This window comes from Podarcis vaucheri (genome assembly GCF_965113315.1).
Source record: "Podarcis vaucheri genome assembly, chromosome: 3".
NCBI lineage: Eukaryota > Metazoa > Chordata > Lepidosauria > Squamata > Lacertidae > Podarcis > Podarcis vaucheri.
The window spans coordinates 27,253,473-27,541,830 of record NC_138761.1 but is presented as its reverse complement, the minus strand read 5'-3'; the positions used below and the strand labels follow the sequence as shown (position 1 = coordinate 27,541,830).

The window sequence follows — 288,358 nt, the reverse complement described above, 5'->3', positions numbered from 1 at the left end:
GGGAGGTGAAAAATGAACATATATGCTAAACTCGATGAGCATGTCAAGAATGAAAGCTATTTGAATGCTAACATTTCTTTTTTATACACACCACACAATAGATTTACTCAGGACTGAACAAGATTCCTCCATGGCCAGGGCACCATCTGCATTCCAGGGGATTTGGGTGTGGGGAAGTAATCTTACAAACGTTCTGATATGTGCCCATTTGTATGGGCAGAGCTGGCCTGACCATTTGTCAGAGTGAAGCATCTGCCTCAGGCAGCTCATTTTAGGTGTCATTAAACGGCAGCAAAGGGTAAATCGTGTAAATTATTATGGTGGCATTGTTACCGCCAGAAAGGGAGAAAAGTTCTTGTGAGACTTCCTGCCTCAGGTGCCAAAATCACCTGGGTAGTGTTTGGTACCTTTCACCTTGACAGAGGACGGGGTGTGCCATTACGGTTCTTCCTCAGGCAGCAAAATGTCTTGGGCCAGCCCTGTGTCCAGGGGTGGCTGGTGGCACTCTCTGGGACTGGTGGCATCAGGGGTGGATTTAGCAGGACGTGACTGGTTCGCCCCCATTGGGCACTGAGCCGAGAGAGCACTGCAGGGGGCGTCACAACAAGGACGAACAATAGAATCCTAGAGGCCAGGGGGCACTGAATTTTGGCATCACACAGGGCACTGCTGAAATTTGAAAGCCCAAACTCCACCGCATAAGCCAGAGCCAATGACAGGTGGAGCCGACAGACCTAGCAGGCTCTTCTTATGCCCTTATGACTGGCATCTAATATTCCTAGGGAGCTTGAAGGAGCGTCTCCACCCCCTTCATTCTGCCCGGATGCTGAGGTCCAGCGCCGAGGGCCTTCTGGCGGTTCCCTCATTGCGAGAAGCAAAGCTACAGGGAACCAGGCAGAGGGCCTTTTCGGTAGTGGCACCCGCCCTGTGGAATGCCCTCCCATCAGATGTCAAAACGATAAACAACTGCCTGACATTCAGAAGACATCTTAAGGCAGCCCTGTCCAGGGAAGTTTTTAATGTATGATATTTTAGTGTTTTTTGGTTTCTATGGAAGCCGCACAGAGTGTCTGGGGAAACCCAGCCAGATGGGCGGGGTACAAATAATAAATTATTATTATTATTATTATTATTATTATTATTATTATTATTAGCCCATCCAGGAACCTCATGCTGTTTGCCAGGATGGATATTGCAGCTCCCTGTTCTCTTGGATGCTTGAAGAGGAGCACTGGGTATCTGAGCATGCATGGTTAGATCAAATAAACTATGCCAGGTTACATGGTTAGGTCCCAGCCTCTGAGCAAGATCTTCGCGGCACAAGCCCTGAAACTGTATTTCTGGAGATGGAATTGACAAGTGTGGGTTGCGGTGGCGTTTGTTTGTTTGCTTGTTTGTTTGCAGATCTGCATAATGAAAAGTTTTAGTGCTACCTACTGCGTTAAGGTAACCCCGGAGCCCTTGCAATGTTGACTTGAAAAGACAATCTGCCTCTTTTGCTTCCAGTGGCGCAGTCAGGACAGGACTGTAGGGCAGAAACGGCAGGAGGCCTTGCCACATTTTGTAGTCAGTGAAGCTATGCACATTAAAGAAGGGCTCCTCTCTTCAGTCTAATATTACGTAACTGTTACAGCTTGCTCTGTAGGTATGAGCACACTTATTTTATGCTAATGCCACTCTGCAGCACTAAGTAATCCCCAGAGGAGCCAGCTCCCCTCCCGACTGTCTCCTTGGCTCATGTTTCTCTCTTGGTGGAATTGCTGAACTCCATCATTAGCATGAGCAACCGGAAGACCATGGAGGTATTGTTTGAGGAGCTAAAGTAAACCAGCTGTGTGGGTTTGTGATGCCTGCAGAGTGTTCGGTTCCAGGAGAAAGAAGGGCATTCAGGAAGGGAACTGGAACAAAGATGCTTCTCTTTGCTGTGAATTTGCTGCGTGTTAAGGATTTTCGGCCCTGTTAACTCTTGGCTTCTGGGTGTGCTGACAACAAGCGAAACGGGGCTGGTTTCTGACTAGGTTTCCTAGGAAGCTGACTTAATACTGTGTCAGACCACCAACTCCATTGAGCTTAGTTTTGTCCACACTGACTGGCAGCGGCTCTCCAGGACTTCAGAGTCTTTCCCAAACCCTACCTGGAGATAGATGGATTCCTGCCTGGATTGAATTTAGGACCTCCTGTACGAAAAGCAGATGCTTTGTAGCTCTTCAGTTTCTCTGCACTGTCTGCCAGCTTTCCCATTCCCTGAGCTGAAAGCGACAATGGCAGGTGAAAGATGCTCAGTTCAGCTTTGCTGCTTCTATGGGACTTAAAGAGACATAGGTGCATGTGCGGAGGGAGTAAAAGCACATTTATATCAGCAGCCCTCCTACACTGCAAGGGCGTTCTCTTTGGAGAGATGGTTCTAGCACCAAGCCTGTTGGCAGACCAACTCTGCATTACAAAGATGTCTACTAATGTGGAAGGAAGTCTGGAAACATTAACCCTTGCAGATGGGAATTCCTTGCAGATGGACCACACTGCCTGGAGACAGGCAGTCAAGCTGTGTATCCAAAGTGATGACCAGAGGAGAAAATGCCGCTTGGAGGAGCACAGAGAGAAGAAACGCCATGGTGCATCTGCAGCAGCACAACTGGATGCCTTCATCTGCCCTAGATGCAACAAAACATGTCTCTCCCATATCAGTCTCTATAGCCACAGCAGGCACTGAAACCTTCCAACAGTTTGACTTCATCCCCAAAGGCACACTTCTCTGTTGTCTTTCCTCAACCTTTGAATCTCTCTCCTTTGCTTGAGCTTTGATTTTGTTTTTTTTAATTGTAACATGCATTAATTTTGATTAAATGTCATTGTTTTCAACAACATAGCAAGCAAAGCACACCAGCCTAATGATAAGATATATACACCCAATAAGTGAAAACTAGGATAATGAAAACAATAGGAATGTTTTTTAAAAAACAACAACAAACTAACGTTTTAGTCTTGTTGTTCCAGCAGGTAGGACCCAAGCAAACCAGTTCACATTTCAAGAAGGGAGATCTTTTGACTGAACATTTGAAGATCTTCCTGATAGTTCAAGCTGTTTAACAGTAGTGTTAACAGATTGTCTTGAAAGGTGGTGGACTCTCTGCTGGAAGTCTCACGGGAGACAAGAGACAGATGTGACGTTAGTGGTTTCCTGTTTCTTTGTTTGGTTCAGTTGCTCTCTGCTTTCGTAGAGAGAGGGTGTATTTTTCTTTGCTGTCTGCGTAGAAGATAATAAAACTCTTTAACCATGTAGCTCATACTGTCTCATCCTTCCGTATGCTGCTGGAAACTTTGCTGAATGGGGGAACATGCCTTGGAGCCTCGTCAAAGGCTCAGGTCATTAATTCTTCGTCAGGAGGGCGATTCCGGAAGATGAGCATTATCGGCTTGGCCCAGTAGAGATCCCGACACCCAGTACAGCAGAATTGGTCGCACTGCCCTAAATCTGCCTCTGGAGCTGAGGATCCACATCCTCAACAGCTCATTCCAATGGTTCTTGCCTAAGTGAATAACATTTTTTGAAAGCCTCCCTTTGCTGGATTTGCCCTTTGTACACATTCCTTGCACTGACAGAACATTAGCACTGCTTTGAATACAACCCTGAGCATTTCCAAAAGATTTGTAGAAGCGAGACAGAGACAGCGATCCTCTCGGTAGCTGGAGAATGCTTTCATGGGATGAAGCGAGCCACATATTCTGCTTCTAGCCTGCAGAGGTGAAATTCCATCTCCTCCCACTTGCTCTTCCCCATTGATGCTCTGCTCTGGCAATTCATCATTATCAAGGAGGTTTGCTGAAGGAGTGAAAGTGTCAAAGCAGCAGTGGAGCATTTCATTAGCGACTTTCATCTAAGGATCTCAAAGCACTTCCCAAACACCCATTGCCCATCACCCCACTTATTAGTGTGGATGCAATGGGTGAATCAGAGATGTGTAAAGCCCCATGGAATATCATTACATTTGGTGAAACTCTTTGTGGAAGTAAAAGGTGTGGGCAGATCACTTCACCATCCATGTAAGTACTTTGGTTTCAATTGCTAGCCTTTTACTGCATGCATATATATCTAGTTTAGTAAACACTTGCTCTGTTTGGGATGTTCTTTTCCATCTGCAAAATGGGTATAACTATGGCCTACTGCTCATGGCGTTTTGTAAATAGATGATAAAGACTGGAAATAACTTTTCCTATTATGAAATACTGAGATTTCACCTTTGATATGGCTTGAGTCTAAGGGAGGTTTATTTGGGGAAGCATATTTGTATGGGGTGGGAGCAGCAGGCTGGGTGCTGAGTGCAAAGGGGTTTCTCTGTACAGTAGCTCCAGTAGATCTAATCTGTATGCAGAAAGGTCTTTCCCTCTGCAAATAGCCTTGCCTCAATTAATAGCACAAGTCATCCTAAAGAAATGCTGCCACCTACTGAATAAACTGGACTGCAAGAAGATCAAACCTCTCCATTCTGAAGGAAATCAGCCCTGAGTGCTCACTGGAAGGACAGATCCTGAAGCTGAGACGCCAATATTTTGGACACCTCATGAGAATAGAAGACTCCCTGGAAAAGACCCTGATGTTGGGAAAGATGGAGGGCACAAGGAGAAGGGGACGACAGAGGACGAGATGGTTGGACAGTGTTCTCGAAGCTACAAACATGAGTCTGACCAAACTGCGGGAGGCAGTGGAAGACAGGAGTGCCTGGCGTGCTCTGGTCCATGGGGTCACAAAGAGTCGGACACGACTAAACGACTAAACAACAACAACAACTAAATAAACTGCCAACATAATTCTGCCTCAGTTTGATTTACTGGAGGGAAGTTGCAACATACAGACCCAGACCAAACACTACAAAAAGTCAAGGTTAATATGCTCCTTGTGGCATCCTAGGCACCTCTTCATTTGCACTTCCCCAAGTGGCCCTCAAGTTTTGCTGTAGCTTGGTCCAGTCTATATCATTTTCTAGTTTATACACACACACACACACACACACACACACACACACACACCACAGTCTAATAACCACGAGGACCAGAAAGCTTAGAATCAGCAAAACAGATTTGTCCCCTATAAGGTCAGGAACTGATGTGATATCCAGCAGGCGGATGCTGGTATCTCCCATCAGAGGTGATGGGTGCCTCAATTAAGTCCTGAATGGATGAACCCTCTGTACCATACATATATGTGATTTCATGTTTCTATAATAAATTGTTGTTGTTGTTGTTGTTTAGTTGTTTAGTCATGTCCGATTCTTCGTGACCCCATGGACCAGAGCACGCCAGGCACTTCTGTCTTCCATTGCCTCCCGCAGTTATTATTATTATTTCTACCCCGCCAATCTGGCTGGATTTCCCAGCCACTCTGGGCTGCTCCCAACAGAATATTAAAAAGCATGACAAAACATCAAATATTAAAAACGTCCCTAAACAAATATCTTCTAAAAGTCAAATTGTTGTTTATTTCCTTGACATCTGATGGGAGGGTGTTCCACAGTGCAGGCGCCACTACCAACAAGGCCCTCTGCCTGGTTCTAGCCTTTCCAACAAACTACACACCGTGTCCCCCACCAGAGGTAATACCCCTCCCCTAACACTCCATAAACCCTCCACCTAGACCATCTAGGAAAAGGAAAACCCTGGTTCTAAGCCTCTGCTGCCTTGCAGGATATCTTTGGGAGAAGAAACGGCTAAGGAGTAAAACATACACAAATCCAGAGTGGAGTCCCTAAGACTGCTGGATGGCAACTTATACAAGGCAACTCTGGCAACTCCTGCACCTAAGCTGGCACCAAATGTATTGCTGTGTTTTCCTTTGGACCACATCAGCAAGGCCAAGAGGGGCGGTCTTGTTGTCTGGGCAGCCCAGGACCTCCAAAGACACTGTCCAGGCTTGTGCCCCAGAGAGTCACTTTCCTGCTGCTAGCTTGGCTTCACCCCGGAGGCACACTCCATTGTCTATCAAGACAGGGAGATGCCAACAACCCTTTCCGAAATTGTTTTCCCAAATGCTTAACTACACTTCTTTTTTTACTAGAATTCATTAGTATAATTAAGACATCATATGGATAATGGCTTAATTGGTTCTCAAAGAAGAATCCAGATTTCCAGGTTATGTCGTGTTGCACTTTGAGTGCGTAATTCAAGATGCATGACCCATTAGCAATCCCAGATAAGAGTTTTGATAAAGGGAATTGAAATCAGCAGGAGAGGAAAGATGGGGGGGGGCACAGTAGTTGTACACATCTTGCCAGTCGTTGCATATCTAAATCGGGCACCCTAGATTCTAAGGATGTTGTTGCTAATTTGGTTTAGCAATGCTTCCCAGGATTTTAGAAGCATTTTCTTAGTGCTGCATAGTCTAATCCGATGTATGTCCCACTGAGTTCAATGGGATTTACTCCTGGGTATGGAGTATGGCCCCTTCATGGATCACTGCCTTGCCGTGGCGAAGGGGCTTGAAGAACTCAGAGAAGCTATGAACTACGCCGAGCAGGGCACCCAAGATGAACAGGTCATAGTGGAGAGTTTTGACCAAACGTGATCCACCTGGAGTAGGAACCGGCAAGCCACTCCAGTATCCCTGCCAAGAAAACTCCATGGACAAAGACAACAGGCATATAAAAGTTATGACGCTGGAAGATGAGCCCCTCAGGTCGGAAGGTGTCCAACATGCTACTGGGGAAGAGCGGAGGACAAGTACAAGTAGATCCAGAGCTGATGAAGCGGCTGGGCCAAAGCCGAAAGGACGCTCAGTTGTGGATATGCATGGAAGCGAAAGGAAAGTCCAATGCTGTAAAGAAAAATATTGCATAGGAACCTGGAATGTAAGAACCATGAACCTGGGTAAGTTGGATGTGGTCAAAAATGAAATGGCAAGAATAAATATTGACATCCTGGGCATCAGTGAGCTAAAATGGACGGGAATGGGCGAATTCAGTTCGGATGACTATCATATCTACTACTGTGGGCAAGAAACCCGTAAGAGAAATGGAGTGGCCCTCATAGTCAACAAAAGAGTGGCGAAAGCTGTACTGGGATGCAGTCTCAAAAATGATAGAATGATCTCGATACGAATCCAAGGCAGACCTTTTAACATCACAGTAATCCAAGTTTATGCACCAACTACTGGTGCTGAAGAAACTGAAATTGACCAATTCTATGAAGACTTACAAGACCTTATAGAAGTGACACCAAAGAAGGATGTTCTGCTCATTATAGGGGATTGGAATGCTAAAGTAGGGAATCAAGAGATAAAAGGAACAACTGGCAAGTTTTGCCTTGGAGATCAAAACGAAGCAGGGCAAAGGCTAATAGAGTTCTGTCAAGAGAACAAGCTGGTCATCACAAACACGCTTTTCCAACAACACAAGAGACGACTCTACACATGGACATCCCCAGATGGGCAACATCGAAATCAGATTGATTATATTCTCTGCAGCCAAAGATGGAGAAGCTCTATACAGTCAGCAAAAACAAGACCTGGAGCTGACTGTGGCTCAGATCATCAGCTCCTTATAGCAAAATTCAAGCTTAAACTGAAGAAAGTAGGAAAAACCACTGGACAGGTAAGATACAATCTAAACCAAATCCCTTATGAATACACAGTGGAAGTGAGGAACAGGTTTAAGGATTTAGATTTGCTGGACAGAGTGCCTGAAGAACTATGGGTGGAGGCTCACAACATTATACAGGAGGCAGCAACTAAAACCATCCCAATGAAAAAGAAATGCAAGAAAGCAAAGTGGCTGTCCAACGAGGCCTTACAAATAGCGGGGGAGAGAAGGCAAGCAAAATGCGAGGGAGATGGTGAAAGATACAGGAAATTGAATGCAGATTTCCAAAGAATAGCAAGGAGAGACAAGAAGGCCTTCTTAAACGAGCAATGCAAAGAAATAGAGGAAAGCAACAGAATGGGAAGAACCAGAGATCTGTTCAAGAAAATCGGAAATATGAAAGGAACATTTCGTACAAAGATTACCATAATAAAGGACAAAAGTGGTAAAGATCTAACTGAAGCAGAAGACATCAAGAAGAGGTGGCAAGAATACACAGAGGAATTATACCAGAAAGATATGGATGTCTCATACACCCCAGGTAGTGTGGTTGCTGACCTTGAGCCAGACATCCTGGAGAGTGAAGTCAAATGGGCCTTAGAAAGCACTGCAAATAATAAGGCCAGTGGAAGTGATGGTATTCCAGCTGAACTGTTTAAAATTTTAAAAGATGATGCTGTTAAGGTGCTACACTCAATATGCCAGCAAGTTTGGAAAACTCAGCAGTGGCCAGAGGATTGGAGAAGATCAGTCTACATCCCAATCCCAAAGAAAGGCAGTGCCAAAGAATGCTCCAACTACCGCACAATTTCACTCATTTCACATGCTAGCAAGGTTATGCTTAAAATTCTACAAGGAAGGCTCAAGCAGTATGTGGACCGAGAACTCCCAGAAGTGCAAGCTGGATTTAGAAGAGGCAGAGGAACCAGAGACCAAATTGCAAACATGCGCTGGATTATGGAGAAAGCTAGAGAGTTCCAGAAAGACATCTACTTTGCTTCATTGACTATGCAAAAGCCTTTGACTGTGTTGACCACAGCAAACTATGGCAAGTTCTTAAAGAAATGGGAGTGCCTGATCACCTCATCTGCCTCCTGCGAAATCTCTATGTGGGACAAGAAGCTACAGTTAGAACTGGATATGGAACAACTGATTGGTTCCAAATTGGGAAAGGAGTACGGCAAGGCTGTATATTGTCTCCCTGCTTATTTAACTTATATGCAGAATTCATCATGCGAAAGGCTGGGCTGGATGAATCCCAAACCGGAATTAAGATTGCCGGGAGAAACATCAACAACCTCAGATATGCAGATGACACAACCTTGATGGCAGAAAGTGAAAAGGAATTAAAGAACCTTTTAATGAGGGTGAAAGAGGAGAGCGCAAAATATGGTCTGAAGCTCAACATCAAAAAAACGAAGATCATGGCCACTGGGCCCATCACCTCCTGGCAAATAGAAGGGGAAGAAATGGAGGCAGTGAGAGATTTTACCTTCTTGGGCTCCATGATCAGTGCAGATGGTGACAGCAGTCACGAAATTAAAAGACGCCTGCTCCTTGGGAGAAAGGCGATGGCAAACCTAGACAACATCTTAAAAAGCAGAGACATCACCTTGCCAACAAAGGTCCGTATAGTAAAAGCCATGGTTTTCCCAGTAGTGATGTATGGAAGTGAGAGCTGGACCATAAAGAAGGCTGATCGCCGAAGAATTGATGCTTTTGAATTATGGTGCTGGAGGAGACTCTTGAGAGTCCCATGGACTGCAAGAAGATCAAACCTCTCCATTCTGAAGGAAATCAGCCCTGAGCGCTCACTGGAAGGACAGATCGTGAAGCTGAGGCTCCAATACTTCGGTCACCTCATGAGAAGAGAAGACTCCCTGGAAAAGACCCTGATGTTGGGAAAGATGGAGGGCACAAGGAGAAGGGGACGACAGAGAATGAGATGGTTGGATGGTGTTCTTGAAGCTACTAGTATGAGTTTGATCAAACTGCGGGAGGCAGTGGAGGACAGAAGTGCCTGGCGTGCTCTGGTCCATGGGGTCACGAAGAGTCGGACACGACTAAACGACTAAACAACAACAATGGAGTATGGACTATGACCTACAGCAAACCTTTTCTTTTTCTTTTTTACATTCACCTATAGTCCGCAAAGTGTGTGAGAGGTTTGAAGTGGCTATGAGAAATGGTCAGGAATCAGGGTGCCCAACCAATGGTCCCCTTTTCCATTGAGGGGACAACCTCCAGAATCCAGAATACAGCAGCTAGATTGGTGACTGGAAGCGGCCACCGAGACAACATAACACCGGTTTTGAAAGCCCTACATTGGCTCCCAGTACGTTTCCGAGCACAATTCAAAGTGTTGGTGCTGACCTTTAAAACCCTAATCGGCCTTGGTCCAGTATACCTGAAGGAGCGTCTCCACCCCCATCGTTCTGCCCAGACACTGAGATTCAGCGCCGAGGGCCTTCTGGCGGTTCCCTCACTGTGAGAAGCAAAGCTACAGGGAACCAGGCAGAGGGCCTTCTCGGTAGTGGCACCCGCCCTGTGGAATGCCCTCCCACCAGATGTAAAAGAGAAGAACAAGACTTTTAGAAGACATCTGAAAGCAGCCCTCTTTAGGGAAGCTTTTAATGTTTAACGGACTACTGTATTTTAATACTTTGTTGGAAGCCACCCAGAGTGGCTGGGGAGGCCCAGCCAGATGGGCGGGGTATAAATAAATAAATTATTAATTATTATTATTATTATTATTATTGTTATTATTATTATTAAACAACAACAACAACAACACTAATCAAAGGCCATCCGCTCAGTGCTTAACTGTGTAGCATGCTGAGTTTGCTAATATCACAAGACCTTATACACGCTATATGCCAATCCTTGATCCTTTTATAGGATGCGTCCTCATTTCATTATATGTTTTGTGGTTTTACAAGGAGTTGCCAGCCTTGTTCAGCACCTCAGACCATGTCATGCTGTCTGCACTTGGGCTGCCTTCCAGCTGGGAGAGTGTTTAGAAGCCAGCTAGTAATTTAATTCACTTACCGCTACGGCAGTCACATATCTTGGGTCTCCGGTCTGTTGTTTGCTATTGGAGGCATGGAACCAATGCTCAAAGCTAACAGCAGAGGTCTCCCTCAGCTGAAGCTTTAGCAATAGACAGTGATCTGGATGCAAACTCAGCCTTCACTAAAAAGTTAAAAAAAATAAAAATGGCCAGCTTTTTACTAGAAAAGGGCGTTTTTAAAAAACTTTCAGGGATGGAGAAGGAAAGCAAGAAAAAATGAAGAAGAAACTCTGCTGGATTGGGACCATTAGTATAAGTAATAATACACACACCCCAATATAGGCAAGTGCAAAAATGGATTAATACAATGGATTACTACAATCAAAAAGACAATGATTTCCCCACCTCACTCTTCATTTGCTCGCTTGTAACCACCTCCATTATGAAGGTTATGAATCCAGAATTTAAATGTAAGCCTTGCTAGGATCTGCAACCCTGAAATGACTTTGTGATACTTTGGTCTTACAACTCTGTAGAAACAGTTACAACACTTTTTTGAGGTGTGAGGAGGGGGTGGGAAAAGCCGATTGGTAGAATGAGCTATATTTACTTTCAGCCATACAAGTTAGTGGGGACCATTTGGTTCTATGGAAGGAAGTAGAGGGTGCTGTAACACTATTGGGACAAGGGTAAAAATCTTTCCACTCCAGAACCTGCCCGCAATGTTCGGTGTCAGAAATCAGTTACATCTTCAAGGAGGTACATGTCCTTCAAAGTCTGACCTGCTTATTATTTAATCTTAGGAGATATTTATAGCACAGGATTAGGAAATAAGATCATGCGAGAAGACGGTACATCATGTTGATGACTAGCATATAGGAAACAAACCAGGTCGTTGTGTACCTAGAACATAACAGTAAGACCTTGCTGAATGATATGCTTAGCTGCAAAAAGAAATTGCACAAGAATGATGACTGTTTACACACAGGGAGAGCTATCAGATGAGGGGAGGAGGTAGAGATGCCTATCAGCCAACAATATTTTTAAAAAATCAGTGGATGTTCTCTAATTGTTGCAGAATTGTGCCAAACGGTGCCTGGTAGTTATAACAGCAGCAGTAGCCGGATGGCTGCTCACAAATTCTCTGTACTTGCAGCTGAATAATTAGCGTAGCACCTATTCACTGGGAGATCTTGTTTATAGTCTCTCATGGTGCCATGCTTGTGCCCACCCAAAACACTGAGAACTATTAAGCAAGGGAAAAAATCACTTCCACTCTGAAATATTCATGACATGTACAGTTGGCTAGAACATTCAAGGCTTTTTTTTAAAAAAAATTATGACTACAGTGGTACCTCGGGTTACATACGCTTCAGGTTACATACGCTTCAGGTTACAGACTCCGCTAACCCAGAAATAGTACCTTGGGAGAGCCAGTGTGGTGTAGTGGTTAAGAGCGGTAGTCTCATAATCTGGGGAACCGGGTTCGCGTCTCCGCTCCTCCACATGCAGCTGCTGGGTGACCTTGGGCCAGTCACACTTCTGTGAAGTCTCTCAGCCCCACTCACCTCACAGAGTGTGTGTTGTGGGGGAGGAAGGGAAAGGAGAATGTTAGCCACTTTGAGACTCCTTAAAGGGAGTGAAAGGCGGGATATCAAATCCAAACTCTAATAATAATAATAATAATAATAATAATAATAATAATAATAATAATAATAATAATTTATAACCCACCCTCTCCAACCAAGTCCGGCCTCAGAGCGGCTAACAAGCAATAATAAAAACAAATTGAATGAATACAACTTAAAAAACAAGATTAAAATACAACATTAAAATATTGAAACATTAAAATATTAAAATGCAGCCTCATTAAGAACTTTGCTTCAGGATGAGAACAGAAATTGTGCTCCAGTGGCGTGGCGGCAGCAGGAGGCCCCATTAGCTAAAGTGGTGCTTCAGGTTAAGAACAGTTTCAGGTTAAGAATGGACCTCCGGAACGCATTAAGTACTTAACCTGAGGTACCACTGTATTTTAAAAAACCCCACTGTCAACTACACTGGTAAAGTTCATGGTTCACGTCTGGATGAATCCTTCCTAATAATGAGTCAGAGTCAAGTTATAGATCAGTTTAGGCCCGGCAGTGGTGTCCAGAGGGCCAGATTTGATGAAGTGAAGGGCCGTGGGGGCCAACCAAAGTTGGTGACCTTTTTAAGGATTGAAGTTGCTGAGCTTTTTTTATGATTTTACTCCAAAGTTGTTGAGCTTTTCTTAGGATTGAAGTTGCTGAGGTTTTTTTAGGATTTTACCCCAGGCAATAAACTGCCACGGGGGCCAAATTTGGCCCTTGAAACAGACTTTGGACATGCCTGGAGGGAGTTAATTCTGCCGTCAGAATTCTAACAGTTGCCATGATCAGACAGTTAAATAGGTCAGTATCCCCAAAGGTCAGGAACACGGGGAGGGTGAACAGCGAGTGACAGCAGGAATAAAGGGAGCCCTGAAGCAAATTAAACCAAGCCATAGAAGTGTCTTTGTACTAAGTGTATATCAGGTTTTCTACTCAAACAGCTGTTTAGCCTCAGGGCCAGCTGAAACCCTAGTTGCGAGGTCAACATGACACAGCATAGAATATCAAGATCATTCCCTGGCTTCCTTGATCTCCTGAAGCAGTTGCAAGGCAGAAATGTTTTGTCTACATACCTACAGGACCTGATGTTTGTATCCAGCAATATCAGTGCTTAACTTACTGATATGTTCCATCTGTTTATATCTACCAAGGCGTGGGGTGGGGAGACAATGTTCATATTCCAAGTACAGAATAAAAAAATACTTGGTGTTAATGACCACACTTTTATGAGGACACAGTCCAAAATGCAAGCATAGCTACTTCATGGTGTTAAAAGAATACCGAGCCACAAACCACCATTTTCTATTTTTTCTTATTTATTGAATTGCTACCCCAAAGGACCCCGGGACAGCAAGCATATCAGCCTTTCTCCACAGCCTTCACCAACCCAGATGCCTTCAAATACAATTCTCATCCACCTCAGCCAGCACGGCCATGCCAGCTACAGCTGATGGAACCTGTATTTTTCTATTTTGTTTATGCATCTGGAGGGCCCCAGATCAGTGAAGGCTGTCTGGACATATTGTCTTTTAACTGTTTGTTGCATATTACCACATCAAAAATATACACACAACGTAGTTGAGAGGCTTGCTCTGAAGCTGGGTTTGCTTGGGTGGAAAATAAGGTTATGAAGACAACCAGAACTGGCAGAGAGCACTAGGGTCAACATCAGGTTCTTTGAGGATACACAACATGAGGGACTTGAAACAACATCTGATACAATGATTGCCATAGTAGATTTCAAGATTATAAATACATTGTGTTAAAGCTGTTCAAATTTATACAGAAATTCCAGAACATTCCTCCTTTGCCTCTCAGGGCCCAGCTCCACCTTCCAAGCTTGTTGTGAAGGGTTCCCCCAATCCTCCAAAGCAGATTGAGGGAAGCACAGTGGTTGTGGGGTGAAGGGTTAAAAATATATCCTGTCCCCCTTTCACCCACAGCAATGCCCAATAAGCAGAGCTCCACTCCAGCCCCAATGTAGATGAAATTAGAAAAAAACTAACATGACAAAAATCCACCCACTTATACCTCAATGGATCATGCACATTTGAGAAGGCTCAAATCTGAGAAAGTATGGATTCCACATAAGATAGTGAAAGCAAAATGAGTCCCTAAGAGGCCGTAATGGAGACCCTCAGTAAGAAGATTTTGGACCCACTATTTGTTGAAAGGGCTTCTCCTAGGACTTGAAAGCTGGCATGTTTTAGAAATACTAAGTTTAACTATCCAACAGATACAGGGCCGGCCCAATACATGTTGGCATCTGAGGTGAACCACAAAATGGTCACCCCTTCCTGCCAGGGAAGAAGGGGTGAGTGAAGATCTATACCCAGGAACATGGAGGGAATAAAGATCAACATAGGGATCTCCTGCCCCTGTGGATTCTGCCACCTGAGGCATTTGCCTCACCTTGCCTCATGGGTGGGCCGGCCCTGAACCAATAGCACAACCAAGAATCCTGCCAAGTAATCAAAGCAGAGGGGCCAGGCTTCCAAGAACCCTGAATCTCTAGCCATGTGAGCCAAGTCGCTTTATACCGGTATTTGTTTTTCTCAAACAGAAGCAACCCAAGCTAGATAACAAAGTGGTTTTGAAATAGAAGGGAGCTTCAAAATTAGTTTGAGATATATTCTGGAGGTTAAAAAGAAAAATCTTACTGGGCTAGTACAACCAGCTAAGCAGTTCTTTGGATCCCAGCAAGAGAACTTAAAATGCCAGTTTTTCTAAGCTCAGAGATTTGCCTATAGATTCCCTTTGTGAATTGAAATGATGCAAAATCCCATACTGTTAGGTATACATACAAGTAACATGTTGCCAGCTCCCCATTGACCTACAATTATTTAGATAGCAAATAAGTTTGCCTATTTAAACTATGCAGCACATTTCCCCCTTTTTATTTAATCAAGAATATAATTTGCCAATGTATACCTGAAGTCCCAGGGAAGAATTTGCACAGTCCCAACAGGGAACCATTGTTGTAGCTGCCATTAAGCACTCATTACAAGGAACACTTGGATTTAAAAATCCCCACAGGCATTCTTCCAGGTCAAACTTATTTGGGAGCTTTTCAGAAGGCAACTCTGCAATTTGGCAAAAGACATAAAACAGGGGATTCAGCAGGATTAAGGTTTTAACGTTAATTCTGGAAGGAAACTAACTTATTTTAAGCTCCAAATGTCATACTAAAGGTATGGTGATTTTTAAAGGTGGCTTTTTGGGGGGGGTGTCAAAAACTGGCCATTTTAAATTTATATAACAAGCTTAGCTTGTTCAGGGAAGTTTTTAATGTATGATATTTTAGTGTTTTTTTGGTTTCTTTAGAAGCCGTCCAGAGTGGCTGGGGAAACCCAGCCAGATGGGCGGGGTACAAATAATAAATTATTATCATTATTATTATTATTAAAGCTATCTCTCTTATGAAAGATGTTCCAAGGGAAGAGATGGCAGAAGAAGAATGTTTCCTTCAAAAAAACCAACCACCCTAGATTTAGGGTGGAATTCACTTAATGAACAGCAGAATGGAAACACCTCCCAACCAGAAAAAGTTGGCTGTGTGGGGTTGGAAACAGTATGTGGGAGGAGGGGATATCATTCCACCTGCCAAGCCAATATGCTTGGGCAAACAGAATATTTTAAATGGCATAACAAACCTATGGGGGGAATTTTTTAATTTATGCATTTCTGCAGCATGTGGAATTACAGCTATAGATAATACCTGCATGTTGGTATGTGTCATGTGACAAAGGTATTTGAGAGCAGAAGCAGTAAAGGAGTCTAGAAATGTTGTGAAATGCTGAAAAGCTGAAGAATCATTTAGCATGCTGAATCACTGTGACTCATCTTTTCACTTTCCTCCTTCGTTTAAAGCAGAGAGAGATCTAAAAAGGTAACCATCATTTACTACCAGGCAAGTTGTATTCAAGTGACATGAAGGAAGAACATTTAACAGACAAAATATTTCTCCAATGGACAGACAAAAATTTCCACCAAATCAGCAAGCGGCAGAGGCTGAATATGTACTTTCAAGTTTTTCCTTAGCTTCACAAGAGGGCATAAAGCACAAATCTGAGGCCTGATTCATTTGCTACATGATTCAGCAGGAAAAGGCACAATATTATAAACCTGCACACGACTCTAAGCAGGTGAAGCAGTAGATAAACATTCGATTTGTGCTCTTGCAATACTTTTATTTGCCCATTACTTTTCACTAACAAACATACAGACACACAAATGAAGAATGGCTGCAAGTACGTGCCTTTGTATGGTCTGGCAATGCTTTTTCTCACCATTCAAACATTAAGAAAAACACAGCTGCATTTTCAAAATGCAAAGGGAAAAAATCTGGACAGATGAGGATCTGGTTTTGTAGCTCAGAAATCCAGACTCTCAAAAAAGAAAAAAAAATTCCAGAAAGTATGAGCTTATGAAGCTCCCACATCTGTATTTAAACACAAGAGGTTTCATAAACTATAATCCTTTCAAGGCCAACAGAAATGGCGAACAGAAACTACAGTATAACACATTCAAAATCTGAATTAAGTATACTGCATGTTGTGTTGGAGGAAATGCCACCTATAGAAGTGGCGGATTAAAATTTCCAATATATTTACAATAAAAAAAGTTTTAAAATGCTCCTTTAATTCATGCTAATCTGAAGAGCACACCTTCATATAAAAGATGTGTGGATTAATTAGTTGTGCAGCTTTTAATTAGAACTTATTCGTACTTGCCACAGTACTCAAGTTCCTTTGCAGCAAAGATCAGGACCTGTTTCCCCCCCCCCCATGACATTGGACTCCAACTCCCAGTAGCCCTAGGCAGTATGACCACTGGCCAGGGACAATGGAAGTTGAAGTGCAACAGTTTCTCCATCCCTATTTTACATTACAGTACTATGCATACTAACTTGGAAGTAAGACCTGTTGCATTTGTTCAAAGGTGCTTATCCCACAGTATGTTTATGATTGCAGTTTTTCTGTCTCTGCTGAAACTGCACAGCTTCCACAAAGGAATGGCAGATTGGAGATCTTAAAACTGCACAACTAATAAATAAATAAAAGTTAAGAATCCCACTATAAATAAGTCGCCATAAAATTAACACATGCCTTCAGCAGAGTGTATGTGTATCTCGAGTTCATAGATAAGCAGCACTGCATGATCATGACTGCAAAGACGTTACTTCGAGACAGTTCTTGTTCTCTATCTGTCAGGCTGCTTCTGCTTGGTCTAACGTGAAAATTATGAGTATCTGGCACTTCTTTCTTCCATCCTAAATGTTTAATTCAGACTGGCTTTTCGATGCGGTTTTACTCAGTTCATCTTCTGTAGGACCGTCAACTGACATCTGTGAGAAAAAATAAAATTGATGGCTGATTCAATCCATTCTTGACAGGGTTGCCTGGGCTCTGAGGCTACAATAATCGTAATTTTAGGAATCAATAGTGAAACTAGCTTGAGCAGAATATGAGTAGGGGGGCTTACGAATTCTGAAGAATGGAGATATAAGGAAAAAGCAATTCATTGGGCCACTAATTATTCCAACTCCTAAAACCAGCATTATTAATTCTAGTATCTGGTTCAGCTGGTGATAATGGGTATCAAAGTGAGCCCACAAAGACAGAAGCGCCTTATATTTTTGAGCTTTCTCACTGAATAAGTTTGAGAGTTCTCTAACTTTACGTGGCTTGTAGCTGATTTGGGATAGGCTATTGGATTGCTTGTTTTGTGTGCAGTGTTCTATGATCTTTTGATTACTTTACAGGTGACCATTTTCCTTTGATTAAGATATTACTGAGACGAGTCCATGCAGCTCTCTCTTTTGTAGGTGGATCAAAGCATGGCCATTAAGAAAGAAGTGCCACTACTCCTTGCTGCCTCTGAGTAACTTGTGACAATAAGCTACCAGTGTCAGAAACACCACGGACAGAATAATTGCCACGCACAGGAAGAACAAGGATATAGTTTGAGTTCCTCACTTGCAGTTTTATAAATCATTCAATGTGTCAACACAAATAGAAGTTATTAATATTGCAGTTGTTGTATAAGGGATTATTATTATGACCGGAATGTAATTGAAACGAATTAAGATTTTGGAACACAGAAAAAAAGAAAATAATCAAACCATCCAATCTGGCACATGGGAGAGCCACTTTAACTAAATTATATAATTCAGTATTTGAATGATTGGTATTAATAGTTGTATTATAAATTGGAATTGTTATAACGAGGCTATTGTTGGACTGTAATTGAAAACTAATAAAAAATTGTCATTTGGGGTGTGGGGGGGGACTACAACTACAAAGCTCTTTTAAATAATGGCAAGCTGAACTTGAAATCTGCTACTCAAAGCAGCCAGAACTCTAATGACATTGTGTTCAACAGTCTAATGCCGAATGCCAGGTATTAGTGGTCGATTATGCCAGCAAATTAAAAGATTAAAACTACTTACAGATTTAATGTCAACACTTATCCCTGAATTCACATTGTGCCTTCGCAAATCTGATTTGATTAAAGCTAAAAGGAGGAAAGAAAAGAAGCATATGAATACCAGCACATTCACTGCAGTGCATATTTTTGCAGGATAAATTCTGTTGGTCTTTAAGGTGCGATGAGACTATTGATTTTGCAGCAAAAGATTTTGCATCATGATTGTTCTGCAGACCACATGATACCTGCCTTATTCCTAGCTGTTGTTTCTCAGTCTACAACAGTGATTTTCACACAGGTTCCAGGCTGAAACATGCAGCAGTTAACAGCCCTGGATGCTGAAACACATTTATCAAATGTTGACGAAGGTCAAATTTGACAATGGTGCAGGACTCAGCACTCTGAAAACTTCAGCTTTCATTTAAAAAATAATAATAATGTCATGTTTAATGTGCTGCAGGCAGGAAGAGGAGGAGCTGGAACATATAATTTATATAATAATAATTTATTATTTCTACCCCACCCATCTGGCTGGATTCCCCAGCCACTCCGGGCGGCTTCCAACAAAAGATAAAAAACACATTAAAACATCAGTCATTAAAAACTTCCCTAAACATATTGTTATCTTTGATATTAAAAACTAATATTGCATATTACTAATTTCCACCTAGCTAAATTGATCTACCAATGTATACACACCCAAATAATTATGAACCGCTAGCCTATAATGGGGAGTCTAGATCAAGCATAGGCAACCTTCAGCCCTCCAGATGTTTTGAACTACAATTCCCATCATCCCTGACCACTGGTCCTGTTAGCTAGGGATCATGGGAGTTGTAGGCCAAAACATCTGGAGGGTCGAAGGTTGCCTATGCCTGGTCTAGATCCAAACTGTAGAAACACAAAGACCAAAATGCCCATTTGTTGAATGAACAGAAGATGCATTCAACTTACACAGCAACCCTAAGCATATACACTTAAATGTACTGTGTTTAATGAGGTTTATTTCCAGTTGACCATGCTGGACATGTTTAAATCAGGATTAAGTTTCACTGCTTCCTGAGCCTTCATGCTCTTGCAGCGGTCTTGCTCATTCAACTATTTAATAACCTTGCTCACATTTTACTTCTTAGTGCAGGGTTCTACTGCTATCAGACAATGGAAGATTTAGTTTTCTTTGTTGTCACAAATGTCACAATAGTTTGGATGGCAGCCAGTAATCCTAATAAGCTTTCTTTACTCACATCCCGCTCTTAAATCTAACTAGCTCTTTTTTAAAAAAAGCAAGCTACCCACAGGCCACTTCCTCCTCACCTCATTTTTCCTCTTTTAAAGTAGATAAAGCCAGGCAACCAGCTGTTTTTTTATCACTTTTATTGATATTCCCCTGCTTTTGAGGACTTAATTATTTTCATCCATCTTACTTTATCATATGGCTGCTTTTATGATACATTGTTGTTCATGTTGTTATTGTTGTGAGACGTTTTGGGTATTTTTAATAGAAAGTCAGGATAGAAATGTTTCAAATTAATAAAACAGAAATAAAATATGAAGGAATCAGGCCTTTGGGATGGACTGCATACTATTCCAGTAAGAAGAAAATACATTTATACCCTAATTTGAGAAAGAAAGCCAACTCGTTACCTGTTAAAATGATACCTATAAACATCCATACGAAGAGGAAGATGTTTCCTGCACGGGGATTGTAATCTGTTGTGAGCTTTCCTTGAATCAGTGTAAAGATAATCCCAAATATCTGTAAACAGACCATAAGAAGGAATTTCAGATTGTTTCTTGATAAACAGTATCTTCACTACAATGCTATCACAATTAAAACTTGCATGGTGTTTGTTCACAGTGGTTGTGTTGCAGCAGAGGGAGAGATAGGAAACAGGGCAAGGTCATCAGCTCTGCTGAGAGACGAGCTAAATTTTTCTTCACTTTTCTTCACATGAGCTGGTTGCTGTAAGAATTTTGTATTCCTACAAACTGGTGCCCTAGTTTGCCTTTCTTTCCTTTTCACTTACAGCCATACCTCTTGTTACATTTGCTTTAGGTTAAATCTTTTCAGGTTGCGTCCTGCAGCGACCTGGAAGTACCGGAAAGGGTTACTTCCGGGTTTTGCCGCTTGCGCATGTGCAGACGCTCAAAATGACGTCACGCGCGTGTGCAGAAGCGGCGAATCGCATTCCCGCGCACAAACAGACACACGGGTTACATTCTGCTCATGTTGTGAACGGGGCTCTGGAACGGATCCCGGTCGCAACCAGAGGTACCACTGTATTGCTTGTTAGGTTGTGTCTTTTAGAGTGTAAGCCTAAAGGCAAGGGCTGCCTGCCTTGCCTGTTATTGATTTTATGAAAGCTGAGGTAGGAGCCTTCTCAGCAAAAGAGCCTGCCAGAAATGAATTTCATAGAATCACAGAATTGTAAAGTTGGACGGTACCCCCAAGGGTCATGTAGTCCAACCTGCTCAAATGCAGGAATCCTGCCCACAGCCAACCCTTGCTGGGCTCAAATCACCAAGCTTCTGGTTAACAGTCAGATGCACTGGCCCACTGCACCACCTGGGCTAGAGAGTTTCACTTCTGCATTCTCTAAGTATGCTATTTAGAGACAATGTGCCGTATTTTTTGCTTTATAAGACGCACCAGACCATAAGACACACCTCATATGACACACCTAGTTTTTGGAGGAGGAAAACAAGAAAGAAAGAAAAATCTGAATCCCAGAAGCCAGAACAGCAAGAGGGATCTGGCTTCTGGGATAGCCTCTTGCTGTTCTGGCATATGGGATAGCCATGTGCAGCCTCTCCCGGGCAGCAGGAGGAAGGCTCCCCCTGCCCAGAAGAGGCTGCACGCGACTAAGCCAGGAGCCAGGACAGCGAGCAGGATCGCTGCGCTGTCCTGGCTTATGGGATAGCCGTGCACAGAGTGTGTGTGCGACTCTTTAAAGATAGCGCTAAGCAGAGCCTCCCGTCTGCATTTGCTCCATAAGACGCACACAGATTTCCCTTTACTTTTTAGGAGGGTAAAAGTGTGTCTTATAGAGCGAAAAATATGGTATACATACTAGCTATACTATCAATTATGTACCACATTAGCTGTCCACTGATCTTTGTCAATTGTGTTTTCTTCCATTCCACATTTGTTGATTTACCCACCAATCTCAGAGATGAGCATGGAATAGTCTCCCTGTAGAAAAGGGAGCCCAGCGCTTCTCCCATCTCTGCAGATCCGTGCAACTGAGCAAGGTGGGGGGGCACTCTACAATCCTCCCACAATCCCAGTGGGAAGGTGGCTTGCTAAGTAAACAGCCAGCTTGCACTCCCAAGTTGAAAAGGCAGGGACATGAGGACAGGGAAGCTAGAATAAAATGGGGGAGGGCTGCAAGTCGGTGGCAGAGCTTCTTCTTTGCCAAGTGGAAGGTACGATATTCAATCCCTGCCATCACAAGATAGCAATGGAAATATCCCTTGCCTGAAATTCTGCCGCCAGTCAGTGTGGACAACACTGGGTGAGGTGAACCAATGATCTCATTCGGTATAAGGCACCTTCCACTGCTTTCATTCATTAGCGTTTCTAAATGCCACCATACTGTGCTCATGCAACACGCAATGTTTTCAGCAGGAATACTGCAGACTCGGTGCACCACTGAGCCTGATACTGCCTTTTAGGGAAGATGCCGCAAGTTTTGAAAGCACTTTAAATACTAGCCACTGCATCGTGCATCCATAAGGTTCTGCATAAGTAGGTCTATCACGCCCGATTACAAAACAGAGAGCTACCAGAACTCAAAACAGAGCATTAATTATTGGAGCAGATTAGTTTACAAAGCATCCCGTTGTTACCTGGGCTGAAGCATTCAGAAGCCCTGAGGAGGTGCCTTCTGATTCAGGGTATGTAATTTCCACAGCAAATTCAAAGCCAAGGGGGAGGTAACCAGTCATGAAGAAGCTGCCATAGAAACCCAAAGTTCAAATGAGCAACAGTTGTTATGAAGATCATGTGTGAAAAACAGCTATTTTTAATCCACAGGAAATACATATGGGCACCGGAAAGCTCGCAACTCTTTTAAACAAAAAGTTATTAAACCCAGTGAAATCAGGTGGTTTAAGTAACTTAAGTCCACTGCATGGCTTAGATCAATAACACCTAAGAGATTTAATTTAACCTGCATTATAATACATCAGTGCATTCTATTAATCTGTGGATCCATACCCTAGCACTCCGCCAGTCACAAACACAACAACGAGGTGTCCACAGTCCAAGGTGAATGTAAATACAACCATCCCAACAAATGAGAGGATGTACACAACTAATGTAGTCTGCCTGTAAACAGAGTAAGAAGAAAACACAATGCTGTCAAGTTCAGATCGCATCAGTATTATTCTTTTTGCTACAGTTTAAACCAAGCTACTTTGCAGTTCAAACACACAGGCACAGCAATACATTTCAGTGACAACCTGTCACTTCCCTGCTTTGTCCCAGGACAGGCTGTCGCAGTCTTATGCCACTTGGTCAAAATATTTTTAACATACCTTCCCATCTCTCAGGATACAGACAATATAAAAACCACAATAAACACCAATAATATTAGCAATGCAGGAATGCAGTATAGTTAGGCAGGGCCTAGGGACAACTGATTATCTATAGAAATGCATGCCATCTCAAACAGCTCTCTTAACCTGTCACTTGAACCTATCCTGAGATCACCTTCTGAGGCCCTCCTTCATGTGCCTCTTCCTCAAGAGGCCCTGAGGGTGGCAACAGGAGAACAGGCCTTCTCTGCAGTGGCTCCCTATCTGTGGAATGCTCTCCCCAGGGAAGTTCACCTGGCACCTTCATTATACACTTTTAGGCACCAGGCAAAAATGTTCCTTTGTAATCAGCCTTTGGTTGACCTGATTGACACCCTATACCAGGCATAGGCAAACTTGGCCCTCCAAATGTTTTGGGACTACAGCTCCCATCATCCTGAGCAGGACCAGTGGTCAGGGATGATGGGAGTTGTAGTCCCAAAACATCTGGAGGGCCGAATTTGCTTATGCCTGTCCTATACCCTTTTAAAATGTGGCTCTTTTTCAGGGGGTGTTATTGGGTTATTGTTCTTATTTTGATTTTATACACTGTGATCTTTTCTGTGAACCACACTAAGATCTCCAGGTATAGGGCAGTAATGTGATATATATATATATATATATATATATATATATATATATATATATCTGAAGGGAGTCTGGCAAGTCCCTCTTGGAAGGTGCTGACACACTTTAGATTATTAGCATGAAATTTATGATATTTAAACCATACAAAAAAGAAGCTTAATAGAGAAAAAGTGTTAGCTACAAGTCACACCAAAAATACATTGACCACAAGACGGCATGCAAATGTTGATCAGCTTGGGTTGCGGTAAGTAAAAAATATTTTTGTACCTTAAAAGTTAACTTGCATGCCGTTATTCAAAGCTTAAAATTGTCCTGCAGCACATAATCTACCCTACTTCCTGACATTCCAAGCTTCCTTTATATGTTGAGTTACTGAATTCCGCTTATTTATTGCTTCAGTACACCTTTCCTTATCATTTAACATCATCGTTAGTTCCCGGCAAATAATTCAGTAAACAAGATAGGGGGCCCATAGGAATCTGAAATAGTTCACTTAATATTCTCTTTACCATTCTCTGGACCACACTTCAACCACAGGCTTTCTCACAAAGCTGCCGCCCACCACTGAAACAACAGGGAGATATGAGGGAAGGCCTCAAAAAGTAATGGGGAGGCGGGTTATTTACTAATTTCCCCTTCTCTAATGGTGGGAAGTTCCAGATAGCTTTTGTAGCATCCATTTACTTTGGTGAAGACAGCACTAGATATTTTATTTTTGTAAAAAAATGAAACAAAAATCCCAGCCCACGTGTATTTAAAACATGTTAAGTCATGAAGGAATAAAAACGCAGCAGCTACCAGATGTAGGCCAACTTAAGATCAGCATCAGTTCAAGCTCCAAAATTCAGTAAGTTCCAAAATAACTAAATCCATACCATTCACCCCATAATTATGGTAAAGTAAGCCTTATTCTAGGGACGTGGGTGGCACTGTGGGTTAAACCACAGAGCCTAGGACTTGCCAATCAGAAGGTCGGCAGTATATTAACCAGCAAGGGTTTTAGCTACTATCGGAAGTGTTTTTTTAAAATCAGAAGGTCGGCGGTTTGAATCCCCGCATCAGGGTGAGCTCCCGTTGTTCGGTCCCTGCTCCTGCCAACCTAGCAGTTTGAAAGCACGTCAAAGTGCAAGTAGATAAATAGGTACCGCTCCAGCGGGAAGGTAAATGGCGTTTCCGTGCGCTGCTCTGCTTCGCTAGAAGCGGCTTAGTCATGCTGGCCACATGACCCGGAAGCTGTATGTCGGCCAGGAAAGCAAGATGAGCGCCGCAACCCCAGAGTCGGCCATGACTGGACCTAATGGTCAGGGGTCCCTTTACCTTTAAGCCTTATTCTATGGTTTCCCACTCGCACACTTACTTGTATGTTTTGGTGTAATCCAGCCACAAGCCACAAATAACTGAACCCACCATTCCAGCTACCACAAGAGTCAGGCCAATCCTTCCTGCATTCACTTCTTCTCCCTTGGAATAACATTGTTGTGTAAGTATCTATAAGCGGCACCCACTTTACTACAGTAAATATGTGCATACAAACTTATTAGAAAAGCCAAAATTTAAGTAAACATCGCTGCTGTAGCTAAGTGTAAAAAATAATTGCTAGAGCAGGCTTCCCCAACCTTCGGCCCTCCAGATGTTTTTGAGACTACAATTCCCATCATCCCTGACCACTGATCCTGCTAACTAGGGATCATGGGAGTCGTAGGCCAAAAGCATCTGGAGGTCCGAGGTTGAGGAAGCCTGTGCTAGAGCTTTTCACAGATGGGTTAATCCAGGCTATAAAGACATTTCAATGTACTCAAATCAGTGAAATAAATGTTGGTAGCAGGAGGCAGCCTGCCAGCGTACTGCACAACCATAGTTTTCACTTTGTCATTTTAAAGTTTTCGATTGCTTCCGATTCTAACAGATCCCATGACAGCATTAAACTCAGGCTACTTGCTTATAAGCACAGTGATTTTAAAATGTGTTTAATGGTTTAATTTGAAAAAGCAGTGGAATGGTCCCCCTCCCCATATATTGTTGTTGTTGTTTAGTCGTTTAGTCGTGTCCGACTCTTCATGACCCCATGGACCAGAGCACGCCAGGCACTCCTGTCTTCCACTGCCTCCCGCAGAACAAAAAAATCACAAAAGGAACAAGCAGGTTCTACTCAAGTATTTAAAATTGCAGCGGATTTGGGAGATGCTCTCAGAGGCCAGAAGATGAACTACTTGTTACTCTTTAAGACTTCCCCAAGAACCTCAATCCCCTCTTTTGTGGCTACGAATATCACAGAGATTCTACCCTTTCTTCATATGTGCTATTGCACTATCCCTTAGTTTGCAGCCAGGAAACTGCATCAAGGCATGACACACACATATAATCACCAATTTCTTAGGTCAGATCTGTTCCAGCCCTGAGCAAAATGACCCTCTCAACCCTAATTTGACAGTGATAACTGAAACAAGCATGACATGAAATTCTTTAAGAGAATAAATTAATCAACAGACATTCTAGAGAAACTTGCCTCATAGTGAGTTATTATCATTTGGTTTAGTAGAGTTGAGACTGAATAAAATGCCCCAGTCATAATTCCTGCAATGAGAAATAAGACTGTTTAAAGTACTGGTATGGTTACTGAAATTAAATCAAGCAAAATTAATTTTTATTTTTTAAAAGGAGAAAACTTGAATCATTGGTATCTGAAGGCTAAAAAAAACAGCTCTATCACTTCATATTGTTTTAGTTTATTACAAACATAGCATAGTTAATTAATCTGTATAAGGACATAATCTGATTAGACATGTAAGCTTTATTTGAGTACATGAAAAGTGAAAAAAAAATACCAGTTTAAAGTAAGAATGACACAGTTCTACTGAACTTTCAAGTTCTACTGAACTTTCAAAGAAGAATTTTATATTGAACAATAAATCTTTGCTGCCACATGTAGGCTAAATATATTTGTATACATGTGGTGTGGACTTTACAAAAGTTTTTTAAAAGATGTGTGAATCTACTAAAACATTTTTGGAATAGTTAATGAAAATATCAGATACTACCTAAGTATTCAGCAATATTAACAGACTCTAAATGGAACTGATTGTACAGAAAAATTTTAAATGAAGAAAATCATTTTTGAACAACTGAATAAACTATATTGTTATATTGTCACCTGCTTCTTGTCACCCATTTTTATCATTTAAAATTGATAATGGTTAGATTTTATTGATTTATTTTAAAATGAAATAGTACATAGTAGCATAAATATTTACCTCCTAATATATGAATCTGTAGTAAGGTACGTGGGGGGGTGGCATTACGCAACTATGTTATACAAGACACATGAAAAAAAGATGCTTAAAATACTCACCATAACTGATCAACAAAAGAATAAAAGGAACATTTCTGAACAGGTTGATCATTGATTGCTTGTAGGAGTAATTATCAGGCGAGACATCCAGAAGAACAGCCTGAGACTGACTTGGGGGATATTTAGGTTTTTCCTTAAACACTAGGAAGAAGGTGACACAGACATAAAAGTTTTGCAAACCAGCTATTGTTATTCAAAATATTAATTAGCACCATGCAAATCATGAGATGAGGGTGAGGTCACAGGGTGTACCGTTCCCATCATTTATCTAATCTGGCCTTTCCCAACCTGGCCCCCTCGAGATGTTGTTGGACTACAACTCCCATCAGCCCCAGCCAGCATGAGCAATGGTTAAGCATGACAGGATTGGTAGTCCAGTATAGGGGGCACCAGGTTCCGGAAAACTGATCTACCTGCGCGCGCGCACACGCACACACACACACACACTTATCTGAGAGACGATGCTTTAAGTGTTTTCCCAACTAGCAGAAGTTCTTTGATTCAAGTTCAATCTGTTCTTTACGCTTCTTCTCCTGATTTCCTTCGCTGTCAAGTAGTGCAACTGTTTATTTTCATTGCATCCAAAGTGTATACTTTTTTTCCTATTGAAGTTGCTAAGATGTTGCTCCAGGCTCTCAGCTGGTGTAACATTTTATCCGTTTCCCCCAGTTCTCATTTCTAACTACCGCAATGAACTTGTACTCTTTCAAGCAGAGCTTTGATTTACTTGCTTCTATTCCTCTTCAGTTCAAGCTCCTTCTGTCTGAATATCCCCTTTATCTATGCCCTATTTCTGAGAGACGCACCCCCCAAAAAGGAAATGCAACCAGGTTGCTGGCTTTCAAAGTAGAAGCTGGCAAGATTCTCACTGCAGATACTTTCAAATACCTGGTACGAAATGAATTGACCGGTAGGACTGTTTCACGGCAGCCCAGCATAAACTTTGGAATTTTCTCCATTCCTATTCCCGGAGTTAATCGAAAAAGATAAATCAAGCTACACTTTTTTATCTGCAGGTAACCCTAGAAAGGAAATTGGTGAAGCAGCTATAGCCATGAAGGCAAAACTTATAGGAATGTGTTTTAGAAGGGGCGGGGGAGCGGGGTGGTGGTTAATGGAATCAGGTAATAATTTCGTAACTAGGCAAAAAGCATTCCAAACAGTATTTTTTATGTACTGTGAAAATATTTACTCTCTTGCTATTTTAACTGTTTTCCAATTTAAACATTTTTTTAATGGATTGGAATGTTTTGTCAAACATAGCCTATCATAGCTGTCAACGTTTCCCTTTTTTAAAGGGAAATTCCCTTATTCCAAATAGGATTCCCCTCACAAGAAAAGGGAAAAGTTGACAACTCTGCGCCTCATCTATGATATTTATATAGCCTTTGACTGACTTGGATTTGCTTTGTTTGAAAGCTTTCTTCAGCTTTTACAAAACTGCTTACAGATATGTTTTACTTACCCACTGCTGCTAGTATAAAAAGGAATGTGGATACGGCTGCCGTACCATAGAACATAATGCGGATGTTATGTCCCATGAGGTCCATGTCATCAGGTGTGTTTGGAACTAAAACTGGTGGCAATAAGAAGCCGATTGCTGTGCCCAGCTGTAAAGAAAAAGCAACCTAAATGAGGTTTGGTAATTGAAACATGCATATAACTGCAAGTAAAGCATGTTTGAAACCAAAGTGTTCCTTCATTAACCTGAAGGGGAACAGGTCCTGGTGGATTTATTTACACTTACAGTGTTTAAATAGTGCATCATTATTGAATTAAAATGCAAGGCATTTATCAGTAGTAACAGAGAAATTGTGCGATCCCAATTCTATTGGTATGTTTCATATAGTGCTATCCTATATTAGCATTTCTGTAAGGTGCTGCCTCTCTCTGAATATTGGTGACAATCAAGGCATTGGCTGAAATTTCTTATCTTGAAATATACCAGCGTCTCTATTTTATTGATACTGCAATCACTGGAAGTGTACAGCTGAATTTCTTTACCATTCTCTGTCAGCAGAATTAATTGAAGCACATGGTTTAACTGCAAAAAAAGCATTAGATACTTCGTGCCTTTAGTTCAGAAATGCTACAGGCAAACATGGAAGCTTTGTAGTCAACACCCTTTTAAAATTGTAAAGCTGTTGTCTGCTTTTACAATGTTTTATCTTTTGTATAATTCAGAACAGTTCTACATTAAGCTGCACAGGATACCATTATTGGGGTGGTAGGCAGACTAATGGAAATGAGACCGCTACTGCCTTTAGTTTCAAAGTCTTTCACAGCTCATGGAGAAATGTTTTAAGTTACAAGTATATTGAAACATCATTCTCCATGGACGAAGCTGCTTTGACACACCACTACAGACAGGGCTTTGCTTGTCATCAACCTGCAACTAACTACAGTGGTACCTTGGGTTAAGTACTTAATTTGTCCCGGAGGTCTGTTCTTAACCTGAAGCACCACTTTAGCTAATGGGGCCTCCTGCTGCCACTGCGCTGCTGCTTCACGATTTCTGTTCTCATCCTGAAGCAAAGTTCTTAACCCAAGGTACTATTTTTGGGTTAGCGGAGTCTGTAACCTGAAACGTATGTAACCCGAAGTACCACTGTACATGGCACAAACAAAACACACTGCTAGGCCTTCCCACCCCACCCTCATCACAAAAATTCTAGCCCTTTCCATTCAAGATTCCCTCCTCCCTTAGAAATGCATTATTTCTCCAGATATTCTCCCGTTGAGCATCCCTCCCTGACACACCCCTGTCACCAGCATCTTCCATTCTACATCCTCTTACCTGGTTGCCCAGAACAGCTACAGCACAAGCAGTGGACACTTCCTTGGGCCCGAACCAGACAGAGGCAATGCGGGAGGGCAACCCCAGAATAAAAACCTGGGCTATGGAGCACACAATCTGAGCCACTAACGTGACCGCATACAGGTTTGGTTGGACGCTGGTACACTTAATCCAGGCACCCAGGCAGTTGAGTCCAGATCCCAGCAAGGCAGTGATGCGAAGCCCCCGAGTGTCCAGCAGCCAAGTGGCAGGGAAGATGAGGGGGATGTACGTCACCATATAGGCCATGGACAGCCAGTCTATTTGAGAGTTGGAGACGTTGTAGTAACGGGTGAAGACACTGGTCAGTATACTGTACTGGATCCACTGGAAGGCGTTCACCAGCGAGTACAAGCTGAAGATGACCAGCACTACCAGCCTGCGCTTGGACAGCCGAGGGATAAGCTTCACTTCCGATGTGGAAGCAGGGAGCATGGCTTCTGCCTCAGGGTGCTCCTCGGATGCAACGGCTCTTCCAACCTCCACATCGCTCACTGACACCAGAGGTGCTGAGCTGCTGCTCCTTTGTGTCTCCCCGCCAGGGAGGCACCCGTTCTGGTGCAGGGGAGGCATCAAGGCTACCTCCACAATCTCCCCACCCTCTCCCTCCTCTCCGCCTTCCCCTGCCTCTGACATGTCAGCACCATCCCCACCCATCCTCAAGCCTGGGTCTGTTTCCTTCAAGCCGGCTTCCCTGAACACACCCACAGGTCACACACAGGTGATCTACTGGAGGCCTCCCCTTGCCCACCCAGAAAGCCCCTCCCCTCAGTCACACACCCCCAAAACACACTCTCCTATCTTTTGCCCCACAGATACACCCCCAAAACTCCTTTGCCCGAGACTCACACCCCCAAAACACACTTTCCTATCCTTTGACCCACCCACCCACACAAAACAGATACACCTCCCCAAACTCCTATCCTTTGCCCCAGACTCACACTCCCAAAACACACTCTCCTATCTTTTGCCCCACAGATACACCCCCAAAACTCCTTTGCCCGAGACTCACACCCCCAAAACACACTTTCCTATCCTTTGACCCACCCACCCACACAAAACAGATACACCTCCCCAAACTCCTATCCTTTGCCCCAGACCCCCCAAAACACACTCTCCTATCTTTTGCCCCACAGATTCACCCCAAAATAAAGATACAGCCCCAAAACTCCTATCCTCTGCCCCAGACTCACACCCACAATCCTTTGATGCACAGATACTGCCCACAAAACACCCCCACACACACTCCTATCCCAGGCACAGGCAGGATTAGTCCCCGTCCTCCAAGGGACTAGCCCCTTTTATTGCCTCTACTGACGCCCCCCCCCCGCCTCACACGTCAAGGTCGCCTACCCGCCACCTGTCCTGCCTCAGGTTCGCTCCCCTTCCCAGCCTCCGACACAAAAGAGGATTTGCACGAGCGCGCACCCGTCCCTGCCCAGCACACTCGCTGGCTCCTTCGCCCAGGTCCTTCCCCACCCAGCCAGCCCTCTTCTGTCCCGGGGGGCCTCTCGCCTTTCCCCCGCCGCCGCTGCCACCCCGCCCCGCAGCACGGAAGGGCCAGGAGGGCTCAGCAACGGACGCGGCGCCCACCCTCGCTCCGCAACGCTTTCCGCCCCTCTAGCAACTCGCGGCCGGCTCCCGCATGCGCACACGGCGCTCGACCCCCTCGGCAGATACGCCGGAGCCGCTTCCGCAGCCAATGGGACGGCCGGGCTCGGGGAAAGGGGGCGGGGCTTAGCCCATCTCTCCATCCGTCCGAGGCTTGTGCGCCTCTTCCATGTCACTGGGGGCCACGTGGAGCTCTCTACTGACCCCTCCCCGCGGGGGGTTGCTGGGATCCTCTCCTTTCTCAGGCCCTCGTCCGGCGCAAGAGAGGTTTCTTCCCCCACGCACCCACCCTTGCCATTTTCCGCGCACCCTTTCGTGCCTTGCATGTAGTGAGAAAAGGAGGATGCTAGAGAGACACCCGGGCAGCTCCTGGAAATCAGAGGGTGCAGTAAGACGGATACAAAAACAAAAACTAAATTAAAGTGTCCACAGAGATGATGACTCATTGTTTTTGTATTGCAATGGGGTAGGTACTGTGTGAGATGTGCATTTGCAGTGCACTGTTGTTGTTTTTCCAGGATGGGTGGATGGAGGAAAGAGACAGAAAACGGTTCTGTAGGTAGTGTGTCATTTTAGGTGCAGGGAAACATAGGTTCAGAAAGGACGGGTTAAACGTGATGCGAGAGATCTGTGATTGCATTTTCTGGCTTTTTCTTCTCTTGGCTAGAAGCACCCTTGCTTAAGATCACGGCTCAGGCATTTGAGGGTAGGGGGTGTCTCTAACCCTTCTACATGAAATATTATGAAATATCAGGGCAGTAATATTAAAAAAAACCCGTCAAAAATGTACAAAACCATCGTTAAGAGGACTGGGTACTCAGTAAGATGTTAAACTGCAAAGGGCTTTGGGCATAAAACGTCTTCAAGAGATGTTCAAAAGTGAGGATGTCTGCTGAATATCTGCTGGTAGTATGTTTTACAGCACAGGACCAGCGACACTAAACTGAAGCCAGTCATGCCTCTGTAACATGGTGGGGGGAATAACAGTCCTCCTCCAGATGATCTCTGCGATTGAGCTGATCTATAAGGACTCAGGCAGCCCCTAAGGTCTCCTGAACCCAAATGGTTCAGTGCACAAGATACACAACTTATGCCACTCATGCCTGATCTAAATCATTCTTCTAAACCTACATGTTGCACTAGAGGGGATACTATGCAGAGAGTTGGAAGGTAAAATAGTATCTTATCCAGTTTGTCCTTGTTTTATTGTACAGTATACTGTATCACTTAGGTTCAGAGAAACCTCACACTCTTTTGTGCAAGATCTAGGCTTTACAGCAACTACAAAGACCTCTTCCTTGCCAAAAAAAATTTAAGACAACAAGGTTGGACAAGCAAAGGGAAGCCTTATTGCTAATTTAGTCATGATTTGTTTATAAATATTTATATACCACTGTATTATAAAAATATATCACAGCTGCTTACAATAATATGAAAACATAAAACCAAACAATAACATAAAAAATAAGTTTAAAGCAAAAATAAATTAAAAACAAACATGAATAGGCCATTGTGGGGGATGAGCTCTTAATTGCCTACATAGGCCTGGCAGCACAGAAAAGTTTTCAGCAAGCTTTTAAAAGCTGGCACAGAAGGCGACAGCTGATTATTCGAATTGCCAGTTGCTAAGCATCTACGGAACTTCCTGAAGTTCTAAACAGTCCCTGTTTTTCCATCAGGAGATCTAAGTTGGCAGTCCCACTCAATAATCTCTTAGGAAATCAGAGCACTGCAGGGTATGTGTTGCTTAAAGATTGAGCTGGTATAGGAGGCCTCCACCTCTAGCTCCAGCATATTGGGAAGAATATAGGAGTACTTTTTGGCAAGACATGTACCGTATTTTTCACCCTATAGGACACACTTTTTCCCCTCCAAAAATGAAGAGGAAATCTGGGTGCGTCCTATGGGGCGAATGCAGGCTTTCGCTGAAGCTTGGAGAGCAAGAGCGGTCGGTGCACACCGACCCCTCTCGCTCTCCAGGCTTCAGGAACACATCCGCAGCCTAGGCAGCCCTGCGGGAGTTCCCACAGGGCTGTCTAGGCTGCGGATAGCAGCCTGCTTCCCGGAGCGTCGGGCGCCCTGAAAGCAGAGCGCCTGGTGCTTCGGGAACACATCCGCAGCCTAGGCAGAGCGCCCCTCGCGCTGGGCAGACATCCGCAGCGTGGGGAGCCCTGCAGGAGTTCCCCGCAGGGCTCCCCACGCTGCGGATAGCAGCCTGCCACCTGGCGGGCGGGGCCCGCTGAAGCAGAGCGCCCCGCGCGCCAGGCAGACATCGGCCAGCCCCACAAACTGAGGGGATAGCAGGGAGGCGCAGCGCCGCTATCCCGCTGTTCCTCGACCTGGTTCGGTTTCCCTGACCTGCTTTTGGGGGGGAAATAAAGGGGGGGAAATTCTCCTTTATTTCCCCCCCAAGAAACTAGGTGCGTCCTATGGGACAGAGCGTCCTATGGGACGAAAAATACGGTAATCTAAGAAACAACGACCTTATCAAGATTGGCATGCTGACCGTGGTTTGCCAGAACAACCCTCCCCAGTTTTGATCTACACTTCCCATCATTCTTGGCCACTGTCTTTGCTGGCAGGGCTGATGGGAAATGCAGTCCAAAACATCTAGAGGGCACCAGCTTGGGAAAGGCTGTTCTGGAGACCTAGGCTGCATCCAAATTATCATTTCTATCGCAAATCAGCTATAAATCAAATGGTGCTTCGAACAAGGAGCACTTCCAGCACCTCTTCATGAGTTGGATGGCCAAGTACCTTCTTTTAAAGAGTTCATTTCTAGCCTATTTCACAACTTAGATGCATCATCTGTAATAATTATTTATTCCTGTCATATTAGATCTGTGTTTCCCAAACTGGGTGATGCCACCCCCTGGGGGGGGTGTTAGAATGATCCAGGGGAGCAGTTAGTAGCCTCAGGTGCAATTGGGGGGCATTGAATAAAAATAAGAAGGCAGTAGAAGCATAAAGAAGAGAATTTCAAAAAACAACAACACCACGTTTGTTGTGTAATAATGCTTACTACCAGGTCGGGCACTGTTGCGGGATGGCGACAATGCCTCCCCTGGATCTGGTGGTCGTGCTGCAGGTGAGGGGTTTTCCTGGGCTTGGGTGAACCCTTTTCAGCTTCCCAGGCCTGGGAAGTAGATTACAGCTTGCCTATTTGGCCAATGGCAGGCAGGCTGTGGCACCAGCCCTGTCCCTGGGGCAGATCAGACTGAGTTAGGGAGTATTTTTTTTCTCTGAAAAGGAGGGGCAAACAAGTTTGGGAACCTCCGTATTAGATGATGGATTTAACCCAAAGGTAGCCAACAGGGTGCGCTACAGATGTTGTGGACTACAACTCCCATTGTCCCTGATCACTGGCTAGGCTGTCTGGCCCTAGGGAGTCTGTCCTTCCACAAGCGCACTCTCCTTGAATGTGTTTGCCTGGCTGATATGGGACCTGAAACTCAGATAATGCCTCTTGCTTGCTTGAACGGAAGACAGAGAGGGGTGTGGGAATATCATCACTCCAACCACTTTTTGCCTCTGGTCCCACCCACCTCTAGCATGCGGCCCTCAGAAGGTTGCACCCAAGGGAAGGTGGCCCCTGGACACGTTTCTTATCCTTGTTTTAAAGCGTCCTTATTATTTGATCCCAGAAACAGTAGTACTGATCAGCATGGGGGCGGAGGGAGAGAGCCGATTGTACCATCTTCTGTTGCACAACTGTATCTTAGGTTTCATCCCTATAGCAACTGAGCAGGGCTAAGGTGTCCTGCTTTCACATGGACTAAAAGCATTTGAAGTTACCGAGGCTTGCTTATATTTTTGCTCTGCTTTTAAAAGCAGGACTTCATCTCGGGATAAAGAGAAGTTCCAGTTGATCAACATGGCCGAAGATGAGAAAAACCTCTTGATTGAATATAACAAGTTGAGGGACCCTGGATGCTGGTTGGAAGGAAAGTCCGAAACGGCCTGGCTCAGGCCTCAGAGGAGACATTATCCCTTTTCTAACCGCAATTCGGCAGAGATTTTTAAAATAGTGAAGCATGAGTACATCAGTGACAGGGCCTCCTGGATAACAACAGGCCTTCCTGAAAATAAAGAAAAGAGGCATTTCCCGGAAAAAAGTAAGCTAATTTGTAATATATTGTGACACACAATATTGCCAATCTCCACAGCAGAGATTACAGGGAGTTCCAGGCACTCTTTACCCCAAGTTTGTTTTCCTTTTGGACAATGAGGAACAGCGGAGACTGAGGTGTCTTTATGATATATGGCTTATTTACACATCTATACAACCTGATCCTATGATGGAGGGGCTTCCAGCATTACAGTACAAGAGGGTTCCGTTTCTCCCTTGGATTCTGTCTTAGATTCAAACTGTCAGCCCACATTGTGCTCTGACTCCCACCTTTCTCCAGCTTGGCGCCACTTGCAAACTGCAATTATCTTTCCTCCAGCTTACACCATGCCCACTGCAATCCTGAAACTCCCTTCCTGAAACTCTGGTGTTGTCTTTGGCTAGCCATCCAGAACCTGGGGTGGAGATCCACCCATTTACTGTCTGGCACATAGTCTCGGCCCAGTGTACCTGAAGGAGTGTCTCCACCCCCATTGTTCAGCCCAGACACTGAGGTCCAGCTCCAAGGGCCTTCTGGCAGTTCCCTCACTGCGAGAAGTGAGGTTACAGGGAACCAGGCAGAGGGTCCTTCCTTGTAGTGGCGCCCACCCTGTACCATCAGATGTCAAGGAAATAAACAACTACCTGACTTTTAGAAGACATCTGAAGGCAGCCCTGTTTAGGGAAGTTTTAATGTTTAATGTTTTATTGTGTTTTTAATATGGCGGTATCTCGGTTTACGAACTTAATCCGTTCTGGAGGTCCGTTCTTAAGCCAAAACAGTACTTAAACTGAGGCACACTTTCCCTAATGAGACCTCTCAGTGCCCTTTCACTGTTCGGATTCCATTCTTAGACCGAGGTAAAGTTCACAAGGTAAAGGACCCCTGACAGTTAAGTCCAGTCACGAACGACTCTGGGGTTGCGGTGCTCATCTCGCTTTACTGGCCGATGGAGCCGATGTTTGTCTGCAGACAGTTTTTCCGGGTCACGTGTACAGGGTACAGGGATTAAAAGGTCTGTCACCCACAAACACATAACAATATATTACATTGCAAGTAAATGTTGAACTGTACGAATCTGTAATTCCACCCCTCTCTATGCATCAACTTTGGAGGAGTAATGAGGGGCAGTTTCGCACAACAGTTTATCATGGATTAGGTGCTGCACATGGATGCAATTTTTCATAGCATCTGCATGGTGACGTCCTCATCAAAATACCAGCCCATATTTCCCTCCTGTGCTAAGGGATTTATTTGTTTTTTACTTATGTTTTCTGCGCTCACAGTAATTCCAGATTAAATGGGGAAATAATAAAGGACAGCATTTTCATGTGATTGATGTCATGTGCTTTGCAAAAATTTGTGTGCATGAGTTAGCCCCTTAGTTTGCAATGGGCCTACTGCTCACTCTCTGCCCATCCTGCCTCTTGTGCTCTTAACTCCCATCTCTTCTGTTCCATTCTCCTTTACCCAGCATGAAGCTGCTGAAAAGTATGGCATTATCTTTCTTTCTCCTGAGGTGCAATTCACCTGCATTACTTCCCTATGTGGTAGAGTTATGCTTGCCTCACTCCCCCAAAGTGGTGAAAACTTTCAGGGGTACACACAGTGCTTACCTGGGTTTGGTTTCCTTTGGAAGAAGGGAGTAGAATCATAGAATCATAGAATCATAGAGTTGGAAGAGACCACAAGGGCCATCGAGTCCAACCCCCTGCCAAGCAGGAAACACCATCAGAGCACTCCTGACATATGGTTGTCAAGCCTCTGCTTAAAGACCTCCAAAGTAGGAGACTCCACCACACTCCTTGGCAGCAAATTCCACTGTCAAACAGCTCTTACTGTCAGGAAGTTCTTCCTAATGTTTAGGTGGAATATTCTTTCTTGTAGTTTGGATCCATTGCTCCGTGTCCGCTTCTCTGGAGCAGCAGAAAACAACCTTTCTCCCTCCTCTATGTGACATCCTTTTATATATTTGAACATGGCTATCATATCACCCCTTAACCTCCTCTTCTCCAGGCTAAACATGCCCAGCTCCCTTAGCCATTCCTCATAAGGCATCGTTTCCAGAATGAATATACAAACAGTGACAAAGAGGGGTTAGGGGCTGTTCAAGGAAGCGTATTCCTCTGAGGACATATTTCCCTAGCCCATCTGCCCACCCCCACTCCATGTGGAGACTGTTTATTATTGCTCAATAGTAAGGAAAAGACAATCAGCTAAGAGACATTGTTGTTTAGAGTGGGTGGGCATATTTCATGGCTGAGCTTTGCTACCGCAAACAGGACCTGGGGATTGATCACTGACTCAGCCACCAACTAATTCCTTGTAAAACAAAACAGAAAACTGATGTTGAGTATGGGCTGAAGCAGCAGAACAGGTGTTACATCATCACCACTGAATTTATTTTAGATGCTGCTTGCAAGACAATGAGGAGAAAGGCAGCGCTTATTTATTTAGCTTTTTGCCTTATCTTGCCTGGCCCACAGTTCCGTGCATGATTAACTTTTAAGACTGGGAGAAAGGACACTCAAGTAGAGTTAAACAATTTGGTCTGAAAAATTCTCTCAAGGTTAGAGATAGATCCCTCTTGTCAGTTTTGCTTTCTAGTCTTTTGAAACTTACATTTGGTTCTCCAAATTTCTGCAGCAACTTCCATGAACAAATAAATAAAAATTATCCATGAAAATTCAGCAGCAATATAGTGCAATTTTCTCCTAATAAGCATATTTCTGTTTGCAGTTTTTACACATTTTTGCAAGCAACTTTTCCTAACTTTTTGTGTAATTTTTCACATATGCATTTTTATACACATTTTCACCTAATTCTTTTTTTAAATTAGTTGGAGAACTAGATCACAACATTTGTAGAAGTGTGAATTTTGAATCATAGTGGCCAGAGAATGCTGGGATAGGGGAGAATGTTGATTCAGTTTGCATTTTCTGAAAAGCAGCTTACCCTGGTCTCCCAAGTCCTAGACCAGCACTCTAACCACTACACCACAATGGCTCTTACCAGTACAGGTTACATCATGCTGGGAGCTTCCCACTTCAGAGAGTAGCTGTCCAGCTGTTTGACGGGTTGGGGAAGGTGGAGCTGGCAGGCTGCTCTCCCTCACATGTTGCTTTATTCCAATTCTTGAACATCTGTAGAGAGCTTGTTGATTTAACTCAAAAGTTAGCCAAGGTGGTGCCCTACAGATGTTGTGGACTAAAACTCCCATCATCCCTGATCATTGGCTATATTGGCTGAGGCTGTTGGAGCATGTAGTCCACAACATCTAGACAGCACCACATTGGCTACTCTTGCTTTCACCAAATGGTTCTAAGAAAGTTGTCGGCTCCTACTGATTCTGTTTTATGCTTCTTTACTTTGTATCTTGCAGGCCATGCCATCTTTGGATGACGTGCTCCTCAAAGGCTGCTTCTCCTGGAGTGGTGGGCATTTCTCAGGAGCAAATAAACAATTATAATACTGTCTGTGTTTGAATTAAATTGGTTACCAAAAAATTAAATAGTTTGAAAATAAGTTATGTAAAATATAGGTCAGTAGGGTTTTTTTATTTTAAAAATTGTATCTATTTCCTTGGCCCAGACTAAGTGATTAAGAAATAAATTTAACACACTTGGCTTGTATCTAATGCACTATTTAAGAGAACATTTTGTGTTTGTCGTTTCAGTAATCAAATAATTAAAGACAGTTAAAAAAAGGTAAAGGGACCCCTGACCATTAGGTCCAGTCATGACCAACTCTGGGGTTACGGCGCTCTCTCGCTTTATTGGCCGAGGGAGCCGGTATACAACTTCCCAATCATGTGGCGAACCAGAGCAGTGCACAGAAACACCGTTTACCTTCCCGCCGGAGCGGTACCTATTTATCTACTTGCACTTTGACGTGCTTTCGAACTGCTAGGTTGGCAGGAGCAGGGACCGAGCAATGGGAGCTCACCCCATTGCGGGGATTCAAACCGCCGGCCTTCTGATCGGTAGATCCTAGGCTCTGTGGTTTAACAGAGTTACATGACAGTTACATAATATTAAAACATGGGACAACTGTAATACTTTATTCTTACTGCTCTCAAAATTGCAAGAAGGGAGCTGCAGTTCAGCAGAAGAACATCTGCTTTGCATGCAGAAGGCTCTGGGTTCAATCTCTGCCATCTCCAAGGAGGGCTAGGGAAGACCCCTTCTCAAAACCCCACAGAGCTGCTGCCAATAACTTTTGACAACCTGAGCTTGATGGACCATGGGTCTGACTCAGGCAACCTTCGGCCCTCCAGATGTTTTGGCCTACAACTCCCATGATCCCTAGCTAACAGGACCAGTGGTCAGGGATGATGGGAATTGTAGTCCAAAACATCTGGGGGCCTGAAGGTTGCCTATGCCTGGTCTGACTTGATATAAGGAAGCTTCCTCAACAAAAGAAAGTGCCATACCTTAACTAAAATTGGACAGGGCTGCCAAGGACCAGATGACATTACCTTAGAGCAGACATGGCCCATGAGCTGCTGCTAGACAGATCTGCGTAAAAGGAAGCTGAACACATTTTATTCTGCCTTAACTGAGACAGCAAAGCAAAAAATATAAAAAAGGAATGAAAATGCAGCTTGGTCCCCAAAGTCAGCAGATGCCACTCTGAATAAAACAGAAGGTGCCCAGATCTGTTATGTAAGAAGATGTTATTTTTCCTATTATTGCTTTCCAGAGTAGATCAGCTGTGCACCATGGCACCTTCAAAGGCTTTCACTGGAACACCTGAGCAGGTGCCCAAGACATTGAGCTTTCATTGAGGGAGGGGGAAAGTACGTCTCTAGCCTGCCTTGAAAGAAAGTTATGGGGCAAAACGTGCAGTTGCCTTCTGTCAGGGACTGGCTGGATGAGGAGGAGTGGTAGGAGCCTCCCGCCCAGGAGCCCCCCAGGGAGGACAGGGAAGATGAGGACTTAGACTCCATGTCAGGAGTGCGCACAGGAGCCAGGCCTTGTGACCAGTAGGACTTTGCAGGACTGGAGTCTTTCTAGGTTTGTTCTGAAGAGGCAAGGTGCGGCCACACAGGTGAGGCCGACTGGTAACTCACAGCACCTGGTGGCAAGAGCTGGGAAGGGTATAAGGTTAGCATTTCCCTTTGGCTCTTTGCCACAGCAACACATTTCCTGCCTTGGGCTCCTTGAACCCCTGACTTCGTGACTCCTTGCTTCCTGACCCTCGGACCCTTGACTTCATGACTCCCGGCTCTCTGACCCTTGGACTCTTGGCTTCCTGGCTTCTAAACTCCTGCTCCTGCTCCCACCCCGCCATCTTGTCCCTGGTCCTGACGTCGCCAGCCGGGACTTCGATCACCTGTGAACCGGACCATGACACTCTGTGGTCCTAGTGGTGGGACATCAAGGAGGAGACTGGGGGAGGGATGAGCCGGGAGGTGGTTGCAGCAGGAGGCTGGAGTGATCAGGGTGGTGGTGGTGGTCAGAAGATGAAGGCCTTTCCAAGGCAAGGCTGGAGGCTGAGCATTTCAGTGTGAGCACAGACACAGGGAGGAATCGGAAGGTACACCTGCCGTCGCGCAGCAGCGCAGTCTCAGTCCTCCTGCTCTCCTCCTCTCACAACCCGGTTCCAGGAGAGCCCTGCATGTTGCCAAGCAAAGGGCCAGACAGGCCCATCCCCACGTTGCAGTCTCCGTCTGTTGGGGAGGTCTCCAGAGTGAGGGGAAGGGCAGGGCCAGAGGTCAGTTTTCCAGCAATGTCTCAAGCTGAAGGAGTCGAGCCACAGAGGCCCCGCTGTGTTACTTTCTGTGAATAGAAGTCAGTTGCATTTCAAGCCTCCAGCCTTTTCCTGACCTGCGGAAATCCAGCATTTCTCTGTCAGCCTTATGACACTAACTGGTTTCTGTGAAATGAGAGTGGGTGCCATGTGGCCACTTGGTATATTTTTCCTGGTAGTGAGGAATGTTCCCTCCCTATTAAGACAGCAACAACATCTGTGCTTGTTTGTGTAAAATCAGTCTTGTGCAATCACCACAATCAGGACATAGAGAATGTAGCTGACTTATGGGAGCGTAAAGTTGTTGAGGACGGCTGTCTATCTAATTTTGGGTTGTGCCACATGCCTCCCCAGAGGAGTTATTTTGTGGCTGGTGCCCCCAGCACTCTCCCAAAATTCAAAATGTGGCCACTGGTCCAAAAAGGTTGGCGCCCCCTGTTCTAAACACAGACCAACTCTTACTTCTCCCCCCCCCCAGACGACGTTAAAATGCCTGGATCAGGGGTGGCCGACTTAATACCTCCGAGGTGTTGTGGACTACAACTTCCATCATCCCTGATCATTAGTTATGCTTGGATTGATGTGAGTTGTAGTTCATAATAGCACCAGATCAGCTAAGGCTCCCCTAGATTATTAATTGATGTTACATTCCCTTTAGACCCAGTCAAGCACCAGTGGTTAATTTAGTTTCCTTATAAGCTGCTTTTCCATTGTGCCCAAAGCTGCTCAGAATAAACATCAGGTAATTATCACAATAAAGCAGTGTGTTTGGAACAGCAATTCATTACATGTTATGTTAAATATTATGATACAATGATACTATTATACTTCATTATTTACTTATTTAATTATATAACACTCAAACAGTAGGCTGCTAAGAGGTTTGCAAAAGACAACCTAAACTATTTATTAAAAAATACAGATAAAAGCAAACACTAAAAACAAGTTAGATAACCTTTGGTTACATAACAAGTTATCATACATTTTTACACTTGAGATTATGTTTTTAGGACACACCTCATTTTCTTGGTTGCAAGTTGTTTAAAATTGTTTTTATATTGTCTTTTAATGCTGTAACTCACCCTGGGAACTTAGGATAAAGGGTGGGTAACAAACAAACAAACTTGTTAAAAAATATTTAAAAAACAAGTAATTTATAAACCATTATACTTATTAAAATCACCTGTTAAAATTGCATGCTAACATTACATGCCTGGGTAGGCTTGCTGAAATGTAACAGTGATGGCTCAGTTGGTTAGAGCATGGTGCCGATAACGCCAAGGTTGCAGGTTTGATCCCCGTATGGGACAGCTGAATATTCCTGCATTGCGGGGGTACCTTCCAACAATACAACGAAGGTACCTGCCTAATATCAATGGGCAAGGAGTTCCAAAGATTGGGCTGAAGGACCAATTTATTGCAAGTGGGGTGCAAACACTTGTAAAAGTGCCAGTTCCACAGACCTAAGTGATCGAATGAGCACACATGGAGTTAAAATATATGCAATACAAAAGCAAGATCAAAATTAATAGTAAATAAAACTACATAGCTGGCTCAGCTCACGCATATCTAGTCCTGGTCTACTCTGAGGTGCCACAGCAGCCTGAGGTTGACATAGTTTGAGATCCTTGACTGGGCAAGGACAGAATATTTTCAGTAGGTAAATGGTTTTGCTGGCTCCCTCTTTTTTTTTACTACAAAGGAACACTGGCAGCAATATGGTGTCTGTAATAAATGTAAAATTCAGTGCACAGAGAGACAGAGGAGACATAAAGTATCTCAGCCAAACTGATTAAATTTTGTGATACTTCTTGTCTCTGGCCAATTGCAAGCACAGGCAGGCTTAGTTCAATTTTTACCACGCAGATCTGCTTAAAATTCAGTAAGCTAAGTTAGTATGGTTACTGGGGTGGGCAGACCTCAGGTTTTTTGGATCTGCTTTGGGGTTTGTTTTTTCTAAACCTCCAAGAGGTACCAGGTGCAAAAGGCATACAGGTAAAATGAAACAACAGAGTGGCTCTGAGCACGTTATGAGTTTCCAGTTTACAGGATTCTTTGAGGGGGGAAATGTGTTACAGGCCTGCTGTGTTTGAGGCCTTTCTGCTTAGCCTACGGAGTGCTGCCCTGACAGTACCACTGATTTCTGCTCCTGAAAACAAAACACATTTGATCTGAACTGAGAGGTGTGTGTGGAACCCAGCCACAATAAAATGTTGAGTTTTGTTAAAACAATGAAGTTCAGAGGTACCAGCTGTCAATGCTTTTATTGACAGAAGCCCCATTTATATCCTGCCAGAAAAGCAATTTGAAGATCATGTTGCTAGTTAAAGTTCCCTTTGTTTCTCTTAAAAGCTGGTCCAACAGAGTAACTTAGGATGGAGAAAGTTAATTCACACAGAGAGAGATATTTTCCACTGAATAGGTGGTGTCAACGCTAGACGAATGCAAACTGTTATGTGGCTTAAAATGCAGCAATGTGGGATTTGATTAATATTTTGGAGTGATCATTGGAAACACTTGCGATGCTGCTGTTAATGCTCACCTCAGTTCTCAGAGCAATAAGATGCCCCAGGGGTGCTGCACTAATTCTGGTTTGGTTTCCTTTGGAAGGAGTCACTGGAAATGTTTTTGGTGTTTAGCAGCATTGTATTTTTTTACAAAATCAAAGAGGACACTTGACAGACTTGTCCAGGGCTTCTAAACTGGTTTGACTATTTTAACAGTCCCTCTCTTTTGCAGACCCTCCTCTTACAATGATAAAATTACTGGGCTAGCAGAGATCCTGAGAAGACATTCAGCTCAACCCCAATCCTAAAACATTGGGTGAAGTTCTAGAAAATTATCTGCTAGAGACTTGGTGATAGAGATGAAGAATCCATACAGTAGTACCTCAGGTTAAGTACTTAATTTGTTCCGGAGGTCCGTACTTAACCTGAAACTGTTCTTAACCTGAAGCACCACTTTAGCTAATGGGGCCGCCTCCTGCTGCAGCGCCACCAGAGCATGATTTCTGTTCTCATCCTGAAGCAAAGTTCTTAACCTGAAGCACTATTTCTGGGTTAGCAGAGTCTGTAACCTGAAGCGTATGTAACCTGAAGCGTATGTAACCCGAGGTACTACTGTATTTGTATGAGAAAATAATTTTCCCCTAAGAATGGGATGGCTTCAAACTTTAGGAGATGTTGTTTCAGAGGGTTAATTTCATGGCATATCATCTCAACAAATATTTTGTTACTGAAATTCATAAAGACATTAAGGTAAAGAGATGGCATATGTGCCTTGATTAACTACATGGCAGTTAAGCCAAAAAAATCACAGTAACAAGGAAATCAAAACATTCTTCACTTGCAATAGTGATCAAATTATTATCATGCTTCTCATGTGTGGAACGGCAAGTTCCAGCCAAAGAAAGCAAAACCTTACTAGACCTCAAAGCCTTAAAAGACCTTTGAAACGGCTATGATGAAGCTTCTGAAACAGGCAGAGATCCTTATAGCCAATTACCGTATTTATGTATTGTTTGTCACTCACCACAAGCAACAAACCTCCAGAATGTAAAACAAACATTCAAGCATGCAAAATACCAGCAAAATGCAAGCAATTCAAAACAGCACAGGCGGTAAAAAACAAACAAAACCCCACAACACCCCAATTTATAGGATTTATAATCCTATAAATCTAAGACTCCCCAATGGAAGCTAAAGCTAATTGCCATCAGATTGAACAAAGACTAATATTAAATCTGTCAACATAACATAACATACTTGTATCCAGTCCAGGGCTTAGTTTTTAGTTTCTTAGCCACAGTGTTGCCCTTGTAGAGAGGAGGACATGAACAAAACTAGAATGAGTTGGCTCTGGCTCCCCTAAGTTTTGGGTCATCCTGCCCTCTGCCAGTCCCAAATGTCGCCAACTACCAATGCCATTTTGTGTGAGGCCACATTTTCCACAACAGCCATATTGTGTTAGGCCTCACCCCCATAACAGCCATTTTGTGGCTGGTGCCCATGGCACTTTTCCAAAATTATATATGTGCCCACTGCCCCCAAAAGGGGTAGCAATACATGTTCTCACATGGTAATTAGAATATTTCCCCCTAATTATTAGAATAAACTTCCCTGGGGAGGAGCTGGAAAAGCAGGTTACTGTACTTGGAACAATAAAAACTCTTTCTACTTCAGCTTTGGCTGTTTGCCAACCCAGCCCTGCTTGTCTCTACTTTAACATGTCCATTCTTTCAGCATAGCAGACATCTTTTAGCTTCTTTGACCGCTATGTCTTTCTGGAACTGTGATTGATTTGAAAAACAACCTGGAGGTTATTTGTATTCTAAAGCACTGTTAGGGATGCATACACAGGGCACCCAGTTCTGTCTTAGAAAGGAAACGAGCTAGACTTGCTATTCCCCTCTGAGTACCTATAAAGGAATATATATCTTGATTTCATACATGCCCATACAGTGGAAAGCAAGTGCATTTTATTAATCAATTATAAAGTGCCTAAAATTTGACAGGCACCATACAGATGCCAGAAGCCCACACAAACCCTTCACTGTACTCTTTCTGGTGCCTACAAAACACATTTTTGTTTAAGAAAACAAAACATGGAAGATGTTGATTTATATTTTAATCTGGTTTTAGTTCATTGCTGGTATTTTTAATATAAAAATACTTTAAATAGTTGCTTTTAACAGTTTTACCTGATGATTTGGTTGTTTTGTTGTCTTTGTAAACTGCTTTGAGGGTGTATAGATTTTATGAAATAAGTATTTAAAGCATGTTACTCACGCTAACTGAATAGCCAACAACATTGCCTTATCTCCCAGCAAACAAAACAGGAGGGGCTACTCAATAAATGAGTTAACATATATTCTTCTTAAATTTTATTTATTGATTTTATATCCCACCCTTGCTCCCTAAGGAGCCTAGGGTGGCAGATCATATATATAAATATATGCATTAGGTGCACATTAATTTTTTTTACCTCAGATTGCCTTTTACCATCTGCTCCCATGTTTTATGGCAGATGCCCCACACTGTCTGAGAGCAATCTGTGCTTCAAATCCTTTCCAAACTACCTTAACTTGTTATATTAATGGAGAGGGCTAATGGCACAGCTTCAGGCTGAAGCAAATTACTCTCCAATATCTGTGTGTGCGCACCTGCGCATACACAAACACACACATGCTGCTTCCCTCTTTTCTTCCTCCCCACAGGAGAGCAGGGAAGCAGGAAGAAGTTGGCTTCCTTTCCCCTTTGATCCCACAGCAGCTGCTGAGGTAAAGGGAGGTCAGGGAGTTTGCTGGAAGGAATATGAATCCGGCAGCGTTCTCCTCTCCTCACGCCTGGCCAGCAACAACTCCTGCTTAGCCCCAGGTTGCTAGAAAAACGGTCTCTGCTTCCCCATCTTATTTAATTTCAGCGCTGCAAGCAAGAGGACGGTTATCTCAGGAATGTGGCTCTCACACAAATTCTACAACAGGCATGCGGAACCTGTGGCCCTCCCGATGTTGCAGGACTCCCAGCTCCCATTACCCCCTGAACCAGTGTGGACAGTGGTGAGGGATGATGGGAACTGGAGTCCCAACAGCATTGGGAGGTCCACAATCTCCCTGTTCCTGGGTTGAACCGAAGACAGGGATAATCTAGCAGTCACATCGGGTGACGGTCCATTGCTCAGTAGCAGAGCAAATGTGTTGCATGCAGAGGCGCTCATGTCCAATTTCTGTCTTCTCCAAGGATCGGGTAGGAGACATACAGGTTCCTGGGAGAACAGTGTGTAGACCTAGCTGGGACTCACTCTTTGGTCTGATCAAGCAGGCCTCTCCTCAGAAGAGTACACAATATCTGGACAAAATGGGCAAATAGTCCGAAAGCAAGGTGGGTGGCGCTGTGGTCTAAACCACTGAGCCTCTTGGGCTTGCCGATCAGAAGGTTGGCAGTTCGAATCCCCATGACGGGTAGAGCTCCCGTTGCTCTGTCCCAGCGCCTGACAACCTAGCAGTTCGAAAGCATGCCAGTGCAAGTAGAGAAATAGGTTCTGCTGCAGCGGGAAGGAAAACAATGTTTCCGTGCACTCTGGTTTCCGTCACGGTGTTCCGTTGTACCATAAGTGGATTAGTCATGTTGTCCACAGGACCTGGAAAGCTGTCTGTGGACAAACACCGGCTCTCTCAGCCTGAAAGTGAGATGAGCGCTGCAACTCCATAGTCGCCTTTGACTGGACATAACCGTCTAGGGGTCTTTTACCTTTTACCTAGTCTGATTGGGTATTAAAGCAGCTTCCTATGTCCATCATTTTGGGGTTCCAACTGGATACCTACAAAGCCCCCACATTTTTAGTGGGGTAGCACTGTGGAAGGGTGTGTGTAAGAGTCACCACCATTAAAAAGACGAGGAAAAAGCATTAGGAGAGCTCAAGGACACATTCCAGCTAGGCAAATGCACAAAAGGTCCAAGACGCAAAGCAGGGCCGGTGAGGGGAATGGCCTGTAGGGTGTCTCAAGGGCCAAAGAGAGATGCCTCGAGGGCCACATTCCACTCCCAAGCATAATGTTTATCCCTCCTGTGCTACAGTCTTCTACTAATTTGTTCTTCACGCATTCTTGTGAGGTAAATAGGACATCAACATTCCCCCTTTATATAGCCAGAACGAAGACGCAGAGAACTCCATGGAGAAAGGAAAGACATACAAGTAAGATACAGTGGTGCCTCGCAAGACGAAATTAATTCGTTCCGCGAGTTTTGTTGTCTTGCCATTTTTTTCGTCTTGCGAAGCACGGTGTCGGGAAAGTTTTGGAAAAGCTTCAAAAATCACCAAAGTCTTTAAAAACCTCAAAAAAGGCTACCACACCGCGTTCTATGAGTTGTTCCTCGAAGTCAAGTCGCAACTGTATTAACGGTGTTAAGAAAAAGGAAACAAACTTGCAAGATGTTTCTGTCTTGCGAAGCAAGCCCATAGGGAAAATCGTCTTGCGAAGCAGCTCAAAAAACAAAAAACCCTTTCGTCTAGCGAGTCTTTTGTCTTGCGAGGCATTCGTCTTGCGAGGTACCACTGTAAATGCCTGACTATTAAAAAAATTTAAAAAACAAAACAAGATAAATTATTTTTTATTGTTTTATTGTTTTTTAAGCACAAAGAAAATGAATTGAAATATGTTACATTTTTTTAAACAGGCAATGGTTATGGTCCTTTTATTAGGAAAGAACCAATGTCAAATTAAGGAGAGTTTGTACATAGCATCATTCTATATTTGGCTCAATTTACAGACGCAATCAATAGGGAACATCATAACTTCTTAAAAATTGTGAAGTTATGAATATATTGAAGCCAGGTCACACAAATATATTAAGGCACAGCAGAACATTAGTTATATTCAGAGAAAGTTCTTCAGTCTGGGAAACAGTTTCTGTGCATTCTGGGTTGTTACGTCTATAACTTCTTCCACTGAAATCCCTTTTATTTTAGCAATGTATTCTGCAGCAATGAAGACGTTCTTTGGTTCATTTCTCACCTGAAATACAAATAAGTGACATTGGTCTCCAGCGACATCTATGGCAACTCAGTTTCTGTTTAGGTTCAAATCCTCGTACAATCGTAGAGTTGGAAGGGATAATAATAATAATAATAATAATAATAATAATAATTTATTATTTATTATTTATACCCCACCCATCTAGCTGAGTTTCCCCAGCCACTCTGGGCGGCTCCCAATTGAGTATTAAAAACAATACAGCATTAAAGGGGCACCTAGATGGCATTAGGCATCTAGACAACAATACAGCATTAAAGGGGCCTCCTGAAATGCCCTACTTGGGGCTTGAACCCATGACTCTTATATTAAGAGTCCCATGCTCTACCGACTGGGCTACCTTGTTGTGCTCTGGCTCTTATTAACGGCACCATTCTTTTTATCCACCTTTGAAACTGACCATTTTATGATATTCATGACTGAGCCCTTTACAGAGGTTAAGGCCTATTGCACTCAAGCCTCCATTTACTCTACTCAGCCCTTTCCCAACACTGTCCAGGCCACCTGAGATCTCCTCCTCCCAACTGTAGTTGTTTTGCCACACCATCACTCAGCATCTCCAGCCACTTCTTCCCAAACGGGATCGTGCTCATAAACTGTGTTGCAGAAGTTGGCTGGCCATCTGTCATGGGTGCTTAGTTGGGACTCCTGCGTTGTAGGGGTCTGAAATAGATGACCCTTTCCAACTCTACAATTCTACGATTCTATGATACTTTACCTGTTTCTCAGGGCCGAGCGCAGGAGAGTCAGTTTCTAAGCAAATGTTTTCTAGGGGCAACTGTTTCACAAGTTTCTGCTTCTTGAACAAAATAAGGAAAGCAATTAGCATCATCATTCTCCAAGCAACCAAAATAAACATTTAAAAAGTTGAACTGTCCACAGATTAAATAAGTGTTTAGTTGAGCCTCCTTTACTCAAACAATTAAATATTAATACTGCCAAATCTTGAAAACAAATGCGTTTTCTGAGGACAGTGAAAAAATTTTTGTTTATTAAATTGTATATTGCCAATAATTGGAAGCAGTTGTTAATGTCTATTTTTCCATTCCTTATTTCAGTGGCAGGAGAACCCAAATAGCTTCCAAAAATAAGAGTGTCCTCATCTCCTACTGATTAAAGAAATCAATCAGCTAAAGCAGAGGTGGGGAATCCTTTTGGCTCCAGGTTTGAGATATGAACAAAGAACCTTATAGCCAGAAGCCAAGACTTCTTGAATCTCACCTGCTCACTCCTTATAATAGATGGAGGAATGGAGAAAAAATACCCAGCCTTCACCCCTTCCATTGCCACCGATGGCTTGCCATCAAACGCATGGAGCAGTACCCTTTCAGCACCTAAGGAGAACGACAGAAATCAGGAAAAGAACTTTTGCTTCCTGTAGAAACATCAAAGCGCAGACTAGGCAGGGAATGTGATCCAAAGATCCACAGGGCTCTAGAAAAAGATAGAGGCACACTTGTGGAATGCGTCTCTATGAACAGGTTTATATCCCTTTACAATATAGTAATGTTATATTTGGCTGTGTGATCTCCTGACTTGCCTGGCATGACTCTGACCCAAACCCCAAAATGCAGCCAGCTGACTGATGGCAGGCCCAGCTGCACTGGCTGCCAGTACGTTTTCGCAGAACAGGTGTTGATCTGCAAAGCCCTGTACGGCCTAGGACTCTGATATCTTTCAGGGCATCGCCCCCAATATAAACCTACCCAAACCGTTCTATCTTCATCTGAGGCCCTCCTCTAGATGCCCCTTCAGTGGGTGGTGTGGCGTTCGTACGGAGCTACTGACCCATACACCACTAATCCACTGCCACCAACCAGGCCCTCCTCTAGATGCCCCTTCAGTGGGTGGTGTGGCGTTCGTACGGAGCTACTGACCCGTACACCACTAATCCACTGCCACCAACCAGGCCCTCCTCTAGATGCCCCTTCAGTGGGTGGTGTGGCGTTCGTACGGAGCTACTGACCCGTACACCACTAATCCACTGCCACCAACCAGGCCCTCCTCTAGATGCCCCTTCAGTGGGTGGTGTGGCGTTCGTACGGAGCTACTGACCCGTACACCACTAATCCACTGCCACCAACCAGGCCCTCCTCTAGATGCCCCTTCAGTGGGTGGTGTGGCGTTCGTACGGAGCTACTGACCCGTACACCACTAATCCACTGCCACCAACCAGGCCCTCCTCTAGATGCCCCTTCAGTGGGTGGTGTGGCGTTCATACGGAGCTACTGACCCATACACCACTAATCCGCTGCCACCAACCAGGTCCACCCCAGTAAATCACTTAGTCTCAGTCAGGTTCTTAAGTTAACAATGAAGATTGTAGTTTATTGCAAAGACAAATAAACTTTAAATGCATTCGAAACACTGTTATCCTTTACCCTCTTAGTCTTATTTTATTCTGTTTCTAACTCTTCTACCTCCCCTCACACAAGAACCAACTGTACTAACTGTTTCTCTATTTCCATCTGTCTGCCAACTGCTTTCCCAACTGCCTTTTCCCAACCAACCAACCAACTACTAACCAACTGTCTAAACCCTGGGCTAAGCCCTTTTATAAACAGGTAGGCTCCGCCTCTGTTTTTCTATTGGTCTACCTATTAACTCTTTCTTTCCCCCTGTACAGACATTTTCAAAAGAACGGGCAAATGCCACAGGTGGCAATAAGAGAGAGGGCACTTTTGGTTGTGGCTCCCAGTTTGAGGAATGCTTTCGAGGTCTGCCTGCCAACATCATTAAGACCCTTTCGGCCTGTGGTAAAAATGTATCTCCTCTCCGAGGCATTTGACCAACTATGTCCTGCTGCTTATTGATGAAATGTTTTCCGCTGATGATGTTTCTGCTATTTTTTGGGTTGCTTTATGGGTCACTGTGATGGCTTTATTGCATTTCCCCCTGGTTTTATGCTATGTCTTCATCTCTTCAGCCTTTGCCAATTGCTTACAGACCTTTTTGGAGTAAGCAACTAGTAAGTCAAATAATGGTATTTATAATAATAATAATAATAATAATAATAATAATAATAATACCATCATCCAAAGATAACTTCCTTCTAAAGTACAGTGCCAAGGGCCTTCAAAAACCTACACTTGTGCCTCTAATTGAGAAGGCTCTGGATCTTATGCCAAAACAGATGTGTAAGATTGGCTGAGCCTGGATAGCTCAGTTGGTTAGAACGTGGTGCTGATAACGTCACGGTTGCAGGTTTGATCCCTGTAGCAGACATCTGCATAGTCCTGCATGGACTTCCAACTCTACAATTCTATGACCCTATTTCAGGTCTGCTTCTTGTTTCTGGTCTAACATCCAAAGGGGAAAAACCTGACTGTCCCCTACAGTGAATAGGCCCTGTGTATTTTGGCAAGAAAACTAAACAAACCGAATGAATGTAAATAAAACAAAACATTATACCTTGTTCCTTTAAGAGGTTAATGGTTGGCCTTCCAGCTGAGCGGGAATGGACATTTCTAGGATAAACAAGAAGAACAAAAGATATCTGCAGGAGTTCTTAGCAAAACTGTGGGCTGGGTTTTCATTGCCGGATAAACCACTTCCCTGGGTGGAGTTTTAGCATTTTTATGCGATTAAGCTTGAATCAAGTTACATTTTTTAACTCTGTTTTTATCTACCCCAAGCCTTCAGAACAAGGCTATTAAAATTATGTAAACAAATAAATTGCACTTTGAAGGTCCACTGAATTGCTGCTTAAAGCAAAATAGGTAGGAAGAGTTACTGCAGAGTGCCTGGAAACATCTCAAAAGAATTATGCAAAGATTATACAGCAACACAGTCTGTAACCCTGAAAATACAGCAAAAACACTTCTTCCATTAATACGAGGAATAGATAATACAATAAATTGCAGTAATAATTTAAACTAGACCACTGCATTTTAGACAATGCTCTGGTTTAATTAGCAACTGAATTCCAATCACGTCAAATGACATTTTCATTCACAAAAATAAAACTAATTGCAACATACACAAGACCTACAAAGGCAAATCGAGTTGTTTTGCCAGCTGAATCTGCTTGATCAAGACTTGTCTTTGCCCTTCCTTCTGCTCATCAGTGCTTGCAAATCTGGGAGTGAAATCCAGACCAACCTGTAGGAAAAATGGGAGGCGGGAATTCAAAAACACTGCTAGAAATTGTTGGTTTATTTTGTCTATCAGCACAAAATGCACTCAGCTAAGAGCAATAATAAAAGCAAACTCGACCCCAAAGTCTCCTATAGCAGTTTACACTTAACAGGAAATGTATTATTGGAGACCTGCTATTTTTGTGAAACACCCAAGGTCCTTAATCAAGCATTTAATCAGCAGTCCAACATGTTGACTGTTGTGAAAAAGCCAAGAACTTGCTTAAAGTTTAAAGGGCTACTTCTGACAAGACACAATTTCTACATCAAAAATATTTCCCTTTTGGGTAAACATGCAGAGGATTGTGTGCTGTGTGGCTGTAATCCGAGGGACCTGCAAGTAAAAACATTTAGGATTGTGCTGCCCAGTGCTTTTGGCAGCTGAACACCAAAGGCTATAAAGATTCTACTTACTTCTCCGATAGCCAACAAGCGGTCCTTATAGAGTTCTATGAGTGGCAATGCTTCATCCAGATCCTGCACAAAGATCTTGTGTAAGTGTGAAATGAACACTTAGGCCTCAAACAATTACATTGGACTAAGATGTCTGCTTCACCTCCCTATTCTCTCTCCTATTCCTATTTTATAACCCACTTTTCCTCATAGATTCCTGCAACTTGCGTACATTTAACTTGAGTGCATTCAGCTTTACGTGTGTGGCAATTAATTAAATTTTTTTAAGGGAGCAGGGTTCTGGGAAAAATGACTTTGGCAATCTCACCTGTCATTGAACCCAGTGGGCTTTTGACCATACGTGATTTGGGATTTATGCATGATGCCTGGAACGTAACCCCCACGCAATCTGTGGATCTACAGCATTTAAGTAAGACACCACAGATGTTTTAACACATCTTTCTTGGATCATAGTTTTGTTCTTTGCTAACTGCAATTCTGTATTGCTAAAGCGATGCCATTTTGCTGTACTCAGTGACTTTTCCTTGTCCTGTTTAAGTTAGGTCTGCGATGTCAGCCTGGCAAACCCTGTAATCTGGGTTGTGGCATATAAACTTAAGGCAGGGATAGCCAACGTGGCCCCCTCCGGTTGTTGTTGGACTCACAGCCCAAATAGTAAATGGTGAGTGATAATGGGATTTTTAGCCACGCATTCCAAGCTAAACACATTGTAAGTTTACTTAAGAGCACGGACAAGGAACCTGTACCCTACACCTACCCACAGATGTGGCTGCACTATAATGCTCAGCATCCTTAGCCACAGACTATGATGGCTGAGGCTGTGGGGAGCTAGAGCCTAACTACACCTGAAAGAGTTACAGGTAGGTAGCCGTGTTGGTCTGCCATAGTCGAAACAAATTAAAAAATTCCTTCCAGTAGCACCTTAGAGACCAACTAAGTTTGTTATTGGTATGAGCTTTTGTGTGATATCTGAAGAAGTGTGCATGCACACGAAAGCTCATACCAATAAAAAACTTAGTTGGTCTCTAAGGTGCTACTGGAAGGATTTTTTTTATTTTGTTATACCTGAAAGACTACAGATTCCCCATCCATGATTAAGAGGCAGGCTATGTGCACCGTTAATCACACCAGTGTGCTTCAGATTGGTTACTTTTATTTTGAAGACACAGGTACAGGCCCCCACCTGGAGAATGCTTCCTATCTGGACCGTACCCTACACTAGTTTCCTCGATGAAAATTATTATAGGGAACCTGTGCTCCCCTCTCCAGATGCTGCTGAACTACACTCCATCACCTCTAACCTGACTTTTAAAAAACATGTCTTAACTGTTTGCTCTCCGAGGTACTGCTGAAAATCACCTCCTGACAACAAATCCCTGCTCTGAAATAAGCTTGTTATGCATCTTCCTTGGAATTATGTGAACCTCCTTTGATGACAGCTAAGTTGTAGATCTTGCTTAGACGCCTAAAAAACGATGGGAAGTTATTTTGCCTAGCACCAATTTTTATTTTCTTTCTGATGCTCCTTTGAGGATACCTTTAGTTTGCTCTGGGAGAGCAGGAGACAGAGAAGAAGGGGCTCAGTATACAAAAATAGCGACCACTCTATTGCTGCAAGACCACATGCAATAGGAACAGATAAGTTTACCTGGCAAACTGAAAAACAGTACAGAAATTGTTAACTGCTGCAATTACAGCTGGTTGCCATTTCACCTTTAACGTAACACTGCGATCATTTCCCGTTGGACTGCTTTGAACTGGATGGATGCCCAGACATGGAAAGACAAATCCTGGGTACCTGGATACAAACATGTGTTAAGTAATGGGAAAGGGCAGACATGTATTATGGTTAAATAAAAAAGAAAGAGGACTGAAAAGGTAACAGCTTTTGCTATTCCAATCAACACTACAACTAAGATTTTATTGCTCCTATTTTGATTGCTTATGAACAATAGCATTTTCAAATTTTGCACTCTGACTGTGAATGTCTCTTAAAGCACCATTGTTTTATTTACTATAACATTTTTCACATAAAACAATACTGGAATACGTTTATTTTATGAGATAGTGACAAGCTCTGAAGGAGTGTTTCCACCCCCATTGTTCAGCCCAGACACTGAGGTCCAGCTCCGAGGGCCGTCTGGCAGTTCTTTAACTGTGAGAAGTGAAGTTACAGGGAACCAGGCAGGTGGCCTTCTCGGTAGTGGCGCCCACCCTGTGGAACGCCCTCCCATCAGATGTCAAGGAAATAAACAACTATCTGACTTTTAGAAGACATCGGAAGGCAGCCCTGTTTAGGGAAGTTTTTAATGGTTGATGTTTTACTATGTTTTCATATCTGTTGGAAGCTGCCCAGAGTGTCTGGAGAAACCCAGTCAGATGGGTGGGGTACAAATAATAAAATTAGGGGACAATCGGACCAGAAATTATTAAAAGAATGGGGTTGTGCTAAAGAGTATATGAAAAAACATTGTTCTGGAGTAAGTATATTGGTATGTAATGAATGATGCTTTACAGGGTTAAAGAAAAAGAAAAATGGTGTAAAAAAAAGTACAAAGGTGGAAGTAATCTAGACACAACAATACAGTAAGAGTAAATTTTTTGAGGTCTTAGAACAAAGGAAGTCAATTTGTGTTTATGTACGTAATGATATGGTTTTTTTCTGTAGATGTGTGCTTTTTCGTTTTTGTTTAGTTTAGTTTTGTTTCCTTTGCTTTTTTTCCTTTTTCTTTTCTGTTTTTTTTTTGCATGTTCCAGGTTTTTTTGTTTGTATAGTATTATTTTGGATTCAATGTTTGTAATTTATGTTATGATTCTGCATTGAAAATAAAAAAATTAAAAAAAAATCATCTCACAATGTAATTTTGACTTAAACAAAAAACAGTTATCATGCAGCATGACAGAACTGCCATATGAGAAGCAAAATCCAAAGTATCTGGATGTGCTGAACAAGTTGTTCATCTTTTTGGATTCTAGTCTGTAACTATTTTATACCTTGTGAAACAGACTGAAGAACTAGAAACTTCGTTACCTTTCTGAAAGTTGAATAATTTTTTCAAAATCTTCTCTGTATTCAGCAACTACCACCAGAGCCAAAACTTTACACTGAAACAACATGGAAAAAGGTTAGCTAGAGTTGACAATAACAATGAGAAGTCTTACAATCTGATCATAAACACATCTGTTTGAAATTACTGATTTTGCCATATCTTCCTTCCAAATTAATGTGATTTCTGTTTCTTAGTTTACCTTAAAATGGCTTGGCCTTTAGGAGAAGTTAACTCAAGGAAGTTCATGGAAGAAAAGTTTTCCATCCCCCTCATAACTGCTACAGGTACCTGAAACCCCTCAAAAAGCCTTTCCAGAAAGGGAGGGGAGCTTCCTGAACAATGTGGGATGGAGTGTGGGGGCTGCTGGGGGGCTCCATTAACTTCCTTACTTATCTTAGGCTCCAAACTCAATTTTGGTAGAATCTTCTTTCCCCAGCAACTCATTCCCTGTTGCTCAGGAGGGGTTCTGATCATTCAGAGATGATTTCAGGGGGTGCAGAGGATTGCAGAAGAGATGTGGGGACACACAGTTAATTTACCTTAGTATACAAACTAAGCCCTTGAGCTATCAAAATCTATAGATCTACTACCTATAAAACTTTAACTGCAAAAAGATATAGATATAACTACAAACCTTTTTTGCTTCTTCCAATACACTTTCAATGTCCTAGAAGATATTAAAAATATAATTATGCTAGCAGAATAATTTGTAAAGAAGGGGACAAAGCAGTAGAAATGGCAAATGTGTCCTTTCTCTTTCAATAACTCTTTGCACCTAAAAGTTGTCAAACGTTACTTATTTAAACCACCACTGTCCCTTCTTTCAAACAGAAGGAAAGCTATTACTACTACAACTACTCATTAAAGTGTTTTTCCTTTTCAATTCATATATTCAGGTACAGATAAAGGCAAACAAATGCACATGCATTTTGCAAAAGTAAAATGATTCCCCCCCCCTGGTTTTATGTTATATGGGACCATAGATGAGCAGTTTACATTTTTACTGATCAGCGCTAGAGACTTCTATCCCCTTTCACACGGGGACTGAAGTAAATTCAGATGTCCCCGACTGCAAGCTCTTGCTGGGATGAATAACTGCAGAAGGAGAGGGGACTTTTCATAGAATCAAAGCTGGAAGGCCCCAAGGGGCTCGAAACCACGACCCTGAATGTCTTGTGCTCTACCGACTGAGCTATTTCACCTGCACATCCTCCCCGGGGAGGAGGCATGTTAATTGTAGCTTTACTTGGTAAACAAATACTGTTTTCAATCTGGAAAAGAAATATGTTTTATTAATGTCAGACATCAAGTAATTCATACTGAGGGAAGCTAGTAGTAGATAGCATGTGACTTTATGCATGTGTATAGGGACGTTTCAGTTACAGATAGGTAGCCGTGTTGGTCTGCCATAGTCAAAATAAAAAAAAATCCTTCCAGTAGCACCTTAAAGACCAACTAAGCTAGTTCTTGGTATGAGCTTTCGTGTGCATGCACACTTGGTATCTGAAGAAGTGTGCATGCACACGAAAGCTCATACCAAGAACTAACTTAGTTGGTCTTTAAGGTGCTACTGGAAGGAATTTTTTTATTTTGACTATAGGGAAGTTTGTAACGTTTGGTGTTTTATTATGCTCTTATATTGGTCAACAAAAGAGGTTGAAAGACCGCCTCAAGGAAAATCTAAAAAAATGTAGTATAAACACCGACAACTGGGAAACACTGGCCTGCGAGCGCTCCAGTTGGAGAACAGCCTTTACCAAAGGTGTCATGGGCTTTGAAGACACTCGAACTCAGGACGAAAGGGAGAAACGTGCTAAGAGGAAGGCACGCTTGGCAAATCCACACCATAATCAACTCCTGCCTGGAAACTAATGTCCCCACTGTGGAAGGACGTGTGGATCCAGAATTGGCCTCCACAGTCACTTACGGACTCATTGTTAAAACCTCGTTTATGGAAGACAATCTTACTCGGCTACGAGTGATCGCCAAAGATATTCTGAAAGTTTTTGACATTTTATTATGTTTTTATATTCTGCTGGAAGCCGCCCCGAGTAGCTGGGGAAACCAAGCCAGAGGGGCGGGGTATAAATGATAAAATTATTATTATTATAGGGGTTAGCCACGGTAGGAAACCGTAAGAAATGGGTCGCTGGACCAGATGGGCCCTCGATCTCACCTAGGGAAACTCTTATGAGATGAGAGGGAGAAGGAATTATAAGCGGCGGAAACCGCAGGGTGCAAACCGCACCGCGCCGCCCACTCACCCCTCGGAACTCGGGCGCGGCGAGGTGGCAATGGCAGTCCACCGCCCCCATCCCGACGACGCGCGCGGAACCGAACGCCCAGGGGGCTTCGCTTTCCAGCCGGACCTATTTTGCCGAAGCTCCCTCTCTCTCGCGCGCACAGCCAACCCGCCTTTCAATACGGCTCGGCTTAGCACTGCTTCCGGTTGAGATAAAAAAAAATCAACGAACGGTTTATCCGAGAGAGCGGGAAAAAGGCAGGCCGAGATGGAGGAGGCGCCGCCGCCGGCGGCTGCTGCTGCTGCTTCCCCTCGGGACTGCCGGGTGCGGTGCTGCTCGCGGCGCCAGACGGCCGAGTTGTTGGACTACTGCCAGCCTTTCGTGCGGAAGCTCGGGGAAGGCCAGCCGGTGGAGGCCGAGAGCTTGGAGCAGGCCGTGGTCGAAGCGATCTGGGTAAGGGCGGCCGAGCTGAAAGGGTCGGCTGGGAAGGGGGAGGCCTACACGACAGCTTTCTGGCTTTCGGGCGGCGCGGGTTGCCCAGTTTCTAAGGCGTGTCAGGTCAAAAATCATTTCTCTCCATTGCGTGTCATTGAATTGCTTGTGGAGCCTTGTTCTGTGGTGCTGAGATGTTTGGTGCAATAATTTCTTCTTTAAAAACGGTTACTTTTCCATCTATAATAAGAGTATTATTCTTATTTATTCTGCCTTTTCGTCCTGACAGGGGGTCAAGGCGGCTTTAAGATTAAAGAGAAACAGATCGTGGCAATACAAACATCACAGCTCTAGCTGTTTCCTTAAACATAATTTTAAATGCAGTAAACCACAACAGCAGCTAGCCGTGTCATTTTTTGAGGTGGGAACAGGGGAAGCATATTGGCAGCTTAAAATTAGAACCATGACTTAAATGCATGTTAAAGGCTCCCATCCAATAAGTCTCTCCGGATGTTTCCTCTGAGGCAGTGCTGTTTTTCTAGAAAAAGAGGTGCTGGCACTCACAATGAACGCCTCCCTTGTTCTCCTATAATGGCAATGGCGCCCATCTGAGAGGTGCCAGTACTGAGTTCCAGTGAGTTCTGGCTGGGGGGGGGAGCCCTGGTCTGAGGAGGTTGTCTTGATTTCTTGCTTCTCATCTCATAAGGAGATGAATGGATGCCAGGTGTAAAAGTATAGAGGACTCATCTTGACTCTGGCAAGACCATACCTGCGAGTACCAGGAATTTATTGGCAGGCCTGCTGCAGAACATCAGCATTTAGCAATTTCTAAATGAGCAGCGACCAACAAAAACGTCATTATCTCCTGATGAGTTACATGTTGATTTGATTCCTAACAAGACTAACAAAGGAGTTGGGTTTATCTTTGTATTTGCAATAATCCCTGACAAGGTTCTTTTATCTTTAATATGGCATCACAGGGTTTTTTTTTGCTTTTTTAAAGAATCTATTTATTTGTTTTTAGTTCATTTCCCCACACTTTTCTGTAAAATCAGCCAAAGATATAGATAGGAAGTAGATAAATGTATATATATTTAAATATTTAATTTTGACAACAAACAACCAGTAGTATTGAAACAGTATGAACATGGATGGAACTGGAAAACATACAGAAAATGCTTGTTTGAATAACAAGGTTCTCAAGAAAGGGAGCCCATCAGACCTCCCCAGGGAGGATATTCCACAGGTGGGGTGCTGCAACTGAGAAGGGACTGAGGTGCTGTCCTTGGTACCTGTCAAATAGATTTCCAGGGCAAACATTTCAGAGACCAGGGCCTTTGATGCTGATCATAAGGCGCTAGAAGGCTCATATGGGTGAAGGTGGCCTTTTAAGGTTAACCCAATATATAATACTAATTCTGGAAATGAATGAAGTTATAATTCAGTGGTTGAAGTTTCATGAGTCCTCCTTTCAGTGCTAGGAAAAACAGCCCCTGTAAATTTTCATGGTTCCAGGATCTGGTTAAACTAGTGATATTATAGATGGCTATTGTATAATTCTATTAAAAAATTGTTTTTTCTAAATGTTTAAAGTAGTTCACATACTGCGTATTACAGTGAAAGTATACATGTTTATTTGGAAGTCCAATTGTGTTAAGTGAGGCTTATCCCTGGCTTAGTAGGTAGGTTACTTTAGGAGTACAGCCTTTGTGATTCTTGCAGCAGACGTATTGACTAGGCCAGTACTATCACCCATATTACAGGGTTGTATTCTTTCTCTTCAAAGTGAACTGAAGTATGTTATATTCCACTTCTCTCTGCTGTTTCCCCTAATTTGTTTTCCTTACAAACATAAAGGCACTGTTTGCATTTTTTGGCTCCAAAATGTTTTGGGTCATTCTTCTGAGTCTGCATGAATTGGTTGTAAAAAGGATGTGAAATATATTCTCTGTTCAGCCTTATCTGTTTATGAAGGCCTTTTCCTATGGTACGGTTGGCGTATTATTGGGGGGGGGGTTGCTGTTACAGACATCCTTACTTAGGATGGGTGCTGGATAACATGGCTACTATTTATGTGTGCTTGTTGGTTAAATCCCTCTCTGTAGTCCCACAGCAGGGGCTTTGATTTAACTGTTTGTGGAAGCATGCTTGTGAAGGGACTCTGTGACCACTCAGTCCTTGCCCAGAAGAACTAAGAAAGAATGAGGCACTTTTAAAACAAAACAGGAAGTTTATTTGTCTGTGCATAAAGAGGTTATAGTTTAGTGGTTACTTTTGCAAGGCACAATACTTCGTTTCAAATAGACACTCTCAACAGAGATGGTTAATAACTATCTTAACACTTCCATCCTGTAAGTGGGCAGAGAAATTCTTTCTAGGATGGTTATTGTTTTACACTATACATAAAACACTTCCTGCTTTTCCTATAGTCCGAACCTTCCCCTCAGGTAGATCTTTGTGTGCCCACAGATAATCTTTGTCTGTTTCCACTGACAGATAAAACCTAAGTCTACTCAAATAACCAGAGATTCCTTCTGCCTACCCAAATAGAAAGTCCCTAACCTGAAACCCAGGTCCCTGTCCCTTAAGTGTAAGCATCTATTCCACACACTCTCTCCTGAGTGGCTGAACTACTAGCCATCTCCCACTGGTTGTTGGGTCACCAGGAGGCAGACCCAAGGCCTGTCCACCACAGCCTCTGTCTCCAGAGTAATGTGAGCCAGCTTTTCTCCATAGCTCGCTACTTTATGCTACACAGAAGTAGAAAAAAAGATGACAGTATGAGGTAGTTTATGGAGTGTTATATTGCATCAGTAGATTAATTAGCATTTTTAAGAGTTCTGATGTATACATTTTCTACAGAACTTCGAAACAGCTGTACAAGAGAATATTACTGTTAACGGACTCCCATGGCAGGAGTCATCGGATGATCCTCAAAATGGTATGTGAACTTTTGAATATATTTTTCTTATTTCTGTGCTGACTTATTTATGTTTTAGTCTTCTGCCTATGAACCCCAACAAATGTATGATCTGCAGGTGCCTTTTAATATACTGGTCCCCTTGCGAATAGACATTTTGTTGTGGCAACTGCAACCCAGGTTTAAGGTGCCATTTAGCACCTAGCTTAAATATCTTGAGTTTCTAACAGTGGTTGGGAACCGTATTTTTAGGTGAGGCAAAAGGATATGTGTAAGCTGCCAGACTTCAAAAATAACTTTTTATAATTTTTAAATGTACCTGAAGCAATAGGAACATCTGCAGGGAAGTTGCATTAATTTTTTGTGTGCAATTGATGAATCTTTTGATATTCTTTTATCACCAATTGTACAATACAATGTTAATAATAAGTTTGTGTTTTTTAAAAATATTGTCAGGTTTTGTTATTACTATATTTGTACTATTTGTAGGACTAAAAAGCCCCCAAAACTTCCTTTTCCCAGGATTTTCTTTGTGTGTGTGTGTGTGTGTGTGTGTGTGTGTGTTACCATGTTTGTCCAGCAGGGGATGCTCAAAATACATCCTTGGCAGTAGCAGTACCTCTGTTTAAGAGGGATAGCTAAGTTAGTCTTTTGCAGCAAAATCCACAAAAAGTCTTGTGGCATCTAAAAGACAAACAAGCTTATTATGCCACAGGTTTGTGAACTAGAGGAAGTAGATTCTGGCTTATATAATAATAAATGCTCTTTGTGCTTTATTCATCTACCTTACCTAGAAGCTGGTCTGTTAGCCATTTCTTTGGAAATAATTTAATTTTTGAGTAAATCTTCTAAATTAGATGCCTGGTTTTTAGAATGGAAGTACAGCTAAAGGTTTTGCTGTCTTAATTTAATCACTCGTTGCTATGAACCTGCTACCACCTGTTGGGAACAATAAATAACTATAGCTAAAAACTTTGCTGTCACTAGGTGTGTGGGTTTTTTTTAATGCAACGTACTTTGATGGCATCTCCCTTTTGAAGCTGTTGTTTTCTAGTCAGATGCGGTAGATAGCCTTCTGTTCCAGTTCCCTCACCACCCCAATTAGCAGTTACAGCATTGTGGTAGTTGTGAACTCCAACTTTAATTGTACCTAGAGTTGCCCAGTTCAACAACTGGGCATATCCATCTTCTCTGGTCCTTCTCCGCTTTATACTGTGCTGATCAGATCAAGCCTAGAGTCCTGTTTCTAGTTCTAGGTACCACAGTTTCAAGGAGGGCACTGACCATTTGGAGTGTTCTCAGTGGAGGGCAACCAAGATGGTGAAAGATCTGGAAACCAACCCAAATCCTTATGAGGAGCACTTGAAATGATTCATTATGTTTAGCCTGAAGAGGAGAAGATGAAGGGGTGCAGAGGAGACACGAACGACAGCAGTCTTTCAAACATTTGACAAGTTGTCATACAGGAGGCTATGCTCTGCCTCCACAGATGGAGGTAGTAATGATTCTGAATACTAGTTGCTGAAAGCAGCAGGAGAGGAGGGTGTTCTTGTGTTCAGGTCCAGCCAGTGTGAGAATAGCATGCTGGTCTAAATCAGTGTTTCCCAACCGGTGTTCCGCGGCACACTAGTGTGCCGCGGAACGTTGCCTTGTGTTCCGTGGGAGGGAGGCGGGCGGCGAGAGGCGGGGTGGCGGCGGCGAGCACACGCGGGGCGGCGAGCGAGCTCCCTTCCACATCCCATCGCCGCTCGCTTCGGCCGGCCTACTGGAGGAAGGCGCGAAAACCTCGCGCATGCGCAGGCCTTCCGCCTGCGACAGCCCAGTAGGCCGGCCGAAGCGAGCGGCGATGGGATGTGGGAGGGAGCTCGCTCGCCGCCCCGCGTGTGCTCGCCGCCCGACTCGCCCGCCTCCCTCCCACGGCACACCAGCCTACCTCCGTGGGAGGGAGGCGGGCGAGTCGGGCGGCGAGAGGCGGGGCGGCGGAGGCGAGCGCCTCGGGTGAGTCAGTCCGGCCTTAAGCCCTCCTGCAGTTTATTATATGGAGTTTCCTTCTTTCTGATGAAACGATATGCTTTTTTGCAGCAGCTCCGGGTGCTTCCTCTCCCCTCCCTCCCCCCTCACTCGTGATGCAATTCCCGCAGCAATTTACACGGCTGGGAACCCGGGAGGCGCTAGGACCCAGCCGAGCTCACCGTGTGAGTTCTGGCTGCGGCTGGACTGCTTGGCTCGAGTTACGGAGCTCCCCGACGTGCCGAGCTCGCCGTCTCACCGACCGGCCTCCTCCTCCTCTACCCGAGGAATTGCAACAAAACCCGCCCTTATGAGCTCCGCGGCGGTCAGTCGATAGCGCGGCCCTGATGTCAATGCAGGCGCAATAATAATAATAATAAAACCCGTGTTATTTTTTGCCGATCCAAAGTGCTGGCAGGGTGGCCAACACTTAACGTGTGAACCCGAGTCCGACACGGGCCCCGACCCGCTTTTACATCACTCCTCTTGTTGTGCATTGCAAGGAAAAGCCCGATGAAAATGCGCCTAATACCAAGTACTTTTGCGGGGAGTGGGGGTGTCCTGATCTTTGCAGCAACAAAACACGCACACATCCCTCTACAGGCCGCTTTGTGGAAGATTCACTTCTTCGGCTGCTTGTCAAAATAATGTAACCTGACTGCTAATGCAACTGTTACTTTTCGTGGCCATATACCTACACGGTTAAGGTCTTTGGGAGAGCACACTGTAAATAGAAACTTACACTTTCGTGCGTCCCTCCCGGCGCGACGCTGCGCGCTGACGTCACGGGGCTGTAATGGTGGTGTGCCTCGAGATTTTTTTCATCAAACAAGTGTGCCTTTGCCCAAAAAAGGTTGGGAAACACTGGTCTAAATGGACAATTGGCCTAATCCAGCAGGCTCTTTTGATGTTCTTTAGATGGAGCAGAATTGCATCTTTGCTCCAAGGCACAGGACTAGAACCAATGGGTGGAAATTTTAGGGAAGCAGATTTCTGCTGCACATTAGTAGAACCTTTCTCAGAGTAGTTCAGCAGTGTTCAAAAGCTGTTCAATAGTGAAACAGGCCACCTTGAGAGGTGATGGATTATCCTACTCTGGAGGTATCTGAGCTGAGGCTAAAGATCCAACTCTCAGGGATGCCTCCTGCATTGAGCAAGTAGTTGGATGGTTTGACCTGCATCCCTTCAAACTCTATGATTCATAGTTCCACATATCCCTGATCAAGATGGAGTCAAGTACAGTGGTACCTTGGTTTACGAACTTAATCCGTTCCGGAAGTCTGTTCCTAAACCAAAGCATTCTTAAACCAAGGCGTGGTTTCCTATAGCAATGGGGGACTCAATTTACAAATGGAACACACTCAACACGTTCTGTTTCCAAGGCAAAGTTCACAAACCAAAACACCTACTTCCGGGTTTGCTGCGTTCTTAATCCAAGTTGTTAATAAACTTAGCTGTTCTTAAACCAAGGTACCACTGTATAATACATCTTTCAATTTTTAGTTCTTACGGTAACTGAAGATAACCTTGTGTTTCTCAGGGAATGGGGTGGGGTGATACCTTAGCCATGCATTTCTCAAAGCTCCTTGTGGAATCTTTAAGACCACTGCGCTTGGAAGAGGAAACATTTTTTGCAGAGATATTGCAAACAAGACTTTCACATAGATTGTCCAAATAATTTTACATACCATATATTCATATCTGTCTTGTGAATTAGATACGGATATCAAACTCCTTGAAGATCAGCTTGATGAGTTAATAGTGGAGGTTGCATCCAAACGCAATCAGTATCCCAGAAAAATCCAAGTGCATGTGGTCCAAGCACTTAAAAGAAAGCAAGAGTTATTGGTGAGTATCCTTAATTCTTAGTTCACTTGATGCATTTCAAAAGAAGAATGTTGTTCATCTGTTGCTTATGAGTAGGCCAGCAGATACTTTTGAATGTTAGAAAGAAAATGTAAATTCTAGCTTTTAGACTACATGAATTCCTCTCCCTTAATTTCGCTGTACTCCAGTTAGGGAGATCATGCCAACAATTGCTGTGAGGATTGATGAAGTTTGTGCTGAGTGCACACTTGCCCTACAAATGTATTTTAGAATAATACCTTTAAAACTGGTTTTTCAATGCAAGTTTATTTTTGTACCACCAGAATATGTTAAACGCTTCTTGGGGGGAAATGTTCTACTGATCTCAAGTGTGAAGTGACACTTCTTTTGGTAGTGTGCATAGGGCCAAAGATATGGTTTAGCATGTCCAGGATATGGTTGCAATTAATTTCTCTTTCTCTGCATCTTCTGGGGGCACATCAGTCCTTCTATCCTGAGTCTAATTTTTAAAAGTGCAGAGTGTATAAACATTAGTTCCAACTTTGCCATTGAGTGCTGAGTCGAATCCTTAAATTGAAGGTATTGATGAGTTATAAACTATCACAGTATCTGATTCTGCTCCTTGCACCCATCCTGCAGGTTTTCCACTGGTGAGCATATTTGGCTAAATGTTGCTCTCAAGAATGTATCTAGTGAAATGCCATCAAATTTAAGTTTACCAGATGGACCTAATAATGAATAGATAGATCCTAGCTGCACTGTGTCTTCTGTTCCTTACTGTTTCCCTGCTGCAACTATTTTAACCTCTCAGATGCCAGCTGTGTGCAAGCTACTTTTCAGTAAAGAAAAGCTTTCCCCGTTTCCACTCTGTATTTTTTATTTTATTTTATCAGCACGTGTTGAAAGCTCAGGTTCTGTGTGCCTCTTACACCAGGCTCGTAATCATACTGCTATACTGTAAGCACAAACAGTGTGTATGAGATAGTGCACAACTGGGTCATCAAATCTTGGTGACCAAGAAGTGATCTGTGGGACAGAAAAGATGCTTGCACTGGTTCTTTGATTTTGATTTTAAGAGAGAAGGAGGTGGCATACAGTGAAGCTGTCAGTGGTTACTAGTTATGATATTCACCTTCCACTGTTGGAGGCAGAATGCCACTGAGTGAATACCACTTGCCAAGAAACACAAGTGGGGAAAGTGACCGTGCTCTCAGGTCCTGCTTAGGGGCCTCCGTCTGGCATCTGATTGGCCACTGTGAGAACAGGATGCTGGACTGTAAGGACTGTTGGCCTGTTTCAGCAGGCTGCTCTTAAATTCACTTACAGTGGTGCCTCGCAAGACGAAATTAATTCATTCCGCGAGTTTTTTCGTCTAGCGAATTTTTCGTCTTGCGAAGCACAAAATCCCATAGGAATGCATTGAAATTCAATTAATGCAATTTGACTTATGGTCAAAAAAAGTCCAAACAAAGCCAAATTTGGTACAACAAGAGTTTATTAAGTGCTCTTTAAGGTCACACATACTGTAAAGAGCATTTCAAAAATTGAAGGAACAATAAATTAAGTTTCTAAACATGACAGAAAAACATTTAAAAATCAACAAAGTGTACAGTACATTTTCTAAGACTCTGGGGGACAACTCAAAGAAGGTTTCTCTTCCACTCTTTGCTTCTTGCTGAAGAACTCCCTCCCCAACTGTTTCCCCAGCCGCCCACCACACAGAAATTCAAATCCAGAATTTTTTTAAAAAAACAGCAGAGTGGCCCAATGGTCACAGAAAATCATAAAAATGCAGAAAAAAACCACACAAGCTTCCAGATTCTTGCAAACCCCTCCCCAACTGTTCCCCCAGCCACCCACCACACAGAAATTCAAATCCAGAATTTTTTTAAAAAAAACAGCAGAGTGGCCCAATGGTCACAGAAAACCATAAAAATGCAGGGGGGGGGGAAACACACAAGCTTCCAGATTCTTGCAAACCCCTCCCCAACACCAAGTCCTTGAATTCCAAACACCCCAACCCAAAATCCACCCCCCCAAAAAAACGTTTTAAAAGTTTAAAAGAAGTTTTGGAAAAGCTTCAAAAATCACCAAAGTCTTCAAAAACCTCAAAAAGGCTACCACACCGTGTTCTATGAGTTGCTCCTCGAAGTCAAGTCACAACTGTATTAATGGTGTTAAGAAAAAGGAAACAAACTTGCAAGACGTTTTCGTTTTTCGTCTTGCGAAGCAAGCCCATAGGGAAATTCGTCTTGCGAAGCAGCTCAAAAAACGGAAAACCCTTTCGTCTAGCGAGTTTTCCGTCTTGCCAGGCATTCGTCTTGCGGGGCACCACTGTAGTTTTTTGTGCCACTTCCTAAGCCTAGCAGCAGAGGGCAATGTTTGGTCATTCTTCTAAATTGCATTAGAATTTGAAAATGCAATTGTTTGATAGCTCAGGTTAAAATTTCAAGTGTATTATCATGGCAGTACAGTGGTACCTCGGGTTACATACGCTACAGGTTACAGACTCCACTAACCCAGAAATAATACCTCGGGTTAAGAAGTTTGCTTCAAGATGGGAACAGAAATTGTGCTGCGGCAGCAGGAGGCCCCGTTAGCTAAAGTGGTGCTTCAGGTTAAGTTTCTGATTAAGAACGGACCTTTGGAATGAATTAAATACGTAACCAGAGGTACCACTGTATTTAGGCAGTCTAGATAAATGAGGGAAATGGAACTGCTTTTGGTAGTTCTTTGTACTGGAACAAGAATGCTGGATACTACTGGATAATCCTACTGCATGCCTATCAGAATGAATTCCATTCTCCGTTTTCCATACAAAAGAATCAGACACTCTGAGTTGTGAATGATGTCCTGTTGTAAGCTTAATAAAACTCAAAGCAAACCAAATACTTAGCGATGGAGGTTCTAAATATTATATTTGTTCATACAGGGCTGCTATCGACCTCTTGCGAGTCATCAAGAGATAAAAGCAGAACCTTCTCAAGGTAATAGTTTGAAATGATGAAATCATAGTTTAATGCTAGCCTGAAAATGTCACCATTGCAAAAATAAAAATAAAATGCTGCACTTTTTCATATTCTCGGCAGTTCCAATTTAAAACACTTACTGCTCTGTTCACTCTTTTCCAGATAGCCATGTTAATCTATTGCTGAAAAAACAGTGCAAATAGAACATTTATTATGGCATAAGCTTCATGCACTAGAGTCCATATCATTGGATGCAAGAAGTGTTATCCTAAACTGGCAGGCATATATACACACACAGCTGTAGGGGTTTCTTTTTTTCTCTTTGCCTGTGTGTGTGTGTGTGTGTGTGTGTGTGTGTACACCTGCCAGTTTAGCTGGTACACCTGACATGGACTCTAGTCCATGAAGCTTATGCCATAATAAATACATTAAGTCACTAGAGCCTCTTGTTTATTCTCTGTGGGCAGTAGTGGCTTTGTTTAAATATTTAAATTTATTTAAATGTTTGGGAAGCCATCTATTTGTAGTTTTTACTGTGCTAAGCTCCTTAGAAGCTGTGGTAATTGTTGTTAGTATTATAATAATATTTATTTATATCCCACCTTTTTCCTTGACAGGCACTCAAGGCAGCTTATAGCTAAAATAGAAACAGCTAAAAACATAGAAAAAAGCAATCATTAAAAAACAATTAAACATTAACAGAATATATATATGTGTGTGTGTGTGTGTGTGTGTGTGTGTGTGTATAGTGTGTGTGTGTGTATCTGTGTGTGTGTGTGTGTAGATACTGTATTTTTCGCTCCATTGGATGCACCGGACCATAGGAGGGGGAGAACAGGGAAATTTTTTTTTTCTTGTTCTCCCCCTCTAAAACAAGGTGCGTTCAAGGTACATTCACCAGAGCTTGTGGGGCTGGCGGTGGGGGGAAGCGCTGCTTTCCCCCACCACCAGCCTCAAAGATCCCTGAAGCCTTTGGAGCGCAGCACCCCGCTGCCCTGGAGAGGTTTGCGCGCAGCCGTCCCCAAGCTAGAGCAGCGAGACGGAGGGCGTCTCGCTGTTCTGGCTTGGGAACAGCCTTGCTAGCTTCTGCAGGACAGCGGGGTGAAGGCACCCTGCTGCCCTACAGAGGTTTGCGCGCAGCAATCCCCAAGCTAGAGCATGTTCCGTTCTAGCCCATGTTCCGTTCTTCAGAGGCACGGCTTTTCATTTCAAAACTCTCCAAGTGGGGCACTAAACAGGAACGCAGGCTAGGAGCATAGCAGTCTCTGCCTTATGCCAGGCCAAGTTCTTTGTCCACTTACTTGGTCCACTTACTGACAGCAACTGTCCCGAATCTTTGGCAGAGGTCTTTCCCATCACCAACTACTTGTACTGGGATTCTCAGCGTTGAGTCTGGGATGTCCGGACATTGCATGCAAAGCATTGTGGTACCACTGAGCTACAATCTATCTCCTTGGTTAGTAGATTGTGTGTGAATTCTGCTTAGTAGATGGTGAGAATTCTGACCCCCCAGCATGTGATTATCATTAACACTTTGTTAAACATGTCCTTAATTTAGATCAGGGGTTCTCAAACTTTTTTCTCTGGCCAGAGAATAAAAAATTGCTCGCCCCACACCAAATTTTTGTTATTGATAAGAAATGCATTGGAAAACAAAAAGAAACAACTCCTAGCAGTGCTTTATTTGTAGCATGGAACACAACTACTTTATAACATGATCATGGGGCATCCAGAAAGTATAGAACAATACAGCTACATAAGAACATGAATCATTCCCAATATATAATTATAAACAAGCTTATTACATATGTACCTTAAGTATGTACACAAACTCCATGAGAGGCTTGAGCTGTTTTTTTCCGGGTAATCTCATTTAGATTAGGTCTAATTTGAGACAAACTCACTCTCATCTCCTCATCAACACAAAGAAGCCTTTCTCTTTTCTGATCTTTCATATTTGTCAGATTTGAAAATCCCTGTTCACAAAAATAAGTCATGGAGAACTGTAGAAGAATAGCCAATGCTGTTGAATAAAGGCATAGATACTGCTTCTGGTTGTGTATGCATACTGCACTGAAATGTTTAAATGTTTCTTTGATTGTCCTTGAATCTTCTTGCTACCCTTGCCATCCTCTGCCCTTTGAGAACCTCTGATTTAGACAAATATAAAGTTTTCTCCCCATCAAATTTGGGTTGAGTTCTGGTGACATTTTTTCTGGCTTAGAGGAGCTGCTGCTTCCTGTGCAGCAAAAGATTCCCACCCCCATATCTGGCTTTGGGGGCATTTGTGCTAGCAAGTTGCAGATGTTTCCAGAGGTTGCCTACAAACTGCATTAATCCTGTGGACTCACTGGGTGACTTGAGGCAAGACTCTTTGTCTCTCACCAGTAATAAGTCAATACAGTGGTGCCTCGCAAGACGAAATTAATCCGTTCCACGAGTATCTTCGTCTAGCGGTTTTTTCGTCTTGCGAAGCAACCCTATTAGCGGATTAGCGCTATTAGAGGTTTAGCGGCTATTAAAGGCTTAGCGGCTATTAAAGGCTTAGCTGCGAAAAGGCTATTAGCGGCTTAGCGGCTTAGAAAAAGGGGGGGGAGCGAAAAAAAATCTCAAGACTCGCAAGACATTTTCGTCTTGCGAAGCAAGCCCATAGGGAAATTCGTCCTGCGAAGCGCATTGAAAAACGGAAAACCCTTTCGTCTAGCGGGTTTTCCGTCTTGCGAGGCATTCGTCTTGCGGGGCACCACTGTATTAATTATTTAACTTGCAAAGTATTGTAAGGATGAGTATTTAGAAGAATTGTAAATAACTTTCAAAAATGAAAAGAACTATAAATATGTTTTAGTAACCAGCTTTTTTTGCACAGACAATGCCCAGCAGTGAGTGCTTCTTAACTTTGTGTCTTAGCAGAGCAGAAATACAAATTACTAACAAAAAATATCATACAGAATTATGCACTGTGTTCAAAGTGTTTATTTGCATAGTTTCTGGGATGTTCATGCATCCCTGTTTAGTAACTGGTGGCCAGAAACCAAAGATATTTAGATTACTCACTACCTCTCATTTCCTTTTTTCATTTCCCTGTGCTTTGAAAGCCATGAACGTATTTCTGTTACTAAATACCAAGCACCTTTAATATACTGTCAAGTAACAATCTCTCCAGCGTATTATATCATATAGGAACTGTTGGGCTAGATCAGTTCAGATGATGCAGTTCTCTGTGTTCAAAAGAGGCCAGCCGGATGCCTCTGAGAGGTTCACAACCTTTAGGTGTTTGTAATAAACTTGTACTCCAGTTTCTAGCCGAGATAGACAGGTACTCCAGTCTCTGCAGTGATGGGCAAGAATGTCCAGCACCCAACTGTTTAACAATAGTAGCAACAAAATGATCCCTTGAACACTCTGCTGCTACCCTAAGTTATATATTGCTAAAATGAAGAAAGCTTGAGATAACAAGGAATGGATTTCTGTCTGGAAGCAGTGGGAGATTTAGTCAGTTCTGGTACTGACAACAAGTTGTTTTGCTCTACATTATTCAATCTTGCTCCAGCTTCAAGCATGTGGATCTTGGGGTGCTAGTAAAATACCAAGTGCCGTATTTTTCGCCCTATAAGACGCACTTTTCCCCCTCCAAAAATGAAGGGGAAATGTGTGTGCGTCCTACGGGGCGAATGCAGGCTTTTGTTGAAGCCTGGAGAGCGAGAGCGGTAGGTGCGCACCGACCCCTCTCGCTCTCCAGGCTTCGCGGACCTCTCGGCAAGCAGTGGGAACGTTCCCACTGCTTGGGGAGAGTTGCCGGCATCCCAAAGCCTGCGCGCGCTGATCTCAGCGCGTCCAGGCTTCGCGGATCTCTCCCCAAGCAGCGGGAGCCAGCGCTGGGCTCCCACGGCCTGCGGAGAGCTGCCTGTTTGGGGGCTGGGGTCGGGGGAAGCTCGGGCCGCCCCAGCCCCGCGCCTGGGGGGGAAAATAATTTTTTCCCCTTTATTTCCCCCCAAAAAACTAGGTGCGCCTTATGGGACGGTGCGTCCTATAGGACGAAAAATACGGTAGATCTTGTAAACCTGAAGTCTGCCCACTGCTGCTCTAGCTTGCTGCAGCTCCTGCTATTATTGGTCCCACTTTTCCAGATTGAAAACTGAGGAGAAGAAGGAATTTTTTAAATTTAATTTAATTTACATACTCCCCTATACCTGGAGGTCTCAGGGCGGTTCACAGAATAAAATCAAAATATAAAACCACAAAATACATAATAAAAATAAAAACAACAACCCAATACCTTGCCCCCCCTGAAGAAACCCACATTTTAAAAGGGCATAGGATGTCAATAAAATCAACCAAAGGCCTAGTTAAAAAGGAATGTTTTTGCCTGGCGCCTAAAGGTGTATAAGTTCACTCATGGGGCTTGTGGGTGAGCTGGAGTTTGTAACGTACAACATGCCTTGAGGAGTACAGGAGTAGCTTATTGAGGAGCAGGAGGGACAGAGAAAAATAATGGAGAAAGAGGCAGGGGTAAATGGATGAAGAATGGGTGTATGTTTCAGATGGAGGGTTTGAAGGTGGTAAGCGTAGTGGTGTCAAGCAGGTGTTCAATAAGACAGCTGAAGCTGCTGTATCTAGAGCAAAGGTATGAAGATCATTGGCAGGATTGTAAAGAGATAAACAACTACCTGACATTTAGAAGATATCTGAAGGCAGCCATGTTCAGGGAAGTTTTTAATGTGTGACATTTTAATGTATTTTTAATCTTTGTTGGAAGCCACCCAGAGTGGCTGGGGAAACCCAGCCAGATGGGCGGGGTACAAATAATAAATTATTATTATTATTATTATTATTATTATTATTATTATTATTATTATTATTATAGAATCATAGAATCATAGAGTTGGATCATCATCATCAATTCTCCCACATAAATTATGGGGTGCAAAAACCATGCAATCCTGCCGAATTCACAGAGGACTATCAGAAAATGTGAGCTGACCTAATAGGGCACTCCAACTCTGTGGCAACCTCCCAGACACATGGAGCCAATCCGTCAAACTCCAGTAACTGTTGCTGTTTTCTGGCTCAGAACTTGTGGGGGAATTGTGGCACACTTGCCCACAAGGTCACTACGTTGTATTGTCCTATCAAGGCTCCTTATTGGAAAGCCATTGTACCTTTGAGCAAGGGATCACAGGCGAACGCTCCTTAGGGTGGCTTTTATTCCCACATAGATTTTCTTTTTTAAATAATATTTATTAAGTTATCCATTTTAATAATCCAATAAAAACCACATTAAAACATTCCAAATTACAGTACAATAAAAAAATCCAAATATACATGCCAAATTATATATCTTTGGGTGACTTCCCATGCTCTGAATTTCACGAAGTGCTGATCGTCTAATATCACATTGCATTTCTTAGTTAGTCAAGAAACCATTCTGATGTTAATCCTTCATTTAATTTAATTCCCACATAGATTATTTCCTGTCTGTCTTCTCCACTGCTAGTGGACTGCAGACTGTCTTTAGACGTTCCCTACTCCTAGTATTCTTTCTTGAGTGAAGTGTTACCTTTGTGTCAATTCTTTGTGTGTTTGCACTTTTAATGTATGGGAAAGTACTCAAGGAGTCATTTCTAGCTAATTTCATTTTCATTTTATTATTACAACAATATCAACTTTTTAAAAATGCTTTTAATGTAATCACCACATTTCTTATAATTTCTTATTTCTTACTGCGTTTGACCCAACAGTGAAAGTTCTTGTTTTGCAGCAGGTGGGATTTCCACTTCTTTGTTTCTGGCTTAGCTTTTTTTTTCACTTGCTAGGTTTCTGTTGACAGGAAAGCATGTAGTTGCAACTTCACAAAGTGAAAACTAGGGCTGAGCTGGAACTTCTTGCATGCTTTTGCTTTTGCTGAGGTCAGCTGAGCGAGTTGTGCAGTCCCCTAGCTAGCTGGGAAACGGCCAAATCGCATGGGGAGTCTTGAGGCACGAATATTTTCTTTTCATGAGCCTGTTCATGGATTCAGAGAAATGGTCCACCCTGTTGAAAGGGCAAGATTCAGCACAATAATGCACCAAATCCACAAAACGCAGCTGAGGGCCTTCAAGAAAAGAGCCCGTTGCAATTATGGCAATCGTCTTGATTTCTGTTGAACAGCTGTTATCCAAAAAGCAGCAAGTGCACAGGCTTACATTTGCCCCCAAAGAAAGCTGCAAAGATTTGCCCTCTTGGGGGGTTTGCACGAAATCCAAATGTCTACCAGTTGACAATGCAAATGTTGTTGCTTAGTGTCCTGGGCTGCAGCCGATGGCTGTATTTCGGGGGTTGTTTTGTGACGCTTGCCCCTTCTCTTTACAATCTTTGCCACTTGAGGATGCTTTGCCCAGGATTTGCTCACAGAACTGCTCTCGCAAGTTACTCTGTGAATTGGGAAAGGGTATTCATGAGTCAGAGCGGATTCACATTTTGTGCAGCAAACGTGTTTAACAACATTAAGTGTGAAGTGTGCATTTGTAAACACTCAGCGGACATGTGCTGAGGAACCTCTGTAGATCAGAGTTCCCAGCACCTGTTCACCTCAAGTCAGTGAGCTTAACAAACATGCGTCTGTGCTTTAGGAGGCTTCCTGATGCAAACACACTTTCCACATAAAAGGCAAGCTGACCCAATATTGCAAATGGGGCAATCTGATTTGCATAAATTGCATTGCTAGTAGAAATAAGTCTCTTAGCCCTGGCTCATATCTTTAGGAACCAATACCTATTTCCCCAGGGGCCTGATTACATGACTTCTCTCTGCCTGAGTGAAATCATGTGAGGGGGCCTTTTGCAAGAATTGTATTTGCCTTGTTCATATGTTAACCTGCACAGTAGTAACAGGCCACTGCACAGAGGAATTTGAAACGTTGCTTGGATTGAATGCTCTCTCGGGCACAAGTTATTTTATGCATTACTCAGTTTTCTCCTATGTACACGTTTTGAGTTTAGGTCCTCCGTGCCTGTTATGTGTTGTACATGAAGTAATTATGCACTTATAAATGATCTCTAGTAATGAAATAAAACCACAACCATAATTGTGAAGCAGTCTTTACAATTCTGTTCCATCGCAGGTAGACATTTAGTGGAAGTCAATTAACATTTACCCCTTTTCAGTTTTAAAAGCTTTAAATAAATAAATAAATATTATTGTTATTATTATTATTATTTATTTATACCACGCCCTCGCTGGCCAGAACCAGGCTCAGGGTGGCTAACATCAAAACACACAATACATTAAAAACACAAAAATCGAACACTTGATTAAAATACAGCTTAAAATCAAATTAAGATCAGAATGGCAACCCACGAATTATAACAATAGGGGTTGGGAACATTAAGTGTGCACCAAGCCCCAACTCTTCCCATTTGTGTTATTTGTGTGAGTCTTAGCTATTTGTGCTGATTTTATATGAGCCGGTGGGAAAAGTTAGGGTTGTACTAGATAAATAAAGGTTATACTAGAGTTGGATTAAGCAGCTTTGTGTTTATGGCAAAGAAAGTATGATTTCAGGCAGGAAGTAAGCAACCTAGATTTATAACATGACAGTTTAATATCACAGGAGGCTTGACTCAGAGAATCTTTTGAGAGGGCTTTCAAATAGCAAGCAAACAAACAAACCTAAACTTGTTATTATGCCTAATCTTGTAAATAAACCCACATACGGTAATTTACTAACCCATAAAAACTTGAATCAACCCACCTGTCCACATTGTACTTAGGCTAGTCATTTGTGATTTGTGACCTTGAGCAGTCTGTAATGTTACCCTGTCTGGTCAACAGGAAATGATAGTTACTTATCACAGAAAGCCATGTACAAGCATGCTTTCATTTTTTTATATACAATACAGTATATTTTATAGCTTACATTTTAAACCAGCTCTTTATATAAGGAGCCCAGGCTCTCTTTCTGTCCATTGTATCCTCACAGCAATCAGGCAAGATACTGTGACCAGCTAAAGGATACATAGTCAACTTCATGGCTCAACTCAAATCTCCCTGGTCTAGTACAACTCTTGAACCACTATATCACATTGTTTTTTAATTTATGTGCTGAGTGAATAGGAGTTTGCTCAATTTCAAGAGATGCATCCTGTACACGTTCGTGGATTTTTTTCCTCTTAAATTGTTCAGTAATCTGCCCAATGTAGAAAGATCACTGCCGAAACCTATTCGGTACCAATCCTTCATGCTAAAAACTTTTGATGCTTTCTCAGTGAAATAAAGTATTTTAAACTGATGTGAAATAGTGGAGACTACCTGTAATAGTGCTCTTGTAATCCTTTTTTGTACTTTGTTGTGGGCAAATGAATTTTCTCTCCCTTTTATAGGATATGAAATCATTTTGTTTCTTTGCAGATTCTCGTATGGCCGACTTGAGGCTTTCAACAAAAACTGCATCCAGGGACATTGGAGAATCGTTTAAGGTGAGAACTGGAAGGAGAAGCAAGAGCTATACAATCAGCTAGGAGCATTTATACTTATTTTCAGACACTGCCATAGAACAGTGCTGAAGCAGAAACCTAGGAAATAAGACTGACCTCTTTAATTATTATATACAAATCTGTCATTTTATTAGGTAAGGTAAGATTGTTCATTTGGACACAACTGAGCTAAGGTAGAAGGCTTCAAAATTCTCTGAGTTTCAGGGAGACAACTTTATTTTATTAATTTCCTGCAGTAGTTTCTAGTTCTCCAAAATGGCCCTGTTCTCCCTGCTGCATTTAGCATTTCAGCTAGACACTAAAGGTGTCTTAGCTCCTTGGGATTTACTGTCCCATGTTCATTGCTGGCCTGGTAAGTTTATGAGTGCGTTCATTTGCATGGTAATTATGTCCTCCTGTGGGTCACCTCTATCATTAGTAAGCCACTAGTCCTATATTTTTACATGGAATAAATTAAAAAGTATGTTCTTTCAGCTTCAGTCTTCTAAATCTAAAATAATAATCATGTATGCTCTTATGTATTGGGATGCGGGTGGTGCTGTGGGTTAAACCACAGTGCCTAGGACTTGCCGATCGGAAGGTCGGCAGTTCGAATCCCCGCGACGGGGTGAGCTCCCGTTGCTCAGTCCCTGCTCCTGCCAACCTAGCATTTCGAAAGCACATCAAAGTGGCGGGAAGGTAAACGGCGTTTCCATGTGCTGCTCTGGTTCGCCAGAAGCGGCTTAGTCATGCTGGCCACATGACCCGGAAAAACTGTCTGCGGAAGCGGACAAACGTCGGCTCTCTGGGCCAGTAAAGCGAGATGAGCACTGCAACCCCAGAGTCGGTCACGACTGGACCTAACGGTCAGGGTTCCCTTTACCTTTACCTTATGTATTGGACATTTAGTATTTATAACAGATTAGATAACAAATAGAAGCTAAATTAACTCCCTTCTGGCTTAGCTCTTTGCCGCTAAACAGTAGGTGAAATGGAATTTGTAGGAGGCGAAATGGAATTTACATGTTTTGGGTTGTATCCAACTAAGGTTTTTTCAAAGTAGACACATTGAAATTAATGAGCCTAAATTAACAGATATCATTAATGTCATTGAGTCTACTTGGAGTAGGAATAACATTGGATACAAGCCCTTTATCTTTAAACATTTGAATGTTTTGAGCAGAGTTTTATAGCAGGGCCTCTGTGCTCTTGTTGTTTGACCATGGTGTAGTGCAGTGTGGGAAATAAAATACATTATTAAGGTAATGGGGTCAAAGATAAAAGTAGGCAATCGTTTTTGCAACTCTAGAAGATGTGAAATATCATTCTTTTGAGCCTTGCAAATGAATGCTGAAATTGTGAATCAGTATCAGTGAAGGTTTTGGCATCCATGGTGAGCGCGTTAATCTTTGAATCTGATTGTTGTTGAGTTTGCAGTACTGCAATTCATACTTGTACCTTTTTCACTAACTTAAAACCTGTTCTGTTCTCCCCACCCCAGTCTCTGTCATCCCTTGTAGAAAAAGCAGAGGGCTTCTCAAAAGCATTGTCTATGCAACCAACTTTGGGATTATGCAAACTCCATCAAGAAATCTGTTCTGGCTCAGAAGTGAAAAAGGCGGATAACATTGAAGTCAAAGATCTTTTGTCGCAAGTGGAAGTCACACCCCCAGAAAGTGGTACCAGTAATTCCATTCTACTGAAAAAAAAGAGACGATCTTATTCCCCACAGAAACGCTACCCACTTCGAGCAGGTGTAATTAATCTTGATACATGAAAACCTTTTTGTGGGGGACTACTGTGTAGTCTCCCCTGTCCCCGAATCTGTCCACATAAACATAGACTGGTTCGCAAAAGCATCAGTAGTGATGTCGCCTGGAATCCATACCACCAAACCGATCTTAACTGGAAGTTACAGAGTTATGTTGTTGGGTCCTCTCATATAGCTCTGAATACTTCGCTGGACCATTTCTTACTAATTTTGAGCATTGTTCTTTGAAACCTGAGGCTGCTATGCTTTTGCTGTATTATAGCAGACTGATCCAGCTACAACGTCTTGAGTTGCTTACAACTTCTGAATGGCCAGGAATCTCCAGGGCGTTCGTGCAGGAAGCTGTGCTCTAGTAAAGCTCAGTTCAAGCAGAAGACTCCATGCTATGGGGAGCAAAGAAGAAAGCTAAAAAAACAACCTTGCTGCAGACGTCCAAGTCTTTTGACATAGAAGGGCTGGTGGATCACAGCAACAGTTTGCAATTGTGTGTCAGTATTGCTTCAGCATATAGTTTATTTGCACAGGTTTGTTGCGAACATCAGGAGATAGGTGCAGGCAGAACTGGATGTTTGGTTGCAGAATCAGTCTCCACTAAACATCTAGGAAATGATGGAGGAAGGATCCAGTTTGGAGGTTGGCAGGAGTGTTTAAGCCATTCCACACTTGCGTCTTCTCCTCTGCATTCCCTTTCCCAACTGCTTTTCTCCTAGTTACAGAACTAATGCACTGAGGATTCCTGCTGGGCAAAGGTTATGTAGGGGACGAATAGCAAGTGAGGAAACGACTAAGGATCTGTTGCATGCCCACCATTTCTTCCTTCCAAAACTGTTTAAATGTTTAATGGCGACGCAGGTACCAAAACATAGGTCTGCCACCAGATGTGTTGTTTTGTCCTGAAAAGTAACCTGGAATATATGCAACATTTGGAATTGCAAGGGAATTCTTGGCTTGCATGTATTGTGACATCTTGAGACAGTGTTCATTATGGTGTGTTTATATGTCTGGCCTTAACCTTCTTATGGTCTCTTGAGTCCTGCCCTCATCTGTACCTCAAGCGTACAAGGTTTAGGATTAGTAATCCATGTAGTAGATTGAAAGTATTTAGATCACAGTATAAATCTAGAATTCTCATGAGTTAATTTTGAGCCATGCTGCTTTTCTGTCAAACTTGCCAGTACATCTTTGTTTGCTGTTCTCACAAAAAGTGGAAGAGATGGCCTCTTTTAGGGGTCTCTTTAGAACACAGTGCCTGATCATAGATGGGCAGTTCGACTGCTGATTACCTAAAGCCAGAGGGGAATGTACTTTTGAGTTGCATCTGCCTGCTGAAAGGAGTGGAGTGAGTTGAAACAGAATTGTTTGTTCTGAACCTGGCAGCGTATATTCAAGGAGAGCTGTAAAAAAGCTATTTTGAATTTGGGGGTACAGGACTTGTATGCATGCTTGCTTTGCCACAGAATGCTTGGTCAGTGTGTACATTAGTACATACATTACTACACTTACTTAGCTTCCCCTGCCTGTGAAATTCCCACCATTTCGGAAACAATATATATACAGTTTAAAACAAGACTACATTGGTCAGGCTTATTTATGAAGTACCTAAATCAATGTTATTATCAGGTATTGTTTTCTTTTTTCCAAGTTGAAATTTACTTAGAATTACATTTTTTCCTGAAAATGGAGGAAAAATGCTTGCCTCAATGTTAATTATTGTGGGGTGAATCCATCTAAATCATATTTGGAGTAGATTCATTAAAATCAATGGATTTAAGCTAATCATGTTTATTTCAATGGGTTTACTCTAAATATGACCTAGTTGGAGTCCATCCTGTTTCTTTTAAAAAATATTCATTAAACAGTCTGGCCAAAATACTAGGAGTGGTATCTGAATGGTTGGTAGTCGTTAGACATGCCCATTAATGTCAATAGATCTCCTCTTAAGTATGTCTAACATACTTAACATCACCCTAGAAACATATTTAACTCTGCTCTTGAAATTCTATTTTTAAAGATTGTGCTTGTGGAATAGGCCTTGCACAGTGAACATGTACACTTGCCTTGTCTCCTTTGTAAAATGTATATTTGTATATAAAATACATTTTTTGTACACCACATTCATCAAAATGAGATTTCTGGATTTTTGGTTTGGATTTATGCTCAATTTTTTGCTTGCTTTACCAGTTTTTTTTTTGTTTTTTTTTTTGCAAAGCAGTTCTGAGTCATGTTTTCAAAACAGTTGCAATTCAAGTGCGTCTGAAATGCTATATGCAGTGGGACTTGGTGCTACTTTTTTTGCATAAAGAAATTGTCATTATAAATTAGGAAATGGATAGTCAGGATCCAAACAACTGCAAACTAGTTATGCATATACAAGGTGGCTGGCTTGAGTTTCTCTTCCCTCAATACCACATGGAAAATCTCTTTTGAAATGGAGCTCTGTCCAAAACATTTTTAGAGAATAGGGGTCTGTTGATCAGAGCAAAACTTAACAAGCATCCTTTAAAGTAGATATTAAAAACCCAGCCATGTTTCAAATCCGCCCATTATGAAGTTTTACGTTTTACATTTGGATGATCATTTAAACATACTTTCTGTACCGACCAGTCCTGTCATTACACAGATAAGAGTAGTAATTTCCCTCCTTGTAGCAATTTCTCTTGTCCATAATTTTATTAATAATACATTGTTTTTGTGGTTTGCTTTGGGACCTGTATTTGGTAATCTAGGTGCTTTTCTTTGTTCTTGTCTTTCTGCAATTAGGAGAAATAATTACTTATTCTGATTCTGTTTTCAAAATGCCTAAAACAGAACAACTTGGGGTCCAAAAGTAGTTGTGCGCCCATTCATTTTGAAAACGAGCAGTATGACTTGTCAGTATTTCTGACATAATGGAGATGCTCCTCATCTGTGCATAAAATTAGTATTAAAACCTGAACAGTTCCATCTCATGATACCATCTGCACAGCACAAGACTTTTGGTTTCTCTTCCCTCTAGCCCAGGGGGCAGCAAACTTTTTCAGCGGTGGGCCGGTCCATTGTCCCTCAGACCTTGTGGGGGGCCGGATTATATTTGGGGGGGGGGTGAACGAATTCCTATGCCCCACAAATAACCCCAAGATGCATTTTAAATAAAAGGACACATTCTACTCATGTAAAACCACGCCGATTCCTGGACCGTCTGCGGGCCAGATTGAGAAGGCGATTGGGCCAGATCTGGCCCCTGGGCCTTAGTTTGCCTACCCATGCTCTAGCCCACTGCAAGTATTCAAAATCAGCTCTAAAGGGTCCCCCCCCAGAACAGATGTGGGATATGTGAGGGGCTGTAGAGGAGAGAAAGGAGAAACCCTATTGCAGAAGCAGACACTCACTTGGATTAATCTTCGATCTCAGCCGTAGTCTCTATAGGTGTCAAATGCCATTGAGAATAATTGTACTAATAATATTGAGTTCCTTTCAAGTGTCAGCACAGTGAACAAGAATTGGTTGAATTACATGTAGGTTTTCCAGCGGGAAACAAGCTACATGTCGGTTGTTTCCAGTACATGGAGACAATCAGAAACACCCCCACATCAGTGTACCCATTTCTTCAAAACAAACTAATGGAAACCTCCACAATGCTTAAACATGTTCAGGCAGTCCAGTGCTATTTTTCTAGAAAAACAGGTGGCAGAACTCACCATGAACACCTCCCTCGTTCTCTTAGAATGGCAATGGTCCCCAGCTGAGAGGTGCTGTAAATGAGTTCCCGTGAGTTCCCTCTGGGGAAAAGAAGCCCTGACACAGTCTATGCTTAAAGCATGGAAAGGAAAAACAGGAAAACAGTGCCCATCCTCATCTAATCCCCCTGGCTCACAACGTACCATTCCACCATGCATCCCAAAGCATCCAAGTAAGAATTTGGTAGACCAAAGTCCTACACCACCTAACAGACTTCTACAAGAATGGCAACCTCATACCAGTAAGGGAAAAACAAGATAAGCTAAAGGACACCCTAATGCCTTGGCTGATCCACCACCTTCTTAAACAACCCGGCAGCAGCCACTAGGCCACTGACTAACTTTGGAAAGCTCCTCTTGACAGCAGAGGGACACAGCAAAGGAATGGTATCTACCGTATATTACTCCAAAACACTACAAATTCCTTCACCACAATTAAAGACCCATGGGAGCATGACATAGGATATGAAATAAACTACCCAATGGTCCAAACTGTGGTCTAAGCCACCATTTAAATCCATCTCAGCCAAACGAAGAGAGCTCACCTTGAAATTTTTTTATAGGTGGTACCTAACACCATGGAAGCTAGCGCTGATACACCCAGGAACCTCACCTAAATGCTGGAGAAGCTGTATGTAATGCATGAAATATGTAAGACATATTTCAGAATGCGCATGTTTTGAGGTGGAATCCATTTCACGAAGTTCTTGCCACTTTCCTTAAACACAATATTCCTTCTTTATTGCAGCCTATCCCTCAAAACTGCCGCAGTCTGATTTATGATGCTGAGTAAACAGGGTGGCATTTTAAGACATGTTTTTGTAGACTGAGGCATGGGCATTCTTTCTGACCTGACTCTTAGAATAGAGTGACTTTTTTTTTGTTTTCTGGAGAACAAAATATAAAGTTGACAGGTGAAGTAATGCAATGTTTTCTTTGGGAAAAGGATTGTGCTCAGGTTGTGTTATTTTTTAAGCTATCACTCTAGGAGTCCCAGTTTTGATAGGAGTGGCATTGCCTTCCAGCTGATGCTCTTCAGCCAGCCAGTCCTTTACATTTAAGGATCTTGTAAAGAAGGCAAAGAGAGAGTAGTTTTTCCTAGAAGCATTCATGGTAGATTGATCCAGTGGTATAATTGTTGCTTTTTTGAAGTGAATTATATCTATCTCTAAGCTATGTGTAATTATTTTGCCTTCTAACTTACAGGAAATCCAATTGTTGTAAAAGGGAAATCTAAAATCTCCTTTTACTTGAAACATTACAACATTCAACATTTTTATTTTTAACTTGGGCATAAACTGGTGTTGCATCAGAAGGCGTCTGGCTGTTTCCTTAATATAGCTCATCAAGTTCTGCGAGGGACACCTAATAAAAAGACGGCTGCGTGATCCTTGTGTGCATCTGGGCTTGATAGTATGGTACATTGCCGAGACTGAAATTGGCAGGAGGACTGTGCTTTGGAAAGACGAATGAACTGCAGCGGAAAGAAAACAGTGTTGCATGCAATAAGTCTAGTATAGAATGGACAATTATGCCTTTGTTTCATTCACACAGTACGGCATTCTGAAATTACCAAGTTATAGATGGGAAAACAAGAATAGGTGACACTATTTCATCACTTTGGCGAAGGGTCATAGGTCAGTGGTAGGGAGTGAATTTTTCATGTAAAAGTTTCCCAGTTCAATCCCTGGCGTCCCCAAGCTGGGTAAGACCAGCCAGTGTGCACAATACTTGGATAGATGGACAAATGCATTATATTGGTATAAGATGGGTTCCTGTGTTGCATCTTTGCATCAGTTGTAGAGTTGGAGGCAACGCTGAGGGTCATCTAGATCTGTCTCTGCTGTAAGGCAACCTGTGATCTTTGGATGAAGGGAGGCATATAAACTGAACAAACAAACAAAAGGAAGGGGGTGTTAACCATTCAGTGGTCCGCCAAGACCCTTGGCAATTTTTCTTTTTTAATATTTATGTTTTATTGAAATTTTTCCCTTCTTTTTTTTTTTTTTGGAAAGTTTTAGGGACACTTTTCAGAATACATTGCAGTAAAAATCCAACTAATCTAAACAAATAGAAAAAAGGAAAATGTAAAGTCCTCTCTGATAGGACTCTTATCCCACACAGAGAGAGGTGGACCCTCCTGGCTCTCACCTGGGACCTTCCCTTTCTTATCCCAGCCTCTCACCCTGGGAAATCTTCCTTTCGCTGCCTCTCACACACTGTCCTGCACCAACCATTCATCCCCTTCATCTGCCAGTCATTTCCTCCTTAACCCAGAGTAGAGGATAAAAGCAAGAGCAAAGCAGGGGAAAAAATAAATTAGAGGGATGAAAAAGAAGAGGGGGAGGGGAATAAAAAAGATAAATGAATGGATGCCTTTTTCTGACTATTTAAAGAAATAGTATGATGAACTTGCTAGCAGGATTCGAGCTATGAGCAACAAAAGTAATTAGATGGTAATATTGTGGTTATGATTTGATAGACAGGGTGCAGCAGAAGTGGAGAAGCAACAACTCCATGGGGAAAGGGGTGGGAAGTCGACAAAAATAAGAGAAAAGACAGAATTGTGTTTTTGTTTTAATTGCATATGTTTAAAAAGTTGAAGCTTAATAAGATAATTATATAATATATATATATATATATATATATATATATATATATATATATATATATATATATATAAATGGAAGACATTAGCAGAAAATACAGAAGAGGAACTTCCAATTTTCCATCTGCTGTTTGCATAAAATACGATTCTTCGTTGAAAGTTTTCGGTGCGAATACAAAGTGAAAGAAAAAAAATATAATCACAAAACGATTTTTTTTATTAAAAAAACACCAACTTGAATTTATGGTGCAATACGAAATATAAGTAATGGAAGCGTGAAATTAATAACAATGCGATTCTTTTTTCAAGCGGCGCGTGGGCGCGAGCTGAGGCACTTCTGGTTTCACACGACCCCTCCGCGCTGATCCGGCCCGGGATGGGAGGCGGGCAGGCAGGCAGGCAGGCGGGGAGCGGTTCTGGCTGGGGCCGCTGCTCTGGCCGAGACGCGGCGGTGGGGAAAGGGCGAGGGAAAAGCCCCCGTGGGCTCGCTTCCCCCTCGGGCGGCTCCCTCGCCGCCCCCCTGCCTGTGGTCGCGCAGCCAGTTCCCTCCGAAGTTTCATCCGGGGCGCCACGTGATTTCCACGAAGCCCGCCTCGGAAGGCGCCGCCGCCGCAGCAGCAGCCCGGGCGCCCCAGTCAGGCGAGCGCGGGAGCGGGAGCGGGAGCGGGCGCCTGCCTGCCTGCCTGCCTGCCTCTGCTCTCTTCCCGGCCGGGTCCTGCCCCAGGAAGGCGGCGAGCGGCCGGGGAACCACGCGCGCCTGGCGGTTGCCGGCAGCTGCCGGGATGTCCCGGGCTGGGCTTTCCACCTAGGCTGAGAGGCAAAGCAAGCCAAGCAAGCAGGCAGGCATTCGTCCGGCGCAGCGCGGCGGCGACGACGCTCCACCTCTCCGGGGCTCCCCCGATGCGCTTTGGCCGCCGCCTCCTGCTGGCTGCGCGCACAAGGAGGAGCGCCGGCGCCGCCTCGGCGGGATGTCTCAGGGCGCGCCGGCGGCGAGCGCTTTGCGAAGGAGCTCCTCTTCGGAGGGGACGCAGCAGGTAAGGCAGGGAGAGGGACCGAGGCCAGGAAAGGGGACCGGGGGGGAGGAAAAGGGTTGCGCCGAGTCGCCCTTGCGCGCTCCTTCCCAGCAGTGGCGGAGCTACATTGGGGGGGGGGGGCTTGAAGCTTGAGCTGCTATGGGGGCCCCTTCACAACCAGCAACGAGGTCTAACCAGGGTTCTCTTCTTCCATGGGGTTGCTCCACCGCAGATCACCACAATTTGCGTTTTTGGGTATCCAAAATTCATAGAATCATCAGAATCTTAAGAGTTGGGAAAGACCCCGAGGGTCATCTAGTGCAGGAATCTCAGCTGAAAGCACCCATGACAGGATGGTCATCTAACCTCTGCTTCAAAACCTCCAAGGAAGGAGAGTCCATCACCTCTCGTGGGAGTCTCTTCCACTGCCAAACAGCTCTGACTGTCAGAAAGTTTTTGCGAATGTTTAGTCGGAATGGACTTTCTCGTAACATTAAGCCATTGCCTCAAGTCCCACCCTCCAGAGAAAGCGAGCATGTTCCCTCTTCCATGTGACAACCTTTAAGATATTTGGAGGTGGCTATCATATCTCCTCTCAGTCTCCTCTTTTCCAGGCTCAACATACCCAGCTCCTCATAAGACTTAGTTTCCAGACCCTTAGCTTAGTTTCCTCTCTAGGGTCTGTTTTTTTCAAAAAAGGGAAGGGGTTATATTAGCCACAGCAGAACAGCCAGCTTACTGTGCTACTTACTCTCAAACTTCGTTGAAATGTATGCAGCAAAAAAATATCTATTTGATTTGTGCTACTAGACGCAAAAATTTTAAGCAAAGTGGACTGAAGTCACTTCTGGGGCTCCTCTGGAATTCAAGACCCTGAAGCTTGAGCTTCATTTAGTTTCATAGTAAATCTGCCCCATGCTTCTGAGGGATCAGAAATAAAACCACCGAGCAGGGCTGCAGAGGTTTGGTGCTGCTGTGCAGTCTCAAAAACCAAAATCAGATCAAATAAAAAATATATGGGGGTGGAGGAGCAGGGCAGCCAAAATGACAGAGGTGTGTGTGGAATGGTTTACTTACCAGGAAAGGCTATGGGGTTTTGTCTTTTCCTTGTTTTTATTACATATTTTGTGTTTTTAATCTTGTATTTTTGGGCTGTGAACTGCCCTGAGGTCTTCAGGCAAAGGGCAGTTTATGAATTTAATAAATAAATGAAATCTCATGGGATATGTTTTAGAAGAAATCTGTGAAGCAGGGAAGGTTTGAGGAACAGGTGTGCACAGAAATAATTCCGGGTGAAAGTTTCCTGCATGGCAGATGATGCTCACGGCCATTCCAACTCTGCAATTCTATGATTCTAAGGTCTATGACTTATAAGTTACAGGTTGCCAACTTGGATACTCTCAATCTTTATGCGACTGTGACCCCCCCACCCCACCCCACTTGCCACCACTTAAAGGAACCCTGGTGGACTGTGCCTGTCAGGGGTCTCCTATGGGACTATACATTTCAGAACAAACTTAGAACAAGCTGCTCTGTTTGTCCATTTGACACTAACAGAGCAAAGGCACGCAGCTTGAATTCCCCCATTGAACAACAGCCCTATCTTTCTGTGGCTACAAGCCATGATTGCTCTGCTCTGCCTCCACAGCTTGGAGGCAGCAGAGCTTCTCAATGCCAGTTGATGGAAACCACCAGAGGGGAGAGAGAGGGCTCTTCGCACAGGCATCTGGTTGGCCACTGTGAGAAGAGGATGCTAAGCTTAGATGGGCCTGAATTTAAATTGCGTAACAATAACTAACAGATCAGTGACTGAGAGAGTGAGAAGAAAGAAACTGACTGTTAGGTGGAAGGAGGGAATGAATCAGAGTGGATGGAAAGAGAAAGGAACAGGGAAAGGCAGAAAGGACAATCTCTTTATCCAGATAGGCCACATCCTTGTTCACCCTGAAATGCTAATTTTTAAAAGTCTCCAGAGAAGGAGACGAGAATTACCCATAGACATCAATGGGGAAATTAAACAATCTAATATAACTAGGATCAGGTACAAGCATGTCCATTTCGCCCTTCCAAAAGCAGGGAGTAGAAAACCACATTGGAGTGGAGCATCCTCAGTTAGGGTTGGCATACGGCCACAAGCAGTGTCTGTGCGGAAATCGTCAAAAATGTCCGGGAAAATCCGGACGTATGGCAGCCCATGTCAGGAGTGTCGTTTTTGCAGATTTCCCTCAGAAATACGGTAGCTCGAAAACATCCAATTTCCCTGCAATTTTGCAATTAAAAAACCAAAATAACTTTTCTGTCTAGATTTTCGCTTTTTGAAATATGGCAACCCTATTCTCGGTGGGCGTGGATTTCTGTCTATTAGGAGTGGATTTTGGGGTAGGGGGATGGCGTGGGGAGTGACTGGAACCCAGAACAAAATTGCACTTCATACTGCAAAATTTTGTTGCAGGACCCACTGTATAATTCTCTAAATCAAAACCCACCAGTGGTCATAAGCGACTCGTTGGTCATGCCTTGCCGGAAGGCAGTAGGTACTATCAGTGGCACCGTCTTGTGTGTTTTTTAAATTTTGCTTTTCAAGGAGAAGGAGTGGGGGTGGGGGGCAATGGGGGGGGAGAAGGAGTGAGTTAGATTGGAAATTCGATGCATTCTCAGTGGGGGAACTCCCGCGCACATGCAAAGTGCTTACCATCACAGAAGACAGTGGGAAGCCTCAGCAAGCAGATCATACCCCTAAGGGGAAAGCAGAGAGAAGACCCAGGTCCGCTTCAGTGATTTTGCTGGGACCTAAGCACACCAAAGCCTTCAGGGCCCATTAAGCTAGGGCTTGCTGATCAGAAGGTCGGCAGTTCGAATCAACGCGACAGGGTGAGCTCCCGTTGCTCGGTCCCTGCTCCTGCCAACCTAGCAGTTCGAAAGTACGTCAAAGTGCAAGTAGATAAATAGGTACCGCTCTGGCGGGAAGGTGAACAGCGTTTCCATGCGCTGCTCTGCTTCGCCAGAAGCGGCTTAGTCATGCTGGCCACATGACCCGGAAGCTGTACGCCAACTCCCTCGGCCAGTAAAGCGAGAGTTTACTGCCCGAGAGTTTACAACCCGAGAGTTGTCCGTGACTGGACATAATGGTCAGGGGTCCCTTTACCTTTTTTAAGCACACCAAATCTTTCCAGGGCCCATTAAGCAGAGTGAAGGGGCGTGCCATGCTTCTGAATACCAGCTGCTGGAAACCACTGGAGGGGAGAGTGCTCTTGTGGTCGGGTGGCACTTGTGGGTTTCCAACAGGTCTGTGGTTGGCCACTGTGAGAACAGGATGCTGGACTCGATGGGCCACTGGCCTGATCCAACAGGCTCCTCTTATGTTAAGCTGCAGATGCTACAGCAGCAGCCAATCTACCCTCCATTCCCATTTTTGCAAACAGCAGGTGTTTCTTTACCAGTGCACCTTTTAAAAAAAAGCAAAAAAAAAAAAAACACGCAGCAGGAAGTGCGCAAGAACAAATGTTACTGGCGCATTTCACAATGGTCAAAATGAAGAGTTGTGAATTGGAAAAGGGATTTGAATTAAGAAATAAACAAGATTCTAGTCCATCTAGCCCCCAATGCTCCAGTGATTCTTCCTTCTTTCCGTGTTCTTAGATTAGTCCTTCTTCACCTTTTTGTGTCCACCTTCCCATCTCCCTTCACTCCCAATTAATGTTTACATGTTGTAGTTGAGTGTGTGTGTATGTGCGTATGGAGGTTTTGCACAAGACTGCTCTTACACAAGCCTCTGTATTAAAATTTAAGAAATATAAAGGTTTAGTTATGTTTGGCAAACATACCCCCAGCATGCAGTAGTTGGAAGTAGGCATGTTTGGAAATGTGTCGGCAACTGCAAAGAACATCTCTTGTATGTGCCAATTTCTCCTGAAGCACAGTTTTAATTTTATTCTTAATACTGCTGTTTTGCAGAAGAGCAGTTTAAAAATAATAATAATATGATTACTCTACCTTCAGCCACAGTTGGTGGAAATAGGCATGATACATCCTTTCCTTTTGACTGATGGAAACAGAATGCCTAGGCTGTTCTCAGGCAAGGAGCAAATGAAAGTAGAGGGTGCAGCAATAGATGGCATGTTGTTGTTTAGTCGTTTAGTCGTGTCCGACTCTTCGTGACCCCATGGACCAGAGCACGCCAGGCACTTCTGTCTTCCACTGCCTCCCGCAGTTTGGTCAAACTCATGCTAATAGCTTCGAGAACACTGTCCAGCCATCTCGTCCTCTGTCACCCATTTCTCCTTGTGCCCTCCATCTTTCCCAACATCAGGGTCTTTTCCAGGGAGTCTTCTCTTCTCATGAGGTGGCCAAAGTATTGGAGCCTCAGCTTCATGATCTGTCCTTCCAGTGAGCACTCAGGGCTGATTTCCTTCAGAATGGATAGATTATCTACTCCAGCACCACACTGCAAAACTTCACTACACACAAACCCACACACCTACACAATGTGCTTCATTGCATCCACAGTCAGTGCATGTGATTTTATACTCGATACTTCTACAAACTGGATTAGCCATGGATTGGAAAAATCTTAATTAACTCGGGGGGGGGGAGGGGACCAAATTAACAGGCTGCCGGTTGGATGAATGATGTGGACGCTGCAGGGTGGGGGTGGGGAATGGAGGCACAAGGAGCTTCAAATCCACATTAAACTCCTTTGTAGGTGAACCCTAACTAAGTCATCTGATTTCGTTGGCCAGGGTCATGAAGACGATGAAAGGAAAGTACGACGGAGAGAGAAGAACAGAGTTGCGGCCCAGAGAAGCAGAAAGAAACAAACACAGAAAGCAGATAAACTCCACGAGGTGAACATTGCTGTGGATCCCTGAGGGAGGGAAGAGCAGTAATATCACTCCCGAGTGCAAATGAAGGCCCTCTTCATACTTGTTTAAGGGCTGAACAAAATGGCAGCATTTGTCAGGGCTGGGGAACCTGGCTTGTTGTTGAGCAGCAAAGGGGAGTGTGTGTTTTGTAGCGGAAAAGCAGCTGGTGGGAGGGGGTACTTAACCCTTTCTCTGCCTACTGGTACTACTGTCCTCCCACACCACACTGCTGCTTTTTCCTTGGATGCAGCAAACTTGAGCCTGGAAGAGAAGCAGCTGGGGGGAAGTGTTGTATGGAGAAGGAACAGGCAGGGGAATCACTTGCCTTGCAGTATCTGAAGGGCTGTCAAACTGAAGAGAGAGCCGATGTGTTCTCTGTTAGTTGCAAGGGTGGCACTAGAACTGATGGGTGGAAATTGCAGGGAAGCGGATTTTGGCTTCAACATTTAGGTGAGACATCCAAATGGTTACGGGTTGTTTGACAGTGGAACAGCTGGCCTTGGGAGGGGTTGGGTTCTCCTTTGCTGGTGGTAGTGTAGCAGAGGTTGTAGACAACCATCTGTCAGGGAGGCAGCAATTGCATCCTGCACTATAGATCCTGCTTTGAGCAACAGATTGGATGACCTACAAGGTTCCTTCCAGTTCTATGATTCTATGATGCTCACATGCAAACGCCTGTGGAATTAATGGTCTCCTTCTACCATTTTGCATCTGTTCATTCACTACCCTGTTAGCAGTTTGGTGATGTGGCAAACACTGCCTTGCGTGACTGGAGTGGATGACGTTTTAAAATAAATGATCATACATAAATACATCATTTTATTTGTATGCCATATTTCTAGTGTTCAAACCATTACATAATTGCAAATATAATCAAAATGGTCATAAACAATACTGTAAATGAAACACATTAAAAAGTACAGCACTAAACTGAACAACTTCCACATTAAATCACAACAAGATTGAAGAGTAAAGATACAAAAATTAATATCAGTAGCAGCAACAACCTCTCACTCTTCTCCTCACAACAAAACAATACCCTAGCCCGAGAGTCTGTTCAGCAGCCTCAGCTTTTGTAGCTGGAGTCAGTCAGGGCCCCAGCATCCCAGGCCAGGTGGGAAAAGACCTGCAAGGCAGGGAGCAGGTCTTCCACGACTCACAGCCAAGATGGTCTCTGGTCTCTTCAGCAGCTTCAGCTTCTGCAGCTGGAGTCAGTCAGTCAGTCCTGTGACCAGGCAGTCCATGATGTGATGTGCAATGTCTGTCATATGTTATCCCAGAGTGGCCAACCAGGTGCCTACGGGAACCCAGATGCAGAGCATGAGTGCAGAAACCCTCTTCTGTCTTTGTTCCCCAGCAGCTGCCATTCAGAGGCAAGCTGCCTCTCATCTTGGAGGTAGCATTTAGCCATTGCCGGTTTTCCTGAAGGATCTCAGCTTTGTTGTGTCAGAAAACCTCAGGCCCATCTATTTCTGCATTCTGTTTCTGACAGAGAGGCTAGCAGGATGCTCAGAAGGCAAGGTGCAGTGGAGCTGAACACCCCCGGTTGATTAAACAGGGCATTGGTGATCAGTGGTAGACTGCCTCTGATCACAGCTGTTCCATGCTTCACCCTTGAGGCTCCTAGGTGGTTCTTTCCTCTGCAAACACATTTTCAAGGATGCTTAAACTCGTGGTTCTCAATGCAGCCTGGGGCAGTGAATTCTGCATAATAATTACAAACCACATGAAGTACAGTTTTGACTGGCCTGCATCTTACACACCCTGCCAGGTTCAGAAGATCCTGGAGCGTGTCATGTTTTGAGTCAGAATCGGTGTGTTTTTCACTATTCACTCTCTCTGCAATGTTCATGATATTAGAAGTCTGTGCCACAGCCCTTCTTGCTGTCACATGTCTTTCAGGGCTATAAAGCCCTGATTGCCAAAGGTTTTCTCTTTGCTCTTTTCTATGTGTCTTCTATATAACAAGTAGAGCAGAAGAAGACAGGGCTCCTACACTTTAACTGGTGTACAGAAAAGGAGCTTTCAACAGGTGTAGCTTGTGCAGAAACTATTTTTTATCAGAGTCATGGCAGTTCTCCAACATAAAAACTTTTTTGCAGGCCACTTACTGGCGTGGGAGTGGCCCCTCATTTAGTAAATCTTTTGTTATTCTACAAATCAAAACACAGATTTCAGATTTTAATAACATTCCCCCTTCAGTGTTGGCATTGTTGTCAAAATAATTGCTTTGGTATGAAAATGACCCTTTATCTAGTAGCATATAAAGGGGAATAATAATAATAATAATAATAATAATAATAATAATAATAATAATGCCACCCTTCATTGTAAGATCTCAGAGCAGTTCACAGAATAAAATACAAGATAAAAACATGTAAATAATTAAACAGAGCAGCAAAACAATAACCGCCCCCCTTCTCACAGGCAACATTTAAAAGGCTGTAGGATATAAATCAGCCAAGGGCCTGGTTGAAGAGGAATGTTTTTGCCTGGGGCCTAAAAATATATAATGAAGGTGCCAGGTGAACCTCTCTGGGGAGAGAATTCCATAGACAGGGAGCCACTGCAGAAAAGGCCCCTTCTTGTGTTGCCACTAGGCCTGGGTGATACATCAGTATATTGCCCAGGACCGGTATGAGGAGCAGACTGCAATGTCCACTTCACTCAGTGATATATCGCTGGTGAAACCGCCATCGCTCCTGAGTCCCTCTGCTAGCAACTTCCTCCGGTGAGCATTACTAGCAGAGGGACTCAGGAGCAGTGGTGATTTCTCCAGCGATACATCACTGAGTGAAACCGCCATCCCACTCTGCCCTCATACTGTGCAGAGGAAGAAAACAGCTGCATCGGTGAGGCACCAATACAGCTTGCGCCTCTCTCTGCATCTTTAAACTGCTTGGCTGAAGAGTGTGTGGTTGACGCTCCCCTCAGCCGAGCAGTTAAAGGATCCCCCAGCCCAGCGCTGGCTCCTGCGCAAGTTGGAGGGGAGGACCAGGGATGGCTCTTCTGCGATTGGGGAGCCCTCCCGTGCCCCAGCTGAACCAGACAAACAAGCTGCGTTGTCCCAGCCTGCTAGGCACTGGGGTGAAACCGCCTCAGCTTCCGCAGTGAGAGCTGCGACAAATTCTCCAGGCGGCTCGCAAGCTGAGGCCAATGCAGTTTGTTTTTTCAACATCGCGGTATATCGCCAAACCATGATGTTTGACTGGTGATATACCGCAATGTTGAAAAGCTGATATCGCCCAGCCTTAGATGCTAAAAGGGCCTCAGATGATAAACGCAGAGTCCAGGAAGAGGTGGTCCTTGAGGTACTGCGGTCCTCAGCAGTTTAAGGCTGCATCAGTACTGTATTATGAAAATCACAGAGACTAGTCAATAATCTGTCCCTGATCGAAGCGGTCCCAATCTCCTTTATCAGAAAAAAATCAATCAATCAAATGTCAGGCCAAAAACATATATTCTTCATTGTTCTACAAACTTCCTGCAGACCACCTGAATGGTCTGTTGTTCAAGAGCCTCCGGCTGGGACAATGTTGCAACTTTAGAGTAGTAGTTTCTTTAGTCTCACATTCCCCTGGAGTACATTTCTGCATTCCTTTTAACTCTCCTTCCCCTTTCACTCCTGTAACTAATTACTGTAAAGCTGATTTTCTTTAGAAGAGAGGCTCAAAACTGGAATAAGAAGGGTGTTGGCCAAGACTGTGTTCAATGAGGTCATAACAACTACTGTGAGTTTTATCATTTGGTGCTTCAAAGCTTTCTTATGAGCAGTCCTGAATGCATTTTAGGAAATTAGGGGGAAGAAGCAGAGAGATTAATGTGACATTTCCGTAGAAGAGAGCAAATTATTCATCCCCTCCATGTGTGGTACGTGGCACGCTTCAAGCAGGTAATGAACTTAGTGACCATAGCATCTGTTCCGGGCAACTGCTTCTATCTACTTTTCTTTTTTAAGGTGTATTGCTATAAATTCTCCTAGCCACATTCAAATCAAGGGGGGGGGGACCAGCAACCTGCTGTACATTTGCGTTGGTGCCTAAGCCATCTCTCTTTTCCCCACCTGCACTTAAAAAATAATAATTTTAAAAGCAGCTTTGCGTCTATGTTTCATTTGACAATCACACCGATAAAGAAAGCAGATAATGTTTGATAAAGGAGCAGAGAGGATGGAAGACTACAGGAAGTGCAGATTATTAAGATTGTTTCATTTTAAAAATGGAAGCTGTGATGATCAGGAAAGGGTTTGCAAATGATGTGGGTTTTGTGGAAGCATTTGAAAGAGGAGAGTGATATGTGCAGAGCTCACCGGGGGCTTAATAAACTTTCCTGCCTCCTGATTTTCACCTGTTCTTTTTAAAAACAACAACACAAAAACTAACAGACCACAAGAGATGGATATTGGGTTGTGTTTGGTTTGATTGCAAGCCTCTCCACAGTTATGAGTGTTTCTTTATTTCCAGTTGGTTCCTCTGCTTATAACAGACATGTTTGTGTGCGTCAGTTTCTGATGGCAGCAGATCCAAGTAACTGCTAGGTTTTCAGAACATGGGAGGACAGCAATTGTTGCCTTTCCCCCGCCAGAAGCTGAAAGGGAAGGGTCATAGCTCAGTGAGAGAACATCTGCTTTTGCATACAGAAGGTCCCAGCTATCACTAGGTACTGTAGGGCATGCTCTGAACACCTGGAGTGCTGCTGTCCACCAGTGTAGGGAAAACTGAACTAGAGGAGCCAGTGGTCTGATTTGGGGTGTGTTCCCATTAGTGCACAATGAAGTTGTATTTTGCGTTGTGCGTCTGTGTTTGTTTCACATCTCTTCCCCTGGGTCTTCACATCAGCACAGCTTCATCAGTGTCAGATTCGTTTCTATTTGTGAATGCACCAGGGTCATTGACTGGGGGGGGGGGAATGTCTTCTCCCCATGCAGAGGTGTTCATACCTTGTCTAGAGGTGAAGTAGAAACATCTTAATTGGTGTGCGGCTAATTTGAGAAACAGTGCATCAAGCAGTATTATTTTATAAGAGGGGACAGGAACTCAACACTAATGTCTCATAACAAATGCAACTGATCTGTAGAAAAGACTGTACAACTTGAAAAAAGAGGCAAGGCGTGTACTTGGTTTTGTAAACCAAGAAAATCTATAAAAATAAAAATAAGAGAGGACAGGATCCATATGTGTTTTGATGGCCATAATGTGTGAATGTGAATTAAAAACCCAGCACTGGAAATGCAGTGTGTTCACAGCTATTTTCACAAGACTATTGTAATATGGACAGATTTAGAGGGGTTGTGTTTCTTGCTTGCAGAGGACAGGCCTCCGTTTGAAGGTGTCCTCTGTCTTAAAGGGCTGCTGCCTGGTCCTAGTCCAGTTTCAAGATAAGAAGGGAGAGCAGGAAGGACCTTGAAGTTGCACATCAACAGTTAGCGGCATCTAGGCCGCAGATTGTGCAGTCTCATCTACATGTATAAATTAGCACATGTACATTTTAATGCAAATCAGTGCCTTCATGCGTCTTCTCTTGCTTGGGTGGTAGATTCCCACTATATCATCATTTCTCTGTCATGGCTAATAGTTTGGGGATAGGTCTGTCTGCCATGAATGTGTCTATCCCCTCTGAGCTACCACAAAGGGCCAACGCCTCTGATATGCAAACAGTAGATTTGCATTGGTGAAGGCCGCAGTAATTGAGGGCTTCGTACACACTAATCTTGTTCATAGCACAAAAAAATGTAGTTTTTCTCAGTCGGGAATTATTAATGTTCATCCTCAACATGGTGGCTTCTATCAAGATTGATTCTAAGTCCTGCCATCTCCACAACTTTTCCTGTTAACATATATCCCAGGCAAACTAGGAAGGAAATGGTCATTGTGATTTCCCACCCTCTCATTCATTGCGATTATCGCCTACATCTGTTTTTAAATAGGTACAGTGGTACCTCGGGTTAAGAACTTTATTCGTTCCAGAGGTCCGTTCTTAACCTGAAACTGTCCTTAACCTGAGGTACCACTTTAGCTAATGGGGCCTCCCACTGCCGCTGCGCGATTTGTGTTCTCATCCTGAAGTAAAGTTCTTAACCTGAAGCACTATTTCTGGGTTAGCGGAGTCTGTAACCTGAAGCGTCTGTAACCTGAAGCGTATGTAACCCGAGGTACCACTGTACATAGCAATCCTTCCAAAATGGGCTTTATTTTCAGAACAGGTTTCTCAAGAAGCACTTTTTGTGGGGCCAAAAATATGCACTAGGTTATGTGTGGACTTTGTAGGGAAAGCAAGAACTCATTCTCCATTGGTTGCAGCATAAAATGTCATATGTGTGCAGCCAGAATCTCAGGTCTGGATCCAGATGTCGTGAAGCTTACTCTGTTGCCTCAAAGTGCAGTCATTTACATATCAAACTTGCCTTACCCCATAAATTACTGTCAGAGGCTACTTACCAGTATGCTTCTGACTGCAAGTTGTTGGAAACCATAGGAGGGGAAAGTGCTGTTGTGTTCAGATCCTGCTTACATGCTTCTCATAGGCATGTAATTGGCCACTGGGAATAGGATGCTGGACTAGACTGGCCATTGACCTGATCCAGCAGACTTTTTAAATGTTCTTAAACTAACAAAGCTGATAGCTGATACCAAGTTTGCTTTTATCTGATTTCTTCCCCTTGCCCTGTTTTTATTTACTTTGCAATGAGGAAATAGCGAAGTGGGGGGAAATGTGCCTGGCAGTGGCTGGCTGGGTTGCATGCTTAACTCATGTGATAATCCGTTTCAGGAATACGAGTGCCTTGAGCAAGAGAATAACTCCCTGAAAAAAGAAATTGGAAAGCTGACCGACGAAATGAAACACTTGAGCGAAGTCTTGAGGAACCACGAAAAAGTCTGCCCTCTGTTACACTGCTCTTTAAACTTTGGCTTGATTCCGAGACACGATGTCCTCACTGGCCCCTTGCCAAGATGAGGAGGCCACCTTCAGAGGATCTGCGAGTTCTACTGATATGAGAGAGTTTTTGAGAGACTCTTTCTTTTCCACCATGCTTCATGGACATGACAAGCACTCTTGCAACTTGCGACTGGTTTCCCACCGCGAAAGTCTAGTAAATAATCAGGATACTGTCTTGAGGATGGAAAACATGGATGGGCTGCAACCTTGTGGGAAAATCTTTGGACAAAGTGGTGTGTGTGTGCGTGCGTGCGTGTTTCCACTGTGTGCTGTTTGTCCAGCAAGGAATCTGAAATGTGGCCTTGAATGCAAATAATGTCATCACATTTATTTTTAAAGACACAACTTTCTTGTCCTCATTGTTGCTAAGAAATGTGCTGGCGATGATGAGGAAAGGGGAAGAGCCTGTTCTGGAGCTTGAAACCAAAAGGGATAGTGGGCACATCCTGGAGCCAAGGATTGCCACTTCTGCATCTCTTGCCTACCTACCTACCAGATTCTTTGTTGCCTATGTGCCTTGGGCTTCTCCTCTTCCACTCTCTGTCAAGTTCTGTGAAAATCCAAACATTGCATGTATACTTTTCGGGCTTGTTGTAGTCATACATAAATTCAGTGATACAAATGCAGCCATCTTCCCTGGTGATTGGGTAGCCCACATCCTAGGCCTTTTTTCTTCTTCTTTTTGGAGGAGGCGGGGGTTCCCAGCTTTCAGGAGAGGCCTGAGGAAAGCATGCAGAGGATGGCAGAGGGAAGAAGAGAGGAAGATTCCCCTCTCTTGAGCAGTACCCTGGGCTTTCTTGACTGCGAAGCACACCATGAATTTAAAGCACATGAGCTCCTCCAAAGATTCCTAGGAACTCTAGTTTACTGTAGCTCCGTGAGGGGCTAACTATGGCTCCTAGGATGCTCTGTGGAAAGCCACATGCTTTAAATATATGGCATGTATGTTCTTTCATTCCTTTAGAAAGTACCAAATAATGAGCCTATAGTTTGGCTACGTTGTTGAACTGTGCCTCCAGCATTGATACCCTTTTATTTCCTCCTTCTTTTGAACCCCATTCTACAGAGAACATATTGACGCCCCCCTTTTATTTGCACTGTTCTTCGTCTTCATGAGCCCCTTCTATGCCACCCCCACCCCATAAAGGGGGGGAAATATTTATCTGGATGGCGAATTTCCTGCTTTATTATGGATCAGAGCCAAAGTTTAAAGCTAATCACATTTTCAGCATGTTTGCTGAATGACTCCGAGACCTGCATGAAAATATCTGTTTCCCCTTCCTTTATGGAGGGTGAATGTGCATCACCACTCATGCCCATAGCTGGCATGTCTTTGAAAACCACAAATCCTCGCTGAGTTTCATTTCAGGGACACAGTTTCACCCTTTTCTGCCCATGTTCATAGGACTGGGAACATGCGAAGCTGTCTTGTCCCGAGATGGACCAGTGAGCCATCTAGCTCACCATCCTCTGCGCTGACCCACATGGGCGCTCCAGCGTTTCAGACACAGCCAGCCCTACCTGGAGATGCTGCAGATTCAACCTGGGACCTTCTGCAATCAAAGCAGATGTCCTACCATGGAGCCCTACCGCTTCCTCTGGGATTTCTCTGCTGTTTTCAGAGCAGGAAAAGCTGACACTGTGATCTGATGAACGTTCAAGCTCAGTGTTCATTGGAGCTTACACTCTAAAACAGAGATGGGAAACATCTCCAGAACTTTTGAGAATCCATCTTGCATCATCCCTGACCATTGGTCAGGCAGATGAAAGCTGGAGTCACAACATAAGGAGGGAGGCATCTTCCCCACCTGCCTCCTCTCTTTGGTGCCTTACATAGCTGTGGGTTAAAATAGTAGAAAGGTCATATTTGTTCACAGTGCATGGAGGGAGGCAGAACTTCTGCGAGATGACTAAAGGAAACTCAAGGACATCTGAAAACAAAGTTCTGATTTATATGGTTTTGCTTCCATTTTCAAGTCCTTGAGCCAGGGAAATATGCGTTTACCACATAGCCACATTTTTCAACGCTTACAGCAATGAGGATCTGGGATTCTCCAAAAAGGGAAGTTCATGACTTTTTCAAAGAGGACCTTTTGGTTTCTCATCACTTATGCAACAGGATTATTTTAACCCCCTTTTCTAAAGTACACTTTTGGTTCTGAAGTGAGGATACTTAAACAGCCATTCTGTACTTCTGCGAACGGCATGTCCTGACTGGATGAACTAAGAGAGAGCATTTTAAGAATGCTGCTGGTTTTCAACTCTGACAGTTACTTTCTCGACTCACCCTCCTGCATTACTGTTACTGCTGAAAAGGGAAGGGGGATGGGGGGCACTTAGGTAATATTAGATTGTGGACTGAAGCACATAGCCCCTCCCCCACCCCTGCCTCTTTAGACCTTTATGTCCCTTCCAACTCTATGGTTCTATGATCTGTATTACTTCACTTCAAAATATGACAAGTCAATCCAGAAACAGCTTGCTGGGTGGGGTGGATCTGCTATGTTAGCTTCCTGGCATGTGGACCACCATTCCTTGGGGTTGTAGAATGGCGGCGATTTCCGTTCTAACATGTATTCGTCGCAATCGGTGCTGGTTCTGTTCTGCTGCAGTTCCGTTTCCATGAAATGTGACCTCTCCGTCTGCCATTTAGCATGACTTGCGCAGCTTATGAAACTCTGAACTTACATTCATTTCAGTGCAAAGAAAACGTCAAAACAATGGCGGGGGGGGTCCCATGTCATTAATTACGTATCGTTTGCGGACTTGGCAGCAGCAGCACAACAACATGAATGGATTTCTGTTCCTGACCACAGAAGGAGAGACAAACTGTTCCTTTCTCATTTTTGCCAGAATTCTTTGACATCTTTACTGTTGCTTATTGGAAGGAAGACAGACGGGGGGGGGGGGTGTTAGTGGGGAGCAATGGCACCAGCAGAGCCAACCCAGTGTTCCTGCTTGCATGTTTGCACTGCACCAGCCTCTCTGCCACCTCACTTCTCTCCCTCCCAGTAAGCAACAACAACAACAACTCACCTGCTACAAAAGTAGCATAGCGGCTCCAGTCCACCCTATGAGATACTTTTGAGCCAAGCCTTGTGTTTTGGGGGACCCTGATGCTCATTCAGTTGAACAGGCCCCAGACCTAAGCCGGAAACATTGTCCCACCCCTTATATACCTACCCAATTGCTGTGCTGTGCCAGTGAGGCCTCCGACAGATGCCATCTGATAAAAAGGTCCATGCCTTACAATATAGGAATTGGGCCTTTAGTTGTGGTGGCACCTGCCCTTTGGAATTCCATCACCTTGAATGTTAGACAGGCGCCATCTCTGTTTCCTTGGCGGTGTCTACTAGAATCTCCCCCTCTTCCAGCAAGCCATTTAAGTAGAGATCTTTCCTGTACTGGATATGTTTTTCAGATTTTTTGTTAAATTGTTTTATCATTTGTTATTTGCTACCCTGGGAAGGGAGGAATATAAATTTAATAAATAAAATAAACAAAAAGCTGTGTTCCCGCAGCACTTCTGGGGGAAGTCAAGTGAGAAAGAAGAGGAAGGGAAGCCCGAGGGACACTCAGTCTCTGAAGGGTGCTCAATTATTTCGGAACTGTTACATCATTGGAATGGGGCCTATATAAGCATATAGTACAAAGCACGAAATGCAGGGTGTTGGCTTTCAGCTAAGAATAATGATAGCAACTTCCTGGGCTCGGGGCCAAGGCAGTACTGGTCCTCTGGTATTATAACAAGTATGGGGAACCTGTGCCCCTCCCCAGGTATTGCTGGACCACAACTCCCATCAGCCCTGACAATTGGCCACAGTGGCTGGGACGGTTAATATTGCAATTGATTACCCACCCTTCACCCTAAGGTCCCAGGGCAGGTTGAACAGCTTTTAAATCACAACCTATAAACCACAGGTAGTGTCCAGCAACATTTGGAGGGTTACAGATCCCTCATCTCTGAGCTAGACTATTCCAGAATCTCTTGCTTTTGTAGCTTTTAAAGGAGAGGAGAAGACAGTTGTGAGGGTAAACATGCCTTGTCATTGTCTGTTGATCGGTTTCAGGGGAACCATAAATGCATCTGTCTTGTCCTCCTGCTCTCATGAACATTCAGATCCCATGTGTTGACAATTGGTGGGACCTAGATTCAAATCCAAGATCACTGCTGTCAGCCAGCATAACCTACTTCACAGGGTTGTTGTGAGGGAAATGTGGGGTAGTCCTTTTAGATGCACCTGCCACTGTTCCTTGGAGGAAGGTTGCGATCCAAATGTGAGTAATAGTAAGTAAAGCATGATTTTCAAGAAATGGTACTTCAAATGTTGCATTATTACAATGTATTTTTTCAACTTTCCCTCCCACCTGGAAAACAGAGATTGTCCCCTTCTTCTTCCCAGCACACCTTGCTAAAGACTCCCCTCTCACTTCGAACCCACACCTCATCACCATGGCAACCTCTCTCTGCCCAGGCCCAGGCTCTTAGATGAGCCACGGGCCCTTTTGTCATGTTAATGCCTCTATTCCAGGTGAGTCCCTGGCTTGGAAAGAAAGTTTAGCCTGTTCTTTTCCACTGACTTCCAGTCTTCCCCTCAATAATCCAAATAATCAAAACCCTGCCATTTAATAATTTATAGGGTTTAGGGGAGGATCCCCCCCAAAAAACAATAACAATATCCATTGGCCTGATCCAGCAAGTCTCCTATGTTCCCACAGTAACCAACCAGATGCCTTTGGGAAGCTCACAGGTAGAGTCGCCCTTTCCAGCTACTGCTCTTAGGAACTGGTATTCAGTGATATAGTCACCATGACTAGTAGCCATTGATGGTCTGTATCCTCCAAGAATTTATCTTATCCCCTCTTAAAGCCAGGGCTTTTTCAGGAGGAACTCACAGGAACTCAGTTCTGGCACCTCTCAGGTGGGCACCATTACCATTCCAAGAGGGAGGTGTTCATTCCCTCAATAGCACTGCTTAAAGCCACCCAGTTTGGTGGCAAACATCCACATACTGCAGTAAGCAAATTTAGCTATGCTGTCCTTAACATGTACCTCATATATCTCAATGTCCAAGGGAGAGGTTGTACGATGTGAACACTCCCTCAAAGCCAGAATGGCAAGCAAGCAAAGTAAACTGAAGTCACCTCACTTCACTTGAGTAGGGAGCGGTTGTGTGTTCCCACTTCAGCTGCCTGGTTAGAATAGAAGGCCAGTGGACACACAGCCCTTCCTGGGATTTCCTCTTGTTTGATGAACTAGATATGGCACCATCAACAGGATGTGAACCAGGACGGGGAACCTTTTTTTAGGCTGAGGGCTTCCTTCCCTTCTGGGTAGCCTCCCAGGCGCCACCTGCCAATGCAGGTCAGGACCAGAAGCAAAAGTGGGCGGAGCAATGGGTGTAGATTTTAACTGGAAAGTAGGCTAGTGTCCTCATGCACTCACACAGACCCCTGTATCCTTGCAGGAGAGCAAGAAGAATGATCAGAGTTCAGGGATACATTGCAGCCAGACATAAACACTCAAGGAGGGACCAAACCAGGGCTGGCAAGCTGTGTGCCCTGGCAGTGGCGTAGCGTGGGTTGTCAGCACCTGGGGCAAGGCAAGTAATTTGCGCCCCCTAACCCGTGTATTTGCGCCCCCTAACCCTAACCCCCAGATGTTGCGCCTGGTGCGGCTGGCCTCCCTGTACCCCCCACGCTACGCCACTGTGCCCTGGGGAGCATCCCAAGGGCCAGGCAGAGAAACTTGGAGGGCTGCATTTGGCCCCCAGGCCTGAGGTTCTCCATTGTATATGTTTTAACACACGGTTAAAAACATATGCCCCCTACAGCCTGCCAATTGGTCCTCATTGTCTAGGGATGCCCTTCAGATACCCACATTCCCCCACCCCCAAAAGGAATTGGCATGCTCCCAGGATATGAGTCTAAAGTACGTCTCGTCTACAACTTCCCCAAGTTCCCCCTCTTTCCTTCTGCTTGTTCAGTGAAAGGACCACTGAAACCTGTGGAGAATTTTTTAGAGTCATTGCAATCCCTTGTGCAGAAATGAAGGAGCTCTCCACCTCGAGAAAAGAGTTTCATGGCTTTACTACAGAAGAATCTCACACCTTATATCTTTTAAAAGTTTCTTCTCCTGGACAGCAAGACTGTGCAAAAAAAAAAAAAGGTGCTTCTTTGTAAGAAACAATTTCGGGAATATCTAACACTACTTCCTGCATGTTTGCCTGCCTCCTAAAGTGAACATCTGATGGGTTTGCACAATGGAAAATACTAGTGGAGGAAGCACTTTAAAAAAAAAAAAAAAGGTTGACTCTCCTGTGCATCACGGACTGTGCCTACTGTGGTCCAAAATGCATGCTGATGCCCTAACTCTGACACATCTCATAGTCATTATTCTCCACATCCTGGATTACTTACATGTGAAACCTGCAAGAATCATTCCTGTTGTTTTAGACCCCAAAAGGCAAATTTCTGCCCCTACATAATCAACATGCACTTCTTTTCAAATTAATTTTCTTCTGAATAGGTGGATGTAATCTAGGTCTCAGCCGCTGCTGTGCTCTTTAACAGGTTCAATCATGGTCAGTCACACAGCAGCATGGGTTTTTAAAGCATCAGACCTCCATAAGCAGCGGTTCTCAGACACATAGAGCTTGCCTTGTGTAACACTGCATCATGGTATTCATAGTCTTTTTCTAAAAAATAAAAACAAAAAAATTAGAAGTATAAAAGTATCAACAGAACTAGATGATCCCCAAATCATCACCTTTTAAAATGTATTTACTTATGTAATGAGGAATATGAAAGTCTACTAGGCCTGTGTGTTGAGCATGAAACTTTACAGAAGTGAGTCGTGACCAACTTATAGTGGCCAAGAGCGACATCTCAATGCCTTCCACATGCGTTGCATCAAGAAGATCTTGGGCATCACATGGCAGACAGAGTCTCAAACAAAGATGTGCTCTCCGAAGCCCACATTCCCATCATCTTCACATTTCTGTCTCAGTGACGTCTATGCTGGCTTGGTCATGTCCACAGAATGGAAGATGGCAGAGAGTGGGCTTCAGGCACTAGGCCCTTGAGCAACCAACTCTGCGTTACAAAGATGTCTGCGAATATGATGAGAAGACTGGTAACATTAACATTCCCACTGTGTGGGAATCCCTTGCAGACGATTGCAGTGCCTGGAAGCAAACAGGTCATGTATCCACAGCAGAGAACAGAGGAGGAATGGCCGCTGGAAGGAGTGCAGAGAGAAGAAACGCCATGGTGTGCCTGTAGCAGCAAAACAGGATGCCTTCATCTGCCCCAGCTGTAACAAAACATGTCTCTCCTGTATCAGTCTCTACAGCCACAGCAGGCACTGTAACTCTCCAGCAGTTTGTCTTTAACCCAGGCTTCCTCAGCTTTGGCCCTCCAGATGTTTTGAGACTACAGTTCCCATCATCCCTGACCAGTGGTCCTACTAGCTAGGGAACATGGGAGTTGTAGGCCAAAAACATCTGGAGGGCCGAGGTTGAGGAAGCCTGCTTTAACCTGAAGGCACACTCTTCCATTGTCTCCTGAGACAGATTGGATGCCAACAACTTATGCAAAACATTTTTATTCGACCTTTTCCTCCAGAAGCTTTAAAGACTGCTCGCAACAGTTATGAAGGCAATAAATGTTGTAGATGACAAAGTCATATTCAGATTAAACCCACTGAAATGAGTAGTTTTAATTGGTTAAGTGCCTGGCGTGCTCTGGTCCATGGGGCCACGAAGAGTCGGACACGACTAAACAACTAAATAACAACAACAACAACAACAACAACATTTCATCACGTTAGCGAAGGGTCATAGGTCAATGGTAGGGAGTGAATTTTTCATGCAAAAGCTTCAAAAGGACTATTATTGAGTTTGTCTAAGGCCTCAATCCTTACCCCGCTGATCTGGGAGCAAGCCCCACCCACTGGACAGCTGGCTTTGAGGGGCACGTTCACGGCACCCTGCGAGCCCATTGTCACTTGGGAGACTTGCAGAAATGGCGCTCAACTTGCAGAGCACCTGAGCTGCTGCATCCTTCTCAGGCAGGGGGCGGCCTAAAAGGACGCAACAGCTCACGAAGCCCTGCCCTTCGCCCCGCCAAAAAAAATGTGCCGTGGGGCGATGCCCCCCCCCAGCCCCTCGTATTACACCTCTGGCCTGTTGGAGTAATGGTCACGTAAATAAACAAGGCTGTGTGCACACACCTCTTTGCATCTAGTGCACTCTCCCACAGTCCATCTATATCCTGTAATTTCTGAGGAACTACTGCGTTTTGATGCATTCCCCCCCAAACCAGCACTGATCTGAACAGAGAAAAAGAAGAAGCCAGATGTGTTTCGAGCCAGTAATGTGTGCACAAGCCAAAGCCTGTGAGCAGTGTATCACCATCTAGTGAGGAATTGATTTCTGCATGGAACTCTCTTCTTTTAAAAACCACAAGACTTCTGGTCTCCTCAGGCAACCGCTGTGGCATACCGTGTCTGGGGTTTCCGCTGGTGAATCAGCCTAGAGTAGATTGAAGTACCAAAGGAAAACTAGTGCAGAAAGCACTAGTACTTTGAAACTTAAAAAACAACAACCAAAAACTACCCTCCTCTCTTCTTCCCATCAGTCTTGAGGCGTCATTTCTCTCACAGGAAGAAGTAGAAAAGAAGATTTACGAAGCTGTTACGGTCTTGAGGGAAATTAAGATGATGCGCAACTTTTTCTTTTAATGCCTGGGATTTAGGAGAAACTGTTCACAGAACTCTGACAAATTGTGGTTTTCTTTATTTATTTAACAAATTTGTATGCCACTTCCAACAGTTTATGTTGGAATTTGTATGCCACTTCTAAGCAGTTTACAAAGGACTGCCCGTCTCCACCATGTATTTAACTCCAAATGCTAACAGGATAAGCCATAGCTGAGTATGATATGACTTTTTTTTTCCATGCAGAGGGTGGCAGGTTCTGTATCCAGCATTCACTGGTAGAGCTGGAAAAGTCTTCTACTGTATATGAAAAGTCACTGCCAGTCAGTGTGTAAGCTGTACAGAGCTAAATAGAGCAGTGATCTGACTTGGTACAAGACAATTTCTCATGCCCTATGCCTTGCTAGATCAGTCCAAAGTTCATCTACAGCAGTGTCCCCCAAACTTTGGTCTCCAGGTGTTTTTGGACTACAACTCCCATCATCCTTGACCACTGGATCTTGCTAGTTAGGGATGATGGGAGTTGTAGTCTAAAAAACAGCTGGAGACCCAACTTTGGGAAACACTGATCTGCAGTATTGGAATGGGACTGCCTTAGAAGTACACAATATTGAATCCAAAAGGATAGGTAAATAGATAAAGGACTGATTCCAGCCATACATTTCTGGGAAGTACACAAGCAGAACATAAAGGCAATTTCCCTCCCCTGCTCTTTGCCCTCGTCAGCTGTGCCTCAAATATATACTGCCCCCAAACTTGGAGGCTCTATGTGTCCCTAGTAATTTGTTGTTGTTGTTTAGTCGTTTAGTCGTGTCCGACTCTTCGTGACCCCATGGACCAGAGCATGCCAGGCACTCCTGTCTTCCACTGCCTCCCGCAGTTTGGTCAGACTCATGCTGGTAGCTTCGAGAACACTGTCCAACCATCTCGTCCTCTGTCGTCCCCTTCTCCTTGTGCCCTCCATCTTTCCCAACATCAGGGTCTTTTCCAGGGAGTCTTCTCTTCTCATGAGGTAGCCAAAGTACTGGAGCCTCAGCTTCACGATCTGTCCTTCCAGTGAGCACTCAGGGCTGATTTCCTTAAGAATGGAGAGGTTTGATCTTCTTGCAGTCCATGGGACTAAGCCTCCGTTAATTGTCTGCTCCTTTTCAAAAGCCGCACCAGACTACCAGTAGCCTCCAACATGTTCTTGTAACACTGATTTCCACCATCCAGCTTTCCACAACCTGGTGCTCTTCAGATATGGTGGACTACAACTCCCATCATCCCTGACTATTGGCCAAACTGGCAGGAGCTGATGGGAGCTAGAGTTCAGCAACATCTGGAGGGGACAATAATTTGCCATAGTTTTGTATGTTGTGCGACGTGCTTTCCTGAATATCATAGCAAGTGGATGGAAAGGAAGCTGAAGAGTTTTGGAAGCATTTCAAATCCTTCCTCTGTTTTTTAAATTAATAATTTTATTGTTTATTTAACATAATTGTTACAAAATATTGCAAACACATACATACATACATACAAATATATTTCAAATAAGCACATATACAGGAAAAAGGAACAAAAGAGAAAAAAGAAGAAAAGAAAAAAGAAGAAAAATAATAAAGAGGGGGAAAAGAAGAAAAGTTGGAAGAATTTCTCCCAAGTTTATTCTACATATATCTTAATATGAAAATAATAATAAAATTTAATTGATTGACTTCCATCGCTTACACTGCACTTCCTATATGCATTTTAAGCAAGATTATGTCTGTTATTCTGTATTTTTCCCATACAATCCCACACAAATATTCTAAACAATAAGTTTTCTCAATCTCTCATAAATCTATTATAAACACAACCAATACCTTACATTTAATCCTTGTCTACATAAATACTCATTTAAACATTTCAATTGTTTCTGGATTATATTTTTTGGTTTTTGTCTTATCAAATCAGTCAACTTTGATAATTCCAAGTATTCGCATATTTTATTCAACCATTCTTCTTTGGTTGGAAAATAATTTCCTTCCCAATTATTGGTTATCAACATTCTCGCTGCTGTTGTCACGTATAAGAAAATATTAATTTTGTCATTCGGGATGTCTCCGTTCAAAATTCCTAATAAATATGATTCTGCTCTTTTATTATGCAATGTTTTTATTAGCTTTTTTAATTTCCTCATGTATCATATTCCAATAATTCTTAATTTCCAGACAGGACCACCACATATGGTGTAAGGTTCCAATCATTCTATTACACCTCCAGCACTTGTTATCACCCAATATATTTTTTTTTCATTTTTGCCAACCTATCTGGTGACATATACCATCTATGATGCATCTTCATGAAGTTTTCTTTCAAATTCTTCCACTAAATTCCACCAAAGCCTACAACCTTTTCCCTATTGCCCCTCCGCACCCCAGTTTATGAGGACATATAAAATACCCATGAAATAGAGCAAAATATTTTCTTCATTTTCTCCTTCTCGTACGTCCAGTTCACTTTTTGTCGGTGAGCAGCACAAAGCTTTACCATTTGTGGTGTTCTTTTTAATGTAAAAACCAAAGTGGTCTCACTTTAGTCTTGCAACTTTCAAGTTGGCATATCAACTCTTTGGGAAATGGTGTCCAGTAATTTCCAAGGGTAACGTGACTCTAGAGTTTAACATCCTTTCGCTTTCTATTTACTAGAAATGTCCACAATAAAGATACCCTTAACTCACACTTGGATTTCAAGTTTTCACACTGTGGTTACTGGGCCTGTGAAAATGTAAAATTCACACGTTTGCCTTGCCCCACAAAGTCCCACCTCACTCGAAAGTTGGAATGCTCTGCCTACAGAATTGTATCCAATGAAGATCTAACTTGACCTGTTTTGAGTCTTCTCATGAGATTTTTTTATTACATATCTATGGGAGTTCTCCAACTTCATTTTTTTTAACCTAGCATGATGATTCAGCCTCAGCATTGTGCTCACCCTCACATAAGCATTCCACAGAATTCAAATTGCAATGCAGCAAAATTAAGTAAAAGAAATAAACACAGCCAAAATAAAAAAATAAAAATCAATACGAATATTTAATATGATAGATGCGCCATTCGAACGTAATGGTGATCAAGTATTTTGCAGGAGTGATTCAGTCACATACCAGCAATGTAGGCTTCTACAATTAAAGTGGATTAGAGCAGTTTAAGGGACACGGGTGGCGATGTGGGTTAAACCACAGAGCCTAGGGCTTGCCGATCAGAAGGTCGGCGGTTCGAATCCCCGTGACGGGGTGAGCTCCTGTTGCTCGGTCCCTGCTCCTTCCAACCTAGCAGTTCGAAATCACGTCAAAGTGCAAGTAGATAAATAGGTACCACTCCAGCGGGAAGGTAAACGGTGTTTCTGTGTACCGCTCTGGTTCGCCAGAAGCAGTTTAGTCATGCTGGCCACTGTTGCGAATTTTCTGTGGCGCTTTAGCAGAAAAGCTCAGAGTTCCAGGTTCTTCAGTGGAGTATATTTATTGTGAGCTAGATACCGTATTTTTTGCCCCATAAGACGTATTTTTTCCCCTCCAAAAATGAAGGGGAAATGTGCCTGCGTCTTATGGGGCGAATGCAGGCTTTCGCTGAAGCCTGGAGAGCGAGGGGGGTCGGTGCGCACCGACCCCTCTCGCTCTCCAGGCTTCAGGAAGCTATCCGCAAGCCTTGCAAGCCTGGTGGGAGTTCCCGCGGGCTCACAAGGCTTGCGGACAGCAGCCTGCAGCCCCCGCAAGTGTCCGCAAGCCTTGCGCGCCCGGCAGGAGGTCCTGCCAAGCCCTCCGGAGGGTGCCCCGTGCTTCGGGCAGGTGAGCGCAAGGCTCGGGGCGGCAGCCAGGGCGGGGGGGGATAATTTTTTAAAATTCATTTTCCCCCAAAAAAACGAGGTGCATCCTATGGGCCGGTGCGCCCTATAGGACGAAAAATACGGTATATACGGTATATACAAATATCTACAGGCTATAATATACGAGCAGTTCATACAGTCAAACAGAGTACCTGGCTACACCTTAAGGCAAATAGGAAGACCTCTAACTCTCAACTCTCTGGCTACACTCCTCTATACCACCCCTTTGCTGCTGGACAGGTTTCCCTTTTAAACCGATGACAGCCAATCAACTGTCAGCACATTACTGCTGAGTCATTCTGACCCAGCACTTCCATAGAAAGTACTGTAGGCTGATTGCATCAGCCAGTTGCATCAGCTAGCAAACTCAAGCCTGCAGACTTACTATCTCACACAGCATTCTGTGAATCACATGACCTGGAAGCTGTACGTCGGCTCCCTCGGCCAATAAAGCGAGATGAGCACCGCAACCCCAGAGTCATCTGCGACTGGACCTAATGGTCAGGGTCCCTTTACCTTTTTAGAGCACTTTAGGGTGACAAATTCACTTTTGCAGTTAGGGAAGTGATTGGGAAATGCACTAAAAATGTAGATATTTTTTTATTAAAAAAAACCTCTTACATTTTTCATATATAACAAAAACATGTCAGAAATTACAATATGTAGAAGTCATATTTGGTCTGGTTTGTCTGATATACAATACTACCTTTTGGAAGGAGGTTAGGCTTGGGGTCTGGTTTCAGAAAAATATAGACAACCACAAAACTTAAAATCAAACACCTGTCAGAGTTTAAAACTAAGCCCCACATCGATCCTTCCCTAACACTGGCATGGTTAAGTATATTTGATGAGCAAAATTCAGTTGTGAAATATAAAGAGATGTTACCAATACTATTGGCTGCAGTGAGACAGGAAATAGCAAGAAATTGGAAAGCAGAAGATGGAAGATCATTTCAAGAATGGAACGTTTTCTTGGTGCAATATGCTGTAATAGAAAGGTTGACAAAGCAAGTACAAACAGCAAGACAAACGTGGAAGTTGATTTCGTAGGACGGTAGGACATGTTCACCTTATGGTCAAGAACTAGTGAAACTGAGACCTCAACACCAGCTTCCCAAGAGCTTTCCTCTAGAGCAGTGGTTTTCAACCAGTGTGCCGTGGCACCTTGGGGTGCCTTGAATGATGGTCAGGGGTGCCACAGGCAACACTGGCCTCTGTCCCTCTTTCCTTCCCTCCCTCCTCTGATGCCCTCTTCCGCCTCTGCCTCCCAAAGGCTTTCATGGCTGTTTGTTGCAGCAGCCCTGACTACAATCTCCCCTGGAGAATGGTGCCTTTGGGGCTGGCCAGGAGAGAGGAGAGGGAGGGAGGCTGAGGGAACACCCCACAAGGGAGGGTGTTCGAAAAGGGGCTGCCGGCTCTGCAGGCAAGGGGTGACATAACTGGGCTCCTGAGCCCCACAGGAGTGCTGCAGAAAGAATGTAGTTGGTCAAGGGAGCTGTGGACTCAAAAAGGTTGAAAACCTCTGCTTGATGTGTTGAACTGAAACAATGCGTTGCTCTTCGCATTCTCCTTATGTATTATGAAAATAGGATAAAGCAAAGATTGATGTATATAACCTCTGAGCAGGCAAATCAGGATGGTTACTCAATGTTGTATAGCCTCCCTGCAAACAAATCAGAACAAATTTCAGTTCCACCACTTCCCACACCTGATGTGGCAGTTCTGTTGTCTATTCCAAAATTTGCAGTGCACTCAGCTTATCAATCAATCAATCAATTACCTGCCCTTCACTCTGAGGTCCCAGAACAGGTCACAACATTGAAACACAATATTCAAAACAGTTTAAAACAATTTGCAATAACTACCTGTGATCCCTGATTTCATGAAGCAAACATGTATGTTCACTTATACCTGCATTTGAATAGTAACTGTGAAGCCAGACACCTTCAATTCTTGTAATCAAACCAGGCACAGAAAACCATTTTATGAAACACTAAAAATAAATCATTAGTAATATTAATATTTAGTATAATTACTATTGTTGCTACTGTTACACCTAAAACTGCTAGCAGCTCATCATGATGCAATGCAAGTGAAACATTCTTACATGAAAACAGGTATGTGAAAACTTTTCCAAAAGCTATGAATTGATAATATTGAGTAGTGCAACCCAAATGTTTGAACACTCAAACTGGAAGTGACTTTTGTGGGAATAAAATAAGAAAAATTCCTTCCAGTAGCACCTTGGAGACCAACTAAGTTTGTTATTGGCATGAGCTTTCGTGTGCATGCACACTTCTTCAGATACACTGAAACAGAAGTCACCAGACCCTTATATATAGTGAGAGGGTGGGGAGGGGTATTACTCGGAAGGGTGGTGGGAATGGGTGATTGGCTGATAGGTGTAGTAAACCAGTTGGCGACTGTTAATGACTGCAATTGGTCTTACAGGAAAAAGCAAGGGATGAGATGGCCAAAAATAGCTTTATCATGTATAATGAGATAAGAATCCAATGTCTCTATTCAGACCAGGTCTCTCCATGGTTTTAAGTTTGGTAATAAGTTGTAATTCAGCAACTTCTCTTTCCAGTCTATTTCTGAAATTCTTTTGTGGGAATGTTCAGGGTGGCAGGAGAGGATATATTGTTTATTAATATCCTTCCTAACTTGCACTACCAAGTTCCTTTACTTAGCAGAGTTTACATTCCCCTTCTCACACACTGCAGAAAACTAGTTGCAAACTCGTGTACTCAATTCAATCTGGCTTGTTCAGATTGAAATGTGTTTTAATATTTTTTCTGGTAAGACCCCTTGAATCCCTCCTAAAAGAATAAAGACACCACAATCTTATTCATAAGCAATAAAAAGAAATTTTACTCACGATCAGGCAGAGCACAGTGTGATCCCTGAAGGAAGGCTTAAGGCTTAAAGTTACACGCATATACAAACAGGTTTATACCCAATATGTGGGTTGACCTAATGATTGCAGTTAGCAGTCCGGGAAGTTCGCAGGATGAAAGGAAGATGGAAGAGAAAGTGGCAGCATGCTTTGTACTTTTACCAGGTCTGGAAAAGTCACGCCCACCCCCTAGTCACATGCAAGGAAGGATGCTCCAGGCCAGGAGGAACAGGAGGTTTTGACTGGCTGGACCAAACATTCCCTTGCATGTCCACTCTAGGAAACCAAGGAATGTTGTATTTGACTGCTCCCAGTGGATTACATCCCACAACTTTGCAGGAGAAGACCAGTGATTGAGATAAGGAAACAGTATTCTAAAACAAATTTTTGCTCTAATGGGAATTGTGCTTGCCCAAAACCAAGCTCCCACACCATGAATGAACCTGCCCACTGCAACATGAATTTCAATGTACATTCTTTCTGTAGAAGCTTCCTCTAACCACCACAGTGCACATTTGCACACACTACACTGTGTTCAACTTAGGATCCCTGTGAGCAAAGCTACCTTTACCTGCTAGTGTCACTTAGTAATAGCTAAACACTTGGTCACGAAGTTTCTTTGTTGGAAGTGGTAAATTTTCAACCACTGATTTCCTGGGTTCACCACTAGTGTAGATGAAAGAGATAATGCTGATTTCTCAGAATCCTATTTCAGTAGCCATTTGTCTGATACTTGGAAGTAACTTAATTTTAGGTAAGAGCTCCCCCCATCTTCTTCATCAAGTGCTTTGAAAACTGAAGGAGAAAGAAACAGCATTGAAATAAACCACTCAGTGACATAGCATGGGCAGTGGTGGCGGCACAGAGGCAGTTGCCCCGGGTGCAAAATTGTTAAGGGGATGCAAAATTTCAACGCCCAGTGCTGCCTCAATACAGCTGCGAACTTCTGTTCCTGGGCTCCAATGAAAACAGCTTCTCTGTGTGAACCAGGAAGTGACCTCTAAGGACAATGGAACAACTCTTCTTATTTCTGTGGCTGCGATCTCCTGAGTGACATGGATGCCATTAGACACTTCAAGGTGCATGAGTATTCCATCTGTTTCCCTCTGGCCCTCCCATCCCCTCCAAGCAGCCCCGGACACTGGCAACCCATGCTACATCACTGTATAAGCCACAAGGATGGCACTGGAATTCAACAACATCTGGATGGCTGAAGCTTCCTCATCCCTACTCTAATTTCATCTTGCCCAATCCTTGTGCCATCAATTGTAAAAATTACCATGCCCCCAGACCTCACCTCCATCAATGCAAATATGTGCATTTCAGAAATATAATGGAAAGTTTGGGGGGAAGCACTGAATTCAGATAAGCTCAAGGATTCCCCTTTGGCTTTTCCAGACAAGCATGTTGTTGTGCAACAAATGTGATGTTCCAACTCATTTGTCATTGATGAGATGCCCCTTTCCACGACAAAGATTTCTCACTGAGACCATACTTCTGTTGTAGAAAATCCACATTTCCACCACTGCCCCTTCCAGCGCCAACGTATCGTAACATTTGGTTGCTGGGAAATTGTAGTAGTTTCCCCACCTCTCTCCCCCACCGCCAGGAGACATAGCTCTTGCCATCGGCAGCCTCCTGTAGATTTTCACAAGTGTCATGTGATTTCCACATCCATGAGTTGGCATTACTGGATGTATGCACGCAGACTGTCTCATATAGATGGCGAGCATCACGTCCGCATCTAGTCTGGATTTTTCAAGGTTGCTTAAGATGAATAAGAGAAATGACAGGAAAAACATGAAATGATGTTAAGATGGCCTTAGGGGGTTGAGTAACAGGTATAACGAAGCAGTTAAGGATAAGAGTCAAAGCATTAGCCCAGGAGGGGTGGGAAGTCAAAACAGAAAATATAAGTGAATGATATATTGTATGTGAAGTAAATTTGTTAATTTTTTAAAGAAAAAACCCTAATAAAATTTATTTTTTAAAAATGAGTAAGCAAAACAGGGTGTTTTAAACAGTTTTTTTGTAATGTTTAAAATATGTCAATATTCTGCAAGTGACTGTGACAGCCTTTGTAAAATAAACACTGCAGTGATATATATATTGATATATAGATATATATATATTCTCTGAATTGTTTATATGCCACCTTTTGTTCAATGAAGATTAAGGCAATTCGCCACCATATTAAAATGCACTTATAACAAAGACATTAAAAAGAGAAATAAATAATACGCAAAAATAGAACATGATGCCACAGTGTTCATTACGCAGGTTATGTCCCATGTATTTGAGGGTGTCTGTGAAATGACATTTGCCCCTTAGTGACCTTTGTCTTTCTCATACTTTCCCACCTCCTGTTGCAGGGGTGAAGGACCTTTTTCAGTCCATGGGCCACATTCCTTCATGGGTAACTTTCCAGGGGCCGCATTCTAGCAGTGGGGCAACTCTTACCTTTGTACAATACGTTATCTTCATGTCATGAAAAAGCCAGAGATTTCTACACCACCCACCCACGCAGGAAAGCAAGAAGAGTTACCACAGCTCAGGGACAAATGATTTAAGGTTGTCAAGTATGGCTGGTGAGGGGTGTGGCTTCTGGAAGGGGTGTGGCCTGCAGAGATCCTCCTAAGGGCCAGATGGGAAGACCTAGAGGGCTATATTCATCTCATAGGCCTGGTGTTCCCCACAGTTTTTTAAAGGAGTGTTGTTGTTGTTTGCATTTAGAGTCCACCTTTTTTATTTTAGGAGCTCAAGGTGGGATACCTGGTTGTCCCCTTCCTCATTTAATACCCACAACAACTCTGTGAGGTAGGTTAGGCAGTGACTGGCCCAAGATCACCCAGGGAGCTTCATAGCTGAGTGGGTATTTGAAGCCCATTCTGCCAGGCCCTAGTATGGTACTCCAACCACTGCTCCACATGGGCTCTCACTGGCTCACAACAGCCAAAATGTGGAATGTACACTCCTAGAGGTGGGGACCTGTCTATCTCATATAGCAAAGTGCCTCTGGTGGGGGACACATGGTGCTCCTTCTGGGGTAGTTTGCCCAACATTGGTCCTCACACTGCACTCATATCTCACCTGTGGCTCCTAGCAGCTGTCAGCATGTCAGGTGACAGCAGCCACACCCCAGGGATGGCTTCAACTGGCCAGCTAAACCAGGTGAGGGTAGCTGATGGATGAGTTAGGGATTTGTCTTGCATGAGAAGACAGGCTCTGGCAGACTGAGCAGACAAGACCATTAGTGGGTCCAACGGTCAAGAAGGCGGTTTCTGCTTGTGCTGTAGAGGGATGTGAGGAGCAGATGGAGCTTGTCAACCTGGGAAGGTAGCACATATAGGAAAGGGAAAGCTCTGATCCTAAACCTCCACTGCCTTGCGGGACATCTTCAGGAGAAGAATAGGCTAAGAAGTAAACCCTACACAAATTCAGAGTGGAGTCCCTAAGACGGTTGGACGGTGCCTTGTATGCCTCTTTCCGGCAACTCCTGCAGCTAAGCTGGTGCCAGATATATTGCTCTGCTTTCCTTTGGACCACATCAGCAAGGCTGAGAGGGGGGTCTTGTCATTTGAGCAGCCCAGGTCCCCCATACACACTGCCCAGGCTTGCGCCCCAAGGGAGGTCCATTCAGTGCTGCTAATGCACCAGTTTGACTTCACCCCCAGAGGCACACTCCATTGTCTCTCGAGGCAGACAGATGCCAACAACAATATATGCATATATAGCACCACTAGGTCGCCAAATAAAGAAACGAAGAGTCCAAATCGTTATAGGGCTGCCTTTCCTGGGAACACAAATGGCTGCTAGTTTTTGCTGTGCGAAAGATGAAACCGGTAGGATTTCAGGTAGGCAGCAACTGTGTCAGGGAACAACATATTTTGACTCACACTGTCCTCTAGTGGTATTTGCTCAGTCACATGCTAAATTGTGAACAGATGGGATGAACTTGAATAGATGAAGTGCCTGAGGGTCTGGAGAACAAGAACCATGTTTTCCCTTCAAATTTCTGCTTGGTGAGGCAGCAACAGAAGACACACGTGTTTAGGCATGTGCACGCACATGTCCACATTGCCATGTGATCCTCCGTTTCCCCAAAGCCGTCCAGATTGTGGAGTTTGTTTGGATGCGGATTACCACTCTGGAAAAGGAGATGGTTGCACTTTTCATCTGGTCAACTGGCGTTCAGGGTGATCTTTTGCATGCCTGGCCACAGAAAACTGCACCGCACCATACGCACATCCCCACACTGGTCTGCAGTGCAGAGAGCAGTGGGGGTATTGTGACACAATTGAGAGCTGACAGGAGCAGTTGTGGCAGGGAGGGACAGTGGGCAAGGGACTTTTTGCAAGCGACCTTTATTGAGGTGGAGTAAAAAAGGCCATTCAACTTATTTCTTGACCAGCAGAGGCAGGAAGTCTCAGAGTCAGAGGTGCCTGTGTCCCCTCTCGCATTGTAAATACTACAATAATAAATTAAGTAACTAACCATTTGTTGCCCATTCGTGACTCCCAAAATCAGCTGCCGTGTGAGGCAAGCTGATTCATCTTGCATAACTGTAGAGCTGCAGATACACTCTGTATAACTGAAATCACTTTGTCGGCCTTCCAGATGATGCAGTTGTACATAGGCAGTAGCGAAGAGGCTTGATTTAGATGCTTATTGTATTGTGAATGTTTCCATGCCAGTTCATGCTAGCTCTGTCACTAGCTCCATCTTTGATGTCTCGGTGGCCAAAACTATTCCATTTCCTCTCTATGCTGCTTAACTGCATCCTGTGAATATGAATGCGGCGTCTTCTCTCTCATCCTGCAAAGAAGCCACTTCATCTTTTATCCCAGAAGTCTGTTCAAATATTATAACTGCGTTTTCTCACATTCATCATTCCGTATCCCTTCCTCTTGCTCCCTTCCTCTTCTTCCCCTACACGGGTAGATGGGCAACTGGCAGTCCTGCAGATAGTGTTGGTCTCGATCAGCCCTGGCTAGCATGCCCAATGGTCACGGATGATGGGATACGACATCCCAACAATCTTTGGGGGAGGCGCAGGTTCACCAACCCCTACTCTAGTGTCTCCTTCAATAGCAACATTTTAATCAAAAGTTCCTTGCTTATGGAATTCTGTGAATCGCCCTGAGATCTACAGGTATAGGGTGGTATATGAATTTATTAAATCATCATCATCATCATCATCATCATCAAGGTATGTGTGTATATATGTGTGTACACCCACACCCACACCCACCATCAAAATTCTGTTCACTTTCTTAGCCTACACTGTAGGGCTAGAAGGCACACCACTTTCTTTCACTGTTTTCCTCTGAAAACCAATGGCTTCCAATGCTGGGGCGATTCTTCTGAAATGATCTAACATCTTGAATGGATAGTTCGTGTAGGTTTAGCACTCTTAAAAGTGTCATGTCTCTAGCAACAATTCTGTGTTAATTGCAAAGAACATTTGTCCCTTGAGTATTACGAATCAAAATTCATCCCTCCCCCCCAACTTTTTTAATTTACAGATATTGAACTTTCATCTAACTTGACATCATTCGGACCACATGTCCTGTTTTATTCCACAGATGTGGGTTTTTATTAGTGTGAGTCAGAGAAACAGAATTGCATTCTTCTCTCCCTACCCCCATAAACTTAGGGTAATCTATCTTCCTATATAGGATATTGCCATGGTAACCTTGTTGTTACCAGAATGACCTAATACAATTAACTGGGCCCTGTTCAGGCAAAATTTCCTTCTCACAGACCTTTGGTTTCCCCAGCACCCTTATTTCCTCTTCTCTTAACAGTAGCCAGAATACTTTGCGTTTAACCACTCAGGAATGATTCATACACCAACTACTTTGATGTGATTCTGCAGGCACAAATGAACTTAGTTTAGCATAAAAGGTCTTTCAGCTGCTCCTATAAATTCAAGATCTTCTAGAGACACAGCACGGACAGGAAGTTAAGTATTACCAGGTTGGATGTACCAGAAATGAACTCAATGGGGCTTACTTCTATTGCATGCATGTATAGGATGCACTGTTAAGGGTCCAATCCTGTATCATGAGGGCTTCAGTGGGATTTTAGCAACCTAACTGGACTCAGGATTGGATCCTTAGAGCTGGTTCACACAACTATAGTCATCTTCATGTCTCATCACTTGCTTACTCAGCCTTGATGACTCAGCTGAATGTGAGAACCGCCTATCTCCACAGAGGGGGGAAATGTCATGTTTCAGATGATAAGAATATGAAGAGTCTGTCAGTGGTGTTTGGTCTGTGGTGGCTGATACAGCCATGCAAATAGTAATAGTAGTAGTAGTAGTAGTAATAATAATAATAATAATTTATACCCTGCCCATCTGGCTGGGTTTCCCCAGCCATTCTGGGTGGCTCCCCACAGAATATTAAAAACATGCTAAAACATGAAACATTAAAAACTTCCCTAAACAGGGTTGCCTTCAGATGTCTTCTAAAAGTCAGATAGTTGTTTATCTCCTTGACAACTGATGGGAGGGCGTTCCACAGGGTGAGCGCCACTACCAAGAAGGCCTTCTGCCTGGTTCCCTGTAACCTCACATCTCACAGTCAGGGAACCACCAGAAGGCCCTCAGAGCTGGACTTCAGTGTCTGGGCTGAACGATGGGGACAGAGAACCTCCTTCAGCTGTACTAGGCCAAGGTCAGTACAGTGGTACCTCAGGTTATGAACAGTCATGCTTACAAATGCTTTGGGTTACAAACTCCACAAACCCAGAAGTATGTGTTCCAGGTTGCAAACTTTGCCCTGGGATATGAACACAATCCGCTTCCGGGGCCGTGGGAGGCCTATGTAGGGAATGCGTGCCTCGGGTTAAGAACGCTTCGGGTTAAGAACGGACTTCTGGAATGAATTAAGTTTGTAACCTGAGGTACTGCTGTATGATGTTATGCTGAGCAAGCAGGTAGTTTTCATTCCCCAGGTCTACTGGTGTGTCAGGACAGTCTCATATTCCTTGAGAAGGACCCAGGAGATGAGAAGACTTAGGCAGCTGTGGGAAAGGCCTTCAGTCTCCACCACTGCCTCAGAGGGGCAAGACCTACAGAGAAGAGTTGTCTTGCTCATTAGGCCTAGCACTCCTGAGTAGACCTTGTAGACCATGAGTAGACCATGTGATCTATTGTTGGTTCACTCCTAACAGTGTTCTTCGTGGATGTTGGCTGCTCTGTGCTTGTATGAATGAATAGGAGGTTTAAAATGTGATCAAGGCAAATATAGGGGGGGCATGAATGTGAACTGATGGATATTCATGAATAGATGAAATCTGTGGAAGCTGGCAGGCTGAAGTTAGTGGACGAAGCCACCAGGCTGAAGGCAGTCGGGGTGCCTAGGTAATGCTGTCAAATGGTAGCCATTTCCAGGCGTTTCTTGCTCCAGATGAACCTTTTAAAGATTGCAGATGAGAGCTACTAGGAAGGGTCTTCCCAGGCTTCTTAAGCCTTCAGATGACTCTGGTCCTGTGCCAAGACATTTTCCAAAACTCAGCCAGCAAGGCGTCAAGTTTCCTGCATTTGGGGGAAATCGCAAGGGTCAGCACACCTGGAGTGCAGTGTTTGAGACTCACCCTGAGAAAACCTCCCTCATGCTTAAGATATCTCCCCTGACCAGGTTTTGATACTGGCCTTGCCTTGCCTGAAGCAGCTTTGGTAATGCTTCTGATTTCTCCAGAGAGCCCCAATCTCCAGCAGAGCAGAACAAATTGCAAATGGATGCTAGGATTCTACGGACTTTGTATGTACAAACCCAGGGTAGTTGGGCAGATGGCTTGTTTGGTTCAGGTATAAGGAACACCTTGCAGCAATATGGCAGGTGAAAGCAACAGCAGATCAGGAAAGGGACAATGGCAGTAATTCAGAGGGAACTGATGACATGATATTGGCATTCGCAGTGACATGGGGTTGAGGGTCATGCAGTGAATACGGAGACCAGGCAGCCTACTGTAGTTAGGAAAGATTTAAGAACACTACCTGGGGAGGTGTTTTTTTTTGGGGTGGGGTGGGGTGGGGGGGTTGAGTGAGCATCAGTCCTTCAAATAAGGTGAAGTAAGTCACACAGGAACAAAAAACACACATGTATTAGTCTTTTTTTATTAAAGTATCAAAACATAAAACTTAATAGAAAACAAATTGCTTCTACTGCATTATTAAATGTTCAGAATAAAACAGATACATAAATCCATGCAGTTCTTTCATTCAACAGTTCTCCCACTTGGCTTGGAAGCCAGCATCCAACCTGGCCTGGAAGGAGTTTGCCTGTGCCCTGAAGAACAGGAAGGAGCTCAGCTACTGCTGCTGGCTGCCACTGCAGACAGGCGATGTTTAGGCAGCTGAACTCCTTCCTGCCACAGTGCTGTCAGAGTGCCAGAGTCCCCCAGAAGTCCAGCAATGCAACTCTCAAGCAATGCAAACAGATATATAGGATGTATACTATTGGTATAATCTTGAGGTATGTGCACTGCACACTTACCCACATACGCAGCCACACACACACAACCACACACGAGGAAGCAGCCACAGCTGAACCAAGATTATCTTTGAAAAAGTAGCAGTGCCGTTGTAAACATTTGGCATGCTCGCTAAAGTCATTTGTGTTTCAACCGAAGCAGCAGCAGCAGCAGCAGCAGCAGCAAGACGCCTGCGTCATTTTAAATAGGCTGTAGAACCGCAATATTAAAACACCTCTCAAAATGGAAAACATTAATTCTGCGTTGAGAGTTAACAAAGATTCTATGTATGAGAACATCATACATGCAACAGAGTCCATTCTTTTATTATCATTTTCTGAATTGCTTTTGGAAACACGTTAAATACATAGACAAAGCAGGGGTCCTTTGATACAGCACAGGTGATGGGCAGGGACCGTCTCTGGCTAATGTTGGCAGCTCCTCATACTAGCCTAGGGTGTAGATCCCAAGAAGCCCTTCCATGTATGAAAAGTGCATTTGTACATGGAAGGTCTAGTTGCTACAGAAGGGATAGGGAACCTGTGCCTCCCTAGGGATTAACTCACAGCATCCCTAACTATTGGCTGAACTGGCCAGGGAGCTGGTAGGAATTGTGACAACATCTGGAGGGCCACAAAATCCCCATCCCAGCACTAGAGCATACCGTGAGCAAAGCAAAACCAGATCCAAATATGCTCTTTTGCTTGCAGAGCAGGAAAACAGTGCGACAGCCTGACTGTTAGAGGGTGCATTCACATTGCTACCTAAGACTGCAGTGATGTCTTTCCAGCACTCTTCCCACAACCACCCTACCCCCAGCTGTTCACATCAGCACGGCTTCATTGTTTCTGTTTGTGTACATGCCAGGGGTTGGTTATGGTGGGGGTGCCTTTACCCCATGCAAAGGTGTTCACCCCTTGGCCAGAGACAAATTCAGAAAGCCTTAAGGACTCCACTTGGTGTGAAGCTGGTTTAAGCAACAATGCATCAGACGGCAGCATTTCACAAAAAAGTGCAGGGGACATGTGCATTTGGGATAATGCTGTGTGAACATGGATTAAAAACCCAGCACTAAGCACACACAGGAAATGGGAGTGTGAACGCAGCCATAGTTTTCTTCGTTCTTTGGATCTGGCCTGCAATATCTCACAATCAACAGCACCGTATCACTTTTAGGGAGCAACAACATTAGATATTGAAGATGGCTGAGTACTGTCTAGAACATATATTCATAATTACAGGAACCCAATCAATTTCCCCCCCAATAAGGTTCTTGATAGCAGAATTGCACATAGTTAACATAGTAAATAAACTCTCTTCCCCCCTCCCTCCCTCTTCCCACATACCCCTCCCCAACCCAGTATACATTGCACGGTCAACGCAGAGGCCTTGTGTGTGGGGGGGTGTTCCTGCTGTCCAACATGACTTGAGGAAAAGCTCACAAACAGCAAAGTGAATTTACTCTGCAGGAAGAAAAATCACACTCTGATGAGACAGAATTTGGCCCGCTTCCTTCCATTTTTTGTTACATGAAATATACATTTGAAACACAGCATTGGACATTATAATATATCCAAATTGCTGAAAGTGTATTAAGTACTTCTGTTGCAGAATGTAAAAAACAGAGAGATAAAACAGGCAGCAGGCTCAAGTATACCAGCCACAGATTGACAGTAAAAACCTATGCATGTCTCTACTTGGAAGTCCCATTGCATTCAATGAGCCTTCCTCCCAGCTAAGTGTGTACTATATAGGATTATAGCCTTTGAAAACTATTCTTCTGAGGTAAGATGTTTATGTGGGTGTGTTTTAACACTGGACAATGGTGGATGAAAGATTTTATCCTGCAAACGCCTTTGTCTACTGCATTGATTACATAATTAAATTTAGATCCCAGCAGACTAAAAATAGAAATAATACTTCATAACAGAACTGCAAAGTGTTTGGGCAAAAAGAAGGATTTTTCACCCAAATCTGCATACAGAAATCTGATTTGCAAAATTAAAATTCCTATTCTTGTGACTCAGGTTCCTAAATTCAGGGTTTGAATATTGAGTGGGGTTTGTCTCAGAGGGTGAAGTGAGCTCTTTTTTTTTTTTTTTTTGCTTTGGTAAGGTGTTTGTTATTATAGTAAAAACTTACGAGTTTAACTAAAACAAATGGAGTTTTGAAAATAAACTCAGTTTCCCCCTGCCCCAGCTCCCAAAATTGGAATTCAAAAAAATTCGGCATTTGAAAATTCAGCAGTACTGAAGCACAAAAATTCATGATTATGATATTAAACACAAGGGGGAAGGGATTTAGAAATAAAAGCGCAGCAAATCGCCTCCATTTTTTCATCTTATGTTATTTGCTCTACCTCACAATCTGTGCACTACTTAGGCATATCAGTGATAAATAAAAGGTGGCTAAGGAGTCCAGAGATCCTCACAGAAGGAGGGATGAGAAATGCCAACAGGTGACAAATGGCTTATTGAATAGGAAGGGGCACCTGAAATTAACTCCCCTAACTACCAAAACAATCTGCACTGTTGGAGTTAATAGCATGAGTACAGGGTGCTTGAGAGCATTGCTCACACTAGACTTGGGGTTTCTACCCCAGATACCCAGAGTACCATTCTGTGTAAATGGTATGACAACCAGATGAGTAATCTATGCAAAAAGCCTTACAGGGAACAAAGGATGGACCACAACTCAAGTTGCAGAGCACATGCTTTAAATGTATGCAAGTCCCACACCCGACTCATCCTTAAACAAGGATGACAAGTAGCAGAGCCTGGGGTCTTTGAAGTGGCTCTACCAGTTCATCAGACAAGATGAATCAAAGCTATAGAGCAGCTTTTTCTGTTCCAACACTGGATTGCTCTGCTTGAGAACTTTAACGATCATACTTATATAGGTGCAAGTTCTACTATCCATGCAAGGTGCTGTGGGGTTGAGAGACAGCAACAGGTTCAAGGTCACCCAGTAAGCTTCAGATATCAATATGGACCAACATTCTAACCACAAGCTGTCTGCACAACGACAGGGGAAGCTGCACCTCCAAGCCTGCTATTCAGCTGTTGACAGACCTACTTGGCTACTTTTAAGTCTCTTTTCCTAGCACAGCTGTAATTGTCATGGGGCAGTTTTGCAAATACATGCAGTTAATGCACCCACAATCATTCCTTTGTGCAACTTGAGAACCACCAGTATTTCTTGCTCTGGAAAAAAAAAAGGTGGTGCCCAGGAAAGATTTGCAAGTTCTGGATTCATGAGGCCCACAAATCAAGAGATCTAATGTTGATCGTGTCACTGTTTTGTATGTTATGAAGTCCTTCCGAATACTGTACATGATGTGACTCATAAAGTGGATTCTCAAAGGGGAATTCCCCTGTCTTCAAACAAGCCAAGGGAAGGGGTAATGTTCCAGCTTGATACATTCAGACTTTTTTTCTATCTTTTTTACAGAAGCTGATGCCTGTCATATCACCCACAAATCACCCCCAATGTGAGTCATCAAAAAACCCACAGAAAGGCTTCCGTGAAAACAACAATACAAAGAGAGCGTAAAGCTCAGTTTAAAAAACATTGCACTAGGATATAGAAACACAGTAATTCCCGTTATATCGCAATGCCTTTCGGAATTGAAAGCAGCATTCTGGAAGTTGCCAACCTCTTTCTTTTGAAAGTACAAAGCAAAAGAAACAAACAAAACGAACAGCCCACGCTATCTAACGCTTCCTACCCCAATCGAGGGCAGACGGGGAGGGTCCATTCAGCTTGGCTGACCATTAGATGTGCATTACGGCGAGTCCTAGTGTTCTGCTCAAGTGCAAGTACCACATGCCATCAGGGGTTTAGCAAGTCTGTAGCTGTACGGCTTCTAGGAACAGCAGATATGGCAGATACTAAAACCTGAATCACAGCTAAGCTAGCGCAAGTCTTTTCTTCTTAGCAATGTCATCTCCTCTGCCTTCTCTCGACTAATGGGAGACCACAAATACCAAGATACCTTCTCTTATGGCTTCTGGCTTGGGGTGATGTGCTGGGGTTTAATTTTTTGGTGTCAGAGGCATGCCCTAAGGGCACCTGGCATTGTCACTTAGCCTTGCAAGGTTCCTTCTTTTATCTGCTGAATGAAGAGGTTCCTTTCATCCTCCGGCGTCCTCCCGTTCTGGGCCCGGACGATGCAAGTGGGCCTGTGCAGATTAAGCATGTAGATCAAATGCTGCTTCTCGTTCTTCAGCTCCTCAATCTGAGCCTTCAGTTCTGCATTGATGGTTTCCAGCTTCTCCGATTCCTAGCCACAGGAAAAGAGGGTAAATATAAAAGCGGAAGTTCTGAAGCATTCTTCTTTTAAACACACAAATGCACACCTCCTCTATCTCATCTTCTGTGCCCAGATAGCATCCGGCTTACCTTCTGCAGACATTCCGTCTTCTCCTTCTTTTTGTTTCGACACTTGGCTGCTGCAATCTTGTTCCTTTCCCTCCGTCGCCTTTTCCTTTCATCTTCAGGCGCACACTAGAGCAAGATTCAGAGAGAGAGGTAAATTGGTTGACTTTGGGCACAGCCAGATGAGGTATCAATATTGCAAGTGGGCCAAGTTTGTACTTAATTATTTATCAGCATCTCCCCCACGAAGCTATGACTCCTTCCCAAGAGCACATGATTCAGAAGTGCATGCAGTGCGCACCAAGGCTCCAGCTTGGCACTAACGCAGTTGCAGCCTTTCACAAAGCCACTTTCATTCAAATACACACAGATCATTGTCTGTGATGGGCTGGGGAGGCAGACTCCTGCCTTATGTATAATACAGTTTTTCTACTGGAAAGTTCATTGAACAATTAGCTACTGGTTTTAGTTCCTCCCCCCCCCCTTGCTTTCTGTTTTTGTTCTTGTTTAAATAGAACGCCATTACTGAATGTGAAAGCAAAACAAGCAATTAAAAAAAGGAGCACCTCTGCTTTCAAAACAGACATTTCCCCAGGTCTGTCCGAAACCATGACTGTGTCCAGCGTGGAGGACATCCTGTGCGACAGGCACTTGTTCTGGATGGCAAATCTCAATTCTTCTTTCACCAGCGGAGTTAGATTTGTGAAGTCTTCAAAACCCAGGGACACCGAAGGAGACAGGCATGGGACAAAGGCAGTGGCGCTGACTTCCGAAGCAGACACCTGGCCAGGGTGTTGGAGCATCATTTTGCTGAAAAAGAAGAACAAGAATGACTCTTTCTGAATTTATCAGGCGTGTGTGTGTGTGTGTTTGTCAGATAATCATTTACCGGTAACTCTCAACTAAGCCCTGATTTAGAAAATATTACATTTGGATGTGGAATAATTTCTGAAACTCTGGGCCGTGACCCGTAATTATATACTGATAGAATGGTTGCACATGAATTGTATCCAAGTAAGTCCTACTCAGAGTAGGTCTGTTGAAATCAATGGGCTTAAGTGTATCATGCCCATGTGATCATTTCAATGGATCAGCTCTAGGTACAACTTAGTTGGATATATATATCTTAGTTCAATATGCAGCACACATGTTTATTTAATCCTGACATTTCTATCTTGCCCTTCCTGTAAGGAGCTCCAGGAAGCATACATGGCTCCCCTTCCCTGTCTTAACCTCACAACAACCCTGTGAAATAGACTAGGCTGAGAGAAGGTAAGTGGTCCAATGTCACCCAGTAAGCTTCATGACCACAGTGGGTGGCGCTGTGGTCTAAACCAAAGAGCCTTGGGTTTGCCGATCAGAAGGTCAGCGGTTCGAATCCCTGCAACGGGGTGAGCTCCCATTGCTCGGTCCCTGCTCCTGCCAACCTAGTAGTTCAAAAGCACGTCAAAGTGCAAGTAGATAAATAGGTACCACTCTGGCGGGAAGGTAAACAGCGTTTCTGTGCGCTGCTCTGGTTTGCCAGAAGCGGCTTAGTCATGCTGGCCACATGACCCGGAAGCTGTATGCCGGCTCCCTCGGCCAATAAAGCGAGATGAGTGCCGCAACCCCAGAGTCGGCCACGACTGGACCTAATAGTCAGGGGTCCCTTTACCTTTAAGCTTCATGACTGAGTGGGGCTTTGAACCCTGGTCTCCCAGGCCCTAGGAGACTCTAACCAGTACACCACATTGGTGCTCTCTCTCCCCCCACACACACATTACACAAAGCACCCTTGATAAACAACTTAAATGCAACTATAAACCGACAATATACCTCAATAGAAAGCAATTCAAAACTAACATTGCCAGGTTTTTTGTACCATTTGGTATAATACTGCCACATACTGGCAGCTGGGTGAGCAACTTCTAACCAAACAGGAAATGTGAGAGGCAATATATAAGTTATATAAGTTACATGGGATTTTGTGCAATAATTGAACCACAACTTGAACTGGGTCACTTGTGCTGATTAATCTCCCAGTCTTATGTTTAGACTGGCAGGGATTCGCCCAGTGTTTGTGCAGTTTAGGTGTGTCAGATACACTAAATTAGTGCACCCAGTGCTCAAGAAATCTCTCGCCTGCAATGTGGCTCATCCACACCTGCAGCTGCACATATATCCAGCCATAGGAATCTATCACAGGAGTCATCCTGAGAAGCTCCATTTTATTAGAGGAAGCAATAAAATGCTGCAAAATCTTATTAGCAGCAAAATCTATTACAATTAGCTTCATAATACATAAGCCAATTACTGCCTCTGGGCATTTGTGTACATAAATGAAGCCATCATGCTGTCAAACTAGATTTGATCTATGCAGTATCCATCGTAATTATAGCTTCAGGGAATAGTTGGGGTTCATTATGGTCTCCCACGCCAGTGGAAGTTGCACCCTTTTGCACTGGCGGTAGATAAGTGTGCTTAAGGGGAAAAAATAAGATCTGAAGGCACAGCCTCAAGCGGAGAAACAGGACACACTGCCACTGCTGCTACATACAAACACATTTCTTCATCCTGCACCCCAATAAGGCAGGAGTATTGTCACAGTTCAATGACACGTTCCAATCAGGAAAAAGCACTTGAGGACAGTGCAGCGCAGGGCTCAAGGGCCAGACAGACAGCTCTGAAGCATCGCATTCAGACCTCAGGCCACAGGTTCTCCAGACCTGATACAGATAGTTAAGTTTGTTGGTCCCACACGTTTCCCACAGGCATCTGGTTGGCCACTGTGAGAACAGGAAGCTGGACAAGAAGGGCCATTGGCCACACCCAGGAGGCTCTTCTTACATTTTGCTACATGTATGTAGGCACTGTTTGCATGGATTGGAAATACTCGGCTCCCTACCATGGCAAAATGCATGCGTTTCAGCCATCTACGTAAGGGTTTTATTTTTATTTCAACACAGAAGTAAGGATTTTATGATGTGCAAAGTGAATCCCAGGCATGTCCCCTCCAAAAAAGCAACAGCAGTAGAAAACCAAAAGTTTCTTGACCTCCTGATTATGAGAGCGAAGATTTCCTGGAATTGTTTGTTATTTCCATAGACCTTGAGAAACTTATGTAATTCTGCAGAAATCCCCCTGGTTATGGTGAGTCACACCTCAAAAATGCTGATCTCCTTCAATCCTCCATAGAGGTAGAAGATAACTCCAATCAAACCAAGACAGCAAAAGGGCCTTCAGTTTCCAGGTTATCCTTTTGTTTTCAGCTCAGAAGATGGTAATGAAAAGTCGATCAAAGTGGTAAATTAACAAAAGTGGTGTGCCTTAACTGACTTCTTTAACTGATTATATAGACTGCTTAATTCTTCACAGATTAATCTACCCATTTCCCAGTCATATCTTCATAAGCCAGGTCTATGAACTTGTTTTCCAAAAACAAAAACCAGAATGCCAAGATTTTTTTACAATGCCAGTGTTCTGGGTAATTATATGCAGAGTGGGGTGGGTGTCCCCATTTATAGGCTATAAATTATAGCTATATTTAATAAGCACGTCATGCCAATTCTTGGAGCCCCATTCATTATGTTGGCACTGCTGTTGGCATCAACACAAAATTCTGAGGATCTGGGGAATGGCCAAGGTTTCGTTGCACCAGTCCCCTGGCAGAGAAACAGCTGAGAATGTGGCAGTAATGTGGGACTCCGGAGAGAATTGCTACAGCTTTCCAAAAACCATACTGCTATTAATGTACATTCTCAGCTGTGTTTCAGACAGAATCCTGCAAAGAGGTCTAGGCTGACAGACTCGTCCAAAGATACCGCAACGAGTTCCATACCTGAGAAAGCAGGAACCAGAATCTGGGTTTCGCACATCCAAGCACAACTCCCTCCCGTCCCAATGTCTCTCTACTAAATATTATTTGCTGCTGTAGTTTCTGTTTGACGAGCCGTCATGTACAGTCCATTGAACACAGTAGTGCCTGATGCCCATGTTGACCAATAGGGCAGAAAGCAAGGAGACAAACAGTAGGGGGAGCCAGATACAACGACAGGCAGAGCCAACTAATTCCATTGTCACCATCCTCTTCCTTGCTGATTTTTGCAAGAGCAATACTAAGACTTAAGGAGCAGGAAGCTGACAGGTGCCATACATAGGAAGTCAGGTACCGGTAGGTGGGGTTTGCCTCCACCGATGTAACTATGTGGGTCCCAAGCTCAAGGAATGGAGGATGCTTGTTTGTTAAAGTCACTTGAACACAAAGAAAACCTCACATCCAGCAACTGGGCCTCTCTTAAGAGCTGATGCAAGACGATTGCAAGGTCTTTATGCATTCATCTTGTGATCATTCAGTGACACACAGAGGCAGACTGAAACATTCTACAGCCAAATGGAGCCAAATAAAAACATTTCACAGCCAATGTATGCAGTACTGAGCACTGCATTTCCAAATTATTAAAAAGGCAAGATCTGATGGCCTCTCCCCATGCAGTGTTCACATATCAAAGGCTCCCCATTTCTTTGTCAACAATTCTGCCTTTTAAAAAGGGTGACGGCTAAGCGCAAAACTAAATCAGCTCCACCACGCAATTTAAATGTCAGGAGCTGCCTTATATCAAAGAAGAAGAAGAAGAATTATAGAGTTGGAAGGGACCCTATGGGTCACCTAGCCCCCCCCCTAAATGCATATATTTAGCATTTAAATAATGAGTGTTTTATCCTGAATTTCAAAAGACAAGTCACTGGTCCATTTAGTTCAGTATTATCTACTCTTCCTGGACAAGTGGAGGTCTTTGCTAGCCCACCCCAAGACCTACAACCAGAGATATTTTCTTTTAATCTGAGGGCACTTCCACATGGCAGTTTATTGTAGACCCGATACTGATCCTGCACATAAGCTTTGTGTAACAGCCACATAACATCCTACTCATACAAAATGTCATTGTATGTTATTTTCTCAATTAATCCAGATTTTGCTTTCCTTCAGAAAATATGATGAGATTTTAAAAAACAACAACCAGAAACTTTAAATGTAGTTTAAAATAGGGCTGCTGGATATAGGATGGCATTTTGACGAGAATGCCATCATGTGGACTCTGAGGAAAATTTGTGCGCATGAGCAGCATCAAGTCCGCAATAAAGGCTACATGCACAGAATTCATTTAATGTACATAATTACAGCACGTTGCCCACCCCAAGAATTATGGGAACTGTAGTTTACCCCCACACTTTCCAGCACCCAGAACAAACTACCATTCCCAGAATTCTTTGTGGGTGCTTTAAATTGCTGCCCTGGGCTCCTTCAGGAAGGTGAAATACAGATTCAATAAATACAATTTAAGTATATGATGTGTACACAGCCCAAACTACCCAGAGATACTAGAGATTGACCCTGATACCTTTAACATATGAGGGATCTGCTCTACTGCAGTGTTTCCCAACCGGTGTTCCGCGGCACACGAGTGTGCCGTGAGACATCGGCTGGTGTGCCGCGAGATACCTGGAGGGAAGCGGGCGAGTCGGGCGGCGAGAGGCGGGGCGGCGGCGGCGAGGAGAGGTCGCGCCTCCTGCTGCTGCCTGGCGCTCCTCCTCGCAGCCGGCAGCGCTGCCTGGGCGCCTCCGCGCGACTCTGCCTCGCTGGGTTTGGTCTCCCAGCAGAGACGGGTCACACGCGCCCCTCCCTCCCTCAGCCTGCGCGGAGGGAGAGCCAGAGAGAGGCATCGCTCCTGCGCTCCGAGGCGGATTGAGCGCAGCTGAGAGGAGCTGCCGAGGGGAAAAACTTTCACTTTTGTGCGTCCCTCCCGGCGTGACGCTGCGCGCTGACATCACGGGGCGGGGCTTTAATGGTGGTGTGCCGCGAGATTTTTTTTCAGTAAACAGGTGTGCCGTTGCCCAAAAACGTTTGGGAAACACTGCTCTACTGTATCACTGAGCAAAGGCCACCTGCCAGAGCCGGCCCACCCATTAGGCAAGGTGAGGCAACTGCCTCAGGCAGCAGGATCCACAAGGGCAGCAGATCCTGAGGTAGATCTTTATTCCCCGTCTTGTTCCTGAGGTAGACCTTCACTCACCCCTTCTTCCCTGAGAGGGAAGGGGTGCCATTTTGTGATTCGCCTCAGGTGCCCAAATGTCTTGAGCAGGCCCTGCCACCCACACCCTATATTTCATGTGGTTCTTCTCTGCATGTTGATCCTTGCTGTGCAACCCTCTGCTGTTCATAGCTTTATTCTAAGCAGCAGGAGAGATTCCAAAAGCTTCCGAGTTCTTTCAGCCTGTGCCAATTTGCCCACACATTTATAAAAGAAGGGTATTCCTGCCGAGTTCCTCCAGAGGCCCGCCCACTTAAAATAAATGATTGCTGCACACACGCAGGCATTCGGAGGCAAAATAAACACAAGCTATTGTGCACCTCCCTGCTTTCTCGGGATTTGTGTTTTAGAACTACCATCAGATAATCCAAGGTTCTGGACACCCTCTACCTTTAAGGCACATTCGAAACACATTCGTTCCCTCAGAGAATTCTGGGCACTGTAGTTTACCCAGCACAGTTACAATTTCCGGCAACTCTTAACAAACTACATTGCCCAGAGTTCTTTGAGGCAGTGTGTACGCAGCCTTATATATTAATAGCAGACTCCTTCTCCAAATGTGAAATCTTATAGAAACCAAAATGGCACCATCCTCTCACATGGAGGAGGTAGCAGTAGCCTGAGGGGAACCCCAAGATTTGCGACAGAAGCACACACAGTTTTTTTAGGAAGCGGGGAGGCAAACAGCCCAATGAGGACTGGGCATGCTCAGTGGCTACAGAATGTTTGCTGGCTGTTGGAGTTGAGGTGGCAGGGAATGGAATAGAGTATCCTTGAGAAGGGCAAGTCTGGATGAAATACTGAATAGGAGCGCTCTGTACAGCCAGGTTCTCTGTTGTGTCATATTTTCCTGTTCATAGCCAGATTTCTGATTCTAATCCCCGAAACTATTTACTCCTAAAGGCTTCTGCTGAAACAAGTGACACATCAAAGATTACGAGAGGAGATCCACATCGTACATTTAAAGTACATTTACCATGTCTGGTGTCCCCACAAAGAATCCTGGGAGCTGTAGTTTGTTAAGGGTGTGGAAAGTGTGGCTCTGTGAGAAGGAAACTACATTTCCCAGCATCCTTTGGGTGCAGTTGTGTGCTGTAAATGTGCACTGAATATCTGTTAGAAGTAAGGTGTGGGTCTTTAAAAAACTGGGTCACTTTCAGCTAACTTGGTTGACATTAAAAGATTCGCCCTCACATTAAAAATAGAACCAGGCACACTGACCTGGTGCTTCACGTGCCTTTCATTTCAGATATTCTCAGAAACCAAAAGTCCTCATTTTATTTTTTGACGGATACATTTGCTTCCCCACACACCCTGAATATTTTCTCCATCTTGCTGATGCAGTAACCTGTTAACCATAGAAGTTAATCTCCCACAGCTTCAAAAGCAATTAAAGTCCACAAGCACCCTGAACTGAACTTGACCTTTTAAGATTTTTGGCATTGCAGTTTGGCCACATATATCTGCTACTTTCGAAATGGCCAGCTGTTAATATGATGAAGAAAATCAATAAGGCACCAGAAACCGCTCGCCGTCACCACTTTTTGTGTGTAGTGTCCTCACAAAGCCCCTGCTTAGATGGCAAGTTGGACAGAAGTATTTGCCGTTTTTGCTCACCATCAACCTTATTCGATGCAAAAAGCGTTTCAGAAATTCACATTGATACTCAGCACTCGTAATCACTTTGTGTGGTTTCTCAGCCATCATCAACATTTCACTTTTCAGTTGTTTTGGATCAGTGGTTCCCTAACTTTTCCCACAAAGGACTGCTTGAAATCTTCTGAGGGTCTTGGTTGACCACTTAATGATTTTTCTCTCTCTCTGGTAGCATTTGTAATGTGCTGTGCTAAATGCTGTACAGTTTTTAATTGTATTTTTATTGCTTCCATTATTTCTTATTATTAAATTTGTATACCGCACTATACCCACAGGTCTCCTACACATTGTATTGTATTGCATTTTGAGTTTCGCAGAATGAAAGCCATAGAAAATCAGTTAAAAATCAAGATGAATGTTTAATAGGATGGACTTCAGCCACAAATCCACAGACACACCACGGACCACCAGAATGAAGCTTATGGACCACTGGTGGTCCACAGACTGCAGTTTGGAGGCCTTTGCCTTGAACTACAACTCTTATCAGCCCCAGTTGAGCAAGCTGGGGCTGGTGGGAGTTGTAGTTCCAAATAGCTCAAGGGGACAAGATTGGCAAAGGGTGCCCTATATCCTTATCACAGATAAACTCCTAAATGCTTTGAATAATCCTAGCTGCATGCTTACTTAAGAGTAGGCCCACTTGAATCCAGTGGGACTTGCTTCTGAGTAAAATATCTTAGGAGGATATAGCACAGCGAATTTATGCTGTGGGAAATAAAAGTAAGCCTAGAAACCTAGGTACACTTAACTAGGAAATACACACTTATGAGGGAGTAAGTCACATTGAATGCAGTGGAGTTCTGTTGCACTTCGAAGGCTGCACCTGTGCAAGCTTTCTGCTGAGTAAGTTAAGCTGAACTCAGTGGGACTTTCTCCATTTATTTGTTCATTAAATAATTTCTGTATTGCCATATCGGGGCAATGTACATGAAAACATAAAGCACTATTTAAAGAATAAAAATTCAGAAATTCCTTAAGGTGACTGGCTAATCAAAAATAAAAATTTAGCAGCTGCAAAGGCTCTTGTTGGCACACAAAAAAAGCCTTCAAGAGATGCCTGAAAGTCAAAGGTGAGGGTGGGTGCCTGCCAAATCTCTGCCAAAAGAGTATTCCACAGCACAAGACCAGCGACGCTAAATGCCCGACTTCTAGCTGAGGCTGGTCAGTCCTCTGTAACTCTGGGGGCTTCCAAATTAAGCAGAAGTAGGACTGGGCTTCATGGTGCCAAAGCTACAGACCTCCTTTGGAAGTAAATTCAATATAACTTGCTGAGACTTACTTCCAAGTAAACATGCACAGGCTGAAGCAAGTCCTGCATCCACCCAGCTTCATGCAAATAAACCATGAAAATGTTAATGTTTTGCCTCTATCTGCATGAAGATTACTTCATCTGGAACCAGCCATATTCATCGACACTTAAAGGAAAAGTATTGGCTTATAAGGGGGGGGGGATCCGTATTAGGACCCTTTATTTACATCAATCAAAAATTGTCACAAAACACTGTGCAAACTTTTAAGTTCTCCAGAACTCCTCATCAGGCTAGATGGCAGAACCACCCCTGCTTTGCTTAATCTAGCCCAGTGAAGAGTTCTGGAGAACTCGAAAGCTTGCACATTATTTTGTGGCATTTTGTTTGGCCTAATAAAGATAGTTCCTCCTATGGATTCTGGAATTAGCAGTTCCACTAAACAAACGTTTAACACTCCAAAGTCCCAAACATACTGAAGTTTTGAAACAGTCCTATCGATCCCTGCAAGCCTGATCTGCATAAAACCGCCTGCATTCCTATTTTTACAGGTTCCTCTGATAACTCAACGCCGGCGAGTAAAAAACAAATCTGACAGATCGAGCAGGGAGCATCCTATGCAAAGCGGCGGAGCGCTCGCCACCACGCCGTGCGCCACCGACTGGCGGCTGGAGGCATTGCCACATCGTAAAAAAAGTTAAGCTTTCGAATCTTTTCCGCCAACTCTCGCCATCCCACAACTTACCGTAAGTGATCATCATTTGATTATTATCACTTATAAGTTGCTGTTTTTCTCCAGAAAGTGTTCTGGGAACTTAAAAAGCTGGCGATGACCTGGAAAAACCGCCGCAAAAACCTCTCCACGCGTAGTTTTACGCAGTTGGAAATATACGATCTTGGGATTAAACAGAACTCCCCCCCCCCCCACTTTTCCTTGCCGTTTCTTTCCGTCAAAAGAAACAAACAGCAGCAGCATCAATGAAAACCACTGTGCGGTCGCCCAAACTTTTAAGCTGATAGCGATTGGAGCGCCCGAGGAGGAAACAGGCAAGTTTCTGTTGCTTACGCGAAACAGAGCGCTCGAGAGAGATCGGTCAAACACTTTGTTCGGATGAATGAACTTTTACTTTCAGTTAGCCTCACTTTTAAAAAGAAAAAAAAAAACCGTGAGCGATTTCACTTCTGACTCCCTCACCTCACTAACTCCACGGAAGAAGAAGAAGAAATCTCACCTACTCAACACTCGATTTGATTGGGGAAAGTTCCGAGACCTGAAACGGGACGGATACGCACGTACCGAAAGACGCGCGTTCCCCTCCTCGAGCCTATTTCCCTACCACGGACCAACCCCACCAACAGTGAAGCCAACACCTGAGTGAGCGTGTGAGAGATCCCAGATCTCCTCGTCCCCGTTTCTCTCCGCGATTGCCTTCCCCTTCCTCCGGTGTCTCGCTCCCTTACCTGTTCCTCACCTCTCCTCCTTCGACCCGTCTTTTCCTTCCCAGTTTCGAAGAGCCGGAGGGTGGAAGAGAAGAGAGGGAAGACTCTCAGGTGAGAGTTTAAGGAATAAAATAAAAAAATCTCGGGCGGGGTGCGTGGAGCGGGGTGGTCCTTCGAGGCGGGACTGGTGGCGCTGGACAGCAGGAGCGGTAGTAGTAGTAGTAGTGGCAGCCGCGGCTCCTTCGCTCCGAGCGCCTCTCCGCGTCTCTGGCTCCCCGCGAGGTTGCATCACCCCCTTTATATAGCCCGGCGGGCAGCGCTGGTATTTACTCTGGCCGCCGCTCGCGCGCTGATGTCATGCTATTAATAGATCCTTCAGCAAGATCTGGAGGAGGCAGGGGGCGGGGCCCGGGCTGGCGAGGGGGCGGGGCTCCCCGGTGATGCAAGGACTCTCCCCCCACACACACACACGAGGAGGGAGGAGGAGGAGGCGGGGCGCGAGGCGACGCTTTCCCGGGCGCGTTCCTTAAGAGGCAGGCGGAGCGCGCGCCTTGCCCGGGCGGCGGGCCAGGTGGGAACACCCTTCGCAGCAGCGGCAGCGGCGGCATGATCCCTCCATGAGCCAATGGTGCCCAAGCCAGCGCATGACTCCAGATCGCTGGCATCCCGCAGCAAAGCCGGGCAGGGCAAAGGAGAGGCGATCAGGGAGGAGGGACAAGAGGGTGCGGGGGGGTGTTTTTGTGTTTTGCTTTCCCCACTTCCCTGTTTAGGGAAGTTTTTAAAATTTAATGCTGTACTGTTTTTAACACTTGATTGGGAGCCGCCCAGAGTGGCTGGGGAAACTCAGCCAGATGGGCGGGGTATAAATTATATATTATTATTATTATTATTATTATTATTATTATTATTATTATTATTATTATTATTATTCCCTTCTCTTTCTAATGAGGATCTGATTGGAACTGTGCGGATGATGCCATTTTGTGGCACCGGGGGGGTTCTGTCCCCTCCTTTGAGATTTGTGTCTAGACTGTGTGTGGTTTTTTGTGTGTATGGGATCGGGTGTATCCGCGCCTACCTCGCGAGATCCGCCGACAACGTCCCCAACCCCAACATTTCTTTGATTTTTCGGTTTTCTTTATTTAATTAACAGCCGCGTGTGTCCCGTCGCGTCCCAATCCCCGACTTCGCGCCCGCGTAATATAACTCTCGGGAGAGCGTGAAAACCTTAAATCCAGAATCCCCAGGGATCGTTGAAAACTTTTGGGCGACCCGGCCGCTCTTAAAAAAGAGCGTTCCTCCCCCTCTCTCAAATGGACCGAAACCGCACGAGAAAAGACAGCCGAGAAATTGGGGTCAGTGGGATAACTGAATCGAACATTTCACATACACAAATCGCGTCTGCCCGCTTTACGGCAAAAAATAAATACTGTAAAGTCATCGAAGAACATCTCTCCTTCTCCGCCGCCCTCGTTACACACACTATTGCCACCCTAAATTTTCTACTAGAGTTGTTTGTGCTTATATTAGCATATTGTAGACATCCGTCACTCCCCCTCATTTTATTTTATTTTTTAAATGGTAATGTTCTGATCCTCTCTTATTTGCGATCAACTGGATTTCTGCTCCGAATCCCAATAAACTTGCCTTTGGGAACGCGGTGAAGGACAATCACGCAGCCTGATCCTGTCCTTATTCGCTCCGAAGAAGTTCTAAGCGTGTGTGCTCAGGATTCATTGGAAAACTAGGATCCCAAGGGTCATCTAGTCCAACCCCCTGCAATGCAGGAAGCTCAATTATTTTGCAAAGGGGAAACCATTTTTCCACGCTTGTGATGGGAGAAGAAGAATAAAATAAAAGCTCCTCCTCCTTAAAATGATGCTTTGCTATTCTTTGAGCTGGGGGGGGGGGTCTCTCGCATCGGGGCAGATTCGTCTGAATACAGGCGATGTGGTGATTCCCCCCCCCCCGTCGCAAATAGCTCCCCACCCGAATTTCTAGACAAAGGGCGATGCAATCGAGGGCAAAAGAAGAAAGTTTGCTTCTGCATCCTCCTTCCGTCGAGGTTTCTTGCGTGTCCCCCACGCTTCCCCGTGCATAAGGAGAATAAAAAGGATGTAGACTGCCGGGAGGCGCTTGCTTTGACGCATTTCCGTCAGGATGCAAAAGAAAAAAGGCGCGCGCACGTGCAGACGTCTAAGGTGACTTGTGCCAAATGAAATAAACCCACGCTGTCCACTCCGGAAAGGACTGTGGGCGCTGCGTGGCTGCGTATTGCAAGGGAGACATGCTTCAGTCTCTAGGCACTGACTGGCAAGCCTGATCTGTTGACTTCAGCGCAACTTCCGAGTAAGCCTGCTTAGCATCTCTCGAAACAGAAGATGATGGCTATTTTCTATTTATAAGAGGTTGGAAAACTCAAGTTAGACGGAGCACACATATATTCCCAACTTTAGGAGCATAACACTCTGCCCCTTAAAACTTAATGTAAAATGCTTCAAGCAGATGAAATCAGTGAGATTTAACTAACCTTAATCCCACTGAATTCACAGGCCTTCTCTAAACGTGGTTAAATCTGGACCCAACTCATCATGTGCAAGTAAATTCTGTAGTAGATTTCTGCATTGTGGGGATTGGAAAAATGAATTCTGTGATTGGTTTGCTTACTTATATAGGTTTTTGCACCTGACCCAGAGAGCACTTGGGGACAGAGAACCTTTGTAAGGATAATTTGAAATCTGCATGACTTAAAATCTACATGGAATTTAAAACAGTAAACATTGCACTAACAACATTTGCAGGTACATAACAGAGAGCGAGACTCAAAGGAGCTTGTAGTATCACATATATGGGGTAGAAAACCCTACTGAAATCTCAGAGGTGCCTTGACAACTGATTCTAGAACTGTCTTGGTGTGGCTGTGCCACATGCAGCCTAATCCTCAAATCTAAGGCCATTTTTACAAATAGCACTTAAATCAGTTTGCATTTTCCATATTTTATTTTTAAAATATGCTGTGGAATGCATATTAGCTAGGACTGAAGGGGGCAAGTGAGGAAAATAAGCACCAGAATTTTATTTATTTACATGAGCTGCTAGTTTTTTTTAGCTTTATGGCTGGTTACAGCTCCCATAAATCTAATAAGAATTTTGGTTTTAATTTTCACATGAACAACTTTTACTTTGGAACAGTTCTGCCTATCAAGAAGCTTAAAAGTGGCTTGGAATAACTGCTTGTTGCAAATTTCCTCCTAGAAAATAAATAGTAAACAGGAAAGATGGCATATTGTAAGTGTCAAATTTTGTACTGACATCAAACAACTAGAACTTTATTTGTCAAGCAGGTAAGACAGAAACATATTTTGTTGTTGTTGCACTTCTCACACTTTTAGTATATTAACCAGCAGGGGTTTTAGCTACTATCGGAAGTGTTTTTTTTTTAAATCAGAAGGTCGGCGGTTCAAATCCCTGCATCGGAGTGAGCTCCCGTTCCTTGGTCCCTGCTCCTGCCCACCAGCAGTTCAAAAGCACGTCAAAGTGCAAGTAGATAAATAGGTACTGCTCCAGCGGGAAGGTAAACGCCGTTTCCGCGCACTGCTCTGCTTTGCCAGAAGTGGCTTAGTCATGCTGGCCACATGACCCGGAAGCTGTACGCCGGTTCCCTTGGCCAATAAAGCGAGATGAGCGCTGCAACCCCAGAGTCGTCCGCAATTGGACCTAACCGTCAGGGGTCCCTTTACCCTTTACCTTTACGTTTTGCATTAGATAAAGCTGAGAAGTTTTCTTTCAATTCTGTGTGATCTGGGGAAATAAACAATCTGCACACTCATCTATTAACAGTAAATTAGCCAATGGAAGATAACCAAGATTTGTGTGCCAATTCCCTTTTCTAATATCCCAAATGGAACCTTAACTCCACACTTGAATAATATATTTCAGCCATGGAAAAATACTCTCAGTTTTAAGTTGGATCTAGTTGGAAGTTTCCCATTGATTTTCACATAATTTGCATGCAAGTACTGTAATTGTGCTGCCCAAGGCTGCAGCTCTGTGCATATCTTATCTAAAACCTATTTCCTACAAACTTCTGTGAGACTTCATTTCGGAATAAACCCATTTGTGGTCAATCTGCAAAAAGTATGATGGTGCCAGAAGCTCAGTTGCACAAAGCTTCTGTCGTTCCTCTTGAGCCAGTATGATTTTAAAAACCCTTAGCAAATATTATGTATAACAAAGATCTGCTTAAACAAAATAAACAGTAGATACCTATTTCCCAGACCACAAACCCAAACCACTGGAGGGAATCAAGTATATCATGGGTAGAGAGAACATAAACGGACAGCAGAACTTAGGAAGACCTCACTGCCTTGCATCTTGAAGAGCTGTTGCCAGTCAAAGTATTAGATTCTCCATACTGGGCTAGACATCCTGAATATTGATATAAAACAGTTTTGTATGTTGATATGATACTTTTTATTCCACTTACTTCTGTTGATTAACGTATGTAAACTTTCCACCAAAGTATTACTTTCCTTGAAGAGCTCTATGTAGGAACATCCAAGCTGTTTTATAGCAGTGCCTACAGCAGAGGTTGGTTTGTGGATCACTGGTGATCCACAAGCTTCATTCAGGCGGTCTGTGGCACATCTGTTGTTTTGTGATGGAAGGCAGGATATGGAACATCCATCACATTACATACTCATATTGATTTTTAATTGCATTTTTATCACTTTCATTTCTTGTACTGTGTTTAGCTGTGTTACAATTCGGATTCTACAGAATCCAAATTGCAGCACAATATTTAAGGAACAAAATCAGCAAGAGAAAGACAATTAAAAATCCATGTTGCATCTAAGCACAGCATATTACAATCACTACGGCAGGCAGGGAAATCATTAAGTGATCTACCAAGACCCCCAGCAGTTTTCAAGCAGTCCATGGGGAAAATAGGGAACTGCTAGTCTCTCTGGAATTCCAAGCAGGAGTCTTTTCCAGCTGGGAAATGCTAGGGATTTTGTGTATGCAGATGGTATTGTCTTCCGCTGAGCTATGGTTGTTTTACCCAAAATGAAGGTGGTTCCAAAAATATGAACAAAGGCTTTGCTTTCTGTGGCCCTCTTTTTCCCTTTGGACTGACACAGTCCCAGTATTCCAGAATGTGAACAACCACTGCAAATCTACTGCTTCAAGGGACCTTTTAAGAAGCAGATTTATTCCATTGCCTCCCCCTGCAAATGAGTTCATTTGCTCCTTACCTGTGAAATTATTGACGCCAACCTTACTAAGGCAGTCCCTAACTATCCATAAGGAGATCTGATTGCCGCAACTTCTGGACTCTTGGACTGCAGGAAATTGGCCATTCCTGCTCTAGATTAAATGAAAATAAAACATATCTAACAGGTACCTACCTAGAGGTAAATAGATACGAAGCATATGAGAATGCAGCACTCCAAACGTAAGAACAGCCCTACTGCATCATGCCAGTAAAACCTGAATTTACTGTGGGAACATTTGGTTGAAGTTTACAATACTGCAGTGATAGATTGGGGCAACAGAGTGTGACACCAGCAGCTATACAACAACTATCCATAGTTTCTATAAAAAAAATTGAAATATGTTACAAAAAGAAACGTGATAGAACAGAAACGTACCATGAGAACACTGACAATTTATTTTTTTATTTTATTTATTAAATGAAAATTGCCCATCCATTTTTCAAGATAATTAGTAATTAACATACTGTTGGGATGTTTCCCCAAAGGTTCCTAAAATTATATCAAAAGAACTCTTAAGGCAGCACTCCTAAAACTATTTATTGGGGATCAAGCCTCGCTGACTACAGCATACATTACATTAATATTATTATTAGATGTATCCTTCCTTTACTCCCAAAGGAGCTCAAAGGGTGGCAAACATGAAAATGTCAAAACAATAGAGCTTAAAGAAAAACATATTTAAAACAAGTAAAACCATCTAGAACATTTAAAAACAAAAACTAAACATATATTTTTATTTAAAAAACAAACAAACCACCACCTCATGGTTGTTAATTTCAAGGTTGCCATGACCAATATCTATCAGCCATCAAATGTCTGGGTAATTGGGAATGTCTCTAAATTTCTCCTGAAAATCAGTAGTGTGGGAGACAGATCTCACCAGGTGGGCATTCGATAGATGGGATCACCAGGAAAGTCAACACCAAGCAGACAACAGCCACGTGTGGGACCACTAATAGGGTCTCCTCTGCTAATCATAGGGCCCAGTATAGTTCAGTCTGGGGAGCTGCATTATATGCATCAGTTTGCACTGTAAATGTATAACCACAGAATGCTGTTCTAGGGATTCTGCTGTGGTTCTCATTGTATTGTTCTGTTTTCTTCCATTTCCCCTTTTTGATTTTGTGCTTTGTGTTTTCAAAACTTCTTAAATCGCTCAGAGACTTCTCACATGGCAAGCCATGAATAAATTGAATAAATAATAATAATTACAACACCCAAATGATCAGCAGCTACATGCTACGAAATGCCACCGTTTAATCATACGGGTAAACTGCATGACATCCTTTAAATATTGTTGCCTAAACGAGTAACAAGAAAACAGAAGCTGAAATTGAAACAGATGTGTTGAGCACAAACAATCTAGTTCCTCCCCTTAAGATTAGAATTAGCCCACAAATGAAAACTGGGTTTAGAACTAACCCAGAAGTTACCGTATTTTTTGGACCATAACATTCACTTTTTTCCTCCTAAAAAGTAAGGGAAAATGTCTGTGCGTGTTATGGAGGGAATGCCTACGGGTGGCATGCCTATGGATTTTCCTCCTCTAAAAACTACGTGCGTGTTATGGTCGGGTGCGTGTTATAGTGCGAAAAATACGGTATATTTCTAGTCAACTTCTTGAAGTGGCTATGGGTCTTAAGAGTAACATGCCTATCAAGGTAAATGGGTAATGGATTTGAACAATACTCTCTCAGATGGACTCTGGACATAGCTGTCAACCTTCCCTTTTTTTGCGGGAAATTCCCGCAACATTATTCCAGCGCAGTTCCCTGCTGCTTCCCGCTGCTATCCCGGATTGTTACATATCCCGTAGATTGTCCCCGGGACAGGTGAGGCTGCTTGTCCCTTATTTTCGAGGCTGCTGATCCCTTATTTTCAAATCTGAAAGTAGACAGCTATGACTATGGAGTTGCCAAAAAGTATAGTTTTGCTTGATGAGATTCAGCACCATTGGTGTATTATTCTGTAAAGGCTTCAATAAAACATATTTAATCAGTCCTGGGATAATTGCTGGTGGTACAGGAAACAAAGGTACAACCTTCCCCTTGTTGATTCCAAGCAAATGTTCAAAAATGTCAAAATACTGGAAATTATTATTGGGTCATTGATAGGATGATCCAATATAGGACCCCACTAGAATATCCTAGTTTTGTTTAGGTTTTTTGAAAAAAAATGTGGTAGAACTAGATGACCTAGAAATTATTGTTGTGTTTTTATAGCTACAGAAACAGCAGTTGCACAGAAGTGGGGAGAACTATCCCAAGAGCTAGATGTGTTAGTCTGCTGTAGCAAAAACAAAGAGTTTTCTGGATTCTTAAATACTTAGGCTGAAATCCTAACCATGTCTCTTCAACAGTAGGTCCTGCTGAATTCAATGTGGCTTAATCACAGGTAACGGGTTAGGATTGCAGCCTATCACATTTATTTTGGCATAAACTGTTGTGCCCCATCAGAAGTGGAATCTAGTCTGTGAAAGTTTATGTCGTAATAAATGTTTATTTAAGGTGGCATAAGACTGTTGGTTTGTGGCAAAAAGAATTCACCATCTACAGTGAAATAGTTGCATGGGGTCTGGCAGATACAACTTTTACTTCCATAATACATAGCAAAGAAGGAAGACTAATTAGCCATTGTTTTCAAGGAAACAGGTTTTATTTGTGGTGCATGGGAACAGCAAAGTACAAGATAATGTCCAGGCACATGCTTTTGTTAAAACCATAATGATTTATTCGTAACCACATTTATTTCCCAAAATACTGTTGTAAGATTTATCTATAATTTATACAATAATGTGAATTTTTTTCCTTTAAAAAATGCCAACTGTTTTAAGATAAGGCCATTGTGACATGTTCAGGAATGCAATTCCTGTAGACAATAGAAGCTGGGGTTGTTCTTGAAATGTTGAAACCACTTTAGCATGAAGCACTCAGACAGATTTGTGGAGGATGAAGCTATCAGTGCCTACTAGCTAAAATAGCTATGTTCTACCGCCACTGTTGGTGTACTCCTGAATACTAGCTACTGGGAATCACACGTGGGGCAAATGCCGTTGCACCCAAGTCTTGCTTGTGGAATTCGCATAGGTTGGCCACTGGAGAATGCTGGACCTTTGGTTTGATCCAGCACACATTTTCTTATGTTCTTAATCTAGTTGTTAAGATTGGGAGACTTTGGCCAAGTATTGCTGTTGAACGCTCTCCATTGATTTCACTGGGGCTTCTACTGTATCCTTTGACCTTCACCTTTCATTCACATATGTCCCTGCCTTATATTGAGTACAGCCCAGTATTCTCTGCTTTGGTAACAACTTCCCATAACCTCAAGCGGAGACCTGGGACTCAGCTAGATTGGTAAAGAAAAAGTGTTTTATATGTGTTGCATATGTGATATAACACTGTGTACGAGACTCCTGACTGCTTCGCTCACAAGGGTCATAGGAACGTGCAAGCCCACTCACCACAACAAGGTGATGATCCAGTGAGTGTACTACCAACCTTACTGTATGCTTGTGAAACACGGACCACTTATAAATGCCATCTCCAACTCCTCAAAAGATTCCATCAACAGTGTCTCCGAAAAAATTTACACATCACTTGGGAAGACAGGCGAACTAATGCCAGTGTACTGAAAGAAGCAAAAATCACCAGTGTCAAAGCAACAATTCTTCAACATTAACTTTGTTAGACTGATCATGTTGTACGGATGTCTGATTATCATCTTCCAAAACAACTACTCTCTTCCAAACTTTAAAATAGGAAGCGTAATGCTGGTGGTCAACAAAAGAGGTTTAAAGACTCTCTCAAGGCAAATCTAAAAATATGTAGTATAAACACAGACAACTGGGAAACACTGGTCTGCAAGCGCTCCAGTTGGAGAACAGCCTTTACCAAAGGTGTCATGGGCTTTGAAGACACTCGAAAGGGAGAATCGTGCTAAGAGGAAGGCATGCTTGGCAAACCCTCACTGTGATCAACTCCCACCTGGAAACCTATGTCCCCACTGTGGAATGACATGTGGATCCAGAATTGGGCTCCACAGTCACTTACGGACTCACTGTTAAGACCATATTTATGGAAGACAATCTTACTCGGCTACGAGTGATCACCAAAGAAGAGGAAGATAACGTTGTGACACCAGATGGCGCTGTGGAGTCCCATCTTTCCCTACTGGATTTCCCTGTATGAGTTTAGAACGCGTCTAACTGAATCACTTCTATAACGTGTCTAGATCCAGCCCTGCTACCTTTAGTTCTTTTACCTGGAAATCTTCAATCTTATTATACATGTGAAGCAGAGGCTCTCAAACTCTGGTCTGTGAGCTGCATTCAGGTAATCTATAACAAGGTTGTAGAACATTCTAGAATAGCTGTAGTTGGGCCTGTACTTGATTGCGGTTCCCTACTCGCCATGGAAATCGAGGCCAAAATTGAACCAGGGCTAGATGATGAAACAAGCTAAGAAAGCTGCGGCCTCCATGATGTTCGTAATAGTTCAGTGGTTTTGAGAATTATGCCAGAGCAGAAGGGGGAAAATATTCTATTTGTATTTGTATTTAATCCAAGAGCACATCCACTGTATTAGAAATGCAACACTATGGTTATTAAAATTAAGAGTTATTTGTCTCCTGAGACAGACAGATGCCAGCAACAATTTAGGTGCTTTATTTTGTAGAACAAAGGAAGTTTATTCAGTGATTCACTGAGACCCTCAGCAATTTTCAAGCAGTCCATGGAGTGGGAACCTCTCATGTAAAGATTATACTGTTTCACTGAGCTGTTGCTGCCTCTTCTTCTGGGATAATACAACATGGTGCAGATCCCATTAATATCTAATCACTGCTTAAAAAAAGTACGTTAGCTTTGCTCTCAGGCGCAGTGAACTTACATTTGAAGGAGGGCAGGCTAATTTGTGGCCCTCCAGATGTTGCCGAACTAACACTCCCATGAATCCCACCCAACATGGGAGTTGTAGTTCAGCAACAACTGGAGGGCCAGACAGGTAGCCACCCTGATCTAAGGTTTGTTATTTTCAAAAGCAGTTTAAAGGTTATTGCAAAACTTAAGGACATAATGGGAAATGGTGTAGTTTGTCATTAACTAGGTACAATATAGCTCTGTGTCACAATTTATGTCCATGTTCAATTCCTGGCATCTTGCATTAAAAGGATCAGGTAGCAGCCAATGAGAAAGAGTTAAGCCTGAGACCCTGACCTGCCAATCACAGTAGACAGTGCTGGACTGGATAGGCCAATGTGTGTTCACATTACCACCTTAGGATGCAGTGAAGCTGATGTTTCTCAGTGAATTTTACATCTCTTTCCCCACTAGCTGTTCACATCAGCACAGCTTCATCAGTGTTAGATTCATTTATGTTTTTGTATCCTCCCCAGCGGGGACGTGGGTGGCGCTGTGGGTTAAACCACAGAGCCTAGGATTTGCCGATCAGAAGGTTGGCAGTTCGAATCCCCACGATGGGGTGAGCTCCCGTTGCTCGGTCCCTGCTCCTGCCAACCTAGCAGTTCGAAAGCACATCAAAGTGCAAGTAGATAAATAGGAACCGCTCTGGCGGGAAGGTAAATGGCGTTTCCGTGCGCTTCTCTGGTTCACCAGAAGTGGCTTAGTCATGCTGGCCACACGACCCGGAAGCTGTATGCCGGCTCCCTCGGCCAATAAAGCGAGATGAGCGCTGCAACCCCAGAGTTGGCCATGACTGGACCTAATGGTCAGGGGTCCCTTTACCTTTTATCCTCCCCAGGAGTGTTGACAGACCAGGGATGTTTTTTTCACACTGTGGCTAGAGACGAATTAGGAGCAGCGTAAGGACTTCAGTCAGTGTGAAGCTGGTTTGAGAAACAACACATCAAACGGTAGTATTTTATAAGAAAGTACAGGATATCATATGTATTTAGGATAATGTGTGCGTGCATGAATTCAGATTAAAAATCCAGCACTGGAAATGCAATGAGTGCACAGTAAATGTGTGAACTCAGTCTTGGTATTACAAGGCACCTTCGTACTTCCAAAGTTTTGGAATGGAGCATGACAAGCTTTGCAGGGATGGGGCACTAGGTATCATCACTGGCATCTTGGATTAAAGGATCAAGGGTTGGGGAAATTTCTCTCCTTGAGACACTACAAGCTGGGCTAGGTGGGATCAGTGTTGTGACTCAGTCAAAGGCATCTTCCTGTGCACTTTGTACAAAATGTTAGCATTACCATTAATGTGTTTTCCATGGGAATCATCGCATTTCCCCAGCTAGAAGATCATTCAGTTTCAGTGCAATAACCCTGCAATAAAACCTTGAAGAATGACATTTGGACCAAAGTGTATTTAATGGGAAACAAATGTGCATTTGTTTATTTTTTCATACAAACAAAAGTGATTGAATGGGAAGTAACTTTCTTGTTTGGTCATCTTCTGTGTTACAATAAATTTCTGTCCCAGGCACACTTTCCTAATAGCAAGCAAGGCCCATCGGACACAGTGGGACTTACTGGGCACGTAAGATTGTTGTTAACCAAGAAATTATTACAGAAACATAAAATTTATATGGAAATGTTTGAACTGTTATTATCCTCTGGGTTTGTGGAAGAGGTTTTCTGGTTTTCAAGAAGAAGGCAGCAAACTGAACAGGCTTGTTCTTTCTCTGAAACTTTCCAGAGACTTTTTATCACATGGACTTTGGATATCTACATAGCAGTGGGATTAGTAAAATGGACTGCGATTACAACTTCAGAGCAGTTGTACGCTATTGGGTGATCCAGTCAACAATTGGCTAAAAAGTACTAATGCAATCAGGAGTTTCAGGGTGTGATATGTAAAAAGGTAATATTCTGAAATTCCACACATTTATCTGGAAGTAAACCCCGCTGAGCTGAGTGGGACTTTCTTCTGAGTAGGCATGCATAGGATTGCACTATAAGGGAAACAAACTGTTTTGTTTTGTTTTTTAAAAAGAGACATTATGAATGAACATAAAAGATGCTATCCTTAAGTGTGTGGAGAAAAAAATATTAATGGGCTTGTGAAAGAGGTATAGTCATATATTTGTGTAACACAGATTATACTGATATTAATTATACCTGCTAAAGAGATCCAACAAAGAAGCCTATCCAGGAAATAAATAGCATTTAACCTGTTGGGAAATGTAAATGCTAAGCACAGCTTTAAATGATGAATCAAACTGCAATTGCAGATTGAGGACACTTTTTGGGTGGGGAACGATTAAGGCTAGTTTGATTCTGGTATGTGATTATAACAGGACGTGAAACAAAATACTAAAAATCACTTTTCCTTCTGAGAATGACTACTGCTTATGAAATTGTGAGTTATCATCTACATCAGGCATGACCAAACATGGCCCTCCAGCTGTTTTGGGACTACAACTCCCATCTTCCCTAACTAACAGGATCGGTGGTCAGGGATGATGGGAATTGTAGTCCCAGAACAGCTGGAGGGCCAAGTTTGGCCATGCCTGATCTACATTCTGAGGATCTCAAAAAATCTGCTATATTTTGGTAATATGCAGATTTATTTGAAAAAACTAGTTGAAACATTAATTGGTTTAATGGAAGGTGATCAGTTCAGGCAGTTGACAGCCCTAATAAATATACATAAGTATATTGTATAAGTATAAATATACATCAGTTTGACATCTCTGCCATAGATGCTTTCGATAAAGGGTATTCCTGTCCTAGAAGAGGGTCAACTTGCCCAGTTTGCAGGATGCAAAAAGATTCTGCAGGACAGTTCTAGTTAGCTCTTGGAGAATTCAAAGATAATTTGCTAAAGAGGAGCAGGTTTTAAGAGCATTTGTTGTTATTATTATTTTCCTTCACCATATCCTTCATAAATAACTATAGCAATATTATCAACACAGTGGGGGTGTCTTTCAATAGTGGTTATGTGATAATCTGACACAGAACATAAAAGATGGCAGGAAATTGAGGATCAAGCGTGTCCTGAAATTTCACTTAGCTAAGACTCTTGCCTTTTCCTCCAGTTTCAAAGGCTGGGAGAGGGAAATGGACTGCCTTAACTTTCAGTTTCCTGGGTGTTTTATAGCTTTGCCATGAACATGTCCAGATAGGAATGAAAGAAGTGTATGTGGAAAATAAAACAAACACGAGTTGGGTTCTACATCTGAAGATCAAAGATTGAATTGCAGGCTCTTTTCTCCTCTCCCCCCCAAAAAAAGTGAGGGGGCATGTGCATCTGCCCTGGTCCACAGCCTGAACTGATTAAACTGAAAAAGCAGGGTGCAAGACTTTTGCCTACCTCAGCCTTGTAGTACCTTGATGGGGACAGTAATGTAGTTATTTCCTTTATAAATTGCTTCCCGTGAAACATCATGAAGCAGTTCACCATAAAATCAACCAGAAAACCATGTATAAAAACCATTTGAAATCCAATGCAGACTCCAGATAGGCATCTCCACTTGAAAATTATCCTTGTGATGTGAAATACAGTGCACTGTTCCCTAGAGCAGTGGCGGGTTTATGGTCCATGGTGTTTTCTACACAGCCCTTTTTTGAGGGGTGCGGGTAGGGCTATTCCTTCATTTAAATAAATGTGACTTCCATCCAAAAAATACAACAGAGCTAAATGCTTAAAAATGAGGTAATAACACAGATAATTCCTCCCCCTCCCCATTAGATTATTAAACAGTTCCTTTTGCTTGTGATGAGACACATATAGAGAGAGGAAGAAAGAAAGGAATGTGTCAGCAGTTGCCACACGACACGTCGGCCTGCAGGGCATCACAGCTTCTACAGTTTAATCGGGGAGTAGGAGACATTTGAGAGCGGACACAACGTAATAAATTCAAACACGAGAATTCATCAAGGGCAATTCATTGTCATGTTTCAAATATCTTCTCTCAGTTAATTATGTTAATGACTGGGGGGGGGATCATCTACCGCAAGGGGCCCTACTTTTGTGCATATCTATAAATCCTCAACTGCCCTAGAGCTTCTGTGCCATGGGTTGGGCCGGCCTTCTCATCAGGCAGAGTGAGGCATCTGCCTCAGGTAGAGTATGTTGAGGATGGGGATGGAGACTTGATAGTCATCCTCCTGAGTGACCCCACCCATTCCCTTCTGTCGGAGGACCACCATGTGGTCTGCTCTGAGCATCCCACGGGAGGATATTGACCCATTACCAACCTTAAAGCATGATTCAGCTGCAACCTGGTCCACTTCAATACGCTGAATTTTTGTGTGAGGGAAGGGGTTTTGTCCTTCTGCAAGCTCAACATATTGTGCCATCCCTACAGGAGCCTTGCGCTGGTCAGCTTGGAGACATCTCTTGCTTTGTTAACAGCCTTGAAACCATGGGGGTGGCTACAGATGCTTGCCTCCAAGGAGCAAAAGCTGGGGGTGATTTTAATCGGGGGAAATTGTGTTGGAAAAGGGATAAGCTGAACCTCCTTCTCATAGCACCATGATCTTAACTAGGGATGGAGGGAGAAATTCAGTTTCGTTTGCATTTAAAGGCAAATATTACGGTAAATCCAAACTTTCCGAACCAACCTGAGAACCAAACTTGCCATCATTCAAAGCTTGCCCTTCCCCGAATTTTGTGACATGTTTTCCTTGTCTCATGCAAATGTCTGAATGACAGAAGCAGCGCTCTTGTTTCTTTTAAAAGTTCTCTGCCAGGGTCTAAAGAACCTGGTTCTCTGTTTTCAAGGGCGTTTAAGGCTCCTGTTACTCAGACAGTCGACTCCCCCCTTGCTTCGAAAACTGGCTTTGAAACTGAAAGGAGTTTTGAAAGCAGTTTGTATTGTGATCATGGCATTGAGGGGGAACATCCTTTGTTTAAGAGAAAATAGTATTAAAACCCCACTTGGCACAAACGAATTCTCCTTTTGACTCTCCTAGCAGCGCAGTCCTACGCATGTTTTACTACAAAGTCAGCTCCACTATGTACAATAGGGCTTGCTCCCTCATGGGGGTGCATTTAGGATTGCAGTATTAATCCCCATCACTTTGACCCATATATTTTAAAAGGCACCTTGGTTGCCCTCCTGCTTACTGCCGTCTTTTATATATTTCTCAGCAATCATCATCATCATTATTCATTATGAATAATAGTGATTTTTCTAGCACCTGTAATTTGCAGGGAGCCTTTCGACCTTTCTTATCTTCAGCTCGGTTTAATTGTAGCTGCGCATTATTGTACGTGGTGTTTTTGCTTCGTGTGGGAGCAATTAAACCAAAATGAACAAGGTAAAGAAATGCCATAAAATTATTTGCAAATTAAAAGCGTGACAAATGTTTTCCAGTTTATGATAGCATAATAAGCAGAATGGTCACCAAGCACTGGTACATATTTGAAAGATGATACCCAGTCTTGCTTCTGTTAGTTTAAACCAGGGAACCAGGCAGAGGGCCTTTTGGGTAGTGGCGCCCGCCCTGTGGAATGCCCTCACCAGATGTCAAAGAAATAAACAACTATCTGACTCTTAGAAGACATCTGAAGGCAGCCCTGTTTAGGGAAATTTTTAATGTTTGATCTTTTACTGTGTTTTTAATATCCTGTTGGAAGCCGCCCAGGGTGGCTGGGGAAACCCAGCCAGATGGGTGGGGTATTATTATGATGATGATTAATAATAATAATTACAAAGATGAAACTGGAGAAAAGGATATTAAAATGCATCTGCATATGTGCTGGACTCAGCCTACAATTTTCCATAGCTATGCAAAGCAGGATGTGTTGTTTTCAGGATCCCACATTTTAGTACTTCCTCAAGTGCCGCAGAATTGTCTCCCATCTGAGAGCTGGCAAGCAGCGGTGGCAGCAATTAGTGGATAATTTAGGGGGATTCAGCTGGCCTACTTTGCAGGGCAGTTGTGCAACAGCTGCACAAGGAAGAGTGTGAGCTCATACCAAGAACAAACTTAGTTGGTCTCTAAGGTGCTACTGGAAGGGGGGGGGATTATTTTGTTTTGACTACAGCAGACCAACACGGCTACCTACCTGTAACTGTTCTCATTTGCGTGAGAGAGGGTTACAGAAGTGCTTCCTCACCCCAAGATCTTATGGATTAGGAGAGGAGAAAAATGTGAGGCCCAAGGCTATAATTACTATGACTACACCAGGATTCTGGTTCTTGCACTCTAGATTTCAATTCTGTCCATAAGTTTTGAACACAGATAGTTTTACTGTATATCAAGGCTTCCATTCTCCAGCTGCTAAACTAGCAGCTGGTGTTTACTTTGGGCAGCTGATATGTACTTGTCTCTGATACATACACACACACACTCTCTCTCGCTTAGTTTGCGCATTACTCATAGTTTGAAAATCACTTTTGACTCCTGTAACGTAATTATGTTAATGTCAACTGAGTCACACAGAAACAGAAAGCTCTGTACATCAAGACTTGGTGTCGGTTTCTGAATACAGTGCACTCCTGTACACAGGAGGGGACAAAATTGCCGGATTGTGAAAGTCATGCTAAATTACAAGCTGCGGCTCAGAGGGAAGGTTAATTTTAATTCAGGTTCACTGCAATTACCATTTTGAAAGGAAGCTCAAGCAACTTTTTCCCATTGGAGGTAGATTGATTAAACAGCAGGGAAAGTTGGGAGGCCTCCACCTTTTTGCCAAGCGATATTGCAGAATAGGGTTCACAAACTGGCAAAGATAGGTACTGTATGCTTAAGCCCACGGATTTCAACAAGTAGAAGCCTGTCCAACTCTAGACTGCAATGTGGCTACACAGGCAGGACTATTCTTCATAATCAGCTATTGGTGCTGAGCAACACATTTCAATCCTAGGCACACTTACCTGGGAGGAACTCCCAAATAATGGAGCTTATTTCTGAGTAGACATGTGTAGGATTTCACTGCACAGCAATGTATTAATTTAAACTAAACCTATTAATGTCAAGTAGTAGTTTAATGTCAAGTAGCTGGCTTTGGAAGATCTCTGAAATGTGCTAGACTGATACGTTTTTTGGTTCTGTAGTACAGTAAGCCTGCAACTTACGCAGGGTTCTGGGGATCGTGCCTGAAGGCAAAACCGCCTAAAGTAAACACACACTGGGTGCAGTGGTGGGTGCGAATTGTCAAATTCTTTTTTTCCTGGACACCCAACCCCTTTTCCATTTTTGGTTTTTTTTATTTTGGGCAGGTGTGGAAAGCTGAATTCATCCATTACAGGGGCACAAGTTGTGGGATTACTGCACGTTCTCCTCAGAAGGAAAATGAACATGTAAGGGTTGGTATGTCTGGAGAAGTGGTGCGTATGAAACCCCATTATTTAAACTACAGTATCCTGTGGAATAGGTTGTCCCAGTAAATTGACCTATTTCTGAGTCACACGGTGTCAGTACTTTCTTTTTCTTTTAAATTGGTTTTTGTTAAAGATTTTCTGTGACACAAAGAAAACAAATAAACAAGGAAAATTGCATACAGCGTCTCCACTTTCAATTCCTAGAGTCATACAAATAAAGCATACTGCAACGAAGCTCTGGACCCTCTAATCTCTCACAATATAGGGCTGCCATATGTCAGAAACAGGGTCAGGGCAAAAATCGCTAAAATGTCCAGGAAAATCAGATATGTAGATTTTGGTGAATTTCCTAAAAGCTCAACAACTTTGGTGTCTGGATTTTCACTTTTTGAAATACGGCAACCCTTTCACAATGCCAATAAAAATAAATAACTATATAAATAAAGGACCTACACATGAGACGCTGACACAAAAACCCTGCACAGACACTATGCAACAGAATGAAAAGATCATTATCCCATCTCCTGCATCCCTTTCCCTCCCTCCCTCTCTCCCCTCTCTTTCCCCCCAATGTCCATGGCAATACCGAACATAAATAAAGTGTCCATACTTTTAAGGCAAAGACCTTTTCAGACCAATAGTTCCCTTCACAAACACACAGATAAACATGTCATGTTGTTGTTGGCGGTGGTAAGCAAGTACATATTTTCTACATACAGAGATGGGTGTGTGAGCACAGTGGTACCTCGGGTTACAGACTCTTCAGGTTACAGACTCTGCTAACCCATAAATAGTACCTCAGGTTAAGAACTTTGCTTCAGGATGAGAACAGAAATCGTTCAGCGGCAGCGGGAAGCCCCATTAGCTAAAGTGGTACCTCAGGTTAAGAACAGTTTCAGGTTAAGAACGGACCTCCGGAAAAAATTAAGTTCTTAACCCGAGGTACCACTGTAAATGTAGGAACTAGCCTCCTGCACAAAAGTAGGATTTACATTCACCGCTCCGCCTACTTTTGTTTCTAGCCCTAATCACCACTGGCATGTGGCCCCCAGAAGGCTGACAAGAAAGGAATGCGGCCCTTCAGCTGAAAAAAAAAGTTCCTCTCTAAATGTAATAGCCATGAGGGTTGCCAGGCAGGATCAAATCAGCAGAATCAGATTGGGAGATTTCTACCTGGCTCTACCACTCTGTTCCCACCTAAAAATCTCTTCATCTCCCCACCTACTGTTTGCATCAGGAAGGTGTCCTCCATTGGCACCAAAGGGTGTGTCCTTCCCTATGCAAACAGCAGTTGGGGGGGGGGAGGAATTTTAAATAGGGCATTGGGAAGGAAAGAGCTAAGCTCCCCCTCCGCACACACCAAGCTGTGCTTCAATTTTACTTGTCCATATATGTCAGATCTAAAACAACAGACTGTAACATGTTGAATGAGTAGCATTCTCCCTTACTGACAGATTCAGAAGAATAGTCATGTCTGCCAAACGTAAATGACTTAAGGTATGTTCATTATTAGTGGCTTGAAGCAAAATAAGGTCATTCTCTCCCTCACAAGTCTTGGTTGCCATAGATCATGACCACACATCTCAAATTGGTCGTAATTAGACCATGCCAAGTCACAAAACGCACCTGGAGCCCCGGGAATTTTTAACACTGCAGAGAGAGCGAGGATGCTGTCACTGAAAGTGAGGGGCATTTTGGGTTTCCTTGCCCCTGCAACACGCAAAACCCACACACCTACAGTGGTGCCCCGCAAGACGAACGCCTCGCGAGACGAAAAACTCGCAAAACGAAAGGTTTTTCTGTTTTCGAGTTGCCTCGCAAGACGAATTTCCCTATGGGCTTGCTTCGCAAAACGAAGCTTGCCCCGCAAGCTCCGGGGACAGCGCTTCTTCCCCGCTGTCCCCGGACCTCTTTTGAAGCAAGGGGCGGCGGGGAGAAGCGATCTTCTCCCCGCAGCCCCAGGTCCGGGGACAGCGGGAAGCACAGCGCTTCTTCCCCGCTGTCCCTGGACCTCTTTTGAAGCAAGGGGCGGCGGGGAGAAGCGATCTTCTCCCCGCAGCCCCAGGTCCGGGGACAGCGGGAAGCACAGCGCTTCTTCCCCGCTGTCCCTGGACCTCTTTTGAAGCAAGGGGCGGCGGGGAGAAGCGATCTTCTCCCCGCAGCCCCAGGTCCGGGGACAGCGGGAAGCACAGCGCTTCCCCTCTGTCCCCGGACGGTCTCCATAGGAACACATTGATTGATTTTCAATGCATTCCTATGGGAAACCGTGCTTCGCAAGAAGAAAAACTCGCAAGAAGAAAAAACTTGCGGAACGAATTAATTTCGTCTTGCAAGGCACCACTGTAATTCGTTCCGCAAGTTTCCCATAGGAATGCATTGAAAATCAATCAATGCGTTCCTATGGAGACCGTCCGGGGACAGAGGGGAAGCGCCGCTCTGTCCCCTCTTTTGAAGCCAGGGGCTGCGGGGAGAAGATAGCTTCTCCCCGCCGCCCCTTGCTTCAAAAGAGGTCCGGGGACAGCGGGGAAGACCCACTGTCCCCGGAGCTTGGGGGGCAAGCTTCTTTTTGCGAAGCAAGCCCATAGGGAAATTCGTCTTGCGAGGCAACTCGAAAACGAAAAAACCTTTCGTTTTGCGAGTTTTTCGTCTCGCGAGGCGTTCGTCTTGCGGGGCACCACTGTAATTTCGTCTTGTGAGGCACCACTGTATGTCTATTTGGTATTGGTGAAATAACGGCATGCATATGTTCAGTGATATTTAGTTACCCCCAAAAAGCTCATTGATTTGGAAACTCCCTCCAGAGCATAAATTCCCACCCACCCACAGCAAAATGATTGATGCCCTGACACAAAGAAACATTGAACAAAAGCAAATTAAGCCACTTCAAACAGATATGTGGAAACTGTTGACCTTCACAGGTCCTGGGTGACACCCCCAGATGAATCTCGTGAATGCCCCTCCAAAACGCACGCGAGATACCCTCGTGAATATAGCTTTACAATCTAAACATGACCATCAGTGTTCATTTGCTAATTTCAGGAAAGGGGGGCAGGGGGAAAATGTCTATTTTCAGGCATTTGCAAAAGTAATCTGTGATGTTCAACATTCAATATTCACCGTTAACAGTCCCAAGCATTGTTCACACACACACACACACACACACGTTTACATGGATGTATATAGTATTACCTGGGAAAGTTGAGAGATGAGCCAGTTCCAGACCTGAAGCAGCCCTGGGTCTCTGGGAAAGCTGAGCTTCTCTCTTTTAGCCTGACTCCTCATCTCTCTTTCAAACCTCTCCATCTGCTCCCTTAGCCAGAACCTCAGTTAATGACCTAAATCTCCTTTGCCCCCCAGGCATCCCCCCAAGTAACCAACTGTTGTTACTAAATTAGGTGGGAATATGAAATCATAGCATAGGTGACTAATATGCGCCCTATAATTCTCCACTACCCATGATCTAAATATGAAGCAACCGCATCATCCCGACCTTACGAGTGCGTGAGGGGCTGTATTTCACAGTGATGCCCTTTGCTCAAAAGATAACCTATTAGGGACAACATCTGTCGTTCGAAACTGGTGAGACTGACATGAGTTCTAAATATTTTTGTGTGATCCTTTGCTCCTCTAACTACTTAAATCATTTTCTGCTTTTTAGTGTGTGGAAATTTACAGCCAGTGGCTCTTCCTTTACAATACAAAGACATGTCAAAAACAGCATTTAAAAAAAAAAATCGGGGGGGAGGGGGAATCACAATGTTTAGAAAAGAAAAGGTCATGTTCAATTACAAAACTAGTGATAAGGAAGTTATTCTTAAATAACTGAGTTATGAAAGAGGCAGTGTGGTGTAGTGGTTAGAATGTTGAATCCTTAGGAACAGGAAGACATGAGTTCAAAGCCCCACAATCATGAGGTTCTCTATGTGATTTTGGACAAGCCAACTTACTCTGCCTAACCTACCTCCAGGGTTGTTGTTGTGATGATGGAAGGGTGGGTGGGGAGGAAAAACCATATATGCCTCTCTGAATTCCCTGAAGGAAGAACGGGATATAAACAGTAATTAATCATAGAATCATGGAATCGTAGAGTTGGAAGGGACCCAAGGGTCATCTAGTCTAACCCCCCCTGCAATGCAGCAATCTCAGCTAAAGCATCCGTGACAGATGGATGCAATACAAACAATTCTGATTGTATTTTTAACACTTAAGTTTCCAGAATCGGGAATGTCAATATTACACGTGGTTGTTGTGGTGTCTTCTTCTTCTGTTGCTCATCAGCATCTGGTATTCAGTGACCTGTCGTCTGAACATGTTGCACAGAGTCATCACAACTAGAATTGTCCCTGAATTTGTCTAGCCAGTTTTAAAAGTTCTCTAAGCTTATGACCAGTACAAGAGGGGAGGCTCACCTGGCAGTGGAACGGTCATTGCACACCTTCAGGCACCAGGCAAAAGCATTCTGTTAATCAGGCCTTTGGCTTTTAACTACCTATGACATTTTTGCCCCAGTGGGATGTTTCAACCTATTTTGTGTGTATGTGTGTGCCTGGTTTTAATGAATGTGTTTGTTTTTTTGCTTAAAATATTGTAAGTCACTTTGAGTTGCCATGGCAAAACAGTGACTTATTATTCTTATTCTTAATGTGGCAGCCAATCCCATAAAACAGGGATGGGAAATCTGTGGCTCTTGAGATGTCGGGTTCCAATTCCCATCATCCCCAGCCAGCATGACCAATGGTCAGGGATTATGGGAGCTCTAGCTCAAAAACATCTGGAAGGTCACAGTTAATTAACTATATGCTGTGTGAAACAAAGTTTTTCAACAGCAGCATATAAACAGAAAAGCATCAGTTTGGGCTAGTCAAGAGGCCTTTGGGTTTCCTACTCATATGCAGCAAAGCCATGGCATGCTTATTTATTATGGTTATATCCTATCTTTATTCCAAGGATTTTAGGGAGTAATTTTCCTCATGCTCAGTCCTCATAACCACCCTATGAGGTAGATTAGGCTGAGCAATATGGAGTGGCTGGCCTAAGGATGTCCAGTAAGCTTCATGGCTGAATAGGGAGTTGATCCCGTGTCTTCCTGGTCCATGTCCACCACACTAACCGCTGCACAAGAGTAACACTGGACTTAGGTGCCCCATGGGATTCTCTACTGCAAACGTCTGTGACACATTTGATTTCAACCATATGATATAAGCAAGCCCTTGAGTGGTTACACACACAATCCAGCATGACCAATGTATTCTTGGCATCATTCCCAATGTCAGTGGAGTTTTTGAGTTATTACGGAATGACGGTTACAACTTCATCTACGTTGGACAATATTGCTTTCCTCTCACATACCACAGTATTACAGTGTGGGATAGGCACACAAATTCCATTTTAATTCAAATGACCCTCATAAAATGAGAATGCAAGGGATCACATAATATGGATCTTAGGCTGGCTGTTCAGCTACCTCCAACTGGTATGAAGAACACTGTTATCAGAAAATGTAACAGGTTTTTTAGAAGTTAACACTAACCAATGTAGTTTACAGCACAATCCTACGCAAGTCTACTCAGAAGTCCCAAAGAATTCAATGGACCTTACTCCCAAGTAAGTGGATATAGAATTCTAGCCTTAGACTACAAACAACAATTTGTGTTCCAGACAAACTATGGTTCCTATCATTTCCCCTTCTGCCTTCCCTGAGAACTCCCATAAACTATCACATTAACAATTATTTATATGCTGTCAGACTATTGGTGAATCTGGTTCAGTACGAACTACTTTGATTGGCAGCAGCTCTCCAAGGTTTCAGGTACAAGCTTTTCCGAGTCCTACCTGAAGACACCAAGGACTGAATCTGAGACCTTCTGTATGCTAGACAGATGTTGGACCACTGAGCTACAGTCCTTCCCCTCTGAGGGTGGCAAGGCAACACCCCAAGCCATGGTTTGTTGGTTTGGGTTTCACATCAAACCATAGTATTCCCAAAGGGTGGAGTACAAAACAGTTTCAAACCATGGTTTCAGATCCTAGTTTGATTGCTGCATTTGCAACCTTATGGTGGAAGGTGCTTAAGAGCTTCTAAGTAGAGCACAGGCCTGGGAGTGTGGGGATCTGTGGACTTCCAGATATTTTGGCCTCCACATCTCTCTCGGCATGCCCAATGGTCAGGGAACTGTAGTCTAGCAACATCTGGAGGGCCACAGGTTCCCACACCAGGCACACAAGGACAGCGTATCCCTGTATTTTTTTATCCAGCTACCAAACAATGGGGGCAGATGAAAGAGGAAGGCTGTTCACCTCAGGCTTGCATGTTTCCTAGAAGCATATGGCTGGCAACTATTGGAAAGAGAATGTGCAATTAAACTGGGGCCTTTGGTCAGATGCACAAGCCACTTGCGTCCATTGTAACCAGGCTCAGATTAGGCCAATAATCTGTTGTAGATTAAGGCTGTATTGTATGATTACATTTCTATCCCACCGTTTCCCCAAGGAACTCAAGGTGGTGCCCAGTATTATCCCCACTCCTCTTTTCATCCTCGCAACACCCCTGTGAGGTGGGTTAGAAATGAGGGGGCAGTGGCCGACCCAAGGTCAACCGCCGGGTTTCACGGCTTAGTAGGAATTTGAACTCTGTTCTCTCTCAGCTCCTAGGCCACCACTCTAACCACTACACCACACTGTCTCCCAGGAGGTCTCTCCTCCAGGCACTGAACAGACCCAAGACCTGTAGTCATATCCTGTTGCTGTTATTTAACAAATTTTAACAAGGCTGCTTTCGTTTTTCGCTTTAAAAAAGAAACTCTTCATTGGGAACGTCGTCTCCTTTAAAGGCTCCTGACTGCCGCTTCCTTCTGCATTCGGTACCCAGAGCGGAAGGGAAAAGGTCACTGTCCCTTTAAGGGCGCCGCACGCCAGCGAACATTCCAAGCTTTCCCCGTCCCTCTTTAGCGCGTCACCGGCATTCCGGGAAGAGGTCGGCGTCGGCCCCTCTCCGTCCTTGACAAGAGGGGCGGGCGGCGACTCGAAACAAAGAAATATTCGCGTCGCGGAACAGGAGAAAAGAGGATTCAGAGCGCCGTCGCTTGCGCCCGAGCGCTTTCTGAGCACTACGGCAAGCGACGAGCCCCCTTGCCCATCCGCACTCCTCAGAACTGGCAGGCCCGCCGCCGGGTGATGACTCACGAGGGGGCGTGGCTGTAAAGCCCTGTTTCCTTCTCTTGCGCTATGACTCATCGTTGACCGCGGAAGCCCCCCGCGCACGCGCAGCAGTGCCGTCTATTTATAAACCGGCCCAAGGAGGGTGAGTGATGTCATGCAGGCGGCAGTTGGGCAGCGACCGAGATTCGGTCTCGCCCCGCCTGTTGCCTAGCGCCCTAGCGGTGTTTACTCTGCTGGGGGCCGCAGGTTGCCTGGCAACCGCGCCAGGCCGCATGAGAGCGGGGGGGCTGTGGAGGGGGGGGACACCCCTTAAGCAAAGGCCGCTCAAGAGGGGAACGAAAAGAAATAGGCCCTTAAAACCCTTTAGGGTTTCTGCTCATGCCCAGGAACACGTCCCTCATGTTGTTGGTTTTATTTAGAGGGGTTTTTTTGTCCTGCTTTTCAGCCCATAAAGAGTCCCAGGGTGGCTTACATATGTCAATAATAAGCATCATGATGGGTATTATATAACAGATATATAGCTAGGTGTATTCTCCATGACAACTTTAAAGTTTCTTTTTAAATAGTCCCAGGGAGGAATAGTAAAGCGGGTTCATATAGTTGGGTTGGGATGAGGCACTGCATTCTAATTTATTGAAAGGTATAAAGTGAAGTTATTTATGCTGGGTCAAAGAGTTTCGCTTCTTTTTGCCCAAAATACAGTGGAATGTTGGATTAATGTGTTTTTTAGTATCTTTTAGTATACTGTGTTTCTAAAGAAATGTTAATATGAATGAGTTTTGGTATTATGTGTTAGGTTTATTTGTAATGGATGATTATGTGTGATTAAAAACCAATACAAAAATCAAAAAGTTCTGGGCCAATATCATGCCTTTAAACATATCTGTGCCGTGACCGCATTTGGAAGACACTGTATAATTCCGGTTGCCTCACCTTCCAAAGGATAAGGTAGAATTGGAAAGGGTTCAGAGAAGGTTAATCAAAATAATCAAGGGAATGGAGTGACTCTCTTAGCCATCATGGTGGCTATGATCAGCCTCCATGGTTAGAGACAGCAACACTACTGTATGATATTTTAGTGTTTTTTTGGTTTCTATGGAAGCCGCCCAGAGTGGCTGGGGAAACCCAGCCAGATGGGCGGGGTACAAATAATAAATTATTATTATTATTATTATTATTATTATTATGACTGATTTGCCTTGAATTAAGCCCTGGCAGCATTCTCTATGGGTGGAAAAGCATGGTCATTGTGGCACACACTCAAAAATTATAACAGATTTGGTTGTACCACGTGATGAATGTTTAAGATGGAATCCCAGTAGAATATTAAAATTTATTATTTATTACAACATTTTAAATCAGTATACATCTGTAAAAAGACATGAGAAATGGACCTTTAGGAAGGCAGGAAACGAAATGAAAGCTGAGGAACATAGGACCTGGGGTCAGATGAAGCAAGATTAGGAAAGAGGGATGATGAAACTGCAGGAAAAGGGAAAGAGCAGTGGTCCTAGGAAAGGAAGAGTGGAAGAAAAATTGATAGAGAAAAGAGCTAGGATGAATCTGATGAGAGTGAATCTTAGTTCCATTACTATCTCTGTCATTCAGAAAAGCAGCTGTAAAATATAAGTGGCCTGTGGCTCAGACAGATGTGTGAAATTCAAGAGAGAAATTGAGCTATTAATAGATACTGAAGGCATGAACTATATAAATAAACAAATTCAATTTGTCTGTTATTTTTCACTGTCAGCTTCCCCAGTGTTCTGTTCATGCTCAGCCCTCAAGCATTTCCAGCATTGTTTGGAGCCAACGGAATGGCTTGGTGCCTTGGTGGTGAGCCTTGCTGTTGATTTCACAAGGAGTATTTTTTGTGTATTTTTGTGTCACCTATAGTGACTTGAGACAATTGAATCTGGGCAGCCTTGCCACGCCCTCAAGGAATGGATAGGACATGGGATTTGTATGTAAGTGATTGGGATAGTGAAGGTCCGTTTGCGTAAAAGACAAGAAGGAAGTAATAATAAAGGTTCGTAGATTTACGTTTTTTATGGCTGTGTCCTGCTCTGTTGATGTCTTAGAGCTAGTTAGATCCTTCAGTATGGGGTTGGTTAATCAATTGTGCAAAACATGGAGCTCCGATGTCTTACTTTTATTCCCAGGATAGACTATAAAAGTAACAAATTATTTCTGAAAAGATTGATTTTTTAAAGAGTTAGAAGTAGGGGGGGAATAGTGCTGCCAGTTTTTCCAATTGCTTTCTTTGGATGTGATTGTTAATTTTGCTTGATATATTGAGCTCTATAAATCTAAGTTTGTCGCCATGTCTTTAAATATTACATATTAACCACAAATGAATTGAAAACTAGGCTTCTTGGTTAAGGGCTGTTCATTTTGCTTTTGACACTTTGTGGGGGCCTTTATTTGTCAATAAAAAACGCTAATGCTATGTAATAATATGTAAAATAGGTATATAAGAGATTTGTAATTCAGTAATAATAAAAGAGAAGTGCCCTATATTAAGGACATAGGATGAAATCCAGTGTGGTAGTTCCACTAATGGAATGGCTTTTGATCCAATAGAAGTGTCTGGTAACAGAAAAGGAGAGGAGGATTCTCATGGATTTCAGCTATCTACATAATCTGGAGGATCCCTCAACTGTCTGGAACAGGTTTTGTATAGGGTCTGCAGTGGGAAGGGGGAAATGGAGAAAATTGCCTTCCTGCTTAACATTAGTGAATGGCTCTGTTAGATCAAAAGTTGTTCTGTGAGTGGGACAGCAGCCTTGGATTTCCTCCAACAGAGGCTGCTTTATACCCAGACAGACTGTTGATTCATGTAGGCAAAGAATTAAGGCTGCACTCCTTAACGTATGTCCTAGGGCGTGAGTACCATTGGACTTAATACTAAGTAAGAAATGCATAGAATTGCACTGCCAGTGTTACCAAATTAGTGATGAAGCCCCATACAAATTGTGTGACACTATTCAGCCCCTATGATACTGTGTAGCAAATCCCTCTTCAGACACCTGTTCAACCTTCATTCTTTTCTGTTGTCAAGAGCTGCAGTAGGGTTTGGTCCTCCGAGAAGAAATGTTGTTTTGGGAACATTTTCTTTTGGTTCCTTTATTTATGTGTCTGTGGCCAGGGGCTTGGAAGAGGAGAAGGAAAAGCTTCATTTTTCCACATGTAATATTCTGGGATTGCCAAGTCCTAGGAGCTATTATGTTGATGTAATTGCCTCTTTCCTGTTCCTGGCTACATAAATAGAATGGACATTTGGATCACCCGTGATTCTTCTAATTTTAGTCCCTATTTCTCAATTTTGTGACAAAAGACAGTGCTGATAAGATCTCTGAGAGTTTTCACGTGAGTCTCTCATTTCTTAGTTTCCAAGAGCAGAAAACTGGAGTTCCACATGCTCATATCAGGAGCTGAAGTTGAACATTAACTTGAATCTTGCAGGCCAGCTCTTTTCCACTCTAGACAAAATGTGAGTCTACTGAAATCTACTGAGAATGTTTTTATTCCAGTAGCTATTCACGTGACAGAAGGTGAGGGACAGTGCAACAGTGGCCGAAACCAAACTGCAATCACTCAGAATGTAGAAATCTTGGGGTCTTATTAGCAGTTTTCTTTTTTTAAAAAATCTGAATGTGTTGTTGTACTTTCACAAAATCATTCTTATCAATTTCACCAGTATGAGTTTTCCTCGTAACTTTAAAAGGGCATGCATTTGTATCTGCACTGGAGCTGTTAAAAAGAAGAAAAGGAAACACTGCTAAAATTGATGCTTCACCACAGCGAAAAGAAAGAAGAATTGAATTGGTGAAATTAACAAGGCTTCCCAGTTTTCCCAAAGGGAAATGGGAGGGGCTGACCATCAGTACAGAAAGGCATTAATGTAACCAGCCATGTCATGATGGGACTATATCCAAGTACACTCATAGGGCAGCATGGGCAAACATCCAGTGTAGGCAATGAGGGCAGGGGAGGACAATGGCTTCTGCAGTAGCTGGAGGAGTGTCATGACCTTTAAAGAGGGGAAAGCTGAAGTTTTTAAAGGCCACATGAACTGAAGTGAGGAAAGATTCCTCAACGATCATCAAAGTACTTCAAAATGTACATGTGATTTCAGTTTAAACTACAGTACTGCCTCTTTAACTCATTGCAAGTTCACCTAAGGGCCAGACAATGGCTGCTATTGAATCTGACTGGGAATATAAGGGTTTAGTTGAGCTTTGCACTTTGGCAGAGGAGTGCTGGCAATCCTTCTGAGTTCTCCCAAGTCCTACAGAACTCTACGCTAGCCTGCTTATTCAGAAAGCTTCTGTATTGGATTCCTGCTCCTTGTTTCATGCATCCAGCTACCTGCTGCCAGTCACCCTATGCTCCAGGCTGTTTGCTTTGAGCATTAAGTAGGCTCATGTAGGATTACAGCTTTATAATATCTACTTCAACGTAAGCCCCATTGACTTCAATGGGACTTATTCCGGTGTGTGTGAATAGAATTGCATAAGCCACAGCACAAATGCATCAGCAAATGATCATGTATCATTGAAGGCAATGCTGTAAAATGGATGGGGAACCTGTCACCCTCCAGATATTGCTGGACCACAATTCCCACCATCCCTGATCATTGGACATACTGACCGGACTGGTGGGAGTGGAAGTCTAATATCTGGAGAGCCACAGGTTCACCACCTTGCTATAAAACATTGTGTGCACTAATTTGCCTCTCTTTTACCTACTGCTAATCTTAGTGCATTTGTTTTACAGTCCATTCTTCTTCCTCTAAACTCTTACATTAAGTTTTACTTTTTAAAAACAAAAAACCAAAACAGTTTCCATTGCTCGATACACATGCACATTTGGTAAGGCTTGCCCAATAGGCAATATGACAAGATATTAGGATGTGTTCATGTTGTACATGGTGACTTCTGCACAAGAAATTTTCCAAGCGTAGCGATGACTATCTTTACCTATCTTAAAACGGTTTACAATTAAAGAAAATGGGACTGGCCCGAATAATAGAGGAGATGCTGGACAATGGCCAAAGGTCGAAGATATTTAAGAGTTTTGTGTGAATCAATTGTGGATAAATGTACAATCTCTCACATGCTGGGAAGCTGAGTTGTAACTAGGCACATATCACTGGATGTGGTGTGTGGTGTACATTCTCATGCTGTACTTAGTGTAGAATGAAGTGAAAAACACCCATCTGGACAAACCCTTTGGATCTGATGTTAATGGGCTGTTTAAAGTCAGCCCCAGGCAAGAACAAGCCAGCGACAGGTTAATACATCCTGGGCTTTGAGAGAGTGGAGAAACTAGACTCTGAGAGGGGATGGGTGGGTTTGATGTCTCCTGATCATTCAGGTTCACAGTCTTAAGGTTCTGCTGCATCTATTGCTGAACTCAAATCTTTACACAGGGAAGAAGATCGTGTGGATTTCTGGATGATTCAGGATTCCACCCCCCAGTCTACCCTAGTCAACATGGCCAATGCTCAGGGATGATGGGAACTGTAGTCCAACAATATCTGGAAAGCCACAGGTTTTCCATCTCTGCTTCAGATTGAGGAAGTGGCTATCAGCTTCCTCATCAACCATCAGTGAGAAGAATGCAAATCATTTTAAGAAAGGTTTTATGAGTGTTCGGGAATGCAGACCATTAATATTTTTAGGGACACGTATTGTGCGCTGCAGTAATGTGCTAAAGGCTCTGTGGGTTGGATCCAAAGATAAGTGCATGGAAGGAAAGTTTCCCAGTTCCTCCCTCTATTACCTGCACCCCTTGAAAATGCCCTGGGAAGGATCTCTATGAAATGGGTGGAGGTGAAGGAACTGTAGAAAATCATGAAGAGGCTTTCTGATTTTGAGAACCCCCCTCCCATTCCTCAGTAGCCCTCTGTGCTACAAACTTCAACATACTATAAAATCCAAGGCTATGACTTGAATTTTAAGTTGAGTGAATTTGGCTGGTGTATATTACATTGCACCCATCTGGTTACCCCCTGTGAACCATACACAAAAAAGCATGGTTACTCATTTTTTGCCACTATTAATCAGCTTCCAACAAATTTCTAATTTTGCCCCTTCCAAAGAAACATTCGTGTCTGTTTTACAGAAAAGAAGAAAGCCTTTATTAAGATGATTGGTAGAAACAATGTTTTCCACACTTAGAACTTTCCCTCCAATCATGACCACGAATCCATGTGACTCGTGGTACAAGAGAGATGCTGAGGTCATCAAATTGTCTGTCTTTTGAGCATGACTCTTGACATGTTGACTTCTGAAGTTTCCTGCTTCTGTAGGTAGGGAAACACAAAGAGCAGTGTGTGACATAGCGAAAAGAAGCGGTGACTAAGCATTTGTGCAAAAAGAAACACTCCATTATTTTTGTTCTGCTCCCTCTTGGTTATCAACAACCGAAACTATAATTAACAAGCATTAACACTGGACCCTTTATGGGAACTTGCTAAAAATAGTGAGTCATAGAAAATACTCTCTTTTCTCTGTAAATTGCATGCATCATATGAATTTTGTATTTTTGTCTGCTTGGGCTATGAATACATATTCCAAGTAAATGTGGAGCAAACATACTGGAATGATGCTTTTCGGAATATGATGTGGCTTCCTGGGGAAGCACCAGCAGCTGTGTGGGTTCATTGGAGAAGATGGTAGCTAAATAGACCATTTGGTATTGAATTTATCATTGCATTATTGATTGACCACCAAAGAGGTATTATCTGAACACTGGCTTGCTTCTTCAACAGAGAGAGCTGCCACCTGTGGAGCAAAAGGTCATAGAATCATAGACTTGTAGAGTTGATCTTAAGCCCTGTTGTGAAGAAAGTGAGACACTGCAAGTCAGAATACACTGTGCTGAGCTAGGTAGACCAATGACGTGTCTAAGTACAGGGCAGCTTCATACGCGTGCCAGGGACGCGGACTTATAAAAAATATTGGGGGGCGGGGCGGGAAAGCTCATGAATAATAAATAAGCTCATGAATATGCAAATAAAGTGGCGCCGCCTCCTCGTGAGCGAATAGGGGAGAGCGTGCTGCGCCTATTAATCAGCTCCGGAGCGGAAATTGGGTGGAGCTTTTGCTCGGGAGGGAGGGCAGGAGGCATGCAGCCCGACCTTGTGCATTTGGGGCTGGGGGAGGGGTGGCGATGGCGCTCTGCTGGAGGGGCGCCGGAGATTATTGGGGGGGCAGAGCCCCCCTAAACGAATTTTTGAGGGGGCTCGGGCCCCCTCAAGCCCCATGGAGTCGGCGCCTATGACGCGTGCCCATACGTACATCTTTTTTGGAAGATACCATTAGGCAGCTACATATTAGCAATGAAAACAGAAACCTGATACACTGAATGTTAATTATAGAATGTAATTTCTATAGCAGAACATAAGAAGGGCTTTGTCGTATCAGGCCAAAGAGCTAACTAGCCCAAGTCTGTTCTCACAGTAGCCCGGCAGATGGTTATGGGAAACCCAGAAGTAGAACATGAATGCAACAGCACTCTCCCACCCATGCTCTCCAGCAACTCATACTCAGAGGTAAAGTTATATAGGCATTCATTAATTTATTTCATTTTATTTCATTTTCTATGCTGCTTTCCCAGCAAAGTTGTCCTTAAAGGGTTTATCATCCTATTAAAACAGCAGGGGTTGCCTTGTCCTCCATGAACTTGTCTAACCCTTTAAAGCCATCCAAGTTGATCTTGTGGCAGCAAATTCCATAGTTTAACTATGTTGTGTAAAGAAGTACAGCACTATACCTCTTTGGTCCTTCCTCCATCTCCCAATGTTCAGCTTAATGGGATAACTCCCAGTTGTATTATTATGGGAGATGGAGAAAACCTTCTTCCTACCAAATTTCTCCATCTATATCCTCCCTTATTAGTCTTTTTTCTAAACTAAAAAGCCCCAAACACTATAACTATTATTAATAGGAGTGCTGCTCCAGCTCTTTCATCATTTTGGTTGCCATTTTCTGAACCTTTTCTAGCTCCTTTTGAAGCGAGGCAACCAAGTTTCCATGTAAAACAGAGCAAGTATTTGACCTTTATAAAATCTGACATGGGTTCTTGACATTCGCCCTTTCCTGACCAAGGCAAATAAAAGCTGGTTTTTAAGCATTCCCCCCATTTACAACTTCCTTTATGTTTTATATTTTTTTTTGGGGGGGGGAGGAAGGACACTTTATGACATGCTAGACAAGTTCTATTAAGATTTGGACTCATGTACTCATGGACTTACGTTCTCAGGAAGTATATAATCAGTTTCCTAGGGATCAGCATAATAGAATTGTAGAGTTGGAAGGGAATCCCAAGAGTCATCTATTCCGACCCCTTGTGTTGCAGGAATCTCTGCCAAAACATCCGCGACAGATGGCTATTCAAAACCTCCTTAAAAACCTCCAATGAAGGAGAGTCCACAACCTCACAAGGGAGTCTGTCCCGCATAAATTCCCTGGCTTGGTAAAAGCATATATGATTTGCTGAACAACCAGTTTCCAGCCAGGGATGCAAATGACTGGTTCTACTGTGTTTGCTAATCTACTGAGTCAGACCACTGGTCCATCTAGCCCAGGAATGTCCACACTGGCTGGCAGCAGCTCTCCGGGCTTTCAGGCAGGGAATATTTTCCTGGGGAACCTTGCGTACAGCGTATCTGTGGGTCCCTTGTCCTGTCCCTTCCTTTTCCACCTCAGATCTACGCCCTTCTCCCTCTTGGTCCCATCCCTTTAAAGAAAACAACGAGAACCCTGAAAAACTCCCTATTGATGGTGGTGGGGAAGCCAATACAAGCTTGAATTTCATGGGTTGCCTTAAAAAAAAGAAGAAATTGCAAACAGTATAAGTTGGACTTATAACTTAGGGTGCAAGCCATATCCTGGCAACAAGGCATGAATGGAGCCACCACCTTATTTGGAGCTCTCTTGTTCCTGCTATCTGGGGGCAGAAGGCTGTTGAGGTTGGGCAGCCAACTTTCCCATGCAGCCTTTGGCTTAACAGCTTGACTTCTGCTGTCAGCTGAACATCGCCGCTTGACACCAGCTGTCTCAACATTGTCTTCTAAGACCAGCAGAAACAGGGTCTCAGGTAGGGGTCTTTCCCATCACCTATGCTTTAATCCTTTTACAGTGGTACCTTGGGTTACATACGCTTAAGGTTACATACGCTTCAGGTTGCAAACTCTGCTAACCCAGAAATAGTGCTTCAGGTTAAGAACTTTGCTTCAGGATGAGAACAGAAATCCTGCTCCAGCGGCGCAGCAGCAGCGGGAGGCCCCATTAGCTAAAGTGGTGCTTCAGGTTACGAACAGTTTCAGGTTAAGTACAGACCTCTGGAACAAATTAAGTACTTAACCCGAGGTACCACTGTATCTACAATTAGAGGTGTTGGGGGTTGAGCTTGTATCTTCTGCAGATAAAGCAAACTCCCCGTTTCTTATTTCTTTTGCACCCATCTGTCCAAACAAACCTCTCCCTTCACACAATGCCCGTCTCACCCCACTGACATGGGATTTCTCCCCAAACCTATCCTCCTCCTCCTTTTGCAATTTCCCCCCCATGCTAAAGGCAGCAGGTGGAGGAAAACATTCAGGCCTGCTTGATGGCAACAGGTATGTCTGTACAGTATAGTAAGGAGCCTAGATCCCCCTTGAGTAAGTAAACATGATTTCTTATCACTGTTCAATCTTGAAACAGCCATATCCTAATACTTATTACCGTGATCTTAATAGATACCTTAATTAGGGTTGCTTGACTCCACACACCCATTGTCCCTGACCAGCAGCCGTGCCAGCTGGGGATGATGGGAATTGTAGTCCAAAATTTATGGAGGGCACCAAGTTAGTGAAGTCTGCATCAACAGGTGTAAGATATGCATGGCAATCTGTTAAATGCCTCTGTTGTTTCCTAAACATCTTGTGATAAGGGCTGTTTCCTGCCTTGTTGTTGTTTAGTCGTTTAGTCGTGTCCGACTCTTCGTGACCCCATGGACCAGAGCACGCCAGGCACTTCTGTCCTCCACTGCCTCCCGCAGTTTGATCAAACTCATGCTAGTAGCTTCAAGAACACCATCCAACCATCTCATTCTCTGTCGTCCCCTTCTCCTTGTGCCCTCCATCTTTCCCAACATCAGGGTCTTTTCCAGGGAGTCCTCTCTTCTCATGAGGTGGCCAAAGTATTGGAGCCTCAGCTTCACGATCTGTCCTTCCAGTGAGCACTCAGGGCTGATTTCCTTCAGAATGGAGAGGTTTGATCTTCTTGCAGTCCATGGGACTCTCAAGAGTCTCCTCCAGCACCATAATTCAAAAGCATCAATTCTTCGGCGATCAGCCTTCTTTATGGTCCAGCTCTCACTTCCATACATCACTACTGGGAAAACCATGGCTTTTACTATACGGACCTTTGTTGGCAAGGTGATGTCTCTGCTTTTTAAGATGTTGTCTAGGCTTGCCATCGCCTTTCTCCCAAGGAGCAGGCGTCTTTTAATTTCGTGACTGCTGTCACCATCTGCACTGATCATGGAGCCCAAGAAAGTAAAATCTCTCACTGCCTCCATTTCTTCCCCATCTATTTGCCAGGAGGTGATGGGCCCAGTGGCCATGATCTTCGTTTTTTTGATGTTGAGCTTCAGACCATATTTTGCGCTCTCCTCTTTCACCCTCATTAAAAGGTTCTTTAATTCCTCTTCACTTTCTGCCATCAAGGTTGTGTCATCTGCATATCTGAGGTTGTTGATATTTCTTCCGGCAATCTTAATTCCGGCTTGGGATTCATCCAGCCCAGCCTTTCGCATGATGAATTCCGCATATAAGTTAAATAAGCAGGGAGACAATATACAGCCTTGCCGTACTCCTTTCCCAATTTGGAACCAATCAGTTGTTCCATATCCAGTTCTAACTGTAGCTTCTTGTCCCACATAGAGATTTCGCAGGAGACAGATGAGGTGATCAGGCACTCCCATTTCTTTAAGAACTTGCCATAGTTTGCTGTGGTCGACACAGTCAAAGGCTTTTGCATAGTCAATGAAGCAGAAGTAGATGTCTTTCTGGAACTCTCTAGCTTTCTCCATAATCCAGTGCCTGTTTGCAATTTGGTCTCTGGTTCCTCTGCCTCTTCTAAATCCAGCTTGCACTTCTGGGAGTTCTCGGTCCACATCCTGCTTGAGCCTTCCTTGTAGAATTTTAAGCATAACCTTGCTAGCATGTGAAATGAGTGAAATTGTGCGGTAGTTGGAGCATTCTTTGGCACTGCCTTTCTTTGGGATTGGGATGTAGACTGATCTTCTCCAATCCTCTGGCCACTGCTGAGTTTTCCAAACTTGCTGGCATATTGAGTGTAGCACCTTAACAGCATCATCTTTTAAAATTTTAAACAGTTCAGCTGGAATACCATCACTTCCACTGGCCTTGTTATTTGCAGTGCTTTCTAAGGCCCATTTGACTTCACTCTCCAGGATGTCTGGCTCAAGGTCAGCAACCACACTACCTGGGGTGTACGAGACATCCATATCTTTCTGGTATAATTCCTCTGTGTATTCTTGCCACCTCTTCTTGATGTCTTCTGCTTCAGTTAGATCTTTACCACTTTTGTCCTTTATTATGGTAATCTTTGTACGAAATGTTCCTTTCATATTTCCAATTTTCTTGAACAGATCTCTGGTTCTTCCCATTCTGTTGCTTTCCTCTATTTCTTTGCATTGCTCGTTTAAGAAGGCCTTCTTGTCTCTCCTTGCTGTTCTTTGGAAATCTGCATTCAATTTCCTGTATCTTTCACTATCTCCCTCGCATTTTGCTTGCCTTCTCTCCTCCGCTATTTGTAAGGCCTCGTTGGACAGCCACTTTGCTTTCTTGCATTTCTTTTTCATTGGGATGGTTTTAGTTGCTGCCTCCTGTATAATGTTGCGAGCCTCCATCCATAGTTCTTCAGGCACTCTGTCCAGCAAATCTAAATCCTTAAACCTGTTCCTCACTTCCACTGTGTATTCATAAGGGATTTGGTTTAGATTGTATCTTACCTGTCCAGTGGTTTTTCCTACTTTCTTCAGTTTAAGCTTGAATTTTGCTATAAGGAGCTGATGATCTGAGCCACAGTCAGCTCCAGGTCTTGTTTTTGCTGACTGTATAGAGCTTCTCCATCTTTGGCTGCAGAGAATATAATCAATCTGATTTCGATGTTGCCCGTCTGGGGATGTCCATGTGTAGAGTCGTCTCTTGTGTTGTTGGAAAAGCGTGTTTGTGATGACCAGCTTGTTCTCTTGACAGAACTCTATTAGCCTTTGCCCTGCTTCGTTTTGATCTCCAAGGCCAAACTTGCCAGTTGTTCCTTTTATCTCTTGATTCCCTACTTTAGCATTCCAATCCCCTATAATGAGCAGAACATCCTTCTTTGGTGTCACTTCGATAAGGTTTTGTAAGTCTTCATAGAACTGGTCAATTTCAGTTTCTTCAGCACCAGTAGTTGGTGCATAAACTTGGATTACTGTGATGTTAAAAGGTCTGCCTTGGATTCGTATCGAGATCATTCTATCATTTTTGAGACTGCATCCCAGTACAGCTTTCGCCACTCTTTTGTTGACTATGAGGGCCACTCCATTTCTCTTACGGGTTTCTTGCCCACAGTAGTAGATATGGTAGTCATCCGAACTGAATTCGCCCATTCCCGTCCATTTTAGCTCACTGATGCCCAGGATGTCAATATTTATTCTTGCCATCTCATTTTTGACCACATCCAACTTACCCAGGTTCATGGTTCTTACATTCCAGGTTCCTATGCAATATTTTTCTTTACAGCATTGGACTTTCCTTTTGCTTCCATGCATATCCACAACTGAGCGTCCTTTCGGCTTTGGCCCAGCCGCTTCATCAGCTCTGGATCTACTTGTACTTGTCCTCCGCTCTTCCCCAGTAGCATGTTGGACACCTTCCGACCTGAGGGGCTCATCTTCCAGTGTCATAACTTTTATATGCCTGTTGTCTTTGTCCATGGAGTTTTCTTGGCAGGGATACTGGAGTGGCTTGCCGATTCCTACTCCAGGTGGATCACGTTTGGTCAAAACTCTCCACTATGACCTGTTCATCTTGGGTGCCCTGCTCGGCGTAGTTCATAGCTTCTCTGAGTTCTTCAAGCCCCTTCGCCACGGCAAGGCAGTGATCCATGAAGGGGGTTTCCTGCCTAGGGATATAATATCTGGTGTTTCAAACAAGGCATAAGAAAATTTGAGAAATACAGGGTGGTAATTTGATCCTTGCTGGAAACTCATTTACACCACCAGCCCATAAACAGGGTTTAACACCTCCAGCTATTTGCTGTGGAAAGATGAGAAGGCCCATTAGGCCTAACAGACTGTGTTTCATCCACCAGGCTGCCCTAAAGCCAGTGTTTGCCTGTAATATTTTGACCTGGATTGGGAGATAGCAAGTCGATCACTTTGTAAACTGAAAGCAGCACCGTGTTATTCCTGCTTTCCTAAACAAAAACCAATTCCCCTTTCTCACGCCACCCACACACCAGTGATTAACTTATTAATAAACCAGTGGAAGTGAAACCACTGGTTTCAACAAAGGCCTTTTATAACACCTTTCTGTCGCCCTTGTCCCACAATGCCCTGCTCTGCTGTAGGTAATCAGGCTCCAATCAGCCGACAATAACCGGCAATAGAAACTCAGGAGTGACAGAAAATCACAGTTGCTTTGCAGGCTTCATGGGACAGGAATGCTGGCCCTAACTTTCAAGGCAGTTATAAAGCACTGCCCCACAGGCAATAAGCTTTTACCAAGCCTTTACGAGGGGCTGAGCTTTTAGTGTAGCCAAGCCCTGCCCTGTGGAACTCCCTGCCACTGGAAGCTTGGAAGTAATCGTCCCTGCTGGCTTTTTAGATGCCTTCTGAAAAATGTGTTACTCAGGCAAGCCTTTGAAACATGAACTTCATTTCCCCAACCATTATTTTAGTGAAAAGGTGGTTTAGAAATATTAGGGCAGAAAGTCGTCCAGTCTGGCATCCTGTTCTCACAGCGGCCAACCGGATTGCAAGCAGGCAGATGGGCACAGAAGCACTCTCCCACCCGTGTTTCCCATGACAGGCATAGAATCATAGAATCATAGAGTTGGAAGAGACCACAAGGGCCATCAAGTCCAACCCCCTGCCAAGCAGGAAACAGGCATGAAGTAAAGCCATTGCATTAGCAGCATCAGAGTGACCTCACTGGAGTGCAAGCCTGGGCAGCGTGTATGGAGGTCTTGGGTTGCCCAGATGGCAAGACCTTTCTCTTGGGCCCGCTGATGTGGTCCAAAGGAAAGCAGAGCCATATGTTTGGCACTCGCTTCCCTGTAGGAGTTGCTGGAAGGAGGCATACAGGGCACCATCCAACCATCTTAGGGACTCCCCTCTGGATTTGTGTAGGGTTTACTCCTTAGTGTTTTCTTTTTCCGGAGATATCTCTCAAGACAGCAGAAGGTTAGGATCATTGTTTTCCTTCTCCTAGATGGGTTGTCTTCCCAGGTTGATGAGCCCCATCTGCCCCTCAAGTCCCTCTACAGCATGTGCAGAAAACGCCTTCTTTGACCACTGATGGTCTCATCCACCAGAGCCTATCTTCACATTCAGGGGAAGTCCGTCACCCTCTGAGGGTTTGAGACCTGTCTGCTACGCACACCTGGTTTAGCCAGCCAGTCGAAGCCAGACCCAGGGTGAAAGACCATATAAATTGAGTTTCATAAGGAAAACACTGCAGCATTGTTTGCAATCCAGCTCTCTGGATTTCTACCTTGGTATTCTCTTCCCCCTTCCCTCTTCTGATAAATCCTACTTTATATTTTACTTGGGAATTAACTGGAAATGTTAATTCTTAGAACCTCCTTGTTTTTCTGTGCCTAGCCTTTCTGTAAAAGGGTTAGCATGCCGTAAGCGGGGATGACAGTGTTTCATCTTGGAATTGCAAGTCATGTGCCTAATTGGAAATGATTTCAGTTTACTACACTGGAGAGTAATGCCGCGGTGTCCTCACCAAAGGAGCACATGACTCTTGTGTAAGCCGGCTGTACCTGGGAGGAGGGAATTTGATAAGGCTCTCCGGGTGTGTATTGTTGTAAGCAGATTAATAGCTCTGATCCAATAAAGGAGGTCTCTGCAGTGGCATCATCGCAGAGAGCCAGTGTGGAGTGATGGCTGCTGCTGGCTTCTCGGATCACGCTAGCCAATGAAAGATTCATGAGGAGATGGTGTTTTATAAGCCAATATCTCATATTGCCGCAGAGTCAGAGGCGTGACGTGAGCCAATCGATATAACTCGCCCTCCCGAAAGGTGGTAATGGGAGCATGTTCATGAGAGGAGAAATGCTCCACAACAGGCGTGGGAAATCTCAGGTTCAGAGACCAAAATCCAGCCTCCTTTACTCTCCTCAGGCCAAACTCTTCAGCTTCAGCTCTTGTAATACCTTTTTCTTGTCTGGATGAGGGATAGCTATTGTGGAGTGGCAGTTTTGTATTTTTGTGTTGCTGGGTTTTGTTTTTTCTTTTGTAACGTATACAGCTTTGGGTGCGCATTTGCCCAGAAGAGTGTCCTAAAACCACTTTAAACTAAATAAAAACCTTGTCTAAATAAAACAAATATTGTTTGCCAGAGAGAAGGGGGGGGGAGCAATTCCCTGAGTTGCGTTAGCAGTGGGATTTGTGGCTGGTCGATGGGAAAACGGGGGGAAATTCGCAGTATCATGCCACATCAACACATGGTTACAGTAACTGGACACAGCCTTCCTTTTTTGGATGAGAAGAGCTCTTTCTCCTAGTCCAGAATAATTGGTAGGAGTCTGTCTATGTGTGTAAAACTGAAAGCGAGAGAGAGCAGCTGTTTGCAACTCACAGCTCAGCACCCTGTGAAGTGCAGTGCTGTTGAGATCTCAGCTAAAACATCTTGATTTCCCAGAGGCACCTACGTATACATATAGGTAAACCTGTGTTAGAGGCCTGCACCTTGACCTAGCAACACCTTCGCCAAGGAGACGGCCTGAAGGCTTTTCTTTCAGATTGCAGAGTGAGGGCAGGAAAACCTTTCCAGCCTGAAAGCCACATTGCTTTCTGGGTAGGCACGCCAACTCCATGGGGGTGAGGCCTCTACAGCCCCCCCCCCCAATGTCCACTGGAGCGGGGCTCAGCCTCCCCCCAATCTTGAAGGGGCAGAGGAGGCCTGGCAGGATGCTGTTGGCAAGGCCAGAGCTGAGGAAGGCTAGGCTGAGAGGCTGTGACTGGCCCAAAGTCACCCAGTGGCTTCATGGCTTTAAAGTGAACCAGTAATAGTTAGAGATTTGTGGTTGGATCTCTTGCCATATTTAGTGGTAAACGCAGCGGGTGTGGGGGTGGATCTCAGTTGGAACCTGGCTGCTGGGAGGTCAGCCAACTTCCCAGCAAAACCTCCCCTGTGAAGTTGCTATTTGCCCCACAAGTGAATATTTCATAGGTGGAGGAGAGATGGAGTGGAAAAATAACATGAGTGAAAGGATTAATTGCCCCTCCCTGATTGGATTTGTGGGTCTTCAGTACTGCAGTAATCAAGTTGCAGTCTTGTGTGCATATACCTGGAAGTCTCATTAAACTCAATGGGACTTACTTCTGAGTCGGTATGGTTAGGAGTCAGATGTTCTTGTAGTCACATCCACATAATACATGCTTGGAAATTGTCATTTGCCCATCACAGGCTGTGCAACCCACTCTACCTTTAAAGCCCATTCCCCACCCCAAAGAATTCTGGGCCCTGTAGTTCGTTAAGGGTTGCTGGAAACTGTAACTCTGTGAGGGGAAAACTACAATGCCCAGAATTCTTTTGAGGGCAAGAAAGTGGTTTGAATGCCCTTTACAGGTACAGTGTCGCAATAGAGCTACAGTTCCCAGTAGCCTTTAAAAGCTATAGTTCCCGGAATTCTTTTGGGGAGGGGAGCCATGTGTTTTAAATGCAGAAACCTTTTGCTCCGATTGCAAGGGCTTTTTGTCCTTGGCCATTCTGGAAAGGGCGATCTGTCGAGGGCAATCTGTACATTGCGTCCCCTTGAGGTTTGCATAAGGAAACGAATTAATATTTGTATGGTCCTGTTCCTGCTGGTGATTTTGCATTTACAGTTGGCAAGGTTAGCACCGAGCAAAGGGAAGCAGCCTTCTTTTCCTTTTGCTTGGAGACCGAAAGCAGCTTTCCTAGTTCTGGTAACAGGAGCTCGTAATTGCTCCAGCCTCCCCACTTTGCACAATGACACAGCGCTTGATCACCCCTCTGCGCTGCCCATCAGTCTTGTTTTCGCTTATGATTTCTTGTAAGGCTAAAGGGCCATAAAACATTCTTATCTGCCTTTGTGGCAGCACTGGCTGAAGTGTTCTCTGAGATAACAGCTCAGAGAGAGGGAGGAACCTGTTTAGATTGCAAAACCATCTCTCTGCATCTGGAGAAACAGAAACTTGTGCAGTATAAAGCAGGGCTCTGGAGCTCTGATTGGTTATACGCAGGAAGGTTTGAATGAAATGCCACCTGTACTCTGTGGCCTGGAAGAGGGCAGGACCACAGAAGGGGATGGGGATGTGGCTCAGCAGTAAAGCACGTGGTTTACCTGCAAAACGTCTTGGGGTCATTTGCCACATACCAGGTTTCTAATTAAAGGTACCAGGTATCAGAAGATAGGGAAGATCTCCGTATATGCAAGGGAGCTGATCTGCCACAAATAATTCTGGGCACTGTCGTTTACCCTCAAGAGTCACAATTCCCAGCAACACGTAACAGACAGCAGTGCCCAGAATTCTGGGAAGGAGAACATGCACTTTGAAAGTGCATTAAAAGTATAGTGTTTGTACACAGCCCGGGGGAGGGGGGATCATTGTTTAGCTCAAGGTTTGCATTATGGGAAACCTTTCAGTAAGGGGCACTTGTCAGCGGCAGGCAGGGGCTAAAGTGCACAGAGGAGCAGGTGCGACTCTTGACTTTGAACAGTAACAGTTTGAGGTTTTTGCATACAGACATACAGCCCACGAATCTCTCCGTCTCCTGTGCAGGCAAGCAAGAGGGATTATCGCAGTTTAAGGACAGGTTCCAGTCTGGTAAAAGCCATCCAGGAGGGTGGAGAGCAGGTCCATTGAGAGGAGGAGCTTGTGAAGGGCCTGATAGAGAGGTGTGGAAGGGCTGTAGGAGTTGGGAACAGGTCAGCAACAACTCACAAGGGGTCAGGGAAGTTAACTACAGTGGCACCTCGGGTTAAGTACTTAATTCGTTCTAGAGGTCCGTTCTTAACCTGAAACTGTTCTTAACCTGAAGCACCACTTTAGCTAAGGGAGCCTCCTGCTGCCGCCGCACCGCCAGAGCACGATTTCTGTTCTTATCATAAAGCAAAGTTCTGTTGCCTCTCCTTCTCCCAGTCTGCTCCTCCTTCTCCCTCTGACCGCTCGCTATCATCCCACCACCAATCCCCTAGCCCTGAGCTTTCTTCCTTTGGGGGTTCCTCAGCTGGTGCCTCCCTCCACTCCTCAGCACCCAGCCAGTCCATGACACTAAGGTTCCCAACCTCGGAGATGTGCAATACAGGACTAAATGGACAGCCAGTCTGGTTTTGTTTGAGTTTGCCATGTTCTTAAAGAAAGAAGATGGGATTGTTTTGGTTTTTATCATTTTGTGTTGCTTTATTTTTTTAAAAAAATAATTAAATAGTGATGCAGTGCACAGGAATGGGTTTTGAAGCCTTTCGAAATTCAGGCAGAATAAGAAAGTTGTACGTCCCTGCCTGAAATACTTCATTAAAAGGGAAGATGTTCCAGAGTTGGGGTGCGACCACCAAAAAGGCTCTGCACCACATCTTCCTCTGCTGTGCTTCTACTGGTGGCATCAGGTGGAGCAAGGCATCTAATCATGAATGTAAAGGACAGGCAGGTTCATGTCGCCTTTTCCCCTACCTGCTGTCTAACAAACTAGTGAAAGCATGATTTCTCATGCCAGCAATGCATGAGGGCTGACATGCAGAAGGTGTGCCTCAAATTAAAATGAAAGATGCTTGGATCATGCAACAAAACTGATCTGGAGGTGTATCTGGGCTGAACTCTGAACTAAGTGTTTCCTCAAGGGTAGCCGCCTATTGCCCAGATACACCTTGCTGCAATCCAAGGGGAAGCTGATGAAAGTTTGATGCATAACCAGGAAGTTTAAAACAAATCTCAGGAGGGAAGAAAAACATACAAGCTCTCCTGAGGTTTGGGTACTGGTTATTGACTTACCAGGTGCATCTAAATCCATCTGATATTAACTAGAGAACCAACAACATGACAGTTCATAGTCAATTTTTATGTCACCTATGATCACATTTACACTGCTCCTGGTGATAGATTTTGATACTTTCTGCAGGTATTATGGCAATACACAGTATAATCACTATCTTATTATGTTTACAGTGTAATCAGATGAATAGCCTAATAAAACTTTGACAGGGCTTCCAACCCCATTGCTTTGCGATCAGAACACTTGTTGTTTTTTCAAATCAATATTAATTGGATTCTCAAGATTGCCTTGGCCAATATATCAGCACTAGACCTCTTCGGTCTGAGGAACTGGCACTGTTACAGGTGCCGCACATTCCTTCCCCTGAAAAGTATCTTGGGAACTGTAGTTCAACCCCTCAGAAACTACAGTTCCCAGCACCCTTCGCAAACTACAGCTCCCAGGATTCTTGTTGGGGAGGTTGCTTTAAATGAATGTTGCGTACATACCACATCAGCCTGAGAATTCCTGAGAATTATATCTTATTGAAGACAGCATCTGGCCACATCCACAATATTCTCCCTTGCATTCTTGTTACTCGCCTTGGGGAAACCTTTGTTATGCAAAGATGGGTCATAAATCTTGGTTAAGAGAAGTCTCCACTTTGAATCTCACTCCTGTCCTTGTCTCACTAGCTGGCCTTAGGCAATCTAAACTGTCTCGGCCCTATTACAGATGGGGGTTAATAATGTTGATATACCTTCTAGGCGTGTTGTCAGGATTACAGACAGGGTGCATATGAAGAGCTCTGAACACTTGAAAGCACAGTACAAATGTTATTGTTAAGATAAAGAGGCTGGGGAAAACTTCTGCCTGAGGCTTTGGTTCTCTCCCAGACTGTCTGGGCTGTTGCAGAGAATCTGATTATTAAGCATTTGTCCCAATCTGTTTGCAATAATAATAATAATAATCAAAAATGCATGGAGATTGATATGAGGTCACTGTTTGGGGTTTTTTTTGAAGATAATTTTGTTTTGGATATTTTTATTTTAACCTCTGTATCTGTATTTAATATATGTAATTTTTTTGTTGCTGATGTTTTTATTGTTAAATCCTTTCAATATGTTTTTATAAAGTAATGGGGTTCGCGAGTGGAAATGAATAGCACCCCATGATCACATACTTCCCTTTGCATTTTCCCATCACTTTTCTTAGCACAAAATTTCTGTGTGGGCAGTTGTGAGTGCTACGCTGGAAGTAGGTTTGTTGTGCAAGAGTGCCAAATTCATTTTAAGTGTGCCAACCAGTTTTGCTGGTATATAAGTGATTCAATACAGTTGCAGTCTAGAAGGAACCTGCAGCCCTATAGCATTTCTGAGGCATTGCCATTCCTCTCTTTGCTGTTCGTATAAATGAAACTGTGCTTCCACATGATACTTGGCTGAGTATAGTAAAGGTAAAGGGAGCCCTGACCATTAGGTCCAGTTGTGGCCGACTCTGGGGTTGCGACGCTCATCTCGCTTTATTGGTCATGTGGCCAGCATGACTAAGCCACTTCTGGCGAACCAGAGCAGCGCACGGAAACGCCGTTTACCTTCCTGCCAGAGCAGTACCTATTTATCTACTTGCACTTTGACGTGCTTTCGAACTGCTAGGTTGGCAGGAGCTGGGACCGAACAATGGGAGCTCACCCCGTCACGGGGATTCGAACCGCCGACCTTCTGATCGACAAGCCCAAGGCTCAGTGGTTTAACCCACAGTGCCACCCGCGTCCCCAGGCTGAGTATACACCATACATTTAAAGCACATTGTTTCCCCCAAAGAATCCTGGGAATTGTAGTTTACCCTTTCAGGCTCCCTGGCCTTCCAGAAACCTGCCATTTAATTCACAGTTTCCTTTCTTTCTCATCCACAGCTGTTGCCAAAACAGACCTCAAATTATTCAGTTGTTTCTTCTCGGCAGCCATAGAACCCTCCGCTGTTCGTTCATCCATTTTAAGAAGTTTAATTTTCATTAGCACGCTTATGCTTGGGGGTTGATACGGAAGGGGGGGACATGTCTTCTTCACCTTCTTCTTCGCTACAATATATCCATTTATTTCCAATTGTCAATGTCAAAAGGGACTAAAATCTATAAAATTCATAGAAAATCAACGTGCCAATTTGCTCAATTTCTTTAGGACTCCATGACACCTCCCCTGTGTGGGAGTCATAAAGCCACGGCAAAGGCTTGTAATATTGCAGGGTGCCCCCTGACCTCGGCTGACCAGCACTCTGAGCTTTACAATGTATTGGAATGTATTGACCTTAAATGGAGTTGTGTTTCCTCTGGGCAGTGATGACCCTATTTGGCGATGGGTGGGTTTAAGCCATGACCGGATGTAGGTAATGTGAGACATTGGCAAACGGCCATGCGGGAGAAGAGAACAAAGGATAATAAAAGTTACTGGAGAGGAGAGAAGAAGTTCGAAAGGAGCTGCCCTCCATCCATGAAAATATTGCTGGCTCTCTGTGTCTTTATTTTACGCTAAACTGCGCCATTTGTGATGGCTGGCTCCGACACCCCTGTCCTCCATAATCCCTCAAGCAAGGTGTCAAGACCCTAATCCTGTCAAATCACTCTGCCAAGCCTTTCCTCCTGGCAAGGCCAGGTGGCAGACCATGCATACATGGACCATTGTCTTCTCATCAGGTACTCAGGATGTGCTTGTCTGCGCATATCTCCAGCTCTGCATATTCCCCCCTCCCTCCTCCATATGTTAATCCTGTGTGACCCACCCAACCTTTTCTTAATGTATTCATGATGTAATCTGTGTAACCCAACCTCTTCTTAATGTATTCATGATGTAATCTGTGTAACCCAACCTCTTCTTAATGTATTCATGATGTAACTGGGATGTATTTTGCACTGTATTCTGGGACATGGAGGGAAATTTCAAAAGTTCATGTCACCCCTTTCTCGCTGTTCAATCTCGTCTTGAACCTGTTGCGCAATAAACTTGGATCTTCTCCAGTTTGCTCCTGTCTCCGGCTGAGCTCATTTTCTTCCGCGGACCTAGTCCGACGAGCTGGGTGGCAGAGTAGCCCCGCACCCAGATTTTACCGTAACAGGGTGTAGGGGAAATGAATTTAAAAAGTATTAATCGCACACACACTTTTAAAAGGAGATGAGATCACAAAGGAGGAGCGGAAGGCAAAATGGAGCTATGGGTTGCGTAGCGTTACATGGTAATGAACCCAGGAAACTCTGTACAGAAAAAAGCAGGACTTCACCTATTACACGACCAACGTCCTAGAATTGTGCGCTGCACTGAAAGTGCTTTGCAAGTCTGCACTGGGCAGGCTGGCAGCTGCAATTACATTTGAAGTCAGAGAAAATCAGAGCAAACCAAGTATTTAAAAAGGAAGGCGAAAGCGGTGCCGTGGTTTTGGAAGTTGCATCACTGGGATACTCTGCAATCACTGAGAGAATGAATGAATGAATGGCGTCTCAAGAAAACGGCTTGTATGAAATCAGTGAGGAAAGAGGGAAGGGCTGGTCCTGTCCTTCAGGGCTAGAGCAGGAAATTTGCCTGCAAAAGTTCCCAGGTTCAGTTCCTGGCCATCTCCCTGTAGCACTGGGAAAGCCCCTCTCTTTTTCCTGAAACTGGAGAGACTGTTGAAAATGCAGAGCGAGGTGGACCCAGGGGTCTGGTTATCAGAGGAGATGGTCCAGATAGACCAGGGGTCTGATTCAACAGGAGGCAGGCTCCCGTTACGTTATAGCCACCCATGACCTTCACTTGTCCCTTCAGGTGAGGATCGGAAGCGTAGAGAACAGAGGAACTTGCAAGATGTGTGCGTAACAGTCCCTTCCTTCTGCAATCTTTGCCCTTCCCTTAGCCTACATTAATACACATGCATACCTTTGCTTCCCCTTCCCTTTCTTATTCCTCATTTGGAAAGAAGCTGCCCTGAGGGGAGAAGTCATCCCGCAAGGTATTTCAAAGCCGTCTTGTACAAGTCTAGTTCCTCCCTTGGACTGGGGAAAGCTGCAGAAAACTGATCTAGTCTTTGGGCCCCTCCAGGCAGCCCCTCTCATGTGTCGTCCAGCTGATTTGCACTCTTGATGCTCCCAGGGTGGTCACATGGGCTCCTGCATTGAAATTGGTTTGTACCTTCCTGGGACATCTGTGCATGGTCTGTAGCTTCCAGCAAAAACAGAGAAGCTGCTGAATTGCAACTCATTACCAAACTTAAAACCATGGAGAGACCTGGTTTGAACAAAGACATTGGATTCTTATCTCATTATACATGACTAAGCCATTTCTCACCTTCTCACCCCTTGCCTTTTCCTGTAAGACCTATTGCAGTCGTTAAGAGTCGTCAACAGGCTCATCTCAGCTATCTGCCAATCTCCCATTCCCACCACCCTTCTGAGTAATACCCCTCCCCACCTTCTCACTATATAGAAGGATCTGGCAACTTCTGTTTCAGTGTATCTGAAGAAGTGTGCATGCACACGAAAGCTCATACCAAGAACTAACTTAGTTGGTCTTTAAGGTGCTACTGGAAGGAATTTTTTTATTTCAGCAAACACAGTCGTACCTTGGAAGTCAAACAGCCTAGTGCTCGAATGTTTTGCCTCCCAAATGATCAAAACTTGGAAGTGACTGTTCTGGTTTTTGAACATTATTTTGGGAGCCGAACGTCTGACAGGGCTTCCCGGCTTCTGATTGGCTGCAGGAATTTCCTGCAGCCAGTCAGAAGCCACACTTTGGTTTTCAACCATTTTGGAAGCCAGACTGACTTCCAGAGCGGATTCCATTTGACTTCCAAGATACGACTGTATGCCAAAACTTTTATACAAGAAATGTTCTGTTTGGGGTGTGTGTGTGTGTTTTCTTTTACTACCACCTCTGATGCCCTAATGGCGCCATGGCAGTGTGACAAACTGAAGTTGCTTCTTTGTGACATAAGCCACCCCCTTCTTGTTGATGCTGTTTTTGGGGAACCCAGGGCACAGCAATTACAGCCTGAAAGTTAAAACGCCAAAATGAAAGTATGATGCAGGCATGATGTCATAGCGCAAATTTTTATTGTTGTTGTTTAGTCATGTCCGACTCTTTGTGACCCCATGGACCAGAGCACGCCAGGCACTTCTGTCTTCCACTGCCTCCCGCAGTTTAGTCAAACTCATGCTGATAGCTTCGAGAACACTGTCCCACCATCTTGTCCTCTGTCATCCCCTTAAATAGAGGGGGGGGATATGTATGTGGCACCCGCTCTCTTTAGCTGCTTGGCTCTGGATACAGCAGCTTTGCTTGTGTCCGGAGTGTCAAGGAGAACCTTTGTGATTGGTTGAGCCTCTTAAGGTTATGTTTTGCTCTGGAATGGGAATTTGAATAAAAGGGAGGAAGCGCTTTGGAGGGAGCGCTTTGGGGGCAGCCCAATTACGATACATGTACACACAGAATGAGGCGACCCAGGAGGCGCTGTGGTCTAAACCACTGAGCCTCTTGGGCTTGCCGATCAGAAGGTCAGCGGTTTGAATCCCTGCGATGGGGTGAGCTCCCGTTGCTCTGTCCCAGCTCCTGCCAACCTAGCAGTTCGAAAGCACACTAGTGCGAGTAGATAGATACCGCTGCAGCAGGAAGGTAAACGGCGTTTCCGTGCGCTCTGGTTTCTGTCGCAGTGTCCCGTTGCACCAGAAGCGGTTTAGTCATGCTGACCACATGACCTGGAAACCTGTCTGTGGATGAAGGCTGGCTCCCTTGGCCTGAAAGCGAGATGAGTGCCACAACACCATAGTCGCCTTTAACTGGACTTAATTGTCCAGGGGTCCTTTACCTTTTACCTTTTTACACACAGAGTGAGGAGAGGACTGTGTAAGTGTCTATATTGATAGATAAATTGGGGGGGGGGGTGCCAGTGTATCAGCAGATTGTTAGCTGCTCTGAGAATGTCAGAGGAGTAAACCCTACACAAATCTGGAGTGGAGATGTTTGGATGGTGCCTTGTACGCCTCCTTCCCTCAACTCCTGCAGCCAAGCTGGTGCCAAACGTATTGCTCTGCTTTCCTTTGGACCACATTAGCAAGGCCGAGATTGGAGGGGGGATTTTGTCATTGGGGCTGCCCAGGACCCCCATTCACACTGCCCAGGCTTGCACCGCGGGGAGGACACTTCGGTGCTGCTAGCGAAGTGGTTTGACTTCACCCCAGGAGGTACACTCAGTTGTCTTTCGACATAAACAGTTGCCAATAGCAACGCACTGCTACGGGTTATCAGCAGCTCCCTTTCTGCTGTCCATGGCAGCCATTTTGCGCTGGCGCTCCTGGCACATTTATCAATATATGAATACTGGCAATTCGTTTAAAAAACAACCACCACCACCCATGAAAGCACTGCCTGGAGGAAGTCTTGAGGGTTACCTTTTAAAAATGTGTTCAAAAATAACCTGAAGGCTGGTTTTTGATATGGCAGATGCCTCTACCAATGGAAGAGAAGGGGGAGGGGGGGGAGATTTGCCATTTCGCCCTTATAGTTGAAGCTCCCTATCCACTCTCTTCTGAAAGATGCCAATTTGCAGGGGGCAAGGGGAGGCGCTGAAACACACCAAATCGCTACTAGGAAATGCAAGGGGGATTCCTTCTTCTGTCAGCATCGCCAGCTTTCAATTGACAGCAGCAAAATCGCTAGGCGTGTGGTAACATTTGGCTCTCTTCTCCCCTTATATGCTCAAAGCAAGGCAGGCATGCCTGCGCAGATCCTCCCCACATATGAATGACTCTCCATCCAGGTATCATGGTGAGTTTCTGCTGCAAAAGTCTTCTTTTTTCCTCCTCAGCACACAGATTGTTAGTCATTGTGGTTCTTTCTCCAGTGGTTGCCCCACTCAAAGCCGCCATTCACCCACAGGAATGCTCAAGTGCTTTCATTCTTACATAAGCACTGAGAGCACCTGGTGCAATGTCTCATGGGGGGGGGCCTTCATTGAAAACGGATGTAGTTTTCACATTTCCTGCCTTGGGGGGAATTCTTCTCTGCACTACCTTGCCTGCTGAACATGCCCAGGGAACACGTGTGTCTTGCTAAGGATTCTGGAGGCTTAAAGGTAAATGTAAAGGTAAAGGGACCCCTGACCATTGGGTCCAGTCGTGACCGACTCTGGGGTTGCAGCGCTCATCTCGCTTTATTGGCCGAGGGAGCCGACGTACAGCTTCCGGGTCATGTGGCCAGCATGACTAAGCCGCTTCTGGCAAACCAGAGCAGCACATGGAAACACCGTTTACCTTCCCACCAGAGTGGTACCTATTTATCTACTTGCACTTTGACGTGCTTTAGAACTGCTAGGTTGGCAGGAGCTGGGACCGAGCAATGGGAGCTCACCCCGTTGCGGGGATTCGAACCGCCAACCTTCTGATAGGTTCTAGGCTCTGTGGTTCAAACACCCTCCCTTGGGGAGTGTCCCCTCAGCCTCCTCTCTTCTCCCCTCTCCTTGCAAGTCCTCTGGGTGGCCGCAGGTGCCACCCCTGGTCCCTGAGCTACCCCGCTCCTGTCCTAAAGAGAGGTGCCTCCTCACACTGCCCCACAGGGGCCTGGGAAGCACCCCCTGGCCAGCCCCAGAGGCACCATTCACTTGGGAAGCTTGTAGCCAGAGCTGCTGCAACAAACAGCTGTGCAGGCCTTTGGGAGGCAGAAACATGAGAGGATATCAGAGGAGGGAGGGAAGGAAAGAGGGATAGAGACCAGTGTTGCCCGTGGCACCCCTAACCATCATTCAAGGCACCCCAGGGTGCCAGGCACACTGGTTGAAAACCACTGTTCTAGGGGCTCACAGGCACGGAGGCAGGTAACGAAAGAAGTTGAATATCACCACTCTAGGCAGGGCATTACTTAAAGAAGATCAAACCTATCCATTCTGAAGGAAATCAGCCCTGAGTGCTCACTGGAAGGACAGATCCTGAAGCTGAGGCTCCAATACTTTGGCCACCTCATGAGAAGAGAAGACTCCCTGGAAAAGACCCTGATCTTGGGAAAGATTGAGGGCACAAGGAGAAGGGGATGACAGAGGACGAGATGGTTGGACAGTGTTCTCAAAGCTACCAGCATGAGTGTGACCAAACTGCGGGAGGCAGTGGAAGACAGGAGTGCCTGGCGGGCTCTGGTCCATGGGGTCATGAAGAGTCGGACACGACTAAACGACTAAACAACAACAAGAAGGCAGGGCATCATAAACATGGGATATGTCTTGTTTGTCTTTGCAGAATGTCATATAGGTAGCGCAAAGGGGAGTAACAGATCCCCTGTGTTTCAGTCCACATGCAATCAGACTTTAGGATAGGGGTTTGGCCAGATACTCTTCATGTGAATCCCCATTAAGACCATTAAATCTAAAATTACCTAACAGCACCACTGTGTGTGATGATGTTAAACATAGTTATGTGCATCTATTCTGTGCAACATGAAAAAAAAATCACTATAGTGGTCAGTCTATAAATATGTCAGAAGGAAGCCACTATGAATGAAGGAATTATGGAAGAAGGCTTTATTTGGACTTCTTAATGCCCACGAATAGATTTAAAACGAGGAAGAAGGGACCGTGTGATGCAGCTATTTCAGGCAAGGTTGGCTGTCATTGTTACAGCACACTGCATGTCATAGGCACAAAAACTGTCAACACAGCCCTTAAGAAATTGTGAACTTAAAGGAAGAAGACAACCCACACAGTTGTTCTAAAGGAAGGCAGGGCCTGAAATGTTCAGAAGTTAAAAGAATAGCCTGTTCCCTCTTCCTTTGCCCTTTCCTCTTCTCTTTTCCTAATAAACAGCTACAATAATTACACAGAGGGCATTTTCAATCAAAGTTCAGCTCTTGTAAAAATGCAATTGCACGTGTATTTGAAGCAAGCCCCACTGAGTTCAATGTGGGGTTTATTCCTGCATAAATGTTGTTGTTATTTATTAGATTTATACAGTCCTTTTTTTTCTTTAAAAAAATGTTTGGGGTACTCTTATTTTAACTCAAGAAAATCACCATTTTATAGTTCCAAATCGGAAAAAATAAATACAGTAAATGGACAAAAGTACAAAGAACATGCATTACACCGGGAAAGGAAATGAAGCTGCCATTGGAGGTGGTAACAACAAAACTGACCAATCACCATGCTAGAGTCCAACTCCTCCTTCACATATTAAACGCTCGCTTCCGTCTGAGACTCAGGAAACACTGTGACAGAAAATGAGGCAGCCATCTGGGGGGGAGGGGTAGCGGCGGAACTGACGATTCACTGCTAGTTTTTAAAATATTTTTAGTTTCTTCTCCCCGTTAGATTCACAAAATGTTTAGGGGTATGCGTCCCCCTGCATCTTCCCAGAAAAAAACAGCACTGGATTTATATACCGCCTTTCATCAAAAGATTGCAGGGCAGTTCACAACATGAAAACATGAGACAAATGACCAAATAAATAGTTAAAACAGAAAAAAGCAAAACAATAACCCCTCCATAAGCACATTTGAAATACGTCTTTCTTTAATAAAGGGGGAAAGGGAGTTTAAAAGGGGGCTGTGTATACACCATACATTTAAAAGATCTCAAGCAAACCCAGATTGATAGGAACTGTAGTTTACCCCTCACAGTTCTCAGTACCCACGATTCTTTTTTTGGAGGTGGGGGAGGAAATGTGCTTTAAATGTGTGGTGCCTCCACAGCCAGTGATTCATAGGAATCCTGCTCCTTCCATAAGCGCTATTGCTACAGAAGTGTTTTGCAAGGGTGACTGGAATGTGCTTTGCATCATGGGCATTAGGTGGAAGTCCCAATTATTCAGAAGCCTTGATAACAGCAAACATAGTCTAGGGAAGTGGAACTGGAGAGTTGGGTTATCTCTGGGCAAAGAGCCATTTCCACTCTGCAAAAGCTCCAACCCTTCCCAAAAGCTATATTTGCAACAGCAGACTGTTTAGGGCAGAGCTTTCCAAACTTTTCATGTTGGTGACACACCTCTTAGACATACACCATTTTGCGCCCCAGTAATTTAGTTTCACTAGCAAACCGCAGCTTAAACTAATCCCTTTCCAGCTCCAGGAGGGATGCAGGGAGCGTTTGTGTGACACACTAAGGTATCGTGGCACACAATTTGGAAAGCTCTGCTTTAGGGTGACAAGAGGGCAATGGGCAGGCATTGTGGGACTGCCCTCCAGGCCTATATAGTTTTTTTTTTTTTTTTGTTTTAAATGAAAATCACCAAAGGGAATGTGGAGAACTGAACTTAAAGACTGGAAAAATGAGATACGGAGAGAAGCAAAACTGACAAGATTCTTCCATCCATAATGTTGCCATTCCTGGGAATACAGTGGTACCTCAGGTTACATACGCTTCAGGTTACATACGCTTCAGGTTACAGACTCCGCTAACCCAGAAATAGTGCTTCAGGTTAAGAACTTTGCTTCAGGATGAGAACAGAAATAGGGCTCCGGCGGCGCGGCGGCAGCAGGAGGCCCCATTAGCTAAAGTGGTACTTCAGGTTAAGAACAGTTTCAGGTTAAGAATGGACGTCCAGAACAAATCAAGTACTTAACCTAAGGTACCACTATGAGCTTTCTGTGCAAACTGATATTTGTAGGGCTAGGCATTCATCAAATCTTTGTTATTTTCAGTCATAGAGAAGAATAAAAGGATACCATTATAGATGATGAAATTGATGTAAACTGTTTTATCCTTTGTGCATTTTGCAGGGTGTATTTCTCTCTCTCTCACTCACTCACTCACTCACTCTCACTCTCTCTCTCACACACACATTACACCTGGGAAATCCCCATCAGATGACTCAGCACAGTATTCCTATTGCCCGCCTTTTGCTTCAACCTAAGTATTTCACTGTAGCACGTTTCACACACATTGCAGCATTACAGAAGAAAGGAAACTTGGCCACTCATCCCTGGTGTTTCATAGAATGATAGAATCATAGAATCATAGAGTTGGAATAGACTACAAGGGCCATCGAGTCCAACCCCCTGCCAAGCAGGAAACACCATCAGAGCACTCCTGACATATGGTTGTCAAGCCTCTGCTTAAAGACCTCCAAAGTAGGAGACTCCACCACACTCCTTGGCAGCAAATTCCACTGTCAAACAGCTCTTACTGTCAGGAAGTTCTTCCTAATGTTTAGGTGGAATCTTCTTTCTTGTAGTTTGGATCCATTGCTCCGTGTCCGCTTCTCCGGAGCAGCAGAAAACAACCTTTCTCCCTCCTCTATGTGACATCCTTTTATATATTTGAACATGGCTATCATATCACCCCTTAACCTCCTCTTCTCCAGGCTAAACATGCCCAGCTCCCTTAGCCGTTCCTCATAAGGCATCGTTTCCAGGCCTTTGACCATTTTGGTTGCCCTCCTCTGGACACGTTCCAGTTTGTCAGTGTCCTTCTTGAACTGTGGTGCCCAGAAGTGGACACAGTACTCCAGGTGAGGTCTGACCAGAGCAGAATACAGTGGCACTATTACTTCCCTTGATCTAGATGCTATACTCCTACTGATGCAGCCCAGAATTGCATTGGCTTTTTTAGCTGCCGTGTCACACTGTTGGCTCATGTCAAGTTTGTGTTTCAGAATTTGCATCATAGATGATGCGTCTCTTAAAGTTTCGCCAGCTCCTGTTCATTAATGTTTAAGCAGCAAGGAAGGTTGACTTGAAAGGTGAGGCTTGCAAGAAGCTGTCAGCACTCACAAAAGAATCTCGCCCCAAGGGCAGTAAAGAGAGAGTTGAAAACACACCCTCTCTGCAACAACAAATTGCAAGGGGGAAAGCATGATATATTTTTTTTAAAAAAGGCTGTTTCCAGATGGGTGACTACAACTAAGGTGCTCTTTAGCTGTAAGCTGTAAGCGGAATTGCTTTCCCACAATGTAGAGCAGAGGTCAGCAAACCTTTTCAGCAGGGGGCCGGTCCACTGTCCCTCAGACTTGTGGGGGGCCGGACTATATATTGAAAAAAATAATAATGAACAAATTCCTATGCCCCACAAATAACCCAGAGATGCATTTCAAATAAAAGGACACATTCTACGCATGTAAGAACACACTGATTCCCAGACCGTCCACGGGCCAGATTGAGAAGGCGATTGGGCTGGATCCGGCCCCCGGGCTTTACTTTGCCTACCCATGATGTAGAGGGTATATTCATCTCGCTACATTCAACCCACACCAAGGGACAGGACAGTTTTGTTTTATGTGACCCCCTGAATTTATACCATTCTGCTCCATTTGGAACTGTGTTGGTTCCGCTGGTTCCATAAACTTATCCTCAGTGCCCCCTAACCTATAAGAAACGTGATTCACAATAGTTGTTTGCCCAACCCGCTAAAGATAATAACACAATAAAATTCATAACAGGAAGAATTAAGTGCAAAAATCCAGTCAAAACCATTTAGTTTCATTAATTCAACAAAGCTGGTGAACTGGATCCAGCAATACCAGCTTTTCAAAGTTGGACAGTCCTTTATACTTCCAGTATCCTCCTGGGTAACCCCACTGGCCCCCAGGGGGCAGTAAAACCAACTTTGGGAACCATTGGTATGTATGCTGTGCCATTGTAACCAGCCCTACAACCTCATGAGGAAAGTCGGGTAAGAAATTATAATAAATAAATAGCTGTAGGCGAGGAAGGTCTAGTTCACCCACGCAGCCATTTCAAGCTCAGCACACCTTCATGATAACCTTTGAAGTAGACACCACTTTATCAAACTGTTTGGTTGTTTGTTTATGCCAGTCTTTTAATTAATTAGTGCCCCAGTGCTTTTCCAGCTGCAGTATTTTAATAAACAAAAATATTAGTGGCATAACAGCACTATAGCACTCATCTACATGGCAGCACTATCACGCTCATTATAGCTCAGCTGGTTAGCATGTGGTGCTGATAACGGCAAGGTTGCAGGTTCGATCCCTGTGTGGGGCAGCTGCACATTTCTGCATTTCAGGGGGCTGGACTAGATGATCCTCAGGGTCCCTTTCAACTTTATCAAAGTTAAAAAGAGAGAGAAAATAACTTTTTGACCAGGTGGCTAATGGCTGTGACTGGAAAAGCTACCAGGTCCATTTCCAAGCAGAATTCAAGAAGACAGATAATACCTTTTAAAAAATATATATTACATTTGTACCCCACCATTCTTCCAAAGAGTGATGTACACAGTTCTCCCCCTCATTTCATCCTGGCAACAACCCCTTCAGATCACCTTGGGCAAGTGACTTCGGCAATTTATTTCCTGTATGGCTACACTTAAGCGTACATAACAAAGCAGATGTGGGACGCGGGTGGCGCTGTGGTCCAAATCACTGAGCCTAGGGCTTGCTGATCAGGTCGGCGGTTCGAATCCCCTCGACGGGGTGAGCTCCCGTTCCTCGGTCCCAGCTCCTGCCAACCTAGCAGTTCGAAAGCATGTCAAAGTGCAAGTAGATAAATAGGTACCGCTCTGGCGGGAAGGTAAACGGCATTTCCGTGCACTGCTCTGGTTTGCCAGAAGTGGCTTAGTCATGCTGGCCACATGACCCGGAAGCTGTACACTGGCTCCCTCAGCCAATAAAGCGAGATGAGCACCGCAACCCCAGAGTTGTCTGTGACTGGACTTAACAGTCAGGGGTCCCTTTACCTTTAACAAAGCAAAACCTTTAACAAACAAATAACAAAGGTTATTCGCCTTCTGGCATGATCAAGGATCTCAGAGACAAGCGTGGATAGATAAAATTGTGATATGGAATTATGAAAACATCGATGAGAGAGGCAGGACTGAGATTTGGAAATGCTTTGGAATTCAGACTGTGGGGAGTCGCAAAATTAAGATTATAATTTGGAAGACAATTTCATTTTTTTATTTTTTATTTTTATTGGATTGTGATTTGATGTGTTATTTGGATGTTTTTTATTGGAAAATTAATAAACGCTCTAACAAAAAACAAAAACAAAGCAGATACTTAACAGAGCTGTGCAGGGCTGTTTACGTAACAAAAGAGCTGGGTCCAACCATGTACTGGTAAGCAGTCCCCCTTTTCTGCTATTTTGCAGAGGTAAAAATGACAGGATTAGCAGGGACCCCAGAAACCTAAGTCGTCTAACCCCAATTTCATTACATACACACTGCCATCGAAAGAGGGAGGACCACACAAAACCATCACATACGGAGCAATTTGCAGCAGTTGTGCGAGTCTAGTTTGAAAAGAAGTTTGCAATTCTGGAAGGAACATAAAGAAAATGCACTGATATCAGCACAACAAGGAACACAACTGAAATGAAAAGTGGCAATAGTGTGCATTTAAATATGAGGCTTTGCACTGCCCAGAAACCAAATATGATTTTGAATTCCTCTTCCTCTTTCTCCTCCTCTTTCTCCATCATATCTCCTCTTGACATGTTCCAATACAAGGCTGGCTGGCCATGATTCAGCACAATGTGATGGATCATTTGACTCTGTGGGGAACAACATGCGGTAATGAAGGAATGTTTTATTTCCTCATTTTCTTTTTATCTAGAAAGCCTCTTACATAACTTCATACTGGGTGAAACGTGCCCAGGAGACGCACAGAGGCCCTTTCCCTTTGTTTATGGGGCTGCCTCAATCTGGCCAAAATGGAGCCTTGTCTCACTGTGTTCTAAGACAGTCGGAAGCCTGGTATAGTGACGTCTGTCATCAGGTTGCTTTAAGGCAGGGATGGGGAACCTGTGGCCCAAATGTTGTTGGACTCTCAGCTCCCATCAGCCCCAGCGGACATAGCCAGCAGTCAGGGATGATGGGAGTTGTAGTCCAACATCTGGAGGACCAGCGGGAAAAGGGACTACACCTTTGTCATACAATTCCCATTCAGGTGAGCTGCCTTTCAGTCCTGGTTGGTGCAATCCTATCCCCAACAAGGGGCCGCATCTTTTGGAAGGTAACCGAAGGCCTGTAGTTCAGTGGGAGAACACATACATTCATGCAGAAGACCTCAGCATCTCTAGGTACAGTCAGAAATGCCCCCTATCTGAAATCCTGAAATCAGTTGCTGGCAGTCAAAATACAGGCGTCCCTGCTCTTACAAGCATAAGACTCACACGGGACCCTGTATATGTGCAGCGCCAGCAAATAATTAAATAAAACAATTTTTTTTAAAAGGCAAGGAAAGGGACAAAATGACCCCCCAAAAAGAGCAGGAAAATTGCAAAAATTGTGGAAAGATGGCTAACGATCCCAGGAGCTTTTGCTTCGAGGCCTGTGGAGAGTTGGAGTTTGAGAAAGAAGGTTTTCAGGCAGTGATTGTGGTGGAGCTTGGCAGATTTTTGTGGATTTGGTTTCCAGAAGTTTAGAGGGGGTTCACAAGCTTTTTAGATGGTGTTCCCAACTATACGTGAGTTCACGTTTATGTGCAGTATCCGGGAACATACCCCTGCATAAGTGGGGAGGTGACTGCAGTGTAGACCAGGGGTTGTCAACCTGGTCCCTACTGCCAACTAGTGGGCGTTTCGGGATTCTAGGTGGGCAGTAGGGGGTTTTACGGCACAAGCTGAAGCACTGGTGGGAAGTAAGGAAATTTTACCATCAAGAAAGATGCATTAGTGGGCGGTAGGTATAGAAAGGTTGACTACCCCTGGTGTAGACAATACAGTGGTACCTCGGGTTACAGACGCTTCAGGTTACAGACTCCGCTAACCCAGAAATAGTACTTCGGGTTAAGAACTTTGCTTCGAGCTACGAACAGAAATCGCACGGCGGCAGTGGGAGGCCCCATTAGCTAAAGTGGTGCTTCAGGTTAAGAACAGTTTCAGCTTAAGAGCAGACCTCCGGAACGAATTAAGTTCTTAACCTGAGGTACCACTGTAGAGCGGAATGAGAATCATAGTCTGATTGGGCATCTTCCAGTGCTCCTAACCCATTTAACTCAAGTTCACCTGTCCTTCCTTGATACATTTATCTGTCACACAAATACCACCCCCTTCCTTAGAAGAGTTCAAAGCAGCTCCTGCTGCCTTCTCAGTCAGTTTCCCCATGAGGCAACTCATGGGCCCAGACCTGCTTAGCACCAGCTGAAAAACCGAGTAAAGCATATACAGACTGTCTTCTGGCCCAATGCAATTATCACCCTGCAGACATGGGCCCATGTAGGTGTAACAATGAAATGGCATAGGGAGGTACAGTGGAATATCAGCTCTCCCATCTACTGGGCTTCTGAAATCTCAGGAAATGATGTGTTACAGCAAACCAAATCACATCTCTTTTGGTACCTTTGCTTTGAGGCTTTGCATACACCCGAGAAATATCTATTTAAATTAATGGGTTTTCATATTTTATACTTGTCACGGGCATGTGTTGAAACTTGCACCTCTCCATACTACCAAGTGCCACAATGCCCACTTTTGCCAACCCTGGGTGGCTGTCCGCTTATTGTTTGAACCACACTGCCCTCTGGTGGCAAAAACATGCATGCACATAGCAGCCAGCAAAAGACGAGGATAGTTGAGATAACCTTCTTCAAGCAGAACTTACCTTCTTTGTTACCCTGCTTAAACCATCTGCACCAACATATCTTCCTGTAACACTGATGCTACACCTGCATTTTGTGACATGGTCCTTCTGATGCAGAGACTGGTACCCAACATACAAAAGGCTTCCTGGGCCATAAATATGTATTTTTAGGTGGCAGGCAAAACACTTTCCTCTATAACCAGGCCTTTGACCTTTAACTATCTGTGGCCTTTTAGAAATGGTTGGGTTGTTTTTAATGCAGTTCTCTTTCCTCTGGCGAAAGCCAGTATGGTGTAGTGGTTAAGAGCGGTGGACTCGTAATCTGGTGAACTGGGTTCGCGTCTCTGCTCCTCCACATGCAGCTGCTGGGTGACTTTGGGCTAGTCCCACTTCTTTGAAATCTCTCAGCCCCACTCACCTCACAGAGTGTTTGTTGTGGGGGAGGAAGGGAAAGGAGAATGCTAGCCACTTTGAGACTCCTTCAGGTAGTGATAAAGCAGGATATCAAATCCAAACTCTTCTTCTTCTTCTTCTTCTTCTAATGCAGGGGTCTGCAACCCGCGGCTCCGGAACCGCATGTGGCTCTTTTACACCTTTGCCGCGGCTCCGGGGCGGATACTAGCAAGGGGAGGAGGCACATTGTGCGCCCCGACACTCCCCACTGTGGCGGGCGCTGTACTGGATGTGACGTCGCATGGGGGCAGTGCGTGCGTTAGACATGCACCGTCCCAACGTCACCTTCCCGCCCGCCCGCTATATTGTAAGGGGCATGTATGCTGGTCACTGCATTGAAAGGGGGCATGTACGCTGGTCACTGTTTTGAAGGGGAGTGAAGAACACACACACACAAAAAGGTAACTTGTTAATTTAACGTTTATTTCTATGAGGAGGAGTAATTCTGAGGGGTCAAACAAAGAAATAATTTTAAAAAGTGACAAAAAAGTTATTTTTATAATGACGAGTTTTGCGGCTCACAGTTTTTTTTTCTTTGGAAACGGGTCCAAGTGGCTCTTTTTGTCTTAAAGGTTGCAGACCCCTGTTCTAATGTATCTATGTAAGGTTTACTGTCTGGTTGTTAAGTCCCTTTGGGTTGCCCAGGGCAAGATAATAATAATAAAACAATAGGATTGCTCCTTAAGGCAACAGTGTTTTTACCTATGAATGAAACTCAGAGAAGAGCATATAAACCTGACATCTGTTACTGAATATAAATTCCACCACAGATTTTTTTACTAGAGAGCACACACCTGAATCAACATCTTGCAATGCACTGACAGCCCTTGGGGTTTGGGAGGGGGGGTGTCATTGCACTGTTAAATGCCTTCCCTTCATGTTCTTGTCCAGGACGCACTAGTTTTCAGCTCTAGAGGATGCGGAAGGCCTTTTCTTTGCATGAGAAGCCACAGCCTTAAATGAAACAACAGGATTTCCAGGTTGGTTGGAATGGGTTGTAGACAAGTGGGAACCCTTTGCATCTGTGGCCACCAAAATGAATCTTCGTACTTGTCCTATGGAATGCCCCATCAATAGGTTATTCTCGGCTAAACACACACCTGGCACAGCCTTTGTGTTTTGCTTCTGCACCACTACAATACCCATTCGTTTTGTACCTTTGTGAGGACATAGATGATGACAAAGATGTCCCAAAGCTTTCTGTGTGGACATGGATTCAGGTGTGCACACCTAGAGGCTCTTAGTTTCACTGCCCTTTCTAATAATAAATTGCTTTTATTGATTGCTTGTCTAAATCCAGTTTTTCATTATTATTGTAAACTAATATTTAATGGGTGGTTTGTTTTTGCTCATAAGCTGCTTTGAGTAGTTATTGGTAAAAGAACAGAAATTTAAATTTAGAGAAATGTGGGAATGGGTTATAAGGAACTATTTCTCAGATTTGCCAAGGCACAGCTGCTCATAACACTTCCACAGCTATTATTCTAGAAATGGGAGCGAAGTGCAATTTTCTGTGCTATCTCCCGTTTCTGCAAACCACAAACTGAAAGGGCTTCTGCAGAGTTTCGCTTCCACAATATGACGACAGAACCCTGGAAGAAAATTTCTTCTGCTGACGGATGCTGACCACAATTGAGGTTACGTTCTCTCCCGCTCCTAATTAATGTGACTGGCACTTGTCCAATTGCAACCACATGGAGATTTCTGGACGCCAGGTTGACAACTGGAGAAAGCAAAATGTCACTTAGAGAAGGATCAGAGTTGTTGTTTTTCTTGAAGCTTGAATTAGTTTTATTCTGGGTGGTTTTATCTGATATTTTAATGTGTTGTAAACCACTTTGAGATTTTGCCTTTAAAATATAAAGTGGTATAGAAATGAAATTAATAATAATGTTTCATTGCAAAAAGAAAAAAAGTGCCTAGACATTCCGTTGTGACATCCACAACCTAGGATTAAATTTCCATTTGGCAATAGCTTATATATTTGAGTTTCTAACACGCAGCCTGTCCAGGTATAAAACAGCTTCCTATGGCCAAAGTGGTATCTGAGGGCAGGGACTTCCTGAAACAAAACCCAGTTTTAATGCAGGAAGTTGCCTTATAGTGAGTCAGACCATTGGCTTCAACTAGCTCAGTAATGTCTGCAGTGATTGGAAGAGACGCTCCAGGGTTTCAGGCAGGGATCTCTTCCAGCCCTAACCAAAATAAATTAGGGACTGAACTTTGAACCTTCTGCATGCAAAGCAACTAGTTCTCGATTATTTTCATTTATTTATTAGTGTGTATGACACACAACCTCCCGTGAGAGGGATGTGTAATCGTCTGTTCTTTGAAATCAAACAGTGGGGAGCTTAATGCAACAGAACAAATTATCTTTGAAGAATCCAGAGTGGCTGCTCAGTGTCATCTTGCTAATTCAGCCTCTCAGGTAAATCAACATAACACGACACAATCTCCTTAGGCTACTGCAGCTCTGTGGTTAGCATCAATTTGTCTAGCATAAGCATGCCTGTTCTCCGGGAGCTATGCAAATTAAAGCCCAAGAGATTTCCTAATAGGACTCTGACAGATGGATAAGGGCATGTCTTTCCCTGGTAGAAACTGGAGATGATGTAAATTAGGTTAACTAGGAGGGGAGGGGAACAAAAAACCACAACGCAACCCTCTCTCCAGAGGACTGAAGTAAATAAAATATGACCAAGCCGCAGTGAGACAGTTAAAAATAATCATACAGGGGACCCAATTTATATCTAAGATGACAAAACACAGATGCAGTTAATCTCAGGATAAAGAAACTGGAAATACTGAAGTCATTACGAAACAACCATAACAAAGTACGCAGTGCAAGGTTCATATCTGCAGGCATGTTCTGTGTCCTGTCCACAACCCAAGAAAATCTGGAGCCCACCCAGAAAGCTTTGACTATTATGCAGTTTAGGAAGGCAGTAAATAAATAAAATGAATATAAAACGGGAGAGGGAGGCCATGAGCCGCCTTGGTTTACTGCAAAGTTTGTAGAAAGAAAAGAACCACAAACACAGCCCACTGAGATGGAGCGTGCTCAGTGGGCGCAGAATAATTTACTGTTGTCCGGGGGGGGGGAGAGAACAGAACAGTGGGTGGGTGGAATGGAATACTTCAAGCTGGCATGGCTGGCTGGCACCCTGAACCAGTAACGCTCCACGCTGCAGCCTTTTGTTGCAAGCACCGCCCTTCTCATAAAGACTCGTATTTAGTTAGCCAAGTGACAGGTAGATAGAAAGGCATGGAAATTTCACTGGGGAGGAGAGAATTGGACTAAAATAAATTCCACATTTACCATGATGTTACTGGCTCATCAGCTGCAGAGCCAAGATAGCATAGTAAGCATCTGGTACCTAGCTTTACCCTTAAAGATGTAAAAAAATACATCCTGTCACAGGCATGCTACGCCACTCGGTTTTCCGAGGGTTCGTCCTGCTATCAGCCACACATCCTGCTTTTGTCTATTTTCTGTTGTAATGCAGGACAGTACCCGCGGCTTCTTAGAACCGCAACGCCACTGTGTCAAAACTCATCCTTAATGGTGAAGTGTGGCTGATCTTCGGGTTTGAAGTTTGGATTAGGGCTGCCATCTTCATTGAGAATTCTTTGGGCAGTATAGCCGACAATGGGATATTTGGCTTTGTAGACATTTTGGAAGGTTTCCTCCAGAGACTGCAGCTCCTCTTCTGTAAGGCCCACCTAAATGAAAGATGAAAATGAGTTAAGGTCTGTGCAAGGGGAGGGAGGGAAGAGAGAGCAAATATATTCGCTGTGCTGTATAAGACTATTCAAAAGGGAGAGGAAGCTATGCAGAGATCGCTTCCACCCACCAGATGTCTTGATCCTGCCTGTGCCGGAGGCAACAGCTAGCTGCCAACAACAATTTAGGCCCAGATGCAAGTAAAGTGACATGCAGGAGTGTGGCCTCAGCTCATGCCACAAAGAACACATCTCTCTTTTTCTTACTGTATCATGCGTGAGATCCACCGGATCAAGCGACATCTTTGCAATCCCTCGTGTGGAATCTTTGCCAGCTAGCGCATTGTACGGTGCTCCTTTCGCATAAAACTCTGTCCAAGGAAGAGAAAATAAAGTTTCAATGAAATTAAGCTAAAATTCATTACCCTTAAAAAAACCAAACCTCTCATGGTACTTCTAATATTTAATGATGTCCGTGGTATTTCAGGAAAAAAAAGGCTATTTTCTTTTAGAACAAGGAACAAGTTAGAAAACCGTGAGGGTAGAAAAATCCCACAAACATCTGATGGCTCAAGAGCTGAGCGCATCAAATATCTGGTCTCTGGACAACATTTGGAGGTTTGTCTGTTTTATCTTCCTTGTACAATGCCAGAACCTTAAAAAAATTAGATTCCAACGCAACAGAACTTTAGCTTCCATTGTACAAGATGAGGAAGAGGTCCACTTAATGCACTTATCGGCCTTCCTGTCCATGAAAGTGACAAGTTAATTATATTACTAACACAGCACTAATGGAAGACCTGCACCTGATCTGAGGGCATCCAGTATTTTAAATAATGAGGCTCAGTGCACAGAAGATGACGGCAGGTGGCAACCAACTAATCACCTAGGAGGCAGCCAAGTGGATTTAAATGGTGATGTGCTGAAAGGGGGCGATGCACGTTTTTGGGTGAGGTAACCAGGCCCAGCGTTGGCATCCAGCATGGTTGGGCAAATGTCAGGGCCTACAAACTCCAGCAGGTGCCAACAAGGCTGCTCCAGCATCCTTTGTGTGCGTGTGTTGGCTTACTTTTTCTTTATTTTTAAGGCCCAGCACTTAAAGAAGCACCTTAATTTTCCCCGATGCCTCCTTTGTTTCCCTCAAACACAGCAACCTTAAGTCAGACCCGAGAGGCATTGTGAGTAAATGAAGTCAGCGGCAACTGCAGCCACCCGGTTTGGCCATTCTCTGATTAGCACCAGGCTGTAAACAAATTTTTTATAAATAAAGTCCATTGCTACAGCTCGCTGCCTGGCTAATGTGTGAGAAGAAATAGCCAGCACCATGAAAGAACTCAGGTGAAAGGGGCAGAGCTGTGCAGATGGCTACTGAGAAGATACAGTCATTTCAGTGTGACTGAAATGAGCCAGTGTGGTGCAGTGGTTAAGAGTAGTAGTCTCATAATCTGGGGATCCGGGTTCGATTCCCTGCTCCTCCACATGCAGCTGCTGGGTGACCTTGGGCCAGTCACACTTCTCTGAAGTCTCTCAGCCCCACTCACCTCACAGAGTGTTTGTTGTGGGGGAGGAAGGGAAAGGAGAATGTTAGCCGCTTTGAGACTCCTTCGGGTAGTGATAAAGCGGGATATCAAATCCAAACTCCTCTTCTTCTTCTTCATTTGTATGCCGCTTTTCCACCAAAAAAAAACCACGCTCAAAGCAGTTTACAGGAACTGGAGGCCTTGGGGGGGACGGGACATGCCTTCCTTCCCGAGGCAAGTTTAGCCACAGACAGCAAAGCTAGGAACATTACTAGGCCTGGTCAGGTAAGAAGGAATTCAGAGTTGTGAGGAATCCTTTGGGCACTTTTTGATGGAGAGGAAATAACTTTGGAGGCGGGAGAGGGAAGGTACTGGAAGAGATTTCAGTTGTGATTATATATTACTAATCTTCTGTTCTCCTCTCCCTTTCAAGAATATCCCAGGACAACGCTAGCTGGGGCTGATGGGAGCTGTGGTCCTGAACATCTGGTGAACAGCAGGTTAGGAAATATGGAGCTTTCTTAAGAATGCCCTATAGTAGCTGAGGCTGCAGGGCTGAGATTTCTGCCTCTGAAACAGAGCCAGAGATGGGGAGGGAGGGAGGAAGCCTCTTGTTAGAAAGTTAACTCACCTTTTCCAGAGGTGACATCAAACACCACGCCCTTCACAGCTATGTAAATAGGCTGATCCTCCTGAAAAGACATTCCCCCCCAAAAAAAGACTCATTTTTAAGATATATATATTTGAAAATCATCCAATATAATTTTGTAAGCTTCTTTTCCCCAGACAATCCAAAAATGGCACGAATCAAGTTAAGAGAGAGAGCCTTGTCTGACAAAACAAGTTAAAATCACTAAAGGAGTGTGGGAGTTTTAGGATAAAGCATCTACAGAGCACAAGTTTGGGGGAAGACTGGCAGCTTTGCTTCCGGTTACTAAACCTGGAAGGAGTCAGGCTTGTCTCCTTTAGGGAGGGCAGAAATCTGCAGGTGGGCTGTATGGGGATGGCTATGAACTTGCAGCTCACACACTGTGAGAGAGAAGAAAGGAAGAAATGTGAATTCCTTACGGCATGCTTACTTGGGAGAAGGAGGAAACAAATCCTGCTGAGACTTTGACCCAAGCACTATAAGTGTCATAGCTGTCAACGTTATTCCGAATAGGATTCCTCGCAAGAAAAGGGAAAAGTTGACAGCTATGGTAAATGTGCACCTGAGCAGCCTGCTTCTGTGGGGGCTTGTTTACTCAGAAAACCCACCGCGTTCATTCAATGAGTTCGCACTCGACGCCCTTCCATTCATAGCAACGGGAGCCAAACGCGAGGCAAAACGACCCCCGTCGCTGTTTTGAGTTCTAATCCGGCTCCTGCCAAGAGGTGCAAAACTCTTCCGTCTATACTCTTGCGCCCACATTTTAGCCTGCCGCTAGCAGCGTCTGCAAACCAAACAACCCAAGGCAAACCCGATCTCGGCTGGCTTCCCGCGCCGGATCGCTCAAAGCCAGCGAAATCCGCCCTTGCGCCCTAAATCCTCGGCCAGCAGCCGCTCCTCGGCCCTGGCCCGCCGCCTTCTCCCGGGAAAGCGCCCTCCCGGCCTCCCTCCGTACCTGCTGCCCGCCGTATCTCGCCAGCTCGGATTCAGTGAAGAGGCGCACGGGTCTCTGGCGGGGCGCGGGCTTGAAGCGCAGCTCCTGCTCGGCCCGCCCCTCGCGGAAGCCCAGGAGGGCCGAGGCGAGCAGGACCAGCGCCGCCGCGAAGCCGCCGGCCATGGCGCTCCTCCTGCGCCGGATGGCGGCCAAGGCTTCGAGGGGCGGGGGAAAGGAGCCGCAGGGATCGGGTTTCTCGAAAGCTAACTTCTCCCGCTTGCTTTTCTCCACGCCTTCCTTTCCGCGATGCGACTAGACTGCCTGCGCGTCATACATCCAAAGCATGCACGCTCCCCCCCCGCGAAGACTCCTGGGAACTGTAGTTTATATTCCGTACAAAGCTACAGTTCCCAGCACCCTGAAACAGAAATACGCTTTAGATGCATGCCCTTCACGAGCCTTTAACATCACCCCTACGTTTTAAAATGAAACCTTGCACTACAGAAGACATGCGTGTAACTTTGCTTTTCAGTGCTGCAAACATGACACTGGAAAGGCAAAATAAATCTGCCCAATTAATCAAGGGAAACTATTTAAACATTTGCATGTTTTATATTGTAGTTGTTTATCCAACCCATCAACCGACACTGCATTCCTATGCAGGCGAGGGCGCCATAATCCTGGGAATTGTAGTTTGTATGGATGCCGAGAGTTGTTAGGAAACCCCCTATACCCCTCACAGAACTACAATTCCTAGAGCTCCCTGAGAAGATAGACTGATGGTTAAACTACGGAGAACTGTAGTTTTGCAAGAACAAATGAGTCTCTTAGCTCAGTCAGTAGAGCACGGCTCTTAATTTCAGCGTCCTGGGTTCAAGTCCCACGCTGATTCATGCACTGCAGGGAGTTGAACTAGTTGACCCCCGTGGTTCACCACCCAACCCTACAATTCTATGAACCTAGCCTCTTTCAGCACCCTTACAAACGAGAGTGTCCAGAATACCTCGGGGGAAGCCACGGCTGTTAGAAGTGTGGTATTATGCCGTTTTAAATGTCTCAACGCAGGAAACAGCCCTACTAGAAAAATTAACCAATAAACCGAACCTGACACGGAGACATATAGAAGATGCCTTCACCCCGGTATGGCTCCCCTTTATCACATACACATATCACATACAACAAGACACTGACAATAATCTACAAACAGAATACAAATCAATATGGCTAACCTGATCCAAAACACCCACCCACCCCACTGACACATGAAAACAAAGACCACCATAGCCAACTACAAATGAATAACCACCCCCTAGGATAACCCCGACCTCTCACCACCAAAGGAACACAAGCGAACAGCAAAGAACCTGCACAAGCAACGCTGACACCAAACCCTTGCTCGGCACATTTCGAAACCGGCGCTTCCCCGGAAGCCCCGAGTCTAGCCCAATGCTTCCAGGCCACAAACTACATTTCCCATCATCCCCTTCTCTACAACCCCCCCCCCCCCTCGGTGTAAGCAACAAGCCGTGCAGACCCAAGGTACGGGGTGCACGCAAGTAAGTTTCTGGAGGAAACGGTGGGGTCTCGCGCGCTTGCGCTGTGCGCCTCCCGGCCGGAGAATGTGTGTCCCGTTACGCCCGATGCTCTTTGATCCACTTGTCGCTTCCGCAGCTGCCTCGCCAGATCCCGGCTTCTTTTGCAGCTGCCTGTTGATCGAGTCTCTCCGCTGCCTTTTCTCTTCGCTGGTGCCATGAATAGACAAGAGACTTCGTCGTCTTACCAAGAGGTATTGGGGTCGGGGGTCGGAGCAGTGGCGGCGATCTTGCTCCGAATTCGTCTTCGCGAAGCGCGATAGACGCGCCGCTTTCTTTTCTTGGCCGATCTGAGCGTTGCGCGCTCCGGAAGGAGCCTTTGCAGTTTCTGCTGCTGTGGCAAACAAACAGGAAAACTTGCAGCCCGGGTACGGGCAGACTTAACACAGCCGGATCCGATGCATGCTTACCGCTCCGTACAGAGGCAACTGCACCATGTTGCCCCATCTAGCTCAGTATAGCCTACACTGATTGGCAGCAGCTCTGGGCAGAAGTAGCACTCAGCTCTGCACCCGGAGATGCCGGGATTTGAACCTGAGCCCTTCTGCGTGTAAGGCGGGCGCTTTACCATTGTAGTAGAGCTTGCCATTCCGCTTGCAATAGGGCTGCAGAACTACTACAGGCTGCCATCCTCTGTGCATACATTCAGTACTGTATAATGTATTTCATGGAGCACAGAAGGGTTTACTTCTCTGTGCATGGGATTGCTCTGTGCAAGCAGCAGTTTATAGATGAAAACTGCTGTTGGTTCCCTGAAGTCAGGAGTAAGACTAATTGAACTCAGTGAGACTTGCTTCTGAGTAAAGCATTCACAATCTTGCACTTGCATTAAGCTCAGTGAGACTAGCCTCCTGTTCTGAGTAGGAAACAAGCACGCGACTCTGCACAAAACCCAGGCACAGGTTTCTTGTTTGCCAGCGAAGGCACTGCAGGAAAAGCGGTTTCTTTGCTGTGCACAGTATTACCTCATTTCCTCCCCCCCCCCGCCCACAGCACTTTGCTGACTTTTTCTAGTCCAGATGGCAAGAATCAGAAGTGGGAGCTCTGCTTAAAATTGCAGGACTCTAGCTGATTCTCCTGTCACTGGCAATTGATTCATAATGACGGTAATAATAGTATAATAATCCTCCTGATGAGCTGAGTGCTATCCTAGAAGGCAGTTGGTGATAATGAGCTCTTAATTGTTGTTGTAAGTGATCTTATTATATGCTCACATGTAATGCCTGCTGAGTTCAGTGGGGCTTAATAATAAATTTTTATTATTTTTAGTAGTGTTGGCAGACTCTTGCCTTAATTCTCTTCCCAGTTTGCAACCTAGCAGGGTCTCTACATCAACTCCAGCCTTTATTCTTATATTTAAATGTATAACCGCCCTCCGTTAATTCTGATTCTCAGAATTCTGTTTAATGCCACAGAGAAAGGTAGCCGGACCACCAAGTTAAGTCCATTTTGTAGTGTCAACAATGGCCTGTTTTTATTCCCCTGATCAAACTTCTGTCTCTCTCTCTCTCTCTCTCTCTCTCTCTCTCTCTCTCTCTCTAACAAAAGGATATCCTGCAGACTCTCTCACAAGTTCTGCCCTTGAATCATTTAATCATTTTTCTTTTCTTCTGGAGCCCATATCTCTTGTGTTGATGCAGTTAATCTGGCAGGAAAGGGAGGGGATGGCTGTTGGTGTAAACAAACCCTCCCAGATCTCACTTTTTAAAAAGCATTTAAAGCAAATCCAGAAAATTGGTTATCTATTTGAATGTGCTCTGGTATGGTGCTATCAAACTGGTCTTAGCCATGCAGTGAAACTCCCCCCCCCCCCTGTTTTGCTGCCAGGCCTTGAAGGTTTCGCCTGCTTTGCATATCAATGTACCAGCTGGTGCAACTGTAACTCTGGGCTCATGGCAGTTGCCTTTGCTTCTCCTTCAAAACTGCAGATGTTGAGAGAGCTCAGCTCATTCAAAGGCAATTATAGCATGCCTTTCTTGGGGGGGGGGGACATTAGCAGGAGAGCTGTGATACAGCCCATAATAATAATACTTTTAACAATAATAGTACCATTCCCAGGTTCTCTCTCAAATTCATAGATTCCACAGGGGTTGTCATAGTGAAATCAAGTGAAGATTGATGCTTCAAGACGGGAGCTTGAAGTTATACAAATAGTCATAATTTAACAGATTCTTCCCAGAAATCGAGGTGAAAATGGGGGGGGGGCAGGAATGTGAGCTGGCATTTTGATGTGTGGATTGGGAGGGCGCAATAAACACCCACCTAGAAGCATTTACTGTGACAGAAGTTTATATGGGCTAAGTCAGGGGTTAGCAGACTTTTTCAGCAGGGGGCCGGTCCACTGTCCCTCAGATCTTGTGGGGGCCTGGACTATATTTTGAAAAAATAATAATGAACAAATTCCTATGCCCCACAAATAACCCAGAGATGCATTTTAAATAAAAGGACACATTCTACTCATGTAAAAACACACTGATTCCCAGACCGTCCGCGGGCTGGATTTAGAAGGCGATAGGGCTGGATCCGGCCCCCGGGCCTTAGTTTGCCTACCCATGGGCTAAGTAATGCCAGAGATAAAATGTGTTGCTTTTTAAGGTGATACAAGACTCCTGAGCGACCTGAGGTCCTCCAAGATGACTGGCCCCAGCCAGTATAGCCAATGATCAGGTATGATCGCAGATGTCGTCCCATGACATATTGAGGGCCACTGGTTTCTGCCCTTGCGTTAGGTAGTACAGATGAATAACAATAATATCCTTTATAAACGGGGACTGCAGCAAAATGTTATAGCATGGGAATGCTTCGGTCCAGGATGCCAGCCAGTCAGGGTTTGTGGCCTGGGATTCTGATGAGAATCCCAAGGGCCAAGTAGAGAGGTTTAGGGGCCACTTTTGGTTCCTAGGCCCGAGGCTCCCTGTCATTCTAATATATTCTCAAGATGCTCCTCTGTTTTGGAAACTACAGGTTTTATTCATTTTTTCAAAATATTTTGAAACCTTACAATCACATGTTCAGCTGCTTTTGTGATTTTAAACCTTCTGGGTTAAGTGACCTCAAGTGTTAGTGTGGTTGCCATTTTGCTCTTTAAATGGACTTCGAAAGAAATGAAATAAAAAAACCACCAAAAGTTCCCTGAAGGAGGTTAATATGTGTTGAAGAACTAACTAATGTATAAAAGATTTCCCTCCTTCCCTAAATATTCTGTTCGGTCTTTGGCCTCTTCTGGGAATTTTAATTTGTTAAGGGTGACGACTGATGAGAGTTGGCAGGAGACACCTATTCCCCACTCAGAGCTATAATTCTCAGGGGTGGGGGGTTAACCATCAATGCTTCCCAGTGAACTCTCAATATTGCAGCTCCACACCCTTAACAGACAAAACAGACCCCTAACAGACATGCTAGTGGTGGGCAAAAGTGGAACAACAGATATGACTTATCTTTGTACAGTCGGTTACATTTCAGCTGCGCCAAAGCGCTCCAGGAGGGCGTGGAGCGGGACTCTTGAGCTGGTATGTCTTGAGGAGAAGGGGTTCAGGCTAAGGAGAGTCCCAAGCGCCACACGGAAAGACCCAAAGTTCTCCGGTTCTAATGTACGTGCATGTGTGAATCATCCGTTCCTTGGGATTTTAGACTTAGCCCCATTGAAGCCAATGTGAGTAAACCGCTTAAGTGGCTTGTAGATCATAGCTTCCCTGCTGTCGCCGCCTTGTCTGACATCGGAGTAAATACCGAAATAGGACACACCTGAAAGCCACCTGATCGCTGTAGCTCACCTGCTCCTAACAGTGTGCCAAGGCGTATGTGCCAGGGTGATCTGTATTCATTGTGGACTGCAGCCATGCACTCATGTACACACGTAACAGCCGAGATGCCTGTTGCATGCATTGTCTTCTCAAGGGTGTGGAAAGCATGAGAGACTTACAGTGCTATGTCTTTACTAATGGGACCTGCAACAAGGAGAGCTTCTAGTTAGGGCTTTAGTCAGCTAAGCATTCCATTCCTCCTCTTCTGTTTTCCATTCAAGCCCCACCAGTTAGCATTCTGCGGCCACTGAGCATGCTCAGTTCTCATTGGGCTACTTTTGGCTTCGCTCCTTTATTCCCCAACTTTCTTGTTTGTACTTCTGCAAACCTTTGGGGTTTTCCCAAGACAGCTGATAACTTCACTGTTGCTTGCTTTAGTTTTGAGTGCCGTTTATCCGCTTGCAGGGGTGTTGAAGTCTTGTAATAATAGCCTTATCTGTTTAAAGAATACAGTAGATGTAGCCAGCAAGGTGCCTGGGTAGCTCAGTTGGTTAGAGCGTGTTGCTGATAACACCAAGGTTGCAGGCAGCTGCATATTCCTGCAATGCAAGGGGGGGTTGGACTAGATGATGCTCAGGTTCCCTTCCAACTCTACAATTCTATTATTCTGTAGTGTCCCCAAGATGCTGCTGGCCTACAACTCCTGCTGTTTCCTGACCATTGGCCATGTTGGCTGGGGATGATGGGAGCTGACCCACTCTGTGGGTTTCCCCCTTTGATAGAGGCAGATCTTGACAGGAGCTTCTGAACAAGCCTTGACCCCACCTCTAACTGGACGAACGAACCTTTCTCAGGTTGAGGGTTTGGTTGGTGCCCAGCTATATTTCTGGGGCTGTGGTAGTCAACTGAACTGAACTGAGAGCCAGTGTGGTGTAGTGGTTAAGAGCGGTGGACTCATAATCTGGTGAACCGGGTTTGCTTCCCTGCTCCTCCACCTGCAGCTGCTGGGTGACCTTGGGCTAGTCACACTTCTCTGAAGTCTCTCAGCCTCACTTAGCTCACAGAGTGTTTATTGTGGGGGAGGAAGGGAAAGGAGATTGTTAGCCACTTTGAGACTGCTTAAGGGGAGTGAAAGGCAGGATATCAAGTCCAAACTCCTCCTCCTCCTCTTCTTCTTCTATGTTTTCATTTGCAAAAACAATGACTTAAATAAATAAATAAAAACAACAACCAATTTTGTTTGGGAAAGGGAAGAAGTGGAACGCGCCAGCTTCGATCTGCAAGGTTGCTTCAGAACGCCAGGAGACAAAAAGAAAATTGTAGATAGAGGGAAGGAACAAAAGGAAGCAGAATCCTTTGTGCTTTGCCTTCAGTTATTTTCCTTTCAGTTATGGGATTAGATGCTGCACGGCCTGCAGGGATCACATCTATCGGATGTGACAAGCCTGTGACATTGACAAAAATGTCCTGGCAGTTTGGGCCTTGCGCTTTGAGTGATGGCTTAAGAAAGCATCTGGTCTGTTTTGCTGCTTTGAAAGGTGTTCAGTTGCCTGTTGTTCTGGTCCGCTGAGCCAAAGGATAACGTAGCAGTGGCCTGAGGATTAGGTTGCTGTTCCTTTTGGTGGCGATGGAAGGAAAGGTGTTCGTGCTGCATTCACACACGTGCTGGAAGCAGTCAGATTCCTCCTTACATGCTTGGGAAATCCCTCCGCCAGCAATTTCGGGATTTGCATACAGAGGGATAAATCCAGTCTTTTTGGTCGTGAATGCAAGATAGAAGGTGCATTAGAATGGAGAGTCTGGGAGAGGTGTAGATGCTCCATTGAAGACTTTGCAGCCCAAACTGGAGAAGTAACCAATGCCGTTTTAAAAGTTATCAGAAACTTGCTACTCCATTTTCTCATTTTCTTCCGCAACATTGAGCACCAGAAATTGGCTTTTTAAAAAAACACGACATCACCGTTTCTCAGCTTTATATAGCAGCCTCTAGATCCAGCATTAGAAGCCACAGGTTGGATCTGCAAGAAATGTTCTGGTTTGTCCTCTTCAACAGGAGTGCTCTTGTTCAGGGTTCTAGGCAGTCATTTGAGAGAGCAGCTTCCCGTCAACGCAGACAGCACTGAGCTATATGCACCAATGGTCTGACTCGATGTAAGGCAGTTTCCTATGTTCCTTCCGCTCTTTTACAGGCGCATGCACAAACACATACCTGGACACTATGGTTTGCCAGAAGTGGTCCCCCGCCCCCTGTACTCAGTATTCTATGACTACTAAACATGTTCAGTACTCATTAAGCTATTGGTCTTTTGCCTCCACCTTTTCGTTTTAATTTGTACCTCTGAAAATTCAGGGGGTTCCCCTACCATTGCTTTCTCAGTGGCTCCATTTTGGCTCAGTTTCTTTTTCTCATTCACCACCTTAGGTTACTATTGGGGGGCGTGCTCATTCATGCTTCCCAGTCCATTAGCAGCCATGAGCATTCATGGAGAGGCAATTTAGAGCCGGGTTGGCAAACCTCTTTCTGGCTGGCAGTACCGATAATGATTCCCCTGACCCCTGGTGGGCCAAATTTCACAGGTGGGCAGGGCTGTGTGATTAACACTGTGCAGAGCAGATGCAGCAGGGAGGCTGTAGCATGAGCGAGTGTAGCCCACCGAGTGTGCAGCTTGTGGTTTAATTTGACCTGCAGGAAGAACAGCTTCTTTGCGATGTCCTGGGTCAGATCCTCAGATGCATCTTCAGGGTAGAACTTGGCATGGAATTTGAGCCCCTGTAGAAGCTCAGGGCTGTACTCACTACACAGATCTGATGGTTTCTGTATTTTATATTTGCAGCTGAGTGAAGATGTGGAGCACGCAGATGCAAACTTGGAACCTGCAGAGGAACAAGTAGACAAAGAGGATCTCAATGATGCCAGCTCAACTATCCTTCCAAGTGAGATCTACTGATCCTGTGTAGCTGGAGATTACATGTGGCATGAGAATCTTGGGGTCCCAGCGCGTATTGTTTTCTGTTGACGAGATATTGCAGTGATGCATGTCGCAGGGTAGGGGCATTTCCTGCAACTGGTGCAGGAAACCTCTCTTGAAGGGAGTTCTATGTGATAGAACATGTGCTGAGAGCAGCAGTGCCTGGTGCAGTTGTACCTTGGAAGTCTAACGCCTTGCAAGTCAAATGTTTTGGCTTTGGCTTCCAAATGCTGCAAACCTGGAAGTGAGCGTTCCGTTTTGCAAACGTTCTTTTGGAATCTGAACGTCTTCTGCAGCTTCCAGTTGGCTGCAGGAGCTTCCTGCAGCCAATTGGAAGCCGCTCCTTGGTTTCCGAACATTTTGGAAGTCAAATGGACTTCTGGATTCTGGTCAACTTCCGCAATACGACTGTATTATGAAAAAGTGAAGCACCTCCATAAGGCAGCCAACCCTTGCCTTTGTCAAGCAGCCCTCATTGCCTCCATTGGCCAACCATCGCTTGCCACCAGCAGGTCCCTCTGCAGCCTCCTCTCCCTACATGGGGAGAAATCAGTCTTTGGTCCTTTCCTCCTTAACATGGGGCATATTTAAATTCTGACACCATGTGTTCCATATGTTAAAAGTCTCAGATGAATGTTTTCTCCAGTCCTAGACAGCAACAGCCCTTCAGTGCGTTTCAGCAAGTCCTGCCTGAAAAACGTTTTCTCGGTCATTCTCCTCTTCATATACCTGCTGCTCATGGCTGTAGCTGTCTTCCTGGTCTACCAAACCATTGCCGACTTCAGGGATAAACTCAAGCACCCCGTGATGTCGGTCTCGTACAAGGAGGTGCCCTCTTACGACGCACCTGGTAAGATTGGAAACTGAATGATGAGTTTTCCGGGGGAATCAGGCAGGGTTTGAAGTTGCATTTCAGGCTTCCACAAATCTGCAGCTGGCTGCCCTTTTGCTTACCAGCTCTCAGGCTTGCGCATTGTTGGGTTGTGGGACCTAGGCTGCCTTTGTAGATGTTTAAGCCTTATGCGGTTAAACCAGCAGAAGCTGCTTCTGAGGAACACAAGGAACCCTCATTTTGTGGCTCTGCAGACGTTGGAGGTTGCAGGTGCCACTTGTTGAAGCCACAACAATAAGCGGAGTTTTCCCTATTCTGTGAAAACATTCCCTTTTATTCAGAGCTCTTAAGTGTTGCACGAGATTCAGGACTACCTTAGAAACAGCAGCCCCATGCAGGGTTCCCCACTTCTTGCCCTGTTAATACTTAGTAGGAGATTAGAAGCTGTTTTTTCACCGAGTTACAATCTTGGTCCATCTAGCTCACTAAGGTCTACTCTTGCCAGCAGTGGCTGTCCATGGTTTGAGTCAGCAGTTCATTTCCAGCACAGCTTTCCCCATGGCCTGACATCGTGGCACTGTGTGCTGTCCTCGCCATCATTGGCTGCTTCTTGTGAGGATAGAAGTGTCCAAGGAGGATCAGATGAATGGTAGATTGCAATAAGCATGGCAGAGAAGAGGAAGAACTGGGTGTGGGAGCTGTGGCTTTGGGTAGCCACGGACAGACTTCCCCTCTATGAATTTGGGTGGCAAATGTTTCTTGTAATGCTTTATTCTCCTAAGCATCTTAGAAGAATCCTGCTGGATCAGGGTGAAGGTTTGCGGAGGGAGGCTCTTAAGTTGGTTAGTGCTAATGGTTCACAAATCACTGAGGGGAGGAGTGGGTCCATATGTTTTAAGAGAAGCGATTTCAAGACCGACAGACCTTCCACTGAGCTTTCCTGTGCATGAGAGACCTTCCACTGAGCTTCCTGTTCCAGGCCATCAAGCAACCAGTCACTTATCAACTTCAGGAGTTTGGGGTTGAACTAAATTGTCTAAATTCATATCAGTGCTGCCTTGATTGCCCTGGTGGATGATGTGTATCGGGAGAAAGACTGTGGGAACTGACATATTGATTTCAGTGGCTTTTGATCCCCTTGGCCGCAATGTCTCTCTGAGTTGCCTGCATGGAATAGGAATGTGTGTGGAAGAAACTGTTTTATGGCATTTCCTTTCTCACCTGTCGGGTTCCAGAAGGTGGTGCTGTGGCATCCTTTTCTCAGCAGCCAACAAAATCAGGGGGGTTGCTTGTGGAAGCTATTGATGCCCACAAGTTAACTCTGGATGTTTTGGGTCTTTTTCTCCCTCTGTAAAAGCCAGTCCCCTTTCCCCCAACAAGCTCTAACATGACCAAGTAATGGAACGTAAGTTGCGGCTATGCAGACTTCAGTCTTAGGGAATGGTGCCGTCAGCTATCTTCTCCTACCCCAGGAGACCTTTGGGAATGACACCAAGTCACAACACAATGTTGTTGCCATCGGGCATTCTGTTGCACAAATGCTGTTGAGGGTGCTGAGTCCTGTAGAAGGAGGGGAAGAATCTCAGCCGAGATTTAATTGTCTTTCAACTGTCGGCGGACTCTGGATGCTGGGGAGAGATTTTTCTCATCCCTATTATCCTCTGTCTGAAGAAGCTAGGGATTGAAATTTGTCTGCATGCAAACTTCGGACTTTCTGCCAATGCGCTATAAGGCTGCTCCCAAAATTTGTGACTTTTGTGGTCGGTCCAGTCTAAGATTCCACGCATCCTGACTCTCGCACCACATTCTGTGTGATGTGTAAGCAATGCTGTGTCTGTGATAGTTTTGCAGCAGTCCGTGGCTGATCCCGTTCATTAGAAATGTAACATTGCTCTTCCAAACAGGTATTGCCCTCTACCCAGGCAAGGCTGAGCTGCTGACCTGCAAGCATCACTTACACAATTACATCCCACCTCTGGTAAACCCTGGCCAGCCAGGAGAAATTGAATGCACTACTCAGAGAATCAACTACACAGATCCTTTTGCTAATGGAACAAAGGTAATCATTCAGAGGAAGGACTCAAGTCAGTTGGGAAACCCTTGAGTGGTTGCAATCCCACCATCAGACAACGTCACTTATCTTGGAGTGCCACTGCGTAACAGAGCGGGGAAACTGACTGGCTCCAATTTATGCTTTAGCTGAGATTCCTGCGTTGCAGTTGGTTGGACTAGATGACCGTAGTCATAGACCCAACTCTATGATTCTGTTTGAGACAACTGTCGCCATAGCTGCTGCTAGAGAAGGGATGGGGACCATCTGTGGTCCTCCAGATGTCATTGGGCCCTAACTCCCATCACCCCTGGCCATTGGTCTTGCTGGCTGGGGCTGATGGGAGTTGTAGTTCGCAGAGTTGGAGGGAGCTTTGTAGGCCACCTGTTCCAAACTCCTCCTTGATGCAGGCAGTCCAGAGCTATGGCATCCCCAGCAGACGGCTGTGTCCAGTCTCTGCTTGAAGACCTAAGCAAGTGCCTGTGAATTATAGAGGAGCCCTTCCTGATGTTGGGGCAGGTCTTGGGAGCGACTTCTTTATGCATGATATTTAACAGAAAACGATAGCACATGTATTGGAAGTGATCCGCTGCAGGGATCCTTCACTTTGTAACTTAAGGGTTAGTTCTGTTGTCATCTAGTCAAGAGGCAGCGGGGTCGTGGTGGAGGTGTTGATGTTTCATTTCGGTTTTGTTTTGAGGTATTTTTTATTATGATTTGAGTTTCCACTGAAATGAGGCTGCATTTTAATGTTTTTCTGTCGTATTTTAATCTTGTCTTTTAAGCTGTATTTCAATCAATTGTTTTTATATTTGGTGTTAGCTGCCCTGAGCGCAGTCTTGGCTGGGGAGGGCAGGGTATAAATAAAATTTATTATTATTATTATTATTAATCCTGTAGCTAACATAGAAAAGTGAGGTTGGAGGATGGAGTGGCTTACTCGGTGCCCTCCAGAAGATGGGACTCCAACTCCCATCATCCCTGAAAATATCCTGATCAATCCAGAAATACTCATATTGACACAGGATGCAAAGGTTCCCTTTTGTTCATCTTACTCCTCTTCCCACATGTCTCCTCTGACTGATCTTTCTGCTCGTAGAAATTTGCGGTGATTGTCGAAGGACCTCGTGATGTGAAGCAGCAGGAACTGGTGTTCATGCAGTTCTACCTCAATGAAACGGACCAGGATTTCAGCGCAATAGACTACCTTCTCTTTTCTTCATTCCAGGATTTCCTCGAGAGGTACAGCTACTCTCCTCATAATTTCTGTTGAGTAAAGAGCAGCATGGTTTGAGCGTTGGACTAAGGCACCCCAGGTTCAGATCCCCATTTGCCCGTGAAGTTCACCGGGTGACATTAGGCCAATTTCTGTCTCTCAGTCTAACCCAACTCACGTGAATGGAGAAAAGCAGAGAGAAATATGCGTGAGCCCATGTTTCCCTCTCAGTGGTTCTTCCCATCCACTGCTTGCTTTGCTTATGGGAGCTGGCTTCACACACAGTCATGGGATGAATTTCAGGGGGTCCCCTGTGGTACTTAAAGACCACCGACCCCCTACATTTCCTGAACGAAAGAAGGGAAGAAACCAATGGGCAACTTTACAGAATAGATTAAAAACAAGAGCTGGGATTTATTGAGTAAAAGGGAGAGGGAAGGAAACAAAAGGAACAACTCTGGTGGGTATACAGTGCACAGGTAAGTCTTTAAGCAACCAAGTAGGAAGACAATGGAGTCCAGTAATTAAGACTTAAGTGATCCACAAGTGAGCAATCAGTTTCTTCCATTTGCCTCATGAAAACCAGAGGCTCTCTGCTTCTGAAGACTGCTGTCCATGCAGATGGAAGGCAATGAACGGGATGGAGCACACATGCTTGTCCCTGTTGACCCGTCCTCATGTCTGTACAGGGCTTAAGTCAGGCATGGCCATACTTGGCCCTCCAGCTGTTTTGGGACTACAATTCCCATAATCCCTGACAACTGGTCCTGTTACCTAGGGATGATGGAAGTTGTAGTCCCAGAACAGCTGGAGGGCCAAGTTTGGGGATGCCTGGCTGAAGTCAAGCAGGATTTGTCCTCTGTGCTGGGTTGCATGCAAAGATAAATTCATGCCTCTAGGCAACGGAGTAGCATGTGATCCATTTACACAGGCCTTAAACTAGACTCTGAGAGTCTCTCTTTGAGGCCCTGCATCTAAGTGAATTCTGTGTAATTGCCTGCTTAGAAGTGTTCCATGTAAATTAAGCTTAGCGTGAATCATACTTGAGAATCCTGCACTTCCTCTTTTGGGTTCCCCACACAGCGTATTTGGCTGCCTTGGTAACCCACAATTAGCCGGAGAATGTGGAGGCTTCAGAAACTGTAGTGGGAAAGATTGAATAATTAGGAGGCCCAGCCGAGCCTGGTAACGGAGCAAAAGAAGCTCTGCAAGACAGTCGAGGGGAAGCATTTATATTTCCATCGGAAGCCTCCTTGAGTCAATAACTTCCATGGAAACTTAAGTGGGAGAGGAAAGGAACCATCTAGCAGCGATATTAATAAAAGCCCTTTCCTGGCTGTGATTCTTTATTTCTGCTTAGTGCCAACCCCCAACCCCTCACACACCCTAAAGCACAAACCTTTTTCTGTTGTCTGCAAGGCTTTGAAAGCCTGTACTCAAGAAAAAAAAATATAATCCACATTAGGGCCATACACCTCCATCTTGAGTGAGTCTCATGACAGAGTGAGGGACAAGGCTGAAGACATTCAGAGTGGAGTGGGGGTAGCGGCAGGATTGAAAAGAAAGGAAAAATGAATGATTTTGGCCCAGAACAGGCATTCATCTATATTAACAATGCATTAAGTCTCCAAGGAATACACACAATTTTCATTGGACCTTTTGTGCTAGATTCAGCTAGCCGCTTCCCTTCTGGCTCTAATTTTTTGGTCGTTCTTCTGCCTTTTGGGAGGCCGCTGAATATTGACTCCCAACACTCTCAAGCCATAAGGACTAGAAAGGTGCTTTACTCTTAAATGAAGGTGGAGATTCCTCAGGATGCTGAATTCTCCTGGATTCACAACTTATGGGCTTTGCAAGTATGTGTCCCCTCCCTTAAATCATTAGCCTGCTGCTTATGCCAGCTTGAAGCAGAAATAGTTTAATGATTTCGGTACAGTGGTACCTCGGGTTACATATGCTTCAGGTTACAGACTCTGCTAACCCAGAAATATTACCTTGGGTTAAGAACTTTGCTTCAGGATGCGAACAGAAATTGTGCTCTGGAGGTGTGGCAGCAGCAGGAGGCCCCATTAGCTAAAGTGCTGCTTCAGGTTAAGAACAGTTTCAGGTTAAGAACTGACCTCCAGAACGAATTAAGTTCTTAACCCGAGGTACCACTGTATTTCATTTATATCCTGTCTCTCTTCTCCAAGGAGCACTAAAGTGGCAGTGCATGCTTTCTCCTGTCTACTTTATTCTCACAACAACCCTGTGAGGTAGGAGAGAAAGGTGACTAGCTCAAGGTCATCCAGTGAGCTTCAGTGGTCCTCCAGGTCCTAGTCCAGTCCTCTAACCACCACACCACACTGCCTCTCATACAAAACTGTGTTAAATATCATGTTAAATTGTTCTGAAACAGCCGGCATGATCTCATTCTCACATGAGCTGCATAAGAAATCCTGTTGAATTTATAGTCTTCTGGTAATGGTCTCTGCTATATTGCAACTCCCCTTTGCCAGTGCAATTCCCCCGGGGTGCATCAAGTTTCCTTCCTTTTAAAAAACCATCCTGTTTAAAAACTGTTGACTCCAGGTTCCTACAGGCCTTGGGAGAAGAGATTTACAGTGTGTGTGTCCCTCCTAACCCCCATGCCCAGACAAGAGATCTGCCATTGTGTTTCTTCCTGGGCACCTTTGCAGGTGCTGATGCTGAGTCTGTGCACAAGGTGCTGTTAAGGAGGAGGTTACCACAGCTTATAGCTAGGGCTTCCTACAGCAGGGGTCAGCTAGGCTTACCGGGCATGGCTCAGAACACTCCCGCAGAGATCCTCCATGGGCCGGACTGGTGCAGAGCAACGCCGGAAATCGCGTCTGTGCGTGCCGCGGTGCCAGAAATCGCTTCTGCACATGCGCAGATGCCAAAAGCATTTTTCAGCATCTGGGCATGCACAGATGCAATTTCCAATGTCTGGGCATGCGCAGAAGCGATTTCCAGAGAGTCCCCGCACCGCGCTGTGCCAGTTTAGTGCAGCGCGTGGGGACTCACCGAGTGGGTGGCTCAGTTCGGGGGCGGCTCATGGGCCGGTTAAACGGCCTCCGTGGGCTGCTTCCGGCCCATAGGCTTTAGGTTGCCAACCCCTTCCCTACAGCTTCTACAGCATCCAGCCCAAGGAGATTCGTGTGGCAGGAAAGGCAGCAAGGACTCTGCTGCCGTTGGTATTTATGAAATATGAGCCTCATGCTGTCGGTGACCATGCAGTGGATTATTACCGAGCTGTGGAAAATATATATATGTATCTGTCAGAATGGCTCTTCGTGCGAGTTAGGCTAAATGCCTTGGAAGAACACAGAATGGAAAATCAATTTCAGATGTCATGGAAGAGTTGAATGCCGCAACTCTCATCCCCCTGCTGTTGGTGTGCCCATTACATTTGTCTGCAAATGTATTTCCAGAGGCTGTTGTAGTTGACTTTCCATACAGGGGCTGGAATCTAGAGGGAACTCGCGCCTCGTTGGTAGAGGGGAAGGATGCTGAAGGTCATCTGGGACAACTCTCTGCTCAGTGCAGCATCCCTGACAGATGGTTGCCCAGCCTCTGCTACAGTACCTCCAGTGAAGGAGAGCCCAGCATCTCCATCTTTTTCATGTTTTGTACCTACGCGCTTCCAAATTTCAGGTGCTCTAGGCCTGGCTGTGGTTATGTAGCCACCAAGGGAAGCCACTCTGCACGTCTTTCAAAGCATTCTCATTGTGAAATCACATCTCACAGCTGCTAGAGACAAGCCTTCAAAATGTGCCTTTTCAGTTTTATCTGACAAGAAAGTGGTCACTGTAGAATTCCGCTTAAGTGAATTCAAGACTCAAAGAGCGTGTTAGCTAAAAGACTAAGCTACAAGTCACGAAGTATCCAGATCTGCCTTCTGTGTGAACTCACCGCCTTAGGCAGACTCAGTTTCTCATTCCCACATCTGCAGTATTGGGATAATAGCACTGCCCTACCTTAGGAGGGCTGTTGGGGATGCAGGTGGTGCTGTGGTCTAAACCACTGAGCCTCTTGGGCTTGCCAATCAGAAGGTCAGTGGTTCAAATCCTCGAGAAGGGCTTAGCTCCCGTTGCTCTATCCCAGCTCCTGTCAACCTAGCAGTTCAAAAGCATACCAGCACAAGCGGGAAGGTAAATACCATTTCCGTGCACTCTGGTTTCCATTACGGTGTTCCATTGTGCCAGAAGCAGTTTAGCCATGCTGGCCACATGACCCGAAGCTGTCTGCGGACAAACGCCGGCCTAGAAGCAAGATGAGCTCTGCAACTCCATAGTCACCTTTGACTGGACTTTGACTCCAGGGGTCCTTCACCTTTACCTAGGAGTGGTATTGTAAGGATAATACGCACCCCAACGCACAAAAGGGCTTAATAAATGTTAAGTACAATGGTACCTTGGGTTAAGTACTTAATTCGTTCCGGAGGTCCGTACTTAACCTGAAACTGTTCTTAACCTGAAGCACCACTTTAGCTAATGGGGCCTGCTGCTGCCGCGCCGCCGGAGCACGATTTCTGTTCTCATCCTGAACCAAAGTTCTTAACCTGAAGCACTATTTCTGGGTTAGCGGAGTCTGTAACCTGAAGCATATGTAACCTGAAGCATATGTAACTCGAGGTACCACTGTATAGTTAATTAGGGGGTCTTGTAGCAAAACCGATAACCAACGCCTATAAAGCCAACACTACCACTTGCTAAATTTCCACACCACCAAGGTCCTTACACAGAACGTGTCAGCTTCTTTTTGTTTCTAAACTAACACTACCTCCTTCTACCACAGTCCAAACAAGCCAGACTTTATGAAGGCCTGTGAGAGTTCCTACTCCAGCTGGAAGTTTTCCAGTGGTTTCCGAACCTGGGTCAAAATGTCTCTGGTGAAAACGAAAGAAGAAGATGGCCGGGAGACGGTTGAATTCAGGCAGGAGGTAAGGAGGCAGCAAAACACAGCTTTCATTGCTGGGGGTGGGGTGTTCACACCATACAGGTTCTTGATTCCGCAAGCACTTTCTGCAAGATGTAGTGCCACCTTGTTCTCCTTCTGCTCCCAAAAGGGACACGGTGCCAGAGACTAATCAGAGTGACAGAGGATGCAGCTCAGCATTTGTGCTTTAGTGACTCTTCATCCTGCACGTTCTCCGTCCTTCTTGTGCACTTCCCACTTCCCAGAGTGTCAAGAAGTTCATGGGCAGCACTTGAGAGAGCAGATTTTCCTTTTGGATGATCGTGAGCTCCGGAGATTCATGGTGCTTTTGTAAGAAATCCAAAATCCACAGCCAGGCAAGGATGAGGACTGGCCAAGTGATCAGAAAATAGCAAGCAGGCTTCACCTAAAACTTTTCCTCAGGAAGAATGTTAACCCAAAGCAGGGAGACGGGGAGTAGCAATGGAAGGAGAGACAAAAAGCAGACTGAGTGCTGTAGCCACAAGCTGCGCATTGCAGATTGGTTGAATATAAATAGAGCAGATTGGAAGCAAGCAGGTATTGAACACAAGAAGCACACCTATCAGATACTAAGAGCAAATGTTGCACAGAACTCTTGTTTAAATGTCCTGACTCTCTTTCTCTTTAAATTCAACCTGCAACTGTTCCCTCTTTGCTCCCTCTGCTTGCTGAAGGCTGTGATGTTTCACAAAGACCAGAGACAAAATAAAAAAATTCCTTCCAGTAGCACCTTTTTATTTTATTTTTTTTATTTTATTTTTTTATTTTGACTATGGCAGACCAACACGGCTACCTACTTGTAACTGGAACCATGAAAGATCAGAGAGAGATTCTCAGCCTTTAGGGAAGGTTAGTCTCTCTTGTTAAGCACCTGCCCACCCTTCCAGTTTAGCAAGGGCAGAGCGACTGGGCATAGCTCCTCTCTCCCTCACCACCCGCCACCCCTCAGCTCCTTTGCACTCAGTGCATTTCTGCCAGTGTCTTTGCATTAAGTAATGTGTCTGTGAAAAAATGGATGCAGCAGTTCTTGGGTCTCTCTTGCAAACCACAGTCGAAGGCATCCTGAGTGTAGCCAGGGAGCAGCACATGACAGCAGGCAGGAGTCTGGAGAGTCGTCAGTGATAATCGGTGTTTGGCTTTTGTTTCTCAACAAACTGTGTGCATGAGTGTGTTATCTCCTTGGGTGGGGAGGACGGCTGCCCTTGGTCTCCAGGTTGTGGACTTCACTCTGCCCTTAAGAGATTCACCTCTCTCTTTCGTAGATGGTCTTACGGCACCAGCTCAAGACCTTGTGTTTTCTTCCATTAGATTGCATGGCTCCCCCTTTTGTGCTCTGCTGTTGCTTTCTTTTACTCTGTGGTTTGAGCGCATTTCCCCCAGGAGGGGGGTGGTGCAGGTATCGTTTTTATAAGACTTGGGTCACCTTAAGCTCCCGTATTGGAGTAGAGAAGGTACGGTAACAAAATCCCAAAAGTGAATAGTTACAAGAGGCGGCCAGGAATGCCAGGGAACAGTTTCCTTTGTGAGCCGAATGAATCTGTTTTTTAGAATTCCCCACATGCTTCTGTCTTGAATCTGTAGCATGTTTGGAAAAAGCTACTTGTCCCTTGGAAGAACGTGATAAAATCAGCACCCCCAATTTCTTACAAAGCACAGCGGTACCTCTGGTTAAGAACTTAATTCGTTCTGGAGGGGAGGTCCGTTCTTAACCTGAGGTACCACTTTAGCTGATGGGGCCTCCCACTGCTGCCGCGCCGCCGCCACACAATTTCAGTTCTCATCCTGAAGCAAAGTTCTTAACCCGAGGCACTATTTCTGGGTTAGCAGAGTCTGTAACCTGAAGCATCTGTAACCCGAGGTACCACTGAACATGACAAGAGGCAGAGGATGCTAGAAGATAAAGCTATCAATGGCTATCGGTCATAATGGCTACGTTCTGCCTCCTCTGTCAAGTTCTGCTTGCAAGCTTCCCATAGGCCTCTGCGGATGATGGGTGGCATACAGACTTAATAAATCACCATCATCATCTGGTTGGCCATTGTGAGAAAAGGATGCTGGGCTACATGGACATTAGCCTGACCCAGCAATGTTCTTCAGTGGCAACCTCAGAGTGTGATTTTGTTCACTGAAGTCTAGCCTCAAAATGGCCCATCAGTTCGATATCCTTTGTCTTCTTGATCTTCAGCTTTTGGATTTCTAACCCTTTAAACTGGGAATATGTATTCTGGAGCGGATTATATGACACACTAACGGCAAGACTCTTTCCCCCCTTGCCCTGTCACCAGATCAGTGTGGTGAACTACATTGAACGAAGAGCAAAAGCAAGCGGTGACCAACTCTTCTTTGTTGTATTCGAATGGAAAGACCCTTTTATTCAGGAAGTTCAAGATGTGAGTAAACTAGATGCAAGGCTTCTGGCTTGTTTCTCTTAAAAAGCCAAACAGAAATGTCCACAACAATTGGAAATTGAGTAGATGGCTTTAATTGGGGTTGTTTAAAGAATGTGTGACCGGGAAGGTGGGAAGCTGTATGGACTAGTCCCGTTCCCATGACAATGTGTGCCATAGCCATCCCTCTCCTCTGCTGTCCAAAACTTGACAGGCATGGGAAGGGGCTGTATGGGAGAGCCAGCATGGTGTAATGGTTAAAGTGTCAGACTAGAATCTGGGAGACCTGGGTTCGAATTCCCACTGAGCCAGGAAGCTCACTGTGTGACCTTGGGCCAGGCACTGTTTCTCATCCTAATCTACCTCTTAGGGTTGTTCATAGAATTGTAGAGTTGGAAGAGACCGCAAGGGTCGTCCAGTCTAACCCCCTGCCCTGCAGGGATCTTTTCCCCAATGGGAGGCTCAAACTCATGATCTTGAAATTAAGAGCATCATGCTCTATCCTAACTTGGTGACTCTCAGCTTAAAAAGTATGAGGATATATCATGGAAGAGGATTGCATTTGAGGCAAAATGTGAATGCTCACTACTCACTGCTACCCGCACATTCCAAAAAAAGGTTAGGATAACTTTTCCTCGACGCTAAATGTTATGTATGTGCAAGTAAGGTCTTCGCTGTTTTTAATATGGAAGGACCACTGAAATGTGCCACCTTGAACTCCTTGCATGGGGTATAAATTAAATAAATACAGAGGTGCCCATGTATGTGTGTAGTTCTCCACACAAGCAGGAGCCCCTAGACCAATTAGTAGCCCCCCCCCCCAATGTGAAGCATATATCTAATTGCATACAGCAGTGGTAAGTATATGGATCTTCTGCACATGGCATGGGAGAATGACCATTGGCATTGGGAGTTGGATTAGCCCACACACCTCCATGACCCGCTTTGTGTGTTCCATCAACACACGGGAGGAAGAAAGCAGGCTCTGTTTCATCTCCAGAAGCGCCCACACTTGGCTTTGGCTTAGCTTGATGTGCAAACTAGACCTGTATGTAGGTTCCTGCCTCAAGCATTGATGGTGAAGGGACATCAGACAGCAGGCTTGGAAAGACTGCTTGGAAACAGCTTTTGCCTCCAGTATTAAGAGGCAGTGTGGCTCTGAATACCAGTTACTGGGGAACAAGAACAAGAGAGGGCTACGAAACACAGTGGCAACCGGATGCTGGATCAGATAGGTCTTTGATCTGATCTGATTAGCGGGGCTGTTACATTCCTAAGAGGGCAATTTCTTCCCAGCCCCTGGACATGTAGGATTGTGCATGGAGGAAAATGGTGTTGGAGTGCAACTTTTCTCCCTCAGGTGGCGGGGATGCGGTGGGGGAGGCTGAAGCTATGAAGAGCCTTCACTTACAGTAACTACAAATCAAAATATTCGTTAAAAAACCTGCAATGAAGGTCAAAAAAATATAGCTGAGGAAGAAAACCTGCACTGTAAACTTAGGTCTTTCTCAACCATAGCTTTTCTTTCTCTTTCAATAGATTGTCACTGCAAATGCTTGGAACATGATTGCAATTCTATGCGGCATTTTCTTGGCTTTGTTCAAAGCAGCCGATTTTGCCAAACTCAGTGTGAAGTGGATGATAAAAATCCGGAAGCGGCACCTTCAGAGAAGAACTCAAGCCTTGAACCACATAAGCTGAGGGCTGAGCTCTACTGAGTTTTCTGTTACACTGGGGAACACAGGTGGCCTGAGACTAAACTAGCCTTCAGGTACCTTGGACAGAAAAGCTGCAATGGCAGGACGACGACTTGCTTAACTGGAGTACAATACACTGGACACTTGGAAGTTTCAGAAAACTGTATAAGAAGCTCCTTCTAAATCCATGCTCTTTTCTAGAAACCTGAGCTCCTTTGACTAAGCTCTGAACTTGTAGGAAGATTCCCAAAACTATATTTAACCCTATTTTAACAGAACAGAACAGAAGAAGGATAGACTGACAGGGCCCTTAGTTTGCAGGGAAACAGAACTGGCCTCTTTTAAACACATTTCTGCCTATGTTAAAATGGGATGTCTGCTTCAGAGTTAAGATTAGTAAATCATGTTGCACGCCCAAGGCACAGTTTTTGTCTCTTGGGTCTTTAGTTAATATCTCAGGGGAAAAGACTCCAGCTTTCAGGGCCTACAGCACTTCTGGTTTAAGATATGCTGTCAGTCAGTGGGTGGTACTGTGCTAGAGGAACGATTATCTGATTGAATCTTAAGGCAGAGAAATCTCCCAAGCATTGCTCTAGCAGAGGCGCACACCTCAAAGGATGAAAGTATATTACTAGTAAAATTCTGGGCACTAGTTGTGTATTGGATCAGTGTTAATCTCTTAACTGACTCACACCCAAGTGATGGAAATTAGTATGGTCAACAGTGGCTGACTATATGGTATTAATAGCAGTTTCAGCCTTCGGCATTCCCTCCTGAAGGAGTATGAACTCCACAGTGCCTGTCTCTAATCCACATTCAACTTGCAGTTGCTTCAGGAGGATAAATAGACTAGATTGGCTTTCACTGAAGTTAGCATTGAAAGGGGCTCTCACCACAAAACAGAAGCACTGGGATTTTATCAAGCTTTCCTATTGGACTAAAATGTATTTGTGTTCTGAAGATTTTTCAGTAAAATTACATCTGTCTCCTACACTTACCTTTTCAAACTATTCTTGTTGGTCCATTAGGCAAGGCCCTCCAACTTTCAGACCCCTTGTCTTGCCTGCGTGAGAACAGGGTACAATTCTGCTGTGTGATAGTAATGAGAGTTGTGCGGCTGCAGAAGCAAAACTGCACACTGAAAAGCTAGTCAATATTAGACTAACATCTTGCCTTCATTGGTTCTGCAACAACATGAGCAGAACCTAGCCAGTTAGTCAAAATGCCTAGAGAAGCATGGTTGACTATCTCAGTTGCCCACCATCATGAGAAATTCCTAATAGAAAATCTGTGCATATTTACAAACACTGTACACAAGGAGCCACTTCTGGGTTTTACTATTTTAGTGTGGGGAGAAGAGTCAGGAAAGAATCCCCTGCCCCAATATACTACCACCTGACCTACCAGTGGCAGCCCAGCAGGTCTTTGGATTTAGCAGTTCCTCCACCTCCCTTTCATTTCTTATACCTTTTATTTTATTGTTTTGCTATTTGAAGTCCACAGAAATCAAACTGTGATGCAACAAAGGACAAATCCTGAGCTCAAAAGCAGATGGAATAAGAAGAGAGAATCCAAAATCGGCTTTGGGTGAAGGCAGGGACAGACCTGAAGGGGGCAGTCAAGAGGGAGCATGTTACAGCAAATCAGTTTAATTGCATGTCAGTGGCTTGGGGGGGGGGGGATAACAGAACACAGCTTTCCATGTGTATGTATCCCATGCCAAACTGAGAAAGAGATTAGCCAATGAAGTGAAAGTGAAACTAAGGATCATATAATGTAGGAGTAGCCTCATTTTGTCACCACAAAAATTCCAGTTTGCCATATGGACTGATCCCTCTCCATACAGTTCTGGGGGTCCACAGTTCAGGGAGGGGGCGGCACATGGGGGAGGGGAAAATGCACAAGCAGAAGGTCCTTGCACAAGGCTACCGCTGATGGGACTCAGTTGAATCCCACCTTGTGTTCTCTGTACAAAGGCTCATTTAGAACTACAGTGGTGCCTCGCAAGACGAAAATAATCCGTTCCGCGAGTCTCTTCGTCTAGCGGTTTTTTCGTCTTGCGAAGCAACCTTATTAGCGGATTAGCGTTATTAGCGGATTAGCGCTGTTAGCGGATTAGCAGCTAACAGGCTATTAGCGGCATAGAAAAAGGGGGGGCAAAGCGGGAAAAAATCGGAACACTCGCAAGACGTTTTCGTCTTGCGAAGCAAGCCCATAGGGAAATTCGTCTTGCGAAGCAGCTCAAAAACGGAAAACCCTTTCATCTAGCGGGTTTTCAGTCTTGCGAGGCATTCGTCTTGCGGGGCACCACTGTACACCAGAGACTTATGTACATACATTTCTTTTGCCAACTTCTCTCCTTTTCAGTTTCACAGCCCATGTTTTGTTCAGTCCTTTCATTATATTTTACATAAATCTGAATACCTTTCTTGAGAGCCCTTCCCCCCAAAAAAAACCCCTCACAAGCATCCTTCTGTCTGGCATGGTAAAACTACAAAGATGGTAATATACAGCACTAATTACAAACATAAAGACTTTATTGATGCTGCTCAATCCCTCAATCTTTCAATACAAAACCATTTTCTGCACAATTGCAATTTAAGAGACTGGAATGGTACTCTGATAGAAAGTTCTGCAAAAAAAAAAAAGAACAACACACCACCTGATCAAGTAAAAAACAGACAAGACTTCTAGAGTCAGCTTCCCATCTTAAATAAGCACACTGTATTTTTCTTAAAGCAAAACAAGGAACTGTTTTGTCACACAGATGTTTCTATACCCGAATAGGAATTGCACCTTTAATAAGAGACTGGACCATCTTGCAGAGCCAAGCTGAAAGCAAAAACTGCTAGGCTCTCTACAAGGAGTCCTGAGCTAAGTTAGGAGCTCCATTGATTGGCTCCACCCCCAGTTACAGGACCAGACAGATAATGACGTGATTTCTCACTAAAGAGAGACATGAGAGCCAAGCACAGCAAAGCAACTGTTGAGTGGAAGCCAATGACAGTTTCTCTTTATCCAATCATAAAGCTCACATGTGCTGTATCATATTTTTAACTTGTGCTTCATTTACACTCCATCCCCATAGCGCTTTGCTCTCTGAACCTCTTTATGTAGGAATAGCTCTGAAATCTGTAATGGACAGATGATGAATATCTCATTCAGATACAGATTGCTATTCAATCCTAGACACATTTACTCAGAAGCAAGCCCTATTAAGTTCAATGGGGCTAGCTCCCATATAAGTAGGAATACAACTACAGCATTAATCTGAGAAAATACAGAAAACCTAGAAGTTTCTTCCAGAATCTCAGCCAAAGTCTGGAGTAATGTGAAAGCACACTGGAGGGAAATGTAAATAGCTGGCTTCTATGCCTATGTGCAACACAATAAAAAAAGAGAAAAATTCAAGTCATAATTTTCACCACTCCCATAATTAAATCACACACATCATGGATGATAAAATTCATTTCTATGAAATGTCAGAAGTGACAATATAGCAATGATTAGAGACAAATTTACAATATGCTGTGGTAAATAATGTCACATTCAATTATTGTATTTAAGTTCAAAAAATTTCATTTACATTTTGCCAGAGGGGGGAAAAATGGCCATTTCAAATATACTGATGAGGTTTCTCTTTTGCATTTTTACATAGTTTTTTAAAAAATGTGTATAAAACATGCCTCACAAAGAGAGGCTGTCTCTCTCATTTGGCACTTGATCATTTTGTGCATTTGTCACGGAGGACGTGTTGCTCGGCTGGTCAGACACAGCGTTCTTTAGCTTTAGTTCTTCCAGCTTTTGCCACAGTTCTTCGCGTTCCAGCTCTTTCTTCTTCTCTCTGTAGAAAAGTAAAGCAACGTGAGTCTTTGGTTGCTGTGCACTCAACGAGTTTGATAAAGCAAGCGTATCAGAAGTCCTGATTATCATAGCGTGAGCTGGTGTCCACTGCCTGTTGGTGGCTAACTGGCCGCATCTGACCCACAGCACCTACTGGTTCTGAAGTGGACCTCATACACAGCTCCTGGATTGGCCCAACAGCATCATGTGAGGCACTTCTTCCCAGGTCGCTGGACAAATAGTGAGAGATGCCCAGAGGGCTCTGGGGTGACTTTCCAATCCACTGCAGATAAAGGAGTTTAATAGAGGTGCTGGCAGCAGAAAAGCTGTCCTCTCTGAAAGAAGAAAATTCCCTAGAGCAATGTCCTTTCCAATGTTGAGAGGACTGGGAAGTGGGAAGAGAGAATGAGTGGCAATGTTATGCCAGGAATACTCAGTGCCCCAGCAACTTGGATGGAAAATTTATCCGTTCCTTGAATAGATTTATAAGGAATATTTTAGACCACATTTCTGCCCAAAACATCCTTCAAGGTAGCTTTTCAGTGTAAACTCAAAATCACAAAGCAAATAATAAAATAATATACTGATCAACACAGAAGCAGCAAAACGCCACATACAGGAAATGTCTCGACAGGAAAAACAAAGGATAAAAAAGGAACCAAGGAGCCAGCGAAACAAAAAGGTTTTTAAAGAGTACTGACTGTAGTGGAAGGGGTCACACAGATCTCCTACCTAGTGGAAAATGTTCCACAGCTTAGGTGCTGCTACTGAAAAGGCCCTGTGTCATGTCATTGTTAGTTGCGCTTCTGACAGTGCCAGGACACTTTTACAAGGTCTCTACCAGGTGCCACTGGCATGGTAGGACAAGGCCACAGAGCTGCCTTCCTGACCAGCATCGGGGTTGCTTGATGAGGCTAGTGGGGAGAGATTTATTTAGCTACAAATTTACCATAATGTCAAATTAGCATTTAAACCACAGAGCCTAGGACTTGCCAATCAGAAGGTTGGCAGTTCGAATCCCCATGACAGGGTGAGCTCCAGTTGCTCAGTCCCTGCTCCTGCCAACCTAGCAGTTTGAAAGCACGTCAAAGTGCAAGTAGATAAATAGGTACCGCTCCAGTGGGAAGGTAAACAGCGTTTCTGTGTGCTGCTCTGGTTCGCCAGAAGCGGCTTAGTCATGCTGGCCACATGACCCGGAAGCTGTACACCGGCTCCCTCAGCCAATAAAGCGAGATGAGTGCCGCAACCCCAGAGTCGGTCACAACTGGACCTAATCGTCAGGGGTCCCTTTACCTTTACCTAGAGGATGTTTTCAGGCACATTTTGTATAGTCAAAATGGAGGTGGGTGAAAGAAGTAAATACCTTTGTCTTTCTGCTTTATAAGTACTTGTGAGTTCATCAAACAGTTTCCCATTCATCTCCATCAGTGTTTTCAGTACATTATATACTAATGCCACAATGGTCCTAGAAGAAAAGGAAAAGTAGAATGTTAAATTAAGAGAGAAATGTTGTGTTCCAGCATTTGTCTTGAATGTCTGACTTTTGTTTCCCTTCTGTATAAAATACAAGGCAGCTTCATGACTCAACGTGCTCTGGGGATGTTTGCCTTTCAAGTTACTAAACGCTGGGAAGGAGTTCCAGCTAATCCAGCTGAACTTATTCTTACCATTGTAATATTACATAGTTCAAATATTGGAAGCGTTTAGTATGCATCACAATGTAACATCAAAATAGGGAATGCTATTTTCAACAAATTCCTATGTTCAAATAGTGTTATAAATGCCACAATTGCAAGGAAAAAAGCACTTTCATAATGGCTTCCATTTATGAGGACTTAGAACTTAAGTTTATCTAAAACCATTTGAAGAAACAAGTTAAATGAACCCAAGTTGCAGGCTGACGGGTACTGTGAGATGTAGTGATGGTTACCAACTTGGACAGCTATAAAAGCGGATTAAACAAATTCCTGGAACATAAACTATCATAACTAGTAGCCTTTGTTCTACGTACAGTATCAGGGGCAGTATGAACACCAGCTGCTATGAAGCAGGGGCGGCAGAGTGCTGTTGTGCTCATGTCCTGCTTGTGTGCTTCCCATAGGGACTTGACTACCCTTTGTGTGAACATGATGCTGAACTAGATGGGTCCAACCCCTGCAATGCAGCAATCTTTCACCCAATGTGGGGCTCAAACCCACAATCCTGAAATCATAGAATCACAGAATTGCAGAGTGGGAAGGGACTCTAAAGGTCATCCACTCCAAGCCCCTGAAATGCAGGAATCTAAATGAAAACATCCATGACCGATGGGTTAAGAGTCTCATGCTCTACCAACTAAGCTATCCCACAACCACAGCAGTTAATGTATGAATATCTGAAGGAACTTTCGAAAGACTGAATGCTAAAAAATACATACGGATTCCAGTGTTCTTTGGAGATCTTGTATAAACTACCAAACATAATTGGCAGAATTTTATCAATGTTCTCCTCAATCAGACCCAGAATGTATTCATTGTTCCAGAAGTACAAAGCCCTTTCAGCAACCTGAAATATACATACAGGAATTATGAGGACTATGAGGTTGCATAGAGTCTGTTAAAAAATTTGAAAATGCCGTGTTATACCTGAAAATGTGAACTTGACACACACTTGGCTATCTGTTTAAAGAGAGGTTCTTGTATTTTTTTGAACTGTGTTGGTTCTATAACATCCAGGATTTCTTCAATTTCACCTAAAAACATGACCTGTTATAAAGAAAAGCATGTGGGCTTGATTCTAGTCACACCACAAGTGGCTACACAACAGATCTGTGACAAACAGTAAGTTATTCTAGAGGGATTTGGTAACCAAACTCTTGAGCGCTAGAGGAATACCTCCATATACAGACACTGACCACAAAGGGATGGACTTCAGTGCTAAGACAATTATTTTTAAAATATGAGTAGAATCCTACTTATTAGCAATATTACAGGTAGCATAAACAACGTTCAGACATGCTGGCCTGTTAAGTATTATTATTATTTGCAATTCAATATATGGAAATTAATAAGAACTGACCTCTTTCTGGCTGCATGTTTTGGGCCAAAATTTGAGCAATCCTCTGATAACCTAGATTGTAAAAATAATTTAATAGGAGTCATTACACATCTGTTAAGATTGATTTATACCTTTAGTCACTCACAATGCACAGAAAGATTTATTAGTGTTATAGTATCTTCTATTATTCTCTTCGAATTCAACTCACAGCTTTTTAAAGGCTGAATTTATTTTTCTATCTGTACAAAAATGTACATGGTAACTTAAAAAACCATTTACACATTACACAAGAAACTACAAGGAGTCAGATAAACCATTAGTCCATCTAGCTCACTCAGTGTCAGAACCACGCTATCAGTAGTGGCATATAGGAGTCTTTCCCACTTCCCAATTATTTGGACAAACGCTGATCTTTCAACAAACACCAAAGGAGTACACCATTCCTTAATTTTCAATCTTCAATTGATTTAACAATACCTTTATTCAGGTTCCATTTTGTTGTCTTTATTGCACATATTAACAGAAATGTGGGATACAAATTTGTGGGACAAGAAGTACATGTAATGCTAGAAATGTCTGTACTAAACCACTTTTTCATGTAGGTCAAATGTTTATCAATATCAGCTTTGTTAAACAAGTCTGGTCCACCATAAACACTGCTTAATGTAAAATTCCCAGAGGCGAAAAGTCTATGCAGTAATTTCGAGAGTCTTGCTAATTCAATTATTTTAATTTGTTCAGAATTCAAGCAAAGTCTAGATCTATGAATTCGGCAATTCCTATTAACAAGCCGTCATGCTTGCAAAATTTGGCATGGTTTAGTAGCCAAATCATTATTTGTAGTCACACTGACCCTTCCCTGATTCTAAATCCTCTGGCACATGTGGACAATGAGGAGAGCTGAACAAACATAAGGTAAAGGTAAAGGTACCCCTGCCCGAACGGGCCAGTCTTGACAGACTGTGGGGTTTGTGCGCCCATCTCACATTTATTGGCCGGGGGCCAGCGCTGTCCGGGGACACTTCCGGGTCACGTGGCCAGCGTGACAACGCTGCTCTGGTGAGCCAGAGCCGCACACGGAACGCCGTTTACCTTCCCGCTGGTAAGCGGTACCTATTTATCTACTTGCCCCCGGGGGTGCTTTCGAACTGCTAGGTGGGCAGGCGCTGGGACCGAGCAGCGGGAGCGCACCCCGCCGCGGGGATTCGAACCGCCGACCTTTCGATCGTCAAGCCCTAGGCGCTGAGGCTTTAGCCCACAGCGCCACCCGCGTCCCGAACAAACATAGTGGAACTATTATTATTTTTTAAACCAAGTGCACAAAAAAATTTCCAAACTGAGCATATATCACTTACCGGTTCTGTTAACGTCATATCTTTTTCCAGGAACTGAACAACACAATAGGCCAGCTAAAACACAGATAAAAGGTTTAAATGTTTTGTTGAAAAAGATAATATTGCACAGGTTTTCAGTGTTGTAAAAGGCAATTAAGCATGTTATCCATACATGATAATTACTAAATCAACAGAAAATGAGACTAATATAAAACTCTGGCTAAACTTTATGATCTGAAAGATCTGGATTCAAATTCAGATCTCAAGCACTCCATTCTTCTCTGCTGTGAGGGGAGGAGGAAAAACTGGTCCAAGAGAGCTTCAAGGAGAGGATCTCCTGGTTTAGTGAACCTCCTAGTCAAGGTAAGACAGCAAGGAGCATGCAACCCAAGTATGGGAAGGGGGAGGGAGAAAGAAACTACATACTAAGAGGAAGAATATGAGCATCACTGCTGACACTGTTAGTAGTAGTTGTAGTAGTAGTAGTAGTAGTAATAGTAATGAATTCATTAATTGCCTTCTAAACCACTGTCTGAAGGCAATTTACAGATAAGAAAATTAAAAACACAAGAACAAATCCATTTAAAACAAGAATAAAAGAGGACACTTGTGGTAAGGACCCATTTATCCAGCTGTGGCAACCCAGTTGGATGAGTGGCATTATTATTATTATTACTACTACTATTTTAACGGGTGTTATTGTTTCATTTCATCTTTGTTTTTATTACGTATTTTTTGTTTTATCTTGTATTTTTATGTTGTGAACTGCCCTGAGACCTATGAATGAAGGGTGGTATACAAATTTAATAATAATAATAATAATAATAATAATAATAATAATAATAATAATAATTAATAATAATAATAATTACTTAAAGCCATGTCTCCCAGGTGCATGCTTTACTTTTCTAAATTGTAATATATAGGTCAAGTTTAACAAATCCTGTACATTCCTAGAAGCAAACAAGTACATGAGAAAAATATGTATATAAAACAGAGAAAACAATTATAACAGACAAAAAATAAAAGGCAAGAAACTATAAAATAGGTACATATGGTGAGTAGTTGCACATGAGTCCAAGTAAAGATTATCAATTTTATCAGATCGTCAAGTATAGTTTCAGATTTGCCAGGCTTGTGACGAGGGTTGCCTTGAATCTGAAATATTTCTAAAACCTTAAACTAAAGTAAGCTAACCTTTTCAAAAATAACAAATAAAAATCAGAGCATGTGGTCATATCTGCATAGCCTAGAGTATTCCAATCAAGATTAAAATCCAGTAGCATTTACAGACAGACATACCTGTGCATGAAATAAAGCTAAAGCCTTTGCAGTATGCATAGGGATGAGAACCTTCATAAGGAACTGCTTATGCTCTGCCTTCAGTGGCAATGCAAAACCATTGATAATACTGTAGGGGGAAAGAAATTAGACAGGAAAGATTATTACTGTACCGTTTTAAAGGTAAAAATGTACAGTTAACATTAAAAATGTAGAATAATCCATCAATGCACTAAATCCAAAATTTCTTTGTAAAGATTTATTGCATTAATCCTGTTGCTGAAGACATTGACTACAGGGCAGCAAATCTCAGGAACTCTTTATCAGACTCGCTCCTTCCTCTTCAGCAATCAGATGCCCATCCTTTCAACCAGGAGCAGCAAGTGCTTTTGATGTTACAAAAAGCAAAATCAATCCAAAGCAGAATCAATGTAGCTAAGTTTGTATCAACTCAGTGCAGCTTCTAAGAACTTTTGACGTTTTGTTCTCCATATGGGACACACTTCAGTACAAGGAAAAACATGCAAACTGCATGCTGATCATTCCATGACAAGGGTACAGAAGCCTATTCCATGGCATGTGAATATTGCATGTACAAACATTGAAACAAATCTGTGGTAGGGGGTTAGTTTAGATAAGAGCTCTCCAAACAGGCAATTCATAGCAAGTGGGGTGAGCCTCCGAGTGCCCCTTTTGAATACTGTACTTTGAAGATGGGCTTCAACTCAAGCACCTTACTTCCCAAATTAGGCAATGCTCCAGTTGCCAGTCACCATGAGGAATCCTCTTACTGAATTCTTTCGAAAAAGTGTCCTCTGCTTTAACAATGTTTAGATGGGATGATAGTTGAACTGGCAGAAATGGCTTTGGTGAGAATCACACAGCTAAGAATTTAACTATAAAAATAATGCTTTGGAGAAATGAAGAGACAGACAGGCTGTCACAAGCATCATACTCAGCCAACCTTGGTTCCTGGCAGTCATCCCATAGTTGTAGCATCACATGGTGTTTCTACAATTTTAGTTTATGGTGTAAATCATTTAACAGGAAGCTAGGGAAAGGATTCACAATGTACCAGGGCAGCGCTGCAGCTATGGGATGCTCCTGAGGCGGGGTTGGAACAATGCGTTAGTACATTAGCTAAATGCAACCTGAGGCATAAAAGCTAACACAAAGGAGAAACATTTATTATTATTATTATTATTATTATTATTATTATTATTATTATCCACCATTCTGGGTCATACCAGAAATGATTATGGCAGTCCTGATTTACCTAAGGCTTGTGCTCCAAATACAAAGAGAAGGGCCAAGTTTAGCAGCAGAAAGGGAGCACGGATGATGGCTGCTAAAACCCTTTCTGCGTCCATTATTTATCACCCCATAGTCCCTTCGTCAAGCGTTTTACATCCAACCAAGATCATGTCTGTTATGAGTGCTTGGCTGAGGGGCATTTCATTCAACGAGAAAAGCTACAAAGAGGAAAGTGGCTGGCAGAGGCCAGGGATTTGGTTCTACATTTATCACCAGCAAGCCCAACTTATAGTTACATTTTCCAGCCATCTCTTTCTGCGTTTAACACACATGGAATTGCTGCTCCCACACTCAGGGAGCAAAATCAAGAACAAATCCACCAAAACTTTTGAACATTGCTCAAATGGCTCTGCCAATTGCCCTGGGACCTTGGGTGAAGGGTGAGTAATAAACTGTAACAATAATGATAATAATGATAATACCACGACTTAATTGGCTAACTGGCAAAAGAGTAAACCTACCTTCCTAGTATCTCAAGTAGCTCAGCAACACCATTAAAATGTTCTGTTTCATATATAAACCTGTCAGGATACATTTACAGTCAGTCAATATATGAGCAAAATGGAACACAGAAAATAAACACACACACACTTCAACAGTTTCTTTTTTCTTTTCCTTTTTTTGCCTGAATTTCCAATCTAAATCTAATAAATAAATAAAAATATTAAATTGCTAAGCTCAGCTTCATTTTAGTCTAGAAATAAGGGAATCCATTTGCAATATTGTACAACAATGCTCTAGCACTAGAGGTAGAGAGGTAAGTTGGGGTGCATCTAAGCCATATTGCATATTCGGTTTCAAGTCACCATCACTAAACATCCATTCATGCATAAATCTTGCCATATCAGCAACCAGGCCTGATTAATTTCTATAATTTTAGAAAGAGGAAAACCATCAAATTGATTTTTAAAACAACAAAGAAAAGGAGACAAGTTAAATGTCTGTCTGCGCTAGAGGAATGGATATGTCATTACATCCCTGAAAATTCAATGCCACAGACATGGGCAGACACTCCACTCTCTCACACTACTCCCTCAAAAACCCATTGCGTGTTGCATATGAATTACAGACATGTCTCCAGAGCTGATGCACTGAAGTAGCAGAAGGTATTTGTGCTGCTGCCAGAGGAAAAGGAGAAGGGGGAGCCCCTCTTGCACCAGCTCTGGGAGTCTAGTACTAAATCATAGAAGAAAGCACAGCAAGGCTGGAACAAGAATGTGCAATTTCAAGCAGCAAGCACAGTTAAAGTGTTCATAGTGGAGGAGCAGCCTTTCTATACATTGAAATACTACTGGTTTCAGCTTTTTAAAAACACAAAGACACTTTTCTTCATAAACCTGTATGGATAGAAGTTATTTGATCAAATGGTGACTTTTCTAGCAATACTTGATCATTCTCCTTTCTCCTGGCCAGAACTTAAGTGTGACAGAACTTAAAGCCCTGCCTGTTTTATATGTGAATTACCACTTCACTGGACACCTATGGCAAATATAAATGTTCCCCAGGAGCTACGGCTGATCAAGGGAAAGTATACTTATCTTTGAAGTTTGTCCCTTCAAAAGGAAAAGAAATTCCTTGCACATTTACACTTCTCCAAGTGCTAAATAAACCTCCAGTGCCCAGATGTTTAAACAGTCCAAGCTTATGGTTTCATGCTTGAAGCCTCCAATCTGCAAACAATGGTTGCTGAATCCGCTATTTGTATATAATACTTTATCCCTGAAACTTTCTTGTTGCCAGAGTCAGCTTTATTATCTGCAGTTCACACCTCCTCTGCCATGCAAAGGGTGAGCTGTTTCTCCTTGGGCAGGACCTTCTGCTTGTGCAGCAGGACTTTCCACCCCTGCCCCCATGCCACACCCCAATTTCCTCCAGAGGGTTGGGGAAACTTCCAGGATAGATTATGGGGTGTGCAGGGAGATGGGGTGGGAGTTCCTGTTGCACAGCAGAAGTTGTTTTGCTCACGCAAAGCGCTACTTAGAGCTACATTGAATACAACACCGTCTTTCAAAGCAGCTGAAGCTACCTATCTTTTAAGAGGAAAACAGACAAAAACCCTATTTTTGGATGCACTTTATTCATATCTTATTCAGAAGTGGGTGAATAATTCACATCCATCAATGAATTCAATAGTTTAACTGGAATTAAGTAGGCATAGGATAGCAGCCAGGTTGCACAACATGTCAGTTTGGGGTTTATGGAGAAGATAGGAAGAATGTTCTCAAGTTATGGAAAGTTACCTCAAGGGGGAGACAGTCCATATTTCCCTAGTCCTTTAACCCAGCAGCAGCTCTTTTTAAATCCATTGCTTTCAAGTATATGAGAAGGGTGGGGGGGTGTTTTTGTTTCTTAAATCCCAATACATGTGAATAAGCACCCTAGTAAAAACTGTGGCCAAGTAATTTTATTTTTGTTAAAATACATTTGCAAGATTAATTTGTATGTTTAGTAAACAAACAAACAAACACTACATATATTGTACCTGAGAAAAATATTGTTGATTTGTTTTCTGATGAATGCTCTTAATCCAAGGAATTTGCCATAAATTCGGTGAAGCACTGTTTTTAGGAAGTCTCGTTCTCGTGGATCTTCACTATCAAAAAGCTCCAACAGCTATTAATAAAGCATTGCTTATTACTTCAATACCCAGTAACTAAATCCTAACTGAAAGAAAAATAAGTTTGACCCGAATTCCTCCCACCGCCCTCTAAACTATACCAAAATTAAGCACTGGATTGATTCAGTGACATGTTGTCAAAAATTACTTCACACATAAATGCAGGTCAGGGAAGCTCTCAGTGAATTCATTCTTTATAAACAGCATTACATAAGAAAGAGCAAAAGCATAGATGCTACATCAATCCTTCGGGCAGGTAGGGGAACACACAAAATCCACAGCAAGGAAATACCTTTAATTGGGACCAACCAAACCACAATGTTGTGTCAAATTTCGGTTGGTCCTAATAAAAGTATTTCCCTATTTTAGAGAACAGGAACAATATTACTGCCATGTAGTAAGTTCATAAAACATTTCCTTAAAACTGGTTGTAATTATAACTATCTAAGCCCACCTAGGGGACACGGGTGGCGCTATGGTCTAAACCACTGAGCCTAGGGCTTGCTGATCAGAAGGTCGGCGGTTTGAATCCCTGCGATGGGGTGAGCTCCCGTTGCTCGGTCCCTGCTCCTGCCAGCCTAGCAGTTCGAAAGCACGAAATGCAAGTAGATAAATAGGTACCGCTCTGGCAGGAAGGTAAACGGCATTTCTGTGCACTGCTCTGGTTTGCTGGCCACATGACCTGGAAGCTGTACGCCGGCTCCCTCGGCCAGTAAAGCGAGATGAGCACCGCAACCCCAGAGTCGCCCGCAACTGGACCTAATGGTCAGTAGTCCCTTTACCTTTAAGCCTACCTAAGCCTCTGAAATGAATGAGCACAACCCAGAAACAAAGATAGGTTACATAAGCAAATCCTGCTAAAAATAAGTCTTAGGCATAGTTAAAAAATTTAAAGCACATTATTTCAGTATGACTCAGGTTTGGGTCAATTTAACCATGAAATGAGCCCCACCACAGTTTTGTTTCTCCACCACAGTTTTGTTTCTTGCTCTACACAATAATACATGCAACATTGACTCAAATCCAGAGTTCCCATAAGCAGAATCAGCTGCTCCTGCTTTAAGTCCTTCCCCCTCTGCTTCCTGAAAATCTACTCCAGATAACTGGGGGTCCCTTCAAGACAACTTGCTTTTCTGCCAGTGGAAGCATTGACTGGATTGAAGCTCTCCTGCATACTAAAGAAGCCTTTCCATTTGTGGAATAGGTTCTTTAGATTCAACCAATTATCTTCATACAAAATTAGCAAAATTACAAATATTTCAGATGACTATTTACCTGTTGTACAAATTTCTGGTCAATGTGACGTTTTGCGATGCTAGGTTGGAAATCAGGACTTTCTAAAAACCTTAGTAAAAATTCGTACACCAGCTAGGAAAGAGTAAAACAGACACATTTAGAAAATATACCTATAAATGGAGTAAATTCACAAATTTAAAAGTAGCAAAAAGCTTATCCACTATGTAAAGGGCCAGCAGAAGTGTGTTCCAAATAAAAGTAAATGTGTTGGCTCTTAAAGAGACAGAACCTCTTTTCCTCATCTACTGTGATATTTCAGCAGCCAAGTGTAACCTCTCTCAGGCTTGGTGCAGAGGAATGTTTTCCTGATCCCCTGTTAACCATTCTTAAGATACCAGGAGTGCTTCTGAGCACACATGTGCCCAGAAGTTTTGGGCCATATGCTGCCAGCAGGGATATACAGAGTATCCAAGCCAAAGCACAGAAGAATCAGACAGGAGATGACATGTAGGTGCATCTAGGGCAGCAAAGAAATCAAGATAAATGAGAACAGAGTAGAGACAAATATAGATTTGACAGTAAGGTAATCAATAATTCTGTGAGGGTCAGGTTCAGTTGAGCTCCCTTCCAAATCTACAATTCTATGATTCTACGAACTTGAAGAATGGAAGCTGTGGGTTCAGAAAGTGACTGAGAAAAGTCAAAGCGGTAGGAGTAAACCTCAAGTTCAAGGAGTTTGGAGGTGAAACGGAAATCAATGTTATATAGTTACTTAGGAATAAAAGGTATATATTACATTTCCAAAACTGCTACAGTGGTGCCTCGCAAGACGAAATTAATTCGTTCCGCAATTCTCTTCGTCTTGCGGTTTTTTCGTCTTGCGATGCACGGTTTCCCATAGGAATGCATTGAAAATCAATTAATGCGTTCCTAGGGAAACCACCTTCAGACCAGGTCCAGGGACAGTCTGTCCCCGGACCTCTTCTGAAGGCTGGGGGGGGGGGACAAGGGCTTTTCTTCCCACCCCCAGCATTTTAAAAAACCCTGGGACAGCGGAGGACTTCTCCGCTGTCCGGGGCGATCTTAAAATGCTGGCGGGCAGCATTTTAAAATCGCCCCGGACAGCGGAGGACTTCTCCGCTGTCCGGGGCGATTTAAAAGCCCCTGGGAAGGCAGGCAGGGGGGACAAAGACTTTCGCCCCCTGCCCGCCTTCAGAAGGTGTCCCCGCCCCCCGCCCCACTTCGGAACAGCTTTCCGAAGTGGGGCGGCTGGGGCAGGCGTCCCCGCTCCCCCTCCCCACTTCGGAAAAGCTTTCCGAAGTGGGGCGGCTGGGGCAGGCGTCCCCGCCCCCCCTCCCCACTTCGGAAAAGCTTTCCGAAGTGGGGGGCTGGGGCAGGCGTCCCCGTCCCCCCTCCCCACTTCGGAACAGCTTTCCGAAGTGGGGCGGCTGGGGCAGGCGTCTCCCCGCCCCCCCGCCCCACTTCGGAACAGCTTTCCGAAGTGGGGCGGCTGGGGCAGGCGTCCCCGCCCCCCCACTTCGGAACAGCTTTCCGAAGTGGGGCGGCTGGGGCAGGCGTCCCCGCCCCCCCGCCCCACTTCGGAACAGCTTTCCGAAGTGGGGCGGCTGGGGCAGGCGTCCCCGCCCCCCCACTTCGGAACAGCTTTCCGAAGTGGGGCGGCTGGGGCAGGCGTCCCCGCCCCCCCTCCCCCCTTCGGAAAAGCTTTCCAAAGTGGGGCGGCTGGGGCAGGCGTCCCCGCCCCCCTTAGGAAAAGCTTTCCGAAGTGGGGCGGCTGGGGCAGGCGTCCCCGCCCCCCCTCCCCCCTTCGGAAAAGCTTTCCGAAGTGGGGCGGCTGGGGCAGGCGTCCCCGCCCCCCCTCCCCCCTTCGGAAAAGCTTTCCGAAGTGGGGCGGCTGGGGCAGGCGTCCCCGTCCCCCCTCCCCACTTTGGAGAAGCTTTCCGAAGTGGGGCGGCTGGGGCAGGTGTCCCCGCCCCCCCTTCGGAACAGCGTTTTAAAATGCTGGGGGTCGGGAGCGAAGCGCTGCCGACCCCCAGCATTTTAAAACCTTCCCGGGACACGGGGAGATTTTAAAATGCTGGGGTTCGGCAGCGCTTCGCTCCCGACCCCCAGCATTTTAAAACCTTCCCAGGACACGGGGAGATTTTAAAATGCTGGGGTTCGGCAGCGCTTCGCTCCCGACCCCCAGCATTTTAAAACCTCCCCGGGACACGGGGAGATTTTAAAATGCTGGGGGTCGGCAGCGCTTCGCTCCCGACCCCCAGCATTTTAAAATCTCCCCGGGACAGAGACTTCTCTGCTGTCCCTTGGAGATTTTAAAATGCTGGGGGTCGGCAGCGCTTCGCTCCCGACCCCCAGCATTTTAAAATCTCCCCGGGACAGAGACTTCTCTGCTGTCCCTTGGAGATTTTAAAATGCTGGGGGTCGGCAGCGAACGCTTCGCTCCCGCCCGCCAGCATTTTAAGATCGCCCGGGGCAGGCGGGGGAAGGCTGGCGGGGGGGAGCAAAGACTTTTGCCCCCCGCCGGCCTTCAGAAGAGGTCCTCTTCTGAAGGCCGGCTGTGGGCAAAAGTCTTTGCTCCCGACCGCCAGCATTTCCCTATGGGCTTTCGTCTTGCGATGCAAGCCCATAGGGAAATTCGTCTTGCGAAGCGCCTCCAAAACAGAAAACCCTTTCGTCTTGCGGGTTTTCCGTCTTGCGAGGCATTCGTCTTGCGGGGTACCACTGTATCCTAGCATACTACAGTGGTACCTCGGGTTACATACACTTCAGGTTACAGACTCTGCTAACCCATAAATAGTACCTCAGGTTAAGAACTTTGCTTCAGGAGGAGAAACGAAATCGTGCTCCGGCAGCGCAGCGGCAGCAGGAGGCCCCGTTAGCTAAAATGATGCTTCAGGTTAAGTACAGTTTCAGGCTAAGAATGGACCTCCGGAATGAATTAAGTACTTAACCCGAGGTACCACTGTACTAGCATACTGCTGCATGAAACATTCAAAAACCGGAAATCAAAGGGCTATCGGCAACGTGAATGGTGAAAATGGAAAAAAGCACCACAGAAGCTGTTGAACTTCCAAGGCATGTTTGAAAACAGAAGCATTCACTTCCAGGTTTTGGCGTTCGGCTTCCAAAATGTTCGGCAGCCAAGATGTTAAAAAACCGAGGTTCCACTGTACAGAAACCGCATGAATTGGGAATAGAAATAGTTATACAAAGGAACAATATACCTGTATATGAGGCCATGAAGCTTCTAACGTAGGTTCATCTTCTTCTGGATCAAAATCTGGATTTTCACTTGGTGGAAGTGTCCTGAAGATATTAGAACCAATCTGGAAGAATATAGATACATTTTAAGCTAATTTAATTGTGCCCAAAAAAGGACACAAACATTTATTTTAATGTATTTATAATTATTTATTGCATTTAGACATATGACATGCAACAGTTACATAAAAGAGAATTAATTTAAAACAGCATATGCTCAGATAAGCATTTCTGACTACATTAACAAGTTGTGTTATGATATAAATCGTTACAGATATGAAATGATGTATAATAGTGTATATGTTTGGATTGTTGACAATTAGTAAAAAGGATATTGAATCCAAAAAATTTAATTTATAGGAAGTAAGGGAGAAAAGGGAAAGTTAAAATATATACTTTATGCATACCAAACTGTAAACTATGGGTTCTGTTCTGCCATATGCCTCATTATTCGTATAATCAACAAAATCACAAAATGCATAAACATTGTTGTGTTTCTTCTGGCCTCTTGCTACTTATAATTTTTGTGTCAGTTTTTCCAATAATACTGTTTACCAAATTACATTATACCATTGATCCATAGTCAATAATTGTAATGATTTCCATGTCCTGGCGATGGTTGCTCCTACAGTGGTTAATAGATGTGTTATGAATTCTTTATTTCTAATTTGTAACATATCAAGACTATACAAATTAAGTAGAGCTAGTTCTGAAGTCATGGAAACTGTTTGCCTTGTAATTAAAATATTTATGTAAATACATTTTTCCAAAACCTTTCCGTTTTTGGACATTCCCAACACATGCGCTGATATGTCCCTATAATAGGACATCCTCTCTAATGCATGGGAGATCGGTTTGGTTTTAGATTAGTACCAGTCATGTACAATTTTAAGGGTTCTTTCTCTTATTGCCAATATAGATTTATATGGCAGTTTTACTCCCCACACTGTTCCATGTTTCTTCAGTTTTTAATTTCCAAATCAGTAACCAGCACCTTCTGAAATTTCGCTGAGGGCAAAAGTGAATCTCTATAATAGATTTATAGAAAAAATGTATTAATCCTTTTGTTATTATATTTTCTTCAATGATTATTTTCTCATATGTCATTGTCTTGTGGCTTCGTTTTTAACCTGGGAGTTTGTTAAAAAGGACCTTAATTGGTAAGTTAATAGCTATGGTATTTCCATAGTTCCCAACTGAATTTGTATCTCTTTGATGGTAAGTGGTCATCCATCTTTGTAAAAATCTTTCAATTAATGCAGGTTCCCCCCCCCCTTTCTGCACATTATATTAATAAAGGAACAAGAAGTAGACACTGGAATCAAGGTCGGGGCAAAAATGTCCCAGTGGAAAACTTACAACAAGAGATTGGTGGAACATAAGTAGGGATGGAAAGCGGGATAAAGGACAAGCCCAGGGGAGGAGGCTAGTAATGAAAAGGGTGTCGAAGCTCCTGTAGCAACAGTCCCATCCAGTATACTCTGAAGTATCCTCTAGAAGATGGGAAGTGGTGGATAAACATAGAGTGACTATAGCATCAAAAATTGACAGGTGAAATAAGCATGTGTCAACAAAAGAAGGAGCCACTGGAGTAAAGGGCAGGGAACAGAAGATATTAAAGATGGCATTTTGCTACTTCCATGTGTCTGTGAAGCCCCAGTGACCACTTCTGTCCAGTGATCATACTTCTTCTGCTTCTCCTGGTTTTGAAACCTGAAACAAATGCTGCCTGTATGCTCTCTAAACATTAGTTAGAAAGGAGACTATTTGAGATGCTTCTCATAGACTGTGGGGGTGATATTTAGCATATTGTCTACAGGGAAAAAGACAAATAGTGATCAAGAAAAGTGGTAGGTTATGTTGGCATGGATTACTGGTTTGAATCCAGCACTTCAAATCAAGTTCTGTTCAACAGTGGGCACAGATCCAGACAATCAGATTATTCTCTTGACTTAGGCATGGTATTTACACACATTCAGTCTCCTTATCTACTCAAGATTTGATAAAGAATTCTCATGCTGCCAGTTTCACATTTTCTTCTTATACTGCAATGCCAGGAGCAAAAACCTTCTAGTTTCTGTACCAAAACCTTGATAAATCTATGGCTGAAGTGGGCAACTTTCAAATTTCACAGAGGTTTCACGTGTATAAAGTTTAGCTGTATGTTATATTAAATAAATGTAAATGTTATTCACATGTATAATAAGGGTTGAGCACTTTCAAGGTGAATTTGACAGATGGTGCTAAAAAGAAGCTGATTAATTTACAGCTGAGAAACAAAGGACAATATGATGAACTATTGTTTTAATGGAATACATTCACGGCTGCTGTGAAGGCACAACGTGCCTCTGCTTTACAATTTACAATAATAAATTCCCAGACCTCTCACGGAAATTGTTGTGAAAAGCATCTTTGAAGATATGGAATGAAAGGTCAAATGTAGAACTACAATTTCAGGAAAATATCTGTTCAGAAAGAGAATCTTACATGTTATTTGTCTGGGGGGCATTAGGAATGCAAGTATCGGTATCGCCTGCCCTAGAAATTTATTGTTGGCTTACTGCTGGATATGCTCCTACCATTGTAGGAGTCTCACTTGGCCATTACTGGCTTTATCTCTGGAACATCCAAGGAAAGCACTGGTAGGGACAGGAGCACAGTTCAGACATCATGCTAGATTAAATGTAAGACCATGGACTGACAAGAGTGAGCACCTCAGAGATTCACATGCCACTTATACGTCTGTCCACCTTTAATGACAACTATGATTGTATTTATTGCATACCTAATCTACATCTTTGCATTTTCCTTATTCTTCCTCCCCCACCCCCCATTTCTCATTCTCCTTATTCTAAGTACTTGTCAGGTAAGGAAAAGAGGTCAAAGACATTTGGCAGCCACAATCTTTTCTGAGCTATCACTCAGCCAGAAATACATATAATGTCATGGCAACTTGTCCTACCTGGTGCTGCTACTGAATGGCAGATCAGTGCATAAGACCAGTCTCATGAAGCAATTGACATGGTGTGTATTACTGAAGCCTTGATGGGCGAACTGAGCAGGCCTGACCTGACTCAGTGGTGTCCTCTCCCCTGGCATCAGCATAGGCTGGAAGGTCAGTGTTGGTGGTGGGGGAGTCACCATCATCCACAGAAATACTGTATTTGCTTAGGAATTTGAGTTGAGGCTTTGCACCTTGTGATAGGCCAGTGAGAGAGAACAAGAGTCCTATTGGTCCAGGGTGGAAAATATCCAACCCATGGGCTAGGCCAGGCCCCAAATTTGGCCTTCAAGGATGTTTCCCCCAAATAACACACTCCTACACTACATCTGATGTCATATAGTTATTTAATTGTTGTCCATCTTGTTTATAATATTTTAGAAACTGTTCTGTGGTTATTTTGTAATGAAGAGAGGTCTAGGAGTGTTATGAATAAATATGTATCTGAACTGGAGTAGTCATAAATGCCACTAACCATAATTTGCTCTCAAGCCAGATTTTAACATGGAGATCCTTGTTTTGATCTCTCTTAATTTTGAAAAAGTGCACAGTTAAACTGCAACTTAGCAGTCAGTATGGTGATGCAAGTTCAGGTGTCATGGTAAACCATGGCTAAGTGGAGGGGAAACATCCAAGGGGCTAGAATAACAAAGAGAACCATGAGGCTGTCGGACATTCCAAATATCAGACCATGGTAGCTGCCCACCATAATGTTTACAGGCCACTGTAAAAAGTTGTGAAAAGTGACTTCTAATTTCCTTTACAAAAATAATTAGGTATTTCCAAGAGATATTCCTCGTGCATTATTCAATGAATTATCGATGAGTTGTGTCTTTCATGTATGTATGGACAAAAAGCGCTGAGGAGCAGCAGCAGTTTTATTCCCACTTAATGAAAGGATCTTACAAATGAAATTATGTGGAAGTAGAATAAAGCTGATCCGCACAGCTAACCCTGGTGTGCCCAGTGTAAACAGATGAGTTGTGAGAAGAAAGATTCATGGAACAATGCTGTGCATCATAAACTGTTTTGTGGATGCAACTCCACATATTGATGGCAATAGTTATTTACAATTAAGTGTAGCCAGTGGTGAAATTCCAACCCAAGGTGGTAGGTCTTGGACCCCACAGATGATTCTAGCAATCAACCGTAATCAAGACTAGTACAATGTGCCACAAGCACAAAACAATAACTAGAAGTGTTCTGCAGTTTACTACTTTGTTTTAAAGCACAATTACTAGATGGAAGAACTGCACTTTTTAAAATCTCAAGTTATCTAGCCACTGTTACACCAATTACAAAAAGGGATTAGTTCTGTTTTTTTAATTTGTGAAGGAGCTGCTTTGCTCTAAAAATGTAACAGGTCTTTTACATATTTTGCAGGTCTTCACTGAATATATATTAATAATCTAACATTGCACTGCATTATAGATCTTTAACTGTGTATGCAGTGAACACACACACACCAAGGAGCTGGGACCAGTCCTGCTGTAATCTGAATAACTGTCCAGAGGGCTAGCTGTGTCGGTCTGTTGCAACACACACAATAGCTTAAGGCACCTTAAAGACTAACAGATTTACTGTAGGAAAAGCTTTAAGTCTGCTGAAGCAAAAACAACAGCTGCGGCACCTTAAAGACTAAAAGATTTATTATAGAACAAGCTTTAAACCTTCAAGGTGTCGGTGGTGGGATTTAAACTAAATAAGCAGAAAACTAAGGTTTTGGGAAAAAATCTGACAACTTCAGAAAAAGAAAGGTTTCAGAAGGAGACAGACCTAAATGTGCTTAAAAAGGTGAAATATCTAGGGGTTAATATGACAGCTAAAAATCTGAATTTATTTAAAGACAATTATGAAAAATGTTGGTCAGAAATCAAAAAGGACCTAGAAATTTGGTCAAGATTGAAGCTTTCCTTGTTGGGTCGAATTGCCGCTATAAAGATGAATGTATTGCCAAAGATGTTGTTTCTGTTTCAGACCCTGCAGATTGTGGACAAGATGGAGTGTTTCAAGCGGTGGCAGAGAGATATTTCTAAGTTTGTCTGGCAGGGCAAAAAGCCCAGAATAAAATTTAAAATATTAACTGATGCCAAAGAAAGAGGGGGGTTTGCCCTGCCAGACATGAAATTGTACTATGAATCAGCAGCTTTCTGCTGGTTGAAAGATTGGCTACTTCTGGAGAACACTGACATTTTGGATTTGGAAGGGTTTAACAATGTATTTGGGTGGCATGCATATTTGTGGTACAACAAGGTTAAAGCTCATAAAGCTTTCAAGAACCATATTGTCAGGAAGGCAGTGTTCAATGTCTGGATAAGATATAAAGATTTGCTAGAAAGTAAGACCCCAAGGTGGGTGTCACCAATGGAAGCTAAGGCTCAGAAAAGACTCAATATGGAGGCCAACTGGCCAAAATATTGGGAAATAGTAGAAAAAGATGGAGATACATGGAGATTGCAGAGTTTTGAGAAACTAAAGGATAAAGTGCGAGACTGGTTACACTATGCTCAGATCAGGGAGGCCTTTAATGTGGACAAAAAAACAGGCTTCCAGGTGGAAAAATCGAAACTAGAAACAGAACTGTTAGAACCAAAAACTAAGGTACTTTCAAAAATGTATAACTTGCTGTTAAAATGGAACACCCAGGATGAAACGGTTAAATCAGCTATGATAAAATGGGCGCAAGACATTGGTTACAACATTATGTTTGCTGACTTGGAACAGTTGTGGACCACCGGTGTGAAATTCACGGCTTGTAATGCCTTGAAAGAAAATATTATGAAAATGATATACAGGTGGTACATGACCCCAGTCAAGTTTGCAAAAATATACCATTTGCCAGACAATAAGTGTTGGAAATGTAAAAAAACAGAAGGAACATTCTTTCACCTTTGGTGGACGTGCCCAAGGGTTAAGGCTTTCTGGGAAATGATCTATAATGAGCTAAAAAAGGTATTTAAATATACCTTCCCTAAGAAACCAGAGGCCTTCCAGGAGACGGTGGAAGAAGAATGGAGAAAATTTAAAAGCTATCTTAAGGACTATTATAAACTTAATGAATGTTAAAGTGTTGTGGTTTTTAGAAACAAAGGGATACAGTGATATAAGGTCAGAATATAGAGAGGACAAAGATGACAGAGGTTGGAAGTAATAATTGGGAGTTGCTAAAAATTATGGACATCGGGATGCAGAAAGGGGGGGTAAGGGGAAGTCCAAGAAAAGAGGTTTATGAAAATATGTTATGAAATTATACGTGTATGTTTGTCTCTTTAAGTGTTTGTTTGTTATTTAAAAATTTTGTAAAACCAATAAAAATTCTATTAAAAAAAAAAAAAGAAACCAGAGGCCTTCCTTTTGGGCATTGTCGGCCAAATGGTGCCAAAGAAGGACCGGACTTTTTTTATGTATGCGACAACAGCAGCAAGAATACTCATCGCAAAACATTGGAAGACTCAAGATTTGCCCACACTGGAAGAATGGCAGATGCAACTGATAGACTACATGGAATTGGCAGAAATGACTGGCAGAATCCGAGATCTGGGAGAAGAGACAGTGGAAGAGGACTGGGAAAAATTCAAGGACTATTTGCAAAAGCATTGTAAATTGTATGAATGCTAGAATGATGCAGGATATAAAGACAACATGGCATTAGTAACCTAGTGGAAAAGAGCATGAAAATAACTGAATTTATGAACAAAGATGAAATTTGAATAATGTTATGCCAAGCTTAAACACTTAAATATTTGATAACAAAGGGTGATGCAGGAGGCATAACAGTTGGAATGTATAATTTAAAACAAATTTTTGAGAGAAGGTGAAGTATTGCTGAACATGACTTTCTAAACAGGAACACAGAAAAGGGAGATGTGAGGGAGTCACGAAAGAGGGTTATGGAAACAATACTTAAGAAATTGAACTATTTTCTTTTTTCTGTTTTTTTTAATTTATTTATTTTTGGCTTATTTCTTTTTGTATGCTTTGTATGTTTTTCTTGTTTTTCTTTTTTGGATTGTGAATGTGAATTTTGTTGTATTGTTCAAATTTTCTTTAAAAAAAACTCTTAATAAATATCTTATAAAAAAATAAATAAATAAACCTTCAAGGTGTCACAAGGGTGTTTAAGTTTATTTAACCTAGCAAGAGTATCCAATTCAAAGACCAGCGTTGAACACATGGGAAACTAATTTGGTTCTCAGTCATTTCTAGAATTAATGAAATTCTAATCATAGTATATGCACTATGATATTGCATGTACTCAAATGTTACCAAAACGTTTTCTAAAGAAGTATTAACATGAAACAAAAAGTTTTTGTCCACAACTGTACATTTCAAATTGGTATTACATTGATGTATTCTCATGAGAAAAGGAAACATGCATGGCTATTGTATCTGAGAAGGCTAGCCATTAAAAAAGGGATCCCTGGATGGTTAAGTCCAGTCAAAGGCAACTATGGGGTGCAGCACTCATCTCGCTTTCAGGCTGAGGGAGCTATTTAAGGGTACGCTCTACCTCCAATGTTGGAGGCAGGAATGCTTCTGAATGACAGTTGCTGGAAACCATGGAAGGGGAAAGTGCTTGTCCTCATTTTCTGCATATTTCCCACAGGAATCTATCGGGTTGGCCAGTGGGCTGATCCAGCAGGCTAATCTTATGTTCTTATGAGATATCCTGAAAAACCTTCTACCAAAATTAATTTCATTTATGTTTACAAGATTTTTGAAATCTGGATTACTGTTTAGGAACAAGACATCTTTCTTTGATCATCTTAATTATGTTTTTACTTGGTAAACAAAGCCTTTTCCAGAATTCCTGGTCAGCATCAGCCATACTCCTGGTGAGCAACATTGTAGTTTGACCACTTTTCCACCACTCTATTTTATGGCTGTCATCAGATGTTATACTTGAACATTTGTTTTCCAGGAACACAGTCAAATATGAATTTGTAGATGACAATGCCAGAGTTACTAAAGATAGAGCAACCGATGATGTGGATTCTAAATCCATGAAAGTTTATGCCATGGTGAATTTGTTACTGTTCAAGATGCCAAAGCACTTTCTTTTTTTGCTGCAACAGACTGAAACTGGAAACTGAAGACAAAGATTAAACTTGTAAATTTATATAAACAATTGGTGCAATCCACAGCCAATAAAATCAACAACAGATTTACCATTAACTTCAATAACCACAAGCAAGATTTCAACAATACATTTACAAGCATTAACAGAAAAAGTTGTGAAGTGTCAGATCCTAATTGCATGTTTAATATAAAATGCTGTTGGACTCTAAAGTCATCCCTAAAAGGAAATAGAAGCTGACCATTGCTCAATAATATTAAATTTAAGATAGTTAACCAATATGTGCTAAGGTTGTGGTGTACATACTTCTTTTTACTCTGCATTCAGTGCTCTCTGACTGCTGGTTTGTGAAGTTGTGTACACGCAACCTTAGCCCATTCCTCATCTGTCCTGTCATTTCTTGGGAAATTATGCATTTTGTTGCATTTGCCCCCAAACCAGCTTTGATCCAATATGGAAATGCAAGAAGACACAAGAAGACATCCAGGCTCCCTCTCTAGCCATTGGTGTGGAGAGAAAGCAGGTGACTTGCAAACACATCCAACTACAGTGGTACCCCGCAAGACGAACGCCTCACGAGACGAAAAACTCGCAAAACGAAAGGTTTTTTCGTTTTCGAGTTGCCTCGCAAGACGAATTTCCCTATGAGCTTACTTCGCAAAACGAAGCTTGCCTCGGGGACAGTGGGTCTTCTCTTTTGAAGCAAGGGGCGGCGGGGAGAAGCGATCTTCTCCCCGCAGCCCCAGGTCCGGGGACAGCGGGAAGCGCTTCCCGTTGCCTCCGGACCTCTTTTGAAGCAAGGGGCGGCAGGGAGATCGCTTCTCCCCACCGCCCCTTGCTTCAAAAGAGGTCCGGGGACAGCGGGAAGCGCTTCCCGCTGCCGCCGGACCTCTTTTGAAGCAAGGGGCTGCGGGGAGATCGCTTCTCCCGGTGCTCCGAAGCTGGGCGGGGGGGAGGGAACACCTCCCGCCGCCGCCTGGCTTCGGAATGGTGCTCCGAAGCCGGGCGGGGGGGAGGGAACACCTTCTGAAGGCGGGCGGGGGGCGAAAGTCTTTGCTCCCCCCTGCCTGCCTTCCCAGGGGCTTTTAAATCGCCCCGGACAGCGGAGAAGTCCTCCGCTGTCCCGGGGCGATTTTAAAATGCCGCCCGACAGCATTTTAAGATCGCCCGGACAGCGGAGAAGTCCTCCGCTGTCCCGGGGTTTTTAAAAATGCTGGGGGTGGGAAGAAAAGCCCTTGTCCCCCGCCCCCAGCCTTCAGAAGAGGTCCGGGGATAGACTGTCCCCGGACCTGGTCTGAAGGCGGTTTCCCTAGGAACGCATCAATTGATTTTCAATGCATTCCTATGGGAAACCGTGCATCGCAAGACGAAAAACTCGCAAGACGAAGAGACTTGCGGAACGAATTAATTTCGTCTTGCGAGGCACCACTGTACAGTGGTGCCCCGCAAGACGAATGCCTCGCAAGACAGAAAACCCGCTAGACGAAAGGGTTTTCCGTTTTTTAGCTGCTTCGCAAAACGATTTTCCCTATGGGCTTGCTTCGCAAGACGAAAACATCTTGCGAGTGTTCCAATTTTTTTCGCTTCCCCCCTTTTTCTAAGCCGCTAATAGCCTTTTAGCTGCTAATCCCCTAAGCCTTAAATAGCCGCTAATAGGGTTGCTTCGGCAAGACGAAAAAACCGCTAGACGAAGAGAATCACAGAATGGATTAATTTCGTCTTGTGAGTTACCACTGTATACTGATGAACACTGTGGAAATGCAATCTGAAATGCAGTTGGGAGGGGGTTTAAGCTGTTAATGTGTGCACAACCTCAGTAACTTTACAGGTGTGACCAACGTGCTACAAAGTCCACAGAAAATCTCATATTAAGTAGAAAAAGGGACAAACATTTTTGCAAATCATTAGAAGCCAATACTGAGGAGCTCATATGCAACCACCCTAGCACTCTAATTCTTGATATTATTTCTTTCCTACCCTATGCTGTTTTCTTGATTTCTTCACCTTCTTCACCTAATCTTCCTTCTGAACCTTCTCCATCATCTTAGTTTTCCCACTTCCCATCCTCCTTTCCTTCTTCTGCTTCTAACATTATTGCAGTTCCTTTTTCTACTCCTTTGTCACTTTCAACCCAACTAATTCTCTTCACTTCTTTCCCTCCCTTCCTCACCCATTCTTTCTTGCAGTTTTGCTCCTCCTCATGATGAATAAGGAACAAGTGCACATTCAAAAATCAAGCAAACATTTTTTACGCCAGCATTTGTTCCTTTGCACTGTCTGTTTTGTACTAACAAGTGCAGAGTCAATGTGATGTCAGGAGAAGGAGCTGCAAACTAAATTGCTGTTGTTGGAGGGAGAGAAATGACTTGAAAGCTACAATTTCTTCTGAGACACAATTCTATGTATAGGAAGAGACTTCTAAAGAGTATGAAATTGCTGGGAGAAAATTGAGGTATAAAAGTAGCTGGAGCAAAAGCAATCTATTGACCAAGCTGTGAACTTTTCCTGCTTCAGCTGCAACTGGAAACATAGGAAGAGGTTTAGCAACTTTCTCTTGGCCTCTTACGGCTTAGGGAGACATGAACAGCCCCAGTCTGGCTCACACACGCCTTTACCTCTCCCACTCATGTGTGGCCAGGAGCAGTAGAAGTTTCTGCTTCTGTGCTTGCTGAATAGAAGCTTTTTGTACAGACTGCATAAACAAACTGTAGTAATGTAAAATATGGTTAGCTTCAAACAAGAGAACTCAATCTGTAGTTTTTGAAGCTGTCTTATCTGAAAGTAACCACAATTTAAAATTAACCACAGTTCTAGGTCTAGCTAACACAGAAAGCTGTGGTAAAGCAAAAGCTCCCAAACTCCTCCTCCTGGGTGTGGTGCCCATATCTCACTTAACCATAGTTTAGTGTGACATCCAAATGCAGCCATTGCTCTCTCCAGCTATAACCTTTGAGCTTTAATCCTTCATTCTGCAGTAAAAGAGGGACAAACAATGAACCCATTCCTACGTCCTTGTCACCTAGGAGTCTATGGTTGTCATGCAACTAAATGTAACCAATTTTAATCTGTTACAATTTAACAGCAAGTTAACAGGTAGTGTCAGCAAAAATTTTGTTCTGCTATAGAAAAATTAATACAGAACACAGACTATATTTAGCAAAAAATATTGGGTGTAATTTTTAAATGTGCCCAAGAAGAGTATACTTCAGGTGTTTTACTTACCATTTTCACTATATCAGAATATGCTGATTCAACTAACACACCACGATGTGTTGAAACATATTCCACCAATTCATTCAGTGTTGCCCTTTTAATTTCTTTGCTTCTCAAGTCAGAGACAGAGTCCATGAAATCAAACAATACACAACACTGCTGTAGCTTCTGACAGAAGAGGTCTTGCTGTTCATTTGAGGTGGCATCTATAAAGGAAAAAAGGCTGCAAAATTAGAATTTAAATTCTGTAAAATTATAGAAATCAATATAACTTCCATCTCAACAGCAACAAACTAACACCAAGCAGGAAATATCAAATCCAATGTTCTATTAACAGACATATAATTGTTACCTTATGTATTGAATCCCTTCTTTCTCCCATCGGTAATGCAGAATATATGTGCTCAGCTGCACTAGCTGAGCTGTAACATATTACCGGTAATATGTTTAAATTTTTCTAATTCTGATATGGTCCTCTTTCCATGATCCTGAGGGAAATTGTATTCCCAGGCTCTAGGAAAGGCTCTTTCTTAGGTTTGCTACAAAGTCAGCCAGTGCAAATTTGTCGTGCATTTAGTGAGCAAGGGTTCTTTCTTGAGGAGGAATGCAGAACCAGCCTTCTACTGGCTAGAGAAGTGGTTCTCAAACTATTTTCTCTGGGCCCCACTTGCAGAATAACAATTTTCTCATGCCACACTGATTTTTTATTGATAAGAAATACATTGGAAAACAAAATGAAAGAACTCCTAGCAATGCTTGATTTATAACACAGAACACAACTATGATCATGGGACATTCAGAAGGTATAAAACAATGCAGCTACATATTCTGCAAACATAAATATTAGTGTGATACTATACTATGTTATGTTGTGCTGAAATGTTTAAATATTTCTTTGATTGTCCTTGAATCTTCTGGCCACATTTGTCATCCTCTCCTGTCACATCAGTGTGGTTCACCACACCCTTTGAGAACCACTGGGCTAGAGTACTGAAATTAGGCTGGAGAAACCCAGTCAAAATTCCCGCCTACCCATAAAATTAACTGGGCAATTTGGGACAGTCGCACCCTCTCAGTTTAACCTACAAACAAGATTAAACTGAATCTGAGTATCAGATGCAAAGTATCAAAAATGTCATATTGCATGACATGCTGCTATGCGTTCAACTAATTTTACTAGTAACATGCCATTAAAACTTCAAACTGTGGTAAGCAGAGAAAGTACCCTTTTAGTTTACCAATTTACATTTTTACAGTTCTTACACAAACAAAAAATCAACACAGGATCAAATACAGTATAATACTGTTGCTAAAAAATATCACAGAGGCAATCATTTTGCAGTTATCTTCCAAAACACTCATAACATGTTTACATATCTGTATCACCACACTTTAAGGAAATTATGAGAGGGGAACTTGTACAAATGTGTCATGAGCTCATCACAAGTTGTAGCACAGTGAGCAATAACTGCCAACAGTCTTTATTGTTAAAATTTGGACCACCATAAAGAACCAGCTTTCAAAACTCCCATTGTTCTCAGCGCATTTTGCGATGGGGAATTTCATTAGTGTGAGCAGTTTCTGAGCTCTGGGAGCAGTACTGTGCCTAAGATTTTAGAATAAAACTGCGGAGTGGAAGGAAAGGAGGACCTTTTTCTGCCTCCCCACTTCCAGCTACTCTCTGAAGACTGGAGAAGAGACCCTCTTAAGAATATTAGAAAGGTGGGTGGGGAGAGGACTAGACCATGTGAAAAATGAACATAATGTTTTAGCTGCAGTTCATTCATTTTCAGCTTTGTACTCTGGTTATAAAATAAGTGCACCTAGGCATTCCGTTGTTGTGCTCATAACCTAGGTTTAATGTGTCATTTAGCTCCCAGCTTTCATATCTCAGTTTCTAACACTGGTTAAAACACCTATCACCATGCTGAGGAGAACCAAGCCAAGTAAAGCACTCCATGGGGTAAAAAATTCCTATGAGGTGGGTCCCAATTCCCATCTCTGGCTATAGTCTACTCCTCCCTCCCAAGCAACATAATATAAATTTCCAGTGAGTTCACCAATACAGTTGTAGCTGGGTTTTCGAACAGCTTAGTTCTCGAATGTTTTGACTCCTAAACGCCGCAAACTCGGAAGTGACTGTTCCGGTTTGCAAACTATTTTTGGAAGCCAAATGTCTGACAGGGCTTCCGCAGCTTCCAGTTGGCTGCAGGAGCTTTGTAAGTCAAATGGACTTCCAGAACAGATTCCATTTTACTTCCAAGGTACGACTATACTAACAAGCAGCTTTTCAAGGAGCACACAGTACAAATACCTCTATATTCTAAATACCAGTAAATTGGTAGACAGTTCATTTCAAGCCTTTTTTTACACTCCTCCTTCTAGTTTGTGCTGTAAAGTAAACAGTCACAGTGGCACAGAGAGGGTGGGTGCCAATCAGTGCATTTGTGTGGTCCCTCCTTGGCTTCTATTCATCAAGCTTCCATTCTTTTTATAATACATACTAGAAAAGTAGTAGAACCTGAGTAGGCATATATGAAAACTTATGACATGTAATAAAAGTCAGCAGTGGCTGCCTGGAGCCCTGTCTAAATTCATATTTCCAATGTTTTTCTACCAGTACAGATCTGCAAGGTTAGATGTTTCCCTCAAGGAAGAGGATGCAGAGGGCAAAGCAATATCAAATCCCGAGTTTCATGTAGTCATTTTGCTTTATTTAATGAACTGATTTATAGTCCACCCTTTATCTGTGGGTCCTAGGGTGGAACCAGAAACACTAAAATGAAAATAAACATTACAATAAAATTAAAAAAACATAAAACCAAATGCAATGCAAATATTCAAGTACAAATTTAACATTTGTCAAACTGAGCATTGAGACAGCAAGATGATTCCCATCACATAGTAAGTCAAACATTGGCTTAGTGAGACTGTGCAAAAATGTCAGGTCCCAGAGAGGAGCTGACAGCTACTTCTCTTCAGTCCTATGAACTGAGCTAAGGTTTGGCTCAAGCCCAGTCTTCCAATGAGGCAAGGTGAGGTGGTCACCTCAGGCAGCACGTCTGGGCCTAAGGAGTAAAAAAGGACCACAAAGAAAAAAGCGGGTGCCAACTCGTTTCCAGAAACCCACACATTCATTAAGTCTCATTAAATCATGGTTTGCTGTAACACTTTGTGTGAACTAGGTCAATAAGAGAAATGACTCAATCATTAAAATAGTAACCAAACCAATTCTGATTGCCTACTGTGCTTATTTCTTCTTCTAGCTTACATAGCAGCAATCTGCTTTCAGTGTTTTTTTTTAATAAGGGTTCTAAAGGAGATGCAGTAATTTTTCTTTAAAATTTAAAGTCCATCATGTGCCATATCATATTAAACCCCATGAACGTCTGAAGACAATGGTATTTTTAGTTTTGAAATATCCCAATTCTGGGCTGAGCTTTTAAGGTTATTGTGTAGTCTGGCAAGGCTTTTTTAAAATTTCAAACCCTCAAAAATGGGATGAGATAAAAAATGTAAAACAGAGATCTGGGACCTTCTCTTACACTACTTTTAGGACATTGAAAATGGAAGCAATATAAAATGGTAAAGTAAAATCCCTAGATCACTTGACATGGCATGGCCCTCATACAGCAGCCGGGGCACCATTTTGTTCTCAACACATCCAAAGTGATCAAAAGCTTAACTTTAACAATATATGCAAGTGCATGCCCCACCAACATTATGCTGCAAGTAAAAACTCAACAACTACTTTTGCACTCTCCTATGAAAACACTGCCACATTCTCTCAAAGCGGGGGGAAGGTTTCAAAGATGGAAAGTACATTTCCAAATATGGTTCCCAAGTTGTTAACAGTGGTCAGCAAGGAGTCAATACTGGCTCAGAGAAAAACGTTTAACAACAACAAACAAACAAACAAACAAACAAACAAACAAACAACATTGGGTGGCTTCCAACATATGTAAAAACATAATAATACATTAAACATAAAAATACTTCCCTATACAGTGCTGCCTTCAGATGTCTTCTAAAGGTGATATCGGAATTTACTCATCTCCCTGACATCTGATGGAAGGGCATTCCACAGGGTGGATGCCACTACCAAGAAGGCACATAAAAACAACCCCTATTTATCAGCGTCCAGAACTCAAACCACAATGCCTTTTTCTTCGCCCCCCCCCCAGCAAACCTTCATTGTATTTTATTCTCAAGTCAATTTCTCTAAAATCCAGGCAAGTTCATATATTTCTCCCAACCTATCCTAAAACCCTCTCCAGCAACACATAAAAAGATAGAGAATTTGTGAAGCAGTTAATTTTCCTTGACATACTGCAGATATTGCCTGCAGGAGTACAATGTGAGGAACTCATTTTCTTCCACTAGCACAACACAAGAAAAACATATAAAACACTCAGAGGAGAGCTATTAGCATACTTCCATATCCTATGTAAAGTATCCTCCAAGGATAGCCAGAAAAAATGGAGAAGCACTGAGGTACAAACAGATTCACAGGCTTCATCCAACTTCAACTTCATGCAAGAATAGGAAGCTATTACGTCTTTCTACCAAAGCACTATGATAAACATTGTGATAGCATACATAAGAGGATGTATGCTTTTACTGATGAAAATTGTGAAGGGAACTACCACTAGTATGGTGCACTGTTACTTTAAAAGAAAAGCAGGAAATGCTTACAAACACAGGTGAAAACACTGTGTTTAACTAACCAAGTTATATATGCCTGGTAATGTTGCACTAGGAGTGTATACTTAGCTTTGCTACTTTAGAATTCATACTAATAAATGTGAGTTCTTAGGACAGACTTAAATGTAGGAATCTCTGAATAACTCTAGTCTGCACAGATTTTTTTTTTTAAATCACTGGCTAAAAACAAAGCCTTTTCTTCTTTTCTGTGCTCAAAAATGCATGATTTCTCCCTGCTAAGATATTAATGTGTGTCTCTTATAACTGGACTCTTCTGCAGATTCAATATGTATCTTTTGAGCATTCAATTTCTTGAGATAGTAACTGCACAGAACATGTTTCTTAAGCCACTGAAATGGAGTTGATTTGCCCCTAAACAACTTTTAATTAAATAACACATTAAGTTATCCCTACCAATCTTGTGCTGCCCTGAGTTTACCTAAATGTCTATTAAAAAATCTGCTTTGATTGATGTGTGTCTTGTCTGCTCCTGCCATCCCTGCAATAGTCTGGTTGTTTAGGTATGCAGTGAGACAGATCTAAAGACACCCAAATCTTCCATAAGAACATTTTAAAATGTAAATTCAGACAAAAAAGCTAAGTGTACACTCCTAGAGCAGGGCTACCAGGAATACACAACTTGGCTCGTTAAACACGTTCAGCTGCACTGGCTATCATTTCCAACATTTCTGTTAAAGGAACAATATACATCTCTGTGTACTGCACTTAGCTCTCATCTGTGACTCCTCAAAGCTGCCAAAAGTGACAGCAGCCATACCCCTCACCTGTGGCTCCTTGAAACTGTCAACAGTGGCAGTGGACACACCCTGGGGAAACTGCTTTGACTGGCTGGCCAAATCAGGTGAGGTAGCTGATAGGTCTCAAAACCTCAGTGACTTAGGGACTTCCCCTGCATGCAAAGACAGGATCCAGCAGATTGAGCAAATGAGACCAAGAATGGGTCCAACACTCCAGAAAGCGGTTTCTGCACTTGCTGTAGAGGGAAGTGAGGGGCAGATGGGGCTTGTGAACCTGGGAAGGTAGCCCATCTAGCAGAAGGGAAACACTGATCCTAAACCCCAGCTGCCTCGCAGGATATCGTTGGGAGAACAAAAGACTAAGGGGTAAACCGTACACAAATCCAGAGTAAACTCCTGAAGACACCTGGATGGCACCTTGTACGCCTCTTTCTGGCAACTCCTGCGACCAAGCTGGTGCCAAACATATTGCTCTGCTTTCCTCCGGACCACATCAGAGGCCAACCCCTCATTGAAATGCTCTAGAAAATCAGAGCACCTGGATCTGGTATGTCTATGTCATTAATTCATTTAGGGTGCAACCTTGTGGCCCCTGTGAAAATGTTCTAGGGGGTCATAGGATTGTAGCTCTCCATCTCTGCCTACAGAGTGGGAAGCCTAATCATGGATGCCTCTTTTTTGTAGCCATGGAAACCAGCGGGAAGGAAGGGGAAGAGCTACTGATGGAAAGCAGAGCAGGTGGAACCAAAATGCCACACCCCTTTTATCCTGCTGATTCAAGGCCAGGAAGGCTTTTGATTTGGTTCTTTGTCTGCCTTTGATTCCCCCCCCCCCTCTACTAACCAGGCAGGGATTGGTGTATTGCGCTCATTAGTATCAGACACCCCTTAGGTAATTGAAGGTTTATAAAAATCATACTAACTCTTGGAAATGTGGTAGGAATTCTTTTTTACACAGTTGGCAGCATTTGGGGCAAGAAATCTTTTATAATGAAGGAGGTTATACCACAAGTCATACTTTTAAATACAGTAGCTATATTTATTTATTTTCTTATTTGGACTGTGCAGTATCAAGGACTGCAGGCTAACCTTAGCATGTAATTGACCTGTGATGCTAACTGGAATTCAATTATAGCAGAAACACAAGCATTTGAATAAAAATAAAAAAATTCCTTCCAGTAGCACCTTAAAGACCAACTAAGTTAGTTCTTGGTATGAGCTTTCGTGTGCATGCACACTTCTTCAGATACACTGAAACGGAAGTTGCCAGATCCTTCTATATAGTGAGAAGGTGGGGAGGGGTATTACTCAGAAGGGTGGTGCGAATAGGAGATTGAGCTCATACCAAGAACTAACTTAGTTGGTCTTTAAGGTGCTACTGGAAGGAATTTTTTTATTTTGACTATGGCAGACCAACACGGCTACCTATCTGTAACTGAAGCATTTGAATGGTCTGCAAGTGGGAAGAACAATGAAATTGGAATAACCTTCTCAGTATATACATTTTCCAACTCAGATGAATTACACAAGGATGAATTTCCTCCAGAAATAATTATTCTGCATGGAATATAAAATGCCATGCTCTCAATCTGATTACCCAGCACAACAGAAGTGCAGAAACTATACAGGAAAGTTGAACATTCTCACTGATGTGGGCATTTTACCAAGTTATGCCATTTCATACCATTATGGATTCATTGCCAATGAATTTGGCTGACCACCATTTTATGCCTTTCCCCTCTCTGAAAGTTTACTTCTCTCAGTGCTCCAGCTTATTTTCAGTAGTCACAAATAGACCATAAATACATATAGTGTGTGTGAAATGTAAGGTAAATGACTATTCACAAGCCTACTTCAAAAAAGTGTATTAGGATATTATTAAGATTTTCCCTGGCTGTCCCTACCATTCTTCAGAAAAATGCAAGGTATACAGTAAGTAACTAAAAATGATCAACAAAGATTTGAATATTTTAGTTTCCAAAGTTCTGAAAGTGGTGAAAGTTACAATTGTACAAAAGATAGCACACAAAACCATAGTTTCCTGTTGCCAAGGCAAAATGAATACCTAATGCATCTATGAATAGTTGGGCAAGTTTAAAAGTCCTTATTTGATAAGCAGTGGAACCTCAGGTTGCGAATGTGATCCGTGCAAGAGGCATGTTCACAACCCACAGTGCCGTGTCTGCGCACGTGTGGGTCACGATTCAGTGCTTCTGTGCATGCGCAAGCACAAGCGCCAAAACCCAGACGTAACCCGTTCCGGTACTTCTGGGTTCGACACGGTGCGCAACCCGAAAACGCATAACCTGAAGTGTCAATAACCCGAGGTACCACTGTATATCTAAACAATTATCCTATTCAACACACACTGAAATGAGAAGTTCTTGCTTTACAATTTCATACCCACTTCGACATCCTGACAATTTGTCCATTGATATTGTTAGTAACAAGCTCAAGGTAAATCCTGCTGAGTTTTGCCTACCGAATTTCCTGAATAGGCTACATTAGGTAAACCACTCCATGGCCTGTTATCCACATATGTCAACTTAGCAATTCAACTTATTGTGAATATGCTACTGATATAATTGGTTTCCCTCAGAGCTTCCAGACATGTGCAAGGCCTAAGAGAACATGACAGATGTTAACTTGAAAGCTAGCATAATCTGCAGGGCACTGGAGGATGGGGATTGGGGAAGGTGGTAAAGATGTGAGAACTGCAGTCTGGCATGAATGCCATGTGCTTTCTCATGTGCAATTAAGCTGCTGAGCAATGAAGCTGGAAGAAGCAGAGCTAGCAGCTGGATAGGGAGAAGAAAGAATAGGTAGCAGTAGCAATCATGCATTTTGTTGCTATTCTTGCAGGAGTGTTTGTACCTCAGCATAACTTGTCCCAGTCTCATAGCCTATGCTATGAGGGTTTTAAGGCTTAAGAGCTTTAGTCACCTCTTTACTATTTGAAAGAAAGATACTAAATAACGTTATCCATTTTGAGACACTGTTGTACAGTGGTACCTTGCTTTTAGAACAGCTTAGTTTATGAACAACTTGGAAACAAAAGGTTGCAAACCCAGAAGTAGGTGTTCCGGTTTGTGAACTTTGCCTTGGAAGCGGAACCTGTTCTGCTTCCTGTTGAGTGTGTTCTGTTTGTGAATTGAGTCCCCCGCTGCTAATCAGAGGCTGCCTGTTGAGTCTGTCGGCTGTTGAGTCCCAAGCACCCATGCAACACAGAAGTGACATTTGGAGCTTTTGTTTTTGCTATTTTTTGCAATTTTGTTTCTGTGGCTTTTTTGGTTTTTTGACTGTGACTGTGGCTTGTGACTTCATTTTTGTGACTGTGTGGAACCCAGTTCAGCTACTGATTGATTGACTGATTGTATGACTACAGAAATGGATAAAAGCCCCCCATTCAAACAATGACTATCATCAGTGCACGCAAGGAAAAAAAAGTTTTTTTATCATCTACAATACTGTCTTATTTATTTTATAGTACAGTACAATGATTATTGCTTTCATTTTATCAATCAATAGTCTCATTAGATAGTAAAATTCATTTTAAATTGCTGTTTTAGGGGTTGTTTTTAAAAGTCTGGAACTGATTAATCTGTTTTGCATCACTTTCTATGGGAGAGCACGCCTTGGTTTTGGAACAGACTTCCAGAACGGATTAAGTTTGGGAACCAAGGTACCACTGTAATGGCACACTGGAATAATTCTTCTTCTTGCCTGTTGCTCTCATCCATGTCTACAAAAATAAAATTCAAATATTCTAGACCTGAAAAAGTCTAAATCAAGCATAAAACTTCTACGCAAGTTAACTGCTTTAAAAACTGAAATAGGTTTGTTATACATAAACTTTCTGTAGGTTTAGCTGTTGCTGTGGAAACACGGGAGCAACCATAGCAAAAATGGCAGCATAATGTGAGGCACATTGACAAACATGACTCACTGATCTTTAGTATCCATCCCTTTACTTCTTTTTTATTTACGAGTTGTGAGTTGTGACCACCTAACCATTGGGTTTTGGCACAAGGCATCAGCAGCACCTTCACAGGCATTGCACAGTGTTCCTGTCTATTTTGCAAAGTAGCTTTTTACAATTTAGAAACAAGAGGGCTGCTGAGTTTTTTATATAAGCCCTTCTCACTTCTACCATACCATCTATGCATATTCATAAGAACTGCCTTCCTGATCAGGCTGTTTTGCATCCTGCATCCTAGCAAATATTTTAAGACCAACAATGTGCAAGAAACGCTATCACTCACAACTGATGGTACATAGTTTGCCTTTATCAAAGGTCTAAGGATACCCTGGCTGTGACATTTTGTAACTATCTTGGCTGCAAGATTTATCACCAACAGGCTTGTCTACTCTCCTCAAGCATCTTTCCACACATTGCAAACACTTCAAAATATAGCCATAAATTTATTTCAGCCTAGATTACTGTTTCCCAGTACCCGCCAACAGTCTTGATTTCTGCAAGGCAGGCCTTGCTTGGGAGACCCTTTGGTGACTACAGTCCATAGGGCAACTACATAAAGCAGAGCACCCTGTTAATGAAATGCCCTCCCTGTAGACATTTGGTTTCCCCCCCTCTCACTCTGTTTTCAGTTAGCAATTGGGAACTTTTTTGTTTCTGCATGCCTTCAGTTCATAGTGGAATTGCCCACACATGTGCAACTTTTTAATGGGCATTATACTGTATTTTTATTGTATATTATATTTCACTGTTTTACTGCTTAATGTTTCATTCTTGAAAGCTGCACTGTGCTCTTTCCAAGAGGAACAGGAACTGTGGGGAATAAAAGTAACAATGATAATATATCAGGCACTGCATGAAATCCAAACTCATGTGAGCAGACTTCTACTTCTACATTAAGGATTCCCCTTCCTCTCTCCCCCCTGCAGACCCACACCATCCTCAAAATCTGCTCAGAGTTCTTCAACCCTCCAGAACAGATTTGAGGAGCACACAGAACAGCAGAGAGGCACAGAAAGTCTCGCTGTCCTACTAGAAGTCAGTTCTAAGGATGCAACACATTATTTTTAAACTCACCATATTCCTAGAAAGATTATCATAAGTTGGGCTACAATTCATACTTTATGTATTTGTTTAATATGACATATTTACTGAAAGAATAACGTGGCACTAATTAGACAGCCATACCAGCCAGTTTCACAAGGCTAAAAACGGTTCTTATGTAAGTTTTAAATGCATAGTTAGGGTCTTTCAAGAAGAGAAGAATAACCCACTTCTGGAACATTCCTACTATATTTATATAAGCATACTGACAATTCAAACATGACAGCTACTTTGTAGGCTGGATCTAGAAACATCACAGAAGCAGTTCAGTTAAACACGTTCTAAACTTCATAGAGGGACATACCATAGGTGAAAGATAGGACACTACAGCACCATCAGTGCTATAACACATATAAAGCACTTTATCTTTATAAATGTACCTGAGTCCATAGTCCATATTTTAACTAGGATAGGATGGGCGGGGGTAGGCAAGAGACGCTAGCTAATTTCTAAGTGAGGGAACATTCTAAATAGCTTTTGAACACTAAGTTACTACAAATCCAAAAAAGGAAAGAAAAACTGGTTCCAAGACTTGTGACTATATACACTAACACAGGGACAGCAAGCATAGCCTAGCCAACAGTCAGGGATGCTGTAGACTCCCAGTAGCATATGGATGACACCATGTTGGCTACTCTTGCAGTAACTTCACATTAGCCGTTTCAAGAAAAATAAAATTTCACCCCACAGTGAACTGCTTCATGAGAGACAGTATTAACCAACAATGAAGGGAGTGGGAAACAGTGCTGTGTATTGCCCTGAGTTTAAACCCATGCACTCATTGGGTTGGGCTTTCAACACATCATTCCATCTGTTTGCCACCTGCAACTAAGAAGAGGGATCCCTGGGCAGTGCACTGCTTCAGAAACAAACAAGATCTCTCCCAACTTGTTCAAGTTTCCCCTCTTCTTTTAATATCCCTCCCCTTGTATCTCCCTCTGCCTTTTTCCCCATTGTGAATTGGCAGGCAAAGATCTGGGTTTTTTTACTTTTGTACAACACCCAGCACATAAATAAAATATAAATATATAAACAAGGTGATAGCTATGATAATTATAATAACAAATATTACAAATTATTTGAAATAATAAACTGACATTCTGCTGAACTCTCTTAAGTCCTCTTGTACTCTGTTGTGCAAGGGAAGAGGTCACATTATTCTAATACCACACATGCAGCATTTCCCCCTGCTGAATATATTAATTGCAACCAATATCATTAGGTATTCTGTTTAGATTCCTTCTACACTGCACAAGACTGAACTTCTAAAGATGATGACATGTAAGCCCAGAGGATAAGATCTCCACTTATAATTAACATCTGGAGAGGGATGGAACAGGAACACTCATAGCATGTATAGAAAATGTCAGAACCAATTATTGCTTTAGCCAGCAGGAAGCCACTATATAATGGAATAGTGTGTGAACTAGGCCTCAAAAATCTGATGATAAATGGACAACAGATTTGCAAACAAAGACCTTTAAAAATATTATTGCTGCCAGTCAGTAGGTTAGACTGAATTCCCCCCCGATAGGTTTTTATCTATGAAAGGTAGGTTTAAAATATTATAAATAGACTTCAGACCAGATAAAGTCAATTAACCTTCAGCAATATTTAATATTTCCCTCATATTCAAATAAATAAGTTTATTCAATTTGACACCTGCACAACTAGAATCTGACTCAACTTGAATGCAATAAACATGGAAAAAGAAATTCAATACTATGCTGGCACAAAGATGCTGAAGATTAAAATAGAAAGGTTCTGCATGTGAAGACTGTCAATGGACACTATATTTAGCAATTACTGTTCATGAAAGTGTATTTTTTTTAAATTAGACATTCTAAGGAGGTCACATCTTGAAGAACTTAAGCTATGAATAGTATCTTTGTTTAGAAGACATGGAAACTTTGCAATGCTATGTGAAAGCTGTGTTAATAAAACTGAAAATACCTTAAAAGCCTACATATTAAAAACACAATAGTTGTTGATCCACATTTCTAAAATTTAAGAATGTCTATGTTCCTTCCTTTTCTTAAGAAATCAAGAGGCTAACATTAAAAACAATTAACATAATAACCAATAATTACTGAAACAAAGCAACAGGACACAAATAAAGGGACACAGTCTATCAAAATAAAAGCAACATATAGATTGATAGCTCCACTGCAGCAACTAAATCAGCAAAATACACACTGTGTTCAATTTCAAACCCTTGTCTAAAATGCCAAGCATTTCCCATGTTTCTAAAATACTCAATATTGTGGTTAAAAGGACTTACCATAAAACTGTAAAAGGTATAAAGCAACAATTAAGGTGACCCTGGTCCTTATAAACATTTTGTGGAATAGATCTGTAGATGCTGAATGGAACATATGACAGAAGGCGTAGGATGTTACATAACCAGACTACCTTTGGTTGAAATGCTAAGCATACTTATAGGGAAGCTCAGCTGTAATCAACAAACTTCCAATTTTTTTTTATTTCTCATGAAATATATCAAAATTATTTAATATTTAAACACATGCAAAACAATTTCATATTAAAAACTAATTTTTGTACTCAAAATTAGGATAAAAGTATGTGCTTAAAAGACTCATTTAAAAAGGAAAGTCTTGAACAGATGCTGAAAAGGCCATGGGGAGAGCACACCCCAAATGCCCAATTCCTACATCATACAAATGGACCTCCTGATAAGATAGTGTCTGCAAGAAAACTCTCCCTGCAGAACACCACCCTGGTTGGTTGCATATATAAAGGAGTGAGCTTATCCTTTAGGTATTCCAGTACCAAGATGTATAACACTCTGTTCACCAGGACAGGCATTTGGCACTTCGCCCAGTAGATAACTAGCAGTGTAACGTGATGGCAAAAGTCTGCCCAGGGAGCAGTCAAGCTGCTGTGTTTTACACTAGTTGCACTTCTGCTCAACTCCAGGAGCAGTCCCCACACACAGCACATTGCAGTAGTTTAACCTAGAGGTTACCACATTGACCAGGCTACCCAGGACCAGAAATGTCTATAGCCATCTTACCAGCACAAGCTGGCAAAACACACTCCTAGCTACTGAGGGCCGCTAGCAGAGATTATCCAGCAGCACCCCCAGACTACAAACCTGGTCCTTCAGGATAAGTATGGCCCCATTCAAAGCAGGCAATTGAGGGAACCATGAACCCATGGCACTTTTGTATTGCCAGGTTTGGGGCTCCAGTGAGCCTCCTAGCCATCTGCCAAGTTTAAGCCAGGAGTCCAGGTTCAAATGACATGCTAAGCTAAACCTTGATTTAGCTCACCACAGTGCGGAAATGAAAAAAGACCAGAAACTAAGCGCTCCTCTCTGGGATCCTGCATATTTACGCAGTCCCTACAAGCCACAGTTTGGCTTACCAAGTTATGCAAATGAGGTCACAAGCAGAGATTCAAAGAGTAAGTCTTGCTAGTGAAAGGTCTTGTAATGACTTCTGCTAGCACAATGGGGCTTTTCTCCCCCCTCCCTCCTACCATTCTGCCCCAAGGTGGCTTGGAGTGCTCAGCAGAACCCTCAGAACAATAGGGGGGGGGAGAATCGTTCCATCTGGCAAGCTGATATGCTTGTGTTGATGCAATGCTTTCCATAGCACTACACTGGATCCTCTCTGAGTGTCTCATTTTAAGAAATCATTAAACGCCTATCTGGTTAACTAGGTTACACTGAAATTTAGTATAATACTGTACTCATGTTACATTTTAAGTATAATCTAGCCCAGATGGATTTATCAAACTACAGCATTTGATAAGAGTTTTTGAAAAGTTTACCCACTGTTAAACTATGGTTAAAGTAACTGCTTTGCAATTATATCAGAATTCGCTCTCTTGAGAGTAGAAGAGGTACAGAACACTTCTGTCACACAAATTCTTGAATCCATATTTGGACACTCAGTTTTTAAATTGGAAAAAACCTGAGCCTCAAAAACCTCTCTCAAATCTTGAAATTCTTTGGCATACTTCCAATCCTTTCACTATAAAGGGCATACGTTTCCACCAGGAGTCAACCTCATTTGGAAACAATCTAAAATAAACAGATTTGATTTCAGTGTTTTAAACAAATTGTTCTTTTTCTTTTCCAGAGTTGAAAATGTGAATGTTTCCACAGTGCTAACTACAGATTTACCACTGGGTGCGGTGCTTTATGAAATCAATTCCCTAATGGTATTTAATCTAACATAGGCACCATCTTCCTGGGGCCCCGAGTGCCAAGACTCCCACAGTTTTTGTTGTGGGTGCCCAGTCTCTACCGCCTGCCACCCACTGTCTCTATGGCCACCTCCGCACAACATGACCACCGTGCATAAACTACATGGCTGCCTCTGTGCACCACATGCCGGGCACCATGGCTGTCACCTTACCTCTTGGGCTCTAGCACTGTGGCAGCGACTGAACCAGGGCCTGCACCTCTGCCGCAATGTCCTGGGCCAGTACTGGAGTGCATGCACCATGCCATCACGTGACATCATCATATCATAATGTCAGCACACTGCGGCATGGTGCACATGTGCTTCTATGTTCAATCAGCAACATGCTTTCTTAAGTTGATATTCTATAGGTAGCAAACAAGGACCAGAAATAACAATAACATTTTAAGTCTAAATTATAAGGGTAAACCTAACAAGTGCTGTAAATGGAATCATAATAGTCCCAATACAGTAAGCCCTGTAATATAAATGCATGAAGCAGTCCCCCCCTAATTTTACCAGTCCATAGTGCCCACACATCATAGTGCAAATCTGATCACATGACTATAACTAGTATCCCTTGTCCACCACCTGGATGAAGTCCAACAGAGAGTAGTTTTGCCATTTGCTCAGAACTGCAAAAGCAGGGGAAGTTACAAAGCACCTACTGGACACAATACAAAGCTGCTGGATTAGATTTAGCTAAGTGGGTCATATGTTGCACAGTCCTGTTAAATAACTTGTTGCAATGTGGCACATAAGTTGCAGATCAGCAAAATAAAGGATAAGTTCTGTTGTGCTTGTGGCTTTCCCATACATATCTGAACAAGGTCCTTCAATTTTCTTTACAATCTATTCCTTATAAACGCTTAGTACAGAAAAAGCATATTTAAGACAATCCATCTATTATTCTCCCTCAAGCCTTCAATTTCCAGAGAATGAAAACTGATGCAAGGCACTCCTTAGCAAATAGCTTGTACAAGGTAACCAATAACATCTAACTATCATGCATTTTAAAAACCACAATCTAGTGTCACCAGCTAAAACAGCACATACTTCAGAATGATGAAAGGGAAGACAACAATGTCACAAGACCTGGAAATATTCCTCAATTGTAGAGCATGCTCAGTAATCTACAAATTTTTGCTAGGCTTAATTGCCAACTACTACTTGAAGTCACCATCAACTACTCTCTTCTCTGTTTTACTCCCTACCAATGGCCTTTTGGAAACGGTGTGAGCGACACGTTGCTACTTTGGTAGAAGTCTAATGGGAAATGAAGTAGACCCCCTCTTCTCTCTGACCTGCAGAAAACAGTGAAATAAATGTTGCCAAGACCTAAGGTGAAGACAGACTGTCCCATCTTCCCCACAATTCACAGAAAACTCAGGAAAATGTATCTCTGTGCTGGGTATGTGGAAAAGAAATAAGGGTAGTTACCATTAATAATATATAGAAGACTGAGTACAGTCATACCTTACGTTGTGTCAACTTCAGGCTACGTCTTTTCAAGTTGCGTCCTGCGGCAACCCGGAAGAACTGGAACAGTTACTTCCAGGTTTTGCCTGGGTTTTGCTGCTTACACATGTGCAGAAGCGCTAAATCGCGCCGTGCGCGTCCGCATACGCAGCGCTTCTGGATGCGAACGCTTCGAGTTGCGGACGTGCCTCTGGGACAGATTACGTCCACAACTTGAGGTTCCAATGTATGCTACTTTACTTTCTTGCACTTATTTGGGGTATCATGACATAATGTTTCCAAGTATTTGCCACATAATAGACAACTTTAATGGACTACACGACACTATATTCTTGATATGGCACTTGCTTCTCTCTTTCCTTCCCTCACTATCTCTCTCCACACCCATTTTCTTACCCACCCTTCACTCAAAAGTCCCCAGGTGGGTTATATACAATTAAAAAATACAATACTTAAATCCACAAAAAATACAGGCAGCTCCCATTTATGTGAATTCAATATGTGTGCGACCTTGTATACACGCCGAACGCAGAAGCGACCCGGAAACATCATAAAGACATCACTGAAATGTCTCTAAAAGGGCGTGGGGGGCAGAAAAGGGTATTTGCCGGCTTTTTCAAAGGGTTTCAATTATATGAGATTTCACTGATGTGTGCAGTGTTGCAGAACGTAACTCTGCATAAATGGGGGGTATCTGTACAATAAAACAGCACCACTCAAAATTAGAGGAATTTGATAAAACAACACCTCACCCCACCAAAAGTCTGGGCAAAAAAGCACACCTTGACATGACAAAAAAGTTACAGGATCAGTGTAAGATGCACCTTAGTGAGAGCATTCCACAGCTACCACTGAAAAGGCCCTACGATACACAGATACACCGTTGCCCTCAAACCCTTTTTGGCAATGTCACCATGAGCAGAACCTCCCTGAGTGATCTTACTCAGATAAGTTGACATGGAAGTAGACAATTCCTCACATACTTTGGGCCCAATGTTAGGACTTGATATTGTTGGAATACCTTTTGGGGGCTTTTACTTACCATCACTGTCAACATGCTTAGTTTATGCTGAGTTCATTGCTCCTGTTTTTATTGTATTTTAATGCCTTATTTTGGACCACTTTCAGATATTTTTATGATAGGTGGTATACTACTTTAAGCAAAAGAATAAATACATTTCCTATATTTTGTGTATGCTAATTATATAAATTGGTATCCAATAATTTCTAGTTTAGTAGAAATTTTACCTTAGAAATTATTTCAGCTGGAAAACATCACCAACTGAAGTTTCAGAACCTGCCTTATGAGTCATCATTTTTTGATGGGCATGCAGTATATACACAGATAATGTGAGAAACTTGCTTTGGCTGGTCCTATCCCCCCTCATACTTCAATTCATTCATCCTACTTCTTGCCATCCAAAAACATATTCCAGTTTGTAGAAGTAGTAGAATTGGGATGAGGAACATGTGACCTTCCAGATGTTGTAGCACTACCAACTAACTCCCTTCTCTTGCGGGGGCCCAATTAGTGCCATTGCCTTCCGTTAAGAGTTTGGGTGTAATCCTTGACACCTCCCTTTCCATGGAGGTGCAGGTTAAAGCAACAGCCAAGGCAACATTTTTCCACCTTCACCGCATCAAGCAGTTGGTGTTTACCTTTCCTGCCCCGACCTGGCCACAGTGATCCATGTGACGGTCACCTCCAGGCTTGACTACTGTAATTCGCTCTACGCGGGGCTGCCCTTGAAACTGTCCCAGAAACTCCAGCGAGTGCAGAATGCTGCAATGAGGCTCCTCACGGGGTCACTACCATGGAAGCATATTCACCCAGTGCTTTTCCAGCTGCACTGGCTCCCGGTGGAGTACAGGGTCAGATTTAAGGTGCTGGTTTTGACCTTTAAAGCCCGTCATGGCCTAGGACCCTCGTACCTACGGGACCGCCTCTCCCGGTATGCCCCACGGAGAGCCTCAAGGTCCATAAATAGCACCACCCTAGTGGTCCTGAGCCCTAAGGAAGTTAGATTAGCTTCAACCAGAGCCAGGGCCTTTTCAACACTGGCTCCGGCCTGGTGGAACGCTCTGCCTCATGAGACCAGGGCCCTGCAGGATCTGATTTCTTTCCGCAGGGCCTGTAAGACAGAGTTGTTCCACCTGGCCTTTGGCTTGCAGCCAATTTGATTCCCACCCCCTTTCTTTTTCCTTTTTCCTTTCTCCTCCTGTGATGAGGCTGCATTTTAATATTTTAATGTTTCACTATTTTAATGTTGTATTTTAATATTGTTTTTAAGTTGTATCCATTCAACTTGTTTTTATTTTTGCTTGTTAGCCGCCCTGAGCCCAGCCTTGGCTGGGGAGGGCGGGGTATAAATAAATATTATTATTATTATTATTATTATTATTATTATTATTATTATTTCCAACCCTGACCATGGCTGGCTGGGACTGATGAGCATTTTAGTCCAGCAACATCTGAAGAACCTCAGGTTTCCCACGCCTGATGTGGAGAGAGAAAGCTAAAGAAGAGACACAGGGGCCTCTCTCTTCTGCCTTTTAAAGGGCTTCCCATTCAACTACTAGAAAATAATTAAGTTAGCACCACCTGCTCAAGACACTATTTGAAACACATAGTATACTCTGCCAGAATGTGTCACATCTTTGGATGGTCAAATATCCCTTCAAAAGATGTGGTATTTTCTTCATTTTCTAGACACGCTAGTGCAGTGCAAGAGTCTTAGTACTGCTTGTATTAGCAGTATTAAAAAACAAACAGAACTCATTACACTACACTACAAAAATGTGAGTCCTAACCCCTTTCAGCTCAAACTATCATTTTTTATCCTCTCCTCCCTTTTTAAAAAAAAATGTGAAAAACTTTTTTAGACAGCCAAAAAAAAGTGTTGAGTTGCACGTAAGAATTCCAGTACTTCAAATTAACATCAGAGTTGGTAAAAATGGAGTTCGGATTATCATAGGCCTAACAAACCCAGAAAAGAGGATAAAGAAATTCACAGAAATGCACACTTGCTAAACTCTACTACTATGAGCTTCTGGGAGCCTAACTAATCATGTGAGCACTCTTTAATTCCAGGGGGTGAAAGTAACACAGTACCACAGTTTTAAAGGGAAGGATACTTTTTACACTAATTTAAACAGCAGTAACAGCCCCTGGAGGAGATTACACAAAACCCAGAGAAGAATGAGGAAGGGGAGGACAGGTTAAAATTTATGAAGGCCTTGTTTCTGAGCAAGTTCTGCAGATTATGCCATAAACCCTGGTGCTCCCAGCCGGTGTTGGCCTGGGGGGTCCTCTTTTGTCCCTGGTACTACCCACAAATGAATCAAGCCAACATTTTGCATGGCCAACTCCTTAAGGGCAGGAAAGCATGAAATCCCAGCAGCTCAGGGAACAAGGCCCTTAAAAGTGCAAGGTCTTCAAAACAGGAAAGCACCTAATCTCCTGAAAGCTGTTCAAATGCGAACCTGTGGCACTATATTTCAGAGGGGAAAGGGATAAAAGGCAGGCAGGGTTTTAACAAGGCTGCGGAGAGGAAGTTTCGGAACAAGAGTTGCGCCTTAACATGGAGTAACAGAGGGCAATGAAACGGGCTGCCGCGAAATTTAGAGGGTTGGCACAAGGAAGCAAGCAGCACGTAGGCGGCGGCGGCGAGAGGCGGGAGGAAGTCTCTTCCCGCAGAAGGCAGCACCTGTAGCCCGGGGCTAAGTGAGCTGCAGCTCGCTCGATTCCTCCCTAGGAGATACATACGGTATAATTGATACATTACCTTTGAGCTGGGGCAGCGGGAAGAGCTCCACGGGGCTGCTTTGGGTGCGGAACTGCGAAGACCCCTGCGACCGCTTCTGCTTCTGAGCCTTGCGCACCGACCTCCGCGTGAAGCCGTCCACTTTCTCCGCGGCGGAGATCGCCGCCGCCGACATGGCTGGGAAAGGAGGAGGCACGAGGGGGGATCGCCTCTCCCTTGAAGCATATAATCACGCCGGAGGGGCGGGGGGAGGGAGGAAGGCAGAGCAAGCGGCGGCGGGCGAGAAGACACCACCAGCCAAGCAAGAGGAAGACACTTAATCCAGTGCACCAAGGAATAGGGGCCGCGGGGGGGGCGGTTCTTCCCCCAAGAAAGGGGGAAGAATCCAAACACCTTCCAAAGGGGGAGGGGGGAGAGGCTGTTTATCCAACACCTCAAAGACAGAAGGCTCTTAATCCGACACCCTTGAGAAGGGAGGGGATACACTTAATCCGATACCCCAAAGGAAAAAGGGGTTTCCAAATAATGGATACTTTTCCGAGGAAGAGACCAAATGAGGGTTAAACCAAAGGGGGGGGGCCGGCACGCAGCAAAGACCCGCCCCCGCTGCGTCCTCCAAATCAGCCGAGCCTCCGAAGGAGAAAAACAGAAGAGGAAACTTTTATTCTTCCTCCCTTCGCCAGCGACGTCTCTTCGCCGCCCGCCCGCGAGCGGCAAACTTTGGCGGCGCGCGGTCTCGCGAGGAGGAAGGAGGCGCTGTTCTCCCGCCACCCGCCGCCTCAGCCAGGCTCGCTGTCGCCTGGGCCGCCCCGCCAGGCGCTCGCTGTCATGAGCCGGGGTTCCTCGGCGACTCCTGAGGGAAGAACGGCGGCGGAGCGGGAAGGGGAGAGAGAGAGGCCAGGGCCGCGCAGCCTCCTCTTCAGCCACCGTCGGGAGCCCCCGGCGCCTCTTCCGCCAACATCTTGTCACGCCAGCGCCCCCCGCCGCCGCCGCTTCTCCTCTTCCTCCTTCTCCTCAGAGGCCGCGCGCAACGTAACAGCGGGGGAGGGAGGGGCGCGGAGGCGGCGAACCTTCCACTCGAGAAGCGGCGCGCAACTTGCTGCAAGTGAGCGCGCTGTTAAGGGCAGCCGAGTTCCGACTCGGAGGAGGGGGCGGGGCCAGCGGCGAGGGGAGGAGAGGAGGTAGAGGAGCAGGAGCAGGAAGGCGGTTGGAACAGCCGTTGGAGGACGCCGGACGGAGGGTAACTGACAGGAGCGCAGCAGCCAATCGGAGAGGCGGCGGGGCGGGCGGCGGCGGTGGTTAAAGCGAATTGCCTTCTGTTGGGCGGGACGAGCTGGAAGCCAAGCGACGCGACCTCTGAGGGACCGGGCGAGTGACACCAAGATTTGCCCAACGCGAGGGGGGGTCAAAGGCGGGGTGTGGTACGGAGGACGCGATTGGGTCTACGGCAGCGGAGGCGGGACGAGCAGAGAGCCAATGACGAGTTGCGATCAGGACTTTTTCGTTGGTTTGTTTTGAGGTGGGAGCTCAGAGGGGCGCGAGGAGGGCAGGAATCCCACCCGGCAGCTTTCGGGGGTTGTGAAGTTGGGCTGGTCTGCTGCTTGTGTTTTTCTTCCGGGAAAGGTCACCGTTGTTGGCTTTTGGGTCCCTAGTGGCGGGACGGAGGGGGGGGGAGTCCGCAAGAAACTTCAGCAGCCCAGTCTTGTTCATCTTTACTTGCAAGTAAACCCTGTTCAACCAGTAGAGCTTACTCTTGGGTAAGCAGGCAGTTACTAACTTTTGTCTTCTCTCTTCCCCACCGCTCCTCTGGAGATGCAACATTTCCAGAAAATGGGAATAAAACCCATTTCCCCTTCTCCTGACATAGTTTTTTTGTGCACACAAAACAAAAATTGAGAAATTGTGTGTGTGTGTTTTATATATTTATATATAAATATAACCCAGCCAGATGGGCGGGGTATTTTATATATATATAAAAGGCCTGGGGAAAGAGGGATGTTTTTGCCTGGCACCTAAAAATATGTAACACAGGTGCCAGGTGAGTCTCCCTCGGGAGAGCATTCCACAAACATATATGCAATACTTATCATCCCCAAACATATGTTACTGCTTTAGCAAAATAAAGTGTATTGTTCCAAAGCTAGGGTAGAATAAAATTATCCCCTTAAATTTTAGACTATAAATGTACCAAGTAAGATTACAATACTACCCACACAGTCAACTTCCTTCTGTGGGTCTTGGTTAAAGCTCACACCCCTATTTGCAGTTTCTGCCCCACTGCCTTTTGACCTTTTTTTATCCCCAGCGAAACAAAGCAAGAAGCTGCTTGTTTGTTTCCCATTCTGCAGCAGTGTGTCTGTGTCCTTCAAGGGGCAAGGTGAAAAGGTTGACCACAAAGGAGGGAACAGGTCAGAAGGGCAGCAGAAACAGGATGATTGCTACTAGTATCTACAGACTAAACCAAAGGTGACTAGGAGATGGCAGGCAGCAATTCACAAGCGACAGAGGCCCTGCATGTTCCTCTAACGAAGATTACTGCACCCATAATACAGAAATTCATTTTGAATTGAAGTGTTGTATTTGCCAGTGCACTAATGCTGTACATCTTAAAATAAAACATACTTAATAGAGGGTTTTTTCCAGTGTCCTTCAAAATATGTCAGTTTTTAAGGTGGAAACATTTGCAAAAAGTCTTCTGGAAAAAAACACCTTTTTAAAAATTCCCTGGGTGAGGTGTAATAGGACCTTCACACCTCTCTCCTCAGCCCATTTCTTCTGGCAGGAAGGAGAGGCTTGACCTCTTAAATATTAGCCTTTACATAATATAACTTTTTAAAGTGTATTAGCCCTGGAGAGGCATAGCAGTCCAAATTATGGAAAGAGGTTCAGTTTGTGGTGTTGTAACAGTGCCTGGAAACAAGTATGCAAATAGCAGCTGTTTCAGAAGGGGAAAACAACTTTTTGAAGCTTCATTATTGGTATGTTAGGAATAGCAGCTGTGAGCTTCTTTTTAAAGCCACATACGCACAGGATGGGTCTTGTTTACAAATTCTGGGAGAGTGTATTTACTAAATGACCATTTATAATGCATGTGTGCGATGTTCTTCACACCTGAGCACCTCTGCATGATGGAAGAGAAAGAGTTGCTATGCCATATTTCAAACAAATGTGTGAAGCGTTCCTAATTCTGCCATTCAAGGAGATGTGATTAAGATCTAATCATAGACACCCTGCAGGTCAAAAGCTTGTGTAGTGGTTTCAAGAGCCTACATTAGTGTTGTGTATGCAGCATCTCATCAAATTATGGAAGCTGTGCAGAGACTTGTTCAACTGTGCTGTAGGCCTGCAGTCTTGTGCAGCCAAACAACTTTAGTCTGTTTTGCTCAACCAATCCTACTTCAGATTCTTTCTTGGATTACTGCATCAATTAAGAACTCTGGAACAGAGACAGGATTCCTTGCTTCTGTCATGTCTGCACCTCAGAACACCAACAGAACTCTCCTTCCCTCAAAAGTTGTTAATGGAGATGGCTGAATCTGACATAACCCCCCTAAGGTTTAACATGTCTTTGCTGTCCTTGCTATGGCTTTGCATCCATGGCCTTCTTTTATGTCATATCCTCAATTTTCATCTTGTTAAAAGAAGGTTGTTTCGCAAATTGTTTAGAAAAGAAGACCCAGCAAATAATTATTTAATCCTAAACATAACTGGCATTTAATTTTAGGAATATTTTTTTGTTTTGACCCTTCCTTTGAAACCAGTATCCCTGTAATTTGCTGCAGCCTACTGGTTAAGTCCAATTTCCCATGTGGTTTCTCATGCCTTATGCCTTCCTTAAAGGACAACTCATGTGCTCGCTCAAATATGATCACCAATTAATAGCAGTTTGCGAGGCAGGTAATCTCTGTGAGTGGTGCAGTAGAGATAAACCTCTGCTCCCACTGAGAGAACAGTGGGAGTCAAAGATAGAGCAGAATTCAGTTTTTCAGCCATGGACATGTAAATCAATACTCTTTCCTTCTTAGTACTAACAGATGCCTTTAAGTGGTGAGAGTGGAGTTTGGAATTTTGCCACACTAGCAAGATTGTGTCAGGAAATTGATGCATTTGTATACTATGATATCCATGATGATGGGTAACTGTTTATGAAAAAATATCCTGAACTGATCCATTTATACACTACCTTTTTATTTCCTTTTAGTGGGATTATAGTATTGGCTCCAGGGCTTTTAATAGCTTAGACGCTATAGTATTTACTCCTGCACTACTTTGACAGGAAATGCTCCACCTGCTGAAAATTTCTCTTCTTTACATTTATTAATAAGAACCTGAGGACAGCACCCTCTGCCATTAGCTAAGGACAAGGGCACTGGGAGGCCACTACCCCTGCCTTCTAGCAACAGCCTCACAGCCAAATGGAGACCAACCTAGCTCTAGCAGTGGATCAAAGGAGGATTTGTCATAAAGAACACTCCCAACTGCTGGTTGCCCTGCAGAAGCAAGAAGAAGGGCCTTTCCGGTCCCATCCATCGGCCAAAGGAGCAAGAGGCATCAGTTGCCAGTCACAGGGGTTTTTTAAAAGCTGATTTTCCAACTGCACAAATTCCCCATCAGTCACTCCCTTCACTATATTTTCCTACCTTTCTCTGGAGGCCTAGAATCATAAAACTGTAGAGTTGGAAAGGACCCTGAGGGTTGAATCTCAACTAAAGCATTGGCAGATGGCCATCCAACCTCTGCTTTAAAACCTGCAGTGAAGGACAGTCTGCCTCATAATTCAAAAACTGTGAAATCAGGATAGTCTCTTGGATTTCTTGTTCTTAAAAACGTTTATATTGAAGAAAACATTGAATGTTTGTCTATTTTGCCTCAGGTTCTTTAAGATATTTGGGGACATAGGAAGCTGCCTTATGCAGAGGCAGCTCATTGGTCCATCTACCTCTGGATTGTCTACAGTGACTGGAAGCAACTTCCCAGCATATCAGGCAGGAGTCATTCCCCAGCCCTACCTAGAGAATCCTGGGATTGAACTTGGGACCTTCTGCATGCAAAGCAGATCCTCTAACAATAAGCTGCAGCCCCTTTTGATTTATCGATTTTAAGAAAATTTTAAAAAGTGCGTTTACTTTTGTGTGTCAACAAACTTAATAACAAATTAAACAGCATAAAAAGTTAATAAAATGTTGGTCTACATTTTTGCTACTGTACTTGTTTGGCACTGTCTGCTTTCACAAGTGGGACTATCCTATTGCTCAAATGCATGGCAAGACTCCTGTCTCATTCACTGCAAATTGTACAGGCTATCCGGCACTCAATAAATGAGAGTCCTTAAATAACATTGGAACAAATTGTCCGAGAGACCATCTGTTGTCTCCCCCTTGCATCTTAGGATTTGAGATAGAGGGATTGGAACTGAGATCAGGAGGTACTTAGGAAGAATTTAGGGACTCCTAAGTAAGATCACCCTTCAGCTTAGGTTGTGCTGAAACCTATTTGTAAATAACAGCTTCAGAAACAAACTACTATGGGGAAGTATTTTAGTTTTAGGAGTGTGCATTTGTCAGTTACAGTTGTGGCTATTCTCTTTGGGGTTCTTCATTCCATTTTTAAAAATAGTTCTGTGTGGAACGCTCATATGCCAAATGCCTCATACAGATATAAAACGGAATATGTCACGTACATAAATAGCAAATGTCCCCTGACTATCCTGGCCCTTGACTGTTTACAATTATTTCAAGGTCCCAGGACACCTGCAACAATGTGGTGTAATTTGGAAACCCATAATGGCACATCAAAGATATAGAATCATTTGACAATCCGTTAAATTTAATAAAGGTGTACTATTCAATTTAGAATTAAAATAGTGAATTTTCTACAGCCACCTTAACTACATAGCTGCCTAGACCTTCAGCAGATAAAGCAGGGGCAGCCAAATGGGTTCTCTCCAAGCCTTTCCCTTTCCCTGCCAGGTTTTCTATATGCAGGAAATTCTTTTGTGTGGAGTATTCACTCCTGTCAGCCTCAACAGCAGGCTGAAGCAGGGATGTTACAAACTCTGATGTACATCTCCTGGACTAATGTGCAGATCATAACTTAATTATCCAGCTGTTTTTGCACGAACCAAAAGTTCAAACAATAATGTGTATTTTGAAAGAAAATATGTACCGACATGTATTTAAATGGGCATTTTGTGCATGTTTCGTTATTACAGATTAATGTGAAAGCAGGATAAAATCTACTGATGGGTGAACACAAGCAGAAGTTGTGTGGATCGGAAATAGATTCTTCCCATCCCTAATCTGAACAGGAACAGGGACAGATTTATGTAGTAGTTTACCATCTCTGTTTGTAAAAACAAGACAACAGAAGCCACAACCCAGAGGTGGTTTAGTGACTAGAGAGTGGGGCTTGGCTGTGGGAAGCTGAGAGTCTAATTCTTCAATCTTGCTGTAAAGCTCACTGAATGGCCTCAGGCAAGTCACAGACCTGATGCAGATGCCACAATCTCAGCTTCACAAACCACAGTATATTGAGCCATGATTGTAATGGCTAACTTGGATCAATGCTTCTTAGCCTCCTTCTCTCAGGGTTGCTCTGAGGAGCTTAGAGGCTGGACCTGAAAGACAGGACTGGAAATAATAACGAGCATTTATTCCACTTGAAAATGGGAAAATACATATGAGTCCTTATTGCCTTTTATGGGGGTGGGGAGGTGGAATCTGTAGAAAACCAGCAATTTTGTAATGTACAGAAGCCACAAAAAAAAAAAATAATGTATGTCAACTAATCTGTCTCAGAAGGGTTAGGAAGCACAGATATTTCAATAAACTTGCTAAAGTATAAAAAGGCAACCAGTCTAACAGAAAACTTAATGGTTAGCATCCTGTCAGCTTATTAGCTGGAAAACAGGCAGTGCTGTTGAACAAAACTAAAACAGTACAAATCAAATGCAGTGCATCTCATGAATAAAGTCTCCATTATTTAGGATACACAGTGACTGCGTATCATTTATGTAAAATTATTGTTCTGTTCAGATTGCACTACTATTTATGTGAGTATAAGGTAAAGGTAAAGGACTCCTGGATGGTTAAGTCCAGTTAAAGGCGACTATAGGGTACGGCGCTCATCTTGCTTTTCAGGCCGATATATTGGGAGGGAGTAGTGTGGCTCAAAGGTTTCTGATCTTTCATGCCATTACCGGGTTCATTTGGTCATTTTTTGACTCGAGATGGGCAGACATCACCAGTGGTTAATTGTTTCTATGGTGTGTTGTTTCAGTGCCCTATATCAAACAGACATACAGAAAAGATTTTAAAATGATTCTGGACATGGGGAAAGAGACATGCACATGTCACATTCCATGCATGTGGTGTCTCATTTAAACTGTGCCATCAGCTGCCACGTGTTCAGCATTAGGGTAACAGAAGAGTTCCCACATGGATCATGGAACTCTGGTATGCTGGTGCCACATGACTCAGTTTAAATGAGATGATGACTGCATGGAATTAGAGACTCGTCAATCTCTTAATTTCAGATTCTGTTTTACTCATTTTTCGTATCTTATGCTCAGTTTGCCCCATTTTGTTATCAGTTTGTGATTTTATTTATTGCAAATAGTTCCACACAAAATTTTGTGTGTTGTACACTATTTTCACTAATATACACTCCTTTTTGCCCATTTTCACCTATGCTTTTTTCTATACATTTGTTTTGGTTGGAGAGCTATATTGCAAATGCAGAAAAGTGTGACATTCAAACAAAAGCTGCCATTTGGTTTGGGAAGTGCGAATTAGGGAGGTTTCATTAAAACATGAACAGAACCAATTTCACCTCATTTCTACATGGAGCTACTGCCTAATTACATTTTCCCAGCATCAAATGTAAATCAGGCCTCATGATAAATAGATGCCACCAAGTAACACAGCTTGCCTCAGCTGAACCCATGATAGACTACAGTCAACAGCTTGCTGCAGACATTTTACGGCTGTCACTTTGCATATGCAGGAAAATAATAATATGATGAGCAATGCACACATTTCTATTTATCTTTCCTGCATGTGATGTGATGGAAAACAGGATTTTTCACGACCACTGGAGAGAGAAAAATAGCATTCTATATTTATTGTTCTAGCTTCTTGTCATGTGGCTTTCAAAGCAGATTTTGGAATACATTATATAAGGTAAATGTTCACATACATTTCTTTAAACTGGGGCATGGCAAAACATTAGAAGGCTGGAACTAAACAGTAAGAATAAAATGAGCTGGTGAGTCTAAAAGACTAAGCTAAACAGTACCTACACGTGATTTTTCCTTCCTACTTCCAACACTATGAACTACTCAAGAATACAGTGCTTACATAGGCTTACATACTGATGATAATAAATGCAGTATCAGTTGCTACTACCACATAAAATCTGATCTTACAGAAGAAACTTGGGCTCCCATGGCAGGTCTTGGAATGGCTCCAGAAGTCCTTCCCCCTCAGTGGGGAGTCAACAACCCTTGGACCACCCAAAAGAGCTCCACTGGTCAGTTGTTTGAAGATGCAACACAGCTGTGAAGTTGTCTTCTTTGCTGCTCACTCGTGAGGTAACACGTGAGGCACAATTATATGCAATAGTCAGCATCGGAACAAGATCTGTGTCGCTTACACTCTAGATTAAGTCCAGCTGCTTTATAGCCTAGGGCTTCCCAGACTGTCAGAGAGCCAACTGGTCTCCAGACTCACCACAATGCTGCCTTGGATTGATAGGAATAATAATAATAATAATAATAATAATAATAATAATAATAATAATAAAAAACCTCTAGAGGGCCACAGGTTCCCCATTGTTGCTTTCAAGGATGGGTTGTTGCTGCCTGTGCCATTGAATTGATGGGTTGGGAGTGCTGTGACATCACATTGTTTGCTGTTATAATAATAATAATAAAATTTTATTTATATCCCGCCGTCCCCAGCCGAAGCCGGGCTCAGAGCAGCTAACAACAATAAAAGTAACACAGCATTTTAAAATCAATTCATTCTAAAATCAATTCAAAATCAAATTAATGACAACCATTGAGCTAGAGTTCTATGAGGATTACCAAACGAAGGGGTCAGACTGTGCCTTGGCCAAAGGCCTGGTGGAACAGCTCTGTCTTGCAGGCCCTGTGGAAAGATGTCATGTCCTGCAGGGCCCTGGTCTCCTGTGACAGACTGTTCTTCCAGATCGGGGCCACAGCTGAAAAAGCCCTGGCTCTGGTTGAGGCCAGCCTAACCTCCCTGTGGCCCAGGACCTCCAAGATGTTTTTGTTTGAACATAAGGTCTTCCGTGGGACATACCAGGAGAGGCGGTAGCCTGTATGAGTCTGTGTCCCCACTGACCACAGTTCATTGGCTGTGTGTCATATATATAGGTGTTGTCAATGACACAGTCTTTGTTTCTAGGGATCCTGGGTGTGTGCCTGCCTTTTTGTGCCATTTTTTGTTATTTATATTCCCCCCTCTCCTTATGGAATGAGAGGGTATGGCATAGCAGTGGTTATGTCTCTTTCGCTTCACCCTGTGCCACGATGTAATTGTGGTATAAGATTGCTCAGTTAATCCTTTTAACTGCAACACTTTGCATTTGGGTCTGCAAACTAGTTCTTTTGTTTTGTTGGCTTTACTAGCTGCCATTTGTATTTCATGTGACTGTGCTATTTATGGAGGAGTAAATATCGCCACGGGGGTCTGTTTAAAAAGGCCAATGACCTGGATTTTTTTTTCCATTTGAATTAACTGCAAAAATCAGACATGTTTAACCACTGATCTTTTCCCTTATAGCTGTGGACTATAAGTCATTTTAACGTTTTTGACACACTATCAGGCAGAAAAGAAGATTCGTTTATACGAGCCTAGTTCAGAAGGCTAATGCCTTTTAACAGCTATTTATTTTTATGGAAATGTAATGAATTACCAAAAGAAAAAGAGAAACTTATTTTTAACAAGGACTGAGATTTAATATGTTTCTATGGTAAATATAGTAAGAACATTTTGTTGTTGCGTAATAACATGAAACCAAAATAGCTCAAATAACAAGGCCAGTGTTCTGTGGCTTCAGCATGTATTTATTTATTTAGTTCTAGTATTTATTCTGCCATTTAACCCAAAGTGTTCTAGTGTACAAATTGCCTACAGGAAATAATAATAAACATGGCTCTTGGGGGAAATGCTTTAAAAACAAACAAACCCAAAAAACCACCAGACATGTCAAATGCATAGCATTATATACTACAATAAGAAATTAAGGAGAGCCCTGTAGGATCAGACCATTTTATTCTCATAGTGGCGAACCAGATGCCTATGGAAACGCACAAGCAGGCCAAACTTTCCTGCTCATCTTCCCCAGTAACTGGTATTTTCCAAGTTAAAAAGTTACAGATATTGTAACTTTTACAGAGGAATTGCTCCAGCCCCTTGGTCATTCTGGTAGCTTTTTCTGCCCTTTTCCTAGTATTATATTATTTTCGAGGTGCAGTGGCCAGAATTATATAGCTGACTGTGGTACACTGTAGATTTATATGAATGCATTTCAGCACTGGCAATTTTATTTTCAATACCTTTCCTTAAGACCCCCAGTGTGGAATTTGCCCCTCTCTTTTTCACGGCAGCTGCATGCCATGTATAAAATGTGTCCGTCGCTGTCAAGCAAAAGAGTAGACTTGAAAGTGAGGTCTTTCAGAACATGTGATATGCTTGATGTGGCAGACAGCCTTTCCGCCACAGAGGTCAATTTGTTTATTTTATTTTTCTATGCTCTCAGATTAACGGACATTTTTCGGTCATCGTCTTCGAATTCATGCAGTTTAAACATGGGGCAGAAAATATAGAGCTGTGACCTAGTCTTTCCAATCACCCACTGCCTGACCCTTTTCTAAAGGGTTAACAGAACCAGGGCTTTTTCCTACCTGGGTTCCTAATTCTGCAAACCCACCTGGATAAAGAGCAGCTTAGGTGCTTTAAGGTGTGTCCCTCTCTGACCCCATTTCTGCCTTTTGCTCATTACAGGAAACACAGCCCAGAATAACTAAGGAGATAGTACAAGAATACTTGGCTAGTTTAGATGTATTCAAGTCTCCAGGGCCAGATGAACTGCATCCAAGAGTATTAAAAGAACTGGCAGATGTGATCTCAGAACCACTGGCAGTCATCTTTGAGAATTCCTGGAGAACAGGCGAAGTCCCGGCAGACTGGCAAATGTTGTCCCTATTTTCAAAAAGGGGAAAAGAGAGGACCCAAATAATTACCGCCCAGTCAGTCTGACATCAATACCAGGGAAGATTCTGGAGCAGATCATTAAGCAAACAGTCTGTGAGCACCTAGAAAGGAATGCTGTGATCACCAATAGTCAGCATGGATTTCTGAAAAATAAGTCATGTCAGACTAACCTGATCTCGTTTTTTGACAGAATTACAAGCCTGGTAGATGAAGGGAACGCAGTGGATGTAGCCTACCTTGATTTCAGCAAGGCATTTGACAAGGTGCCCCATGATATTCTTGTAAAGAAGCTGGTAAAATGTGGTCTTGACTATGCTACCACTCAGTGGATTTGTAACTGGCTGACTGACCGAACCCAAAGGGTGCTCATCAATGGTTCCTCTTCATCCTGGAGAAGAGTGACTAGTGGGGTGCCACAGGGTTCTGTCTTGGGCCCGGTCTTATTCAACATCTTTATCAACGACTTGGATGATGGACTCAAGGGCACCCTGATCAAATTTGCAGATGACACCAAACTGGGAGGGGTGGCTAACACCCCAGAGGACAGGATCACACTTCAAAACGACCTTGACAGATTAGAGAACTGGGCAAAAACAAACAAGATGAACTTTAACAGGGAGAAATGTAAAGTATTACACTTGGGCAAAAAAAATGAGAGGCACAAATACAAGATGGGGGACACCTGGCTTTAAAGCAGTACATGTGAAAAGGATCTAGGAGTCTTGGTTGACCACAAACTTGACATGAGCCAACAGTGTGACGCGGCAGCTAAAAAAGCCAATGCAATTCTGGGCTGCATCAATAGGAGTATAGCATCTAGATCAAGGGAAGTAATAGTGCCACTGTATTCTGCTCTGGTCAGACCTCACCTGGAGTACTGTGTCCAGTTCTGGGCACCACAGTTCAAGAAGGACACTGACAAACTGGACCGTGTCCAGAGGAGGGCAACCAAAATGGTCAAAGGCCTGGAAACGATGCCTTATGAGGAACGGCTAAGGGAGCTGGGCATGTTTAGCCTGGAGAAGAGGAGGTTAAGGGGTGATATGATAGCCATGTTCAAATATATAAAAGGATGTCGCATGGAGGAGGGAGAAAGGTTGTTTTCTGCTGCTCCAGAGAAGCGGACACGGAGCAATGGATCCAAACTACAAGAAAGAAGATTCCACCTAAACATTAGGAAGAACTTCCTGACAGTAAGAGCTGTTCGACAGTGGAAGTTGCTGCCAAGGAGTGTGGTGGAGTCTCCTACTTTGGAGGTCTTTAAGCAGAGGCTTGACAACCATATGTCAGGAGTGCTCTGATGGTGTTTCCTGCTTGGCAGGGGGTTGGACTCGATGGGCCTTGTGGTCTCTTCCAACTCTATGATTCTATGACAGGTGCAGAAGTCTGCTTGCATTATGTCAAGTGCAGTCCTGGAGCCTAAGGTGATGCTGTAGCCCAGCTTGTAACCCATTTACCACTGCTTATATTCTCCTTGGCATTTAGATGACAAGCCCTAATTAAAACAAACAGACATTTTTGTTAAGAATATGCAAGATGTATTACCGTAACTATTTTTACTGGAGCAGGAGGAAGGCTCTTTGTTAACTCTTTCTTTCTTTCCCTGTTAATAAATCCGTCCATACGTTGTGTTTATTAAAGACATCGTTGGCTGCAGCTAAACACAGAGCAGGCATTGTGCCTGCTTTTATACACACAGCGCTGTC

At 43.7% G+C, this 288,358-nt stretch overlaps 8 protein-coding genes and 1 long non-coding RNA gene across 15 annotated transcripts; 4 read left to right on the top strand and 5 right to left on the bottom strand.

Annotated features, from left to right (window-relative positions):
- Window positions 1–16,375: 16,375 nt before the first annotated feature.
- On the bottom strand, window positions 16,376–31,279 carry FLVCR1 (FLVCR choline and heme transporter 1). Of its 2 annotated transcripts, none has more exons than XM_082217657.1 (11): window positions 31,087–31,279; window positions 29,948–30,928; window positions 28,616–28,760; window positions 27,151–27,291; window positions 26,304–26,375; window positions 25,159–25,258; window positions 22,855–22,965; window positions 22,485–22,590; window positions 20,280–20,391; window positions 18,658–18,722; window positions 16,376–17,553 (listed from the first exon to the last, which is right to left on the bottom strand). In XM_082217657.1, the coding sequence occupies exons 2-11, from the start codon at window positions 30,641–30,643 to the stop codon at window positions 17,479–17,481; spliced, it is 1,623 nt and encodes a 540-aa protein (XP_082073783.1). In that variant the 5' UTR covers window positions 30,644–30,928; window positions 31,087–31,279; the 3' UTR covers window positions 16,376–17,478. The 2 variants fall into 2 exon arrangements, with proteins under 2 accessions (XP_082073783.1, XP_082073784.1); XM_082217658.1 differs by having other exon boundaries at window positions 29,948–30,943; window positions 31,099–31,279.
- Window positions 31,280–48,559: 17,280 nt separating this feature from the next.
- TATDN3 (TatD DNase domain containing 3) lies at window positions 48,560–58,985 on the bottom strand. Of its 2 annotated transcripts, none has more exons than XM_082217933.1 (10): window positions 58,853–58,985; window positions 57,223–57,255; window positions 56,570–56,643; window positions 55,252–55,336; window positions 53,539–53,601; window positions 52,980–53,089; window positions 52,400–52,455; window positions 50,210–50,322; window positions 49,707–49,787; window positions 48,560–48,970 (listed from the first exon to the last, which is right to left on the bottom strand). In XM_082217933.1, the coding sequence occupies exons 1-10, from the start codon at window positions 58,901–58,903 to the stop codon at window positions 48,833–48,835; spliced, it is 804 nt and encodes a 267-aa protein (XP_082074059.1). In that variant the 5' UTR covers window positions 58,904–58,985; the 3' UTR covers window positions 48,560–48,832. The 2 variants fall into 2 exon arrangements, with proteins under 2 accessions (XP_082074059.1, XP_082074060.1); XM_082217934.1 differs by having other exon boundaries at window positions 49,707–49,784.
- Window positions 58,986–59,011: 26 nt separating this feature from the next.
- Window positions 59,012–81,322, top strand: NSL1 (NSL1 component of MIS12 kinetochore complex). Its single transcript, XM_082217941.1, has 6 exons — window positions 59,012–59,284; window positions 62,126–62,204; window positions 65,911–66,041; window positions 68,953–69,007; window positions 77,375–77,442; window positions 78,941–81,322. Exons 1-6 carry the CDS (start codon window positions 59,099–59,101, stop codon window positions 79,214–79,216), a joined length of 795 nt encoding a protein of 264 aa, XP_082074067.1. The 5' UTR covers window positions 59,012–59,098; the 3' UTR covers window positions 79,217–81,322.
- A 4,899-nt stretch (window positions 81,323–86,221) lies between these two features.
- Window positions 86,222–98,971, top strand: BATF3 (basic leucine zipper ATF-like transcription factor 3). The gene is made up of 3 exons (XM_082218056.1): window positions 86,222–86,568; window positions 91,287–91,391; window positions 98,178–98,971. The coding sequence occupies exons 1-3, from the start codon at window positions 86,503–86,505 to the stop codon at window positions 98,361–98,363; spliced, it is 357 nt and encodes a 118-aa protein (XP_082074182.1). The 5' UTR covers window positions 86,222–86,502; the 3' UTR covers window positions 98,364–98,971.
- Window positions 98,972–121,917: 22,946 nt separating this feature from the next.
- ATF3 (activating transcription factor 3) lies at window positions 121,918–158,064 on the bottom strand. 4 transcript variants are annotated; one of them, XR_014218182.1, is made up of 5 exons: window positions 137,103–137,258; window positions 127,237–127,480; window positions 126,695–126,799; window positions 125,342–126,575; window positions 121,918–125,307 (listed from the first exon to the last, which is right to left on the bottom strand). XR_014218182.1 is itself a non-coding variant. In XM_082218006.1 (4 exons), exons 2-4 carry the CDS (start codon window positions 127,474–127,476, stop codon window positions 126,378–126,380), a joined length of 543 nt encoding a protein of 180 aa, XP_082074132.1. In that variant the 5' UTR covers window positions 127,477–127,480; window positions 157,787–158,064; the 3' UTR covers window positions 121,918–126,377. The 4 variants fall into 4 exon arrangements, 3 of the variants coding, with proteins under 3 accessions (XP_082074132.1, XP_082074133.1, XP_082074131.1); XM_082218006.1 differs by lacking the exon at window positions 137,103–137,258 and adding an exon at window positions 157,787–158,064 and having other exon boundaries at window positions 121,918–126,575; XM_082218007.1 differs by having other exon boundaries at window positions 121,918–126,575; window positions 137,114–137,349.
- A 2,740-nt stretch (window positions 158,065–160,804) lies between these two features.
- PACC1 (proton activated chloride channel 1) lies at window positions 160,805–227,176 on the top strand. Of its 2 annotated transcripts, XM_082217855.1 has the most exons (10): window positions 160,805–161,897; window positions 198,804–198,892; window positions 203,589–203,655; window positions 212,908–213,007; window positions 213,689–213,892; window positions 215,779–215,933; window positions 217,024–217,166; window positions 221,938–222,082; window positions 224,385–224,489; window positions 226,026–227,176. In XM_082217855.1, exons 5-10 carry the CDS (start codon window positions 213,781–213,783, stop codon window positions 226,185–226,187), a joined length of 822 nt encoding a protein of 273 aa, XP_082073981.1. In that variant the 5' UTR covers window positions 160,805–161,897; window positions 198,804–198,892; window positions 203,589–203,655; window positions 212,908–213,007; window positions 213,689–213,780; the 3' UTR covers window positions 226,188–227,176. The 2 variants fall into 2 exon arrangements, with proteins under 2 accessions (XP_082073981.1, XP_082073980.1); XM_082217854.1 differs by lacking the exons at window positions 160,805–161,897; window positions 198,804–198,892; window positions 203,589–203,655 and adding an exon at window positions 206,232–206,524.
- NENF (neudesin neurotrophic factor) lies at window positions 200,624–204,961 on the bottom strand. The gene is made up of 4 exons (XM_082218021.1): window positions 204,760–204,961; window positions 203,787–203,847; window positions 201,903–202,006; window positions 200,624–201,635 (listed from the first exon to the last, which is right to left on the bottom strand). Exons 1-4 carry the CDS (start codon window positions 204,919–204,921, stop codon window positions 201,459–201,461), a joined length of 504 nt encoding a protein of 167 aa, XP_082074147.1. The 5' UTR covers window positions 204,922–204,961; the 3' UTR covers window positions 200,624–201,458.
- A 1,526-nt stretch (window positions 227,177–228,702) lies between the features above and the next one.
- On the bottom strand, window positions 228,703–275,738 carry PPP2R5A (protein phosphatase 2 regulatory subunit B'alpha). Its single transcript, XM_082217733.1, has 13 exons — window positions 275,434–275,738; window positions 255,427–255,623; window positions 244,090–244,191; window positions 240,884–240,976; window positions 239,474–239,604; window positions 237,453–237,512; window positions 235,699–235,807; window positions 234,418–234,471; window positions 233,084–233,134; window positions 232,651–232,770; window positions 232,443–232,570; window positions 231,390–231,491; window positions 228,703–230,027 (listed from the first exon to the last, which is right to left on the bottom strand). Exons 1-13 carry the CDS (start codon window positions 275,585–275,587, stop codon window positions 229,871–229,873), a joined length of 1,458 nt encoding a protein of 485 aa, XP_082073859.1. The 5' UTR covers window positions 275,588–275,738; the 3' UTR covers window positions 228,703–229,870.
- A 939-nt stretch (window positions 275,739–276,677) lies between these two features.
- LOC309529711 lies at window positions 276,678–278,042 on the top strand. The gene is made up of 2 exons (XR_014218353.1): window positions 276,678–277,169; window positions 277,718–278,042. It is a non-coding gene; the product is annotated as an uncharacterized lncRNA (long non-coding RNA).
- The last annotated feature ends 10,316 nt before the right edge of the window (window positions 278,043–288,358 follow it).

Excerpts from the sequence above, each read along its gene's own strand:
- FLVCR1 (XM_082217657.1), bottom strand. The coding sequence starts at position 30,643 with ATGGGTGGGGATGGTGCTGACATGTCAGAGGCAGGGGAAGGCGGAGAG. Across the intron at positions 20,392-22,484 it reads TTCTGAATGCTTCAGCCCAG|ATATTTGGGATTATCTTTAC; the intron begins GTAACAACGGGA and ends GTCTGTTTACAG. Across the intron at positions 18,723-20,279 it reads TATAGGTATCATTTTAACAG|CTTTAATCAAATCAGATTTG; the intron begins GTAACGAGTTGG and ends TCCTCCTTTTAG.
- TATDN3 (XM_082217933.1), bottom strand. The coding sequence starts at position 58,903 with ATGGGGGCGGTGGACTGCCATTGCCACCTCGCCGCGCCCGAGTTCCGA. Across the intron at positions 53,090-53,538 it reads GCTTGTTGGCTATCGGAGAA|GTTGGTCTGGATTTCACTCC; the intron begins GTAAGTAGAATC and ends TTTTTCCTACAG. Across the intron at positions 49,788-50,209 it reads CTATTATAAGGAGTGAGCAG|AAGCAGAAACTTGTGAAACA; the intron begins GTGAGATTCAAG and ends ATTTTGTTCAAG.
- NSL1 (XM_082217941.1), top strand. The coding sequence starts at position 59,099 with ATGGAGGAGGCGCCGCCGCCGGCGGCTGCTGCTGCTGCTTCCCCTCGG. Across the intron at positions 59,285-62,125 it reads CCGTGGTCGAAGCGATCTGG|AACTTCGAAACAGCTGTACA; the intron begins GTAAGGGCGGCC and ends CATTTTCTACAG. Across the intron at positions 66,042-68,952 it reads AAAGAAAGCAAGAGTTATTG|GGCTGCTATCGACCTCTTGC; the intron begins GTGAGTATCCTT and ends TTGTTCATACAG.
- BATF3 (XM_082218056.1), top strand. The coding sequence starts at position 86,503 with ATGTCTCAGGGCGCGCCGGCGGCGAGCGCTTTGCGAAGGAGCTCCTCT. Across the intron at positions 86,569-91,286 it reads CTTCGGAGGGGACGCAGCAG|GGTCATGAAGACGATGAAAG; the intron begins GTAAGGCAGGGA and ends TTCGTTGGCCAG. Across the intron at positions 91,392-98,177 it reads AAGCAGATAAACTCCACGAG|GAATACGAGTGCCTTGAGCA; the intron begins GTGAACATTGCT and ends AATCCGTTTCAG.
- ATF3 (XM_082218006.1), bottom strand. The coding sequence starts at position 127,476 with ATGATGCTCCAACACCCTGGCCAGGTGTCTGCTTCGGAAGTCAGCGCC. Across the intron at positions 126,800-127,236 it reads TGTCTGTTTTGAAAGCAGAG|TGTGCGCCTGAAGATGAAAG; the intron begins GTGCTCCTTTTT and ends ATCTTGCTCTAG. Across the intron at positions 126,576-126,694 it reads AGACGGAATGTCTGCAGAAG|GAATCGGAGAAGCTGGAAAC; the intron begins GTAAGCCGGATG and ends TCCTGTGGCTAG.
- NENF (XM_082218021.1), bottom strand. The coding sequence starts at position 204,921 with ATGGCCGGCGGCTTCGCGGCGGCGCTGGTCCTGCTCGCCTCGGCCCTC. Across the intron at positions 203,848-204,759 it reads CGAGATACGGCGGGCAGCAG|GAGGATCAGCCTATTTACAT; the intron begins GTACGGAGGGAG and ends ATGTCTTTTCAG. Across the intron at positions 201,636-201,902 it reads TGGATCTCACGCATGATACA|GTGGGCCTTACAGAAGAGGA; the intron begins GTAAGAAAAAGA and ends TCTTTCATTTAG.
- PACC1 (XM_082217854.1), top strand. The coding sequence starts at position 206,489 with ATGAATAGACAAGAGACTTCGTCGTCTTACCAAGAG. Across the intron at positions 213,008-213,688 it reads CAGCTCAACTATCCTTCCAA|TCCTAGACAGCAACAGCCCT; the intron begins GTGAGATCTACT and ends TGTTTTCTCCAG. Across the intron at positions 215,934-217,023 it reads CTTTTGCTAATGGAACAAAG|AAATTTGCGGTGATTGTCGA; the intron begins GTAATCATTCAG and ends TTCTGCTCGTAG.
- PPP2R5A (XM_082217733.1), bottom strand. The coding sequence starts at position 275,587 with ATGTCGGCGGCGGCGATCTCCGCCGCGGAGAAAGTGGACGGCTTCACG. Across the intron at positions 255,624-275,433 it reads CCCGCTGCCCCAGCTCAAAG|ATGCCACCTCAAATGAACAG; the intron begins GTAATGTATCAA and ends TTTCCTTTATAG. Across the intron at positions 244,192-255,426 it reads ATTCTGATATAGTGAAAATG|ATTGGTTCTAATATCTTCAG; the intron begins GTAAGTAAAACA and ends ATATTCTTCCAG.